We start from the raw sequence: 288,358 nt of genomic DNA, 5'->3' as shown, positions 1-288,358 counted from the left end.
AATCAGAAAGTTTCAATAATTCGTTTATGTTTCCTTTGTTTGATTCGAATGGCAGATCTGTCCCGCTACATATAGGCTACCTATACATAGATACTTATATTATATGCTAAATTATATAGAACTAGTTTAGGTATATTATGGTGTTCGGTGGAATCAGTGGTTACTTTGTGAATTGTGATAGATTTGATTAAGATGAAATCTCATTAAGATTTCATAATTCATTTGATTCAATGCTCAATATTCAACTTGGTGATGACACATCTATTACACATACGTATTATGCATGTTGATGTAAGCAACTTTTATACATTAATTTAGCCAACACTGAATTTTAGGGTTTTAAGTCTGAAAATTAGAACTATTTTCTCAGTTATACTAGTAGCTTGCCGATGCAAATTGAGGAGTGCTGATTAAGATCACGGAAATATTTCCAAAAATTACGAAGAGAACGAGAGAGCTGGCTCTCACTAGTATTCAAATAATTGCTAAGGGAGGGTGATACGAGTCAAAAGGTACCAAAGGAGCTGCTGCGCTACAAACCGAGAAATCATTAGAATTTGAAAAAACTAGATCAAGAAGACCACCAAAGTAGTTATGGACGGAATAACTTTAAAAAAAATTATGTAAAGAGAATGAGTCAGTCAGTACGGTAGATGAGGTAGTTAAGGCACCAGTTGCAGTAAGATCATCGGAAGTACCTATATAAGTAAAATGTATTATGTATTATAACTAGACTTGGGGATAATACTGTTTTAAGCGGTCAAATAGGGATAAAGTATTTAGTTTATCTCGATGGTATTATAATACACGGAAAAATTTAATTGATCATAACAATAAGTTAATAGATGTCTTAATCGTTTACAAGAACATAATCTTAAAATACAACCAAACAAATGTGAGTTTTTAATGCGGCAATGTAATTATCTAGATCATGTTATAACGGAACATGGAATAAAACCATGTATAAAAAAATTATAAGTAGTTTTATATATTCCTACACCAAAAAATGTGAAAAAAATTAACTCATTTATGGGATTGTCTGGGTACTAATTTATAGAGGGGTATAGCGCTATTGCAAAACAAATGAAGCATTTGTTAAAAAAGGATGTTAAGTTTAATTGGAGTAATGAGAGTCAAAATTGATAAACTAAAATCTAATCTATGTGCAGAACCGATTCTAAAATATCCGATGCGTTTCAAAAATGTTTAGGCGCAATTCTTTCACGAGGAGAGGTAGGAAAAGATTTACCGGTAGCTTATGCAAGTCGAACTTTAAATAAAGCAGAAATTAACCATAATACAACAGAGCTATTGTTTACGGCGTAGCACAATTTAGACCATATATATATACGCTAGAAAATGTATTATTTTAAGCGACCATAGACCATTAACTTGGTCATTAAATCTAAAAAATCCTTTATCAAAACTTGCAAGATGGAGGAAACAGCTTGTTCAGGCGTGATAAGAATAAGTCAGAACGACACGGCAACATATAGGGCAGGCGTTCATGTCCACCGCCATTTTTCTCAAAGGCGAAACCGGATGGACATGATAACGGGTCCCTTCCGGTTCGTATTGTGCCGCGTCGGGCGGCCGGCGTCGTTGTTGTTGTTGACAGTCGTCTTATCGTAGTCGAAAGGAACAAAACGTTGTCACCGTTCGCTGTTGATTTGGTGTCGCAGCGTATAATTGCATGCACTATTGGTTATTGCCGTAAAAGTGTGTTAATTTAGCTTAAGTGTTGCCGATTAAGTTGGAACGGTGTATTCTGACTTTTCATTATGTGTAAAATTCGAATTCCACCGTCCTCAGTTCATTTAATAACCTCGGATGTACTTTGAACACAAAAATCGTCACAGACGCCAAATAATGTGTGTAAAACGGTACCTACTACGTTTAGTAGTCCTCGTCTCTTTCTAGTCACAATTTCCTCATTCTCTGTATTACCTCCACTTTGGTGGCCTAAAGATGCATACATGTGTTTTCTTTGCTCAGATATTTCATTATACAGTCCCAAAATGACAGAATTATACAACTGACATATATGTGTTTAAAATGATCCTATACAATTGGTTTCTAGGGTTTTTTCTTTTTGCCCTAACATTTCATATTGTTTATTGTATTCGCTTCAAGATAAATGTGTTACAATTTTATATTCCACTCCTATTTACCTGACTGGACCAAGTTTCTTAAAATAGATTCCTGACTGCATTTCCAGGTACGTTTCAATGGTGAAACGCGAGGATAAAACCGGTGCTTCATCAGTTACCGTAAAAGTGACACTGCAGAACAACAATCTAACAAATAAATTTATATGTAATTTAAATTTTAAAGCTAATATACAAAAGTTATATACAATACATTTATAATTTTGTTAGTTAATTTATTTAGTTTAAGCTACCGCTTAGTTAACTAGGTCGTTATAGTATTTTTTAATATCGTTTTTATGTACTGTAACATTTCTTCGACCACGTTTTATAACTATATTCACTCCCTCTATAATATCTATTACTTCAAAGGGACCTAACCATAATGCAAACAATTTATTTTTTCTTGAGCGATTGTTTGAGCTGTATGACTAGGTACTGCTACGCCCAAGGAAAACTTTGATAAATCTCATTGCATAGTCAAAAGGTAGTTATCACCTGGTAATTTTGTATGCAAAGGTCCGACGACATCTAGGCAAGATCTTCAAATGCGCGTGAGCTTGTAGAAGTTACTACCATAATACTTATATTTTTATTCAAGGGGTGAAGTATAGAAATAGTTTTGAAATATCGAAAAAAAATACCTAACTTTTTCAGATTTTTCACTTAAGAATAACAGGTGCCGCACAGGGCCTCAAGATTGTATTGAAATAACATTGTTCTTATTTATTTTCCAATAATTGTTTATTAAAACGGCTAATTTACTGAAAAAAAATGTTCAACTATGAAGAATTTTCGGGAATTGGTGCTGGTACAAATGAGAATATAGATAAAAGGCAATCCATTTAATTTCTAATTTATACAAAAACACTTTTTGCATATTCAATATTAATAATGAATACTTCTAAATCCAGACTTCAAGTCTCAAGTTTAGGGCAGGAGGAAAGGTGGAGTGTACTATTATTTTTATCTGCCCGCATTTCCCAACCGCACTTCACCTCCCAACATAAATTTGAAATTCTTATAACTTTAAAAATAGATATTCGAAACTGGTTATCGACCACTCAAAATATTTAGTAACTTTAAGAATAATAATATGTTATGTGATAGCTTTTAAAATAATTGGTATAATAATTTGTTTCATCAAAAACAAAAACTGTACATATTTTAATGTGTAAAATTTAAAATCTTGGAACAACCAACACTTGTAGTTATTTTTTATCTATTTACATTTCTACAGCAACATCAGAAAAATTGTTCAAATATTTAAATACACAACGGACAAAACCAAATATGAAAACAACTTGTTTTTGCTTTATTGTACCAACAGGCATTTGTCATTTGTTTACATTATAACAGTCGTTGTGAAATAGTCAAATAGGTAAATAAAGTTACTGATTATACACTAACAAGGTCCGTATGTGTAGCGAAGTCTATTCAGAGGAAAAACAACATGATTTAATATTTTAAAATAATTGTTAAAACATAAAATTATATTTTGTCGAAATGGTAGTAATAGTTAGAGATTCTTCACTTATAACGTAATAATCGTGTACTAGGAATTATATCCCCTTGTTTTCATCGTATTTATGTCAACAATATTTTATATAAATCGTTTAATAGTCATAACATAATTATAGCCATAGTCAATGGAAACTTCTTATTGGCAATACATTGACTAATATAAATTAGTATTAATTATGGTACGGTTTTAGCGGAATAAGGCCACACCAGTTTTATTTGTCTAAGATTTATTATACAAGTGTATTATTGTGTGAGGTTTTGTCTTGTAAATAATACAAATTAGTAAGAAATGAGCTGAATTCAATAATTATTTTTTAAGGTCAAAACGATCCACTTTTCCGGGATTTGTACTTGATGTGCCGTTTAGTAGGATTAAATAAAAGTATGAAATACCCGAGTTTACATATTATGGACATATGTTCTGTTCTTATAGATAAATTGTGCGAGGCAGCTAATGTATATAAATTCATATATCGTGAATTTCGGGAAGTACAACTCTTTAGTAATGCTCCAATTAGGCATTTTTCAACTGAGCTACAATAATTTGGACTAGAAGTTATAATAATTAATTATTTTAAAGCACTTTTTTTTATGTTTTAATGATTTTTTTATACCACACTTAAATAAATATTGACAAGAAATTGAATGTATTTAATAATAAAGAGTTTTAATCACTATTATAAAAATATTTGTTGCTTATGTATTGTACTGTTATTGTTATTTAATTATCTTTCACAGATAAAGGCTACATTATTATAGTGGCGTAAATATTTTAAGTAAATTTCATGAATATCGTAATAACTGTTTTTCTCAAGATTATAAACACATTTGTCGGTTTATATTGGAAAAAAATGTGTGTCGCCAGAAAGCATGGATTAATAAGGTATTTATTTTGGAGCTGTGTATAGAGCGGTTGAAACTTAGGCTTTTTAGTAAACACAAAATCAATTTGAATTCGAAAACATTAAATGTTGAAACTGTAATTTTTTTGTTACTGCAAATAAAGGAACTACAAAAAAAAAACGATCAAAGTTTTATATTATATTTTTCGTGTCAAAAGTTTCTTTACATACATTACATATTACCATGCAAATATGTAATAATATAGTATGAATATTACTAAACGTTGTATGTCTAATACAAGTGCAGGTTTATGGTTTACAAGAACGTTATATTTTAATATTTTTTAGCGATTTTTTTTATTTTATTCAATTTTATCACTTTTATTTAAAATAATTCCTGTAGACCTGTGACCTCTCCGTTTCCTCATTGCTTTGATTACATTATGCCTATACTCTACTGTACTAGTCCTCTCGGATAAAATCACTTTCATATTAACGCTTTGATGCTCATTTGTAAATACAGAACCTTAATTTAAAACTTTCTAACTTTGCTGGTTTATACTGTGCTTGGTTTGGACTGTACTGGCTTGAAAATACTTACTACCGATTTGCATCGAAGCGTTTTTTCGAAAGTGATTTTATCACTTTCAGATCTAAAAATTCCTGTAAACCTGTGACCTCCCCGTCCCCACTATGCTCCGACCCAACTATGCTCCGTCCCCACTATGCCCCGACCCTACTGTACTGGTTTTTTTTGGTTGGATAAAAACACCAAAAACGAATTCAAAATCAGCGACCCTAAAAATGTGTAATTTGACCACTTTTGTAGTCTTTTACACTATAATCCAAAAAATTATTTATTTTAGGATACAATGTGTTTTTATATTCTATAAACTGTAACTTTTAATTACTATTACTACCTTTTAAACTCAAAAGAAGTTTATGTTCTTACAATTATTTCAAAATATCTATAATATTTAAACATATTAATATAGTTTCTTCTTTGATTAGATATCGCTACATATACAGAGCTTGTTAGTGTTTAAACCGTAATGTGACGTCGACTATTTCACAACGAATGTTGCAATGTAAACAAATGACAAATGCCTTCTGTTATAGTAAAATATCTATAATATTTAACTTAACTAACAACATATTTTCATGTTGAAAATAACCACGCAATTTTAAACCATACAAATTGTGGAAAATATTGTATTACATTTTAGAAAAAGAATTGTTAGCGTTTTTGCAAAAAAAAACATTTTATCTAAAAATGTATTTAAATTGTAACACGTAAAACAATAATAATTAGTCATTTCAGGTAATTTGCTATAATAATTGTAACATCGAGATTCTATAGCTTGTAGTAGATATAGGTTATTTGTCCTTAAGAGTTATGATTTGTTTAGTTGGTATTGCAACCAAACGTAGAGTTATATTATGTATATAATAGAGTTATGATTTTTTTAATTAAAAATTAAACAATTCATGTATTTACTATTATTTTAAAATAGCCAAAATATTAAAACATATTAATATTGTTTTCCCTCTGAATAGATTTCGCTACACATACGGAGCTTGTTAGCGTATAATCAGTAACTTTATTTACCTATTTGACTATTTCACAACGACTGTTATAATGTAAACAAATGACAAATGCCTGTTGGTATAATAAAGCAAAAACAAGTGGGAAATGCGAGCAGATAAAAATAATAGTACACTCCACCTATCCTCCTGCCCTAAACTTGAGACTTGAAGTCTGGATTTAGACATATTCATTATTAATATTTAATATGCAAAAAGGTGTTTTTGTATAAATTGGAAATTAAATGGATTGCCTTTTATTTATATTCTCATTTGTACCAGCACCAATTCCCGAAAATTCTTCATAGTTGAACATTTTTTTTCAGTTAATTAGCCGTTTTAATAAACAATTATTGGAAAATAAATAAAAACAATGTTATTTCAATACAATCTTGAGGCCCTGTGCGGCACCTGTTATTCTTAAGTGAAAAATCTGAAAAAGTTAGGACATTTATTTTCAACATTTCAAAACTATTTCTATAATTCACCCCTCAGAATCGAAATAAATTAACGACCACCCTAATATATACACATTATTTTTGCTTTATTAAAAATATTTTATGAATATAACTACTTTTCTGTTAAAACAATTAGAATATTTAATTTACGTATTTTATTATTAATAAAAGTATATTAATATTCCAAAATAAAAACACATCATCAATTGCGACTCCGTATATTTTTACCTGCTAAAAACATAATTTCAAATAAAATAAGTATTTTAATTTTGTGCAAGGGTAAATTTTTCATAGAATTAAATTGTATAGCTTAAACCTTCTCGGCTAAAATCACTAAAATGTCTCAAACAGCTTTTGATGATAATATACTCATATACGTACATAAAAGAAATATTCTAAAGAAAATAAGGTCTTGAACGTTAAATGATATAAGTCATTCAATATTATTAGGACTAAATTAGAAAAATAAGTATCTATAATAAATGTTAAATAATCAAAATATAAGAAGTATAATAATTTGAAGCTACGGGAATATAGATGGTTGCTTAACATATTTTCATGTTGTTAAATAACCGCGCAATTTAAAACCACACGAATTGTGGGAAAATGTCGTACCTATTAAATTTTAGAAAAAGTATTGTTTAAAAATGCCTTTTAAGTGTAACACGTAAAATATTAATAATTAGACGTATCAGGGCATCTGCTACAATTATTAAAACACCAGGATTCTACCGTGCAAGAAATAAAGTAGGTCAAACATTTAAAGACAAAAACAACTGCAAAACAAACATGTTAAGAAAAACACCTAGTTTTTGATAAAAAAATAGATATTAAAACCATACAAATTGTTTTTGTAATATACGAAGATTCTTATAATATTCAAAGTTTGTACTACCTATACGAACTTACCATTTGTTTACATTACAATACTCGCCGTGAAAAACAGCTAGGTTTTGAAAAAAAACAATAATGAAATATTGGATTTTCAAGTTTTATTAAAGTATGCAGATTTCAGATACATTTTACTTGATTAATGGTTTTACAAAAAATCATTAAAACTAAGTTATGTTTATAAAACAAGTATGATATAGGGAAAAAATAAATATGTCATATATTTATGGTGGTCCTGATAAATTTTTAACTTTGTATTTAATTCTTATTATAAACAACGATCATAATACTACCACTTTTTCTGAAACATCATGAAATAATAAACAAAAAATTATAAATAAAATCTTTACTGATTTAAGAAATGGGGAGATATATATTCCTCCAAACAGTGATTTCAATATAGTAGGATCCGGATATTATATTGTATGTTGTAGTCACTAATCACAGTAATATTGTCCATAAAAAACAAAACAACTAATCCAAAATATCACAACTCCCATTTGTATTTTAGAATCAATTATAATATATATTTTGCCTATTATTGAATACAACTATACAAGTGATGGGAATTTTTCGAATATCAATGTATTAAACATAATTTTCTTAACGCCTAAATTAATTTAATGAGTTAATATGGTTTTTTCTTTCACTAATATGGTGTATGATAATATAGTTTTCTTGTAGAAAAGCATAAGTTTATATGCCACTTTTTGTCAATATCGATGAAATTAATAATTATACCTCCTAACATGTTTTTAAATTAGGTACATATTACACAAAGTGACAAAATATAGTGTGCCTTAAAGCTTTAATAACAAGCCATGGAAGAAGCTAATATATACAAGTATCATTTGAATACCAGTAATAATTGTATTTTTAAACTATTCTTTAATCTAAACAACTAATACAATATTTTTCCAAAAGCTAAAAAAGTGCCATATTATTTAATTTAATTTATTTCTTTTTAGTATTTTTAATGAAATATCCATTTTTACCTAATTATATGAAAAAGTGATATTCTTCTTTATTTTAATAAACAAAATTCGTACTATGTTTCAAAAGAAATATTGTATTAACTTGTTTTGTAATTGCTCAAATTATAAATAAAAAAGATGTTTACATATAAATCAAGACATAAGGAATTCAATTCCTCTTTTTTCAAATGTTTGCATAAGAAATTCATTTAATTTATTGTGTACATTCTTTTGCTATTCAAATTTATAAATTTTAATATAACCCAATTTATTTTGTTAAGAGATTTAAACTGCGCTTTCCTAATTTTTGTAACAGTTCACTATTTTATAATTTTTCTGTAGTAACGGGCAGACTTCAGTATCTACTTTTTTCTAATAAAATGTATGGTTGTGTTTGTTTGTATTGTCCTATATTTTTTAGATATTAAAGTTTTTATTATTGTAAATAAAACATTTTGTTATGAATTAAAATGATCCTTCGTTAATCATTAAAATGAATGCAAAATCAGAAAACTACAAAACAAATTCATCAATATAAAAAAATCTGATTTTGCAATATAAGTATATTGTAGAGTATTTAAGTATAGATAAGTGATTTTAAACCATTCATGATTCTCGGTGCAAATATGCTAATCTGATTAAAATGTTTACAACAATTTACGGGAATAAAGATGATAACCCGTAGAGATCGGGTTTTGACATAAATGTATAATATTTTTCTACAAAGAAAAATGTTTAAATAGTTTATTTACTTTTAATTTTCACACATTAAATGTGTATATTCTGTAATACAAGTGATAAATTCACTTGGTCAGCTGGATATTAAAATTAAAAAATAGACTGGCTCAAGTTAGCAAACATTAATCATACCCAATTATTGTAATGTACGTATCTGAGTGGACACAATGTAATTAATCTAATTAAAATTAAATTGGTTTTCCTAACTAGTTAAAAAAAATGTATTATCCCCATATAAATTTGATTCTATTTTTTTCTCTTGGGTAACAAGTAGTCGAGTCTGGTAATTTTAATATTGCGTTTTGGGTAATCGTACTCATAAATTGTTTTGTAAGGTTTAGTATCTAGTACACAAATATAATATTGTACTATACTTGGGGATACGATTCAGAATTATGTAAATATGTTGTTTATAACAAAAAATGAATAACGTTGCTTATGTTAACAAATTCGCATAAACAATTCTGCACAATACGACTAGTTATTGTTGTTTCGGTCGGCAATATGTAAGCCATTTGATCAGTCGTAAAAAAACCATTGAAGCAGTCAGTATAACTACGAGTATCATTGCAACTATAAAAGTAAGTATTATACTAAATTGTTTTTTTATACTTACTGGCTTTATATATTTTCTAAATGAAAAATGTTACGAAACAATCATTTTAAAAACACTTACACTCTATGTAAATGATATTTTTAAAATTATTTTAATAAATTTTTAAACATGAACTTTGAATAATTTGTTATTAAGATAATTTTTTAGATATCTTTTAATAGAATTATGCAAAACTCTGGTTATAACTACGCATAGCATAGACCGTATCAAATCGTTTATTTGAAAGTAATTTTATCCTAGTAAGCCAGTACAGTGGAATCGAGGCATAATGGGATCAAAGCAATAGGGACGGGAAGGTCACTGTTATACAGGAATTATTTTTGACATGAGTTGTAAAACCACTTTCAAATAAACGCTAGTAACGATTTAAACACTTTGATGGCAATTGTTAACGTAGTCGTTATTTAAAAATGAAAAAAAAAAAAATTATAGCTTCTTGCTGCTTTGTTTATGTGAAATGTTTTCATCCATACCACACATAATATAATATTTTTTAATACTTTTTGTTGCTGGTCTAATACAAGTGATGTATAACTTTATGATATTTTATTGTGTTTTGAATTGGTATGAATTATTTTTTAGTATTGTGGTGTAGGACATTCAGCACTTTAGTTGTGTACCATTTTATTATACATTTATGATGATATTTTAGCTCCTCCACCAGAAGTAGAAACTCTAATATGAGGTTTACATATTAAACACAAAAAAACATGTATTTTTTAAACAACTATTGTGCACTAACTGAAAAATACCACCAGAAATTGTATGGTACTCATATTATTATTATTATTATTTAAGTACTTCAAAAATAGATATCCAAAACTTGTTGTCGACTATTCAAAATTATTAGTACATTATTCTCAATTTAAAAAGTTTTTTTAAAAACATGCTTTTCTAAGAAATAGTAACAAAGTGAACTTATAAGTAAAAAAACCAGTACAGTGGGGTCGGTGCATAGTGGGGACGGAGCATAGTTGGGTCGGGGCATATTGGGGACGGGGAGGTCACAGGTTTACAGGAATTTTTAGATCTGAAAGTGATAAAATCACTTTCGAAAAAACGCTTCGATGCAAATCGGTAGTAAGTATTTTTAAGCCAGTACAGTCCAAACCAAGCACAGTATAAACCAGCAAAGTTAAAAAGTTTTAAATTGAGGTTCTGTATTTACAAATGAGCATCAAAGCGTTAATATGAAAGTGATTTTATCCGAGAGGACTAGTACAGTAGAGTATTGGCATAATGTAATCAAAGCCACGAGGAAACGGAGAGGTCACAGGTCTACAAGAATTATTATAAATAAAAGTGATAAAATTGAATATTTTTTGCAAAAACTTAGTGGACCAAATAACACATATACAATGTCTTGTTATATTTTGTTGGAATGGTCGACGATTCATGTTTCAATCGTTTGTACTCCATAGTTTAAATTATAATCGCTTATTCTCAATAAAATTAATATTTATGTATTATATACTTTCGTTAGAGCAATCTCACACAAACTATTTATACTTTATAGATTATATTATTTCAAAGCTATATTATACTTCTATTTTACTAGATTGACAATGTACAAAATAAAATGCAACTAAAAAAACTTTTTCATAGATCCTTAAAATGTAAAGGGTGGGATAGTGAAACGGGTTTTACAATTTAAATACATTAGAAAATCGCCGTTTTACTGCCTCATCCTGTATATTAATTTCTTGTTATTTTCTAAAGAAAAATGGATTTTCTTACATTTAAATTAAAATAAATCGTATACTGGTACTGTGATGGAGAAAACAATAAATTTTACCTACATATATTACTTATTAGTTAAATATTACTAACGTGTATAGCCACTAGCGGTCGGCTGTTGCCTGTTATTCAACAATAACCTTTTATGGAGATTTTAAAAATTGTGTTTTTTTAATAATAGCATAGGAGCAGTATCATGATGTTAAATGTTCACGAGATTTGATCTAGTCATAAAATAAAGTATTTTCATTTATGACTTAATTATTATTAAAATTTATCTTCATCTGTACATAGTAATAAAATAATGAAATATTTTATACAAAATTAGAGCTACAAGTTGATAAACTAAAAATTTAAAATTAGCACAAAGCCGATTATCTAATATTAGACAATTTAAACAATCAAGCGTGAATCTCTTTAAATGAATAACAGTATAACAATATGCAAAACATTAGTTTTCCTTTAAAAAAATTGTATAATAAAAAATACATTTTGAGGCGGTATACTGCATAAAAACCAACACTTAATCTGAACCCAAAAAACAACAGTCCTCTTCATAATTTGCAGGCAGTTGGACCTTATATACTCATAGTTGACCTTCGGTAAGATTATATAACGCAGGCTATAAAATAACGAGATAACGACAGTGATTTTGTCGTATCAGAATCATTAAGTATCTTAATAAGTACACGGATAGGTTTTTTTCCCTTATCACTCTGCATAGATAACATCAAATTGTTTTAATGATTTAATCAATTTTTTTTAAAGATTTTTGGTGTTTTTGTTAAAATATACGAAATCTGCGAAAACACAGTTTCCCGGCAATTAAAAAAAAACTGTAGTGCCGAATTTTTTTCCCGTTTAATATGTTATGGGTACATATGAGTTCCAACTACTAGCAGATTTTCAACCCAAAAGTTTTAAAATTACCGCTAAAAACCCCGAAAAACAAAAAAACTTGTACCCCCCCCTAGGGGGGTATGAAATGGGTTTAGTTTAAATTTGACACAACTGACGCGGGCATACCAAATAATTATTTCTTAAACATTTCAACTCGATCCGACACTTTTCTGGAAATTATAGCCAGTAAAAGTTCTAACTTAAAAACTCGTACGGTTTTTTTTTTTGTTTTTTCAACTTTCGTCTGTGAAGAATTAAACTTTTTCAACTTTTACCCCCCCCCCCCCCCCCCCCAAAGTACCAACTAGATGAAATTTGCGATTTGTAGAGTTGCTACTCGAAGGAATTGGTCCAGTATTAAAAAAGTTACATTGTATACAGATAAAAAAAAACACAGATCAGAGTAAAACCAATACCTTCTCGCTTTGCATCAAAGCTAAAATAATTTTACTACAAGAACAATTTACCAACCAGGTGTAGCGCATTTTATAAAATGTCAGTTACTTTTTAACAACCGACAATTAACTACAATTTAAATAATGTGAAATTTTTTTAACTTTTGACTAAAAAGAAAAGTGGGTACCCTATTCAACATAGTCCCTAATAATGTTGTCATTTAAAATGTTAATGTTAAATATTCTAAGTTTTTTTGTAATTTAAATTTGGTTTAATATAAGTGTGTGACACATACATTTTACATTACTTAATGAATTTGGACTTTGATGAATAGGGCCCACGCTTATCTTTTTAGTCAAAATACAAAGATGTTTAACATTATTTAAAATTGTAATTATTTTTCCGCTGCTTTCAAAGGAACTGACATTTTTCAAAAAATGTGAACCAATTGATTGGTAAATTGGCCTTATAATAAAATTATTTTTTTAAATTTTAGTTCACCTTTTTACTATTTTTTAGAAAAGCATGTTTTAATAAAAGTTTTTTATTTATTTTATTATTTACTTTTTAGTACTATTAAAGGTACTTATTAATTGTTATAATTATTGTTGAAAATAGTATTGTAAAAAATAGTATAAATTTGTCAATAACTGTTTTTTTAATATTTTCTGTATTGGAAACTTATGGTTAATTGATCTTGTCATCAATATAAAAAAACCATGATTTTTTACCTGAATGTGAAAAACAACAGAAGCTTAAACAACATTTCAAAGCAATGTAAATAAGTAAACATAATGCAATAGAAATATTCCCACTTGGAGTTAAAATATGTACATAGAGAATTCTGCAATAAATGTTTAGATTTTATTGTAAGTATATCTCCGTCTAATATAACATGTTTTAATTTGCACTATAATTTATAGTCGAAAATGAATGTTTTCTTTGTTTTACTGCTCTGTCCATTTTTAAATGTTTTGGCAAGTTCTAGTCAAACATATACTCCAAGAAGACCTACTCGAAGAACTCCTGACAAACTTACTAAAGGTACTTGGCTTAGGTTTAAAATTACTAAAAAACTTCAATATTCAATTTTTTTACAGCAAATAAAGGAGATAGAAACAGACTTAAGTTTACAAGTAAGTACATTTTTTTATTACAAAATACATTTTTAAGTTTTAAGACTTACAGTTTTTATACATAATTTGTTACAGACGTACTCATTGACAAACATATTTTAGAAAGTAAGACATACTAAAAATGATTAATACAATAATTTTAATGGTTTTGTTATACTTTCCATTTGCCTGACTATCAGGTGATGTATTTTTATGAACTATAATCTTTATGAAAAAATGTTTTCAAAATAGCCTTTGTGTATTGTATTTTTAAAAAAATGGTTTTTACCGGAGTACACCAGGAATTATCAATACTGGTGAAGTCGAGGTATAATAAGCTCAAATAATGTGAATTGTATTGAGAATATTTCTCAAAAGAGTGTCCCACACGAATAATATGATTTCATTATAATTTAGTTTCTACAATATTATTTATGATCTAGAATAAATATTATATAATAATAATTGTGTTATCAAATTCAAAGACGGTTTATCACTAGTTAAATGAGCCACGTTTAACTCAAAATGTATTACTATTCAGAACATTTTTGTACATAATTTGTCGCATTTAAATATCATTTGATTTTTTTTAACTTAATCAAATATTTATTTATTTCAGGAACCATTAGGAACAAAATAATACATTTTGTTGTTCGTCTAGATGAAGAAATAATGAGTAATTATTATTTTAAAACTAAACCGATTAGGTTTGCTAGTAGAAGAAGTGTTTTAGAAGTGATACAAAAAATTGCAAAAATTGATCAATGCAAATTTAAAAGTGATCTAAATACTAAATTTAAATCACTCAATATTTATTTGTAAATTTAACTTCCTTATTATTATTAAACGTGTATTTTATACCTTGACTTCTTTATTTAAATTTATATTGGAACATGAAATTAAGTCTAATATCGTTTAAAAATAATTTTTTTGTAATCATAATTTCAGAGAAAATGACTTTTATGTTTGCACTACCTGGTAATAATTGAAAATATTTCCAAATAGTTGGTTGTACTATACCAGTACAAAATGTTTTCGTTTTAATTTCAGAACGAAGTATTGATGAGGACTTGGAATACCGTAATTCATATTTCATATTCATAATACATTATACATTACAAATGGCTTTTACATTAGTTTTTTAATTATGAGAAAAATCTTATGCATATTAATTTTGCCATAACAATAGTAGACATATATAAACAATTTATGGTTTAAATTATAGAGAAGGCATTGGAGGAAGAACTGCAACTAGAATTAAACAGAGAATTTGGTAATTATAAAATTCAACATGTTTTCTCAAACACTTTACAAAAATGATAGTTAAAATTTCAGGTAATTAAAAATAACTGTGATTCACATTCACTTTTACTTTAAAAAAATATAAAAAATATGTTTGATTCTTATGCGCTATACTTATTTTAATTTGTGAATACCGATTTTTCAATTTATTGTTCAACTAATAGTATGAATTTTAATAGAACGAATTTGGCCCTTTTGTATCGGATTTTTGTACGAGTCTTAGCCGCCTATAAGTGTGATGAAACTTAGCATATGGGTCCCTGATACTGTAGCTGGAGGCGGCAGAGTGCGTTTTTGATAATTGTCGGTATGGCACGTATTCAGTAGCTGAAGTCAAAGCACACTTGTGGTGGCGGCGACAATGAAAACGTGTGTTTTATAGTACCCTGGTACTCATTATTAATATTCAATAACAAAATCTCTATAATCAAGTTGGTGCCGTGAAATCGTCACACGATTTTTGCACCCAAATTTTGGAATGACCTACAGCCCAATATCATATCTATGGTACTTGTAATTTTCAACAAAATTGTGACGAATCATCTTTCATAAATAAACGATTAAGCTAATTAATTGGCCTAAGTAATCTCAGTTTTAAATTTACTATTATACGTAAATCTAATAAAATACTTATTTTCAATAATCGTACAATAATTTATTGCATATTTTGATGTTTTTGTTACAGGCCTTATTCCCAATGAGGTTATATTCCAAGGTAATTACACTTTATTCGGCAGTCGTAAATAGCGCTTAAAATCTAGATGATCAATCGGTTATTTATGTTAAGTCAATCCAGTTTTCGTAACGTAATTGTAATAAACTGTGAAAATTAAAAATTCAATTTACAAGTTTATATTTAACTAAACATAACATAATACAAATATTTGGTCAACAACTATACGTTCATTTAAACGCTATATATTTTAACGTTCAAAAACCTTTACCTCCAACTGAACGCAAAAAAATGATACTTTCATTAAACTTTTAAACTTATAACGTTACACGTTTTGACTTCAAATCCCGATATACCCATTTATATCTACCATACAAATATTAAACAAACAAAATTAATTATTTTTAGTTATTTTAATAAAAAAATAGTATCAGCTAGTATTCACTAGTCGATATTTGTATGTAATATTTAAAACAATTAGCATTTTAATTGTCGGTGAAAAATTATGCCAGTAATTTTAGTTACCCCACATCACCTTACTATAAAAAAATATCACAAAAAGGGTTTCAAATTAATTACCCTACTGTTGCTTAAAGTTTTTTACTTTATCTTTACTTTGATCACTGTTACTAGCTAGATTAATATATAGAATTTGTCATTAAACAATTGATTTTTTAAAGTAACATACAAGTCGAATAAATTATTATTTGGTTAAAAAATAATAGATTTTCGAATAACTATTTTTTTAAATAGACACAATGTGAACTTAAAACTCCAATAAAAACATATTTTAACGATTTGTTTGTTTGTTAAATGTGTGTTTTTCGAATAATGTAGTTTTTAATTTTGAAATTTTGCTGTGTTAACTGAGGTTACAAAATTGCCATTGGAAAAACCCTTTACAACATTATTTTTACTTTCTTTAACAAATTGATTGAATTTTTCAGCTGGTAGTCGTAGAGCAACTGCGAATGATCTTGGAGCTGTTCGAAGAGGAATGATGAAACTAGCTTTAAAATCGTTTATAACCGATATAAGAGACAGTAAATAATAAACTATTAAAAAAACTAGTAGTTACACGGAAAAAATGCATATTCGGACCAACAAACATTACACATTTATAGTTAAAAAAACTACATAAATAAATCGTCCAACTATTTTCCTAGTTCAAAAATCTATAAACTTAGTTAAACAAGTTTTTTAATTATTATTTCATCGTTACAGTTTTTATAAGGTTTATATCCGAACAAAAAATTATTAAATAAAAAATTACAATTTTCAAGTTTTTCGGTTCACTTAGATTTAAATTGCACGCTCTATTCACCGTTATATATATACCTTTTATGACGTTTGGACTCTTAGATGGGTCCTTCTTAGTTCATTTATTCTAACTAATTACTTAGTTATTTATTAATTAGAGGTTTAGGGGTGGCCGTTTAAGAAAAAATGAGTGCAAATAGTGTAAGTGAAAGTAATAGATGAAATTTATGTAGGGGCAAGTACAAGAGTGAAGACTGTGTGTGGAGAAATGGAAGATTTTAGTGTAAGAGTAGGTTGATAGGTTTAGGAAGAAAAGTTAATAATTATTAATTTATTAATAAGTAATTTTATTTTTCTTTCTCCTGTAAAATTTACATTTTGTGTCTGAATATACATTTTCTCTTGGGTGGGGACATAAAATTAGGCTTAATTTTAGTTTGGCTAACTTTTGTAAACTTTTTTTTCAGAACATAGGACCAACCCTATAGATTTTACACACACATGTCGAATCGTAGGATTGTTCTGGAGTATGAGATTTCCAGATGAATACACAACAAATGCTGATGTTGTAGGCGAAGTTTGTGTTATACGTCATAAAGAGCTCATAAAAATCTCATGCGCATTCTATGAGGACGATTTATGTTTTGTAAACAACGAAAACCACGATTTGACAGGGGGAAGCATAATCCCTTGTTTAAATTAAATAATTTTTATTCTCCCACGTTTATTTTAATAAATTATACATTTTTTCTGTTCATATTTTTAAATGTTTTTGGATGCCACACTTATATAAAAACTGTCAAATAATTTACTGTACTATGTACTAAGAAGTCTTTGTTCGCTATTATAAATAATACTATTATTACTTTTAATCATAATATGTATTGGCTTAATATACAGGCTGTTTATTTTCTTTGTCTAGACCACTTCTCCTCCTCTATTCATCCCATCTGTCGAAATTGCTCACCATTATTTAATCTTAGTACGTTTAAGCCCTTATATTTTTTTTCAAATAAATCCATTTTGTCACTGCTTGCACATTCGTACCAATAAACTAAAATGAAGCTGTGAGTACAAAAATAATTGTATTCAAGCCATGGACGACGAAATAATTTCATTGCAAACTAATGACACCTGGACGTTAGTGCCAACTCCAGTAGGAAAGCTAGTGTTAAATAGTTCCTGGGTTTACAAAATCAAGTACAATGTTAACGGGCATATTGTTAGATTTAAGGCACGATTAGCTGTATAAGGTTCTCGACAGAGAAACGGAATAAATAATAACAAGACATTCTCACCTGTAGCCATATTTGAATCTATCAGAACAATTTTGGCCATAAATGCGTCTCAGAAATTGGAATTATACCAATTTGACACTGGTACAAAATTTCTTATGGTATGTTAAAAGACGAACTATATATGGAACAACCGATCGGATATGATGACAATTCAGGTTGGGTTTGCAGATTACGTAAATCGTTGTATGGATTAAAACAATCTCGACGATGTTGGAGTTCATGGTTTAAAAATGTCCTATTACAATTCAATTTAATTCAAAGTAAATATGATTCGTGGGTTTTCACTAATCATGATAATAATAAAACATTGATTTTTGGCTATTTTTGTTGATGATGGTGTCATTGCGTCAGCCAGTTAAACAATAATACCTGTAATTATTCTCTAAGTTTGAAAAATAAGTGAAACTGGTACCATGGATTATTTTCAAGGAATGGGGATAAGATGTTAGATGATGGATTATTATTTATTAATCAAACTAATTATTCTAGAATTGTTATTAAACGTATTAATATGTTAAATGCAAAGGAAATTTCAATACCCATTGATAAGTCAACGATATTGGATGCTCACACGGATTCAACAGTACTAGAAGAAGGTCAAGTACCGTATCGCGAAGCTGTGGGAAGTTTATTCCTGTCACAATTAACAAAACCAGATTTGGCATTTGCAGTCAATTTTATGTCACGATTTTTTGCAAAACCAACTAATGCTCATTGATCAATGGTCAAAAGCATTATGCGTTACGTAAAACATACAATTTATTACGGATTGGTTTATAAATCTGATAATAATTTAGATTTAAGAATATTCACAGATTCTGATTATGCCGGAGATTTAGAAACAAGGAGATCAACTTAGGCACATTTATTCATGTTGGGGTCATCTACAATTTCATGGCAAGCAAAACGTCAAGCAACGGTTTCTCTTTATATATAATAGTATATGCGAACATTATAGAAATCATTATGTAATATATAAAATTTGTTTGATACAAGGACCATTTTCATTTGTGACCTAGATTTTATTATACACAAGCCATAGTATTAAGGTGTCTGGTACTACTACGGATGCTGTTATAACTGCAACGAACGTTGTATATACTATTCTCTGTATATATACTGTGTGTTTTTATGTTTAATAGTATTAGGTTCAATCATATTATTGTTGTGTTTTTATTTCTACTTAAATACTAACTTCCACCAAGTTATACATGCGTATAATCCAACACCATTATTTCACAACAACTGTTACAATGTAAACAAATGAGAAGTACATTTAACTATCATAAAGTTTCAATATTATTATAGTTCTATTACGAATTTAAGTTTTTTTTAAACCATATTACTGAAATTATTGTAGTAATGTAAACAAATGACAAATACCTATGTGTGTTACTTCATACAATCTTTTAAGTTAACATTTTAAAAACTCATATTTTACAAAATATGTATTGTTATTTTTTTATTATTGGTCAAAATCGTTGACATTACATTTATTTTAAAATAGCTTTAATACAGGATGACCAACTTATTGTGTACCACTCAATATCTCACTTTGTTTAATTAATAATTTATTTTTTTTCCATAATTTGTTTATACAATATGAGCTCAAACGCTTCTAATTTTGTTTTTACTCCCCTTCCAAACTTGTTTTTTTGATACATAAACGGTGACACATAAAATTCATTAACTTTTTGAATTGAGAATAATGTACTAATAATGTTGACTGGTCCGTAACCCTATTTTGGAAAGCTATTTTTAAAGTTATTAGAGTTTTAAAGTTAAGATGGGAGGGGATGTGTGGTTAGATAAAATAGGTCAAACATTTATACACAAAAGCAACTGCAAATCAAAATATGTTAAGAAAAAAAACTCGTTTTCGATAAAAAAATAAGTTAAAAGAACTATACAAATTGTTATTGTAAAATTCAAAGATTCATAGAATATGAATATTTGTTTGTGATACATATGGAGCACCTACTATTTGTTTACATTACAACAGTTGCTGTGAAAAACAGCTTGGTTTTGATAAAAATAAAAAAACAAAACTACAATATTGGAGAACAATTTACACAACAAATGAATTTACAAAAACTCCTTGTAATAAGCTATAACTATAAAATATTAATTTGTTAGAAGTATTTTACAATAATTATAAACGGATTTTAAAATTAATTATTTTATTACATTATATTATAAATAATAGTCCCAAATAACATATTTTTTTAGGCGACTTGAAATAGTAAAAAAAAAATACAAATTATCATCATCATTGGTTTGGTTAATATATTTTTGCTCAAACAGTGATTTTAAATTATACACAGTTTAAATATGACAGCTCTTACTTATATTATAAAAAAAAGCCTTTTTTTGTTTTTACCCCCTCTCAACTTAGTTTTTTGGATGGCAACTATTAAAACTTAAATCATAACACATACATTTCATTAAATATTTTAATTAAGAATACCAAAACCAGTTTTAGTTATTTTTAAAGTACTGAAATTTCAAGTTTTGGGCGGGAGGACTCCACCTTTCCTCCTACCTACTTTTTTCTTTTTTAGAGTCAAAATTATGTAAATTAAGTTCCTAGTCGTTAAAAATTTGCAGTTTATGGTTCTTAGAGGTGTTGTGAATTATTTTCATTAAAACAACATGTTTTCATGTTGACAAATAACCATGCAATTTAAAACCATTTAAAATGTAGAAAAATAATGTATTATTTATAATCTTATAAAAAGCACTGCAAGCGTTTGTGGAAAAAAAAACAACAACAGATAAAATAGGTCAAACATTTATATACAAAAGCAACTGCAAATCAAAATATGTTAAGAAAAACAACTCGTTTTCGATAAAAAATTAAGTTGAAAAAACTATACAAATTGTTATTATAAAATTCAAAGATTCATAGAATTTGAATCTTTGAATGTGATACATATGGAGAACCTACCATTTGTTTACATTATTATAGTCGCTGTGAAAAAAAGCTTGGTTTTGTTAAAAAAAAACAATAATACAATATTGGAGTACAATTTACACAACAAATTAATTTACAAAAACTCCTTGTAATAAGCTATAATTATAAAACATTTCTGGTTTAGGAAACCTCAATACATTCACTATATGTCTCTTTCTTACGATTAACGTGTGTGTTGACACACTATCGCCTTATCTCATTTCACCACGTGCCTGCACACAATACATTCACAGTTAACATATCAATAACGTTTTACAATACATTCTAACACGAGCATAAAAACAAAATTTGCAACAAAAAAATAACTTGTAACCAGCAAGCAGCCCTTACCCAAATGCCCCCCCCCTCTAATTGCGCTGCATTAGATAAATTAGTAAATATTATATTTTATGCTGTAGTCAAAAATACAACACAGCAAAGCTAAAATATCACAGTTTGAATTATATTTTATGTGACTGTTCACATCAAGTATTTGACGATCAAGTAGACAATTGTTGATAAAACAATTGTCGTTGTTGATAAAAAAATAAAAAATAAAACCATGCAAATTGTTTTTGCAAAATACGAAGATTCTTAAAATATTCGAAGTTTTTGATACCTACTGTTTGTTCACATTACAACAATTGTAAAAAACAGCTTGGTTTTAAAAAAAACAGTAATGAAATCTTGGATTACAACGTTTATTAAAGTATGCAGATTCCAGATACATTTCACTTCATCCATGGTTTTACAAAAAATCTTTAAAACTAAGTTATATTTATAAAACAAGTATGATATACTATGATATTAGTAACAATTATTATGACAATAGGGCTATACAATGCATTCAAACATTTTAAACCACAAGCAACAAAACAAAATTTGTTATAAATAACAGCTTGTATTTTTATACGAACCCAACTAATACATTTTTTTTTAGAAATATTAAAATTATAAAAATTAATGCAGGGCTTTATGTGGCGCAGTACAGCACACTACAGGTGTCAGGCGGATTAGCTGTGTCCGTAAGATAAGCGATATTTTGAAATTAATCTTATCACTTAAACAATTATGTTGCTCAAAGATTTGTAACCAACAGGCAGCCTTAACTCAATTAGCTCCTACCCTAATGCGCTACATTAGATAAATTATTAAATACCTTATATTTTATGTTTTAGTCAAAAATACAAAAACACAAAGCTAAAATATCACAGTTTGAAATATATTCTATGTGACTGTCTATATCAAGAATTTGACGACCAAATAGACAATATTAATGTAGTTTTGCATAAATCTGTACACATCTTACACAAATCTTACACAAGAGTGAAACAACAATTTTATGTTACATAATAACAACTTTAATATAATAATAAATACATAAACTCAATTTGAGTTGAATACATTGTAGTAAATATAGGTTTTTTGTCCTTAATTTTTAAAATTGTGTTTAATAGGAATTGTAGCCAAATGTAGAATAATCGTTATAGTTATATTGTTTTTTTACTTTTTTAGAGTCAAACTTATGTAAATTAATAAGATCTTCAGATTAGTCATTTTAAATTATAAGTATACGACTCTAACAGGTGTTGCGATTAATTTACATAGCAACAGTCGTTGTAAAAACGAAACGTTAACTTTGCTAACAACATATTTTCGTGTTGAAAAATAACCGCGCAACTTAAAACCATGCAAATTGTGGAAAAAAATTGTAAAATATTATAAAAAAAATAACATAGGTTAAACATTTAAATACAAAAGCAACTAGATATCAAAATATGTTAAGAAAAATAACTCGTTTTTGATAAAAAAATAAGTTTCGATAAAAAACTATACAAATTGTTACTGTAAAATTCAATGATTCATAGAATTTGAATCCTTGTTTGTGATACCTAAAAGAACCTACCATTTGTTTACATTACAACAGTTGCTGTAAAAAACTGCTTGGTTTTGATAAAAAAAAAAAATATTGGAGTGCAATTTATACAACAAATGAATTTACAAAAACTCCTTGCAATAAGCTATAATTATAAAACATTTTTAGTTCAGGAAATCGTAATACATTTACTGTATGTCTCACTCTTACGTTTAACGTCCGTTATTTCCACCGATCGGGGCTTAGACGTTTAAGTTTGGCATTTTTGGGCTTGTACCTGGCAAGAACAAATTGCCAGTGGCCGAGATTCGAACCGGCGACTGTGTGTTGATACACTGCCACCTTATGTCACTCCACCACACGCCTGCACATAATATATTTACAGTTAATATAAAATAACGTTCTACAATACATACAAACACAAGCATCAAAACAAAAATTGTTACAAAAATTAGCTCGTATTTTCATTTGTTTACTGCCTCAATACAAGCAGATAACATTTTACATTCAATTTAAAAAAACTACAATAAAACTATACACATGGTTTTGTAAAAATTAACAATTCTTAATGTGTTAAAAAAAAAAAGATTAAAATGGAAACCAAGAAAACAAATGCTCTAATAAATGTATCTCTTTACTTTGTGCGGTGAACGTAAAAGACGTTTTAATTAAAACAAAAAATTTACAATAATATAAAGTTTAATAAAAATTATTAAAAATATTTTGTTTTATCATTTGTGAACCTAAATACCATTTATTTCCCACATTTAAACTCCTTGATGTTACCCTAATTTGGACCTGATAAATTTTTAAATTTGCATTTAATAATTATAATAAATAACGAACATAATGCTACCACATTTTCTGAAACATCTTGAAATAATAAACAAAAAATTACATTTAAAGTCTTTACTGATTTAAGAAATATGTATTCCCCTAAACAAATATTTAAAATTTAGTTGGACCCGGTTATTATATTGTGTGTTGTTGTCACTAATCACAGTAGTATTACCCATAAAAACCAAAACAAGTAATCCGAAATATCACAACTCCCATTTGTTTTTTAGAATCAATTATTTTTTTTTTTTTGCCCATTATTGGATACAACTATACAAGTTATGGGAATTGTTCGAATATCATTAACTATTAATATAAAAATTGCTTTTTTCTTAAAGTAAATCTATATAACTATTGTAGCATTTTTCCAAAAGCTTAAAAAGTGTCATATTATTTAATTTTAGTTATTTTAAAGAAATATTCGTTATTTACCTAATTATATGAAAAAGTAATATTCTTCTATTCTATAAAAAACAAAAATCGTACTATGTTTCAAAAGAAATATTGTGTTAACTTATTTTGTAATTGCTCAAATTATAAATAAAAAAGATGTTAACATATAAATCAAGACATCAGGAATTAAATTCCTCTTTTATCAAATTTTTGCAAAAGAATTTCATTGATACATTCATTTGTTTTATTGAGTACATTCTTTTGCTATCCAAATTTTTTAATTTTAATTTCTCTTTATTTATTCTGTTTTAAGATTTTAAGATTAAGATCAAAATGTGAATAACAAGTTATGGGAATAAAGATGGTACTTCGTAGAAATCAGGGTTTTCAGCTATGTGCTGTTTATAATAATACTAACAAGTAACACAAACCATTTTACTATAATTTTAAATATATATGCGTTTAATTCCAATAGAAATTGGTATTCTTAAACTAAACATTACTTATCTTTAAAGTTGTTTTGAAAAACAATATAGTATATATAATAAAAAACTTGTCTGAATCTACTTTGTTACAACAATATTCCAATACTTTTATTATTTTTTTTCTTTCAAATATTTTACTGCAAAGTATTATGAGTCATTAAGTAAAAGATTACATGAAGTCTAAATTCTTAAAATTCTTTAGTTTAAATATATTTTAGAATTCGAATAATGTACAGTTGGCTAATAATAATAAAGTATAAATTCAATGCTTAAATTTTTTGTATCGAATAATATTCAAAGATCTGCACTATGGTACTTATTATTTATTTCTTCTATTTCTAATTTATTCGTTATAAATACTAATACATATGTACTACTTAATTGGTTACTACTACTTATTATACTAAAGGTATTTTTATTAAATTTAATTAAGGTGTTATATTAATAAGTGTTATTATTCAAATTTTACATTGATAATAAAACCCAAAAGACTACGTTGCGGAAATCGGAATGGACTGATAGTGATAAAATATAATAATGGCCGTAATAATATCAAAGAATAAAAAAAGGAGAAGGATCACTTCCAATGTAAGCAAAAGACCTATTTAGTATTATGTGTTATATCTATACACATCTAAAAATGATAATGTATAGATATAACATTATAATGGTGTAGTCTGTATGATAAGTATCTTCCCCGTGTTAATTTTTATCAATGCCTAGGGCTCGATAATATTAATGTAATTAATATTTGATAATTTTCATATAATTATTTAATCCACGGAAATTTTTAGACATAACTCAGAAAATATGGGATTTCCCCTTCTTATGTTATGAATATTAAATGATTGATATGAAATATTGCTGGCATAAATAGGTACAATGAAAACGAGTGGTTATAATTTCTAGTACACGACTAATAAGTTATAAGTGGAGAATCCCTATAACTAATACTACCATTTAAACTCAAAATAATTTTATGTTTTTACAATTGTTTTAAAATAGCAAAAATATTAAAACATATTAATATTGTTTTTCCTCTGAGTAGATGTCGCTACATATACGGAGATTCGTTAGTGTAAAATCAGTAACTTTATTTACCTATTTGACTGTTTCACAACGACTGTTGTAATGTAAACAAATGACAAATTTCTGTTGGTAAAATAATGCAAAACCAAGTTGTTTTCATATTTTGTTTTGTCCGTTGTGTATTTTAATGTTTGAACAATTTTTCTGATGTTGCTGTAGCAGTGTAAATAGATAAAAAAATAACTACGAGTGTTGGTTGTTCCAAGATTTTTAATTTTACACATTAAAATATGTATAGTTTTTGTTTTTGATGAAACAAATTATTATACCAATTATTTTAAAAGCTACCACATAACATATTATTATTCTTAAAGTTACTAAATATTTTGAGTGGTCGATAACCAGTTTCGAATATCTATTTTTAAAGTTATAAGAATTTCAGCAAACATATTTTTGCTTTGTTAAAAATTATTATAATACTATCTTAGACATACTGTGGTTTATTTACATAGCAACAGTCATTGTAAAAAAACGACACGTTACCTTTACTAACAACATATTTTCATGTTGAATATAACCGCGCAATTTTAAACCATATAAATTGTGGTAAAATATTGTATTACATTTTAGAAAAAGAATTGTTAGCGTTTTTGCAAATAAAAACATTTTATCTAAAAATGTATTTAAATTGTAACACGTAAAACAATAATAATTAGTCATTTCAGGTAATTTGCTATAAGAATTGTAACATCGAGATTCTATAGCTTGTAGTAGATATGGGTTATTTGTCCTTAAGAGTTATGATTTGTTTAGTTGGTATTGCAACCAAACGTAGAGTTATATTATGTATATAATAGAGTTATGATTTTTGTAATTAAAAATTAAACAATTTATGTTTTTACAATTATTTTAAAATAGCCAAAATATTAAAACATATTAATATTGTTTTTCCTCTGAATAGACTTCGCTACACATACGGACCTTGTTAGTGTATAATCAGTAACTTTATTTACCTATTTGACTATTTCACAACGACTGTTATAATGTAAGCAAATGACAAATGCCTGTTGGTACAATAAAGCAAAAACAAGATGTTTTCATATTTGGTTTTGTCCGTTGTGTATTTAAATGTTTGAACAATTTTTCTGATGTTGCTGTAGCAGTGTAAATAGATAAAAAAATAACTACGAGTGTTGGTTGTTCCAAGATTTTTAATTTTACACATTAAAATATGTATAGTTTTTGTTTTTGATGAAACAAATTATCATACCAATTTATTTAAAATAGCTATCACATAACATTTTAATATTATTAAAGTTATTAAACATTTTGAGTGGTCGATAACTAGTTTTGAATAACTATGTTTAAAGAGTTTCAAAGTTAAGATGGGAGGTGAAGTGCGGTTGGGAAATGCGTGCAGATAAAAATAATACTACAGTCCACCTTTCCTCCTGCCCTAAACTTGAATCTTCAATAACTTCAAAAATAGTTATCCGAAACTGGTTATCGACCAGTCAACATTTTTAGTACATTATTTTCAATTTAAAAAGTTAATAAAATATAAACGTAACCATTTAGGTTTCAAAGGTTGTATAAAAAAAAACTAAGTTGGGATTGAGGTAAAAAAAAAAACTTTGTGAAAAATTGAGATCACATTGTATAACAACAATATGAAAAAAAATATTTTGATTTCTTATTAAACCCTATGAGATATTGAGTGGTTCATGCTAAAAGAATAACCCTGTATACAATAATATGTAAACACGAGTCATAATGTAGATATCATTGAAACAGTCTAGATTTAGAAGTATTCATTATTAATAATGAATATGCAAAAAATATTTTTGTACAAATTGGAAATTAATTGGATTGTCTTTTGTCTACATTCTCATTTGTACCAGCACTAATTCCCGAAAATTCTTCATAGTTGAACATTTTTTTTCAGTTAATTAGCCGTCGTAATAAAACAGTTAATGGAAAAAAATAATAACAATGTTATTTCAATAAAAATCTTGAGGCCATGTGCGGCACCTGTTATTCTCAAGTGAAAAATCTGCAAAAGATAGAGCATTTATTTTCAACATTTCAAAACTTTTTCTATACTTCACCAACCAGAATTGAAATAAATTAACGACCACCATAATGTATATACATAATTTTTTTGCTTTATTATAATTATTTTATAAATACTACTCTTCTGTTAAAATATTTAAAATACTTAAAAATTTTAATTTACATTTTTAATATTTTATTATTAATAAAAGTAGAGTAATAATCCAAAATAAAAAACAAATAATATTCTTAATCATCAATTGCGACTTCATACATTTTTACCTGCTAAAAACATAATTTCAAAAAAAAAAAAAATTCTAATTTTATGCAAGGGTAAATTTTGTATAGAACTCAATTGTATAGCCTAAACCTTCTCGGCTAAAATCACTAAATAAAATGTCTCAAACAGCTTTTGATGATATTATACACATATACGTACATTAAAGAAATATTATAAAGAAAATAAGGTCTTGAATGTTAAATGATATAAGTCATTCAATATTATTAGGACTAAATTAGAAAAATAAGTATCTATAATAAATGTTAAATAATCAAAATATAAGAAGTATAATAATTTGAAGTTACGGTAATAAAGATGGTAGCTTATTATGTTTTCATGTTGTTAAATAACCGCGCAATTTAAAACCACACGAATTGTGGGAAAATGTCGTACCTATTAAATTTTAGAAAAAGTATTGTTTAAAAATGCCTTTTAAGTGTAACACGTAAAATATTAATAATTAGACGTATCAGGGCATCTGCTACAATTATTAAAACACCATGATTCTACTGTGCAAGAAATAATGTAGGTCAAACATTTAAAGACAAAAACAACTGCAAAACAAACATGTTAAGAAAAACACCTCGTTTTCGATAAAAAAATAGATATTAAAACCATACAAATTGTTTTTGTAATATACGAAGATTCTTATAATATTCAAAGTTTGTACTACCTATACGAACTTACCATTTGTTTATATTACAATACCCGCCGTGAAAAACAGCTAGGTTTTGAAAAAAACAATAATGAAATATTGGATTTTCAAGTTTTATTAAAGTATGCAGATTTCAGATACATTTTACTTGATTAATGGTTTTACAAAAAATCATTAAAACTAAGTTATGTTTATAAAACAAGTATGATAAAGGGAAAAGTAAATATATGTCATATATTTATGGTGGTCCTGATAAATTTTAAATTTGTATTTAATACTTATTATAAACAACGACCATAATACTACCACTTTTTCTGAAACATCTTGAAATAATAAACAAAAACTTACAAATAAAATCTTTACTGATTTAAGAAATGGGGAGAAATATATTCCCCCAAACAGTGATTTAAAATTTAATAGGGCCCGGTTATTATATTTTGTGTTGTAGTCATTAGTCACAGTAATATAATCCATAAAAACCAAAACAAGAAATCCAAAATATTCAAATAATAAAAATTAAATATAGGCATTATGTGGCGCAGAGGACACTGCAGCTGTCAGGCGGATTAGCTGTGTCCGTAAGATAAGCGTTATTTCGAAATTGACCTTATCACTTAAACAATGTTGTTGCTCAAAGATTTGTAATCAACAGGCAGCTTTAACTCAATATGCCCCTACCCTAATGCGCTACATTAGATAAATTATTAAATACCTTATATTTTATGTTTTAGTCAAAAATACAAAATCACATACTAAAATATCACAGTTTGAATTTTATTTTACGCGACATGTTCATATCAAGTGTTTGACAATAAAGCAAACAGTATTAATAAAGTTTTGCATAAATCTATACAAATTAAGGAGTGAAACAACATTGATACGATACTAAATAACAGCTGTAATATAATAGTAAATACTCAAACTTAATTTGAGTTTAATAGATTGATATCTACTTCAATTATACCTCCTGACATGTTTTTAAAATAGGTATTACACAAAGTGACAAAATATAGTGTGTCTTAACGCTATAATTAACAAGTCATGGAAGAAGCTAATATGTACAATTCTAGTATCATATGAATACCAGTATTAATTGTGTTTTTAAACTATTCTATCATCTATACAACTATTATAGTGTTTTTCCAAAAGCTAAAAAAGTGTCATATTATTTAACTTTAGTTAGGTAAATTATAAATAAAAAAGATGTTTACATATAAATCGAGACATAAGGAATTAAATTCCTCTTTTATCAAATTTTTACATATGAAATACATTTGTTTTATTGTGTACATTTTTTTGCTATCCAAATTTTTAAATTTTAGTATAACCTAATTTATTCTGTTATAAGATTTCAACTGCGCTTTCCTAATTTTTGTAACAGTTCACTATTTTATCATTTTTCTGCAGTAACGGGCAGACTTCAGTATCTACTTTTTTACTAGTAAAATGTATGGTTGTGTTTGTTTATATTCTCCTATGTTTTTTAGATATTAAAATTTGTATTATTGTAAATAAAGCACTTTTTTATGAATTAAAAGGAACCTTATTTATTCATTAAAATGGATGCAAAATCAGAAAACTATAAAACAAATGCATCAATACAACAAATACTGAATTGCAATATAAGTATATTGTAGAGTATTTAAGTATAGGATAAGTGATTTTAAACCATTCATGATTCTCGGTGCCAATATGATAATCTGATTAAAATGTTTACAACAATTTACGGGAATAAAGATGGTAACTCGTAGAGATCGGGTTTTGACAAAAATGTATATTATTTTTCTACAAAGAAAAGTTTTTTAATAGTTTATTTACTTTTAATTTTCACACATAAAATGTGTATATTCTGTAATACAAGTATTAATTTCACTTGGTCAGATGGATATAAAAATACAAAAATAGACTGACTCAAGTTAGCAAACATTAAACACGCCCAAATTATTAAATGTAATAAATCTAATTAAAATTAAATTGGTTTTCCTAACTAGTTAAAAAAAATGTATTATCCCCATTAAAATTTAATTCTATTTTTTTCGCTTGGGTAACAAATAGTCGATTCTGGTAATTTTAATATTGCGTTTTCGGTAATCGTACTCACAAATTGTTTTGTAAGGTTTAGTATTTAGTACACAAATATAATACTATACTCAACTTGGAAATATGATTCGAAATTATGTAAATATGTTGTTTTTAACAAAAAATGAATAACGTTGCTTATGTTAACAAATTCGCATAAACAATTCTGCACAATACGACTAGTTATTGTTGTTTCGGTCGGCAATATATAAGCCATTTGATCAGTCGTAAAAAACCATTGAAGCAGTCAGTATAGCTATCATTGCAGTTTTAAAAGTAAGCAATTTACGAAATTGTTTTTTTATATTTACTGGGTTTATATATGTTCTACATGTCTAATGTATTAATTGTAAAATGTTATGTATGAATTATTTTTAGATATCCAAAACTTGTTGTCGACTATTCAAAATTATTAGTACATTATTCTCAATTTAAAAAGTTTTTTTAAAAACATGCTTTTCTAAGAAATAGTAAAAAAGTGAGCTAAAAAGTAAAAAATAATTTTAATACAACAATTTACCAACCAGTTGTAGCGCATTTTACAAAATATCAGTTACTTTAACAACATCCAAAAATACTTAAACAACTACAATTTTAAATAATGTGAAATTTTTTTAACCATTGACTAAAAAGAAAAATAGGAACCCTATTCAACTAAGTCCCTAATAATTTTATCAGTTAAAATGTTAATGTTTTATATTGTAAGTATTTTTGTAATTCAAATTTGGTTTAATATAAGTGTGTGACACATACATTTTACATTACTTAATGAATTTGGACTTTGATGAGGGCCCATGCTTATCTTTTTAGTCAAAATATAAAGATGTTTAACATTATTTAAAATTGTAATTAATTTTTAGCTGTTTTCAAAGGAACTGACATTTTTCAAAAAATGTGAACCAATTGATTGGTAAATTGGCCTTATAATAAAATTATTTTTTAATTTTTAGTTCACCTTTTTAATATTTTTTTGAAAACATGTTTTAATAAAAGTTTTTTATTTATTTTATTATTTACTTTTTAGTTCTATTTAAGGTACTTAATAATGATTGTTGAAAATAGTATTGTAAAAAATAGTATAAATTTGTCAATAATTGTTTTTTTAATATTTTCTGTAATCGTAACTTATCTTTGATCTTTTCATCAATATAAGAAAACCATGATTTTTTACCTGAATGTGTAAAACAACAGAAGTTTAAACAACATTTCAAAGCAATGTAAATAAGTAAACATAATGCAATAGAAATAATCCCGCATGGAGTTAAAATATGTACATAGAGAATTCTGCAATAAATGTTTAGATTTTATTATAAGTATATCTCCGTCTAACATAACATGTTTTAATTTGCATTATATTTTACAGACGAAAATGAAAATTTTATTTGTTTTACTGCTCTGTCCATTTTTAAATGTTTTGGCAAGTACTAGTCGATCATATACTCCAAGAACTCCTGGCACACTTAATAAAGGTACTTGGCTTAGGTTTAAAATAACTAAGAAACTTCAATATTCAATTTTTTTACAGATAATATAGAAGATAGAAAGAGACTTAAATTTACAAGTCAGTACATGTTTTGTTTACAAAATACATTTAAGTTTTAAGACTTACAGTTTTTATACATAATTTGTTACAGACCTACTCATAGACAGACATATTTCAGATGGTAAGACATACTAAAAATGAGTAATACAATAATTTTAATGGTTTTGTTATACTTGCCATTTGCCTGACTATAAGGTGATGTATTTTTATGAACTATAATCTTTATGAAAAAATGTTTCCAAAATAGCTTTTGTGTATTGTATTTTTAAAAAAAATGGTTTTTACCGGAGTACTCCAGGAATTATCAATACTGGTGAAGTCGAGGTATAATAAGCTCAAATAATGTGAATTGTATTGAGAATATTTCTCAAAAGAGTGTCACACACGAATAATATGATTTCATTATAATTTAGTTTCTACAATATTATTTATGATCTAGAATAAATATTATATAATAATAATTGTGTTATCAAATTCAAAGACGGTTTATCACTAGTTAAATGAGCCACGTTTAACTCAAAATGTATTACTATTCAGAACATTTTTGTACATAATTTGTCGCATTTAAATATCATTTGATTTTTTTTTAACTTAATCAAATATTTATTTATTTCAGAAACCATTAGGAACAAAATAATATATTTTGTTGTTCGTCTAGATGAAGAAATAATGAGTAATTATTATTTTTAAACCAAACCGATTAGGTTTGCTAGTAGAAGAAGTGTTTTAGAAGTGATACAATAATTGCAAAAATGTATCAATGCAAATTTATAAGTGATCTAAATATTAAATTTAAATCACTCAATATTTATTTGTAAATTTAACTTCCTTATTAGTATTAAACGTGTATTTTATACCTTGACTTCTTTATTTAAATTTATATTGGAACATGAAATTAAGTCTAATATCGTTTAAAAATAATTTTTTTGTAATCATAATTTCAGAGAAAATGACTTTTATGTTTGCACTACCTGGTAATAATTGAAAATATTTCCAAATAGTTGGTGGTTCTTCACCAGTACAAAATGTTTTTGTTTTAATTTCAGAACGAAGTATTGATGAAAACTTGGAATACCGTAATTCATATTTCATATTTATAATACATTATACATTACAAATGGCTTTTACATTAGTTTTTTAATTATGAAAAAAATCGTATGCATTTTAATTTTGCCATAACAATAGTAGACATATATAAACAATTTATGGTTTAAATTATAGAGAAGGCATTGGAGGAAAAACTGCAACTAGAATTAAACAGAGAATATGGTAATTATAAAATTCAACATGTTTTCTCAAAAACTTTACAAAACTGATAGTTAAAATTTCAGGTAATTAAAAATAACTGTGATTCACATTCACTTTTACTTTAAAAAAATATAAAAAATATGTTTGATTCTTATGCGCTATACTTATTTTAATTTGTGAATACCGATTTTTCAATTTATTGTTCAACTAATAGTATGAATTTTAATAGAACGAATTTGGCCCTTTTGTATCGGATTTTTGTACGAGTCTTAGCCGCCTATAGGTGTGATGAAACTTAGCATATGGTCCCTGATACTGTAGCTGGAGGCGGCAGAATGCGTTTTTGATAATTGTCGGTATGGCACGTATTCAGTAGCTGAAGTCAAAGCACACTTGTGGTGGCGGCGACAATGAAAACGTGTGTTTTATAGTACCCTGGTACTCATTATTAATATTCAATCACTAAATCTCTATATTCACGTTGGTGCCGTGAAATCGTCACACGATTTTTGCACCCAAATTTTGGAATGACCTACAGCCCAATATCATATCTATGGTACTTGTAATTTTCAACAAAATTGTGACGAATCATCTTTCATAAATAAACGATTAAGCTAATTAATTGGCCTAAGTAATCTCAGTTTTAAATTTACTCTTATACGTAAATCTAATAAAATATTTATTTTCAATAATCGTACTATTATTTATTGCATATGATGTTTTTGTTACAGGCCTTGATAAGGATAAGATTACATATCCAGGTAATTACACTTTATTCGGCAGTCGTAAATAGCGCTTAAAATCTAGATGATCAATCGGTTATTTATGTTAAGTCAATCCAGTTTTCGTAACGTAATTGTAATAAACTGTTAAAATTTAAAGTTCAATTTACAAGTTTATATTTAACTAAACATAACATAATACAAATATTTGGTCAACAACTAAACGTTCATTTAAACGCTATATATTTTAACGTTCAAAAACCTTTACCTCCAACTGAACGCAAAAAAATGATACTTTCATTAAACTTTTAAACTTATAACGTTACACGTTTTGACTTCAAATCCCGATATACCCATTTATATCTACCATACAAATATTAAACAAAAAAATTATTTGTTTTTAGTTATTTTAATAAAAAAATAGTATCAGCTAGTATTCACTAGTCGATATTTGTATGTAATATTTAAATCAATTAGCATTTTAATTGTCGGTGAAAAATTATGCCAGTAATTTTAGTTACCGCACATCACCTTACTATAAAAAAGTATCACAAAAAGGGTTTGAAATTAATTACCTTACTGTTGCTTAAAGTTTTTTACTTTATCTTCACTTTGATCACTGTTACTAGCTAGATTAATATATAGAATTTGTCATTAAACAATTGATTTTTTTAAGTAACATACAAGTCGAATAAATTATTATTTGGTTGAAAAATAATAGATTTTCGAATAACTATTTTTTTAAATAGACATTATGTGAACTTAAAACTCCAATAAAAACATATTTTAACGATTCGTTTGTTTGTTAATAGTCTGTTTTTCGAATAATGTAATTTTTAAATTTGATATTTTGCCGTGTTAATTGAGGTTACAAAATTGCCACTAGAAAAACCCTTTACAAAATTATTTTTACTTTGTTTAACAAATTGATTGAATTTTTCAGTTGCTTTGCGTGGAGCAACTGCGAATGATCTTGGAGCTATTCGAAGAGAAAAGATGAAACAAGCTTTAAAATTGTTTATAACCGATATTAGAGACAGTAAATAATAAACTAATAATACAATTAGTGGTTACAAGGAAAAAATGCATATTCGTACCAACAAACATTACACAATTTAAATTTTCAGGATTTTGGGTTCACCTAGATTTAAATTTCATGCTCTAATCCCTGCCTTTATATTCACCTTATATGACGTTTAGACTCTTAGATGGGTCCTTCTAAGTTCATTTATTTAAGCTGATTAGTTAGTTTTTTATTAATTAGAGGTTTAGAGGTGGACGTTTAAGAAAAATTGAGTGCCAAGGGTGTAAGTTAGTGTAATAGAAGAAATGTATGTACGGGCAAGTACAAGAGTGAAGACTGTGTTTGGAGAAATGGAAGATTTTAGTGTGAGAGTAGTTGTGCATCCAGGTATAGCGTTGAGTGCTTACTTGTTCTATTTAATAATGGACGAGATTACGAAAGATATACAGGGGAGGTGCCTCGGGGTATGTAGTTTACAGATGACGTAGCGTTAGTGGGGGAAGTCCGGTAGAAGTGGCTGAGAGACTTAAAATGAAAGGACTAAGGATTAGAAGGAGTAAAACGGTGACAACAGTGTTTAGTTTTGGAGAATGTTAAAGGGTAAGACAAGTAATGCAGTTGGGTGATGATAAAGTGTGTAAGGTTAATAGGTTTAGAAAAAAAAAGTTAATAATTATTAATTTATTAATAAGTTATTTTATTTTTCTTTCTCCTGTAAAGTTTACATTTTGTGTCTGAATATACATTTTCTCTTGGGTGGGGATATAAAATTAGCCTTAATTTTAGTTTGGCTAACTTTTGTAAACTTTTTTTTCAGAACATAGGACCAACAGTATAGATTTTACACACACATGCCGAATCATAGGATTGTTCTGGAGTATGAGATTTCCAGATGAATACACAACAAATGCTGATGTTGAAGGCGAAGTTTGTGTTATACGTCATAAAGAGCACATACAAATCTCATGCGCATTCTATGAGGGCGATATATGTTTTGTAAACAACGAAAACCACGATTTGACAGGGGGAAGCATAATCCCTTGTTTAAATTAAATAATTTTTATTCTCCCACGTTTATTTTAATAAATAATACATTTTTTCTGTTCATATTTTTAAATGTTTTTGGATGCCACACTTATATAAAAACTGTCAAATAATTTACTGTACTATGTACTAAGAAGTTTTTGTTCGCTATTATAAATAATATTATTACTTTTAATCATAATATGTGTTGGCTTAATATACAGGCTGTTTATTTTCTTTGTCGAGACCACTTCTCCTCCTCTATTCATCCCATCTGTCGAAATTGCTCACCATTATTTAATCTTAGTAAGTTTAAGTCCTTATATTTTTTTTCAAATTAACCCATTTTGTTACTGCTTGGACATCGTACCAATAAACTAAAATGAAGCTGTGAGTTGTGAGTACAAAAATAATTGTATTCAAGACATGGACGACGAAATAAATTCATTGCATACTAATGACACCTGGACGTTAGTGCCAACTACAGTAAGAAAGCAAGTGTTAAATAGTTCCTGGGTTTACAAAATCAAGTACAATGTTAACGGGCATATTGTTAGATTTAAGGCACGATTAGTTGTAAAAGGTTCTCGACAGAGACACGGAATAAATTATAACGAGACATTCTCACCTGTAGTCATATTTGAATCTATCAGAACAATTTTGGCCATAAATGCGTCTCAGAAATTGGAATTATACCAATTTGACACTGGTACAAAATTTCTTATGGTATGTTAAAAGACGAACTATATATGGAACAACCGATCGGATATGATGACAATTCAGGTTGGGTTTGCAGATTACGTAAATCGTTGTATGGATTAAAACAATCTCGACGATGTTGGAGTTCATGGTTTAAAAATGTCCTATTACAATTCAATTTAATTCAAAGTAAATATGATTCGTGGGTTTTCACTAATCATGATAATAATAAAACATTGATTTTTGGCTATTTTTGTTGATGATGGTCTCATTGCGTCAGTCAGTAAAACAAAAATACAGGTATTATTGTCAAAACTAGAAAAATAAGTTAAACTGGTACCATGGATTATTTTCTAGGTATGGGAATTAAGATGTTAGATGATAGATCATTATTTATTTGTCAAACTAATTTTTCTAGAATTATTATTAAACGTATTAATATGTTAGATGCAAAGGAAATTTCAATACCCATTGATAAGTCAACGACATTGGATGTTCACGCGGATTCAACAGTACTAGAAGAAGGTCAAGTACCGTATCGAGAAGCTGTGGGAAGTTTATTATTCCTGTCACAATTAACAAGATCAGATTTGGCATATGCAGTCAATTTTGTGTCACGATTTTTGGCAAAACCAACTAATGCTCATTGATCAATGGTCAAACGCATTATGCGATACGTAAAACATACAATTTATTACGGATTGGCTTATAAATCTGATAATAATTTAGATTTAAGAATATTCACATATTCTGATTATGCCGGAGATTTAGAAACAAGGAGATCAACTTCGGCACATTTATTCATGTTGGGGTCATCTACAATTTTATGGCAAGCAAAACGTCAAGCAACGGTTTCTCTTTAAATATAATAGTATATGCGAACATTATAGAAATCATTATGTAATATATAAAAGTTGTTTGATACAAGGACCATTTTCATTTGTGACCTAGATTTTATTATACACAAGCCATAATATTAAGGTGTCTGGTACTTCTACGGATGCTGTTATAACTGCAACGTACGTTGTTTATAATATTCTTTGTATATATACTGTGTGTTTTTATGTTTAATAGTATTATGGTCAATCATATTATTGTTGTGTTTTTATTTCTTCTTAAATACTAACTTCCACCAAGTTATACATGCGTATAATCCAACACCATTATTTCACAACAACTGCTAAAAATAATTGTAAAATTCAAAGATTAATAGAATATGTATCTTTGTTTGTGATACATATGAAGCAGCTACTATTTGTTTACATTACAACAGTTGCTGTGAAAAACAGCTTGGTTTTGATAAAAATAAAAAAACAAAACTACAATATTGGAGTACAATTTACACAATAAATGAATTTACAAAAACTCCTTGTAATAAGCTATAATTATAAAATATTAATTTGTTAGAAGTATTTTACAATAATTATAAACGGATTTTAGAATGAATTATTTTATTACATTATATTATAAAAAATATTCCCAAGTAACATATTTTTTTAGTCAACTTGAAAAAAAAAAAAAAATACAAATTATCATTTTCATTGGTTTGGTTAGTATATTTTTGCTCAAACAGTGATTTTAAATTATATACAGCTTATATGACAGCTCTCACTTAAATTATAAAAAAAATTTTTTTTGTTTTTACCCCCTCTCAACTTACTTTTTTGGATGGCAACTATTAAAACTTAAATCGTAACACATACATTTCATTAAATATTTTAATTAAGAATACCAAAACCAGTTTTAGTTATTTTTAAAGTACTGAAATTTCAAGTTTTGGGCGGGAGGACTCCACATTTCCTCTTACCTACTTTTTTTCTTTTTTAGAGTCAAAATTATGTAAATTAAGTTCCTAGTCGTTAAAAATTTGCAGTTTATGGTTCTTAGAGGTGTTGTGAATTATTGTCATTACAACAACATGTTTTCATGTTGACAAATAACCATGAAATTTAAAACCATTTAAAATGTAGAAAAATAATGTATTATTTATAATTTTATAAAAAGCACTGCAAGCGATTGTGGAAAAAAAAACAACAACAGATAAAATAGGTCAAACATTTATATACAAAAGCAACTGCAAATCAAAATATGTTAAGAAAAACAACTCGTTTTCGATAAAAAAATAAGTTAAAAAAACTATACAAATTGTTATTATAAAATTCAAAGATTCATAGAATTTGAATCTTTGTATGTGATACATATGGAGAACCTACCATTTGTTTACATTATTATAGTCGCTGTGAAAAAAAGCTTGGTTTTGTTAAAAAAACAATAATACAATATTGGAGTACAATTTACACAACAAATTAATTTATAAAAACTTTTTGTAATAAGCTATAATTTTAAAACATTTCTGGTTTAGGAAATCGCAATACATTCACTATATGTCTCTCTCTTGCGATTAACGACCGTTATTTACACCCATCGGTGCCTAGACGGTTTAGTTTTGCATTTTTGGGCTTATTTTTGAATGCCTACCAAAAAAGTTGGCCCCAGAAATAATGCAGGTGGCAATTTTTCCCCTAGAGTTTAGCTAATACATTTTAATGCCGACTAAACGCTACCAAACAAGTTGGCCCCAGAAAGAGGTGCGGGTGGCAATTTTTACCCTAGACAATTGCCCCCCTTAGAACAAACCGCCAGTGGCCGAAATTCGAACCGGCGACCGTGTGTTGACACACTATCGCCTTATCTCATTTTACCACGCGCTCGCACACAATACATTCACAGTTAATATAACAATAACGTTTTACAATACATTCTAACACGAGCATAAAAACAAAATTTGCAACAAAAAAATAGCTTGTATTTTAATTTGTTTACACTGCCTCAATCAAAGCTGATAAAAATTTACCATTAATTATAAATACTACATTACAACTATGCACATTTTCTTGTAAAAACTGAAAATGCTTTTTATTTTAAAACATCATCGATTAAAGTACAAACCAATTAAACAAATGCTTTAACTAACGTGTCTCTAGCCTTTGTACGGTAAATGTGAAAGACGTTATATTTGATATTTAAAATTTACAATAAAAATAAAGTTAAATACAAAACATACAATACAAAAATATTCTTAAACATCTTGAAATAATAAACAAAAAGTTAGGGTAGGTTTGAAATTCATCTTATTACTGAAACAATGTTATTGCTTCAAGATCTGTAACCAGCAGGCAGCCCTTACCCAAATGCCCCCCACCCCTACAATTGCGCTTTATTAGATAAATTAGTAAATATTATATTTTATGTTGTAGTCAAAAATACAAAAACACAATACTAAATTATCACAGTTTGAAATATATTCTATGTGACTATCCATATCAAATACTTGACGACCAAGTAGATAATATTAATGAAGTTATGCATAAATCGGTACACTTCTTACACAAATCTTACTCAAGAGTGAAACAACAATTTTATGTTACATTATAACAGCTATAATATAAAAATAAATACATAAACTCAATTTGGGTTGAATACATTGTAGTAGATTTAGGTTTTTTGTCCGTAAGTGTTATAATGTGTTTAATAGGAATTGTAGCCAAATGTAGAATAATCGTTATGGTTATATTTTTTTTTTACTTTTTTAAGTCAAAGATATGTAAATTAATATGATCTTTAAATTAGTCATTTAAAATTATAAGTATACGACTCTAACAGGTGTTGCGATTTATTTACATAGCAACAGTTGTTGTAAAAACGAAACGTTAACTTTGCCAACAACATATTTTTGTGTTGAAAAATAACCGTGCAACTTAAAACCATACAAAAAAAACCAACAATACAATATTGGAGTACAATTTACACAACAAATGAATTTACAATAACTCCTTGTAATAAGCTATAATTATAAAACATTTTTAATTCAGGTAATCTCACTCTTGTATGTTTCACTCATACGTTTAACGTCCGTTATTTCCATCGATCGGGGCTTAGACGTTTTTGTTTGGCATTTTTGGGCTTATACCTGGCAAGAACAAACGGCCAGTGGCCGAGATTCGAACCGACGACTGTGTGTTGATACACTGCCACCTTATCTCACTCCACCACACGCCTGCACATAATATATTTACAGTTATTATAAAATAACGTTCTATAATACATTCAAACACAAGTATCAAAAAAAAAATTGTTACAAAAAATTAGCTCGTATTTTCATTTGCTTACTGCCTCAATACAAGCAGATAACATTTTACATTCAATTTAAAAAAACAACAATAAAACTATATACATTCTATTGTAAAAATTAACAATTCTTTTTGTGTTAAAAAAAAAAAAAGATTATAATGGAAACCGAGAAAACAAATGCTCTAATAAATGTATCTCTGGACTTTGTGCGGTGAATGTAAAAGACGTTTTAATTAAAATAAAAAATTTACATTTAAATAAAGTTAAATACCTAAAAATGTTTAAAAAAAATTTGTATTTTCCCACATTTAAGAACCTTGATGTTACCCTGATAAATTTTTAAATTTGCATTTAATAATTATTATAAATAACGAACATAATACTACCACTTTTTCTGAAACATCTTGAAATAATAAACAAAAAATTACAAATTAAATCTTTAATGATTTAATTAGTATCAGTAACTTTATTTACCTATTTGACTATTTCACAACGACTGTTGTAATGTAAACAAATGACAAATTCCTGTTAGTATAATAATGCAAAAACAAATTGTTTTCATATTTTGTTTTGTCCGTTGTGTATTATAATGTTTGAACAGTTTTTCTGATGTTGCTGTAGCAGTGTAAATAGATAAAAAATAAATACGAGTGTTGGATGCTCCAAGATTTTAAATTGTACACATTAATATACGTATAGTTTTTTTTTTGATGAAACAAATTATCGCACCAATTATTTTAAAATAGCTATCACAGAACATATTAGTATTATTAAAGTTACTAAACATTATGAGTTGTCAATAACCAGATTTGAATAATTATTTTAAAAGTTAAAAGAGTTTCAAAGTTAATTATTTTCAATTTAAAAAGTTATTCAAATATATACGTAACTCTTTAAGTTGCTATCATAAAAACTAAGTTGGGAGTGAGGTAAAAAAAAAAAATTTGTGAAAAATTGAGATCACATTGTATAACAACAATATGGAAAAAAATATTTTGATTTCTTATTAAACCCTATGAGATATTGAGTGGTTCATGCTAAAAGAATAACCCTGTATACAATAATATGTAAACACGAGTCATAATGTAGATATCATTGAAACAGTCTAGATTTAGAAGTATTCATTATTAATATTGAATATGCAAAAAATGTTTTTGTATAAATTGGAAATTAATTGGATACTTTTATCTACATTCTCATTTGTACCGGCACCAATTCCCGAAAATTCTTAATAGTTGAACATTTTTTTTCAGTTAATTAGCCGTTGTAATAAAACAATTATTGGAAAATAAGTAATAACAATGTTATTTCAATAAAAATCTTGAGGCCCTGTGCGGCACCTGTTATTCTTAAGTAAAAAATCTGAAAAAGTTAGGGCATTTATTTTCAACATTTCAAAACTATTTCTATACTTTACCCCTCAGAGTCGAAATAATTTAACGACCACTTTAATGTATATACATATTTTTTTTCTTTATTAAAACTATTTTATGAACATAACTACTCTTCTGTTAAAATAATTAAAATATTTAATTTACGTATTTTATATTTCATTATTAATAAAAGTATATTAATATTCCAAAACAAAAAACATAATTTCAAATAAAATAAGTATTTTAATTTTGTGCAAGGGTAAATTTTTCATAGAATCACATTTTATAGCCTAACCCTTCTCAGCTAAAATCACTTATTAATTAAAATTGCGGCACCTGTTATTCTTAAGTAAAAAATCTGAAAAAGTTAGGGCATTTATTTTCAACATTTCAAAACTATTTCTATACTTTGCCAACCGGAATCGAAATAAATTAACGACCACCATAATGTATATACATAATTTTTTTGCTTTATTATAGTTATTTTATAAATATAACTACTCTTCTGTTAAAACATTTAAAATACTTAAAAATTTTAATTTACATTTTTAATATTTTATTATTAATAAAAGTAAAGTAATCCAAAATAAAAAACAAATAATATTCTTAATCATCATTTGCGACTCTGTACATTTTTACCTGCTAAAAACATAATTTCAAAAAAAAAAATATATTTTAATTTTGTGCAAGGGTAAATTTTGTATAGAACTCAATTGTATAGCCTAAACCTTCCCGGCTAAAATCACTAAATAAAATGTCTCAAAACCGTTTTTGATGATAATATACACATATACGTACATTAAAGAAATATTCTAAAGAAAATAAGGTTTTGAATGTTAAATAATATAAGTCATTCAATATTATTAGGACTAAATTAGAAAAATAAGTATCTATAATAAATGTTAAATAATCAAAACATAAGATGTATAAAAATTTGAAGCTACGGGAATATAGATGGTTGCTTAACATATTTTCATGTTGTTAAATAACCGCGCAATTTAAAACCACACGGATTGTGGGAAAATGTCGTACCTATTAAATTTTAGAAAAAGTATTGTTTAAAAATGCCTTTTAAATGTAACACGTAAAATATTAATAATTAGACGTATCAGGGCATCTGCTACAATTATTAAAACACCAGGATTCTACCGTGCAAGAAATAAAGTAGGTCAAACATTTAAAGACAAAAACAACTGCAAAACAAAATATGTTAAGAAAAACACCTCGTTTTCGATAAAAAAATAGATATTAAAACCATACATTGTAATATACGAAGATTCTTATAATATTCAAAGTTTGTGATACCTACCATTTGTTTACAATAGTCGCCGTTAAAAACAGCTAGGTTTTGAAAAAAAAAAAAAAAGGAAACAATGGATTTTCAACTTTTATTAAAGTATGCAGATTTCAGATACATTTTACTTGATTAATGGTTTTACAAAAAAACATTAAAACTAAGTTATGTTTATAAAACAAGTATGATATAGGGAAAAAATAAATATATGTCATATATTTATGGTGGTCCTGATAAATTTTTTAATTTGTATTTAATACTGATTTAAGTTATGGGGAGATATGTATTCCCCCAAACAGTGACTTAAAATTTAGTAGGACTCAATTATTATATTGTATGTTGTAGGCACTAATCACAGTAATATAATCCATAAAAACCAAAACATGAAATCCAAAATATTCAAATAATGAAAATTAAATATGGGTAATATGTGGCGCAGAGGACAATTCAGCTGTCAAACGGCACCGGAGGATTAGCTGTACCCGTTAGATAAACGTTATTTTGAAATTGACCTTAACAATTAAAAAATGTTATATCTTGAAGATCTGTAACAATCAGGCAGTCTTAACCCAATATCCCCTAATATCCAATGCCCCCCCTCCAATTGCGCTGCATAAGATAAATTAGTGAATATGATATTTTATGTTGTAGTCAAAAATACAAAACGACAAAGCTAAAATATTACATTATATTTTATGTGACTGTTTAAATCAAGTATTTGACGATCAAGTAGACAATTAATGAAGTTTTGCATAAATCTATACAAATGTAGACAAAACAACTGCAAAACAAAATATGTTAAAAAAATAAATATTAAAACCATACAAATTGTTTTTGTAAAATACGAAGATTCTTATAATATTCAAAGTATGTGATACCTATACGAACTTAACATCTGTGTACACTACAATAGTCGCTGTGAAAAAGAGCTTGGTTTTGATAAAAAAAAAAAAAACAATATTGGTTTACATTTTACACGATAAATGATTTTAGAAAAACTCCTTGTAATTAGTTATAATTATAAAACATTTCCGATTTAGAAAAACCCAGTACATTAACTTTATACAAATTAAAAAAAAAAATTACTTGCCATAGTTGTTATAACAATAACATTCCACAATGCATTCAAACACAAGCATCAAAACAAAATTTGGCACAAAAAAAAAGAGCTTATAGACTTATTATAAACAACGAAAATAATACTACCACTTTTCTTTAAAAATCTTGAAATAATAAACAAAATTATAAATAAAATCTTATATGATTTAAGAAATGTGTATTCCCCCAAACAGTGATTTAAAATTTAGTAGGACCCGGTTATTATATTGTGTGTTGTAGTCACTAATCACAGTAATATTGTCCATAAAAAACAAAACAAGTAATCCAAAATATCACAACTCCCATTTGTATTTTGGAATCAATTATAATATATATTTTGCCCATTATTGAATACAACTATACAAGTGATGGGAATTTTTCGAATATCAATGTATTAAACATAATTTTTTGAACGCCTAAATTAATTTAATGAGTACGGTTTATATGGATTTTTCTTTCACTAATATGGTTATATTAGTTTGTATAGTTTTCTCGTATAAAAGCATATGTTTATATGTCACTTATTGTCAATATTGATGTAATAAATAATTATACCTCCTGATATGTTATTAAAATAGGTATTACACAAAGTGACAAAAATAGTCATGGAAGAAGCCAAAATTAACATTTCTAGTATCATTTGAATACCAATAATATTTGTTTTTTTAAAACTATTCTATAATCTATACAACTATTATAGTATTTTTCTAAAAAATTGTCATATTATTCAATTTAATTTATTTAATTTTAGTTTTTTTTAAGAAACATCCGTTTTTCAGCCGAGTCTGCAAGCACGAAAGAGCATTTTCATGTCTCGATGAAGTACCGAATACATTTTGAAGTAGTGGTGGAATAATAGATAATGATATAGTATTTTTAAGAATTAGTAACAAGCTATTATATTTAAACATCAAGTTTCTGGCTAATATTGTAGTGCTTAATATTTGGATTAAAACAATTCATAGAGAATTCGGGGCTCTAAACTATTTTGAATTTATCATTTAGTTCTAATTTAAACGTTGAACGTACAAATAATCTCTTATCTCGTACCCTCTATAATTCTCACCCCCAACCCCATTCCTACCCCAATCACCACTCCCACCCCAAACCCCATCACCGTGTGATAACGCTTTTTTCGGTTATGTGGCAGAGCTAAGACATGAAAATGACAAAAGTGATATCCTTCTATTCTTATAAAACCAATAATCGTATAATGTTTCAAAAGAAATATTGTATTAACTTGTTTTGTAATTGCTCAAATTATAAATATAAAAGATGATAACATATAAATAAGGACATAAGAAATTAAATTCCTCTTTTATCAAAATTTTGCATAAGAAATTCATTGGCATATTATCCCCATATAAACTTGATTAATATATTTTTCTCTTGGGTAACAAACAGTCGAGTCTGGTAATTTTAATATTGCGTTTTCAGTGATCATATGCACAAATGGTTTTGTAAGGTTTAGTATTTACTACACAAACATAATATTATACTCTACTTGGTAATATGATTCAGAATTATGTAAATATGTTTTTTATAACGAAAAATGAATAATGTTGCTTATGTTAACAAATTCGCATAAACAATTCTGCACAATACATCCAGATATTGTTGTTTCGATTGGCAATATATAAGCCATTTGATCAGTCATAAAAACCCATTGAAGCAGTCAGTATAGACATCATTGCAATTTTAAAAGTAAGTAATATACGAAATTGTTTATTTATAATTACTGGCTTAATATATTTTCTAAATGTAGAATGTATTAAATGTATACGAAATAATATTTGTAATATAATAACTTTAAAAAATCACTTTTTTTTTGAAAATATTTATAATATATTGTTAATATGTATAATAAGTAAAATGGCTATTTTATTTTTCAAAGCTTGAGTGAAGGGGCGAATAGTGACTCTACTTTAGGTGAAAAAAATTACTTACAGACTATTTATAATAATATTTTAAACAAATAATCGAATACAGAATATTTAATCGAATAACTTTCATTTAAAAAATGTTTTATCTAGATGATTATTTAGATATCTTTTAATATAATTATGCAAAATTCTGGTTATAACTACGCATAGCATAGTACGTATCAAATCGCTTATTTGAAAGTAATTTTATCCTAGTAAGTCAGTAGAGTGGGTCGAGGCATAATGGGATCAAAGCAATAAGGACAGAGTTGTCACAGGTCTACATGAATGGTTTTTAATAAAAGTGATAAAACCACTTTTAAATAATCGCTATAAACGCATCAAAGCGTTTAGCTTTGATGCTAATTTTTAACGTAGTCGTTATTTAAAAAAAAAAAAAGTTGTTCGTAGCTTCTTGCTCTTTTGTTTATGTTAAATGTGTTATTCCATACCACACATATTGTTAATAGACATCTACATATTATAATATTTTTTAATACTATATGTTGCTGGCCTAATACAAATGATGTATAACGTTATGATATTTTATTGTATTAAGAATCGATGTGAATTGTTTTTTAGTATTGTAGTGTAGGACTTTTAACACTTGTTTAGTTGTATACCATTTTATACTTATATGATATTATTTTAGCTGCTCCTCCAGACGTAAAAAATCTAATACTACGTTTACATATTGAACACAAAAAAAAACAATTTTTTAAACAAGTGTTTTGCACTAATGAAAATTATCACCAGATATTGTTGGGTACTCATATTATTATTATTAATATTATTTAAGTACTTTAAAAATAGTTATCAAAAACTTGTTATCGATTAGTCAAAATGTTTAGTACATTATTCTCAATTAAAATTGTTTTTAAAAACATGTTTTTCTAAGAAATAGTAAAAAAGTGAGCTAAAAAGTAAAAAAAAAATTTACTACAACAACAATTATTTACCAATCAATTGTAGCACATTTTGTTTTAAATATCAGTTACTTTGAAAACAACAGAAAATTAACTACAATTTTAAATAATGTTAAACATCTTTGATTTTTGACTAAAAAGAAAAGCGTGGGCCCTGTTCAACTAAGTCCTTAATAATTTTACCAGTTAACCTTTCGGTTAAAGTTTTATATTGTAAATTTTTTTTTTTAATTTAAATTTGGTTTAATATTAGTGTATGACACATCCATTGCATAATACTTTACTCATTAATTTTGGACTTTGTTGAATAGGGCCCGACGATTAGACATATTTGTCCCGAACAGAACATAACCACAGATTAATATTATTTACATAAATCGGTAAGCCATAACGGGCCCACCAACCAACAACCACATAGACCAGTGGCACCACAGTACTTAATAATTGATGAATAGATAACTAAAATTATTTTGGATAGTTAAACAAATTACACTGTATTTGTACTGTAATATATGAAAACCATTGAAGCAGACAGTTTAACCTTACTATCATTTCAATCGTTTAAGTAATACTATCGAACTTAAAAAATGTTAAAATTGTATGCTTTCATTGTGTTTTTGAAGTGAGACTTTTTTACGTGCGCTGGGAGTAAAATTTCAAGGTCACGACACACGAGCATGTGTAACGTTACATTTGTAATTATATTAAAATTCTAAAACATCTATGTTACACAGTTCTTAGGTACTGTTGAGGAGTAACTGCTGCGTCTTAATCTAAACCTGACTTGAAAAATATTGTTTATTTAATATTTAAGATGTACACAACTATATAATAATATATACACACCGTACACTCTTAATCAGACAGAGGTCTTAGTTTCGACAAACCCGGTTAAGTCTCTAGGTGCTTAATTTATATTACTACATAGACACAGGCTGGTCGGACTTAGGATTGGTAATGGTTTAACTTTGTAGTACCCGATCTCAAAGTGTCTAGCAGTGGTGACCGAGTAAGCATTTTATTGAAACAAACCGGTTCTATCGGTTGAATGACTCTGAAACAAGTTTCACTTCATCCGCGTGTACTCGTAACACGCACTGGTTATTTTTTTTATTGTCTTCTTATTAATAACGTATTTACCTCAATACGGTCAGACATCCGGAGGTACGTCTGCTAATTCGTTACGAACTAGTTAGGTAGACTGCTCTTCTGGATGCTCTTCAACCTTCCGTTTTATGCCTGTCATCACGACCTCGGCTCGGCAAAGCTCTTGACTAGGCGGGTGAGCATGCTGCGATTCGGTAGGCCTTCGATGACCATTATTGGGTCTTCATTACGTGCTGTCGTATTTGTTATTACCCTTGCAGGACAAGGGTATGTATAAGATATTTGAAATTTTGGGCTCCTCCAAAATAAAATCCTGAACTTCGGGATAATGGATTGGAGAAAAATAATTTCGAAAGAGATCGGAAAATATGAACACAATAATGAAAAATGTGTTAACTAGAATACATGACAAATGTAGGTAAATAGCGATTTGTTTAAGTATTTTTATTGGTTTTAATACAAAATTTGTGTTTGGCATAATATTTGTAACAATAAGATACTATCATGCAAACAAATTCAAACGTTAAAAGGACAAATAATAAAACAGAATACAGTCAAAAAACGATTTATTTTTCATAAAACAAAAAAAAAATAATAGTTAAACTTGAAAAACTGTATTTGTAAAATATAACAGTTCTTTTAACGTGTTAACTTAAGCAATTTGTGATTCCAACACTGTTAGGTTAACAGCCTTCGTCTTTTGTCTACATTACATCGAGTTCTTAGGCTACCAGAATGTACACATATAGCGTGTAATGTAACCAAACAAAATCAATCTTGACATAACTAAGAGGCCTCCACACCTGTGTAGTTTCTATCGCAAACCACTCTATTCAACTTAACCGTAACCAGAAATGCGTGAAACGACAATAATTTTGAAAACTAGTATACATTTGTCAATAATTGTTTTTTTAATATTTTCTGTAATTGTAACTTATGGTTAATTGATCTTTTCATCAATATAAAACCATGGCTTTTTACCTGAATGTGTAAAACAACAGAAGCTTAAACAACATTCCAAAGCAGTGTAAATAAGTAAACATAATGCAATAGAAATAATCCCGCTTGGAGTTAAAAAATGTACATTTGGAACTCTGCAATAAATGTTTAGATTCTATTGTAAGTATACCTCCGTCTAATATAACATGTTTTAATTTTAATTATTATTTGCAGTTAAAAATGAAAGTTTTTTTTGTGCTACTGTGCTGTTTCACATTAAATGTTGTGACAAGTACTAATTTTCCTATTCCAAGAACACCTACTCAAAGGACTCCTGATATATGTACTACAGGTACTTGGCTTAGGTTTAAAATAACAAAACAAAATTCAATATTCAAATTTTTTACAGCAAATCTACCAGATAGAAGGAGACTTAATGCTACAAGTCAGTACATTTTTCGTTTACAAAATACTTCTTTTAGTTTTAGGACTCACAGTTTTTATACATAATTTGTTACAGACCAATTCATTCAAATACATATTGATAGACGTAAGGAATACTTAAAATTATTAATACAATAAATTTAATTGTTTTGTTATAGTTGCCATTTCCCTGACTATATGGTAAATTATTTTTATCAACTACAATCTCAATGAAAAAATGTTTCCAAAATAGCCTTTGTGTATTGTATTTTTAAAAAATGGTTTTTACCGGAGTACTTCAGGAATTCACAATAGTGGTGAAGTCGAGGTTTGATGAGGATAATAAGCTTAAATAATACGATTTGTATTGAGAATATTTCTTAAAAAAGTCTCCCACACGACTAATATGATTTCATTATAATTCAGTTTGTACAATATTATTGATGATCTAGAATAGATATTTTAGAATAATTGTGTAATTAAATTCAAACACGGTTTATCACTAGTTAAATGGGCAACGTTTATCCCAAAACGTATTCAGAACATTTTTATACATATTTTGTCGCATTTAAATATCATTTGATTTTTTTTAACTTAATCAAATATTTATTTATTTCAGGAACCATTAGGAACAAAATAATGCAATTTGTTGTTCGTCAAGATGAAGATATAATGAGTAATAATTATTTTAAAACCAAACCGATTAGGTTTGCTAGTAGAAGAATTGTTTTGGAAATGATACAATAATTGCAAAAATTTATCAATGCGAATTAATAAGTGACATAAATATTAAATTTAAATCACTCAATATTTATTTGTAAATTTAACTTCCTTATTATTATTAAACGTGTATTTTATACCTTGACTACTCTATTGAAATTTATAATGGATGATGAAATTAAGTCTAATATCGTTTAAAAATAATTTTTTTGTAATCATAATTTCAGAGAAATTGACTTTTATGTTTGCACTACCTGGTAATAATTGAAAACATTTTCATATAGTTGTTGGTTATTCACCAGTACAAAATGTTTTCGTTTTAATTTCAGAAAAAGAAATTAATGGGAACTTTGATTACCGTAATTCATATTTCATATTAATAATACTAAACACATGGCTTTTACATTAGTTTTTTATTTATGAGAAAAATCGTATGCATATTAATTTTACCATAGCAATATTAGACAAATATAAACATATGTTATGATTTAAATTTTAGAGAAGGCATTGGAGGATGAACTGCAACAAGAATTAAGCAGAAACTTAAGTAATTATAAAATTCATCATATTTTCTCAAACACTTTACAAAACTGATGGTTAAAAGTTCAGGTAATTTAAAATAACTGTGTTTCACATTCACTTTTACTTAAAAAAAAAATTATAAAAAATATGTTTGATTCTTATGCGCAATACTTATTTTAGTTTGTGAATACCCATTGTTCAACCAACAGTATGAATTTTAATTTAACGAATTTGACCCTTTTTATAAACAATGAGTTAGTTAAGTAGAACTTCGTCAATGAATAAAATTACTAAATCATAACCGGGTTTGTGGGCAATAGAGTGATGTAAACCAAAACTGCTTTACCAATATATTATTGTATGAGTCTTAGCCATCTATAGGTATACTCCCGTTAATTAATCGTTAGGTTTACACCGAATAAACAAGGGTACATAAGTAGATTAATGAAATTAAATGAATATAAAAAAAAATAAATAAAATAACGAAAAATTCGTAAAACCTGATCGGCCGCCGCAACCATTAATAACCAGATAATATATCTACACGTTTTACACATAGGACTCTAGTACTTTTTCATAATAAAATAACATTCTAGCGTGGAGTGTTTGGCAAGTTTGGTTTTTTTAATAATGGCTCCATAAATTTAACTTACGATAACGTTACACGTTTTAACTTCTAAATCCAATGTACCCATTTATATCTAGCATACAAATATTAAACAAAAATAATTAGTCTTTTTTTTTTAGTTAATTTAATAAAAAATAATATCAGCTAGTATTCACTAGTCGAAATTTGTGTGTGATATTTATATCAATTGGCAGTAAAAAATTAAGCCAGTAATTTTAGTTACCGCACATCACCTTACTATAAAAAATATCACAAAAATTGTTTGAAATTAATTACTCTACTGTTGCTTAAAGTTTTTTATTTTATCTTCACTTTGATCACTGTTACTAGCTAGATTAATACATAGAATTTGTCATTAAACAATTGTTTTATTTAAATAACATACAAGCAGAAAAAAATATTATTTGGTTGAAAAATAATAGATTTTCGAATAACTATTTTTTTAAATAGACACCATGTGAACTTAAAACTCCAATAAAAACATATTTTAACGATTCGTTTGTTTGTTAAATGTGTGTTTTTCGAATAATGTAATTTTAAATTTTGAAATTTTGCCGTGTTAACTGAGGTTACAAAATTGCCATTAGAAAAACACTTTACAAAATGATTTATACTTTGTTTAACACATTTATTAAACTTTTCAGGTTTTTATTCAAGATTTTCAAAAAGTGAGAAAGAGCTTGGAGAAGATCGAAGAGAAATGTTGAAACCAGTATTAAAATCGTTAATTACTGATATAAGAGACAGTAAATAATAAACTAATAAAAAAACTAGTGGTTACACGGAAAAAATGCATATTAGGACCAACAAACATTACACACTTATAGTTTAAAAACTACATAAATAAATCGTCCAACTATTTTCCTAGTTAAAAAATCTATAAACTTAGTTAAAAAAGTTTTTTAATTATTATTTCATCGTTACAATTTTTATTAGGTTTATATCCGAACAAAAGTTTATTAAATAAAAAATTACAATTTTCAAGTTTTTTGGTTCACCTATATTTAAATTTCACGATCTATTCACCGTTATATATATACCTTTTATGACGTTTGGACTCTTAGATGGGTCCTTCTTAGTTCATTTATTCTAACTAATTACTTAGTTATTTATTAATTGGAGGTTTAGGGGTGGCCGTTTAAGAAAAAATGAGTGCAAATAGTGTAAGTGAAAGTAATAGATGAAATATATGTAGGGGCAAGTACAAGAGTGAAGACTGTGTGTGGAGAAATGGAAGATTTTAGTGTAAGAGTAGGTTGATAGGTTTAGGAAGAAAAGTTAATAATTATTAATTTATTAATAAGTAATTTTATTTTTCTTTCTCCTGTAAAATTTACATTTTGTGTCTGCATATACATTTTCTCTTGGGTGGGGACATAAAATTAGCCTTAATTTTAGTTTGGCTAACTTTTGTAAACTTTTTTTTCAGAACATAGGACCAACAGAATAGATTTTACACACACATGTCGAATCGTAGGATTGTTCTGGAGTATGAGATTTCCAGATGAATACACAACAAATGCTGATGTTGTAGGCGAAGTTTGTGTTATACGTCATAAAGAGCTCATAAAAATCTCATGCGCATTCTATGAGGACGATTTATGTTTTGTCAACAACGAAAACCACGATTTGACAGGGGGAAGCATAATCCCTTGTTTAAATTAAATAATTTTTACTCTCCCACGTTTATTTTAATAAATTATACATTTTTTCTGTTCATATTTTTAAATGTTTTTGGATGCCACACTTATATAAAAACTGTCAAATAATTTACTGTACTATGTACTAAGAAGTTTTTGTTCGCTATTATAAATAATATTATTACTTTTAATCATAATATGTATTGGCTTAATATACAGGCTGTTTATTTTCTTTGTCGAGACCACTTCTCCTCCTCTATTCATCCCATCTGTCGAAATTGCTCACCATTATTTAATCTTAGTAAGTTTAAGTCCTTATATTTTTTTTCAAATTTACCCATTTTGTCACTGCTTGGACATTCGTACCAATAAACTAAAATGAAGCTGTGAGTTGTGAGTACAAAAATAATTGAATTCAAGCCATGGACGACGAAATAAATTCATTGCATACTAATTCATTACGGATTAGTTTATAAATCTGATAATAATTTAGATTTAAGAATATTCACAGATTCTGATTATGGCGGAGATTTAGAATCAAGGAGATCAACTTCGGCACATTTATTCATGTTGGGGACATCTACAATTTCATGGCAAGCAAAACGTCAAGCAACGGTTTCTCTTTATTTATAATAGTATATGCGAACATTATGCAAATCATTATGTAATATTTAAAAGTTGTTTGATACAAGGACCAATTTCATTTGTGACCTAGATTTTATTATACACAAGCCATAGTATTAAGGTGTCGGGTACCACTCTATTACGGATGCTGTTATAGTTGCAACGTACTTTGTATATATACTGTGTGTTATTATGTTTAATAGTATTATGTTCAATCATATTATTGTTGTGTTTTTATTTCTACTTAAATACTAACTTCCACCAAGTTATTCAAGCGTATTATCCAATACCATTATTTCACAACAACTGTTACAATGTAAACAAATGAGAAGTGCATTTAACTATCATAAAGTTTCAATATTATTATAGTTCTAATACGAAAACAAGTTTTTTTTTTAAACCATATTACTGAAATTATTGTAGTATTGTAAACAAATGACATATACCTATGGGTGTTACTTCCTACAATCTTTTAAGTTAACATTTTAAAAACTCATATTTTACTAAAATATGTATTGTTATTATTTTATTATTGGTCAAAATCGTTGACATTACATTTATTTTAAAATAATTTTAATACAGGGTGACCAACTTATTGTGAACCACTCAATATCTCAGTTGGTTTAATTAATAATTTTTTTTTTCCATAATTTGTACATACAATATGATCTCAAACGCTTCTAATTTTGTTTTTACCCACCTTCCAAACTAGTTTTTTTGATACATAAACGGTGACACATAAAATTCATTAACTCTTTGAATTGAGAATAATGTACTAATAATGTTGACTGGTCCGTAACCCTATTTTGGAAAGCTATTTTTAAAGTTATTAGAGTTTTAAAGTTAAGATGGGAGGGGATGTGTGGTTAGATAAAATAGGTCAAACATTTATACACAAAAGCAACTGCAAATCAAAATATGTTAAGAAAAACAACTCGTTTTCGATAAAAAAATAAGTTAAAAAAACTATACAAATTGTTATTGTAATATTCAAATATTCAGAGAATATGTATCTTTGTTTGTGATACATATGGAGCACCTACTATTTGTTTACATTACAACAGTTGCTGTGAAAAACAGCTTGGTTTTAATAAAAATAAAAAAACAAAACTACAATATGGGAGTACCATTTACACAACAACTGAATATACAAAAACTCCTTGAAATAAGCTATAATTATAAAATATAATTTTGTTAGAAGTATTTTACAATATATATAAACGAATTTTAAAATTAATTATTTTATAACATTATATTATAAATAATATTCCCAAGTAACATATTTTTTTAGTCAACTTGAAAAAGTAAAAAAAAAATACAAATTATTATTTTCATTGATTTGGTTAATATGTTTTTGCTCAAACAGTGATTTAAAATTAATACACAGCTTAAATATGACAGCTCTCACCTATATTATAAAAAACAGCCTTTTTTTTTGTTTTTACCCCCTCTCAACTTAGTTTTTTGGATGGCAATTATTAATACTTAAATCGTAACACATACATTTCATTAAATATTTTAATTAAGAATACCAAAACCAGTTTTAGTTATTTTTAAAGTACTGAAATTTCAAGTTTTGTGCGGGAGGACTCCACCTTTTCTCCTACCTACTTTTTTCTTTTTTAGAGTCGAAATTATGTAAATTAAGTTCCAAGTCGTTAAAAATTTGAAGTTTACGATTCTTAGAGGTGTTGTGAATTATTGTCATTACTACAACATGTTTTCATGTTGACTAATAACCATGAAATTTAAAACCATTTAAAATGTATTTAATCTTATAAAGAACACTGCAAACGTTTGTGGAAAAAAAAACAACAACAGATAAAATAGGTCAAACATTTATATACAAAAGCAACTGCAAATCAAAATATGTTAAGAAAAACAACTCGTTTTCGATAAAAAAATAAGTTGAAAAAACTATACAAATTGTTATTGTAAAATTCAAAAGTTCATAGAATATAAATCTTTGTTTGTGATACATATGGAGAACCTACCATTTGTTTACATTATTACAGTCGCTGTGAAAAAAAGCTTGGTTTTGATAAAAAAAAAAAAAACTACAATATTGGAGTACAATTTACACAACAAATGAATTTACAAAAACTTCTTGTAATAAGCTATAATTATAAAACATCTCTGGTTTAGGAAATCGCAATACATTCACTATATATCTCTCTCTTGCGATTAACGTCCGTTATTTACACCAATCGGGGCTTAGACGGTTTAGTTTGGCATTTTTGGGCTTATTTTTGAATGCCTACCAAACAAGTTGGCCCCAGAAAGATGTGCGGGTGGTAATATTTATCCTAGACAATTGCCCGCCTTAGAACAAACCGCCAGTGGTATTCATGAAATTTTGCATGAATCTATGCAAATTTAGGATAGAAACAACATTTTCATGATACTAAATAACAGCTGTAATACAATATTAAATACGTAAACTTAATTTGAGTTTAATAGACTGATACCTACTTCAATTATACCTCCTGACATGTTTTTAAAATAGGTATTACACAAAGTGACAAAATATAGTGTGTCTTAACGCTATAATTAACAAGTCATGGAAGAAGCTAATATGTACAATTCTAGTATCATATGAATACCAGTATTAATTGTGTTTTTAAACTATTCTATAACCTTTACAACTTTTATAGTGTTTTTCCAAAAGCTAAATAATTTTCATATTATTTAATTTTAGTTATTTTAAAGAAATATTCGTTTTTACTTAATTATATGAAAAAGTGATATTCTTCTATTCTTAAAAAAACAAAAATCGTACTACGTTTCAAAATAAATATTGCATAAACTTGTTTTGTAATTGCTGAAATTAAAAATTAAAAAGTTGTTAACATATAAATCAACATAAAAGGAATTCAATTCCTCTTTTATCAAATGTTTGCATAAGAAATTCATTTGTTTAATTGTGTACATTCTTTTGCTATCCAAATTTTTAAATTTAATTATAACCTAATTAATTCTGTTATAAGATTTAAACTGCGCTTTCCTAATTTTTGTAACAGTTCACTATTTTATAATTTTTCTGCAGTAACGGGTGTGGCGGACTTATTGTATAATGTCATCAACTACCGCGCCACCGGTATGAAGTTGATAACAAAACCACATTTCGTCGCTATATTCATGACGTACCGCGATCAACGATAATACACACATGACCGGTATTTTCTTTGTAATATTTTCTACTCACTCACTTGTTGTTTTCTTCTGTACCGTTGCGTATCTTTTTCATGTAAAATTTTATTATTTGTTGGTTAACCTTGTGTAATTATTTTTAATAAACTATTATCCTTTGTATTATTATAATCAATCTTTTTTTATATTTAATAGTTTAATTAACACGGGTTAAAAACCACATTGGTGACCATCGACGTTTTTTTTTATTACCTTTTTTTCTGTTTAAAATAAACGTGTTACACAATGGTTGACACCGAAGAAAATACCGCTGGCACAAACGGCCTTATAAACGACAGTAACGGTTACGAAATATCGAGGGTCAGCTTTAAAGCTCCTCCATTCTGGCGTGCAAGCCCTGAGCTGTGGTTCAAGCAGATAGAGGCACAGTTCGTAACGGCAGCGATCAGAGCGGATTCTAAAAAGTTCTACCACGTGGTAGCCGCAATCGAGAGCGAGATACTAACGCAGGTAAGCGACATAATATTAACACCCCCAGAGAACGACATGTACTCGACACTCAAAAAAAGAATTATTGAGTGTTTTTCTGAGTCCGAGGACGCTCGACTAAAAAAATTATTTAAAAATTTTGAAATCGGCGATCACAAACCCACACAACTTTTACGCGAGATGCGCGATTTATCATCGGGAAAACTGTCAGATGACGTGTTAAAAACTCTATGGCTCCAGAGGCTGCCAAATCAAATTAAAGCCATTTTATCGGCTAGTGATGACTCGCTTAACAATCTCGCTGTAATGGCTGATAAAATTAGTGAGGTCGCAGACTCGAGAAACGATTTTGCTTCTATTTCAGCCGTTTCAAAAAATAAAGTAACTACCGAAAAATCGGGCATTAGTGAATTAGGGACAAAAATTGACGCTCTTTGTGAAAAAATCGACAAGTTGTTGTACGCGCGTTCACGTTCACGTTCACGGCACGACAGTCGCGGCGGGTTTCACCGCGGAAATAACCGTTCAAAATCACGTGCTCAACTCGACTTTTGTTGGTATCATACCAAATTTGGCGATAACGCGACAAAATGCATTGAGCCATGTAAATTCGAAACCCAAAAAAAAAACTAAAATCGCCCGTCGTAGAGGCGGCCTCCGACGATCGTTTTCAAACAAGCCGCTTATTCATTAATGATAAACAAATTAATCAAAAATTTCTTGTTGATACCGGCGCCGATTTTTCAATCTGGCCGGCGCGGTTTACTCCAAATAAACATCGGGGCTCATTAACTCTATTTGCCGCAAACGGCACAACTATACCTACATACGGTGAAAAGATTTTAACTCTAAGTTTTGGCCTTCGCCGTGCGTTTAATTGGCCATTTATAATTGCCGAAGTCCAGAATCCTATTATTGGAGCTGATTTCTTGCATAATTTCGAATTACTTGTCGATATTAAAAATCAACGTTTAGTTGATGGAAAAACTAAACTTTTTACAACTGGTAAATTAACCACTACATCTTTATCAAAAATTTCAGCAATTAATGAAGACACAATATTTTTTAATCTTCTCAAAAAGTTTCCCAAACTAGTTAGTCAACATTTTTTTAAGCCAAATTATAATATTAATTTAACGCACCATATTCAAACAAACGGCCCCCCTGTTTTTTCACGACCTAGGAGGCTCCCACCAGACCGTTTAGCGGTTGCGAAAAATGAGTTTAAATACATGATAGAACAGGGGATCTGTCGTTCATCAAAGAGTCCCTGGGCGAGCCCTTTGCACTTAGTAAAAAAGAAAAATGGTGACTGGCGGCCGTGTGGTGACTACCGCCGTTTAAATGCCATAACAGTCCCAGACCGTTATCCTATTCCACACGTCCAAGACATCACTCAAAGACTCAATGGAAAAAATATTTTTTCTACAATCGATTTGATCCGTGCATATTATCACATCCCGGTTGAGCCAAATGACATACCGAAAACCACGGTCATTACTCCATTCGGATTATTCGAATTTTTAGCAATGCCATTCGGCCTTAGAAACGCCGCGCAATCTTTTCAGCGGTTCATTAACGAGATACTAATCGATTTGGATTTTTGTGAGGCTTATTTGGATGATATTTTGGTTTCTTCTACGTCTGAGACACAACACCTCGAGCACCTAGAAATATTGTTTACTCGGTTACAAAAATACAATATTGTAATAAACCCATCCAAATGCCGGCTGGGAGCTCAACAAGTTTTATTTCTTGGCCATTTAATTTCCGCGGAGGGAATTAGGCCGAACCCAGAAAAAATTAAAGCGATAATAGATTATCCGAGACCGACGACGGTCGAACAGCTACGTCGTTTTTTAGCTATGATGAATTTTTATAGGCGTTTTATCGCTGGCGCTTCAGAAACCCAAGCACCTCTTAATGAATATCTAAAAAACTCAAAAAAAAATGACAAACGTGTGATAAACTGGTCTCCAGAAGCAATTAGCGCTTTTGTAAAATGCAAAACCGATTTATCCGAAAATACTCTTCTTTCATTACCGAACGAAAGCAGTGAGATATCGTTAATGGTCGATGCATCAGACACCGCAATAGGCGCGGCTTTACAGATACGTTCCAACGAGGGATGGCGACCGTTAGCTTTTTTTTCCAAAAAACTAAGTCCCACACAACAACGATATAGCACTTATGATCGTGAACTACTCGGCGCATATTCGGCGGTAAAACATTTCCGTCATATGCTCGAAGCACGACAATTTACGCTATTCACCAATCATAAGCCGCTGATATATGCGTTTCGACAAAAATCCGATAGATTTTCTCCCAGACAGACTAGGCAATTGGATTTTATCAGTCAATTTTCCACCAATATCCAACACATATCGGGAGAGAAAAATGTAGTGGCCGACGCGTTGTCACGCGTAGAAACAATTTTTTTTCCAACGCCTTTAAATTATAATGATTTAGCAACGTCTCAGAATTCCGACAATGAACTTGCTACATTATTAAAAGCGGAAAATACATCGTTAAAACTCGCACATATTATTGTACCAACTACGAACATAAAAATATTGTGTGATACATCCACGACAAATTATAGGCCCTATTTAACAAAGCCATTTAGAAAACAAGCATTCGATAATTTACACGGTCTATCTCATCCAGGAGTTCGAGCCACAGTTGATTTAGTACGTCAGCGTTTCGTTTGGCCTTCGTTAAAAAAAGACTGTACTGAATGGACAAGAACTTGTATGGCATGCCAAAAATCGAAAGTACAACGGCATACAATGAGCCCGGTAGGCACCTTTCCTTTGCCAAGTACACGTTTTTCTCATTTGAATATTGACTTGGTCGGACCACTCGTTATGTCGAAGGGCAATACGTACTGCTTAACAGTAGTAGACCGTTTTTCCCGGTGGCCGGATGCCTTTCCAATACCCGACATTAAAACGGAAACTGTTATTCAAGCGCTCTTCGCTGGATGGATTGCACGTCACGGCGCCCCAGACTACGTTACCACCGATCAAGGCGGACAATTTGAGTCTACAGCATTCAACAAATTTGCTGCAGCTATAGGCGCCAAACGGATTCGTACGACGGCGTACCATCCGGCCGCAAATGGATTAGTTGAACGCCTACACCGGCCCTTAAAAGCTGCAATTAGGGCACACGAAACGGAACGTTGGGTAGAAGTCCTTCCTTTAATTCTGTTAGGTTTTCGGGCGAGTTTTAAAGAAGACTTGGGCGTAACACCAGCAGAGATGGTCTATGGAGCCACTCTACGACTCCCAGGTGATTTCCTGCACACTAACAGAAAAGATGTCGATCCAGTTACGTTCGTAGGAAAGCTGAAGGACGATATGCGGGAGTTACGACCCGTTCCCACGTCAAATCATTCGAAGAGAAAAGTATTCGTCCAGTCAGACCAATCTCCAGTGGCGCAACAACCAGAGTCGGATGCAGCATCAGTTAGGCCTCAGAAGACATCCCGGTCAGGACGAGTCATTCGCTTTCCTAGGAGGTTCCTGTCGTGAAGTCCACTAGGAGGGGAGTACTGTGGCGGACTTATTGTATAATGTCATCAACTACCGCGCCACCGGTATGAAGTTGATAACAAAACCACATTTCGTCGCTATATTCATGACGTACCGCGATCAACGATAATACACACATGACCGGTATTTTCTTTGTAATATTTTCTACTCACTCACTTGTTGTTTTCTTCTGTACCGTTGCGTATCTTTTTCATGTAAAATTTTATTATTTGTTGGTTAACCTTGTGTAATTATTTTTAATAAACTATTATCCTTTGTATTATTATAATCAATCTTTTTTTATATTTAATAGTTTAATTAACACGGGTTAAAAACCACAACGGGCACACTTCAGTATCTACTTTTTTACTAATAAATTGTATGGTTGTGTTTGTTTGTATTGTCCTATGTTTTTTAGATATTAAAGTTTTTATTATTGAAAATAAAGCACTTTTTAATGAATTAAAATGAACCTTCTTTATTCATTAGAATAAATGCTAAATCAGAAAACTACAAAACAAATGCATCAAAATAACAAATACTGATTTTGCAATATAAGTATATTGTAGAGTATTCCATTATAGATAAGTGATTTTAAACCATTCATGATTCTCGGTGCCAGTATGATAATCTGATGAAAATGTGTACAACAAGTAACGGGAATAAAGATGGTAACTCGTAGAGATCGGGTTTTGACATAAATGTATATTATTTTTCTACAAAGAAAAATTTGTAAATAGTTTATTTATTTTTAATTTTCATACATTAAATGTGTATATTCTGTAATCCAAGTATTATTTTCACTTAGTTAGAGGGATATTAGAAATTCAAAAATAGACTGACTCAAGTTAGCAAACATTAAACACACCCAATTATTTAAATGTACGTATCTGAGTGGACACAATGTAATTAATCTAATTAAAATTAAATTGGCTTTCCTACTAGTTAAAAAAAAATATATTATCCCCATATAAATTTGATTCTATATTTTTTTCTTGGGTAACAAATAGTCGAGTCTGGTAATTTTAATATTGCGTTTTGGGTAATCGTACTCATAAATTGTTTTGTAAGGTTTAGTATCTAGTACACAAATATAATATTGTACTATACTTGGGGATACGATTCAGAATTATGTAAATATGTTGTTTATAACAAAAAATGAATAACGTTGCTTATGTTAACAAATTCGCATAAACAATTCTGCACAATACGACTAGTTATTGTTGTTTCGGTCGGCAATATGTAAGCCATTTGATCAGTCGTAAAAAAACCATTGAAGCAGTCAGTATAACTACGAGTATCATTGCAACTATAAAAGTAAGTAATATACGAAATTGTTTTTTTATATTTACTGGGTTTATATATTTTCTACATGTAAAATGTTACGAAATAATCATTTTAAAAACACTTACACACTATTTAAATGATATTTTAAAAATTATTCGAATACACTTTTAAAAAAAGATATTTGAATAATTTGTTGTCCTGATAATTATTTTGATATCTTTTATTAAATTTTGCAAAACTCTGGTTATAACAAAGCATAGCATAGTACGTTTCAAAAATAATTTTATCCTAGTAAGCCAGTACAGTGGGATCGAGGCATAATGGGATCAAAGCAGTAGGGACGGTGAGGTCACAGTTATACAGTAATTAGTTTTGATAAGAGTAGTAAAACCACTTTCAAATAAACGCTATAAACGATTTAAATGCTTTGATGCCAATTGTTAACGTAGTCGTTATTTAAAAATAAAAAAAATTAAAGATGGCTTCCTGCTGCTTTGTTTACGTTAAATGTTTTCATTCATACCACACATATTGTTAAAAAACATCTACATATTATAATATTTCTTAACACTATATGTTGCTGGTCTAATACAAGTGATGTATATTTTTGTGATATTTTATTGTGTTTAGAATTGATATTAATTATTTTTTAGTATTGTGGTGTAAGACTTTCAGCACTTTAGTTGTGTACCATTTAGTTATACTTTTATGATGATATTTTAGCTCTTCAGTCAGACGTAGAAACTCTAATACTACGTTTACATATTGAACACAAAAAAAAACAATTTTTTAAACAAGTGTTTTGTACTAACTGAAAATTATCACCAGATATTTTTGGGTACTCATATTATTATTATTATTAATATTATTTAAGTACTTCAAAAATAGATATCCAAAACTTGTTGTCGACTATTCAAAATTATTAGTACATTATTCTCAATTTAAAAAGTTTTTTTAAAAACATGCTTTTCTAAGAAATAGTAAAAAAGTGAGCTAAAAAGTAAAAAATAATTTTAATGCAACAATTTACCAACCAGTTGTAGCACATTTTATAAAATATCAGTTACCTTAACAACAACCGACAATTAACTACAATTTTAAATAATGTGAATTTTTTTTAACTTTTGACTAAAAAGAAAAATGGGAACCCTATTCAACTTAGTCCCTAATAATTTTATCAATTAAAATGTTTATGTTTAATATTGTAAGTTTTTTTGTAAGTGTGTGACACATATATTTTACATTACTTAATGAATTTGGACTTTGATGAATAGGGCCCAAGCCTATATTTTTAGTCAAAATATAAAGATGTTTAACATTATTTAAAATTGTAATTAATTTTCAGCTGTTTTCAAAGGAACTGACATTTTTCAAAAAATGTGAAATAATTGATTGGTAAATTGGCCTTATAACAAAATTATTTTTTAATTTTTAGTTCACCTTTTTACTATTTTTTAGAAAAGCACGTTTTAATAAAAGTTTTTTTTATATTTTATTATTTACTTTTTAGTACTATTAAAGGTACTTAATAATTATTGTTGAAAATAGTATTGTAAAAAATAGTATAAATTTGTCAATAATTGTTTTTTTAATATTTTCTGTAATCGTAACTTATGGTTAATTGATCTTTTCATCAATATAAGAAAACCATGATTTTTTACCTGAATGTGTAAAACAACAGAAGTTTAAACAACATTTCAAAGCAATGTAAATAAGTAAACATAATGCAGTAGAAATATTCCCACTTGGAGTTAAAAAATGTACATAGGGAACTCTGCAATAAATGTTTGATTTTATTGTAAGTATACCTCCATCCAACATAACATGTTTTAATTTGCATTATAATTTACAGACGAAAATGAAAGTTTTATTTGTTTTACTGTTCTGCCAATTTTTAAATGTTTTGGCAAGTACTAGTCGAACATATACTCCAAGAACACCTACTCCAAGAACACCTACTCCCAGAACTCCTGACAAAATTAATAATGGTACTTGGCTTAGGTTTAAAATAACTAAAAAATTTCAATATTCAAATTTTTTACAGCAAATAGAGAAGATAGAAAAAGACTTAAGTTTACAAGTCAGTACTTTTTTTGTTTACGAAATACATTTTTAAGTTTTAAGACTTAAAGTTTTTATACATTATTTGTTACAGACCTACTCATTGGCAGACATATTTTATGTAGTAAGACATACTAAAAATGATTAATACAATAATTTTAATGGTTTTGTTATACTTGCCGTTTGCCTGACTATAAGGTATTTTATGTACTATAATCTTTATGAAAAAATGTTTCCAAAATAGCCTTTGTGTATTGTATTTTTAAACAAAATAGTTTTCCCGGAGTACTTCAGGAATTAACAATAGTGGTGAAGTCGAGGTTTGATGAGGATAATAAGCTTAAATAATACGATTTGTATCATTTGATTTTTTTTAACTTAATCAAATATTTATTTATTTCAGGAACCATTAGGAACAAAATAATACATTTTGTTGTTCAACAAGATGAAGAAATAATGAGTAATTATTATTTTAAAACCAAACCGATTAGGTTTGCTAGTAGAAGAAATGTTTTGGAAGTGATACAATAATTGCAAAAATGTATCAATACAAATTTATAAGTGATCTAAATATTAAATTTAAATCACTCAATATTTATTTGTAAATTTAACTTCCTTATTATTATTAAACGTGTATTTCATACCTTGACTTCTCTATTTAAATTTATAATGGAACATGAAATTAAGTCAAATATCGTTTAAAAATAATTTTTTTGTTCTTATAATTTCAGAGAAATTGACTTTTATGTTTGCACTACCTGGTAATAATTGAAAATATTTCCATATAGTTGTTGGTTATTCACCAGTACAAAATGTTTTCGTTTTAATTTCAGAAAAAGATATTAATGAGGACTTACAATACCGTAATTCATATTACATATTCATTGTACATTATACATTACAAATGGCTTTTACATTAGTTTTTTAATTATGAATAAAATCGTATGCATATTAACTTTGCCATAACAATAATAGACATTTATAAACAATTTATGGTTTTAATTATAGAGAAGGCATTAGAGGATGAACTGACACTAGAATTAAACAGAGAATTTGGTAATTATAAAATTTAACATGTTTTCTCAAACACTTTACAAGACTGATAGTTAAAATTTCAGGTAATTAAAAATAACTGTGATTCACATTCACTTTTACTTAAAAAAAAATTATAAAAAATATGTTTGATTCTTATGCGCTATACTTATTTTAATTTGTGAATACCAATTTTTCAATTTATTGTTCAACTAATAGTATGAATTTTAATAGAACGAATTTGGCCCTTTTGTATCGGATTTTTGTACGAGTCTTAGCCGTTTATAGGTGTACTCTCGTTAATTAATCGTAAAGTTCACACTGAATACTCAAATGTACACAAAAAAATTAATGAAATAAAATGAAAAAATAAATAAAATAATGGAAAATTCGTAAAAACTGATCGGCCGCCGCAACTATTAATAACCAGATAATATATCTACACGTTTTACACATAGGACTCTAGTACTTTTTCTTAATGAAATAACATTATAGCGTGGAGTGTTTGGGCAAGCTTAGTTTTTTTAACATTGGCCCTATAAATTTATTTTAGCATTATGGTTCCCCAAAACTACCACATTTTCTAAACATTTTCATCTATGTTCCTACTACTTTTTTCTTAAAAATTGTTTTCTTAGCGCAGAGTGTAGCAAGAGTATAGGCAAGTTTAGCTTTGTTGTATTGTATTTTATTTTTAATATTTAACGTAATACTAAGAAATTAAATTTTGAAAAGGTTTTGGTGCTATGTGAGCTTCATACAATTACCGGCCGCTCCTGGCGCTAAGCAATGTATATGAAACTTAGCATATGGGTCCCTGATACTGTAGCCGGCGGCGGCATAGTGCGTTTTTGATAATTTTCGGTATGGCACGTATTCAGTAGCTGAAGTCAAAGCACACTTGTGGTGGCGGCGACAATGAAAACGTGTGTTTTATAGTACCCTGGTACTCATTATTAATATTCAATCACTAAATCTCTATATTCACGTTGGTGCCGTGAAATCGTGACACGATTTTTCCACCCAAATTTTGGAATGACTCACAGCCCAATATCATATCAATGTTAATTGTAATTTTCAACAAAATTGTGAGGAATCATCTTTCATAAATAAACGATTAAGCTAATTAATTGGCCTAAGTAATCTCAGTTTTAAATTTACCATTATAAGTAAATCTAATAAAATACTTATTTTCAATAATCGTACAATTATTTATTGCATATGATGTTTTTGTTACAGGCCTTAATGCCGAAGACATTACACGTAATTATAATAAACTGTGAAAATTAAAAGTTCAATTTACAAGTTTATATTTAACTAAACATAACATAATACAAATATGTGGTCAACAACTATACGTTCATTTAAACGCTATATATTTTAACGTTCAAAAACCTTTACCTCCAACTGAAAGCAAAAAAATGATACTTTCATTAAACTTTTAAACTTATAACGTTACACGTTTTGACTTCTAATCCCGATATACCCATTTATATCTACCATACAAATATTAAACAAAAAGAATTAGTCTTTTTTTTTGTTTAGTTATTTTAATAAAAAATAGTATTAGCTAGTGTTCTCTAGTCGAAATTTGTATGTGATATTTATATCAATTGGCATTTTAATTGTCAGTAAAAAATTAAGCCAGTAATTGTAGTTACCGCACATCACCCAACTATAAAAAAATATCACAAAAAGTGTTAGAAATTAATTACCCTACTGTTGCTTAAAGTTTTTACTTTATCTTTACTTTGATCACTGTTACTAGCTAGATTAATATATAGAATTAGTCATTAAACAATTGATTTTTTTAAGTAACATACAAGTCGAATAAACTATTATTTGGTTGAAAAATAATAGATTTTCGAATAACTATTTTTTTAAATAGACACCATGTGAACTTAAAACTCCAATAAAAACATATTTCAACGATTTGTTTGTTTGTTAAATGTGTGTTTTCGAATAATGTAATTTTAAATTTTGAAATTTTGCCGTGTTAACTGAGGTTACAAAATTGCCACTAGAAAAACTCTTTACAAAATTATTTTTACTTTGTTTAACAAATTGATTGAATTTTTCAGTTGGTGGTCGTGGTGCAACTGAGAATTATCTTGGAGCTGTTCGAAGAGATAGGATGAAAAAAGTTTTAAGATTGTTTATAACCGATATAAGAGACAGTAAATAATAAACTAATAAAAAACTAGTAGTTACACGGAAAAAATGCATATTCGGACCAACAAACATTACACATTTCTAGTTAAAAAAACTACATAAATAAATCGTCCAACTATTTTCCTAGTTAAAAAAAATATAAACTTAGTCAAACAAGTTTTTTAATTATTATTTCACCGTTACAGTTTTTATTAGGTTTATATCCGAACAAAAGTTTATTGAATAAAAAATTACAATTTTCAAGTTTTTTGGTTCACCTAGATTTAAATTGCACGCTCTATTCACCGTTATATAACTACCTTTTATGACGTTTGGACTCTTAGATGGGTCCTTCTAAGTTCATTTATTCTAACTAATTACTTAGTTATTTATTAATTAGAGGTTTAGGGGTGGCCGTTTAAAAAAATGAGTGCCAAGAGTGTAAGTGAAAGTAATAGAGGAAATGTATGTAGGGGCAAGTGCAAGAGTGTAAGAATAGGTTGATAGGTTTAGGAAGAAAAAGTTAATAATTAATAATTTATTAATAAGTAATTTTCTTTTTCTTTCTCCTGTAAAATTTACATTTTGTGTCCGAATATACATTTTCTCTTGCGTGGGGATATAAAATTAGCCTTAATTTTAGTTTGGCTAACTTTTGTAAACTTTTTTTTCAGAACATAGGACCAACCCTATAGATTTTACACACACATGTCGAATCATAGGATTGTTCTGGAGTATGAGATTTCCAGATGAATACACAACAAATGCTGATGTTGTAGGCGAAGTTTGTGTTATACGTCATAAAGAGCACATAAAAATCTCATGCGCATTCTATGAGGGCGATATATGTTTTGTACACAACGAAAACCACGATTTGACAGGGGATAGCATAATCCCTTGTTTAAATTAAATAATTTTTATCCTCCCACGTTTATTTTAATAAATAATACATTTTTTCTGTTCATATTTTTAAATGTTTTTGGATGCCACACTTATATAAAAACTGTCAAATAATTTACTGTACTATGTACTAAGAAGTCTTTGTTCGCTATTATAAATAATATTATTACTTTTAATCATAATATGTATTGGCTTAATATACAGGCTGTTTATTTTCTTTGTCGTGACCACTTCTCCTCCTCTATTCATCCCATCTGTCAAAATTGCTCACCATTATTTAATCTTAGTAAGTTTAAGTCCTTATATTTTTTTCAAATAAACCCATTTTGTCACTGCTTGGACATTCGTACCAATAAACTAAAATGAAGCTTTGAGTTTTGAGTACAAAAATAATTGTATTCAAGCCATGGACGACGAAATAAATTCATTGCATACTAATGACACCTGGACGTTAGTGCCAACTCCAGTAGGAAAGCAAGTGTTAAATAGTTCCTGGGTTTACAAAATCAAGTACAATGTTAACGGGCATATTGTTAGATTTAAGGCACGATTAGCTGTAAAAGGTTCTCGACAGAGACACGGAATAAATTATAACGAGACATATTATTAACCGTACTAATATGTTAGATGCAAAGGAAATTTCAATACCCATTGATAAGTCAACGACATTGGATGTTCACGCGGATTCAACAGTACTAAAAGAAGGTCAAGTACCGTATCGAGAAGCTGTGGGAAGTTTAGTATTCCTGTCACAATTAACAAGATCAGATTTGGCATTTGCAGTCAATTTTGTGTCACGATTTTTGGCAAAACCAACTAATGCTCATTGATCAATGGTCAAACGCATTATGCGTTACGTAAAACATACAATTTATTACGGATTGGTTTATAAATCTGATAATAATTTAGATTTGAGAATATCACAGATTCTGATTATGCCGGAGATCAACTTCGGCACATTTATTCATGTTGGGGTCATCTACAATTTCATGGCAAGCAAAACGTCAAGCAACGGTTTCTCTTTATAAATAATAGTATATGCGAACATTATAGAAATCATTATGTATTATTTAAAAGTTGTTTGATACAAGGACCATTTTCATTTGTGACCTAGATTTTATTATACACAAACCATAGTATTAAGGTGTCTAGTACTACTCTATTACGGATGCTGTTATAACTGCAACGTACGTTGTATATACTATTCTTTGTATATATACTGTGTGTTTTTATGTTTAATAGTATTATGTTCAATCATATTATTGTTGTGTTTTTATTTCTACTTAAATACTAACTTCCACCAAGTTATACATGCGTATAATCCAACACCATTATTTCACAACAACTGTTACAATGTAAACAAATGAGAAGTACATTTAACTATCATAAAATGTCAATATTATTATGTTCTATTACGAAAACAAGTTTTTTTTTAAACCATATTACTGAAATTATTGTAGTAATGTAAACAAATGACAAATACCTATGGGTGTTACTTCATACAATCTTTTATGTTAACATTTTAAAAACTCATATTTTTCTAAAATATGGATTGTTATTATTTTATTATTGGTCAAAATCGTTGACATCACATTTATTTTAAAATAGCTTTAATACAGGATGACCAACTTATTGTGTACCACTGAATATCTCACTTGGTTTAATTAATAATTTGTTTTTTTTCCATAATTTTTTTTATACAATATGATCTCAATTGCTTCTAATTTTGTTTTTACCCCCCTTCCAAACTAGTTTTTTTGATACATAAACGGTGACACATAAAATTCATTAACTTTTTGAATTGAGAATAATGTATTAATAATGTTGACTGGTCGGTAACCCTGTTTTGGATAGCTATTTTTAAAGTTAAGATGGAAGATGATGTGTGGTTAGATAAAATAGGTCAAACATTTATACACAAAAGCAACTGCAAATCAAAATATGTTAAGAAAAACAAATCGTTTTCGATAAAAAAATAAGTTGAAAAAACTATACAAACTGTTATTGTAAAATTCAAAGATTCATAGAATATGTATCTTTGTTTGTGATACATATGGAGCACCTACTATTTGTTTACATTACAACAGTTGCTGTGAAAAACAGCTTGGTTTTGATAAAAATAAAAAAACAAAAATACAATATTGGAGTACAATTTACACAACAAATGAATTTACAAAAACTTCTTGTAATAAGCTATAATTATAAAATATTAATTTGTTAGAAGTATTTTACAATAATTATAAACGGATTTTAAAATTAATTATTTTATTACATTATATTATAAATAATATTCCCAAGTAACATTTACAAAAACTTCTTGTAATAAGCTATAATTATAAAACATTTCTGGTTAGGAAATTCCAATACATACACTATATGTCTCTCTCTTACGATTAACGTCCGTTATTTACATCGATCGGAGCTTAGACGGTTTATTTTTGCATTTTTGGGCTTATATCTGAATGCCTACTAAAAAAGTTGGCCCCAGAAATAGGTGCAGGTGGAAATTTTTCCCCTAGAGTCTAGTTAATACATTTTATCATTATTATGTTTATCCGTTCAGATTCCCTTAATAAATTAAGTCACATGATTAAGTTAAAAAAAACAATTTTTTTCTAAAAAATCAATAATACATCTATAAAAATTGTTGATGTAAATATGGCTGCTCATATTATGCATGGGGAGAGGGCTATTGATGTTAAAGCTTTACCAATACGTACTTGAACTGTGTGCATTAAAAGTGTATTTTAATGGCTATAATTTATTTTAAAATATAAAATATTAGAATATGTATTATTTTTACTATATACACGCTTTGGCTTTTGCTTTTTATAATATTTAAATACATTTTTTTTCTAGCCTCTATTTTTCAATGCTACATGTGTTACATCATAGTTAATTATTTTAATAAAATTCTTGCACACAACTTGTAAAGTAATCGTTACAAATATTTTTTTGTTACTTTATTACAATCAAAAATCATAAACATTCGTTAAAAATTTAAAAGTATTTTATAGCATTTTACAATATTTTTTAATATTATTAAACAATTCTATCACGTAACAAATTTTAACGGCCCACCCTAATGTGTCTAATCATTATATATTAATATATTTTTGCTCCAACAGTGATTTTGAAACTAACACAGCTTATATGACAGCTCTCACCTATATTATAAAAAAAAGTATTTTTTTTGTTTTTACCCACTCTCAACTTACTTTTTTGGATGGCAACTATTAAAACTTAAATCGTAACACATACATTTCATTAAATATTTTAATTAAGAATACCAAAACCAGTTTTAGTTATTTTTAAAGTACTGAAATTTCAAGTTTTGGGCGGGAGGACTCCACCTTTCCTTCTACCTACTTTTTTCTTTTTTAGAGTCAAAATTATGTAAATTAAGTTCTTAGTCGTTAGAAATTTGCAGTTTACGATTCTTAGAGGTGTTGTGAATTATTGTCATTACAACAACATGTTTTCATGTTGTCAAATAACCATGAAATTTAAAACCATACAAAATGTAGAAAAATATTGTATTAAATCTTATGAAAAGCACTGCAAGCGTTTGTGGAAAAAAAACAACAACAGATAAAATAGGTCAAACATTTATATACAAAAGCAACTGCAAATCTAATAAACAACTATACAAATTGTTATTGTTAAATTCAAAGGTCCACAGAATATGAATCTTTGTTTGTGATACATATGGAGAACCTACCATTTGTTTACAATACTACAGTCGCTGTGAAAAAAAGCTTGGTTTTGATAAAAAAAACAATAATACAATATTGGAGTACAATTTACACAACAAATGAATTTACAAAAACACCTTGTTTATTACAAGGAGTTTTCGCTATAATTATAAAACATTTCTGGTTTAGGAAATCGCAATACATTCACTATATGTCTCTCTCTTGCGATTAACGACCGTTATTTACACCCATCGGTGCCTAGACGGTTTAGTTTGGCATTTTTGGGCTTATATCAGAATGCCTACCAAAAAAGTTGGTCCCAAAAAGAGGTGCAGGTGGTAATTTTTCCCTTAGAATCTAGTTAATACATTTAATGCCGACTATACGCTACCAAACAAGTTGGCCCCAGTAAGAGGTGCAGGTGGCAATTTTTACCCTAGACAATTGCTCGCCTTAGAACAAACCTCCAGTGGCCGAAATTCGAACTTTGGATAAATTATAAAATACTATATTTTATGTTGTAGTCAAAAATACAAAACAACAAAGCTAAAATACCACAGTTTGAAATATATTCTATGTGACTGTCCATATCAAGTACTTGACGACCAAGTAGACAATATTAATGAAGTTTTGCATAAATCGGTACACATCTTACACAAATCTTACACAAGAGTGAAACAACAATTTTATGTTACATAATAACAACTATAATATAATAATAAATACATAAACTCAATTTGAGTTGAATACATTGTAGTAAATATAGGTTTTTTGTCCTTTAGTGTTATAATGTGTTTAATAGGAATTGTATCCAAATGTAGAATAATCGTTATGGTTATATTTTTTTTTTACTTTTTAATAGTCAAAGTTATGTAAATTAACGAGATCTTCAGATTAGTCATTAAAAATTATAAGTATACGACTCTAACAGGTGTTGCAATTAATTTACATAGCAACAGTCGTTGTAAAACGAAACGTGAACTTTGCTAACAACATATTTTCGGGTTGAAAAATAACCGTGCAACTTAAAGCCATGCAAATTGTGGGAAAATATTGTAAAATATTATAAAAGAAATAACATAGGTCAAACATTTATACACAAAAGCAACTGCAAATCAAAATATGTTAAGAAAAACAAATCGTTTTCGATAAAAAAATAAGTTGAAAAAACTATACAAACTGTTATTGTAAAATTCAAAGATTCATAGAATATGTATCTTTGTTTGTGATACATATGGAGCACCTACTATTTGTTTACATTACAACAGTTGCTGTGAAAAACAGCTTGGTTTTGATAAAAATAAAAAAACAAAAATACAATATTGGAGTACAATTTACACAACAAATGAATTTACAAAAACTTCTTGTAATAAGCTATAATTATAAAATATTAATTTTTGGGCTTATATCAGAATGCCTACCAAACAAGTGGGCCCCAGAAAGAGGTGCAGGTGGCAATTTTTACCCTAGACAATTGCTCGCCTTAGAACAAACCTCCAGTGGCCGAAATTCGAACTTTGGATAAATTATAAAATACTATATTTTATGTTGTAGTCAAAAATACAAAACAACAAAGCTAAAATACCACAGTTTGAAATATATTCTATGTGACTGTCCATATCAAGTACTTGACGACCAAGTAGACAATATTAATGAAGTTTTGCATAAATCGGTACACATCTTACACAAATCTTACACAAGAGTGAAACAACAATTTTATGTTACATAATAACAACTATAATATAATAATAAATACATAAACTCAATTTGAGTTGAATACATTGTAGTAAATATAGGTTTTTTGTCCTTTAGTGTTATAATGTGTTTAATAGGAATTGTATCCAAATGTAGAATAATCGTTATGGTTATATTTTTTTTTTACTTTTTAATAGTCAAAGTTATGTAAATTAACGAGATCTTCAGATTAGTCATTAAAAATTATAAGTATACGACTCTAACAGATGTTGCAATTATTTTACATAGCAACAGTCGTTGTAAAACGAAACGTGAACTTTGCTAACAACATATTTTCGGGTTGAAAAATAACCGTGCAACTTAAAGCCATGCAAATTGTGGGAAAATATTGTAAAATATTATAAAAGAAATAACATAGGTCAAATATTTAAATACAAAAGCAACTGTATATCAAAATATGTTAAGAAAAACAACTCGTTTTCGATAAAAAACTATACAAATTCTTATTTTAAAATTCAAAAATTCATAGAATGTGAATCTTTGTTTGTGATACCTATAAGAACCTACGATTTGTTTACATTACAACAGTTGCTGTAAAAACAGTTAGGTTTTGATAAAAAAAAACCAACAATACAATATTGAAGTACAATTTACCCAACAAATGAATTTTCAAAAACTCCATGTAATAAGCTATAATTATAAAACATTTTTAGTTCAGGAAATCGTAATACATTTACTGTATGTCTCACTCTTACGTTTAACGTCCGTTGTTTCCACCGATCGGGGCTTAGACGTTTTAGTTTGGCATTTTTGGGCTTATACCTGGCAAGAACAAACAAAAAATATATGTCATATTTTTATGTAACTGTACCAAATCGGTATTACCTTAGGTGGTCCTGATAAATGTTTAAATTTGTATTTAATACTTATTATAAACAACGAACATAATACTACCACTTTTTCTGAAACATCTTGAAATAATAAACAAAAAATTACAAATAAAATCTTTACTGATTTAAGAAATGGGGAGAAATGTATTCCCCTAAACAGTGATTTAAAACTTAGTTGGACCAGGTTATTATATTGTGTGTTGTTGTCACTAATCACAGTAGTATTGCCCATAAAAACCAAAACAAGTAATCCGAAATATCACAACTCCCATTTGTTTTTTAGAATCAATTATTATTTTTGTTTGCCCATTATTGGATACAACTATACAAGTTATGGGAATTGTTCGAATATCAATAACTATTAATATAAAAATTGCTTTTTTCTTAAAGTAAATCTATACAACTATTATAGCATTTTTCCAAAAGCTAAAAAAGTGTCATATTATTTAATTTTAGTTATTTTAAAGAAATATCCGTTATTTACTTAATTATATGAAAAAGTGATATTCTTCTATTCTTTAAAAAACAAACATCGTACTATGTTTCAAAAGAAATATTGTATTAACTTGTTTTGTAATTGCTCAAATTATAAACATAAAAGATGTTAACATATAAATCAAGACATAAGGATTTAAATTCCTCTTTTATCAAGATTTTGCAAAAGAATTTCATTGATACATTCATTTGTTTTATTGTGTACATTCTTTTGCTATCCAAATTTTTGAATTTTAATTTCTCTTTATTTATTCTGTTTTAAGATTTTAAGATTAAGATCAAAATGTGAATAACAAGTTATGGGAATAAAGATGGTACTTGGTAGAGATCGGGTTTTGACAGCTATGTGCTGTTTGTATTAATACTAACAAGTAACACAAACCATTTTACTATAACTTTAAATATATTTGCGTTTAATTCCAACAGAAATTGGTATTCTAATACTAAACATTACTTATCTTTAAAGTTGTTTTGAAAAACATAATACTATGTATAATAAAAAACTTGTCTGAATCTACTTTGTTACAACAATATTCCAATATTCTTATTATTTTTTTTTCTTCCAAATATTGTACTGTAAAGTTTTATGAGTTATTAAGTAAAAGAATACATAAAGTCTAAATTCTTAAAACTCTTTTATTTAAATATATACTTTAGCATTCGAATAATGTAGAGTTGGCTAGTAAAAAAAAAAAAAGATGCGGCAATAAAACTGTTGAACATTTAAGGTTAAATTTTAAATATTAGCTTTTATAATTGTGTAAAAAATACCCATTCTTAAATTAAAAAAAATTTATTATGTGTTATTAAAAACATTTATACTTAATCAAAGAGTTTATTGTTATTTGTAAGCGATATAAATGTGATATTTTATTTCTTGACTTGTGTAAAATAATAATAAAGTATAAATTCAATGCTTAAATTTTTTGTATCGAATAATATGCAGAGATCTCCGCAGTATGGTACTTATTATTTATTTAAATAGCAAAAATATTAAAACATATTAATATTGTTTTTCCTCTGAGTAGATGTCGCTACACATACGGAGATTCGTTAGTGTATAATCAGTAACTTTATTTACCTATTTGACTATTTCACAACGACTGTTGTAATGTAAACAAATGACAAATTCCTGTTGGTAAAATAATGCAAAACCAAGTTGTTTTCATATTTTGTTTTGTCCGTTGTGTATTTTAATGTTTGAACAATTTTTCTGATGTTGCTGTAGCAGTGTAAATAGATAAAAAATAACTACGAGTGTTGGTTGTTCCAAGATTTTAAACTTTACACATTAAAATATGTATAGTTTTTGTTTTTGATGAAACAAATTATCATACCAATTTATTTAAAATAGCTATCACATAACATATTAATATTATTAAAGTTACTAAACATTTTGAGTGGTCGATAACTAGTTTCGAATAACTATGTTTAAAGACATAAGAGTTTCAAAGTTAAAATGGGAAAGGAAGGGTGGTTGGCCCTGCCCTAAACTTGAAACTCCAATAACTTCAAAAATAGTCATCCGAATCTGGTTATTGACCAGTCAACAATTTTAGTACATTATTTTCAATTTAAAAAGTTAATCAAATATATACGTAACCCTTTTATTTGCTATCAAAAAAACTAAGTTGGGAGGGGGGTAAAAACAAAAAAAATTTTGAAAAATTGAGATCATATTGTATAACAACAATATGAAAAAAAATATTTTGATTTTTTATTAAACCCTATGAGATACTGAGTGGTTCATGCTAAAAGAATCACCCTGTATACATTTTGAGTGGTCGATAACTAGTTTGGAATAACTATGTTTAAAGACATAAGAGTTTCAAAGTTAAGATGGGAGGTGAAGTGCGGTTGGGAAATGCGTGCAGATAAAAATAATACTACACTCCACCTTTCCTCCTGCCCTAAACTTGAATCTTCAATAACTTCAAAAATAATTATCCGAAACTGGTTATCGACCAGTCAACATTTTTAGTACATTATTTTCAATTTAAAAAGTTAATAAAATCTAAACGTAACCATTTAAGCTTCAAAGGTTGTATAAAAAAGTTTTTTAGCCGAGTCTGCAACCAGGAAAGAGCATTTTCATGTCTCGTTGAAGTGCCGAATAAATTTAGATTAGTTGTGGAATTATAATTTAAAAAAAAAAAATTACATGGAGCTTCCAGTTACAGCATAAGCTAAGGAGATTGAAAAATTATGTACAACCAAATTTCTAGCTAAAATTGTAGTGTTTATTATATGGCCAAAAGTAACTTAACATAGAGAATTAAACTATTTTGAATTTATTATTAAGTTCTAATTTGAACGTTGAACGTACGACATATCTCTTATCTCATATCAGATAACAACGTAACGGATTAACATTCGAAATATATCCGAAATGGTCTTTCCGATAATTGTCTTTGAATTGTCGAATGATTTTTGGTACCTTGCGGCGCATAACAGCGTAACGCTTTTTTGGTAACACTTTTTTTCGGTTATGTCCCGGCTAATTCCCACCCCTATCTACCGTCCCCAACCCCAACCTTATCTTCATCCTTATTTATTTTTTGGTAACGCATTTTTCGTTACAATATTTGTGGGGCGACATTCCAAAACGTAATATTTCCATTTTCACTTTTTTCAATATTGATGGTTTTTTGTTTCGAACGATTGAACTATCGTAGAGATTTATTATACCAAAAAATGTATAATATTTAAATAAACATGATTTTATTATTTCCCATAAGTAATATTTTAGTTAAATGGTTTAAATTAAATTTTTAAGTTTATCGATTGTGCCAAAACGTACCATTTCCATCCAATAGTACGTTTAGATATAATTTGAGGAAATAGTACGTTTTGTATCTTTATTGTCAAAACGTACTATTTCCAGAATTGGTGCGTTTTACTTAGGAAAGTATACTATCCCATAATAATTTATTTTCATTTTGTACTCATTTTTAATAATTATCAAAAATAAATAGCATTTGACATTTTCATGTCTTAGCTCTGGCACATAACCCTGGCAAATATCCGAAAAAAGCGTTACCATACATGCGTTACCATAAAAGCGTAACCAAAAGAGCGTAACGAAAAAAGCGAAAGGGTTGGGGACGGGAGATAGGGGTGGAATAGGGGATAGGAGATATGGGTGAGATTTAGCCGGTAAATAACCGAAAAAAAGTGTTACCAAAAAAGCGTTACGCTGTTACGCGCCGCAATGTAACAAAAACTACGAAGCGACGACGAAAGACAATTATCGGAATGACCATTTCGGATCTATTTCGAATGTTAATCTGTTACGCTGTTATCTGATTTGAGATAAGAGATATGTTGTACGTTCAACGTTCAAATTAGAACTAAAAAATAAATTCAAAATAGTTTAATTCTCTATGTTAAGTTACTTTTGGCCAGATAACAAACACTACAATTTTAGCCAGTAACTTGATTGTACATAATTTTTTAATCTCCTTGGCCTTATGCTGTAACTGGTAGCTCCATATAACTTTTTTTTTCAATTATAATTCCACACCTAATCTAAATTTATTCGGTACTTCAACGAGACATGAAAATGCTCTTTTGTGGTTGCAGACTCGGCTGAAAAACTTTTTAATAATTTATGAATATTACAAATATATACTAATTTTAACAAAATACAACCTCAACTGTTGATATTCTTGGGCAGTAATATATTCCTTAAATATTAGCTAAACATAATAAATAAAAATGTATTAATTGTATTCAGATGTATTGTTTATTAATAATGTATATATTAAAACAATTGATAAAACAATAAATTAGACATAAACAATATTTAACTATTGTTTGATAGATAACAAATTAATAAAATAGTAACAAAATATATGGTTATAATATAATTTATCACAAATAGTAAACTGTAATAGTCCATTACTTAGGAATGCACAAACAGTTGGAATTTCGGAAACCTATGAAGGGTTCACCAGAAACTGTAGATGTGTTAAAAAAAAATGCAAAATAAGCTCAATGTGTGACAATCTTGAAGTTTTACCACAGACAAATCATGTAAAAATCGCCAAATAAGATGATGTAAGAAAACTTTTACATTTTTTTACTATTCCAGAAGATGTCGAGCAGTTTTATGAAGACATTTTCAAAAATCTGTTGTTTGCATTGTTATATGGTGGAATTATGTGCTAATACACAATACTGTAGTTTTGGCCCAATTTTTTATCAATAATAATGAAGTTAGAGACATGATGATTTTATTGTCAGCTGATAAAATAAACAAAAAAATAAAAAAAATAAATCCGCACAATATTTATCTATAGTTAAATGTAATAATAATATAATTAAAAAAGATTTCATACAAATTTAAAACCAATGGAAATAGTACGTTATGGATTTAATTCAATTTAATCCCCTATCTTCGTACTGCGGGAAATAGTGCACTATGGTGTACTTTGGAAATAGTACGTTTTGTAAAAATTTGAGGAATTAGTACGTTTTGCTTCATTTTTTCAAATGGATCATCTATTTAAAATGGGCAATAGTACGTTTTGACATAATTTGGAAAAAGTAACTTTTGATTTACTTTTGCCTTTGGAAATAGTGCGTTTTGACGTCATTCATGAATTTAAATTGATTTTAACAAAGGTAATGGTACGTTTAGGTAAAATCTGATGGCAACATTCGATTTCCCGCATTTTTTCCAGTAAGAATAAATATAAAACTCAATTTTGTTAATTTGGAAATAGTACGTTTTAGAATGTTGCCCCACATTTGCGATACAATATTTGTTACAATATTTTCGTTACGCTTTTTTCGGTTATTTGCCAGGGTTATGTGCCAGAGCTAAGACATGAAAATGTCAAAAAAAATAGTTTGATTTCTTATTAAACCCTATGAGATATTGAGTGGTTCATGCTAAAAGAATAACCCTGTACACAATAATATGTAAACACGAGTCATAATGTAGATATCATTGTACCAGTATGGATTTAGAAGTATTCATTATTAATATTATCGAATAAGCAAAAAATGTTATACAAGTGGCTTGTATAAATTAGAAATTAATTGGATTGTCTTTTATCTACATTCTCATTTGTACCAGTACCAATTCCCGACATTTCTTCATAGTTGAAAATTTGTTTGCAGTTAGTTAGCCGTTGTAATAAAACAATTATTGGAAAATAAGTAATAACAATGTTATTTCAATAAAAATCTTGAGGCCCTGTGCAGCACCTGTTATTCTTAAATCAAAAATCTGAAAAAGTTAGGGCATTTATTTTCAACATTTCAAAACTATTTCTATACTTTACCCCTCAGAGTCGAAATAAATTAACGACCACCCTAATGTATAATCATATTTTTTTTCTTTATTAAACTTGTTTTATGAATAAAACTACTCTTCTGTTAAAATACTTAAAAATTTTAATTTACATTTTTAATATTTTATTATTAATTAAAGTATAGTAATAATCCAAAATAAATAACAAAAAATATTCTTAATCATCAATTGTGATTTGTGACTCCGTACATTTTTACCTGCTAAAAACATAATTTAAAAAAAAAAATATATTTTAATTTTGTGCAAGGGTAAATTTTGTATAGAACTCAATTGTATAGCCTAAACCTTCCCGGCTAAAATCACTAAATAAAATGTCTCAAAACCGTTTTTGATGATAATATACACATATACGTACATTAAAATAATATTCTAAAGAAAATAAGGTTTTGAACATTAAATAATATAAGTCATTCAATATTATTAGGACTAAATTAGAAAAATAAGTATCTATAATAAATGTTAAATAATCAAAACATAAGATGTATAAAAATTTGAAGCTACGGGAATATAGATGGTTGCTTAACATATTTTCATGTTGTTAAATAATCGCGCAATTTAAAACCACACGGATTGTGGGAAAATGTCGTACCTATTAAATTTTAGAAAAAGTATTGTTTAAAAATGCCTATTAAGTGTAACACGTAAAATATTAATAATTAGACGTATCAGGGCATCTGCTACAATTATTAAAACACCAGGATTCTACCGTGCAAGAAATAAAGTAGTTCAAACATTTAAAGACAAAAACAGCTGCAAAACAAACATGTTAAGAAAAACACCTAGTTCTCGATAAAAAAATAGATATTAAAACCATACATTGTAATATACGAAGATTCTTATAATATTCAAAGTTTGTGATACCTACCATTTGTTTACAATAGTCGCCGTTAAAAACAGCTAGGGTTTGAAAAAAAAAAAAAGGAAACAATGGATTTTCAACTTTTATTAAAGTATGCAGATTTCAGATACATTTTACTTGATTAATGGTTTTACAAAAAATCATTAAAACTAAGTTATGTTTATAAAACAAGTATAATATAGGGAAAAAATAACCATATGTCATAAATTTATGTAACTGTACCAAACCGGTATTACCTTAGGTGGTCCTGATAAATTTTTAAATTTGTATTTAATACTTATTATAAACAACGAACATAATACTACCACTTTTTCTGAAACATCTTGAAATAATAAACAAAAAATTACAAATAAAATCTTTACTGATTTAAGAAATGGGGAGAAATGTATTCCCCCAAACAGTAATTTAAAATTTAGTAGGACCCGGTTATTATATTGTGTGTTGTAGTCACTAATCGCAGTAATATAATTCATAAAAACCAAATCAAGAAGTCCAAAATATTCAAATAATGAAAATTAAATATGGGCATTGTGTGGCGCAGAGGACACTGCAGCTGTCAGGCGAATTAGCTGTGTCCGTAAGATAAGCGTTATTTTGAAATTTATGTTATCACTTAAACAATGATGTTGCTCAAAGATTTGTAATCAACAGGCAGCCTTAACTCAATATGCCCCTACCCTTAACCCTAATGCGCTACATTAAATAAAATATTAAATACCTTATATTTTATGTTTTAGTCAAAAATACAAAAACACATACTAAAATATCAACTGTTCGAACTTTATTCTTCGTGACAGTTCATATCAAGTTTTTGGCAATAAAGCAGACAATATTAATAAAGTTTTGCATAATGCTAAACAAATTAAGGAGTGAAACAACATTGTCATGATACTAAATAACAGCTGAAATATAAAAGTAAATACTTAAACTTAATTTGAGCTTAATAGATTAATACCTACTTCAATTATATCTCCTGACATGTTTTTTAAATAGGTATTACACAAAGTGACAAAATATAGTGTGTCTAAATGCTATAATTAACAAGTCATGGAAGAAGCTAATATGTACAATTCTAGTATCATATGAATAACAGTATTAATTGTGTTTTTAAACTATTCTATAATCTATACAACTATTATAGTATTTTTCCAAAAGCTAAAAAAGTGTCATATTATTTAATTTTAGTTATTTTAAAGAAATATTCGTTTTTACTTAATTAAATGAAAAAGTGATATTCTTCTATTCTTAAAAAAACAAAAATCGTACTATGTTTCAAATAAAATATTGCATTAACTTGTTTTGTAATTGCTCAAATTTTAAATAAAGAAGATGTTTACATATAATTCAAGACATAAGTAATTTAATCCTCTTTTATCAAATTTTTGCATAAGAAATTCATTTGTTTTATTGTGTACATTCTTTTGCTATCCAAATTATTAAATTTTTATATAACCTAATTTGTTCTGTTGTAAGATTTAAACTGCGCTTTCCTAATTTTTGTAACAGTTCACTATTTTATAATTTTTCTGCAGTAACGGGCAGACTTCAGTATCTACTTTTTTACTAATAAATAAGTTTTTATTATTGTAAATAATGCAATTTTTATGAATTAAAATGATCCTTCTTTATACATTAAAATGAATGCAAAATCAGAAAACTACAAAACAATTGCATCAATATAACAAATACTGATTTTGCAATATAAGTATATTGTAGAGTATTTAAGTATAGTATTAGTGATTTTAAACCATTCATGATTCTCGGTGCCAATATGATAATCTGATCAAAATGTGTACAACAAGTTACGGGAATAAAGATGGTAACTCGTAGAGATCAGGTTTTGACATAAATGTATATTATTTTTCTACAAAGAAAAATTTGTAAATAGTTTATTTACTTTTAATTTTCATACATTAAATGTGTATATTCTGTAATACAAGTATTAATTTCACTTGGTCAGATGGATATACAAATTCAAAAATAGACTGAGTCAAGTTAGCAAACATTAAACACGCCCAAATTATTAAATGTACGTATCTGAGTGGACACCATTTAATTAATCTAATTAAAATTAAATTGGTTTTCCTAACTAGTTAAAAAAAATGTATTATCCCCATATAAATTTGATTCTATTTTTTTCTCTTGGGTAACAAATAGTCGAGTCTGGTAATTTTAATATTGGGTTTTCGGTAATCGTACTCACAAATTGTTTTGTAAGGTTTAGTATTTAGTACACAAATATAATATTATACTCTACTTGGTAATATGATTCGGAATTATGTAAATATGTTGTTTATAACGAAAAATGAATAACATTCCTTATGTTAACAAATTCGCATAAACAATTCTGCACAATACGACTAGTTATTGTTGTTTCGGTCGGCAATATGTAAGCCATTTGATCAGTCGTAAAAAAACTATTGAAGCAGTCAGTATAACTACGAGTATCATTGCAACTATAAAAGTAAGTAATATATGAAATTATTTTTTATATTTACAGGGTTTATATATTTTCTACATGTAAAATGTTACGAAATAATCATTTTAAAAACACTTACACACTATTTAAATGATATTTTTAAAATTATCCGAATACACTTTTAAAAAAAGATATTTGATTAATTTGTTATTAAGATAATTATTTAGATATCTTTTAATAGAATTATGCAAAACTCTGGTTATAACTACGCATAGCATAGACCGTATCAAATCGTATATTTGAAAGTAATTTTACCCTAGTAAGCCAGTACAGTGGGACTGAGGCATAATGGGATCAAAGCAATAGGGACGGAGAGGTCACTGCTATACAGGAATTATTTTTGACAAGAGTTGTAAAACCACTTTCAAATAAACGCTATAAACGATTTAAACACTTTGACGCCATTTGTTAAAGATACTTAATAAATATTGTTGAAACTAGTATTGTAAAAAATAGTATAAATTTGTCAATTATTGTTTTTTTAATATTTTCTGTAATTTAATATTACCTGAATGTGTAAAACAACAGAAGTTTAAACAACATTTCAAAGTAATGTAAAGAAGTAAACGTAATGCAGTAGAAATATTCCCACATGGAGTTAAAAAACATACATAGGGAACTCTGCAATAAATGTTTAGATTTTATTGTAAGTACACCTCCGTCTAACATAACATGTTTTAATCTGCATTATAATTTACAGACGAAAATGAAAGTTTTCTTTGTTTTACTGCTCTGTCCATTTTTAAATGTTTTGGCAAGTACTAGTGGAATATATGGTCCAAGAAGACCTCGTCCAAGAACTCCTGACACACTTACTAAAGGTACTTAGGCTTAGGTTTAAAATAACTAAAAAACTTCAATATTCAAATTTTTTACAGAAAATTTAGCAGATAGAAAGAGACTTAAATTTACAAGTCAGTACATTTTTTTTTTACATAATAGATTTTTAAGTTTTAATTACAGTTTTTATACATAATTTGTTACAGACGTACTCATTGACAGACATATTTTAGAAAGTAAGACATACTAAAAATTATTAATACAATAATTTTTATGGTTTTGTTATACTTTCCGTTTGCCTGACTATAAGGTGATGTATTTTAATGAACTATAATCTTAATGACAAAATGTTTCCAAAATAGCCTTTGTGTATTGTATTTTAAAAAAAATGGTTTTTACCGGAGTACTCCAGGAATTATCAATACTGGTGAAGTCGAGGTATAATAAGCTCAAATAATGCGAATTGTTTTGAGAATATTTCTCAAAAGAGTGTCCCACACGAATAATATGATTTCATTATAATTTAGTTTCTACAATATTATTTATGATCTAGAATAAATATTATATAATAATAATTGTGTTATCAAATTCAAAGACGGTTTATCACTAAATAAATGAGCTACGTTTAACCCAAAATATATTTCTATTTAGAACATTTTTATACATAATTTGTCGCATTTAAATATCATTTGATTTTTTTAACTTAATCAAATATTTATTTATTTCAGAAACCATTAGGAACAAAATAATACATTTTGTTGTTCAACAAGATGAAGAAATAATGAGTAATTATTATTTTAAAACCAAACCGATTAGGTTTGCTAGTAGAAGAAGTGTTTTAGAAGTGATACAATAAATGCAAAAATTTATCAATGCGAATTAATAAGTGACATAAATATTAAATTTAAATCATTCAATATTTATTTGTAAATTTAACTTCCTTATTAGTATTAAACGTGTATTTTATACCTTGACTTCTTTATTTAAATTTATAATGGAAGATGAAATTAAGTCAAATATCGTTTAAAAAATAATTTTTTTGTTCTTATAATTTCAGAGAAATTGACTTTTATGTTTGCACTACCTGGTAATAATTGAAAATATTTCCATATACTTGTTGGTTATTCACCAGTACAAAATGTTTTCGTTTTAATTTCAGAAAAAGATATTAACGAGGACTTACAATACCGTAATTCATATTTCATATTCATAATACATTATACATTACAAATGGCTTTTACATTATTTTTTTAATTATAAAAAAAATCGTATGCATATTAATTTTGCCATAACAATAGTAGACATATATAAACAATTTATGGTTTAAATTATAGAGAAGGCATTGGAGGATGAACTGACACTAGAATTAAACAGAGAATTTGGTAATTATAAAATTTAACATGTTTTATCAAACACTTTACAAAACTGATAGTTAAAATTTCAGGTAATTAAAAATAACTGTGATTCACATTCACTTTTACTTTAAAAAAAATTATAAAAAATATGTTTGATTCTTATGCGCAATACTTAATTTAATTTGTGAATACCAATTTTTCAATTTATTGTTCAACTAATAGTATGAATTTTAATAGAACGAATTTGGCACTTTTGTATCGAATTTTTGTACGAGTCTTAGCCGCCTATAGGTGTACTCTCGTTAATTAATCGTAAAGTTCACACTGAATACTCAAATGTACACAAAAAAATTAATGAAATAAAATGAAAAAATAAATGAAATAATGGAAAATTCGTAAAAACTGATCGGCCGCCGCAACTATTAATAACCAGATAATATATCTACACGTTTTACACATAGGACTCTAGTACTTTTTCTTAATGAAATAACATTATAGCGTGGAGTGTTTGGGCAAGCTTAGTTTTTTTAACATTGGCCCTATAAATTTATTTTAGCATTATGGTTCCCCAAAACTACCAGATTTTCTAAACATTTTCAATTAGGTTCCTACTACTTTTTTCTTATAAATTGTTTTCTTAGATCTAATAAAATACTTATTTTCAATAATCGTACAATTATTTATTGCATATGATGTTTTTGTTACAGGCCTTGATGCGAATAAGGTTACATATCAAGGTAATTACACTTTATTCGGCAGTCGTAAATAGCGCTTAAAATCTAGATGATCAATCGGTCGTTTATGTTAAGTCAATCCAAGTTTTCGTAACGTAATTGTAATGAACTGTTAAAATTTAAAGTTCAATTTACAAGTTTATATTTAACTAAACATAACATAATACAAATATTTGGTCAACAACTATACGTTCATTTAAATGCTATATATTTTAACGTTCAAAAATCTTTACCTCCAACTGAACGCAAAAAAATGATACTTTCATTAAACTTTTAAACTTATAACGTTACACGTTTTGACTACAAATCCCAATATACCCATTTATATCTACCATACAAATATTAAACAAAAAAAATTATTTGTTTTTAGTTATTTTAATAAAAAAATAGTATCAGCTAGTATTCACTAGTCAATATTTGTATGTGATATTTATATCAATTAGCATTTTAATTGTCAGTGAAAAATTATGCCAGTAATTTTAGTTACCGCACATCACCTTACTATAAAAAATATCACAAAAAGTGTTTGAAATTAATTACTCTACTGTTGCTTAAAGTTTTTTATTTTATCTTCACTTTGATCACTGTTACTAGCTAGATTAATACATAGAATTTGTCATTAAACAATTGATTTTTTTAAGTAACATACAAGTCGAATAAATTATTATTTGGTTGAAAAATAATAGATTTTCGAATAACTTTTTTTTTAAATAGACACCATGTGAACTTAAAACTCCAATAAAAACATATTTTAACGATTCGTTTGTTTGTTAATAGTCTGTTTTTCGAAAAATGTAATTTTTAAATTTGAAATTTTGCCGTGTTAACTGAGGTTACAAAAATGCCACTAGAAAGACCCTTTACAAAATTATTTTTACTTTGTATAACAAATTGATTGAATTTTTTAGTTAGTGGTCGTGGTGCAACTGAGAATGATCTTGGAGTTGTTCGAAGAAATATGATGAAAATAGCTTTAAGATTGTTTATAACCGATATAAGAGACAGTAAATAATAAACTAATAATAAAATGAGTAGTTACAAGGAAAAAATGCATATTCGTACCAACAAACATTACACAATTTAAATTTTCAGGATTTTTGGTTCACCTAGATTTAAATTTCATGCTCTAATCCCTGCCTTTATATTCATCTTATATGACGTTTAGACTCTTAGATGGGTCCTTCTAAGTTCATTTATTTAAGCTAATTAGTTAGTTTTTTATTAATGAGAGGTTTAGAGGTGGACGTTTAAGAAAAATTGAGTGCGAAGGGTGTAAGTTAGTGTAATAGAAGAAATGTATGTACGGGCAAGTACAAGAGTGAAGACTGTGTGTGGAGAAATGGAAGATTTTAGTGTGAGAGTAGTTGTGCATCCAGGTATAGCGTTGAGTCCTTACTTGTTCTCTTTAATAATGGACGAGATTACGAAAGATATACAGGGGAGGTGCCTCGGGGTATGTAGTTTACAGATGACGTAGCGTTAGTGGGGGTAGTCCGGTAGAAGTGGCTGAGAAACTTAAATAGAAAGGACTGAGGATTAGAAGGAGTAAAACGGTGACAACAGTGTTTAATTTTGGAGAATGTTAAAGGGTAAGACAATTAATGCAGTTGGGTGATGATAAAGTGTGTAAGGTTAATAGGTTTAGGAAGAAAAAGTTAATAATTATTAATTTATTAATAAGTAATTTTATTGTTTCTCCTGTAAAATTTACATTTTGTGTCTGAATACACATTTTCTCTTGGGTGGGGATATAAAATTAGCCTTAATTTTAGTTTGGCTAACTTTTGTAAACTTTTTTTCAGAACATAGGACCAACCCTATAGATTTTACACACACATGTCGAATCATAGGATTGTTCTGGAGTATGAGATTTCCAGATGAATACACAACAAATGCTGATGTTGTAGGCGAAGTTTGTGTTATACGTCATAAAGAGCACATAAAAATCTCATGCGCATTCTATGAGGGCGATATATGTTTTGTAAACAACGAAAACCACGATTTGACAGGGGATAGCATAATCCCTTGTTTAAATTAAATCATTTTTATCCTCCCGCGTTTATTTTAATAAATTATACATTTTTTCTGTTCATATTTTTAAATGTTTTTGGATGCCACACTTATATAAAAACTGTCAAATAATTTACTGTACTATGTACTAAGAAGTTTTTGTTCGCTATTATAAATGATATTATTACTTTCAATCATAATATGTATTGGCTTAATATACAGGCTGTTTATTTTCTTTATCGAGACCACTTCTCCTCCTCTATTCATCCCATCTGTCGAAATTGCTCACCATTATTTAATCTTAGTAAGTTTAGGTCCTTATATTTTTTTTCAAATTAACCCATTTTGTCACTGCTTGGACATTCGTACCAATAAACTAAAATGAAGCTGTGAGTTATGAGTACAAAAATAATTGTATTCAAGCCATAGACGACGAAATAAGTTCATTGCATACTAATGACACCTGGACGTTAGTGCCAACTCCAGTAGGAAAGCAAGTGTTAAATAGTTCATGGGTTTACAAAATCAAATACAATGTTAACGGGCATATTGTTAGATTTAAGGCACGATTAGTTGTAAAAGGTTCTCGACAGAGACACGGAATAAATTATAACGAGACATTCTCACCTGTAGTCATATTTGAATCTATCAGAACAATTTTGGCCATAATAGCGTCTCAGACATTGGAATTATGCCAATTTGACACTGGTACAAAATTTCTTATGGTATGTTAGAAGACGAATTATATATAGAACAACCGATCGAATTTGATGACAATTTAGGTTGAGTTTGCAGATTACGTAAATCGTTGTATGGATTAAAATAATCTCGACGATGTTGGAATTCAAGGTTTAAAAATGTCCTATTACAATTCAATTTAATTCAAAGTAAATATGATTCGTGGGTTTTTACTTATCATGATAATAATGGAAAATTAAATTTTTGGCTATTTTTGTTGATGATGGTCTCATTGCGTCAGCCAGTAAAACAAAAATACAGGTATTATTGTCAAAGTTTGAAAAAAAGGTTAAACTGGTACCATGGATTATTTTCTAGGTATGGGAATTAAGATGTTAGATGATAGATCATTATTTATTTGTCAAATAAATTATTCTAGAAATATTATTAAACGTATTAATATGTTAGATGCAAAGGAAATTGCAATACCCATTGATAAGTCAACGACATTGGATGTTCACGCGGATTCAACAGTACTAGTAGAAGGTCAAGTACCGTATCGAGAAGCTGTGGGAAGTTTATTATTCCTGTCACAATTAACAAGATCAGATTTGGCATTTGCAGTCAATTTTGTGTCACGATTTTTGGCAAAACCAACTAATGCTCATTGATCAATGGTCAAACGCATTATGCGTTACGTAAAACATACAATTTATTACGGATTGGTTTATAAATCTGATAATAATTTAGATTTGAGAATATCACAGATTCTGATTATGCCGGAGATTTAGAAACAAGGAGATCAACTTCGGCACATTTATTCATGTTGGGGTCATCTACAATTTCATGGCAAGCAAAACGTCAAGCAACGGTTTCTCTTTATATATAATAGTATATGCGAACATTATAGAAATCATTATGTATTATTTAAAAGTTGTTTGATACAAGGACCATTTTCATTTGTGACCTAGATTTTATTATACACAAGCCATAGTATTAAGGTGTCTGGTACTTCTACGGATGCTGTTATAACTGCAACGTACGTTGTATATATACCGTGTGTTTTTATGTTTATAGTATTATGTTCAATCATATTATTGTTGTGTTTTTATTTCTACTTAAATACTAACTTCCACCAAGTTATACATGCGTATAATCCAACACCATTATTTCACAACAACTGTTACAATGTAAACAAATGAGAAGTACATTTAACTATCATAAAATTTCAATATTATTATGTTCTATTACGAAAACAAGTTTTTTTTTAAACCATATTACTGAAATTATTGTAGTAATGTAAACAAATGACATATACCTATGGGTGTTACTTCATACAATCTTTTATGTTAACATTTTAAAAACTCATATTTTACTAAAATATGGATTGTTATTATTTTATTATTGGTCAAAATCGTTGACATTACATTTATTTTAAAATAATTTTAATACAGGGTGACCAACTTATTGTGTACCACTGAATATCTCACTTGGTTTAATTAATAATTTATTTTTTTTCCATAATTTTTTAATACAATATGATCTCAATTGCTTCTAATTTTGTTTTTACCCCCCTTCCAAACTAGTTTTTTTGATACATTAACGGTGACACATAAAATTCATTAACTTTTTGAATTGAGAATAATGTACTAATAATGTTGACCGGTCGGTAACCCTGTTTTGGATAGCTATTTTTAAAGTTAAGATGGAAGATGATGTGTGGTTAGATAAAATAGGTCAAACATTTATACACAAAAGCAACTGCAAATCAAAATATGTTAAGAAAAACAACTCGTTTTCGATAAAAAAATAAGTTAAAAAAACTATACAAATTGTTATTGTAATATTCAAATATTCAGAGAATATGTATCTTTGTTTGTGATACATATGGAGCACCTACTATTTGTTTACATTACAACAGTTGCTGTGAAAAACAGCTTGGTTTTAATAAAAATAAAAAAACAAAACTACAATATGGGAGTACCATTTACACAACAACTGAATTTACAAAAACTCCTTGAAATAAGCTATAATTATAAAATATAATTTTGTTAGAAGTATTTTACAATAATTATAAACGAATTTTAAAATTAATTATTTTATAACATTATATTATAAATAATATTCCCAAGTAACATATTTTTTTAGTCAACTTGAAAAAGTAAAAAAAAAATACAAATTATTATTTTCATTGATTTGGTTAATATGTTTTTGCTCAAACAGTGATTTTAAATTAATACACAGCTTAAATATGACAGCTCTCACCTAAATTATAAAAAAAAGCCTTTTTTTTTGTTTTTACCCACTCTCAACTTACTATTTTGGATGGCAACTATTAAAACTTAAATCGTAACACATACATTTCATTAAATATTTTAATTAAGAATACCAAAACCAGTTTTAGTTATTTTTAAAGTACTGAAATTTCAAGTTTTGGGCGGGAGGACTCCACATTTCCTCTTACCTACTTTTTTTCTTTTTTAGAGTCTAAATTATGTAAATTAAGTTCCTAGTCGTTAAAAATTTGCAGTTTATGGTTCTTAGAGGTGTTGTGAATTATTGTCATTACAACAACATGTTTTCATGTTGACAAATAACCATGAAATTTAAAACCATACAAAATGTAGAAAAATATTGTATTAAATCTTATGAAAAGCACTGCAAGCGTTTGTGGAAAAAAAACAACAACAGATAAAATAGGTCAAACATTTATATACAAAAGCAACTGCAAATCAAAATATGTTAAGAAAAACAACTCGTTTTCGATAAAAAAATAAGTTAAAAAAACTATACAAATTGTTATTGTAAAATTCAAAGATTCATAGAATATGAATCTTTGTTTGTGATACATATGGAGCACCTACTATTTGTTTACATTACAACAGTTGCTGTGAAAAACAGCTTGGTTTTAATAAAAATAAAAAAACAAAACTACAATATGGGAGTACCATTTACACAACAACTGAATTTACAAAAACTCCTTGAAATAAGCTATAATTATAAAATATAATTTTGTTAGAAGTATTTTACAATAATTATAAACGAATTTTAAAATTAATTATTTTATAACATTATATTATAAATAATATTCCCAAGTAACATATTTTTTTAGTCAACTTGAAAAAGTAAAAAAAAAATACAAATTATTATTTTCATTGATTTGGTTAATATGTTTTTGCTCAAACAGTGATTTTAAATTAATACACAGCTTAAATATGACAGCTCTCACCTAAATTATAAAAAAAAGCCTTTTTTTTTGTTTTTACCCACTCTCAACTTACTATTTTGGATGGCAACTATTAAAACTTAAATCGTAACACATACATTTCATTAAATATTTTAATTAAGAATACCAAAACCAGTTTTAGTTATTTTTAAAGTACTGAAATTTCAAGTTTTGGGCGGAGGACTCCACATTTCCTCTTACCTACTTTTTTTCTTTTTTAGAGTCGAAATTATGTAAATTAAGTTCCTAGTCGTTAAAAATTTGCAGTTTATGGTTCTTAGAGGTGTTGTGAATTATTGTCATTACAACAACATGTTTTCATGTTGACAAATAACCATGAAATTTAAAACCATACAAAATGTAGAAAAATATTGTATTAAATCTTATGAAAAGCACTGCAAGCGTTTGTGGAAAAAAAACAACAACAGATAAAATAGGTCAAACATTTATATACAAAAGCAACTGCAAATCAAAATATGTTAAGAAAAACAACTCGTTTTCGATAAAAAAATAAGTTAAAAAAACTATACAAATTGTTATTGTAATATTCAAATATTCAGAGAATATGTATCTTTGTTTGTGATACATATGGAGCACCTACTATTTGCTTACATTACAACAGTTGCTGTGAAAAACAGCTTGGTTTTAATAAAAATAAAAAAACAAAACTACAATATGGGAGTACCATTTACACAACAACTGAATTTACAAAAACTCCTTGAAATAAGCTATAATTATAAAATATAATTTTGTTAGAAGTATTTTACAATAATTATAAACGAATTTTAAAATTAATTATTTTATAACATTATATTATAAATAATATTCCCAAGTAACATATTTTTTTAGTCAACTTGAAAAAGTAAAAAAAAAATACAAATTATTATTTTCATTGATTTGGTTAATATGTTTTTGCTCAAACAGTGATTTTAAATTAATACACAGCTTAAATATGACAGCTCTCACCTAAATTATAAAAAAAAGCCTTTTTTTTTGTTTTTACCCACTCTCAACTTACTTTTTTGGATGGCAACTATTAAAACTTAAATCGTAACACATACATTTCATTAAATATTTTAATTAAGAATACCAAAACCAGTTTTAGTTATTTTTAAAGTACTGAAATTTCAAGTTTTGGGCGGGAGGACTCCACATTTCCTCCTACCTACTTTTTTCTTTTTTAGAGTCAAAATTATGTAAATTAAGTTCCTAGTCGTTAAAAATTTGCAGTTTATGGTTCTTAGAGGTGTTGTGAATTATTGTCATTACAACAACATGTTTTCATGATGACAAATAACCATGAAATTTAAAACCATACAAAATGTAGAAAAATATTGTATTAAATCTTATGAAAAGCACTGCAAGCGTTTGTGGAAAAAAAACAACAACAGATAAAATAGGTCAAACATTTATATACAAAAGCAACTGCAAATCAAAATATGTTAAGAAAAACAACTCGTTTTCGATAAAAAAATAAGTTAAAAAAACTATACAAATTGTTATTGTTAAATTCAAAGGTTCACAGAATATGAATCTTTGTTTGTGATACATATGGAGAACCTACCATTTGTTTACAATACTACAGTCGCTGTGAAAAAAAGCTTGGTTTTGATAAAAAAACAAAAATACAATATTGGAGTACAATTTACACAACAAATGAATTTACAAAAACTTCTTGTTTATTACAAGGAGTTTTTGCTATAATTATAAAACATTTCTGGTTTAGGAAATCGCAATACATTCACTATATGTCTCTCTCTTGCGATTAACGACCGTTATTTACACCCATCGGTGCCTAGACGGTTTAGTTTGGCATTTTTTATCTTATTTTTGAATGCCTACCAAAAAAGGTGGCAATTTTTCCCCTAGAGTCTAGTTAATACATTTTAATGCCGACTATACGCTACCAAACAAGTTGGCCCCAGAAAGAGGTGCAGGTGGCAATTTTTACCCTAGACAATTGCCCGCCTTAGAACAAACCTCCAGTGGCCGAAATTCGAACTTTGGATAAATTATAAATTACTATATTTTATGTTGTAGTCAAAAATACAAAACAACAAAGCTAAAATACCACAGTTTAAAATATACTCTATGTGACTGTCTATAACAAGTATTTGACGACCAAGTAAACAATATTAAAGAAGTTTTGCATAAACGTTTTACACAATCTTACACAAGAGTGAAACAACAATTTTATGTTACATAATAACAACTATAATATAATAATAAATACATAAACCCAATTTGAGTTGAATACATTGTAGTAAATATAGGTTTTTTGTTCTTAAGTGTTATAATGTGTTTGATAGGAATTGTATCCAAATGTAGAATAATCGTTATGGTTATATTTTTTTTTTACTTTTTAATAGTCAAAGTTATGTAAATTAACGATATCTTCAGACTAGTCATTAAAAATTATAAGTATACGACTCTAACAGGTGTTGCAATTAATTTACATAGCAACAGTCGTTGTAAAAACGACACGTGAACTTTGCCAACAACATATTTTCGAAATGAAAAATAACCGTGCAACTTAAAACCATGCAAATTGTGGGAAAATATTGTAAAATATTATAAAAGAAATAACATAGGTCAAATATTTAAATACAAAGCAACTGTATATCAAAATATGTTAAGAAAAACAACTCGTTTTCGATAAAAAACTATACAAATTCTTATTTTAAAATTCAAAAATTCATAGAATGTGAATCTTTGTTTGTGATACCTATAAGAACCTACCATTTGTTTACATTACAACAGTTGCTGTAAAAAACAGTTAGGTTTTGATAAAAAAAAACCAACAATACAATATTGAAGTACAATTTACACAACAAATGAATTTACAAAAATTCCTTGTAATAAGCTATAATTATAAAACATTTTTAGTTCAGGAAATCGTAATACATTTACTGTATGTCTCACTCTTATGTTTAACGTCCGTTATTTCCACCGATCGGGGCTTAGACGTTTTAGTTTGGCATTTTTGGGCTTATACCTGGCAAGAACAAACAAAAAATATTTGTCATATTTTTATGTAACTGTACTAAATCGGTATTACCTTAGGTGGTCCTGATAAATGTTTAAATTTGTATTTAATACTTATTATAAACAACGAACATAATACTACCACTTTTTCTAAAACATCTTGAAACAATAAACAAAAAATTACAAATAAAATCTTTACTGATTTAAGAAATGGGGAGAAATGTATTCCCCTAAACAGTGATTTAAAACTTAGTTGGACCAGGTTATTATATTGTGTGTTGTTGTCACTAATCACAGTAGTATTGCCCATAAAAACCAAAACAAGTAATCCGAAATATCACAACTCCCATTTGTTTTTTAGAATCAATTATTATTTTTGTTTGCCCATTATTGGATACAACTATACAAGTTATGGGAATTGTTCGAATATCAATAACTATTAATATAAAAATTGCTTTTTTCTTAAAGTAAATCTATACAACTATTATAGCATTTTTCCAAAAGCTAAAAAAGTGTCATATTATTTAATTTTAGTTATTTTAAAGAAATATCCGTTATTTACTTAATTATATGAAAAAGTGATATTCTTCTATTCTTTAAAAAACAAACATCGTACTATGTTTCAAAAGAAATATTGTATTAACTTGTTTTGTAATTGCTCAAATTATAAACATAAAAGATGTTAACATATAAATCAAGACATAAGGATTTAAATTCCTCTTTTATCAAGATTTTGCAAAAGAATTTCATTGATACATTCATTTGTTTTATTGTGTACATTCTTTTGCTATCCAAATTTTTGAATTTTAATTTCTCTTTATTTATTCTGTTTTAAGATTTTAAGATTAAGATCAAAATGTGAATAACAAGTTATGGGAATAAAGATGGTACTTGGTAGAGATCGGGTTTTGACAGCTATGTGCTGTTTGTATTAATACTAACAAGTAACACAAACCATTTTACTATAACTTTAAATATATTTGCGTTTAATTCCAACAGAAATTGGTATTCTAATACTAAACATTACTTATCTTTAAAGTTGTTTTGAAAAACATAATACTATGTATAATAAAAAACTTGTCTGAATCTACTTTGTTACAACAATATTCCAATATTCTTATTATTTTTTTTTTCTTCCAAATATTGTACTGTAAAGTTTTATGAGTCATTAAGTAAAAGAATACATAAAGTCTAAATTCTTAACACTTTTTTATTTAAATATATACTTTAGCATTCGAATAATGTAGAGTTGGCTAGTAAAAAAAAAAAAGATACGGCAATAAAACTGTTGAACATTTAAGGTTAAATTTTAAATATTAGCTTTTATAATTGTGTAAAAAATACCCATTCTTAAATTAAAAAAATTTATTATGTGTTATTAAAAACATTTATACTTAATCAAAGAGTTGATTGATATTTGTAAGCGATATAAATGTGATATTTTATATCTTGACTTGTGTAAAATAATAATAAAGTATAAATTCAATGCTTAAATTTTTTGTATCGAATAATATGCAGAGATCTCCGCAGTATGGTACTTATTATTTATTTCTTCTATTTCTCATTTATTCGTTATAAATACTAATACATATGTACTACTTAATTGGTTACTACTACTTATTATACTAAAGGTATTTTTATTAAATTTAATTAAGGTTCTACTTATAAGTGTTATTATTCAAATTTTACATTGATAATAAAAACCAAGAGACAACGTCGCGGAAATCGGAATGGACTGATAGTGATAAAATATAATAATGGCCGTAATAATATCAAAGAATAAAAAATGGAGAAGGGTCACTTCCAATGTAAGCAAAAGACCTATTTAGTATTATGTGTTATATCTATACACATCTAAAAATGATAATGTATAGATATAACATTATAATGGTGTAGTCTGTATGATAAGTATCTTAACCGTGTTAATTTTTATCAATGCCTAGGGCTCGATAATATTAATGTAATTAATATTTGATAATTTTCATATAATTATTTAATCCACGGAAATTTTTAGACATAACTCAGAAAATATGGGAATTCCCCTTCTTATGTTATGAATATTAAATTATTGATATGAAATATTGCTGGTATAAATAGGTACAATGAAAACGAGTGGATATAACTCCTAGTACACGACTAATACGTTATAAGTGGAGAATCCCTATAACTAATACTACCATTTAAACTCAAAATAATTTTATGTTTTTACAATTATTTTAAAATAGCAAAAATATTAAAACATATTAATATTGTTTTTCCTCTGAGTAGATGTCGCTACACATACGGAGATTCGTTAGTGTATAATCAGTAACTTTATTTACTTATTTGACTATTTCACAACGACTGTTGTAATGTAAACAAATGCCTGTTGGTATAATAATGAAAAAACAAGTTGTTTTCATATTTTGTTTTGTCTCAATTCTTTGGTGTTGCCGTAGCAGTGTAAATAGATAAAAAATAACTACGAGTGTTGGTTGTTCCAAGATTTAAAATTTTACACATTAAGACATGTATAGTTTTTGTTTTTGATGAAACAAATTATCATACCAATTTATTTAAAATAGCTATCACATAACATATTAATATTATTAAAGTTACTAAACATTTTGAGTGGTCGATAACTAGTTTCGAATAACTATGTTTAAAGACATAAGAGCTTCAAAGTTAAAATGGGAGGGGAAGGGTGGTTGGCCCTGCCCTAAACTTGAAACTCCAATAACTTCAAAAATAGTCATCCGAAACTGGTTATTGACCAGTCAACAATTTTAGTACATTATTTTCAATTTAAAAAGTTAATCAAATATATACGTAACCCTTTTATTTGCTATCAAAAAAACTAAGTTGGGAGGGGGGTAAAAACAAAAAAAATTTTGAAAAATTGAGATCATATTGTATAACAACAATATGAAAAAAAATATTTTGATTTCTTATTAAACCCTATGAGATACTGATAGGTTCATGCTAAAAGAATCACCCTGTATACATTCACATTTGTACCAGCACCAATTCCCGAAAATTTTTCATAGTTGAACATTTTTTTTCAGTTAATAAGCCGTTGTAATAAAACAATTATTGGAAAATAAGTAATTACAATGTTATTTCAATAAAAATCTTGATGAACTGTGCGGCACATGTTATTCTTAAGTAAAAAATCTGAAAAAGTTAGGGCATTTTTTTCGACATTTCAAAACCTATTCTATACTTCACCACCCAGAATCGAAATAAATTAACGACCACCCTAATGTATAAACATATTTTTTTTCTTTATTAAACTTGTTTTATGAATAAAACTACTCTTCTGTTAAAATATTTAAACATTTTAATTTACGTTTCTAATATTTTACTATTAATAAAAGTATAGTAATATTCCAAAATAAAAAACAAAAAATATTCTTAATCATCAATTGCGACTCCGTACATTTTTACCTGCTAAAAACATAATTTCAAAAAAAAAAAAAATTCTAATTTTGTGCAAGGGTAAATTTTGTATAGAACTCAATTGTATAGCCTAAACCTTCTTGGCTAAAATCACTAAATAAAATGTCTCAAAACCGTTTTTGATGATAATATACACATATACGTACATAAAAGAAATATTCTAAAGAAAATAAGGTCTTGAACATTAAATAATATAAGTCATTCAATATTATTAGGACTAAATTAGAAAAATAAGTATCTATAATAAATGTTAAATAATCAAAATATAAGAAGTATAAAAATTTGAAGCTACGGGAATATAGATGGTTGCTTAATATATTTTCATGTTGTTAAATAACCGCGCAATTTAAAACCACACGAATTGTGAGAAAATGTCGTACCTATTCAATTTTAGAAAAAGTATTGTTTCAAAATGCCTTTTAAGTGTAACACGTAAAATATTAATAATTAGACGTATCAGGGCATCTGCTACAATTATTAAAACACCAGGATTCTACCGTGCAAGAAATAAAGTAGGTCAAACATTTAAAGACAAAAACAACTGCAAAACAAACATGTTAAGAAAAACACCTAGTTTTCGATAAAAAAATAAATATTAAAACCATACAAATTGTTTTTGTAATATACGAAGATTCTTATAATATTCAAAGTTTGTACTACCTATACGAACTTACCATTTGTTTACATTACAGTACTCGCCGTGAAAAACAGCTAGGTTTTGAAAAAAAACAATAATGAAATATTGGATTTTCAAGTTTTATTAAAGTATGCAGATTTCAGATACATTTTACTTCATTAATGGTTTTACAAAAAAATCATTAAAACTAAGTTATGTTTATAAAACAAGTATGATATAGGGAAAAGTAAATATATGTCATATATTTATGGTGGTCCTGATAAATGTTTAAATTTGTATTTAATACTTATTATAAACAACGAACATAATACTACCACTTTTTCTGAAACATCTTGAAATAATAAACAAAAAATTACAAATAAAATCTTTACTGATTTAAGAAATGGGGAGAAATGTATTCCCACAAACGGTGATTTAAAATTTAACCAGTTATTATATTGTGTGTTGTAGTCACTAATCACAGTAATATAATCCATAAAAACCAAAACAAGAAATCCAAATTATTCAAAAAATGAAAATAATAAATATGGGCATTATGTGGCGCAGAGGACACTGCAGCAGTCAGGCGAATTAGCTGTGTCCGTAAGATAGGAGTTATTTTGAAATTGATCTTATCACTTAAACAATGTTATTGCTTAAAGATTTGTAGCCCACAGGCAGCCTTAACTCAATATGCCCCTACCCTAATGCGCTACATTAGATAAATTATTAAATACCTAATATTTTATGTTTTAGTCAAAAATACAAAAACACAAAGCTAAAATATCACAGTTTGAAATATATTCTATGTGACTGTCCATATCAAATATTTGTCGACCAAGTAGACAATATTCATGAAGTTTCGCATAAATCTGTACAAATTTAGGAGTGAAACAACATTGTCATGATACTAAATAACAGCTGAAATATAAAAGTAAATACTTAAACTTAATTTGAGCTTAATAGATTGATACCTACTTCAATTATATCTCCTGACATGTTTTTAAAATGAGTATTACACAAAGTGACAAAATATAGTGTGTCTAAATGCTATAATTAACAAGTCATGGAAGAAGCTAATATGTACAATTCTAGTATCATATGAATAACAGTATTAATTGTGTTTTTAAACTATTCTATCATCTATACAACTATTATAGTGTTTTTCCAAAAGCTAAAAAAGTGTCATATTATTTAACTTTAGTTAGGTAAATTATAAATAAAAAAGATGTTTACATATAAATCGAGACATAAGGAATGAAATTCCTCTTTTATCAAATTTTTGCATATGAAATACATTTGTTTTATTGTGTACATTTTTTTGCTATCCAAATTTTTAAATTTTAGTATAACCTAATTTATTCTGTTATAAGATTTCAACTGCGCTTTCCTAATTTTTGTAACAGTTCACTATTTAATCATTTTTCTGCAGTAACGGGCAGACTTCAGTATCTACTTTTTTACTAGTAAAATGTATGGTTGTGTTTGTTTATATTCTCCTATGTTTTTTAGATATTAAAATTTGTATTATTGTAAATAAAGCACTTTTTTATGAATTAAAAGGAACCTTATTTATTCATTAAAATGAATGCAAAATCAGAAAACTACAAAACAATTGCATCAATATAACAAATACTGATTTTGCAATATAAGTATATTGTAGAGTATTTAAGTATAGTATTAGTGATTTTAAACCATTCATGATTCTCGGTGCCAATATGATAATCTGATCAAAATGTGTACAACAAGTTACGGGAATAAAGATGGTAACTCGTAGAGATCAGGTTTTGACATAAATGTATATTATTTTTCTACAAAGAAAAATTTGTAAATAGTTTATTTACTTTTAATTTTCATACATTAAATGTGTATATTCTGTAATACAAGTATTAATTTCACTTGGTCAGATGGATATACAAATTCAAAAATAGACTGAGTCAAGTTAGCAAACATTAAACACGCCCAAATTATTAAATGTACGTATCTGAGTGGACACCATTTAATTAATCTAATTAAAATTAAATTGGTTTTCCTAACTAGTTAAAAAAAATGTATTATCCCCATATAAATTTGATTCTATTTTTTTCTCTTGGGTAACAAATAGTCGAGTCTGGTAATTTTAATATTGGGTTTTCGGTAATCGTACTCACAAATTGTTTTGTAAGGTTTAGTATTTAGTACACAAATATAATATTATACTCTACTTGGTAATATGATTCGGAATTATGTAAATATGTTGTTTATAACGAAAAATGAATAACATTCCTTATGTTAACAAATTCGCATAAACAATTCTGCACAATACGACTAGTTATTGTTGTTTCGGTCGGCAATATGTAAGCCATTTGATCAGTCGTAAAAAAACTATTGAAGCAGTCAGTATAACTACGAGTATCATTGCAACTATAAAAGTAAGTAATATATGAAATTATTTTTTATATTTACAGGGTTTATATATTTTCTACATGTAAAATGTTACGAAATAATCATTTTAAAAACACTTACACACTATTTAAATGATATTTTTAAAATTATCCGAATACACTTTTAAAAAAAGATATTTGATTAATTTGTTATTAAGATAATTATTTAGATATCTTTTAATAGAATTATGCAAAACTCTGGTTATAACTACGCATAGCATAGACCGTATCAAATCGTATATTTGAAAGTAATTTTACCCTAGTAAGCCAGTACAGTGGGACTGAGGCATAATGGGATCAAAGCAATAGGGACGGAGAGGTCACAGTTATACAGTAATTAGTTTTGATAAGAGTAGTAAAACCACTTTCAAATAAACGCTATAAACGATTTAAATGCTTTGATGTCAATTGTTAACGTAGTCGTTATTTAAAAATACAAAAATTAATTATAGCTTCCTGCTGCTTTGTTTATGTTAATTGTTTTCATTCATACCACACATATTGTTAAAAAACATCTACATATTATAATATTTTTTAACACTATATGTTGCTGGTCTAATACAAGTGATGTTTATTTTTGTGATATTTTATTGTGTTTAGAATTGATATTAATTATTTTTTAGTATTGTGGTGTAAGACTTTCAGCACTTTAGTTGTGTACCATTTAATTATACTTTTATGATGATATTTTAGCTCTTCAGTCAGAACAAGTGTTTTGTACTAACTGAAAATTATCACCAGATATTTTTGGGTACTCACATTATTATTATTATTAATATTATTTAAGTACTTCAAAAATAGATATCCAAAACTTGTTGTCGACTATTCAAAATTAATTAGTACATTATTCTCAATTTAAAAAGTTTTTTTAAAAACATGCTTTTCTAAGAAATAGTAAAAGAGTGAGCTAAAAAGTAAAAAATAATTTTAATACAACAATTTACCAACCAGTTGTAGCGCATTTTATAAAATATCAGTTACTTTAACAACAACCGACAATTAACTACAATTTTAAATAATGTGAAATTTTTTTAACCTTTGAGTAAAATAAAAAATGGGAACTCTATTCAACTTAGTCCCTAATAATTTTATCAGTTAAAATGTTAATGTTTTATATTGTAAGTATTTTTGTAATTCAAATTTGGTTTAATATAAGTGTGTGACATATACATTTTACATCACTTATTGAATTTGGACTTTGATGAGGGCCCATGCTTATCTTTTTAGTCAAAATATAAAGATGTTTAACATTATTTAAAATTGTAATTAATTTTCCGCTGTTTTCAAAGGAACTGACATTTTAAAAAAAATGTGAACCAATTGATTGGTAAATTGGCCTTATAATAAAATTATTTTTTAATTTTTAGTTCACCTTTTTACTATTTTTTAGAAAAGCATGTTTTAATAAAAGTTTTTTATTTATTTTATTATTTACTTTTTAGTAATACTTAAGGTACTTAATAATTATTGTTGAAAATAGTTTTGTAAAAAATAGTATAAATTTGTCAATAATTGTTTTTTTAATATTTTCTGTAATCGTAACTTATGGTTAATTGATCTTTTCATCAATATAAGAAAACCGTGACTTTTTACCTGAATGTGTATAACAACAGAAGTTTAAACAACATTTCAAAGCAATGTAAATAAGTAAACATAATGCAATAGAAATAATCCCGCTTGGAGTTAAAACATGTACATAGAGAATTCTGCAATAAATGTTTAGATTTTATTGTAAGTATACCTCCGTCTAACATAACATGTTTTAATTTGCATTATAATTTACAGTCGAAAATGAAAGTTTTCTTTGTTTTACTGCTCTGTCCATTTTTAATTGTTTTGGCAAGTACTAGTCAAACATATACTCCAAGAAGACCTACTCCAAGAACACCTACTCCAAGAACTCCTGACACACTTACTAAAGGTACTTAGGCTTAGGTTTAAAATAACTAAAAAACTTTAATATTCAAATTTTTTTCAGCAAATAGAAAAGATAGAAAGAGACTTAAATTTACAAGTCAGTACTTTTTTTGTTTACAAAATACATTTTTAAGTTTTAAGACATAATTTGTTACAGACCTACTCATTGACGAACATATTTTCAATGGTAAGACATACTAAAAATGATTAATACAATAATTTTAATGGTTTTGTTATACTTGCCATTTGCCTGACTATAAGGTGATGTATTTTTATGAACTATAATCTCAATGAAAAAATGTTTCCAAAATAGCCTTTGTGTATTGTATTTTTAAAAAATTGTTTTTACCGGAGTACTCCAGAAATGATCAGTAGTGGTGAAGTCGAGGTTTGATGAGGATAATAAGCTCAAATAATGCGAACTTTGTTGAGAATATTTCTTAAAAGAGTCTCCCACACGACTAATATGATTTCATTATAATTCAGTTTGTACAATATTATTGATGATCTAGAATAGATATTTTAGAATAATTGTGTATTTAAATTCAAACACGGTTTATCACTAGTTAAATGGGCCACGTTTAACCCAAAACGTATTCAGAATATTTTTATACATATTTTGTAGCATTAAAATATCATTTGATTTTTTTTAACTTAATCAATTTTTTATTTATTTCAGAAACCATCAGGAACAAAATAATACATTTTGTTGTTCAACAAGATGAAGAAATAATGAGTAATTATTATTTTAAAACCTAACCGATTAGGTTTGCTAGTAGAAGAAGTGTTTTAGAAGTGATACAATAATTGCAAAAATTTATCAATGCGAATTAATAAGTGACATAAATATTAAATTTAAATCACTCAATATTTATTTGTAAATTTAACTTCCTTATTAGTATTAAACGTGTATTTTATACCTTGACTTCTTTATTTAAATTGATAATGGAACATGAAATTAAGTCTAATATCGTTTAAAAATAATTCTTTTGTAATTATAATTTCAGAGAAATTGACTTTTATGTTTGCACTACCTGGTAATAATTGAAAATATTTCCATATACTTGTTGGTTATTCACCAGTACAAAATGTTTTCGTTTTAATTTCAGAAAAAGATATTAATGAGGACTTGGAATACCGTAATTCATATTTCATATTCATAATACATTATACATTACAAATGGCTTTTACATTATTTTTTTAATTAAAAAAAAAATCGTATGCATATTAATTTTGCCATAACAATAGTAGACATATATAAACAATTTATGGTTTAAATTATAGAGAAGGCATTGGAGTATGAACTGACACTAGAATTAAACAAAGAATTTGGTAATTATAAAATTTAACATGTTTTCTCAAACACTTTACAAAACTGATAGTTAAAATTTCAGGTAATTAAAAATAACTGTGATTCACATTCACTTTTACTTTAAAAAAAATTATAAAAAATATGTTTGATTCTTATGCGCAATACTTAATTTAATTTGTGAATACCAATTTTTCAATTTATTGTTCAACTAATAGTATGCATTTTAATAGAACGAATTTGGCACTTTTGTATCGAATTTTTGTACGAGTCTTAGCCGCCTATAGGTGTACTCTCGTTAATTAATCGTAAAGTTCACACTGAATAAACAAATGTACACAAAAAAATTAATTAAATAAAATGAAAATGAAAAAATAAATTAAATAATGGAAAATTCGTAAAACCTGATCAGCCGCCGCAACCATTAATAACCAGATAATATATCTACACGTTTTACACATAGGACTCTAGTACTTTTTCTTAATGAAATAACATTATAGCGTGGAGTGTTTGGGCAAGCTTAGTTTTTTTAACAATGGCCCCATAAATTTAATTTAGCATTATGGTTCCCCAAAACTACCACATTTTCTAAACATTTTCATCTAGGTTCCTACTACTTTTTTCTTAAAAATTGTTTTCTTAGCTCAGAGTGTAGCAAGAGTATAGGCAAGTTTAGCTTTGTTGTATTGTATTTTATTTTTAATATTTAACGTAATACAAAGAAATTAAATTTTGAAAAGGTTTTGGTGCTATGTGAGCTTTATACACTTATCGTCCGCTCCTAGCGCTGATCAATGTATATGAAACTTAGCATATGGGTCCCTGATACTGTAGCCGGCGGCGGCAGAGTGCGTTTTTGATAATTGTCGGTATGGCACGTATTCAGTAGCTGAAGTCAAAGCACACTTGTGGTGGCGGCGACAATGAAAACGTGTGTTTTATAGTACCCTGGTACTCATTATTAATATTCAATCACTAAATCTCTATATTCACGTTGGTGCCGTGAAATCGTCACACGATTTTTCCACCCAAATTTTGGAATGACTCACAGCCCAATATCATATCGATGTTACTTGTAATTTTCAACAAAATTGTGACGAATCATCTTTCATAAATAAACGATTAAGCTAATTAATTGGCCTAAGTAATCTCAGTTTTAAATTTACTATTATACGTAGATCTAATAAAATACTTAGTTTCAATAATCGTACAATTATTTATTGCATATGATGTTTTTGTTACAGGGTTTGATGCGGATAATGTTACATATCCTTGTAATTATACTTTATTCGGCAGTCGTAAATAGCACTTAAAATCTAGATGATCAATCGATTTTTACGTTAAGTCAATCTAAGTTTTCTAGTTATTTTAATAAAAAATAGTATCAGCTAGTATTCACTAGTCGAAATTTATGTGTGATATTTATATCAATTAGCATTTTAATTGTCAGTGAAAAATTATGCCAGTAATTTTAGTTACCGCACATCACCTTACTATAAAAAAATATCACAAAAAGTGTTTGAAATTAATTACCCTACTGTTGCTTAAAGTTTTTTACTTTATCTTCACTTTGATCACTGTTACTAGCTAGATTAATATATAGAATTTGTCATTAAACAATTGATTTTTTTAAGTAACATACAAGTCGAATAAATTATTATTTGGTTGAAAAATAATAGATTTTCGAATAACTATTTTTTTAAATAGACATTATGTGAACTTAAAACTCCAATAAAAACATATTTTAACGATTCGTTTGTTTGTTAATAGTCTGTTTTTCGAATAATGTAATTTTTAAATTTGAAATTTTGCCGTGTTAACTGAGGTTACAAAATTGCCACTAGAAAAACCCTTTACAAAATTATTTTTACTTTGTTTAACAAATTGATTGAATTTTTCAGTTGCTAGTCGTGGAGCAACTGAGAACGATCTTGGAATTGCTCGAAGAGATATGATGATGATAGCTTTAAAATTGTTTATAACCGATATTAGAGACAGTAAATAATAAACTAATAATACAATTAGTGGTTACAAGGAAAAAATGCATATTCATACCAACAAACATTACACAATTAAATTTTTTAGGATTTTTGGTTCCCCTAGATTTAAATTTCATGCTCTAATCCCTGCCTTTATATTCACCTTATATGACGTTTAGACTCTTAGATGGGTCCTTCTAAGTTCATTTATTCTAACTAATTACTTAGTTATTTATTAATTAGAGGTGGACGTTTAAGAAAAATTGAGTGCCAAGTGTGTAAGTTAGTGTAATAGAGGAAATGTATGTACGGGCAAGTACAAGAGTGAAGACTGTGTGTAGAGAAATGGAAGATTTTAGTGTGAGAGTAGTTGTGCATCCAGGTATAGCGTTGAGTCCTTACTTGTTCTATTTAATAATGGACGAGATTACGAAAGATATACAGGGGAGGTGCCTCGGGGTATGTAGTTTACAGATGACGTAGTGTTAGTGGGGGAAGTCTGGAAGAAGTGGCTGAGAGACTTAAAAAGAAAGGACTGAGGATTAGAAGGAGTAAAACAGTGACAACAGTGTTTAGTTTTGGAGAATGTTAAAGGGTAAGACAAGTAATGCAGTTGGGTGATGATAAAGTGTGTAAGGTTGATAGGTTTAGGAAGAAAAAGTTAATAATTATTAATTTATTAATAAGTAATTTTATTGTTCTTTCTCCTGTAAAATTTACATTTTGTGTCTGAATACACATTTTCTCTTGGGTGGGGATATAAAATTAGCCTTAATTTTAGTTTGGCTAACTTTTGTAAACTTTTTTTTCAGAACATAGGACCAACCCTATAGATTTTACACACACATGTCGAATCATAGGATTGTTCTGGAGTATGAGATTTCCAGATGAATACACAACAAATGCTTATGTTGTAGGCGAAGTTTGTGTTATACGTCATAAAGAGGACATAAAAATCTCATGTGCATTCTATGAGGGCGATATATGTTTTGTAAACAACGAAAACCACGATTTGACAGGGGGAAGCATAATCCCTTGTTTAAATTAAATAATTTTTATTCTCCCACGTTTATTTTAATAAATTATACATTTTTTCTGTTCATATTTTTAAATGTTTTTGGATGCCACATTTATATAAAAACTGTCAAATAATTTACTGTACTATGTACTAAGAAGTTTTTGTTCGCTATTATAAACAATATTATTACTTTTAATCATAATATGTATTGGCTTAATATACAGGCTGTTTATTTCCTTTGTCGAGACCACTTCTCCTCCTCTATTCATCCCATCTGTCGAAATTGCTCACCATTATTTAATCTTAGTAAGTTTAAGTCCTTATATTTTTTTTCAAATTAACCCATTTTGTCACTGCTTGCACATTCGTAACAATAAACTAAAATGAAGCTGTGAGTTGTGAGTACAAAAATAATTGTATTCAAGCCATGGACGACGAAATAAGTTCATTGCATACTAATTACACCTGGACGTTAGTGCCAACTCCAGTAGGAAAGCGTGTGTTAAATAGTTCCTGGGCTTACAAAATCAAGTACAATGTTAACGGGCAGGATGATAGATTTTAGGCACGATTAGTTGTAAACGGTTCTCGACAGATACACGGAATAAAATTATAACGAGACATTCTCACCTGTAGTCATATTTGAATCTATCAGAACAATTTTGGCCATAATAGCGTCTCAGAAATTGGTATTATGCCAATTTGACACGGGTACAAAATTTCTTATGGTATGTTAGAAGACGAATTATATATAGAGCAACCGATCGAATATGATGACAATTTAGGTTGAGTTTGCAGATTACGTAAATCGTTGTATGGATTAAAACAATCTCGACGATGTTGGAATTCAAGGTTTAAAAATGTCCTATTACAATTCATTTTAATTCAAAGTAAATATGATTCGTGGGTTTTCACTAATCATGATAATAATGAAAAATTAAATTTTTGGCTATTTTTGTTGATGATGGTCTCATTGCGTCAGCCAGTAAAACAAAAATACAGGTATTATTGTCAAAGTTTGAAAAAAAGGTTAAACTGGTACCATGGATTATTGGACCAGATTTGGCATTTGCAGTCAATTTTGTGTCACGATTTTTGGCAAAACCAACTAATGCTCATTGATCAATGGTCAAACGCATTATGCGTTGCGTAAAACATACAATTTATTACGGATTGGTTTATAAATCTGACAATAATTTAGATTTAAGAATATTCACAGATTCTGATTATGCCGGAGATTTAGAAACAAGGAGATCAACTTCGGCACATTTATTCATGTTGGGGTCATCTACAATTTCATGGCAAGCTCAACGCCAAGCAATGAGGAAAGTCAATTCAAAGTTCAATACAAGAACACAAAAAAAATGTTGGCAGGTATCTTTACAAAAGCACTTCCAAAAGACAGATTTGGGATGATTCGATCAACCATTGGAGTACAGCAGATATCACAGTAGAATATATTAATTTAAGGGAATATTAATTATGGGAGTGTATTGAATTTAATATTATTATGTATTTGGGTCATGGAATATGAGTAAAATATAAGTAACAATTTTTGTATAACCTTATATAATAGTATATGCGAACATTATAGAAATGATTATGTAACGATTGTGATGAGGTGAAACCTTCACTATTCGAAGTTAACAACAATCTGGAGACCAGCTCGCATGTTCGACCCAAGGTTCTTCGTCCGGCTCCCAAGATCTCAGACCTTAACGACAATAAAAACATGAGACATCATCATTTGATCCATCACCATTTTATATGAAACCGGCTTCACTCATAAGTTCTCGCTTTGAAATAAATAATGTGTTGCTACATTTATCAAAAGTCTTGTTACGCGTTTTACAATCTCAAAAGTTTAATGTACAAAAAACATCATTTTTCATCATCATCAATTCATTATTATAATCATTTATTATACACACAATTTATTGTATTAAAATGACTATAGTTTATTTGAAACATGTTTTTATATTGTATATATTAATGATAATATATACATTTATAATATATATTTATTTAATATTATTAATTTATTCTCCCATTTATTTTTTAGTAAACCACTCGATGTTGCTAAAGAATTTTCTATACTAAACAAGATACAAGGTTAAACTAAATTTTGTAAAAATGGGCGGCAAAGCCCCTTTTTATTACTACTTACATGCTTAAAAGTCTTAAAGATATGACACTAAATTTCAAACCACAGCAAGATTTAATGCAAATTAATTTGAATTTAAATAGAATACCGGGAAATACAAAAATTCCGCTTAATGTTAAACGTCCTTAGGGCCTATTGTTATCAGAGGATTTGGATATTATTAAATTCGCTAAGTTTATTGACACTTGCGGATGTGGTTAAAAAAAGTTTTTCAGCCGAGCCTGCAACCATGAAAGAGCATTTACATGTCTTGTTGAAGTACCGAGATAATAAATAATATTATAAATGAGATTATAAATAATGATATAGTATATTAAGAAGCAGTAACAAGCGCTAGTATATTAAAACATCAAATTTCTGGCTTACATTACAGTGTTTAATATTTGGCTTAAAACAATTCATAGAGAATTTGGGCCCTTAAACTGTTTGAATTTATTATTTAGTTCTGATTTGAACGTTGAACGTACAACATATCTCTTATCTCCTATATCTTTCCCTGTCCCCTATCCAGTATCTCCTACCCCCTATCTTCTACCTCTATCTCCCACCTCCGTTTGTAATGCTTTTGTAAAGAACGTTTTTTTCGGTTATGTGCCAGAGTTAATTCCCACCCCCATCCGTGTGTAAACGCTTTTTGACATTTACACGTCTTAGCTCTGGCACATAACCGAAAAAAGCGTTCTTTACAAAAGCGTTACCACATGGTGATGGGGTTGGTGATGGGGATGGGGATGGGAATTAGCTCTGGCACATAACCAAAAAAAGCGTTCTTTATTAAAGGGTTACAAACCCGTTACAGGGGGTAAGAGATAGGAGTAGAAGATAGGGGTAGAAGATGGGTTGGAGATAGGGGTGAGAGATAGGAGGTGGGAGATAGAGGTTGAAGATAGGGGTGGGAGATAGGAAGCGAGAGATAGGGGTAGGGGATAGGAGTAGAAGATAGGGGGTGGGACATAGTGGGTAGGGGATAGGGGTAAGATATAGGAGATAAGAGATATGTTGTACGTTCAACGTTCAAATTAGAACTAAATGATAAATTCAAAATAGTTTAAGGGCCCAAATTCTCTATGAACTGTTTTAAGCCAAATATTAAACACTACAATATAAGCCAGAAACTGGATGTTTTAACATAATAGCTTGTTACTGCTACTTAATATACTATATCATTATCTATAATTTCACCACTACTCTAAATTTATTCGGTACTTCAACGAGACATGAAAATGCTCTTTCGTGGTTGCAGACTCGGCTGAAAAACTTTTACGTTATGGAATTAGAGCCTATTTGCATGAAGCCATTTGCATATATCATTCAATATAGAAACTGAACTGATTTGGGCTGGGTTTTCGAACCACCGACAGCGTACGCGACGGTCTCGCCGACGAACGCGCACAGCGCCAACGAGTGTCCGAAAAACAAAACGAAAAACGGCCCGTACACTTGCGACATGGTCAACACCGCGGTGTCGGCGAACACTTGGCCGTGCGCAATCGACTCCTCGACGTCGTTGTCCCGGTCCCAGCGCTGCATGATTCCCGTCTCGGACAGGCGCGACATGATGACGCCGACCCGGTGCCGGAGCGGCGAGCCCTTGCGCAACAAAAACGTGGACGAATACGACTCGACCGCGCACGTGGACAGCACGTGCAGCCGCCTGGTGTCGTTGGACTCGCGCTTGTACCGTTCCGCGTGGTACAGCAGCTCGCGCCTGGACGCCAACACGGCCGAGTCCCGGGCCGTCAGGATGCGCCGGACGAAGTGGCCGAACTGTTCGGGCGGCAAAATGTGGTACCGCCGGAGCAGCGCCTGGAAATCGTTGCCCGAGCCCGCCGACGAGTTGATCAGGTAGTACATCTGCTGGCGGCCGGTCAGGCTCAGGTCGGTTTTCAGCAGCGACTGTTGGTCGTCGATTTCGGGCTCGGCCTGCGGGATGGTGATCAGGCTGCCCAGGTACGCCTGGTACGCGCTGGTCACCACCAGGCTGTACAGCAGCCAGTTGGACAGGAACACCTGCAGCGGCCACCGCAGCCCAATGGCTTTGGTGACGGGCGCGCCGATGAACGTACCGAACGCGTAGAAAAACACGGACTGCCGGTCGCGGAACACAGACGTCGACGCCTGCCGGGACAGGACGAGCACGACGACGGCGGCGACGGCCACGCTGCCGACGATCAGCAGCCAAGTGACCGGCGAGAATTCCACCACGTAGTCGAGCCAAGCGGACGGGTCACGGCCGATGCCGCTGGGCAGGCCCCAGGTGAAGCAGTCCATTTGGTCTTCCCTGATGAAGTCCACCTCGGACTCGCCGTCGAACATCCGGGTGAACCGCCCGAAAGCCAAGTCGGCCTTGCGCGACTTGACCTGTTCGGCGACCACGGAGCCGACACCGTCGTCGGCCAGCGGCGTTTCGGTGGCCATGTTCGGTCCCATGCGGCCTTGCACCACAGACACCATACCGGTGAAGTTCATCTGCTGCTGGAGGAACCGGACTACGCGCAAACCGGATCCGGTCAACGCCCAACCGGTCGGCGTCTGCACCACCGTGGACACCGGCGGCCTGTGCACGCCCAGACACTTTAACGGACACCTGTAAATATAATTAAAAATATGACAAACATACAATAATCACATTAACTATATTACTTTAACTTGAGTGAAAACATTTCTAAGTAAGAAGTATTGATATTTTCATGTCTTTGCTCTGGCACATAACCGAAAAAAGCGTTATCAAAAAAAAAAAATGGGGATGAAGATGAGGTTGGGCGTGGGAATGGGGCTGGGGTTGGGGGTGTTAATTAGCTGTGGTGCATAACCGAAAAAAAGCGTAACGAATCAGTATCAGATAGGAGATATGTTGTACGTTCAACGTTCAAATTAGAACTAAATGATAAATACAATGTAATTTAACAGGTCGAATTATTCAAGCCAGATTTTATGAAAACACTAAAAAAAAATATTAGCCAGAAATTTGATTGTATGTAATTTTTTAATCTTCTTGGCTATATGCTGTAACTGGAAGCTTTATGGAATATTTTTTTATACGATCTGGCCAAAAGTAACTTAACATATAGAATTTGGGCTCTTAATTTATTTTGTATTTTACGCAGTATAAAAACTACTTTCTTTCGTCACTTTTACTCTGGAATTTGTCTGTAACCTTTCGACTTGTGTGACTCGCTAACTAACCTAACCTATTTATCTCGAAATATATTCGGTACTTCAACGCGACATGAAAATGTTCTATCGTGGTTGCAGCCTCGGCTGAAAAATGACACTTTTATCAATAGGCTTTAAGTGCTCTACAGTATTTTCCCAGACAACTTTGCTTTTGCTGGTAATAGACGATATCGTTGTTTTTGACGTTAATAACATTTACAATTATAAAAAATTAATTTTTTTTTTGTTAGCTATTATTTAAATAAAATTTAAGTAAGAAAATGGTAGTGGCTTTATTCCGCCAAAACCGTACCATAATAAATTTTCTAATTAATATTAGTCGATGCAGTGCCCTATATGAAGTTTCCTAGAAAATAAACGTCTTATAATATCAGATGGATCACCTGGTATAATACATGGATTATGGCGTAATAGACTTATTACAACATGAAAATAAAGTTGATTGTTTTCATATAATTATATAATTCAAGGAGTTTATTAGTCAAAGGTCAGAAAATATAGGAAATCCCCATCTGTAATGAATAATAATAAATGATTTCTATAAAATATTGTTGGTATAAATACAATGAAAACGAGTGGATATAATTCGTGGTACACGTTTAAAACGTTATGAGTGGAGAATCCCTAAAACCATTACTACCATTTAAAATCAAAATAAGTTTATGCTTTTACAATTATTTCAAAATAGCTATTATATCATAATAATGTTTTTTCCCGGTGTAGATTTCGCTACACACGCAGAGCTTGTTAGTGTTTAATCAGTAACTTTATTCACCTATTCGACTATTTCACAACGACTGTTGGAATGTAAACAAATGACAAATGCCTGTTGGTATCATAAAGTTTCAATTGTATTATTGTATTTTGGCAAAAACAAGTTGTTTTCATATTTTGTTCTGTCCGTTGTGTATTTAATTGTTTGAACAATTTTTCTGAAGTTATACTGTAGCAATGTAAACAAACGACAAATACCTACGAGTGTTGTTTGTTACAATATTAAAAATTTTACAATTAAAAAAAAATTGTAGTTTTAGTTTTTTATCGAAACAAATTTTTATTCAAATTATTTCAAAATAGCTATCACATAACATATTAATATCACATACACACACACGCTATTCGATTTGACCAACCTAACGTTAAGCACAGGTCTTTCAAGGTGTGTCTAGCCAGCAAATCCCTAATGCTTAAAGACTACACTAAATCCATGCTCTACTAACTCACACTAGACTCCAATTGGACAGCGACAACTAATTCGATTGTTAGTAGAATTTGAAACTATATCTAATTATAGTTAAAATTAGACGAGTAGTTATTATAGGTTTTATAATATTATTTTTCATTACTTTATAATACAGATACTATATTATATATATATATATATATGAGTAGTGTAATTTTTAATAAATCATAAACAATAATTAACTAGATAAAAACATAGCAAGGAAAAACATCTTCGTGAAAGCACATACATTTTAGACATATATTATTCTACCATAGAAAACTCCAGTCTGAATCATTTTTTTATTTATTAGAACTAATTAAACATTCTTCTATTAAATACATAGGAAAAATCCTCACATAAATACAGGGTATAAGGCCACGGCGAGTACATGTTGTTGAAAGGAAATTACATAATTTTGGTCGATTATAGTTATAACGTTTAAATATAATTCGTATACAGTTGCATTGTTTCCGTTGGCCAATTTATAGTTTGTAAATACACTACGTATCAGCTGAGATTTGTCAACAGGAATATCATCAGTAAGTAAGTCCATCTTTTTGGCTTCTCTCGATACAGTATAGTATTCGCTGTCCGTGAGTGCTTTCAGACACAAGTAGCTGGGAAGAAAATGTTTGTAGGATCCGTCTGGGAATGTCGATTCAAACATTTTTTCCAGCCGTTCTTTGTTTTTGTTTAGAATCGTCAATATATGTGTGTTGTCTTTATTTTTTAAAGCCCATCCATCAGTCAACAATGATGTTAATTTCTTTAAATTTATCATCTATTGCATGTTTGTCCCGATATATACCGAGGGTCAGCTAAAGGAAAGGATCGGTTTTGGCGGAAGAGGATCGCGCCCATTAAAATATGTTGTTATAATACCTTCTGAATTTAAATCGAGTAACACGCGGTACTAATATGAGTACCAAATCTATAAAAAATGTTTTTTAGCTTCGATGCAAAGCTGAGTATGTATTGTTTTTACATTGATGTGATTTTTTTATATATTTAGCACATATATACATACATGCACACAATTTTACCTGATCTACAAACGTAGAACACAAATCTATAAAGGTGTGTCTAGTCAGCAAAATTCCTAATGCTTAAGGACTACACTAAGCCACGTACTACTAAATCACACTAGACTATAATTGGCCCACAAAAACTAATTCGACTGATAGCCACATTAGAAAAACTTTATCTAGTTATAGTCAAAGTTCGACAAGTAGTTATAATATGTTTGATAATATTATTTTTCTTTATTTTGTAATAAGTATACTATGTTTTACATATGAGTAGTATGTTTTAAATAAACATAAATTTATTAGATAAAAACATAGCAAAAAAAACATCTTCGTAAAAGCACATACATTTTAGGCGTATATTGTTCTACCATAAAAAACACCAGCCTAAATCGTTTCTTTATTTTTAGAACTAATTAAATAGTCTTCTAATTAATGCATAGAAAGAATACTTTAAAAAAGGATTATAGGTTATTACGTATAAAATAAAGTTAAAATGCATAACAATTTTATTTGTAATAACATTATTACAATAAGAACAAATATATCGTTCATTAAAACTTACACATCCATTCAATATAAAATATTACATATTTATTCAACAAATAATTATGTATGTATATAATTTTTGCTTAATTAATGTTGTTGTACAAATATGATTACTCTAATGTGAAAATATTTAAACAATTTAATTTACGTTTTAATTACTTTATTATTGATATATGTATAAGTATATTCTTAAAAGGAAATCATTTTCTCAATCATCTATTGCGACTCTGTACTTTTTTACCTGTTAAAAACATAATTTCAAATAAAATCATTATATTAATTTTGTGCAAAGGTAATTTTACCATAAAATTAAACGTAATGACCTAAAAATCTTCTCAGTTAAAATCATTATTTTATACGAAAACAATTTTTAACGGCAAAACACTCGTACATAAAATAAATACTCAAAAGGAAGCGTTCAAAAAAGATGATCCTAAACAGATGATTTTCATCATTAAAGTGTATAAAATTAAAATTGGGCAAATAAGCATCTAGATCCTAACTGTTTAATAAAAAAAAAATATAGCACTACATTTGTTATTGAAGAAATTAAATGCTTTATGCTCATCTATATTGTGATTAACTGTGCCGTTGGTGTATTATCAGTTGTATTTATCTTGTTAATAGCTCTGTGACCTAAAATAAAATAATAGTTTTGTTATTACATAGTTATAACATAATCCATCAAAGTTAAAATTGATGATTGTTTTATTAAATATCTAACATTCGGTACAAGACGAAATTAATGTTTTATTTTTAAATAAAAATATCAGTTGTAGTAAATATGAATAAAAGTAAAACGTTTGCATGAATAAATAAATAAACGATTGATTACAAACATTCCTGACATGTAGGTTATTTTTAAGTATCTTACCTATCTTCTCCATGTTGAGTAAGTCCAATGGTTGTTTATTAAACATGTTTTCATGGTCATACGCTTCCAGTACCATTTTGAATTTATTTATGTGATTTTTCAAACTGTCAACATACAAACCGACATCACTGATTTGACCTTTGATGGCATCAACAAGTTTATACATTTTTATTTTTTCACATATATCAAATAATTCCATATCAATATGATATCGTATGTTATTTAATTCCATTGGCTTGGAATACACGTCAAAATGTGTATTTATCCAATTTCTGTCGGGTATTAAATGTAGAATCGCTTTTTGCGGAAATTGTATAAAAGCTGCTATATCAGTAAACACATTATTGAGATGTTCTTGTACGCTACTGGGAAAAATATGATACTCGATTAGCTTCTTTATATGACCCAGTAAAATAGTTCCATTTGTATTCTTTTCTGACTCATAAAGTCCTACTCTTGTTTCAACGTTGCCAAATTTATTATCGCCAGGATAAAATAATTGTTTAAAACCTATGAGATATGTACTCACACACATAAATACAGGGTATAAGGCCGCGGCGAGTACATGTTGTTGAAAGGAAATTACATAATTTTGGTCGATTATAGTTATAACGTTTAAATATAAATCGTATACAGTTGCATTATTTCCGTTGGCCAATTTATAGTTTGTAAATACACTACGTATCAGCTGAGATTTGTCAACAGTAATATCATCAGTAAGTAAGTCCATCGTTTTGGCTTCACTCGATACAGTATAGTATTCGTTGTCCATGAGTGCTTTCAGAAACAAGTTGCTGGGAAGAAAATGTTTGTAGGATCCGTCTGGGAATGTCGATTCAAACATTTTTTCCAGCCGTTCTTTATTTTTGCTTAGAATCGTCAATATATGTGTATTGTCTTTCTTACTTAAAGCCCATCCATCAGTCAACAATGAGTTAATTTCTTTAAATTTATCATCTATTGCATGTTTGTCCCGATATATACTCAGTTCTGGATCACCACAACCGCAAGTCTTAATAAAACTGCATAGTGAGTCTTTTATTTGTGTGAAATAATATCTGTACCCTCTGATATAACATGGCTCTGCGCCACCAGGATTTTTTACACTAAATGTATTTTTTGTGTATCCTTGTAAGTACAAATTTATTTGCATTAAATCGTGCGGTGGCTTTGAATGTGGTGTCATATCTTTAAGTTTTTTAAGCATGAATAAGACAATGTTTCCTTGGGACCGAAGCTGTTCATCATAAATGTTTATATCATCGATATGAGCATTATTTGTTGCAGCGTAATCTGAACCTAGGTAAGGAGTTACTCTAAATTTATTTTCGAAAAACTTTCCAGTCAATTTAAAATAATATAGCATATACCTTGAGAAATAGCAATGTAGCTTATGCGCATCTGTTGTAGAATCCGTATTGATGAATGAAACATTATGTAACGCTATCAATAAAACAACAATACAATTTATTTTAAATGAAATGTTCATCATTACACGTTTTGACTTCAGTAAAAATTAAATACTTTTAAATTTTCCACAACGTTTAACACGTATACAAGTTAATGTTCCAATTTTGCACTGTTAGGATATATGGTACATTTTCTGCGTAAAAACATGTGAAGTTTTACTTATTTGGTCGTTACACTATTTTTTTCAATATTTGTGGAAGCCTGTTTTTATAAACTTGCAATAGCAAAAATACCGGATGATTCATTTAATGCCCTACACCGTTTTTTCTCAAAATAATTGATTCTATGTAGATTTAAAAATATTTTCAGAGCTATACTAACTTTTGAAACTTCAATGGTACGTATAATACATTTTATTACTTTTTTAAATTAGGAATAATTTGCTGCAATTGTACTCACCCGCATGAATAGTTATTCAAAAGTGGTTATCGGCCAGTAGAAATTTTCAGTACGATAATTTCAGCACAATTGATGATTAAGACAATTATTTCCTTTTAAGAATACTTTTATCGATAAGAAAATATTAAAAACTTCAATTAAAATGTTTAAGTATTTTTACATAAGAGTAATCATATTTGTATAATAAGTTTAATAAAGCAAAAAAAAAAATATATATATATATATATATATGTCTGTATATAATTATTTGTTGAATAAAATATATGTAATACATTTTATTGAAAAAATGTTTAAGTTTAAATGAACTATAGTTCATTAAAGCTTACACATATATACTATACATTTGATTTATTATAATAATGTAATTATAAATACAACTATTCTACACTTTAACTTCATTTAACAAGTCACATAATTACCTATATGTTGAGACAGTAAGAAAAAACTATTGAGTTAAAAACAACGTACAGTTTTTGTTACAAAAAATTAGTACTCATATTATATTACGGTATTCGTATTGTAAAGAAAAATAATATTATAAAACATATTGTAACCACTATTCCAACTATAAATATAATTAAATATAGTGTCTAATTCCGGTCACATTCTAATGAGTAGTCGCTAGTCAACCATAGTCTAGTGTTATTTAACATTAGTTGGCTGTGGTGTAGTCCTTATAAGCATTAGGCATTTGCTGGGCAGACAGTGTCACAAATGTCTATTGGCAATAGGAAATAGGAGGTCAATAGGAAAATCTGTGCATCACGCTGAACGTTACCGTAGAAAATATGTAAGTGTGGCGTGATCTAGCGGTTGTTTTTTGAATGGAAGGACTGATAAATAATTATCCGATAAGGTATTAAAGATAAGAGGTTAGAGATAAGTGATAAGAGATTAGAGATAAAGATAATAATAATAATAATATAAACATACATTCAAATAGATGGTCGACAAATGGAATTTTTCGATAGCAGCCGTTTGCGAAAATTCTGTCGTCTTTAGTAAACATAATCCTATTTCGGTCGCCTTTATTCATTTGAAAAGTCACATTAAAAAAAAATAATTAAAGAAATCACTAAACTTTATTAAAACAAAATTATCGTTTGGGTAGACGTTAAAGTAATGATTATTATTATAGTTTATTTATCGTCCAGGCAATTCCGATTTGTCCGTTGCTAAGCAAGTTATCATCATAATCGGGTTATCTACACACTAATAATAATACAATATATTATCAATCGAAAAAATACAAAATAAATTCAAACATATCGAATTAAAAATCAACCCAATTGTATCATTGTAAAAATGCCCGCTTATCGACTCGCGGTGTACATTTCACCAACCACTCCGATGAAAAATATCCTCGAATTCTTTAAACTTGATCTGCTCGCTTACAGTCATTGGAAACTTGACAACTCCCTCTTTCATTCAAGCCCTACCAGAGCGCTGTAGGTCCAATACTTCACAACCTATAGCCGTTTGAAACCCCACCAATATTTTTGATACACCCTGTATATAAAAGAGTGGAATCATAAAAGGCTTCAAGTGCCATTTTTCCCAAAAATTATTTATTCAGCCAAAAAATATGTATATGTTCCAACGCCAATGTAACGCAATAAGGCAGAATATTCCTCGTCGATTGGCACTTACAGCCTTTTTTGATTCCACTCTTTTATTTATTTTAATAGGTTTTTAAAAAAATGTATTAAATTTTGTATAAATATAGGCTATAACTACTAGTAATGACACTGTAAATAAAAAAAAAATGTAAAATATTTTGGATTTCAAACAAAAAAAATGTTTAAATCAGAAAATTAGAAATGTGGGTATACTTAAATTGACATTTACTCGGTAATAAGACATATGTGTGCCTATGTATCCGCTTGTAGTGTGGATACTCTTAACTGAGTTTACTCCGTTTTGTAATAAAACGGGAAAAAAAGATTAAAAATAACAGCAAAATTTTTTTTTTAATAATTTAAAAAGGCATTGATTTGATTAGAATTTTATTTTCAGTATTAATTCACCGTATTTTTCATATACAAACTATTAAAAACATACAAAATACTGTTTCATTAGCAGATAATAACATCGGAATTGTATACAATAAAGCTGAGATAGAATTCTTCTTACACATAATTGTATTATTATTGCTATTGTAATTCTACATAAATTTTTGCAACGGGCTTCCACAAATGTTTAGACAGACAATGTCTGAGCACCATACCAATAAGTAAAGCCACACATGTGATTACACACTAAAAGTATTACATTTTCCAACAGTGGAATAGTGGAACATTAAGTTGTATACGTGTTAAACGTTGTGGAGAATATAATAGTTTTTAATTATTGTACTTAAGGCAATTTAAAATGAATTGTATTGTAGTTGTATTGATATTGTTATACAATGTGTCCATGTATCAATCCATCAGCAGTTCGGATTCTACGGAAGATGCGAATAAGCAACATTGTTATTACTCAAGGTATATGATATATTATTTAAAATTAACCGGAAGGTTTTTCGAAAATAAATTTCGAGTAACTCCTGACTACAGTTGTGGCTCTACTACAGCGGATAATGCTAATATGGATGACATAAACATGTATGATGAACAGCTTCGGTCCCAGGGAAACATCATCTTGTTCATGCTTAAAAGTCTTAAAGATATGACACCAACAAATTTTAAACCCCCGCAAGATTTAATGCAAATTAATTTGTACTTAAACAGAATACTGGGAAATACATTGATTACGGCTAGTGAACTGTATACAAATGGTGAAGTGGCCTCGGGGCCTTGTTATATCAGGGGATATAGATATAATTATTCAAAAATGATAGATTCTCTATGCAAGTTCGTTAACACAAACGGATGTGGTAACGGTGTGTACAGTATGTATCGGGACGAACATCCGACGGATGATAAATTCAAAGAAATTAACTCATTGTTGGCTGAGAAATGGCCGTTGACGTTGAAAACCAACGAAAAATTATTGAAGATGCTAAACGAAAACAAAGAACGGCTGGAAAAAATGTTCGTGTCAACTGGCGGAGATAATTCCTACATGAATTTTCACCCCAACAACTTGCTTTTCAACGGTCTCATGATCTACGAAAACTTTGCTAAATCGAGTGTAGACAAAACGATGGACTCACTTATCCGCAATGTAGTCACAAATTATGAATTGGCCAACGGACATAATGCGACTGTATACGATTTATTCATAAACGTTAACACTATATTCGACCAAAACTATGTGATTTCCTTTCAACAACATGTACTCGCCGCGGCCTTATATCCTGTACTTATGCGTGTGGGTACATATCTGATGGGTGTAAAAATATTATATTATCCCGGAGACGTTAAATTCGGCGACGCAGAAACAAGAGCAGAACTATACGAGACAGAATTGAACACAAATGGAACTATTTTACTTGGTCATATCAAGTGCCTAATCGAGTATCAGATTTTTCCCACAAGTGTACAAGAATATCTCGATAATGTGTCAGGCCGGATTGGCGATTTTATAAATTTGCCAAAGAAAGAGATTCTACATTTAACGTCCGACAGATTGCTGATAGATAAACTTTATGACTTGTGTTCCGAGCCGATGAAATTAAATAACATCCGATATCATATTGACATGGAACGTTTTGATAACAGTGAAGGGAAACATATGAAAAACCTTGTTGAAGTCATTAAAACTGAAATCGATGATGTCGGTTGGTATGTTGGAAGTTTGAAAAACCACACAAATTCATTCAAAATCGTACTTGAAATGTATGACCACGAAGACATGTTAAACGATCCCCCTTTGGACTTATTAAATGAATACACAATAGGTAAGTTATATAAATCCTTTATGTGTATCTTTATGCGAACGCAGACATTCCGTTTTACTATTAATACAATTTACTACTATTGATTTATTTTTCTACCATAAAAGCATTTTTCCTATTCTCATCTTATTATATCTGATGTCATACAGCATGTAGGCGTTTAATAATGTTCAAATTTATTTTGAATCATTGACGTTTGCATCAATAGTGAGCTGTACCTAATGTTTGATAGTTTTGATAATAAATTGAAAACAATCAACTTTGATGAATTATGTTACAAGCATTTAATAACAAAATTATTATTTTACTGTAGGTCACAGAACAACTATTAAGGCAATTAATATTGATGATTCACGCACCAATGTGTTACCATAAAGGTGAGCATTTAATATTTTCGTAATTTTTATTATTATTCAACATTTGAGATCTATCTACTTATGTTTCAAATTTATATTGAATCATTAAAATAGTTTTTAATGTTCAAGATCATTTTTTTACAAGGCTACATTTTAAATTATTTATTTTATGTGCGAGTATATCATTACCAAAACTGTTTTTAGAGATTTTATAAATCAAATATTTCAATTGAGAACGATCAAGCTATAACATTTAATTCTAAGATAAAGTTAGCCACAATTGGTGCACACAATTAAAATACTGATTTTATTTGATATTATGTTTTTAACAGGTAAAAATATACGGATTCCCAATTGATGATTAAGAAAATCATTTCCTTTTCAAAATATTCCTTTAAATGCAAATTAAAATGTTTAAATATTTTAACAATAGAGTAATTTCTTAAAGCAAAAAAAAAATAATTATAAATATACATATAATTTTTTGTTGAATAAATATGTAATATATTCTATTGGAAAAATGTGTAAGTTTTTACTAGTTATTTATTTGTTTTTAATGTAATAATGTTACATTAAAAAAAAAACTATTATACAACATTAACTTAATTTTATAAGTCATACAATCACCTAAAACCCTTTTGTAAAAAATATCAAGGATGTCTAAAAAAAACTTATATTATACCCACTAGTCCAACTTTAATTATAATATAGATATAGTTTCTAATCCGACTAACAATCGAATTAGTAGTCACTGGCCAATTATAGGTTAGTGTGAGTTAGTATCAGTTGGCTGTGGTGTAGTCCTTAAACATTAGGCATTTGCTGACTAGACAGATCTTGAAAGACCTCTGCTCTACGTTAGGTTGGTCAGGTAAAATAGTGTGTGTATATTGTATGTGATACAATTGCGTACAAGACAATATTAACGCCCAACGTTGCACGAACGAATTTTCTTTTATTAATTATTTAGTAAAAAATAATTGTATTTATGTTAATAATGTTGTGATGATAAATTGTATCTAATAAATAGCACAATAAGCGTTTTAAAAGTGGCACATTTCAAAAGTTAATTGATAACCAGACTGAAATCTTGCTGTCTGCCTAATTAATGTATTTCTCTCTCTCTCTAATGGCGCATTTTAATTTTGTAATCTAGCGATAGAAATATGAAGATATTTATTAGAATTCTTTAACACCGACCGTGGATTATGCCAGTCAAACCCGTTGACTAATGCACAGCACCTGTTGTGTGTCTGTTGCATAACCGACGGAACCCATTAATATTTATTTTGACCATTAGCCGGAGTTGTTGTTATAAAATCGTATTATAGTTTACCACACGGTTTAACGAAGCACGTAAAAAAATAATAATAATGAAAAATTATTATTATAAAATATTCCAATCGAACGCACAACGGCTCTGCCACAACTATTTTAAGCCTATTGAAAAATATAATGTACCAGAAAATAATATACATTATACTAAAACGCACTCGGTTTGTTCTTATTCAATTTCCTAGCGGTCACTAATTTTTAATTAAATATATGGTAATTTCGAAAAAAACAAAATATAAGAGAAAACCTATTAATTAGGGGACAGCAAATAGAAAAGGTTCAAAAGTATAGCTATCTCGGTACACGGGTAAATGAGGACTAAGAACATGGGATAGAAGTTAAATGCCGGATTGAGATGGCCAGAGGTGCATTTGTAAAAAAAAATTTAAGATATTTTAATGTCATGATTTTTCACTGGGCACTAAGATTAGAATATTAAGATGTTACATCTTCCCTAATTTATTATATGGAGCCGAACCATGGACATTAACTGAAACATTAAGTAAGAAAATTGAGGCATTGGAAATGTGACTATACCGTCGTATCCTAAATATCTCATGGACAGATTGAGTATCCACGTGTTTGTACTACAAAGAATGCAAAAGGAAAAGGAATTACTGAGGACTATAAAAACACGGAAATTAGTATACCTGGGTCACATAGTGAAGATATGGATTGTTGCAACTTATGCTTCAAGGAAAAATAAAAGGCAAGAGAAGTGTTGGTAGACGAAGGATATTTTGGTTAAAAAATCTCCGGGACTAGTTTAGTACAACAACAATTTAACTATTTCGTTCATCGTTAGAAAAAGAAGCAATATTCAATAACGTTTCCAACATCCGAAACGGATAGGAACTTAAAGAAGAAGAAGAATTAGATCTAAGTAGCTAAAAATTGAAAAAAAATTCAAAATTTTAGAAATTTCATTAATCAGTGTGAAATGATTCTTTTTTAATCTGACACATCAAACTATACTGTTTTGATTCATGACTCTTTTTTTATGATATACAAGTAGTTTCAAGATTTGGCATTTCACTTAAAAGGGCTATATTTAAGGCCTATAACTTTTTAGGGCTCGAACTGGAAATTCTGAAATTACATAGCACTTATTTAGATGTATATTGAAAATACAGTTAAAGTTTGGTAACAGAGACTTATTTTTACTGGGAGCCGTAAGAACTTGAATTTTTCAAACTTCATGATTTAGATCTAATTTACAGACAAATTTTTAAAAATTGTTTTCTTCACTTCTCGATTTTATAGAATTATCTGCATAGGATATACAAACTTAAGGCATTTAGAAAATCCACTCGCACTCGCATCGGGTGATTTGGCATAGATTGACTCGGAAGAGAACCGGCCAGCAACATAACTCACACTTGCTGATTCGATATAACAGTAGCAGACTCAGTTGTCAATCTCCTGATTTTATAGGAACACACTAATCCTGCGATCAGTCCAATTTTCCGAGCAAATCCATATTACCGTCCAAAAAAAAAACCCAAAAAATATAATAAGTTTCCAGTTTCTGTGGGGAAAGGGTCGATAATGGGGATTTTTGTGTTAATGAAGGGAAACTATAACTATCTCTACGGTATAGAGACTTGGTAGTTAGTTTAGCCTCATTAGTGGAGCGCAGGCGAATTATGGGTGCAAATTTCTCGAAAGGACTGTTAACTGGTAGAGTAGACTCTCCAACCTTACAGTCCTGTATACATTTTAAAGTTCCACGACGCACCTCTCGTTCCACTACGAATTTTCATATCCCGTTATGTACCACCAATTACTTGTTAAATGAGCCTATAAGACATATGATGTCTAATGCCAACACCTTTCTTGTTTAACCACTTATAAATTCATATTTCAGCATTTTGTAATCTCTACATTTGTTTGTTTCTGGATAATATTTGAATGCAAGTGTATACCCGTTGTTTACTCGTTAATTGTGCCAGAAGGACTTAGCCCGTATGTTCATAATAAATAAATAAATGAATATGAACTGATTGATTCATCAGCAGAATCATGAGCAAAAACCTCCTTTTCGCATGTTCACGGATAACAATTTAATTACAATGGTGGACAAATCTCTTATTCCGTGTCTTTTGGGGAATTACACGGATTCTCATCTAAGATGCTAGAAGGATTTTAGCAATTTGACATTGCTGCATGTGCATGTCTTTTGGTACACCTTTGGGAGGTTAGGTTAGGTTAGGTTTGGGGGAAACGTACCTGTGCAAGTCTCTGAGCTTGTTGTCGAGCCCGAACACCGGGGTTTTCTTGATCCACACGTTGAACCCGGCGTGCCACACGTTGATCATGATCGGCGGACCGGCCTGGTCACACCTGGACTCCGAGTACGGGTTGAACGCGTACACCCGCACGCTGCCGGTCTGCAAGGGCACCATGACGGCCACGTCGATGAGCTGATACTGCCAGAAGCTCTCGAATATCACCTGGATGTGGTGCAGGTTCGCCCGGGCGCCGTCCCACAGGATCATGTGCCTGGAGTGGTCGCTGAGCGGCAGCTTGCTCAACACCGGCGCGTAGTCCACCCGCCGCCGGTCGTCCTGCAGGTACACGATCAGGCCGTTGGCCAGCGACAGGTTGCCGTGCGACACCAACAACAGCCTGGGGTGCGCCAGCCCGGCCAACAGCTGCTGGCCCAGCTCGCTGCGCACGACCTCGTCGGCGAACAGCACCACCGGCCGGGATCCCACGTACATGTCGATGATCTTGTTGGCGGAACGGGCGAACAACAGCGAGCGGTCGCTCGAGGCGGCAGAATCGCTGTCCTTGACCAGGACGTTGTACAAGATCCCCCGGGAAGAAGACAAGGCGGCCAACAGTGTGTACACAGCGACAATCATGATTTGGTTGAGCCTTCGATAAAAATTTGAAATTTAAATAGTTACAGTCAATTTAATAAAGCCTCACGGTTAAAATTATAAAACATGAACATGCTTTATTCTTCTGGCTCTTGAATAATGATTATTTCCTTATCTCCTTGCAACATATAATGACGGTGTAGTCTTAATTTTATGTTGTGACCGAATGTTTTTTGTAAGTAGTTTTTTCATATTTTTTATCTTTACTTGGGCACACAACCGGAAAAACCGACAGTTGAAAAACCTAACGAAAATGTCTGATAAGGTAAGAGACAAGAGAGATAAGAGCTTAGAGATAAAATATCTCCTGTGGTTGCGGACTCGTACGCAAGCTATTGTAAAGGGATAGGGATATAATAGGGATTTGTACCTTTCATGGCTAACTTTAAACATTATGAATGTATATCAATTTATGTATTTTTTGTAAATATGGCTGTGAATAAGTAAACGATAAGTTTATACAACAATGAAATCAATTTAGATATTTGATGCACTGAATATAATTATTATTATACAATAATACTGTCTGAAACCTAAAAGACTTGCCTCAAGACATTTTATACAAAAAAAAAAACCACTAGTCGCGCCACTTTCGCGCTACTTTCGTGACGCTATTTTGTGTCGTTTTCCAGCTAGGGGGCCAAGGCTAAAGCATGTTCCATGCTAAACTAAAATAACAATTTATTCGAATAAAGAACAATAAATAGTCATACTATTATAACAAATATAATTATTAGCAAGAAAAATATCTATGTGAGTACCTTTTTATTTATATTTTATAAGTAATACATACAGGGTAACTATTTTATCGTGAACCCTTCAATATCTCAAAGGGTTTAATAAGAAATTTAACAGTTTTTTTCAAAATGTTTTTGTACAGTGTGATTTCAATTTTTCATTCATTTTTTTTTCCACCCCTCCCAACTTAGTTTTTTAATAGCAACTCTTGTAACTTAAACGGTAACATTTTTAACTGAGAATAATGCACTAAAACTGTTGACTGGTCGATAACCAGTTTTTTACAATGGTTTTCGAAGTTATATGAGTTTAAAAGTTAGGACTGTTTTAAAATTGATTTAGTCAAAAAAAAAAAAATATATCAAAAACTGCAAACAAACACCGTACAAAATTTAAAAAATTGCATTATCACGAAACTTTTTTTTTTCCACTCGGATATAAATATATTTTTATGTAAATAATTTTAATAGTGTTCTGACTAAACAAGAAGAACAGCAACAATACTTGTTCCAGATTATAGCAAAAAAAAAAAAAAAACAGGCAACTAAATCCATCACGATGAAAGGAAATTTTTTAAATTATGTCTTATATTTGTTGTATATTTTGTTTGTCTACATTTTCATGTGAAAGATTTTTTTTTTAAATAATTTTTTATCAAACAAAAACAAAACTTAAATTGTGTTTACTAAAATTGACTTACTCTTGAAAACCGCACTTGCCAATAATATTCGAATAATACACAACTCCGGCAGCAGAGCGTGGTGGCCGCGAGCTTTAACTGACTGTATGGTTTTTAATCAAAGCGTAATAAATGTATTTCTATTGGAGCATTGGCGGACGTTATTTGTCAGTCACGACGGTAATTACATGGTTTTAATATGTACACATACAACAGTGCCCCCCCCCCGTCCCATTCACAATGAACGGCCACAGTGTAGACAATAATTAGATAAAGCGAATTGATGTACGATTTGCCCAAAGTGACAGCGAACACAATCAAATCCGTTTTGGGCCAATCCAATGGTTTGGCCTAATTTATGGGTGACGACGCCGAAAAGCAAGCAATTACTTACTAAAAAGCTCTGTTGAATAAGTACCCACTACGACAAACCGTAGCGTTATTATAAACAATAGTCTGATTCGTTCACTCAACTTAACTTAGCTACGGCTAAAAGCGAACGACAAAACCGACAAGTAAAATATATACTTGTAAGTCGACCGGTAATCTTATTTATGCGACTCGGGTTCGTTGTTCAAGCGTTTTGTACGTTTAATAAATCAGCTTTACAAAAGTCGTTTCTCCACTAAATTGTAGATACGTTTTGTCCGAACATATTAAAGACTAAAGCTATTTATTATATATATATATATATATATATATAGGTGTGTTATAAATATATACAGAGTCATTCATAAATGGTGTTGCAGTGTGTTTTGGAGGGTAAACGATAAAGTTAAATGGCACTATTGAATTTACCCGCCAAGAGCAGAACGATGTAAATATATTTGCTGATCAAATTACCTGCTGACATAATCCACAATAATTTAAAAAAAAAAAAATGTTTATCAGAGAAGCATGTTGTTGTAGAAGTGGAAACATTTTTAATCGGCAAATCGTGTTGTATTTTTACCTGACATAGGAAAAAACATGTACCTAAGCTATATAATAATTAGGTAGATTATGAGAACGCAATAATTTAATTCTTGTAAGTTTTTGATACGATTGAAACATTCTATACAGAAAAAAAAAAAATGTAATTTCTCACCTCGAGTGTTGATTTTCAATTTGGAAAAATTTCACATCAACCGGGATAACAATATTGATGGTAATTTTTTGGAGGGAAAAAGTTGTTTACCGTTTTTTGAAACATCTGGTATTGGGTTTTGGTAACAACAGTTAACAAAATGATGTGCTTATCCTAAATGTTGGCTATCATATTTATAGAGATGACCGGTATTCCCCCGGTCTTCCACGGGTTATTTATAATAATTCAATTTAACCGTTTGTTATAATTAAACAACCAAGTTACAAGCTGAGTTAAGAATATTACTCAAAACGATTCAACATAATATACACAAGGACAGACAGCTACAGGATGATTTTTACGAAGGTAATACAATCATTTTTTTCTTTCTTAAGATAATTTCAGTTTTGTCTGGTATTGCCCCACAAAATTCCACTATTATGAAGCACATCGACTCCGGTGTCGGGTTTATTGACTTTTAGGTCCAAACCCGGACAAGATAAACAAAATAATGTACATACAGGGCGATCCAACTAACTTGAGACACTAATTTTCTTTGAATTTTTTTTCCCACAAACTTTTAGGTACATAATATACTACTACAGTTTTCAATATTTTGAAAATTTTCATCACCAATCTTTCCAATCAAGCCGAAAAGGGGGATTTTTAAATGGCATAACATATTATGCTTTTAATTACATACATTTGTAGACGAAAAATATGTTAGCGTTTGAATTTTTGTATACAGGGTGATTCAATAAGGATAAGACACTAATTTTCTCGGAATATGTTAATATTTTGAACAATATTTTTTTCCAAGATTTTTCGGTAGGTACACATTGTACTATATTTTGAAAATTTTTATCACCAATACTTGTAGGCCAAAAAGGGGGATTTTAGTTTTTTTTTAATGGCAACATATGTTATTAATTGCATACATTTTTAGAGAAAAAATAAAAAAAATATTTTAGCGTTTGAATTATCATTTATTTGTTCAATAGCTATGACTTTGTTAAGATACTACATTTTCTCTTAATAATTATCATGTTTCTTCGGTTTTCCAAAACCGGTAGCACATAAAGTTCATATTTATGTTCGCATTGTCCATTTGGCGATAACACTCTAACAAAAAAAGTCACTGGTGTAAAAGACTTTGAAATAATGATAGACAAACGGTTCTTATCTACAGATTACCCATTCCAACACAGGTACACAGGTTGGTTTTACAAACCCACTTTATCAAATTATTTTTATGCGTGTAATGAAACTACTCGTCTTTATAGTGACAATTGAAAATATTAATAAAAATACACTCAAAAAATCAAATCTTTATAAAGTCATAACAAATGAACAAATAAATGAAAATTCCGAATTCAAACGCTAATATTATTTTTTTATTTTTTTGTCTACAAATGCATGTAACTAAAAACATACGTTGCCATTTAAAAAAAAAACTAAAATCCCCCTTTTTGGCCTTTAAGGATTGGTGATAGAAATGTTCAAAATGTTGAAAAATATAGTACAATGTGTACCAAAAAAATAATTGTTCAAAATATTAATATATTCCGAGAAAATCAGTGTCTTATCCTTTATGAATCACCCTGTATATATATATAAGATTAATCTTAAGGCTTACATCACATGTGCGTTTCCCAACGCGGCCGCCGAAGAATCCGGCCCCCCCCCCCGCGGTTCATCCGGTTTGATGAACCTCGCACGGGTCACGGTCAAGGCTTTTCGGTCACCACACACGTCCAGGCGATACAGCCGCGCCTCGCCTCGCCTCCTTCTTCTCTTGTTCCCCTCGATTCCCCCGGGACGCCAAAGTTGTATATAACCGGAACAACCGCGGCCGGACGCGACACAAACGAAGCCGGAAGAAAAACCCAACGCACACGCACTAAGATGGGCTCGACAGTCGAAGGGTTGGCGATTTTGTTTTGCACCGTAAGTACAGCTTTTGCATTTTGGATAATATCTACATTTTTGTTTAAAGCAGGAGAAAAGGTTGTAGGTGCAGTAGGTATTATTTTCATCTTCGCTCGCTGCTTGCCCTTTTTAACATTTAAACTCTTGCGTAACCAGTCAAAACGTTTGGTGTACATTGTTCTCAATTTTAAAAGTTACAGTTCGAGTTGCTATTAAAAAAACCAAGATGGGAGGGGGGTTAAAACAAAAAAAAAATGTGTAAACATTTAGAAAGAAAATGTTTGATATTTTTTTTTTAGATTTTTAAAACCATTTCTAAAGGTAGTCGTTGTTGGTTTTACATAGAAAATTAATTTTTGGTGGTTTTTTGTGTGCAAATGGCGAAGGTACAGATAGAATTGTGCTACTAGAAATATTCCAAAAAAAAAAACTAAAAATTATATTTTATAAAATGAATTACATAAACGTGTATTTGAATAAAATACACAACATATAACTGTTGTTTATTTTATTTTTGTTTATAAAGGTATTAGTTTTTTTTTTTTTTTGAAACATTCAAGTTGTAACTCGTTTTTATTTTTGGTAATTTTTTTTTTTTAGAAGTATACAGAGTCTCCCACAAAGATAAGACAAATTAATTAAATTTAATTCTAGGGTATAATTTTAAGATTTTTTTTTTTTAATTAGTTTATACTCATTTGCGATACAAGCATCACGTTATTCATTGCACTTGACTATATTTTAAATGCAAATTATTCTCAACAAAGTGGCTATGTTGAATTTTTTTTAAAAAAATGTAACTAAAAAAAATAATTAAAAAAAGTAAAATAGATAAGTGCAATAAAAAAAAGTGGTGCTTATAGGACCAAATGAGTAAAAATTAATTAAAAATATTCACTAAAACAAATATTTATTCATTTATATTATCTTTGTGGGACACCCTGTATAGAGTAAAGTTAATTTTAAATGTTTTTGTATATAATATATTGCTGTTAATTAGTAATTATAGCTGTTCATCGAAGCTTAAAAAAGAAAACAAAGTACATAAAAATACATAAAAATACAAAAAAAAGTAATTAATTAAAATCCAATCTTTAAACATATTAAAAACGTACAACATTGTATGGAATATAAATTAAACATAATTTTGGAATAATTACCAAAAAGTCTTCCTATAATATATTTTGTATGCGAATAATTTATAACTATGAACGTTTAATTTAAACATATGAATAATATTTATAAAAGAACTATGATATTCCCAATCAATTCCCGGTCTTGGAAATGTTCCAGGGAATTTGCGCATCATTCAAATAAAATGTAACCCAAATAATCAACTAGATAACACATTGTTTAAGTAAAAGTTAAAATTGTTCCAATAATTTTCAAACAGTTTGTTGCAAGTGCAAGGGGGGGGCAAGAGGAATGTAGTTGAGTTGGAAGGTACCCCAACCGCAAAGGGGTAGGCAAGGTTAGACCCCCCCCCTAGTGATACACCCCAAATGGAAAGCAAAAACCTTTCACATGTTTGTGATTCACTCTTAGTGTTTGAAATATTTCAACGTGCAATCACTAAATTCACTATGGACATTAAAGTGACTTAATTTATAAGTACACTGTGGTGAAATGGGCAAACTCAATAATTGACAATCACCATGATTTCATTAGCAAGAAAACTGTGATCTTCATGACAATTAACATATACCTAAGTATTTTTATTTAAACAGTTTTTTTTTTTTATATATTTTTATTGTATTTTTTTTCCATTTGGGGTTTATCACTAGGGGGTGGGGGTCTAACCTGCCCCCCCCCACTGCGGTCGGGGTACCTACATATCAGCACACTACATCCTTCCTCCTTTTGTGTATGTTACGTGACAGTTGATCGTGCTGACGGTCGGCGCGGCGGCTTATCCGATCGACGAACTCGACCTGCAACCGTCGTCGACGCTGTGGTTCGCCCGTCAATGGAACTACGGAGCGGGCCCGTATCCCGGCGGTCCGTATCCACCTCCTCCCAACTATCAGCAGCAGCCGTATCCTCCGCCGTACCAGCCGCCGCCCAATCCGAACTACAGCGGATGGGGACCGGCCAGGCCGCCTCCGCCGCCCGGATATTTGCCCAACAGCAATCCCAACCCGCAGATCGATTACTCCAATTACGCCGTACACGGCGGACACGGTTTCGGCAGCTACGGCATTTACAAGTAACGTACAAGACAAGACGACACACAACATTTTTTTTTTGAATCGAAAGAATTAAAATTTAATAGTAAAAAAATGTGATAATGTACAAATAAGTTTTTTTCATTAATGTTCAATAAATATAATCTATATATATATATATATATATATTAAATATATTATGTATAAAAAAGTACAATATTAACGTTGGCCGATGTTTATGTTGTTGTTATTATTTATCGAGTGTTTCTCAATTGACGTCTCGCACAAACGTTTTCTCTCGGGTCGTCCAATTGTGCGCTTATATCTGTCGGCGACTCGACAACGATAAATATCTAATACCCCCGAAAAAACGAGTACCGTTTGTGTTACAAGACCCTCTAGAAAGTAAGTAAGTAAAAATTCATTGACGCTAAGATTCGGCGACACGTAGTAGACATCATAATATATATATATATATATTGCACATATCGTATTCACCGGTGCCGCCGAACCACCCAAACACGATCATTTGAGAAACACCTAATACACAGTATTCGTTTTCATAACAATTGTGTTCAAATGTAATGAACATCGTGTTTTTTTTTTTACTTAAAAAGAAGAATATAATATTTTAATCGTAAAAAGTTTAAATATAGCTAGAATTAAAAACACATTATTTAAAAAAAATCACAAAAATTAGGGATTTAAAATAATTAAAAAAAAGAAAAACAACAACATAATAATGGATTATACATTGACTAGTATTCGGTAAGTACAAGTAAACGAGTAAACGACTCCAATCTAGCAAAATATGTTTGACAAACATACGGCGCCGTCGTAATAACATATGAAATAACAAAGTCGACAGGGGGCTGAATATTATTTCTTTTGGATTTTTAATAATAATAATAATAATATAAAGGTTAAAACTATTTCTTAAAACTACTACCGTACGCTACGTAATTATTATTTTAGAAACAATTATAAAAAAAAAAATAAAATTGAAAAACAAGTAAGTAGGAATTGTTATTTATAATAATGATTTTTTTAAAAATTTTTCAATTTAGCCAATCGTCATTTAAACAAAACGTTCAGAATGGTTTTTTTTGTGTTGTCGTTTTTTATTTTGACCGACAAGTACTTGTAACGAAATATAATTTGTTGTACGTATTCCGAACATTTTCTTTAAATCACGTAAACCCGATTCTATAAATTATGTACACAACGACAACTGAATCGCTATTCAAATCATACTTATACCGTTACGAATAATTAATATAACGATGAATTTTGCGTCGAGAGTCGAAAAATAGTTTGAAAATAACGTAGTATTATATTAAAAGTTTCGTAACTAAATATATATATATAATTTTTTTTTTTACTTATAAAGAACACAATAATATTATAACTTAAAAGTATATAATATATATCGAGAGATAAAAGAAACCAAAATTTTAATTATTATTATTATATAAAAAAAGGTAAAAATAATTTATACATATTTATATATATTATTAAATTTTAAGTAAATATTATAATGTATAATAATAGACAAGTATTAATTAATAATAGAAAAAAAAAAATGATCATACTATTATTACAATTATTTAATTAATAATTTTCGACGTGTAAACTAAATTTATTTCCGAGTCGAAAAATGTCAAAAATGTCGAAACTCTCAAATAAAAAGGCACATTAAATCGAACACAATAATTATTATTCGTAGACATGCATTTACCAAAAAAAAAATTCGCCATGGAAAGGCTTAAAAAACAAATTAATAATTGTACACACACATGTATATATATAATAATATAATATCGTAAAAAAAAGATCGTCGGAATCGCCAAATCGCAAAACTAGCGAGAACGTTCTCTCGTCAGCCATTCCCACGTCTCGATTATTATTATTATTAATATTAATAACAAATACATCTAACACGAGATCTCTTTTTTTTTTTTTTAATTAACTGAACGTTTTTTGTCTTTTAATTGTCGTTTTAAAAATATTAAATAAAAAAAAAAAAACATCTATAAATATCCACGTACGGTATACGAATAATTAACAAAAGAAAATAGAGAAAAGGGGCGGGGGGGGGGACAGGAAGCGGGGGGCACCTATTCGCGTTTAAGTATTGCAAATTTCTGTAAAATAATTAACGTTATAAAAAAATACGTACTATTCAAAACGTTTTACATTTTCATTCTTATCGTTCGCGGCCACTACTCTCGTTTGGTATTATATAACACAATAATATGCATCGTGCATCGACGATAAAAACGTTATAGGGTTACAGATAAAATTTTCAAACAAAAAAAATTTAGTAATGAATATGTAACGATAATCGATAAATATATTATAATAGATGGTAACTATGTAATAAAAAAAAAAAAAAAAATAGCAATAAAAAAAAACAGTAAAACAACGTATATAAAATTTTTTTTAAAAAAAAAAACGAACAAACGAGTAAAATATAATATAACAGTTGTGTGTTGCGGCTACATATTATTATTTTATTTATCGGCACTATCGGCCGGCGATAAAAAAAAAGCTAAACGTAGGTAGATCACAGATAAAAAAAAACCAAAAAAAAATTAAAACGGTATCGATAAAAAAGAAGAATTTTTGACGACAATTGTGGGAGAAACACGGCCATCGTCGTTTACATCCGAAAGTGATCGTTGTTGGCGACGGCTTCGATGTCCGACTCGGCCAACATCTGCAAGTGTTCCAGGTCGAGCTGATCGACCAGACCTTGCCGCAGGCTTTCTTCGGTCGAGAAGAAGCCGGCCGTGTCGAACGTGTTGTTGCAGTTGACTATTCCTTTGACGTAATCGTTCCGCGTGTCCAGCTGATCGCCGCCGTTGGAAAAATCTACGCAACAAACATTAACGTTACAAGACAACAATTTTTCATATTTTTTATTACAATAATAATTTATTTTGTAACGCGTTATCGTGTTACAGTCGGGCGGCAATGCAGGCACGGCTGTGCAGCGACGACCACAATCGACTAAATTTGCACCTTGAAATATTTCATACACTTACCCCCCCCCCCTCCCCCCCTCCAAAAAGAAACCACAAATAAAACAATCTTGATAAATTTTTTTTATTTTTTATTTTAATAACCTTTTTGTTATAAATTTAACAGCTCAACAATTACACAGATTAATGATAGTATATGCAAACTAAAATAATATTAGAAAAAAAAAATATATATATAAAAAAATTACACATTGTTAAAATATCTTTACTTACAATTAGATATGAAACCCAGCATCAAGGATGAATTTGAGGATGGATTGGACAGAGCGACAGTTGAGAATGTTATAGGGATTAGGGTCATTAATACCCAAAGAGGATAGGAGGTTAAGAAGGATATCTCAATGGGGAGAGAGAGTGATACAATGAAAAAGGAGATGAGAAACGAAAACCTGTCAGAAAAAGGAGTGGTTAGGCCTTGAGGCAAAATGAAGGAAGCGGTGGAAGTGGCTAGGGGAATCGGCAGTCTCGTTACCAATTATCCCACAGTGCCCTGGAACCCAAAAGAATTGAACGACGGTTTTGCCAGAGGACAAGATGCGGAACAGAAGAGATCTTATATTAAGAATAAGGGGAGACAATGTAGAGCTGAAGGGATTGGAAGAGAGAGCAACAAGACAAGCTCGGGAATCTGAGCATCTTGATAAAATTAATATCTTATGTATAATAATAATATCGACAGTTATATTTTAATAGACAATTTTTAAACCAAAACCGATAGTAATATAATCTTGATTTTAATAGACAAAACAGTAAAATTACAGATTTTACTTGTCTTGCTTTCTCAATAAATATCAAATACTATCAAATGGAAGTCGGTCCACTGAACTCTTCTCGATGGATAAAATCGACATGCTCGTACGACGACCCGTCGTGGACCGTAGATTATTTCCAACAGTGTTCCACTCGTTAAAGCTTCCTGGACACTCACACCGGTATGGTCAAATATATTGCAAGTGCTCAGAGGCACTGTAGGTATGGATTATAATTGGAAAAAATATTGTCTAACAGAAAAAAGTCAATTATACAAATGTTCCATTCAGCGGTAACAAAACGTGGGTTTAACTATTATAATATAAGTCAAATTGACTTATGCCTACGTTGCGCTAGTCTATTTACACAATTTCTATGTTGGACCGAGTAAAATACATGGTTAATAATATCAATACATTTTTTTTTTCCATTTAGTGTTTATCAATGGGAAGGGATAGCTTTAAAGTTCCACCACAAGAGTTCCTGGTTGAATAATAACAAAAGCCAGACTCATTGCAATGTGTAAACTTGAGATCTGTCAATTGAAAACACCGCACTGCCGTACAACACCAACGTTATCGGGTTTTGATTTATAATTTTTTATCGACAAATCCCCACCTACTTAACTTAAATCTGTATTATTTAAAATACTTGATTTTTTTTTTGATTTATTCCCAATAGTCTTCAAACTCAAGAGCTCTCTGCCACCGGCCCAGCTGTTAACCTGCGGGTAACGCCCGACTCATAATAACCGTACTTTTGTACAATAATTACCCGTGAGTATGATGTCTGGAATACTGGAAGGAGTATTTGGCGTGGTGTGTGTTTGGTTGGGATACTGAAGGGACTGTGAGGGCGACGTGCTAAAGTAGCCGGGATCGGCCGTCAACTCCGAATTGACATAATCATCAGTCTGGAAAAAAAAGAAAAAATGTTATCGACCACAACTCATCGTACTACTAAAACGTTTTCATATTTTTATTTTCAACGTAACGCAAGAACATTACCTGTTGCAAGTACGTGTTGTTAGTGGGCGAGCCTATGTACTCTAAGCCGGTCGACACGGGACTGTCGAGCTGTTCCAAAAAAAAAAAAAACACAAATCAGTACATATTATTAATATTGAAACATTGGAGAAAAAACAAAAAAAATTTGCATTGCAAGCGTTACATTGTTGTGTAATGTCAGCGCATGACATTTTTATGCACAGACAACCGATGTTTAATTTTGAATTTTTGAATTTTTTATTTAACTATTGTTTATTTTATTTATTTCCATACTACTACTACTGTGGTTTTATGCAAGAAAAAAAAAAACAAAACAAAACAAAGGAATATGTCAAACAAATATTTCATGTGTTTTACCTGCAGTTGAGTAGCCATCCAAGATGTGGCGTTCGACTCTTTAAGCGTTTGGATTAGTTGGTTCCAGTCCTGCTATATAATAGCGGAACCAAAATTTAACATACATAACAGCTAATTTTTACAATTTCTCGTGCAAAGGACATACGGTTGAAATAAACACAGTGTCGGGTTCATAAGTGGAATATAATAATGTACAATTTGTGTGTTTCGGAACAACAAACGATAATATTGGAAAATTCTACGGGACAAGAGAGTGAGAAAAAAACAAATGAACAAAACAGTAAAAAAAAAGTTTTGAGCCTTTTGTTTTTCTTCAAATGTCTTGAGTGAATTTTTTTATAAATAAAAATGTTATTGTTGTTTGATTTTACTTTTAAGCGGAAAAGTCAATTGAACGGTCAACACCGGGTTTCATTAGTAATTTACAAAGACTTGTGGTGTGGTGTTAAGTTTTGAAAAGCGTTAGAATAATATATTTTAATGCATTTACTTTAAGATTAATATTTTATAAATTTTATCATAAAGTTACAATGAAATGATTATTTACAAAAAAACAAACGGTTACATAAGCGAGGAAAAGACAGGACGGAGACATCGTTCGATGGAGTATCGTGTGCGATTTTATAATACTAGACATTAGAGGAGGATTTTGGATTTGATTTAAAAATAAAAATGAAAATTGACTTACCACCTCCTTTATGGTGTGAGTAAGCACATTTAAACACAAAACATACAGCGTTTGAGAATTAATCGTATCGTTATTATTACTACACAGAGTACCGATTGTCGCAACATTTTTTTTTTTACTCACCATCGTAAATTGTTCAAAATGCTGCTGCAAGGTGTTGGCTTGGGCTTGATTCGTGTAGAAATCTTTGTGCGTTTGATAGTTTTGATTTTGTTTGCTGGTGCTACTGACTGAGCTGCTCGGCGACGACGGACTCTGTGGACTGTTACACAACGGGCTAGAACTGCCGTACTAAAAAAAAACATTATCGTTAAATCACAATTATTGTCTTTATTAAATACAACAACAACATCGAACACCGCAATGTACAGCAGACAGAGCAGACCAGACCCTAGCTATATAGTTTTCGATTTTATTTTCTTTATGTAATTTGTGTATAGTTTGTTTAACTCTGATTTATAATCTATGAAATTATTGCACAATAAAATAATTGAAGAAACCAGCATAACGGTGAGATACTACATATGACGTTTGAGTAAGACCATTATGTATGACAAAATCATGAAATATATAGACAAGTAAAGAAAAATGAAAACAACACATTATCGAATACATTATTTAAGTATAATGACGGGTCTTGTCTTGCACGGCTCTAAAATTCTCACTGTACGACAGCGTGTCGATGGATTGACGTACTTGAATCGTAAGTCCGGGCGACGATTGCGGACTAGGTCGGTTGGACTGTTGATTTCTGTACGATCCCAACGCGTTGTTGTTGTTGTGCTGTTGTGAATTTCCTATGTTCAGCTGTAATTAGAGGGGATGTTAATTAACACACATGACATGAGCAGATAAAGCAAAAATGTTAAATGTTTTTTACATACATGAGAAGAGGAGTTTATGTCGTTTTGCCCGTCGACCGGACTGCACGACAGCTGTTGGGCCGGCGACAACGGCACGTGCTGGTACATCAACGTCTGCATCGGTCCCAGCTTCATGCCGTTCCTCTGACCACCACCACCTGCCACACAATTGTTTACATAATTCGAATTCTGACCTAACGACGTTTGTTGCATTTTGGCGCAACTATTATTATTACAGCTGTTCTCTGCGGCGTTGTTGTTTCCCGGGCTGTTGTCCACCGTGAATCCCTGGGTAACGACAAAAAACAGAACAAAATATTAGGTAGTTTATTACAACAACACCGTTCGAAACACACAAGTAACACACACACACACATAAGTGCAGCAAGAATACAACTCAAGTCAAAACACAACACAAACGTTCACTCGATACATACAATATAATAAAAATACTATAGTAAAAAATTATTATTATATTATCTATATTCTAATAGAACGAAGCGTGCTAAACTACTAACCTTACTCGTGCGTTGCAACCTATGGTTCATAAAGTAAGGGACACTAAGATGGTTCTGTAATCATATCAATGATATCTCAAAATAAATATACAAAAAAAAAATAAACTATATTATATGCGTTTAATTTCAATTTTAATTTTTTTTTTATAAATAAGCGTGTACGCGTTTCTAGTTGTACATTTTTATGAGTAAGCAATTAAAAAAAGTTAAATAAAAATTTATTAGCATGCATGGTTATATCGTATAAATTCCTGTTGCCGTTAGTAAAGACAAATATTAAGATTCAGCAAAATAGTGTAACAAAAAAAAAAAGAAAAACTCAAGCAAAGTAGCAAAGTGGATGGGGGGGGGGGAGGAAAAGCATATTAAAGTTTAACGACATCCCGAGTTTTTAGAAATTATATTATAACTGAAAGTAGTAAAATAATTTTGAAAATTATATAAATATACAAAGTATTTTTCAATAAATTATGCGCTTAGTTCGATTGGAAAATCTGAAATGTTGTAAAAAAAAACCAGAAAAACCTTCTTAACGACATTCAATTTCAAATAAAAACTTTTGTCACCCGTTTTCAAGTACTGTTATTTTGGAAGAGAGACCACCTATTTGTGAGTGATTTATGTCGGGACACTATTTGAATTTGATCGACACCAATATTTTAATACAAATAACTTTGAATAATTTATTTACACTTTTTTTTCTTCAGTAGTCTCTTAAGGGGCCTCGATAGGTATTGTGTGATAACTGTGATGGACTTAAATAGACTTGGCATTTCCATTAAGTTCTCTTCTGTGGTTTGGCGTATAAGCTGTTATTATTTTCCAATATATTAAAAAAAAATATATATATTCAATAGTTATAAAAATAATAAGAAAAAGTAGTCAATACACGTCAAACCACCGAAGACGTGATGAGGAAAATTCATACCTTATTTCAGAATTAAAGTAGGATAAAACGGGAACACGGATTGTTGAAAATAGAAACATGTTTTTGTACAAAAATAGAGCCTGTATGCGTTGTAATAGTTGAAAAAAAAATGTATAAAAACAAATACTCTTTTTCACTTTTAACACAGTTGCCAGGTGGTCCCTTGAAAAAAATTGACTACAGATTTTTGAAAAAATATTCATATTATGTAACACTACAACGATTTCTGATGATAAAACAAAAATATTGTGTTCAGTCGCAAAAATTAAAAGAAATATACAGGGTGTTCCAGCATGATAAGTAAGTAATAAGTGATTGGACATCTGGGACACACCCAAATAAGCCCACGTTTTTATTTTTTCGATAAGTCAAAAATTGAAGGTTTCGACAGTTAAGTAAAAAAATAATGACTTAAAAATAAAAAAATATATTCCCTGTTATTCAGTGCAAAAAGCTCACCTTAAAAGAGGGGTCACATCATTTTCGGTCCCTTTCGGCCCCTAACTCAAAAAAATGATAAGAGAAAAATGATTAGAGACCAGAAATAAATGATCAGTGATAAAAGATAAATGCTAAGACATAATTGATAAGAGATAAAAGAAAAGAAATAATTGGTAAGAAATAAATTATGAGAGATTAGAGATGAATGATAAGAGTTTGGAGATAAATAATTAGAAACAAGGGATAAGAAATAAATAATAAGATATTAGTGATAAGAGATAAATGGTTAGAGACTAGAGGTTAGAAAAAATGATAAGATAAGTGATAAGAGAAGAGTTAGGGGCTGAAAAAGACTGAAAATTATGTGACCCCCCCTTTTAAGGTGAGCTTTTCACACTGAATAATTTTGTTTTTTAAAGTCATTATTTTTTTACTTAACTGTCGAAATCTTCAATTTTTGACTTATCGAAAAAATGAAAACGGGTGGCTTATTTGGGGGTCCCCCAGATGTCCAATCACCTATTATTTACCTTTCATGCTGGAACGCCCTGTATAAGAAAATCCAGAATTTTTAATTTTTCTTACGGTAATTCCCAACGAAAGCTTCGTGATTCGTGCATTGACCTAATAAAAAAGGTTTTTGACGTGTTTTAAGGGCATTTCGGATAATTTCGCAAGCTTTGTGCGCGGAAGCTACTAAAATAATGTAACATAAAAGAAAAACACTACCAAATACAATCACAAACCGTCTAAAAAGATACTCAAGCCATTTATCTCCGATGATGGATAATTCAAACGAATTTTTACACACAAAATTTCGCAAAAAAAAATTTAACGGATAACAACAATTCATAAAAAAAAAAAAAAACTCACTGGTAACACTATGTCGCATGTCACCACGGTAGTTTGTTGGGGAGAATCGGGCGGCGGAGAGCTAGTAAAAGAAAACCGTGTGGGCGGCGTACGGCTGTTAGCGGATACCGGGGACAAAACGCTCGGGCTCTGGCTCGGTGTGCCCTGAGAACCTTGAGAACCCTGCGGGCTATAGCCTTCCGTTATCGGGCTCTGCTGAAAAAATTCGTCTTGTCTAATCGTGATATGATTACACACACACACACACTATGGCCGGGTCGCACCAAATATTTACACACAGATTCGAACACTCTTTTAACTGGAGTAAAATAATAAATTCTGTTGCATAAAACATTGTTTTAAATTTTATCTGTTGTTAAAAATGACGTATGTATAGTTAAATTTTGTTATCAATGTTTTTTGCGTTAAAGTGGTGATAATGGAAATGTGCGTTATCAGTTTATAATTATTGATTAGACCCCGTATGATAATCATAATATTAACTCCTACTGCTGCTGATACCACCATTTATTCGATAACCAGTATACTGGTATCTACCAGTATACTGGTAATACGCTGAATATAAAACAACGATTGAGCAACACTGGTAAATTCAACAATAGATAAAGTTTAACAATAGTTAATTTATTACGGGGGTAAATAATTTACCAATAGATAACGACAAGTAACATATGCTACCAAACCGAAACTGTCCGTCTCACTGGAAAAAAAAAATCCCAACGTTTACCTTACTTATCAGTGTCTCCCATGTTATCACAGCCGACTTTCTATCTCTTATCAGCTAACCATCTTATCAGTCAACCGGGAATCTACTACCCTCAAGCTATAAGACATGTTTTCGTCAACAATTTGTGTAACACAATCTCATCGGTTCTAGTGTACTGCCTAAACTACACACGGAGTAACAGTTATTTTCTGTCTCTTAGCAATTTTAATCCGGGCATTATTCAGCTGTCCAATTTTATAACACGGTATCTCTATTTTCATTGATATAATTCAACCAGGGCGGGGGACGCTCAAAATTTAACACGGTTAAATAGTTATTAGTTAGTTTAGTGAAATATTAATCATTAAAAACGTGGCAGCCGTCTTCGGCGGCCTCCGTTCGAAAATTCTTCACTATGTTACAGGTTAAAACCAATTTACAACTGTAATTACCGTTTTCTACAAATTTGTATTCATTACTTTGTTTGGGAATTGGACAGCTGTTGCTGCGTTGATTTCCACTTATCACTCGGCTCTTTGCATCCGATTTTCTTAACAATAAATCTCTAATCAATTATCCCGGGAATATCGATTCCCTCTTACCTTACCATCCCATCTCCTCTACCCGATCAACATTTTATATCCTCTCCCCACGAGGTACACTTTTCACCAGTCCACTTCATCCCCCAAACAACCCATTTCTATAGTTATTTATTCCCCCCCCAAAAAAAAAAAAATGTTATTTTTTGTTAGACAAGCGGGGGGGGTTTGGGTTGTTAACGGCAAAATGTGTTATACATTTGATCAAAATTAAATCGTTCGAACACGCTTACGTTGCTGTTGTAAGGCGATGACAAATTGTACTGATCGTCCTGATCGAGCGGGGCGTGGATCGGTGGTGAAAACTGGAAGTTGGTCAGGTCCGGCAATGAACCGGTATTGTTGCCGATGGGGATTTGAACGACGCCCGGTTCTTGCTGAGTGGTGAAAACACTATAAAAAACAATTAAAAAAAACACACACCGTCTTGTTAATAAAAATTTTAAAAAACCTGTCGAATAACACACACACACACACACACACACACACACACGTCGACCCTTACTGGATTCCAGGAACTCTAGGGACGTCACAGCAAGATCTAGGTCTTCTGTCGGGTGATGTGGACAAGTACCTCTTCTTGTCGTATTGTTGGTTATCGATAAGTGCTGGAAAAAAACAAAAAAAAAAAGATGAGAAAAAAATTATTACCCAAGTACACAAATAACAATATATTTTCGTATCGTCTTGGAACTCTGTACATCACAGAGGAGTAATTATCACTAAGGGTAGTAATCAGGGCTATAATCACTCTCCCTCCTCGCCTCCCGATTTAGTTTCTTATTTTAAAGATCTTTGTGTCGACCCTGACATGTACATTTTATATTTTACCAATTGAAATAGTTAACTATTGTAGGTATATTTTATATACGCTGCAATACTTATTGTCTGTAGAATAAATATAACTTTTAAAAATGCATACAATATTAATTTTGTCCCAATTGAAACTTTTTTTAAAAAAAAAACAAGAGAATCAGAGGAAAATTGTTTTTTGTTGCATAAGAAATAATTAGTAAATGCAACTATTTATGAGTTTATCATGTAGCTAATATTTATTAAGGTCTTGGTCGAGTTACGTCGTTTTACAGTTTTAAAGTAATAATAAAAAGTAACCTTTTACAATGTTTTTTGAAAAATGTTTATAACAGGGGAAAAAATATTACATTATAAAAACATCTATCATATTGTACACAAAATTTATAAGTATTGTTATACAAGAAATATTTTAATGATGTTTACATTTATTTGAAACATGGATAAACTTACAAGTGGTTTTAGCTACAGCTACAACGGGTAGTTGTTTACCAAAAAATTTAAATAATCACAATTTCGTCAACAGCTGTTGTTGGAATCACTTTAAAATGCAGAGAATATTTTAAATCGTATTAAATGAAAAGGTCAATACTGAAAAAAAATTCAATTGGGCTTAAGCCCTTGAAAAAAAATGTAATTAAAATAAAACGTGTTCCATTTTTCTGACACTTAGTAGAAAATTCATAAAAATGTATGCAAGTTCCGTTACACTATTGTTATTGTTTTTTAATGATACTCATTGGCGGAATTCAAAGGGTAGTTTATATTTTAGCCCCCCAAAATATCGCGATAAGGGGATGTCTATGATCTCCGGGTAACTGATAAGAGACAGATAGTAATCACAGCTGAAAATCTGATACGTTCGTGATTTTCAATGTCTTTTCTTCGAGGGTAAGATGTTTTGTTGGTCGGACTTAAGTCGGAATAAAATTATCGAAAGTCTTTCTCATATTCGAGGGACCTTTTTAAAATCCACGGTATTCCCAAACGAAAATTGGTTGAGATGTGCCTAACGGTGCTGAAGGACACATTGGAAGTATTATTTATATTGTTAGTTACTTTAGTCTTTTAAGTTACTTAGATTGTAATTTTCGTTTACTTTTACCCGAAAAAATGTATTATGTATTTCGAGAAAAAAAACCTATGTACAATGTACTGACAATGAGTAGTACTGAGCTGTGTCCAATTGGCAACTAACTCTCGGTGGGCAGTCCGCTTTTTATTATTTTAATAAAGTTGTTTATAATATATGAATTTAGTAAATGGTCATACAAATACCTCTGCGCTGAGATCCGGGGCTGTGCAAATGCGCCAGCGATTCCGTGGAGTTACTTTGGGTGACACTGTGGTGCAAGGCCGAGTCCGAATGCGTACGCCTCCAGTTCGAATCTGGGGGAGGTGGCGACAAGTAAGGTCCGCTCGAGTACGGCGATTTGTCGGCCGACCGTTTTTCGGATCTCATAGGACCGACGGACCCGACGCTGCGACCTCGCTCCCTGTAGCCCACAGGTCGGCCACGTGCTTGATGGTTGGGGCTGTTGTCGACTATTTCTTCCGTACTGCCATTCACCATTGCCTGATAAGAAAAAAAACAAACGACCGTTAAAGAAAATCCATCACAACGCGCAGCAGGTAATTGAGGAATATTTTGTTGTCACAAGGTTCACTTCGATGCCGAGCCCTAAAAACACCCTATTAATCTGACCACATATCTTCTTATCCAAAAGTCATGGTAGTAAGTAAAGCGAGCAGAATCCCCATCGTTAACATACAATTAGATAACAACACAATTGATCGGGTACAACAATATAAATATTTAGGAAGTACACTAACGAATAGCCATGGCAAAGAGAGCCTTCACGCAAAAAAGACAACTACTTACCAAGAAAATCTTTGTCTCAAGACCAGAAAAAACTTTTCCAAAAGCTACGTATAGAGTATTTTGTTGTATGGTTGTGAATCCTAGACCTTAACAGTACAAGATAAAAAAAACTTGAAGCAATGGAAATGTGGACCTGAAAAAGATTACTTCGTATTAGCTGGACTGAAAGGAAGAGCAATGAAGAAAGTCTCCAAATAGTAGAGGAGAGGAGAGTACTGCTATCCATCATTAGATCAAGAAGCGGAAAACTTATAGGACACTTAATGAGACATAACTCCTTCATAACCAACATAATGGAAGGAAGAATCAATGGACGCAAAGGAAGAGAAAGACATTCATAGGAGAGATGATTGGAATGGCTGGATGCAACGGGTATTCACATATGAAGACTCTAGCGTTTAAAAAGAGAAGAGTGGAAGTCTATTTTTTCGCTATGACAAGGCTTAATCTTTAGAAAAGAAGACAGATCTTATGACACGGGGGAGGGTCTGTCGAAAATGTTGGCGGGTAACGCTTTTGTGCCAAAAAAGGCAGAGAGAGAGAGAGATTGGAATAAGATAGAGTACGGTGATAAGAGGATATCGATAATTCTTGCATAACTAATAAGAGATGAATGACAAGAGAATTAGCTGACAAGAGATTGAGAGATTGATAAGAGACCGTACATTCTTTACATTTAAGGTAAAGATTGATTTTTTTGAAACTTTTCTGTGTGTCCAAAGCGACTGAACCAATTTCTTCGTAAAGCATGTCTACACAATCAGAAATTCACCCTTCTCCGTCCACTTCAAAATCGATATACATTGACAAACAACCAGAAGGAATATCAAAAACTCTTTCCCCCCAAAATGGATGGACACTTTTTATTTATATTTTTCAGTGTAGTTTTAGGAGTTCGAGCCAGGAAATTAGACTGAATGTATATTTAGAAGAGTGAGGCGGCAATAACATATACAATTTTTTACAAATCTGTAGTTAACCTTTTTTATTATTATTAAGGAAAAGATATTTTTGAACATTCGAACGTTTATAAAATAAATCAGCTTAAAACCACATAAACAAATAAAACGGTTGGCAGTATAGGTTCCAGAAGCGAATGATAATTATTGTAACTAAAAAGACCTTCACGAAACCACGGGAAACACCAGATTATTATTTATTTATTTACTAGATAGGAATTATGTTTTTATGAAAGGTCACGGTGCCGTGATCGTATTATTGGGTTAGACTGGGATATAATTACATTTCATTATCACAAGAAGGCGGATCTATATTATATTTTCCAAAGCGCACCTCGAGGCGAAAACGAAAACAACAATACGATAATCGCTTAATCGTGTGCACAAACACGGAAAACAAATACATACGTAAAATACTTATTTAATCCAATATGAGTTTTATCGATTCTCTAAAGTAAGAAAAATTGGGAACAGCCGAAATAACCCCGTAATGGATGACTTGAAAATAATAAACGAATTTAAAGAACGGAATCAAGTGAGTTTCACCTCTACAACACACAAACAGGTGGCTCATTCTTCTAGATACGGTCAAATGGCTTGGTCGTGTAAGATAACTGAGAATACACAGATGAATGCAAGTGACCTTTTGCCAAAATTAGCAGGCACAGGTCGATGGCTAAACGGGTATGGTTTAGTTGACAATTGCCATGCAATTGATCAACACTCTGTTTGACGTGACTTTTACAATACACCTTGCCATAGTAGCAAAAGGAAAGAGGCTCCATTTTGAAGTCATCGGTGAACGTGAGAGTACAAAAGGACTCGATGCCCAAAGCCAGAGGCGTAGTGAACGGGGAATCCTGGCAAGTCCAGATCTTTTAAAACTCTCTGGCATGCTGTCGAACTGGCAGAGCCACACAAGTACTTTCTCTTCGAAAACTGTGGGAGCTTAAAGGGTCTGAACATTCTAAGCTCATGCCAGATGTTTGTAACCAAGAATGAACTATGCGATACTTCAGCGACAAACGTCACTTCAATTTCCGATCCAACTGGACTTTAGGAGTTGGGACAGTCTATAAACTGCAATAGAATAATTCATATTTCTGGTTCAAGACCAATATAATGATTATGCTTGGGTGTTTGTTAAATTCCGAGCCCTTCTTTCAGGTTTCTATCTTATTCGTCCCTTCTTCGGTCACTGCGGCTGACAGTGGTCACCCTGGTCAGAGGCCATAAGTACATACAAATTTGCATCGTACATTCATCTCTCCTCTCATCCGGTTCGCACGTTTGAAATATATTTTTTACATTAACGAAACGTGTGCAAATATATATATAAAATAATGTACACGAGAGCGCACCTGTTTTTAAGTACTAGTTGTTGTTTTTTCATTGGAATTTGGAACTCATATATAATTCAGGTGTGTGTATATATATATATATATATATATATATGTGTGAATGTAATTTATGGTGAAGGAATTCGATAATCGTCAACTACACCCATTAGAAGTTTTACGAGTGCGTTATCGGTGGTTAATGTAAATTATTTTTTTCCTTATTATTATTATTATTAGTACACACGAAATGTTTTAACAATGGGCGGCGGCAATTTTGCGATTGTATAATATTTTTAACAGTAGTTTTTATTGCGCCTAATAAAATATTAGTAATGTTATTAAATGCGATCATAAAACTCGATTCCAAACGTTTTTTTAGAACCGCACAGGAGAAAATTACATATTATATATTATTATAAAACGCATTTAAATAGCCTCAAATTAAAAGGCCTATCTCCTTGAATAGTTGCAAATAATGAGTCGACATAAAACAAATTAGTACATACATTATGGTAATCGCCTTTCGTAATCATATATTAGGCCATCGTAGTATAATTATAATATTTTATATAGCAGCAGATACCACGACGTACAATGATAGCGCCCCATCTGTGTTTCATCTTAAATTCAATACCATCAAGTGAAGACACAAGTGGTCGGTTAGTTTGCAAAAGGCGAAGCTGGTCAATAATTAGCTACAAAGTTACAAAAAAAAACTTAAGCTCTGCAACTTAACGAGATACACTTGAATGGGGCAAGTCGTTCAGTTCTGACGAAAAGAGTTAAAACTGGCAATTAATCATAAAAACCATCATCAGTGTGACTTAAAATAATAGAATCCCAAGAAAAAAATAAAAACCTAATACTATTTTGCACAACAAAAAGGTATCGATACATCAATTAATTTTTGGGATTATATTTTAAACGTTTGCGACACTGTTAAATAAAATAATTATTAAAAATGATTGATGATTATACTTTAATTTCGTTTTGAGTTTTATTACTATTATTATTGTAAACGATAACAATTATTGTTATTAAGCGTTATTATGTACCATTGTATGTAGTAGTAAGTTGTATTGATTCAAAATATTTATTGACAAAAACTTCAATGATTTTTTCACTTGTTTATTAGGACTTGTTTTTAACTTTATAAAAAAATCTGGACCACTTGAACAAATTGTACAGTTATTATTGAAATAGCATTATAATACTTCAACAACATAACAGAAATTCTATTTAATATTATTATTAACAATCCGAATGCAACATTTGCGTTTACACAACTTGTTTTTGGTTTTTTTTAATACTTGCATCTCGTTTCAAAAATAAGTAGGTACTTCAAATAACGTTAGATGAATAACGGCAGAGCAGTGCGCACAGGCAAAAATAATACTACACCCCCACCTTTAATAAATCAGCGAAAATGGTCAGAAAAAATTGTATGTTCTTAATTTAAAAAGTCAATTAAATACATGTATGTAAACTTTATCGTTGAAGTTGGATAAAATTGTCAATATTCATTAATATTGTACAAGAAGAACATAATAATTGTATGTGTCTCGAAAATAGCAATTATTTTAAAAGCAAATGGGCCACTTGTTCTTAACGAATCACCCTGTAGGAAATCTGAGGTAGGGACAAAACATCTAATGTTTACCTCCTTGTATATTATATGTCGAATCGTTTAATAGAATTCTCAACTTACTTAGTATATTTGATGAGAGTGTGTCAATAATAACCGTTTGTCTGTTGAATCTGGGGGGTGAACACTCTCAAAATTAAAAACGGTGGATATTATGCTTGTGGCGGCTATCTTCTCGTTTATCACAATAAGTATAATATTATTTCTATACATTAAGTGCCCCCCTCTGATTTAATCTAGTCCCGTGTTTGTACCCGTTGGTCGAAGTGCAATTGTTGTTTTTGTTTAACCCGCCTCGTGCCACATTGTGTTATTTGTGTACGCCCACAGAATTCTCCTAGGTTTCCTACCCCAAGGCAACCCCTCGACTTTAAGGTCGTTTGCGATGAAATTCAAAACAAAAACAACAACAACTACAATTCTTCGAAGGAATTTTGTTTTTATATAAATACATATATATTATCCAATATACATATTATACTTTGTCGTACCTACGACCGACGCGCAATATTAAAAAAAAAAAAATTTTTTATAATAATTATTGGGTAATTATTTCCATTGATGTGTAAAACGCATTACATATTATTATAGCGCTTACCCGTCAATTAAAATACGGTTACGATGATAATACTTATTATTATTATTATTACCGCCGAGTCTGTCGAATACAATCCGGAGTCGTAGGTTTCACATATATATATATATATATATTTTTTTTTTAACTCTTTAATATGCGCGTTGGGCATATTTCAATGGCAATGTCGAAACACCAAATAAAGATTAACAACGATAGTAAAAAAAATAATTTTTGTTTCAACAGCGCACGACGTTTCGCGGTATTGTCGTTGTACCTATATAATATAATGTGATTTAAAAATGTGTACTTAAAAACAGGTGGCAAAAACTCGGGTGGGGCTTTGGGCCTAACCTAACTTCTTTTGTAAGCAATAGTAATCTCTGTGATCGTATCTTTTTTGTACGTTTTCAAACTCGACCGTACATTAAATGTGTTGGATTGACCGATTTACTGGATATTGATAGTTGTCGACAAGTTCAATAGTTACAGCTTAACTAAACCAAATCGAACCTCAACCTTAACCCAACCTCTCTCCTCGGCGGGCATCATTTATTATTTAAAATACAATTACTTCTATTTGTAAAATGCGATTTTCCACTTAGCGGGGCAGGCTCACGTTAAAATGTACAACTAAATAAAAATTAATACAATTTATTTTCTCCTTATGGTTTTGTCAACCATACGTCTTCTTCTTGGTCCTGTTTGGTCCCTTACACTCCCTTGCATAATGGCCGCACCCGTAGCAGTGGTAACATCTCTCAAGGCAAAACCGAAATCGGACAATGTTTTTTCGAAGACTTTTAAGCATAAAGTACCAAGTAATCTGTCTTCAATATTTCCCCCTTCCCCTTGGCCATAATGTGTTAGGTACACTGAAATTGTACTACGAATTTCATACGACAAGGTTTTTTACCTAAATATGTTTTTTTAGTACCCATTCGTGCATAAGAATACCCTCGTAAAACGTTAACTAGGTCAATTCGGTTTACCAATATGTTTAGACCACACCCCCCCCCCGCCATTGAAATAATGACTAGGTTCTGCCTATGCTTAATGACCATTAATCGAATTTTTAATCGATTGTTCATCGGTTAGGCAAGTACATATTGTAAAGTATTAGGGCAAATCATCAACGACCTAATGTGTAAGCCGAAAAATAATAAAAAAAAGTTTTGCAATGCAACGTAACAATACAAGTATTATACGTAAGTAAGAAGTAAGTAAGGGAGGCACAGTGTTCACAGATAAATTATGACAATTGTGAGCTAGAAAACTAATTTTTAGTATTGGAGTGGATACGATTAGGATTGATCGTCCTGTCTAAAAAAAATCTATTGCCATAGTTACCCATATATCGTAATTAGTAGTATAATGAAAATATATTTTCATTATCAGTTAACTGTTGATTCTCTTACTCATAGCAACCTGGAAATTGACTACGGTCAAAGTTTAATTTCCCTTTTTTTTGGGGGTTTTCTTAAATGAAAAAAAAGTTTGACTTCAGATTTTTGAGAAAATTGTGTACGTATAGTTCCGTTCTAGATGTACCTTTAGTCTAATTTTCCTAAATAAATCCCAAGAACTTTGCTGGGAAAAGTTTTCACCCCTTTTAAGGCAAAGGGTTTATGATATTTTTTGGGGGAGCATAGTGCTATGTTTAAAGAATACATTTAGAACTAATTTGACTATTAAAAAAAATAATTATAGAGCCTAGTAGTTTTAAATTGAAAAATATGTACATTTTTGTGTTTTTCTCCATTCAGATGGGGAAGGGGTGAATTTTTTTTTAACTTTTGATCCAATAAAGTGCCTCTCAGGTAAGATTTCTGAACCTCAAAGTCGCTACACTAAGAAAAATAGGTTCAGCGGTTTAAAAAAAAGGTGCAGACATAAAAAAAAGAAACCGTTGTAAGAACAAAACTTTCTCAGCGCCGCGTCGAAGGTAAAAATACAATAATTGTTCATATAATATTATTATTGTTGTATTATATTATATAACAAATTTTCAAAAACAATAATATTACTCTAATCGTTTGTTTGTTTGTTGTTGTTGTTTTTGTCGTTTAGAAAAACGATCTCGCCGGGTAGTATGGGGAGGGGGGAACAACGAGGGGGGACTTTTGGCACGGGTTACGCGGCAGCCCGCCGGCCGGCCTAGACGGGCCGAGTCGCGTGCGCCCTCTCCCGCCCCGTCCTCCTGCCGCCCTCGCGCGATATTGATTGTGTAGGCAAGTCAAGTCGTGTTCCATACGAACACGCAAGTAGGTCATCCACCGCCGCCGCCGCGGCCACCCCTTTCTCGCCCGACGGTGGCCGCCGCCTAACGCCGCAGCACCTAGCGGCGACGCGGCGATTATCAAAAAACAGACCCGAGTTTATGTGTGTGTTTTGGGCGCGCGCGCGCGCCGGCCGAAGAATACATCTACATCTACATGATATGTACAATACACGTATTGTATTTATACATAAGGATAAATAAATATAAATATATACGAACGCGAATGGCCGCCGCCGCGCCGTTTGGCGGAAAACGTGCATTGGCCGCGGCGGCTCGACGACCACACGACGGCGGCACTAGCCCGGAAGTAGGACAGCGCGGGCCACGTGCCGTAACGCCGTCAAACGTACAAGACGTGTACACACACACACAGACACGCGCGCACACGCACGGCTCAGTGATAAAATGTAACGTGCACACCACGGTGTATACAAAGACAAAACGTCCACTTCTCTGGTGGGAACGCCCCTCCATGCCCCCGCTCCGTCTTCCCCTCTCCCCTCCCTCCGCGTTAGTGTAATAATAATATTATCAGCCGGATTCGTAGGTTACTATTACTCTTAAGAAAAACCTTAGAAAACACTCGGTTAAGGGGATTGCGTGCTGTTGGTTTTTAAGGAGTTTTGTATAGGCAATATTTAACAAAAAAGTGGTTTTAATAAATTTCGATCATGTCAATTAATTTACCGGTTAATTTGTATTGACTTCGTGGTATAATTTTTAATTTAAATTATTTTGTCTATGAGTAAAAACCATTTTAGTTAATATAACATACATTTTTTTGTTCCATCGCACAGGCTGAACCAGTAATCCGATAAGTAATCTGAAAACATATTTGAATTCGTCATGAAGTTTACTTATGATCGGTCAGGGTACTTTTTTTGATACCTTATTCATACTATGTATAAAACACGTTTGAACATTATATCAAATTTCAAATTTTAAAATCAAATTTGGAAAGGGTTAAATTGAAAAATTGAAAAAAGTACCCTGCCCAAACATAAGTAAATTTCATGGCAAATTTAAATCTGTTTTTAGATTGCTTATCGGATCACTGGGTTTGTCTGTGCGCAATGGAATAAAAATGATGTGTTTTGACTGAAAAAACCAACCGCATGCAATCCCCTTAAAAACAATTTCTTGGTACATTTTTGAAAACGGTGTCCATAGAAAAAAAAACCGTAGCAAGCTGTTACTACAGGTAAGAAACAACCAAGTCGTAAGAAGCGAATAGATTTAGAAAATGTGCATGTCTTGAAAGATAAACTTATTTTCGCACTTGTATTATCTCTTTTTAAAACAATCGCTTTGGGAAATCTATTTAAAAATACTTTATACGACCAAGGTCGAAATAATTCAATTTTGAGAACATTGGTTTTATCATTACAGACATATGCAAGGTAATTTTTAAAAAAAATGTCCACGAGGAGGGAGGTGGGCTGCTTCACTTGGGGATGTTTGTACTTAGCGTTTAGACAAATTGTATAAAAAAAAGCCAGTTTAGTGGTGAGGGGGCACAGGGGAGGGGGCGAAGCATATCGGGGATGGTCATTGGTCTACGGAAGTTATTAAAACGGAAAGCGATTTGGTTTATCCTTAATAATAAAAAAAGAGTTGAGCAGATTTTTAGAATCTTTGAGAAAATTGTATATTATGTTATAGCCACACACTAGATGTATCTTCAGTTCAGGTACTGAAAAGTTTCCCGGAGAAATAGAAACAAAGAAAACGTTTCTACTCCTTTCTCCCTAGAGAAATTTGGGATATTTTAAATAGAAAAATATGTACATTTTAGCTTCGATGGGGAGCACAGATCCTATTGGTTGTACAATGAATGATGAGGGCTTTTTTTTTTGCCTGTAACTTTTTTAATACTGAACCATATTCTTTTGAGTAGCAAATCTATAAATCACAAATTTCATTTAGTTGGTACTTTGGAGGGAGGGGTAATAGTAGAAAAAGTTGACTTCTTCGCGGTTAAAATTTGAAAAAAACATTAAGTCTTTTAAAGTTAGAACTTGTATGTAGGTATTCATAACATATTAAACAAATAAAATATTCGGGATTACAGCAGTTTTTATTTGATTACCGGAAAACTGTGTTAAGTGTTAATACTGTTGTGTGCATTTCAGAAAAGGACGGAAGAAACCGAGGCGGAATCCAAATTACAAAATTTAAAATCTTGAAATATACATAATAATACCAATAAATATAAAAAAGTCACGGGTGTACAGAAATTATTCGAATAAACGCTTCGGATGCGAATCAGTAGTTAGTAACAGTTTTCTAGTCAAGTCCAAACCAAGCACAATGTAATCCAGCATACCAAGAAAGAACCAAAGTGAGGTGCAGCAGTGTTTACAAATTAGCATCAATTAAAGTAATTTTATTACCCAATAATAATTCATGTAGACCCCCGTGTCCTCTCCGTCCCCTCTAAAAAAATCCTGGAAAAAACAGCTTTTTACCCTTCCCCCTTCAACTGGCACTACACAACACGTCGTGTCTCGGTAGTCCTAGGGTCTACAACAATAGCTGTTATCAACACAAAACCTCGAGACGGTAGTGTTAATATAATATTGTTATCACTGCGATAAAATAATAATAATAATGATAATGATAAAAAGTTCAACGGTCACGAACATAAAAGATAACATCTATCTTGTGCTTGGGACGGTTTACGGTGTTCATCATCAATAACAACGTGTGTCAACAAACATGGCATTTTTAATTCATAATACTCGGGTGTTCGATATTAACCAACGTGTTGTAATAAATGAGTCCATAGCGTTTCCCATAATATAATATTATAATATATACTTTAATCGAGTTTTTTTTTTGTTCAAGACGGTTATGTCGCGTGCATACATAACAAAATGCGGTACGTTTTTATTATTAAGATGTTTGTTTTTTCTTTCCATGTTCCCACAGCACCTGCTTAACAACACCGTCTAGTTGTATTAGAAAAAAAAATATATATATATATATATATATGCTATGTAATAATTAGTTATATACATATTATGTACGGCAGACGACAAGTGAACCGTGTAATGATCTTATAGTAAACAGATATATTTAAATAAATGGAAATCAATTGCCAAATCAAACGGCCAACAAATATTTACATAAAAAACGTTTATTATTTATAAAAAACACCCCAAAATAAGGTCAAGCGGTGATAGAATCCTAAGAGATACTATAAAGTGCAAGATGTTTTTCTAAGCTCTGGTGGCGTCATACTGGGGGTTTTCAAACCCTTTAAGATCTCAACTACTTTTGTAGACAAATAACAGTTAAATATTAAATTTATCCAAGACCGCTAAAATCATTCGTCAAACAGATATTCGAATCGTGGAATTCTGTTAAAATAAATCCGAATTTAACTATATCCAAATAATAAATTGTTTTTTTGTTTTTATAGAGTTCATCTACAATTTATTGAAATACTCGAAAACAGCCCGAGACAAACCAGGCTTTTAAACACAAACAAAAATATATTTAACAAAAAGTACACATTGTCAAGCTCAATTTTTTAATTAAAAAAAAACCGCCAATAATTGTTAAATATTGTAATGTTAATGAAAGTGAAAACATTTTTTTTTAAAGAAATCAAAATTAGGTTCGTTAAGTTTGTTTTCAATTTCTTTACAACTAATTCTACTTGACACTAATAACAGGTCTTTGGTTAGATAAACGTGATAAAAAACCGACAGCATATTTACAGTATTATATTTTCTCTGTAATTCTAGTAAATTACAAATAAGTACAAAACGCATATTATTACGAGGCTCGTGAAATTTGAATTTTTGTTTTGTTTTTGTATTTTACCATATTTTAGTTAACTTTAAAAGAATTGTATGTCATAACTTTTTTTCCTAAGTATTTTTCAGCGTATTCAAATGAGTGCCTTGAAAAAATGTAGAGGCAAAAGAATGCTGTTGTCGTAAAACGTAAACGTTAAAATATTTACATTTTACATATGTTTTCAGTCTGAACTTTTTTTTTTTATGAAATATCTACCTGGGACTTTACACAACTAGAGCTTTATTAATGTAAAGATCTACAGAGTGATCTATTTAACGTAAGACAATCAACATGTATAATATGAACAGTTTCATTGGTCGATGACCAGTTTTGAATAATTACTTTTAGTGATTAAAATTTAGGAAAGGGTGGAATACCGGTTAAGTAGAGGTTGTAAGATATAAGTAGGTAGGTACCAACTCGTGGGAGATTTTTAAATTTGTTAAACAAATAATCGGTCACGGTTGCTAGACAAATGTCTACTACTCAATCGCCACACTATAAAAGTGTTTTAAGTTAAAAATGTATACTAAAAAAAACCAAAATCACGAATCGCATCTCGTTTTTGAAAAATTCAACGAAAGTCTAAGACAATCTGTGGTTTTTTTTTCGTTGTCTTGTCTTATAGAGTTCTTTTATTTATCGTTATTCGTTGTACGTGTTAACACAGCAGACATGGCCAACTTGAACGCGTTATGAATATTAATATGATAACGTACGGCTATATCTATACGAACATTATTGGACAGGCTATATTTATATACACACACAATACAGGGTGATTCATTAAGGATGAGACACTGATTTTCTCTTTTATTGTATTTTCTAGTGCTTCATCAACTTTTGAAACTTAAATTGGTAACGTATATTATATAGTATTTAACTAACTTTATAAATTAAGAACTATTTATTGAAAATTCACTTGTACTGAAAAATAACGCACCTAAACTAATGGGACTCCATAATGAAAAAACTAGAAAATTGCCATTTTATTTATAAAGAAATGTATCACCCTGTATGTAAATATAAATATAAATGTATGTTATTTTGGTTTATCGATAGAGAATAATTATCAATCCAACGGCCGTCGATGACGAAAAACTATATCATATACACATATAATAATAATATATAAGAAGTGGATTATAATGAATAAACGACAATAATTGGTATTCAACGAGGCAGCGGCAGGCAGTGCGGTCCCTAACCGGATGGACAATGCATTGAAAAGTAATGTGAACAAATATGAAACAAAAGTTTAGACAATAATAGCACATAATAAATATTATTATTAGGTTCTACGTCATCCGTCCGATCGATAGACCGAGATAAACATTAATAATATATTGATGGAATTTTTTTTTGTTGTTTGCGATAGAGTAGGTTAACCCCACTTTGGGCCGGATCAATCGATTGTTTATTTGTAATTAAACATATATTTATATGTGTATTATGCACACAAACGTTTTATTTTTTACACACAGTTTATGCGTCATGGAAAAACTTTCTTCCGTCCAAACTAAACAACAACGATTGTGCATTATTGAAATTCACAAGAGAACAACAACAGGATTTCCGCCGGCGATGATGATAATTTATTTAACGGCTCTCGTGATGGAAAAGATTTATCGGATTTTCTTGGTCAACAAACGAACGGTGAAAATTACTGGCACTGCAATAATATCAAACGCGTTGGCTTATAGGTAATATGAGCATGTGCAGATTTATAAACTGCACAAAGACCTGATAAACTTATCTGGAGGGCGCTGGGTGTTAGTAGAGAACTTTTCAAAAAAATATCGCAAAGTAAGTAGAATTGTTAGGCAGCATGTTTGTAAGTATACACGATACTGGCCATCTTGAAAATCCCAATCCTTTCTCTCCTGTCCTTTCATTTTTTATCTCAACTGTTTTGGCCCAAATGTGATTTTTTTGTTAGGAAATCAACTGAATTATCCATTAGGTATTATTTGTAACAGCTGTACTTTTATTTTTAAAAATTTAAGTTTAAAACAATTAATTTATTCGTGTTTTTCCATTTTAATACTCGTGTAAATATAAGAATAATTATATTCATTGATATCGTATCAAGCTAATGAGATAACTATGTTGTTGATGTTAAAAAATAACAACCTGTTTACTACCGTAAACAGGTCTTAATAAAATTAAAACAAAAAATTGTTTTTTTTTAATGGATCCCCGAAACATACTATTATGGTAAAAATAATTAACTTAAAAAGAAATTATGTAAATAATTAGTTTTTGACCATTAGCTCACCAAACCACCTCTAAATATAGAAGTATTAATGAAATATATTTTTTTTATACCTATAGTTGTTAACATACATCTTAAATTATCGCTATAGACACTATATACAATGATTTATAAATGTTTTGCGAGTTTAAAATTTGTATAAACTTCTTTAATGCTTCCTATTAATTTAATATAACCCACCCGATGGACGATAATGGCTTAATCCCAAACCAGTAGTGTTTTAACACTCATAAAGTGAGTTAATTTATTGTTACTTTATAGCATTAATTATACTTTTAGATGTTATGCTCACTATGTTAAAAAAATAATAATTATCAGTTTATTGTCATTAGTAATTACTTTTTTAATAAAGATAAGACTTTTCAGAAGACTCTTTTTTAACGAACTAAGTCTTGTTTTTAAATTTTTGGTTAAGCCATTTCCTGGTCAAAAAAAACTTTGAATCAGTTTCGACTTGAGGACATGTCAACTGTTGTTTTTTCATTTTAAACGCTGACAAAAAAAAAAATACTGCTGATTTTTTGTCCATACACTATATTTTTAATCATCCATGATCATTGTTTTTTTTTTAATTTAATATACTAATATAATGGTTACTCTTTAACTAAAAATAATTGGTTGAGCTTTATTAAAAATATTCTTTTCTGGAATTACACGCTAGTTTATATATTATGTTAAGTGAAAAACAGTTTTTCAAAAGTTTGACTTTTAGCATTTTTCATCCATTAAAAACAATTTAAATGAAAAATGAACAGTTTTTTGGGATCTAAGACACGGTTTATATCATCAATCGTACACTACATCTTACATGGGGCCATTTATCTTCTGGTGCGTCGTCATGTTCTACAGTAAGTATTTAAGGTATTATTATGCTACCGAAATGTGCATAATATATCTTAATAAATGATTTACTCAACGGGTATGAATTTGGCATAGGTATATCATTTACCTACGCGTTTGCATATTCATCATTATGATTGTTGTTAATAAATCACTCTACGAAAATTACCGTTATTAATTGGCGGCACTAGTGAAAAAGATCCGTCATTAGTCACTGTAATAATATAATAACACTACTAAAATACTCCACTATTTGGATGGTTGTGACATTGAAGACTAGGTAGGTAGCCGTGTGTCACTTAATATGATAATACCCACAGCGCTGCAACCATTGAGAGACGATTACAATAATTTGAAGGCACCCGTCGAAATAATCCCACCGATTACACAAAGAAACACACATTTTTATGTCTTAAAATAACTTTATTATTTACTAACATGGGAGCCCTGATTAAAATGACATTATTTTCATCCGATTAGCTCTAGTAGTTTGGGAGACATTTGCACAGTTATTATGTAAATATGTGTGATGCCCTAATAAGTATGTAACGATAGATTAATACTGGTACAACTTTGCAAAGGGAATACTTGTTAAAAAAACACCATAATATAAGTTTCTTGTATTATGAATTGTATACTTTTGACTTTTAGAAGAAGAAAAATGTACATAATATTGTATATTATTTTTTAAAACAATGCACCAAATAAAATATAGTAAACATTTTGTTGCCCTGTGCAACATTATGAAAATTAATGCAATTATCGAGTGGAAACTAAATGAGCTGTTGTCAACACCGAAAGTGGAGGTCATCCTATAAGACCTCTCGGAAAGAAGAGACTACTCGAAGTACAGGATGTTCAAAACGACTGTAAAACATACAATAGTGATATTTTTTTTTTGTCACCATTAGACAAAGCGATAACCACTATGAAATGAAAAAAAAAAGTTGTTCAAATACCGACGTTGAGTTCATCGACTGATTATGTAAAGTACCTAGGTATTTCAATAATATATTATGTTGTCGCAAATATCAACTCGATATGGAAAACAAAGTCTGCTGCATCTAACTACGGTAAAGCCTATATAAAAAAATATCTACAGTCTACACCACAACAGATCAAATGGAAATAACATTATGTTTTCCAATTTTCTGTACATCGATTAATTTTATAAATTGTCACGCTGCCGTTTGGTTGTTCTGAATTAGATAGATGACGGTCCTTGAGCGCTTATAAATGTTAACGATATTATATTATAGTGGCCATGTGAATTCCAACTGATTCAACACACCGTTTTGAAATATCTATGATACAATCTAAGCAAACTGATATTAATTTTTTTAAAAACCGTGCATCAAATAGTGCAGTTTTAAAATCATAAATAAACAGACGGCTTTTTAGCTCCCATAGAGGAAAGGGTAAAATTTAAAATAAACGTTTTTTTTTTTAAATCTCTTCGGTCCTCTGAACGGCTACATGAGCAAAAAAAAATGGATCTGGTAAAGAAATAACTAGTTCTACACATATAAAAGTAGACTTGAAATATAAGTTGAAATTCTCCAATTTTTAGACGTTTTCACCATAACACCACAAACCATCATTTTACATAGATTTTTTTTTAGCCAAAACTGCGAAAGGGGAAAAAAAAGGACCGTATCTAAAAATGGCGAATACTCTTTTTCTTTCTATATTATTATACCGAATGCAGACTGTCCGGACGAGGTTAAATATAAATACGGGGGAAAAATCGCCGGCCAAACACTCTTCAATGGGCTTTTGAATGACACGGTAAAGCTCAGTGAAACTGCAATGTAGGCCACGGCGCAGACTCCCGGCGATCCGATCCCGGAAAACCCGGCATGGCGAAAATATTGAATAGGCCTCTCCTTTGCCATGAATGGAACTAGAGCAGCAGCAGCAGCAGCACTTCTGGCGGCGCAAACGTTCCCCTGGTATACATATTATATACATTCAAGCTTTTGGGTGCGCTAAAAATGAATAAAAACCTCCCCTCCGCTTCTCAACCGTGTCAGGAGGTTGAACGGCCGCATCCATCGACCAGTTAGTTCAGCCGCGACCCTTTGCCCGAGAATCGTTTTTATGAACCGTATACACATAATATCAAATAATATTCATGCTTACACACTACAAATACAATTTAAACCTCAGGTATTACAATATAAACCACTAGCTACCGTGTCCATAAAGACCAGATTTTACGTGACACACAAAAAACTGTCTAGGCAACAATGGGAAACAGATATAGTTGGGGAAAAAACCAATGAATGGGGCATAATTGTCCAAGTTAAAAAAACCTCTTGATATTTTCCAAAAATGAATGTTCCATTGGACGACATTTTGAATCTTCCCTTTGTGCACTTAACCATTCTAATCATTCTAATAGATCATTTAAAACACCCCAACTATGCAATGATTGTTTAAATCTATACTTAACATTTAATACTAACATCTACAGTCTCGCATCGACGCGTTTATTTGAAAGTGATTGTATCACTTTTAGTTATAAAAATATATAAGCACTTGTGCCCTCCTCCCTGACCTCACTATTCTGTTTTTTTACATACCGCGTGTTTTGTTAAAGTCGGCATAAGTAAAACATTTTTTTTTTTTGTACAAATCTACACTATTTTTACATTGTATCATATTGGAAATGAATAACGTTAATATAATATTGTAATATTGTAGTAAACGGGGTCAACGTTCAGCCGAACAACAACGGTTAAAATACAAAAATACCATCGGATAAAAAAAACGTTTGTATTGCTTACTTACGGGTTTAAATAGGTTTAATTTATTTTATCACGTCATATAATTTTAATAACAGTGTACAAGTTCAAGACGAGCTTACCACTTGGAACGCATTGGCCGCTAATACCCGTTCAGATGCCAAATAATTGTTGTATTATAGTCACAGCCGACGTTGAAATAATGCCAAACAAGCGATCGACGTTTAGTAAAAGGCGGACGAAAATCGTCGGGGGAAAAAATTATCGAGAATATTTTAAGTACATAGACATAGAATTGTTTTGGTTTAAATGTAAAACACTATAAGGAGGGCTAACTGGGTATTAGCATACAAAAAAAATACATTTTTACTATTGATGATGTCTATATGATACACGCTTATAAAGTGATAGAATAATAGTGTTTATTTCGTTAAATGGGTATGTTCAGAAATGAAAAATGTTTATAAAAACCGGTATAAAAAAAATATACATATAAAAGCAGAGAAAAACGAACACACATATGTGCACAGCAGAAAAGACGTTTTTAACAAAAAATAAAATTAATATAAACCACAAATAACAACTACATTTAGAAAGCAATTTATTATTTTACAGAAATTTGCAGGGCCAGTTTAGCATTACCACTGAATTTATGCATTTGGCAAAATAAAAAACGAATGGTTTATTTTTATTTTAAACCCATAAAATATTTAAAACTCGGATTTTGCTAACTGATGATATGAATTATATATTTTTAAATAACATAGTTAACAGTAGGTATAATTGTATCTTAAAAAGAATAAAAAATAATTTCAAGTCTAATACACTAGTAACCACTTTATTCCCCTTATATCAAATTGTTTTTTTTTCTTTTTGAGGGCTTGTCAAAATAATGTATGCACACAGTTATAAAACATGTAAATGTGTTTTTAATATTTTATTTCCTATCACAATGTGAAGTGAAAATATTTCGTCACTAATAAAACTACTGTTACTTTATTCAATGAAATATAATAAAAAATGTATTACTGTTGCGTGGGACTATCTATACAACATGTAGGTACCTTAGTCATGAGAAAATATTACTATATCTAAGATATGTACAGATAACGTTATCTACAACGTGGTATAGAAAATCACTAAAATATGAATGAAAATAATGTACATTGTTTAATCTAATTTTAGAAGCCAGAAGGCCATTGCAGTAAATTGTGTTTCTTTGATAACCTAACAGTATTGTAGATTGAACAATAGTTTAAGAATAAATTTACAGTCATTTTCATTAATCGAAAGTATTACAGGCATATGAAATTTGTTTTTTTTAATTATTTTCGTTACATTCGTTTATTGATAATGTCTGGTCGCTGTCGTTGTTCGACACGCGTTCCAATAATAATTATACTGTTATTTCCTTGCTGATTTTTTTATTATACATGATTTATGACTTACGGAAAACATACATACTATTGGCCGACCCGTGAGATGAATCATTTTTTTAAAATTAATTCTTTTTGTCACGGCGACGATGGTGGTGAACACAAATTGTTGTTGTTGTTATTTGGCAAGTCAAAAAATGTATTAGTAAAAAATATAGTTGACTGAATAAACGGGCGTGTGTATGGGTAGAGGAAGTTGGTCAAACGTTTCGGGTAGACCATTCCGGTATATTATTATGGCCAGCATTGCCTGTAGGGCGATTGCGATAGTCATTGATCATAATAGTAGTCTGCGGTGTTATATATACACGATGGTGGCCGGTTTTGAATATTGAAATTGAAAACAACATTAGTACGAAGATAATACATATATAAAATCCCCAATGTAAACACTTTTAGTCGGTGTCAAGTACAATATTATAATCGTTACCCACGTCCAAAAGAATGTCCGACAATAAACATTTTAGAATTCATATACAAACAGGACATTCTGCATTAGATTATTTTATGTACGTATGTGCGCATGTATAATGTAAATATATAAATAATATATTATAATAGGCGAGTATACCTGTACTAATCTAGCCTGTTTTTCGTTAATGGTACTGTTGGTCATCGAGGATTGAACCTGGGCAATTAAACCGACCGTAATAACATAATAATGATGATATGATGATCATAATTACAGCACCTATATTACACCAACGCACTGATTTGGTTAGCCTAAAGGCAATGAATAAGAAAGATATTATTGTTACCTTAGAATCGATAAAATTATAATAACCGAATTATACAGTTTGGCGGTTTTCCGAAGTTATGTAATCCAAATGTATACACAAGTAAGACGTAGGTAAATCAATAGCGTCGTTTTTCCAACATATCTTTTATGTAATACCAAAAATATGGTTTTAATAATATCGATTAAGATGTATTTCTTTGGAATAATACACAAACTATATAAATCAGAAATTGTACCTACACCGGAGGGGTACTAGACAAAGCCAAAAGTTGAAAAAGTTCACCCTTAAAATATAGGAAAACACCCAAAAATGTAGACATATTATAAAGTACTCTTGAAAATAAAAACCTTTTTGGTGCGAATATATGGTATACAGGGTGATTCATTAAGGATAAGATACTCAATATCTTTTAAAAAAATTTCAATTTTCTTCTACAAAACATTTTTGTTTGTTTTATTTTATATTTACCATATTATAAAATCACTAAATATATATTTACCTATATGCTATAAGTTTAATAAACTTTTTAAATTAAGATTTATTCGCCGAAAATAATGACAGGTAGATAATCATTAATCAGTTTTGGACAATTTGTTTCAGAGCTGTTTAAGTTCAAAATTTAGGACGGGAGGAGGGAGAACCATATTGTATTATTAATATTTCAAGGTTTGATTAATTTTTCTTTGCATATTCTATAATAAAATTTAAAAAAAAACATTTTTTTATTTTGTTTTAGCTGGTGTTAATAATTTTTTGAATATATTAAATTACCTTTCCCTTCGAAAAATAAGTTTTCTTTTGGAAAATGCATTTTATTTGTAGGACATTTTCATTCCAATTTCCTATACAAGTGATTTTTATTGATACTGAATAGTTTTGCGAATTTCACGGTAGCGTTTTCTTTTTCAAAGTAAATTTGTTCAGCCGTAATAAAAAAACCAGTGGCCGCCTCAACCCTGTTACGCTGTATTTTTTTGTTTTTTTTAAATAAAACATCGAGATGACATGCGCGTTAAATCGAGTTTGTCCTCCAGGCTAAATAAAAAACAAAAATAATAATAATAATAATAAGAGGAAGTTGGAATATTGGCGTTGAAAAGCAAGGATATTTATTATTGTTTAGGGCTGGACCGTACCGTTGGATTTTCACTATCGCGGTACGACCGACGAACACGGGTAAATAATAAATTATTCATGGGCTACTAAAAATAGGAAGTATTTGGACAACATTATATTTAACTGTGTACCAGTTGACACGGTGGCGTATAACCTTAGACGAAACGATCGCCGAAAGGTACGACCAGATCGAACGGTAAAATTATAGCAAAATAATATGTAATCCGAAAACATTGTAAATCGCCTAAGCCGACCCATGTACACATTGCAGGTGTATACAACAACACGTCGTACGTTCAAATGTATTATCGACGTTGGCAAAATATCATACATAATATATACATCTCGATGTTTGTCTACGTTTTTATCTTATTTATTTTATATGGTTTTTTTTTATAAAAAAACCGGTTCATCGAGAAAAATCTTCCGGTCACGGCGAAATGTGCGCGCATTTGCCGTTCAACACCTATGATTTTCTCATGGTTTGACCTTGGCAGCTACTACTCGAGCCTTGAGAGTTAACGATGTCCGGTTATCCGACAGTAGGACCGCCGCGCCGTCCGTGTCTGAGATAATTGCGGCAGAATCTGAACGGACGGCTTCTTTACGGTTTGATGTGTGCTTAATCCGGTTGACGGGCTTAGGAAAATTACAATTTTACACTTGACAAAAAAACCGAAACGGTCGGATTAATAAAAAAAAAAAGTACATAATATATGATTACGGTTTTTTTTTTGCCGCTGTCGTTGTTAAAAATCTGCTATATAGCACGGCAGCACGCGCCGGTTTTATTATCATTGTTGTTATTATTCATTTCGTCGAAAAAAAACAAAAGCGAAAAAATATAAATATGTACAGGGCGATTCTTTTAACGCCCAACAATAGTTTACAGTATTCACATTTTTTATCAATATACAGGGCGATTCTTTTATCACGGGCCATTCAATGACTCATAGGGTTTAATCACAATATGTATAAAAATAATTTTATTTGTCATTTAAACCCTATGCGATATTTAGTGGTCCATGATAAAAGAATCACCCTGTATAAATGTATATATACAATGTACAATATACAATGTATATTTTAATAACAATTTTAAACGAAGAAAAATTTACTGAAAATATTTACTGATCCATAACCAGTTTTGAATAATTATTTTTACATTATTTAAATTTAAGATTTAGGACGGCAGGCGGAGTGCGGTTGAGAAATGCGCGTAGATGAAACAACTTTACTCTTCACCTTTCCCCCCGGTCTAAATTATAAACATAACTAACATAACCAGTCAAAATTTCAGCAAATTATTCTTTAATTGAAAAGTTAATAAAATATACACGTTACCATTTTAGTTGAAAAAATTGAGAAAGCTCAAGATGTACTAAAAAGGATTAGAAAAAAACAATTTGAACATTGTCTAATATAGTAATAAAGCATAAAAAAATGTTTTCAAAAAGAAAAATTACAAAATATCAATTGTTTTAAAAGAAAACTGCTGTAGAACGCTCAAAGAAGCGCCCGTTATACATGGGTCATTAATACTTGATGTTACTACAGAAATTTCGATGAAATACTCAAAATAGGTAAAAATGACCCAGGTGAAAAAAGTTTTTATATTACACGATCTACAATATTATAAAATTACCAAGTACCTATTCACCTTCTTTTTATATTTTCCAAAGCTCTATCAAATTTTGAAATTATAACAAAATTGATTAATCAAAAGACCGTTTCGCCGATTGGACATTCTGTCTAGAAATATTATTTTAAAAAGGTAATAAAAATCTTTATTGTCCGGTACGCGAAGGTCATAGCCGAGCGGAGGATTTGTTGACAGTAACGCGACGCCGAGACGAATAATGGTAAACAATTTTTTTGAGTGCCACAATATTGCTATTATTATTATTATTGTTATTATTTTTAATTTACTTGATTTCAAGAAACTAAAATGTTTCAAATGAAAATCGGCTTCCTACATAACATAGTAAAGTGGCTAAAGCACTGGAATCTTTATACAAAATTGACATTGCACCATCCTAAGTAATCGAAATTTTGTCTGACATTTTGGTCTAAAATAAATCAAAATGGCTTTTCCTCATAGAAAAAAAATATTTAAATAAAAAATAACGCTTAGAAGCTTATATAATTAATTAACCGGTTAATTAATTGGCATGGTCGAAATTTATTAAAACCCCTTTTTTCTTAAAAATTGCCTATGTAAAACTCATTAAAAACAGACCGCATACAAATCCCCTAAGCTAAATTTTTTTTCAAAAAACCTAACTAGGAAATTCAAATAAACGAGTTAAATTTTGAGTTTTTTACATTTGTTAAAAATGCTATTCGATATCCGACTTTACCATTAGTGTGAGTGTCAAAAAAAAAGTAAGCAATATACCAATTGAGCAGTGGAAAAATTTCTAAAGCAATTCCGCTACATGAAAGATGAAACAAAAACAACACTTTTAAAGTTAAACAAAAGTATAATTTACTACTACTGAATAAATTTTAAAATAATAAGTTTAGAAAACCATAATGCAAGAATTGACAAGAATTTATAGATCAACCTTTTAAATTTTATAAGGTAATAGATAGATTCGATAAAAGTCAAGCATTGGGATTACTAGTTTAGAAAATTTACAATAAACTCAATTCCTTTTTGGTGATTTTTATTTTAAAAATAAATCAAATGAAAATAAATCGTGGAAATCTAGGGCACAAAATTTTTAATAGCATATTTTACCTTTTTGGGATCCTTTTTTTAAATCGTATTTTATATTTTCCAACATGTGTAAAATGTTATTATACTTTTATTAGCAATCAATAACCGAGGGGGCGCTGTGTTGTTTTTGAACTGTTTTGTAAATAATTGGTTTGGGTATTTTTGTAATTCCATGCAATCAATACATATCATACATAACCATTAATAATTTCTGGTTAATTATGAAAATTACAATTCAATGTGTTTGGCTTCGCAACGCCAATTAACAATGTAATACAATATATAGGTATTAGGTAATACATAGGTATATTATATAATTTATCTGAGAGAGAAAACTTTCAAAATACATACAGGCGAACTGTTCGAAAACGAACACTCGTCAGAAATGAACAACAACAGCTGATGCCGACTTAATTAATGTATAATATTTCATAGACAAAGAGTCCAAGAGTCTTTTTCGGTTACTTCGCAAAACCGTTCACAATATACCTATGTATAGGATTACAATCGATAAAATGCGCATCGCAAATAATAATATAATATCTATTTGGATATTAGTTTTAATACTGTTAAAAGACAATGCGCTCATCATTATGCGCACAGCTAAGGAAGCAATCGATTGAAATGTCAATTGAATGTTTTTTTATACTTTTTTTAACAAAGACATGGCGGTGGCGGTTCATTTATAACAATAATATTGTAATGAGCGCGTTACTCGATACCGGCTGAATAAAATTCTATTAATTATCTGATGGTCAAAACGTAGTTAATTAAAAAACGGGTAAAAATATAATGTACATAGTACCTACACGGAATAACGGGTCTTGAAGCTAAGTGCTGTAGCTAGTAGTTCCATTTAAAATACATACAATATACGAAACGTACTAATATCGTTGTTAAAATCGCTAAACGGGTACTAATATTTATTCAAGTGTATACGTTCAAGGCATCACTATTCTTGTAAGTTTAGAAAAATAATTATGTCACAGATAATTTAGAAGAACAAATTTTTTCTTAGATTTCTCATAAATTGTCACTCGTGTAATTTTGTTTAAGATTTATAATTGTCAAATGATTAAGCCACAGATTACAAACAGGAAAAAAACTAAAATTATTTTATATTTATAGAAAATTAAAAAAAAAATTACTATTTTATTGTGGAAATAAATGTGGATTTTTTTTTTGGAAGTGGGGGACGATGAAAAATACCACTTATATCATTAAGACATTTGAAAATGTTCTTGCTGTGCGTATTTCGGGCAGATAGTTTTTTGAGAATTATTTTGTCCCTTAATGATACATTCTATTTTGATAGTTTACAAATTACCACTGTGGTAATAATTAAAAAGTAAAAAAGATTCATTAAATATAAAAAGTTTATTCACGAACGACACTTCTTTTTTGTATTTTAAAGTAGTTTTGTTAGCCTTATACGTAGGTTTATTAATTGACTTAACAGCCGCAGTGACTAAACAGTTCAATTATTATTTAATATAAGAAGAATGGGAATGTTACATAAGCATAAAACAAATATTTTATACGTAGAAGCCTTTTATATTTAATCACTTCAAACGTGGTAGACCCGTTGGCTATGGAAATAAATATAATTATACAATACAAATTTATTAATTATGATGCGAAATATAATATATGAGAAATGCTTTATGTGAAACTAAAAACTGAAAAAATACTCAACAGAAAACCTGACAAGAAAATTTCAAAATACAGCCAAACGGTAGCTACTGCCTTTCAGACTTTTCTTGTGGCCATGTCACCGGTATATTTTATATTATTATTATTACTATGTTGTTCTGCCTAAGCATATTATTACAATTTCAATGATGGTTATACATTGTTTTTGCTGAGTAAAAATATAAAAATACAAGCAATGAACTCGGGAGCAGTGATGCAATGAGAAATATTGTTTTTAGGGTACATATTTTCCGAGATATAAGACTAACATAGATAGTAGTTTACGAGTAGCCAGCAAGGCGTTCGTCTTGGCCCCCAACGTATTCTTCATACAAATTATATCCGTCCATTTGCGTCACTGTGGTCGGATATGGAAAAATGAATCGTGTCGATTAATTTCTATTGTTAGTTTGGCACCGTAAAATAGATAAATAAGCCTACATCAAAATAATATTGCAATAGGTTAACAGAAACCAAACGGAATTGAAAAAAAAAAAACTGTTATCTTTTGTGATGAAATTTCGTGATCTCTGACCGCGATCGTTCGCCAGTTGGAAGCATAACATTCAGCGCATACACCGGGCACCAAAACGGTGAGATGTAAGCATATACGATACACACATGGGAAAAAAATGTGTTTCAATCAGTAAAAAAAAAATAAGTTTTCAGAATACCGCCCCAACCAGCAAGTTGCTCTACAGAGCATTAATTCAACAATAATTATTGTAAAACCTAAAATTGGATATCGACTAAAACCCTAATTTTGGACAAACAATTAAATAAGGTTTCGAAATTAAAGATATTTCCTTTAAGATCAGCGGTCAAAAACAACAGCACTTTAGCCAAACGTCGATTCAAGAATCTTAGGTACGTATTCTGGGACAGACAGTGTTCCATAACGATATCTTAAGTGTAATTTGCAATAATTGGTAACCGAATCAATTATTTTGAAGTTATTTGAAATGAATCTCAGATAACGCCATTGTAATTTTCAATTACAAATTACTTCCACTGAATAATAGCTAATAAATTATACACGTGCACATAAAAATATCAAATATTTTGAATAGTAATTAGCATACGTTTAAATCTCAATTATGGATAAAAAACATACACAACAAATGAATTATCATTCAAATTGCAATGATTTATTGTAATAATTTACAAAAATATTGAATTACAAATTACATAACTCAATTAATGTACATTTGGTAGATCATTTTTTTTTTTTACAACATTAATTGAAAATATTTAATTTCTTCTGATGCAACAAACACTTGAGTGATTTGTTTAACACTTAGGAAAATATTTGGTGATGTAAAACAAATTAGTCTACTCGCAATCGAGGGTTGCCTGGCCGGCACAGAGTACTCAACAAATACCCAGAACCAAGGTAAATCTTATGTTAAATTTTGTAAGAAAATAACAATGGTTTAATTATATTTTATAAATGTTTAAAGCTTATTTTCGACCGTAGTTTATATTTTGTACGTACGCGTTTATACTTCCATGATTTTGAATTTATTTACACTTTTTTAAATTTGTAATATTTTCAGCCTTTTTTTTTATACCTTATTTCGTTCTCGTTAATTTTTTTTTTTTTTTAATCAATTGGCCTATTACCGAATTTTGTTTCTTGTTAGTCTGGTCGATTTGAACATTGCTGAAATTACCTTTGAGATGATATTTTAGAGATAGTTCAAGTGTTTATGGCTATGCGTACTACATTTGTATTGGCTAGTGTGCAAATGTGTTCGAATAAAATAATAAAATTTAAAGACAAAACCGAGATTTATGGCAACGCTGTAGGCAAGTATTGTTGTTTATATATTTCTTTTTTTTTTACTTTTTTTTTTATACATATATACATATATACCTATACAATTTCAGTCAGACACGATGAAAACTGCAAATAACGTTCGGTGTTTTTAACATTTTGACACCTATAATAATAATAGTACAGCACTGTTGATCGTTGGTAAATAGTTATTAATGCACGCCCCGGCCGTACCTATGTGTAACCAATGCGCATTATGGTTTCGCCGTGGAGCCGTTTTTTTAATTTTAATTTTTTATTTCAAACCATCACTCCGTATTCGCTCATACACGTTCAATATAATATTATTATGTATAATAATAATAACAGGTATGTTGTGTCGGTAGTGATTATCAGTCGAATCCGAAACGTCATTCGATAATCTTGTTGAATAACACATCACATACGCACGTTACAAATAATAATTAAAACAAAACAAGCGGCTAAACATTGCAAGAGAAAAAAAGCAACGGAAAACAAATGTTTTTATTAGATTATAGATCTTGTTTTCTTTTTTTTTTTTACTAATTAACCAGTTTAGCCAAAAGATAATAAAATAATGCAATATATATATATATATATTTTTTTTTTTGTTGACCATTATCATTTATATAACACCGGAGCACACAACGATGAGTGTAAATTTAAAATAATATTTTTTTCTACACATGCAAATCAAATAATATTGGCTTCCCATCGGCTGGCCTTGAACGCGTACACAAAAATCGTTTTCAGTCCGAAAAAAACGGGTTTTGCACGAGAGAACCCCAAACTGGTTTTACCTACTTTACCTACATAATATTATTTATTATCCTAAATATTCTTAACTGAGGCGTTTCTATTTCTTGTATTAAAAATACAGGGAACATAATTTTTTTTTTCACAAGGTTGTATTTTTTAAACAAATTTTTCAAAGCCTATTATTTCCACTTTTGCTTCCAATACAAATTGTATAGGAGGCCTATTTAAAGAAAAAAACATGATTTGGTTTAATTTTATCAATATTGTAAAAAAATTTAAATACTTTTTGTTAGTCAGCGCAATAATTTTAAAATAGCTGACACAACTGAAAACGACTGACTGTACACGTATACCTAAACGTCAATCAGACCACTGCATGTGTGATAATAATACACGTACTATACATTAAATTTTACCGCGAAATCTAGTGATAAAATAAACAGACAAGGTTGGTTGTTCAAAATGCTACTTTTCTATTATGACTCTACTCCAGTAAGACGGCCGTGTAGAGATTCTGAAAAATACAATCATGTTAAGACAGCATAACAAAGAATGTTAAAAAACCTCATGATTTTTTTACAGTACCTGAAGTCAGAAAATGTTATGAGGACATTTTTCAACCAAATGAAGAAAACTATAAAGAAATCATATATATATATATATATATATATATATATATATATGTAGGCATGCCTCTGTATGATAAGGATGAATTCTAATAACTGTATTTATAATTGTACTGTACATACAATTTGTATTAGTTTATTTTTTTTACATTAAAAACTATAAGTAATAGTATTGTAAAAACGATAAGTTAAATTTAATGTTTTATGTTATTCGATTAATCAAACATGTATCCCATAATAGTTTTTTTTTTTTATGAAAAACTAGCGTTTTGCAAAAAATCATAATTTTGAGCTTAATTATTATTCCCGATTGGTTTTGACTAAACAAATAACTTTTTTATGTAGTTTTACATACACCAGCATTTTTATTAGACAGTTTCGAGCAGCTTTTAGGATAATTTAAGGTCTGAACATTTAAATGAAGGTACTTTAGTAGCGCCAGGCTATAACATATAGAATTTTCTTAAAAATCTGTTGTCAAAAATGTTTTTGTTATTTAACAAAAATTACACTTTGAACGTAGTCAATTTGCTATGTGTGAGGGAATGAACAGTCAACAGTAATTCGATAAAAGGATAACAACGACAGTAAATTATTATATGATATATGATACACCCGAATACTACAAATATATTTTTTAAGTACAAATTGTACCGTACAATGCTTTCATCGATACTTGTGTTTCTAACTTACGGGGTTCGCATCGAAGCGTTTATTTGAAAGTGATTATATCACTATCAGTTGTAATAATTCATACAGGCCTTGAATTCTTTTTTTGTTTGTTATTAATATCAATTGAATATATATTTTAACAAAAATGTATATAACCTACGAATAGGCCTGCGGTTGATTAGAAATTGTAATCCAAAAATATGTACCTCCCCCTTTCAGTTTTTGACTTGGAATGAGAAAATAATTTTTTTTTTTAAAGCATTGCAATTTATATTGTCTCGTATTGATAGATCAATTTATACATATGTACATTAATCATACACATCTATTGTTTATCTATTGTTTTTGAATTGTAAGCAATTCATACCCAAACACATGCGTTCACCGATAAAAATACAATAGGTACCTACACCACGTTGTATGAGAGACCTAACCAAACCAATGGCCATCATAGATTATGGAGATTTTTGAGTAAAAATCAAATCAAAATTCGTATCGAACCGTATAAGAGACCAACCAAATACACAAAAATAGTATTATTTTGTTTAGTTTATGTTTTAAATATTCAACTTCGAGCGATCTGTTAACAAAAAAGATTGCATTGGAAAAAAAATACGCCAAATAAGTACGTTTAACTATTTCTACTAGAACTGATAGATATAAAGCTTTTGTTTTATTAGGTTTTACCTTGACATAACACGTTTTAGGACTTGTATTTTTGATACGATTTAAATTTTAAAAAAAATAGTAAGTTTGTCATACGATAATGGTGGTTCATTATCTAATAACGTGCACTTAAGTTCTAGATTTTTTAATTAAAAAAAAAAAACCTAATTTTATCTACGTTTTTTCATACCAGTTTTTGCTTGAATGAATTATTATTTTTGAATACGTGTAACAATGTTAATCTTGGCGATGAATCTACATACTGCGCCAGTTGGTAATTATCATACTATGTCAACATCTATTAGTGCTTATTTTGAAAAGTACAAAACCAAACGATCGGTTGGTTTATTTCCTTAATGTTCGATCGAGAGTTAAATGATATTAGCTATGCATAATAATCTAATAAAAAAATATATCAAGCTCATAAAATGTTTTAACGGTTTGGCGTTAATGTAATTTTCATTTAAATTGTTCGCTGTTTGTTTCAGTCCATTGCCAACACGCCGCTAATAAATATTTTTATTGATAGCAGCATTTTTTTTACTAACATAATATTTTGCCAATTGTTCTAAATCGATTGTGCGGTTAAAATTAGTGATCAAAATCGTAATTTACGGTGAAAATATATATCATACTATTTTTTGAAATTGGTAAGTAACAAAGTGTTAAAAATTACTAGGTTAATGTTTAAAAACTAAGAGTATTTTAAGAAAAAATATTTTTTTTTTAAACAAAATCAAAGCAACACATTTTTGAAATAAAAAAAAACGGTTTCGGTTTCAATTTTTGTCCAAAATTATATTTTCAATGAATACTTTTTATTTGGATATATTTATTTGTATTGTAATTTCATTTACTATTTACTACTCATAAGGCTTTTAAATGGTTTAATAACGTTTTTTTTTTGTGTTAAGTCTGAATATTTGTCCTATTTTTACAGATAAAATAATTTGAAAACTGCATAAATGTAGCCATATAACATACACGAAGTATCTTTCAGGTACTATTTCTGACTTATCAAGCTAGACGCAAAATTAAAACAAATAAAACACATAATTTTAAAAACAAACTATTGGTTGTTCAGGCCCAGTCTAGATATCAGATTTATAAAAAATAAAATATTTACGCCCGTCGTTGTGCCGACCGTCCTATTATGCTATTTATAATATATTACAGTAGAAGGCGACAAATGCCTTCTTTTTAGTGTTGTTCCACGGGAAAAAACATCTTGTTTTTTATTTATAATTTTAAATGAATAATATGGTACATTATATAATACGGCCTAGCGGCGAACTCTGTGGTAAAGTTATCCTGACCATTAGGCCGACGAGGGTCGACGACCTATACGATTTGACTTTAACTCGGTTGTTACACAGCAGCAATAGGGAACGGCTCTTTTATGTTACTTTATAATAGTCAGCAGTAAAGACAGTTTCCAGATAAATGGAAAGAGCTGGTGGTCGTTCACGCTCGCTTTATAATGATTTCGAGACGTTATTCGTCTTGCCGATTAATAACAAGTCTATCGTCGTTAAGATATTTTTATGAGGTGAATAGGTATATATTGTGAAAGTTACATCTATACAAAACTAAAACACCAAGACTTTATCACAGGCGATTTTCGGTTGGAAAAAATTAAGGGCAGATTAAAGGCAAAAAGTAGAAAATTGTATTTTTTTTTATAAATCAGTTTTCGAAGTCGAAATCCATGATGTAAATTTTATCTCAAATTTTTATACACTGTACATTTTTTCATTAAAAATTACCAGAGATTTTTGAAGATCACTTATCAGTTAAGACTACCAGATATTTAAAAAATGTTGTACACTGATTATTGTTTACCCTCTTTGTTATGTAATTATTTTAAACTATGAAAATTTAAGCTACATACAAAATGTTATCGAAAATGTTCTTATAGGTAGCGAATTTTTAATTAAAAAAAAGGCGTCACCTTAAGAACCCGTTTAAGTAGTTTACTATCAGACTTTGGAGATTTCATAGATTATTATCATTAGGTAACCTAGTGTAAATTTGAATTCTACTTCGATGTATTAATTTAATAAATTACACTTTATAAATGATTCTACTTTAGAATCAGTGACATCATCATAAAAACGATTTCGCACTGGAAGGCTTTATAATATACTTTCAGGATATTTGAAACAATTTAATGTTTTTTAGAGTATTCTTTTATGTTTATGTAACGCTTATGTCTGAAGGTCTTGTTTTGTAATTTGGTAGCGCGTAATTACTAAAAAATTATGCCCCTCTGCTTGGTTTATCTGATAAACTTAAGAGTGTATAGTAAGATGTCCTTAGCGTACCTACTTACAATAATAATAGGATACAAATTAGAACTACCTAGGTAGTTGATTAATTTTTAAGTAGTTACTGAAATTGAACCTATGTGATGCCCGAGTATTTTTTTCTCGTAAGCCTCGTAATAAAAACATACATTAGTAAATTACTTACAACATTTTATAGTTTGAAAAAATTAATTTGCCAAAACGTGTGTCATAATAACTACTTTGCAATTTTGTTTTGGTAAGAAACTCCCAAACATTGCCCAAAAGAATGAGTTCTCGAGTTTGATTTTTTTATGATAGTAACTAAGTGCTGAATATGGTAAAATAAAATTCGTTGTGTCATATTTCTTATAATGTAATTTATGAATAACACGTGCCGCCATTGTATTTAATGTGTAGTTGTTTTAATATTTTTAACGGAAAACCGTGTAGTTAATGAGTATGGGTAGGTACACTCCAATGGTTTTGTTAAGTCTTAGATTACCTATTCAATTTATCAAACAACAACTTTAGTGTCAAGTATGTTAAGTATATTAAAATAAAATCAATATTTTTCGTGCATGTTTATTACGAAGTTACTACTATTATGTCACCCATTCATAAATCATACCTATACAATTTTTTATATAACATTATTACATGCCTAAAGTATATTGTTCCAAATTTGATAATAATATAGGTATTATATAAAATACTAGACAGTTGTAAGTAAATTATAAAATCTAATACCTACTCATAGATATACTATTAAATAGATTATATTTAAAAAAATAATATTGTTTACATACACTCGAAATTAGTGTTGAATGAAAACGATCATTTTTAAAAACAAAAAGTAGATATAAAGTAGTAATATACTTACAATTCTGGAAAAAAAATTGACAAACACATTTTTTTTATTACCTATACCTTTATTTGGATTTATTTAGAATCAGTTTACTGTCAAATATCGAATTTAGGGAAAATTTGTGTAAAATAGTTTTTTTTTTTTAAGTCTTAAAACATGTTTTAAAAACTTCTGGCCCTTAAGTAAAAATTCTTTTAGTGACTAAAACACTTATTTCCTACTTATAAACCAAGATGAATAAATTGGGACTGAACTATTGTACTCAAAGTTATATAATGGTCAAAGCCACCTTCAGACAGCAACAGGCCGTGTGTCGGACCACAATCGCAACCCTCATGTTGGAAGATGTGAGACTTCCGAAACGTTGGCAGACGAATCAATTTGTAAGTATGGGAGTACACACAAGTTGTGTAAATTAAATAAATGAACCTCATACTTACAAACTATAACCAATTCAAAATGTTTAAGAAAAAATTAATATCTTTATAGAAACTATTTGAATAGTTTAGGTTTTTAAACTTTTAACTTTTAAACATTTTATTACCGGCAAGATATTATTTTCAATGAGCCAATCACAATCGACTATACTGAAAATATTAAGTCACTGAAAGTTCCAAATAGAGATTTTTAGTATTTTAAGTTTTTAGTTAAAGCAAAACTGATGAACTCTTCATATATCTCAACGAAATAAATATTTTAAAAAACATTTTTTTGCTAAAAAAAAAAAATAATAATTTTGTTGTTTAAAAACTTAAAGTAATATTTATAAAGTTTACACAATTTAAGTATCTCATTTACTAAAAGTATACTCAAAACAATCTATTGTGTTTTACATGTGGATGCAAAAAAAAAAAGTTAACACATGTAATAACTGAATTGTCAAACCAACTGTGTATACAACAAGAGAAATAATCTGAACAGATTACAATAATTGCAACATATTATCATACAATCATATATAGTTGTCAATGTACTAGATTATTTCAAAATACATAAGCATTTGAAGCCGGCAAAATTATGGCTCGATGCGGTCATTAAGATTTATAACACTATTCACAATCACGTTTTTAGTAATTTTAGTAAATTCAAATTAAAACGACGATATCAACAAATTATACGTTTTGATTAATGAACTGATTTGAAATTGATGGCTTTTAACACAAAGGGAAAGCCTGTTTTCAACTTTAAGAGTGATTGACTTTTTTTTTTTGTTAAGTAAACAATATGCAGTTTTTTGTTGGAAGTACTTTTATTTACACAAAGTATGTTGCATTAATATTATTAAACAATAATAAAACATACAATATTTTACGTCCAAAAAAAAAAAAAAAATAATAAATGCTGCGTAGCACAATAAAATATTTAACGTCAGACAAATTAACTGTAAGGAAATTAAACTCGGTTTAGCTCAATGTTTTTTATCAGGCTTAATACAATTTTTTTTCAAATTGATGTTCAAATAAATGGAGGGTTCAGAGCACATGTGACCCAAGAAGTCCATCACGGCTGATTTCCAGTAATTGGCTGCTAAATTGTTTTTCACATTATCTACTCTGTGGTACAACGTAGTATATATGTCGGCATTTTTCGCCGTTTAGCTGAACTAAGGACTTCATTTGCTGTGGCACTGAAAGATATTACTTTTACGCGTATTTTGCACGAAAAACCTCATAATGTGAAAAAAATGGACTCGGTTCACTTGAACACTGAGCCCTCCAAATAACTTAAAATAAAAGATCGAGACAATTTAGAACAAAAGTTCATTTAACAAATTTTTATTACACTTTTTAAGAGCACCGAGGTTTTTTATTTATCAATCAAAGATATTTTATTTTTAATAAGCAACTTGGATAATACCAATTTAAAAAAGCCTAGTTATTTGCTATTTTCACTTAATGTGTGTAGTATTTAAATTTTTAAGATTTATATACTTAGGCTAGGTATAAACAGACGTGTAAAACGGAAATACGTAATGGCAGATAGTCAGTGTCGAATATATATAATAGGCAGATAATCGTTTCTAGCCTATAAGTGGTATAAAAATAAATAAAATTAATAATTCTAAGGGTTTGTTAAAACCTTATTGTAGATCACCATACTTATATTACCTGAGACCACTAACTGTAGTCATTAAACATTTAATAATCGTACACGAGACTCGGCACAGATGACCGAGGGAGTGAAAAATTACACGAATGCTCAATTCTGTTATGATCTACGCGTTGCCTTCCCATTAGGTACCAAGTGCCATAGCTATAAAAATCCAAAGTTTTGGGAAAATCATATTGAATTTTGTCAATTTTTCAAAAAGTACAATAAATAAAAAAGTGAAATTGAAGAAAGTACGTATGCTAACTTACTGCTTTATTTTTTAGTATAGGTACAGGAGGATGAAAATTCGTGAAAAGTTAGCTGAAAACATAACAAGTCTTTTTCTCAGGTGACGCCACTCTCCAGACATACCTAGGTGTACGCAGACTTCGGTAACTGGTCGAGTCAAATACAATATGGACATCGTACGTACCCCGGCTCCCCAATAATATTGTTTCTTTGGGAAATTATCAAACTATGGTCCACGAGTTGTAAGTATAGGTGCACCCCTTAAGATAACAGAATGCAAACCGGCCCACACCTCTAGAACACAACGCAGCGACTTATCGGCTAGGTACATTAATTTTGTCGCCGTTCACTGCTATTTGTCGTGGTCGAATGGGTTTTATTAGCGTTTTTATAGTTACGGCACTCGTTTTAGTCGGAAGGCGACGCGGGGGCTTACGATTAATGACGTTACCTTTACGCAGGTGGCGGCCGATACTTCTTGCATTATTTTCTCGAACGCGGCCGTTTCTTCGGCTTGTTTCTGATTGTGCAAGGCGATTTTCTCGCTGAACTTTCTCGGGTTGGCCATGTTGTGGCGCGAGGTGGATTCGCCGACTTGTATAATTATTATTACTACGGTAGACCGTGCTACCCTTTGACGCGCGGCAGTTGCGCCCTCCGGTGTTTTTCGGATTGTAATATTATTCCTTTTGATAATTATTATTATTATTAAAACACTATGCGGTATTATCGAATATTATCGGCGGACGACGACAAGCGAGAACGGCAGCGGCGTTACCGGAAAACAACGTGAGCACACGCCGCGGCGCTGCGCAATAATTGATCATTACGACTTGCCCTCATTTGTACGCCGTGGCGGCAAGCTTTTGTAAAACAAAAAAAAAACCGCGCACAAACACACACGTCCACTGACTAGGTATTCTTCTTAAGGTACACCAGAGCGATTAGACAACAACACAAAACTCGTCGCGAGATTAACAACCGAAAAACCGGGTAAATTAAAAAATATTATAACAATCAAAACGTCGGTACGGCACTAATACAGCAGCAGCTGTCGCGGTAGCGCGGCAACGCGCTAGAACACATCTCGACGCCAAAAAAAAAAAACAAATAAATTCAATTTACAATATAGCACAGCGTTATCTTCTCGACGTTTATATTATTATTACAACCGTCGGCGTAACGCTATAATATTTTATTACACCTATACGCGGCGTACACGGTACGGGCGGTCGCGTACACGATGATAATTTATTATTATTATTATTGCATTTCCGAACGGCAAAAAAATACAATATTACGAACCGTGTGTTAAATAAAAATAATAATAACAACGAGAAACAACTACCGAAATATTAGTACACCAGTAGCGACGGCGGATGCGACGGAAAACGATCGCGCGATAACGACGTCTACCTGTTGGCGAACGCGGACGCTTATTAAAAACAAAAAAAAAACAAAATCGTAGAAAATTCAACGCGATAATATATTTTCCTCGAGATGGCCGATGGTGATAACGCGGTCGGAGTACGGGGAGGCGCGGGCCGCAGTGTCAGAGGCCGCTGCAGTCTGGCCCCGTGCGGTCCGCCACCCAAAGAGGTTGGAAACCGGTTGGCGGCACTGTCCGAGACTCGCCGCTATCGCGAGCGCCGCCGGAGTTCTTATCAGTCCGCTTTGGCCGTACTGTAAACACTAGCACGTGAGCGGCTCGTATAGAGCGTGTTGAATTTTTTTGTACATCTAATCACTGCCGTGTATTGGACTTGGAATAAAATTCATCGTTATTAAACAGTAATTCAGTCGGTGTGTGTGTGTGTTTTTTTTTCATATTAGTGTATTCACCGATTATGACGTTAGAACTCGACGACGCCGTGGCCATGACCGACGCCGTGCAAGAATCGGCCGAGGACGGAGGCGGCAGGAAAAGGAAGAGGAAACGAGTGTCGGAAGAAAACAAGAGGATAAAACCGCCAACGGCGGAGGAGTTGAACAAACTTAGGGAAACGGAAAACTTGTTTCTGTCCAACATGTTCCGTATGCAAATCGAAGAGATGCTCAAGGAAGTCAAGCCCAAGACAGCGACTCTTGGTAAAATCAAAGAATGGTTTGCTAAATTCGAGACAGCTGTCTTAAAAGACTTGGACAACTCCGATTATCAAAAGGCAAGTACATCCCTAATAGCACAGGCAGTCTCTTGGACTGTTCCATTCGTATCTTCGACAGTAGGTACTCCCATAACCCGTCGTTGGTATCAATGTTAGCGTTTCGCTAACGTTAAACAGAAATAGTCTATAAGTAATCCAACTTTTGTATGGTGTAACCAGATAAACTCTTTTATTATTTTTTTTCACTACTCTTAAATTTAATAATTCACAGAAAATAAAACGACAATGTTAGCATAACACCAACACGATACCAATCATGATACCTCCGACAGGTTAATGGATACCAGCACATGTTGACCAGGAATCTTGTCACCTCCACTCGTCCCTATCCATCACAGCTACTTTCAGTTCTATATAATACTTTCTTGGTTATATATTTTCTTATAGTTTCTTAATAATTCTTATAATTATTTTAATTTTAACAGGAACTCATGTCAAATGTGGATGTATCCAAATTATGGGCACCTTTTCGTTTGGAACCTTTAAATCACTCTGACGGAACATTTCGCTTTATTAAACCTGCGGCTTTGAAGGTTTTCGGTTCACACTCTGTAGGAACGTCACTTACACCAAATATAAAAATTGACATAGCACTAGTTTTAGGAAAAGTTAGTAAATTGTTTTATATTTTAATTTTACATAAACTATTATTCGTAGCCAATGTTAATTTTTATGTTTGTTCATATAACAATAAAGTAATGTTGTGCTTTTAGACACTTTTCCACAAGAAAGATTATGCAGACGAAAGGTATTTTCGCAAGAAAGCATTCTATTTACATTGTCTTTCCAAAGAACTTGTTAAAATTCCAGACTTAATAAACAACGACGATGTCAAATTTTCACATTCTACGTCTTCATATTATTCACCAGTGCTCGTTGTAAAACCGGCGGGAACGTTAGGTAAAAAGTGTAGTATTCATTTAAGGGTCGTACCCGAAAACAATGTCTACAAACTGCAAACATTTTCACCTACTATTAACAACATTGATACTCAATGGTATTTCGGTGAAGAAAACGGTGAGTTAAATTTACAAAATATTATTGTTGATTGTTTTGTATGGTAACATAAATAATTGCATTTATAGAATTAAACAACTGCCCTACACCTCGTTACAACAACCTCGTTCTACAAGATTTAGTAGCAGACCAAAATGAAGCATTGCTGAAAGATGTTATCGAGTCGAACCAAAATGTTCAAGACGCATTGATATTGTTAAAGATATGGCTTGCGCAAAGAAACCTTAGAGTTTGTATTTTTTATAAGCTAATTAAATAAAATGTTGTTGTCGTTATCGATTAAAAGTAATTTTATGTTACAGGGAAATGGAAATATTACAAATTATATAATTTCAATGTTTGTCGTGCATTTGTTTAAGAAACACAAAATAAATAAGTTCATGAGCAGTTATCAAATTGTGCGAAACGTTTGGTTGTGTTTAGGTAATTATTAAATATATTGATAAAACTATTTGCGAACATATTAACGGCTTAAGGTCAAAACGACGTTAAGCAGATATTGCTTATGAGTAAAATAAAAGTAACGTGCTCTAATGTCGCCTATATAAAAATGTAAAAAAGTGTATTTCGGAAAAAGTGTTGCTTATGTTCTTTACACCTGCGGACACCTGAATTTACTTTATCAGGCGTCCTATTTTTCTTTTCTATTGTTTATTGGACAATTGAATCTGAAATGTTGCCGTGCCATACTACGTATAGTCTCATTTATTTGCATAACAATAACTACAAGTCTTAAAAAAAGTACCTGGTCATTTTTATTATTTCAAAATAATTACTATTCATTATTAGGTCAAAGCAACTGGCACACCGAAGGTATACAGCTAACAGAGGACGATGAAAGCAGTAAAGATGTGAAAAAACCTTCATTGTCGGAATTTCATGCTGCGTTTCAAGTGGTTTTTGTAGACTCTACTGGCTTCATGAACTTGTGTGCAAATGTTTTTAAATCCAACTACATTTATGTTAGTGCTATTTTTTTATTAAATTTAAAAAAAAAGTAATTTTATTATTTTATATATATATTTTTTTCGTTTTACAGATAAAAAACGAATGCAACTACGCAGTGGAAATGTTGGACAATGCTAATATGAATTCTTTTCCGTATTTGTTCTTAACGAAAGCTTCTTTTTTTCAACGATTCGACCATTACATCAAGTAATATTGATATCAGATTATTGATGGGCATCACCATACAATTTTTCATCGTTCATTGCAGTGGCGCAACTAGACCGGCTTCCTTGATTTTTTTTTTGTCTTTAACAGTTCTCGAGATGAATTAAAAAAAATTAACATTATAAGTTTTATGTGTTAATTTCTTATTAGTTAATTTTTTGTTAAGTCCTATGCAGTTTTTTTTCATAATTTTACTTAATATGCTTCGATACGATAAATTGTATTGTGATGCTTTGTAAGTGACATTCAGTACGTGAACTTGTATATTTTAAAATCGTGTTTATTTACGTTTCAGTTTCAACGACATTGACGTAGTGAAACAAACTATCGACAAGTATGGAGACAAAAAACTCAAATTGGATTCTAGACAGGATTTAACGTTTCAGTTTCAGCAGATAATCGAACCTTTACTGTTGTCAAGTCTGGGCGATAGAGTCGACGAAATTTGTTTTGACATAATTCAGGATCCGGCCGACGTCGGTACAATTTTAAAACCCTTTAGTAATTTTCTAATCGGCCTACGCCTGAATCCTGGAAAAGCATTCAGTGTCGTCGAACGCGGTCCTACGGCTAATTTGCCCGAGGTGAAGTGACAAAAAATATATTTAAGTGTCACATTAAAAAAAAGTTTTACTTATTGATTATTATTATTTTTTTTTTTTAATTATTCAAGGCCAAAGAATTCCGTTCGTTTTGGGGCGAGAAATCTGAACTGAGACGTTTCAAAGACGGAGAAGTGTGCGAGGCAGTCGTCTGGTCCGATAGCAATGTCGCTTCGAACAAGAAACGTTGTATTACGAGAGAAATAGTTCAATATGTGTTACAGAATAAATTGTCTATTCCTGCAGAGCGATTTATCTATATCGCCGATCAGGCCGAAACTGTTCTTAACAATCCTTTTGTAAGTCGAGAAAACTGTTTCTATAATATTGTGTTATAATTTCTGACATAACGTCGTGTTTGAACGTATTATAGATCACACCGATTGGTTTTGAATACGGAACCGGAGAAAGTGCGAGCATGCATTGTATCGACAATTTCAACGAAGTGGGCAAAGCTATTAGAGAACTCGAAGGGTTACCGTTGATCGTTAATTCGGTGCAAGGAGTATCGGCCGTGTTAAGGTACGCCGATGTCATACCACCGTTGTCCAGAAGTCACGCGGATGACAAAAAAACCAAGAAAACGAAAGGGAAATGTGTTTTGGCTTCTACCGATGACGAATTGAAAATAGCTCCAGGATTTGTGCAACCCATTGAAGGTACGATGTCTCTTATCAATTTTGTAAATAGCGGAACAATGTAATTTTTTCATTCCAGGAATATTGCAATTTGCATCGAGTGGAAAGTGGCCCAACGAACTGCCGGCTGTCAGAAGAATGAAAACGGCGTTTTACATCAACTTGGCCGCTCGATTAAATCAGGAATGTAATTTAGTTGCCCAACCGTTTATTGACTACGTCGACGTGATGAAAGTAAGCGACACGATTTGGGCATTAATAAAATTCAATACTTAACCATTTTTTTTTTTTTTAATAACTTTATTTAAAATAAAATAATGTACTTGAGTAACTTTGTTAACGGTATTATTATTTTTCTCAGAATGGTTTTGTTTTCCGTTTTCGAATATACTACCCCGGAGAAGTGGCATTGTTGAAAAAAGAAACAATGCCCGACGGTATGGTTCGCTATAGGGACACTGAAGAATCTGTACAACTAGAACGGTCAATGGTACAGCTACCGACGTTGACGAGTTCATTGCACGGGTAAGTACGAAACGTTACTGCCGAGTGTATAAACCGATGAAAATATTATTTTACCCGACTACTTTCTGTTGTCAGACTCCATTCGCAGTATCATTCGTTCGGGCCAACTTGTTGCTTGGCCAAACGATGGCTTAGGAGCCAACTTATAGACAGTTACCATTTTCCCGACATATGTGTCGAACTACTTGTGGCCAGTTTCTATTTGCGGCCCGAACCCTTCAAAATAACAAATCAACCGACAATAGGACTGTTGCATTTTTTGCGCAAGTTGGCTACGACCGATTGGTTTAGGGAATTTGTTGTCGTCAATTTCAATGGCGAAATTTCAAGTAATTATATTTACTATTAAATAAGGTAAAAATAAAAATAATCTATTAAACATTTAATGGGTTCTGTTTTGTTATTTTAGAGGAGCAGATTTCCGCACTGGAATGTTCCGTAGCAGCGCAACCGAGCAGCTCGAGACCGGCCATGTTGTTGGTTACGCCGTTCGATTTAGAAGGAACATCGTGGACCAAAGAGGCCCCCACGCTAACGATATTAGCGAGATTGATGCATTTGTCTAAAAAGTCATTAGAAATCGTAGAAAATAGTTTTTTAACAAACGGCACGGTCGATCATTTTAAAGTGAGTTTTTATATTGACGACAAAACTGTTTTATGAAAATTTTTAAATGATTCTTTAAAATGTCTGCAACATCATGGTTGAGCAACTATTTAAAAAATTATATAAATAACCTCTTTATAAAAGTCGAACTACCTATTAATAAATAAAAATAAATTATCGTAATTTAATAAATGTATTTCGAGTTCGAAAGTGAGTCAAGCGAACTCATGCAAACTAAGACGACATTATGATCGATTGAACCAGTAATGTATATTCTTTTAAAATTTAACAAAAACAACTAATATTTGAATTTAGGTGAGAACAATATAGGAAAAATTAAAATTGTTGTTTTATTTCATGTCTGTGTAAGAGTTTTGATGATAATAAATGTTTACCCATATAAAAAATTAAAAAATAGTCCCTCAATGATTATAGTAGCCTTTTAGCTTTGTAGATTAGTATATTTTTATTTTATTAGGGTTTGAAATCTTTAACTACCTAAGCTATATGCTTTGCCGGGAATTCATATAACATTATGAGACCTGTTGCCTCCAAACGCCAATGCTCCGACTTATTCTGAACGGCAAACCTTCCACGATAGGTACCCTTGTTTCCAAGTGCTCTCATAAACATTACAATAGGTCTTTGTAAATGATTTTCAGTATAAATGTAAGTCGAGAACTTACGCTATTGTTATAAACCGACGTAACAATGAGTACTTGAGAACTGACGATTGAGAATAATGATAGTTTACGATAACATTTCTGTTACAGCAAATATTCAGGCCGTCGTTGAACGAGTATGATGTTTTGGTAGTATTGAAAAATATCATGAACCCTTTGAGACACATGGCCGTCGACGCTAAGTTAGCCAGAGTCTACGCTGCGGAACCACCCAAAGAAAACGAACCGATACCACTAACCGGATTCAATCCCATCGAAGAACTTTTAAATGTTCTCAGGGTACGGGTTTTTTCGATTTGACTAAAAAATAACACGCCGCGCGTGTTGATTATCGTTAATAATTGTTTAATTTGATTAACTTTGTCTATAGGACAGTTATTCGGATTACGCATTGTTTTTCCACGACACTTACGGAGGGAGTACGATCGGAATAGTTTTCAAACCAGACTCTTTTACTGTTTCTGAATTCAAGGTACGTGTTTCATGTGATTACGTTACAAGATAACGTTTGTGTTTTAATTTTATTCATATTTTTACAGGTCGGCAACGTTAATGGAAAAAAACTAACTCACACTTTGAACGGCAAAAAAGTGGAATTAAACTTGGACGCAATCATCGAAGACATACAAATTTTAGGAGGTTCTATGATAAAAAACATTGAGAAATGTAACAAAACTCTGTTTAGTAATTAATATTTTGTTCGTTTTTATTGGTATAATTACACAATATTTACCAAACAAAATAAATGTTTTTTGTTTTTATAAGATTGTTTAGATTTCTTATTCACGTAAATATTTGTATATAAAAAAAAATAATAATAGCAAGAGTAGACCACACATTTTTAAGATACCTCGTAATTCAGACATAATTAAATTGCTCGGAGTGTTGACTGGACTTTTCGGCTAAACTGTATACTAAAACATTTACTATATATATATATATATTTGGTTACAAACTTTGTTAAGCCGTTAATGTGTTACAAAATAAAACTATACTTAAATTTACTTAATTAGTGCCAAACGTGAGTTATCGTTAAATAAAGCAAAATAGTATGCAAAATGTATGTGTTAAAATCACAATTTAATGTTGTTTGAATAAAATTCTACAACAAAATTAATTAAATAATCTACTATTATTATTGTTTCAATCGAATAACACACCCAAATCGGTTAACAACAGCTTTCAAAAACGGATAAGTATTTTTTTCCGGTGAAATAATATTGTTTTTATTTAAACTACATTTTTATTATATTGAATGTTCAAAAAAAAATAAAAAACCATTAAAAACGTTACTTGTGTAGACTGTTTGACTAGAACATGTTTTTTATTTTACTTTTGAGTTTAACTAAATTCACAACTATCAGGATCTTATTTTGTTTTTGTACAAAATATTTGGTTGTTTAAAAAAAATTATTGGAAATTCGATAAACATTACTTACCGAGACCCGTCACGTTTAATACATTTATTTATTGAAAACCCAATACATTTATTTATTGACAGAAACACAAGTTGTTAGTTAAAAACGTTCCAGGAATCAAAAACCACAGACATAACCTACCCTTAGAGACCAATCATTTTCAAATGACTACTTTATCGATTATTGATAAACTAAACTACAAAAGTGTGTATAAATATGTTGGAAAAGTATTCATTAATATTATTCTTGCCTTAAAAATAGTGCAGGAGTTTTGACAGACCAAGTCGTTGGGAAACTAAAATTGAAAAACACTGACCTATTATGTCATATCAATCGGTTGCCACTAATTTCTTATCAAAAATAATGTTACTTACCGCCATAATATATTTCAAAGACTTTATAATTGTATAATATTAGTAGTATTTATGTTATAGCTATATATATATATATATACAGTTAATATTTTAAATATATTTTACACAGAATACAGCAATTGATACAATGTTGAAATTCCTGTGTATAGTATATTTATTTTTGGTAACGGTTAAAGCCAACGACGAAATGGTTATTCCGTATGCATTGTTTGGGTCGAGAACTACATACAAGACAGTTTCAACATCGAAGATTAAAATACCAGATGGTAAGACATATTTTATCAGCTCTTTATAAGTACTTGACTTTTTTTTCTCATTTGAAGTGTATGTGTTTATATACGCTCTTTTATGTCTGTGCCCATTTACAACTCTTTTGATGCTGAACCATTATTTTCTTGCGAGAAAATCACAATTTATATTATTACTAATGGCACCCATTTAAGCACTACACCAGACTGAATGTGTTCAAACATCAACTTTTATGGTAACTTATATTCTAAAGAGGATAGGTAATTACTTAAAAAATAATTATATTTTAGTACCACAGAATTAATTTTTACTCTAAAATATACAAAATAACACTGCATGCGGGTTTTATCGTTTAACTTACTCCTCGTGCTGTACGATTGAAAAAATGTTCCTACTCAAATTATATTTATTAAAATTATTATTGCATTAATAGTTAATTAGGTATAATAAGAATATTTATACTTCAGCTTTCTACGGCCGGTGTTGACGTATGGATGTGAAACATGGTCGGTAAATAAGGGAGATGGTGAAAAGAATTTATGGCCCTTTCATTGAGAACGGAGTTTAGAGAAAACGAACAAACCAAGAAATTTACCAAATATTTCATAAACCCATTATCAGTGCGTATTTAAAAAGTAAAAGATTAGAATGGGCTGGTCATATTTGGAGGTCTGAAGGTATAGCAAACAAAATTTTGGTCGACCGAGACAAAGATGGGCAGAAAGAGTGAATTCAGATCTTACTGAAATCTCACAAGGAACAACAATTGAACACAGCGAGAGAGTAGGTGGAGAGAAGAAGAATTCATTTTAAATTCTAGTATAATGATAATTATAATTTATACATGTATGTATGTAAAGAAGAAAAATGCAAGTCAGTAAGGCCTATAGGATAATTTTAAACCTTTACAATAAAATATTTGCATAAATCACATAGGTCGTTTTTCCATAATTTAAGAAAATCGTCAACAAGTCAGGTGGGCCATAAGGTTTTAAACACCCTGTATTAGTCGGTGTTAGATGCACATTATTTATTGTAAAGCCAGTTCAGTATCTAGGGTATCTAAAAAATGTTTACAGCCTTTTGAACGTGCAAAAAATGTTTTATAAAAAATGTCTGTAATTATTTTTCGACAAAAATTGTGTTTTTACCGAAACGCCCAACAAACAAGTATTTTTCTATAGTAAACCAATTGTGTTTTCTAGTTAACGCTTAGGCAAGAATTCGATAAACAACACAGTGTGGTACACAAGGCAATAGACATTTTTAAAATTGATATAACTTTTTTTGTTTCAATAGTAACACATTTATATCCTACTTTTTTTTTTGTATATCGCGCACAAACATTTTAAAAACATATTTCGATAAACACTAACAATACAAATACAAACAACATTTCTAGCTTAACCAAAAAAAAAGAACCGTTATTTTACACTGCTTTTTAAGAAGAACATTCATATATTGATAATATTTTGTCGTTTTCAAACGTAGGGGATATAATTCACTGGTAAGATCAATCATGCAATAATTATAATATGTATTTTTCAATAAACTAACAAATAACAATTATCTCCTCGAAAATGTTCTTGTTAAATATTAAGATATGAAACTTTTGAAAATTAATTTGCCTTAATTATTACAAAGCTCTTAAAATATCCAAATTTTTCACAAACATAAATACCTAATAGCTATGTAAATTTGAAAAATATTTTAGCAATGTCCAAATCAAATTTATGCCCAAACTTTTTACAAATACAAACTGTTAAAAATGATATCGATTTAAAATACATTTTTTGGCTTAGTCCGAATTGAATCTATGTTTAAAATCTTCACATATTTACATATTTAATTTTAAAAAGTTTTTTTCCAAATTATCACAATAACTTAATAATTAAACGATTTTAAATACTATTTTTGACTATGTCTAAATTACTAGTAATTAACAATTTATTATAAGTGAGTATATTTTTACATTTTAAATTTAGAATTGTTTTTATCAAAACGGAAAGGTTGTTTTTTGTTTTTAAATTTTGTATAGTATACATGTGTTCAAAGACTAACAGTATACCAAAAATACTGAATAACACTTAATACGGAGTGCACCAACTGACTTAAAATTTGTTTTAGTTTACATAAATTCCATTTGATAAATATATACATATGCGTTATGCGTTAAACTATGTAACACCCTGTATGTATGTATACATCTATACATTTCAGTTAATATTTTGAATTAAATATGTTTTACACAGAACATAGCAATCAATACAATGTTGAAGTATCTGTGTACAGTAGCTTTATTTCTAGAAACGGTTAAAGCCAACGATATAAAGACTATACCGTACGGGTATTTCGGGTCAAAAACTCCATACAACTTAGTTTCAGAGCAGAAAATTGAAATACGAGATGGTAAGACGTATTTTATCAGCTTTTTTTTTTGAGTACTCGACTTTTTTTTTTCTCATTTGAAGTGTAAGATTAAAGAGCTTTTATTCGCTTTATTTTGTGTCTGTGCCCATTATACTGATATAAATATGATGTTGTGCGCTTAGCCAGGACTAGTGGTTATCTATAGGTGCCTCGACATATTCACTGATAAAACATTCAGCGTTAATTTTAGATCATTTTAAGTGAATAATTTACATCTTAACCTATAATAAATGTTACCTAAACCCCATAATGGCCATATTCAAATTTTTTCAACCCATTTTTAGAAAAACACACACCAAACAATAGTTTCCATAAGGTCAATATTGTTACGGCATTGCGTCTAAATTTAAATACAATATGTTTTTTGACATTTTCATGTCTTAGCTCTGGCACGTAACCGAAAAAAACGTGACCACACGGAGATGGGGTTGGGGTAGAAGATAGGGGTAGGAGATATGGGGTGGGAATGGGGATGAAGATGGGGTTGGAGTGGAAGATAGAGGTAGGAGATAGGAGGTAAGAGATAGGGGTAGGAGATAGGGGTGAGAGATATTATGTTGTATTCACAACGATAAAATTATAACTGAAAAACAAGTTCTATATAATTTAACAGGTCACATTTCCTATGAATTGTTTAAGGCCAGATATTATGAAATCACTAAAATAAAAGCCAGAAACTTGATATGTTTACTAGCCACCTTAGATACTAGCTTGTTAATATACTATTTTATTATCTATAATTCAACCACTACTCTAAATTTATTCGGTACTTCAACGAGACATGAAAATGCTCTTTCGTGGTTGCAGACTCGGCTGAAAAACTTTTTAAAATTATTTTTGATATACACATTATGATATGTGTTGCAATTTGAACAATTCGTATATTTACCCAGTGGAACTATACTTATAGATTATGAATTTAGTAAAGTAATTGCAGAGATCTTTGCTCCAATTTCGTCTTAGATGACTAGGAAGGATATAGGGATGTGGCTTTTTTGGAGGTTAGAAATTAGTAGTTTTTTATGATTATACCCCATTCCCACCCCAAACCTCATCTTCTTCCCCATTTGTTTTTTTGTTACGTTTTTTTCGGTTATGTGCCAGAGCTAAGACATGTAAATGTCAATATTTTTAAGTAACTGAGGTTAATAAATTAGAAATACATTTTAACATGGGATCCAGACGTTTAGTCAAGTATCATTCCTAAGAAATGTTGAGTGTTGTGGTTGGTATATTCCGTTTATAGCTTCTGAATGACAGGTGATTTGACGGAAAGAGAATGTGGTGTGAGTGAATTTCAATGACTTAACTTTAGTTCTCCAATATTTATACCATTTCAAATTACACTAATCCTATTTTGTAGGTTATACGCCACGTCAAATTGTTATGTTGGGGAGGCATGGAACTAGAGGTCCAAGGTTCGACTTTTCCAACAATGCGATACCAAAACTGATAGAATATCGAAACAAAATTACCAAACGTGCTACGTTGCGTCCAGAAGATATGGAAGCCCTAAAAAATTGGGTGACAATCATTGACACCACTGGCGATAAAAGTATGACACAAAAAGGTCACGATGAAATAAAAGATCTGGCAATAAGAATCCGTGACGCTTTTCCAAACCTATTTAAACAGCAGTACAACTCCGAAAATTATGATGTATATATCATTGTTCCTTGATCAACAAACACATATTGTAACATAAAAAGTTGTGCAAGTTTCATATTACGGTAAAATAATTAGGCTAGCTGTTTTAATTAAACTCCAATCTGGTATAATAACAAAATATTATATTTAATTTTGTGTAAAATATAATAATCATAAAGCGGCAAGTATTTATCTAAAACTAGTTTTTGACCATTCATTCTATCAGGTAAATATATTATAATTTTTTACTTTAAAAAAACACCTCTTAGTATTAGCTTTTGAAATAATAAATATATTTTTAATTTGGTTGTTAAACTCGAACGTTTAATAAAATGAGGATTTTATTAGAAAATTTTTTTTAGCTAAAACTTACCATTTCATAGAAAAAATTACTGTGCCGTGAAATTTATACAACTCTATAAAAATATTGTACAAATATTTAAAAATGTTTTTGATCATCTTAGATTTTATCCGCTCCGGATTCACGGTGCGAACTTTCGGGTCAAACATTTATAGAAAACGTTTTTAAAGATAAAACTATTCCCAAAATTCCTGTTTGTGACCCTACGGATATCCTTCTACAAGTATGTTTGAAAATTGCGCTGTTTCCTTTACTATGAATGTAGGTAAATATTTTACAAATTGTTAACAGGTGGATGATTTGAAGTTGCTCGATCCAAAATGCAAAGAAATACGAGCAAATACTGAAGGTTTAGTTAAAGAATTTAAGGAAGGCAAATACATGGATGATGTCGTGCAAAGGGTTGCTGTTAAAATGGGCATAGATTCCACAGAGCTTAATTACGGTAAACTAGTTGATAGCCAATAGCAACATCGTATTAATGGTTTTAAACTATTTTATTTGTTTTAGAGATCTTATACTTCATGTACGAGGTGGCTACCTTCGAATTGTCTATCGACGACAGTGTGATGTCGCCTTGGTATAATGTATTCTGCCAAGAAGATCTTGAGGTAAGCAAATATAATAAAACAGTGAAGTTTCATGAAGGGATGGAATTTGATAGTTTTGTATGGTTTTAGATTTTTGAGTACGCCCATGACATTTATCGATTCTATTATAATAGTTTTGGAGATCCTTTTAACGCAAAACTCGCTTGTCCGATAGCTATACGTATCGAAAAAAGACTAAGGTATTTGGAATTTTCAATTCTATGTATGTTACAGTGGTGCTTTTATAGTTTATTCTGGGAGAATAAGTTTCGTGCTGCAACCCTGCGTATTTTAAATAAGTAAAATAGATATACTCCAATTTTTTGAACTGCAGTTATGGCCTTAAGCAATAATTACCATTAATTTCATAATTCAATTTATTTTTTAAAGTTAAGAAAGCTGGAGATATCAATTTATAGATGATCAAACTTATTTTACAAAATCTACTTAGTATTGTTTTTACCTTTTTTTTAGAATTCAGTTGATAATTATAAACGGGAAAGGCATTCTATTGATATAAGTCCATATTTTACAATTATATTAAATAAGTTATCGTTCCTGTCATTAATATCTTATAAAAAATTGATATGCCATGATAAAAAAAGTATATACTTGTAATAGATGTACTAAAAAAAGCTTTCAGCATTTCTGGTAGGTGAAACGATTCAAATAAAAATCCCCGGTAATACAGATTAATATACGTTTAACTCATTTGGAACCTAAATAGTGTAAGTGTTTAAAGTGAAACCAATAGTAAAGGCCATCCTAATATATAATATTTAAAATTTGTCGATGAATTGATGTATAGCTGTAACAATTATATGATTTCAGAAATAAAATCAATGGACAAGGACCGGATGCTGTATTTTACTTCGGACACAGTACTAATATATTTACTTTGTATGTCATGTTAGGCATAGGTGACGGTGACATTCCATTTAGGCAGTCCAACTACAAGGGTATGAAGGACCTTAAGTGGAGAACTTCGTGGTTCGGTCCATGGGCTGCAAATGTTATTGTTGTGCTTTACGAAGACGACACTCGGAAAGATTATAACGTAGCATTTTATTTAAACGAAAAACTAACTCCTATAAAGTTAAAAAACGATTTGTCGTGTACATACTGTCCGTGGTCGGATATTCATGACAAGTTAACAGCTTTTATAACCGACAATGACTGTGTCGAATTGGTAGCTACTAATACCGTAAAAAACTTAAAAGATTCAAAACCATACTGGTATTTTGGCACGAAAACCGCATATAAATTGGTTTCCGCAAAAGAAATCTTTGTACCGCCTAGTAAGTAATCTTACCATTCTTATTGCTTAATTTTCATACATACTTTGGGGATACAATTTAAAGTAGAAACGATATTTCAATATCAACTTACAAATCTTTCATACATACAAATAGATGCTATCATACAAGAGTTTTTGTTAATTTATAATTTTCTTTATAACTACGTTTTAATAGCTTATTAAACCTCATTTATCTTGATGATAGCTTGACGAGTCTCTGTTACCTAAATATAAAAGACGTTTTTTTTGTTTTGTAGATCATAAACCAATTCAGATATTTACGTTAAACAGACATGGAACGACATCTTCAACGCAGTATTTTTATAATAAACTGTTACCACAGGTTGAGAATTTAAAAGGAAAAATCACCCAAACAGCTAAAATGACCCGATTGGACATTCAAGCTATTAAGGATTGGCAACCAAGTATTGAATTCAAGCCAAACGATAAAGATTTGATCCAAAAAGGTCGTGTTGAAATAAAGGAATTGGCACTGAGAGTTCGGAATGCATTCTCAGATTTATTTGAACAGTCGAATAACTATGTGGTACATTCAACAGCACTATTACAATAATTTACAATACAGTTGAACACCTAGACATTATATGGGCTTAAAATTTTAGGCATTGACAATAGACGAAGAACGTTGTAGGGAATCTGGAACAATATTTCTACAAACTGTTTACGGTGACTCAAGTATTACCGACCTTCCCAAATGTAATAACGATGACTTCTTTTTAACGGTGACTATATTGAATTATAGATATTTACATTGCTTTTACATGAATATTAATGTTGATTTAGATTAAGAATACTATACCAGCGGAGCCTCTTGCTGAAGGGGTTGAGTATGAAAGTAAAAAATTCAAAAAGGGCGATTTTATGAAAAAGGTTGTTGAAAGAGTAAATGTGAAAATGGGATCAGATGATATTACTTATCGTAAGTCAAGTTAATAGACAATATGGACTGTAACTAATTTGTGTATCTATTAGATGAAGTTATGATTATGTATGAAGTATGTCGCTACGAAAGAGCATTTGATGACGAATCGATTCCCCCTTGGTGTAGTGTATTCTGTCAAGAAGACTTAGAAGTACGCAATAGCGTTTGGGGTCTTATTGTATATAGATTTAACATTTTTTACAATTTTTAAATGATCGCAGGTTATAGAATACTTTGATGAATTGTATTGGGACTCTCGCTATGGATACGGAAACCCGCACAACCTAAAAGTCGCATGTCCAATGGCCCTAAGACTTCTGCAGACTTTGGAGTATTATGAATTTATTTAACAGAGATAAATTAAATTAAATTAAATACTAGTGATACAACCAGTTTGGCAATATTTATCTGAATAATATTTTATTCGAACAATTCTGCGGTTAAGGGCCGAAGTATGGTATGTGTAAAAAATGCAGTTTGAGGTTCATGGCAAGTATTGCTCAATGCTCAGTTGAAGGAGTATATTGTAGTATGTCAATATATGGTATTTGTTTATTTAACATCAAATAAGATATTCGAAAATGTGTTAAAATCAAAATATGTTTCATGGAAGAAACATAATTCGTAGTATAAATATGATGTGTCACTTAAGTTTGTTATTTAATTTTTGTATGGCCCATGAAATATATAAAAGTATAACTTGTAATACAAAACGGTTATTCATATGATGAAAAATGTATTTCGTATAGTAATCTAAAATGTTTAAATTACTCTCCTTTAACTATACATTTTGCACGCATCAGCTTTTGGCTTATAACCCCAGTAATTTCAAGTAACGTTATTTGAATTAAAGTCAGCACAATTGGGCCTGGGCATAGTAAGGACTGGGGAGGCTACAGGTCTATAGGAATCATTAAAGCTTAAAAAGATAATATCACTGTGTATAGACTTTTTTAGATAATGGACTTCATTTTAGTATTATGTTTCTGTGCTTGGTTTATTACTTGTTCTAGCTATTGTAATTTTTATGATTTCAGAGAGAAAATAAATAAAAAAGATGGACCCAATGCTGTATTTCAGTTTGCACACAGGAGTAACATTGTGAACTTATACCAAATATTGGACGTGGGCAAAGACGATAGTCCACTCACGGCATCGAACTTTATTGAAATGAAAAATCGTAAATGGGTAACTTCCAAATTCAGTCCGTGGGCTGCAAATTTTATGGCTGTGCTTTTCATAAACGCTAATGATGAATATATAGTAGCGTTTTATGTCAACGAACATATCACAAGCATACCTTTAGTAAACGGTTCGTCCTGTACAGAATGTCCGTGGTCAGATATTCAAAACAAGTTACAAGCATACATAAGCGACAATGACTGTGTCAATTTTATAGCTGAAAATTTGGCCGCATACAATAATAAAGAAAACTTTGATCAGCTTCCATTTCATAATTTATTCGCATAGTTTTAAATTATTACAATGGTGTATTGTAAACAATAATGTTTGATTTAAGGTATTCAGTCAAAATTAAAATTTAATTTAAAAAACTACTGTTGTGTTAATTCATTTTATTTACAGTATCATTGACATAATAATATTCGTCTCATTTCATACGGTATATATTGATTAAAGTTTGAAGTCTCTTGTAATCCGATAGTAGTTTTAAAAGCCCAAAGTTGCTTGTAATATGTATTAGGTATAGTAGATACTACAATAAAGACGAAATTCTAAATGAAATAGTATTCAACTATAATTACAAAATATTATTTCAAACAAGCTATACAAGTAAACAAAAAATAATTCTTATTTAACAAAAAAACAACACGAATTTATCATAGTTAATTCGATCATAATATAGAAATTATCGTAGTGAGTTAAATTCTTTTACCTCAATTATTACAAAACTCTCATGATATCCAAGTTTTTCACTAACATAAATACTTAATTTAAAATTATTTTGTATTTTTTCGATTGAGAATAAATTGTATTGTTGTTAGTTTAGATAATCCGATTATAGGTATTGCGCTTAATAACGATTGATAACTTGCTTAGCAACGGAAAAACCAGAATCACCTGGACGCTAAATAAACTATAGTTATCATTACTTTAACGTCGGCCCAAATGGTTATTTTTTCTTAATAAAGTTTAGATTTCTTTTTTAATGTGACTTTTCAAATGAATAAAGTGACCTAAATAGGATTATATTTACCAAGACGACCGAATTTTCCCAAACGGCTGCTATCGAAAAATTCCATTTGTCCAACTATTATTTCAAAGTATGTTTATATTTTTATCATCATTATCTCTAATCTCTTATCTCTTATCTCTTATTTGTCCAAACTTTTACAAATACAACACAATTTTAACTAAATAACTATATGACTAAACACATAGTGTGCTATCTGACTTACATGTGTTTTAGTTCACATAATTTCAATTTTCAGCGCCACAATTACTGCCAGTTATTTATAAGTGTCTCGCCCTATTCGCTGAAATAAATAGACAATTTTAAGTCGATAATTCACATTTTAAACAATAATAAATATTAATTAGAAACCATAATGGTTGAATCATACAAGCTTATTTTTAAAATGGATCTACTACCTAGGTTAACTTTATTTCTACATGATTCATACCGTTTATCTAATAAGTTAACTTATTACTGTAGTTCATTCGAGTTGTTTAAATGGTTTCCGTTAAATGCTATAGGAGCGTTATGATCAGCACAATCTTGTATAATTTTTTTTGCTTGGTTAGTTGTATATCTAAGTTGGATAAAAGAGGTGAGGATATAACGAAAAATTATTAAATAACCATGTAAATACAATGCACGAGCAACAAATATTTTTTATAACCGTGATTAAAACTGTTAACTATTAAATACATTCAATTTATTGACAATTTCGATAATAGTGCGGTATAGGAAAAATGTTATGAAACAAAACAATTACTATAGTACTAATAAATAAGTTGTTATTACAATTTCTGGTCCTAATTATTGTAACTCAGATAAAAAAAATGACCGAATTTAGCTCATTTCTTACTACTTTTCTTTATTTAAAAAACAAAACTTCACACAATAAAACACATGTATAATTGACACGGTAGTTCAGATATTTATGTTGTGTCAGATCTTGTCTATTAAATTGGTTTATTACTGTGATTAATAACACATATCTGTGAATAATCTATGATTTATTCATCATATTGTATTATAGCATATCATATTTACGTATTAAGAATGTTATAGCTTCTAAAGTTATATTTCTTCTTGCAATTCCCAGTGGAGTCAGGCTTTAATAAAAAATAAGCTGGGTAGATAATTAATTACATCGGTTGAAAAAGAAGAGATAAGAATAATTAAATAAAAATATGGACATATTATGCAGTTCAAACCGTTAAAGTTTAAAAAATCTTCTTGCATCGAACTTTTCAGTAAATTAGGCAATTTCGGTTTAGAAGAAAATCTGCATTTATCTGTCATTCTTCGTTCCAAAACCCAAGTACCATTTAAAACCAAGTTGTGTTTGATGCAAGTGGAAACTTTTTATTCATATTTATGTAAATTCGTTTCGTTCAGCTTCTGTTATAGAGTAAGACAAACTACGTTTTCAACACTAAACGCGTTTTACGATTTTAACCATTATTATTTTATTATTACAGGAAAATTTAATAAATCTCTCAAAAAAAAAACCATATCTGAAAATAAAACAGCGAGAAGCACTGTTCTATACACTTAAGGAAAAACTTATAAGCTTATTCCTTTTTGCACTTTACAGCACAATAACTGTATTGCAATGATATATTGTATTTTGATTTTATTATTTGTATTCTTAATTTTAGTAAATAATTAAATAGAGGTGCATTGGTAGTCAGTGCCAACTCCACCATACGGTGAGAACATACGTTTAACATGTTAACCCCAATTGTGTACCCTAATTATACCTACTGACTTTTATTATGGTATATCTGTAAATTGTTTTATTAGACGTGCGATTATTTGTTACAGTTATTCAGGTAACATCAAATCATTTATAAATTATATAAGCAAAAGAAATAAAAATTTCATTTAAAACTCTATCGTAAAAAGAAGATTCCCCGTTAAAATAGACAATACTCTTTCTAGTCGGACTAACCAAATAAATAATTGGGTCAAATATTTTTTTTTTCGTTAAAGCACCTATACATTGAGTTTGGTCAACTAAATGTTTGTCAGGCCAACTATTTTTTTAGTTATTCCAACTAGAAATATATTGTGTCACCTGTATTAACCACAGTTTTAGTTGGACCAACTATGGAATTTTTTCTATGTTATAGATTGCCATATAGTACATTAATTTTAGATAACCAAGTGGAAAGTACAATTTAGTTTGACATCAAACTAGGTTAACGCCATTCCAAAAATGTCCAGCTTAAAAGAAAAATCTTGGGAATTACGGAGTTTTTAATGTTAAAAATTTGATTTGACAAAAATATAAAAATCAGTCACATTGAGCTAAATGTTTTATTTTATTTTTTTTGTACCCTTGCAAGTACTACATTTTATTATACTAATACAGTAAGTATTTACTTCTTAGAACTATTTTTTTTTTTTGAAAATAATGATAAACATGTATTGAATATTAACATTTGTCAAATAATAATATGTAGAAATATGCATTAACAATTTAACGTAAACCCTATTGCAGATGTTTCAAATATATACTTAAGCATAGCAAACAAGCCAATGAACCAAAAAATCTTTAGTATTTTATTTTAAAACGGTGCAATCATTTTTGTAGTTTTAATACGAGGAAAATGATTTTTCCATTTACGCGCTATAAACTATTTTAATTTCAGTGAGTGAATCCATCTATACAAAAACTAGGTCTGCTTAAGATTAAAAATTATAACACCAACAATATAAAGTATATGCAAATAAGTTCAACTGCTCAAATGGATATGGATAAAACGTTTTCAAACAAACTCTGCGTAACTGTATTTACGTTGATTATTATTGTTCTTATAAATAATTGCAACGCATTCTATTACCCGGAAATAATAAACATTATGATGATCAAGCAGAATATCAATACAGGATATCCTGATGAAACTTTGTATACAAAATATCAACTATTAGGTCATGGAGAACAAGACGTAAGGGAATTGTTGGACGATAAGGTAAGGCGGCTTAAATGTGGATACACATTTAACGCGTTGGTTCATTTTAATTTAACCAAAAATTTGTTTCGTTTTCCGTTGAAATCTCGAATAATTAATATTATTACAAATTATAAAAAGCACGTTGTGTACATGGTCGGTACGTTACACGAAAGCGGCGATAAGTCTATAAATGTACTTTGGCTGGTCAATTTCTACCTAAACAAGTTAGAAAACATCGTCGAGTCATTAAATAAGGCCGTAAATCCAGACACGAAGAAAGAACTTTTGTATATTCACGAACAAGCCATTGGGAGACTAATGAATTCAATAAGACGTTTGTCGTGCGAAGGACACAATAACTTTGAACGAAGGGATCCGACAGTTTATCATTTTGCTGAATGCCTAAGTCCGGAAAACGAACTCAAATGCCTCGACCTCGTGGAACAGTTGGTCGTCGAGAACTGCAAGGCCATCCAAGAGCTCCTGGACGAAAATACTATTTATGGATTTGCAATAGAGAATAAGGAAATGTACTCAGTAGACCGTTTGTATCTCAACGACGTGGTATTAGACAGTAAATTCACAAATAGCTTAGTAACCAAATTCGACGTTGGCGTTCACATGGATATAGTCCACTCAAAACTACAGGAAAAACTCGAAAATGCCCACAGCAACTCTGCTGCAGCAATAGCAAGATATAGTATGAAATGGATTAAAGATTATCAAATCATGTTTTTTGATACCATTACGTTGATTGTCTTGCGCATGACACGCAGGTGTCTCAAACATATGGCACGACAATTTGTAATAAAAAAATACAAATACATGAAAAGAACTTTAAAGCGGTTATTAAACAGTGTTATAGGTTTCTTTGCAATGCCTAATGGCGTTTTAAGTGTGATATGTACTAAAATTAATGACAACGAGTTGGGCAGCTCATTAATTGCATTTGTTAAAAAAGAAGAGATAAGAATTAACAATACATTTGGACGGCCTGTACGATTTGAACCGTTAAAGCTAAACAAAGCTTCTCGCACCGAACTCTTCAACAAATTGAACAACTTTTGCTTAGAAGAAAATCTGCATGTCAATTTATCTATCATTCCTTGTCCGGACAGAACAGAATTACCATCTAAGACCAAATTGTATTTGATGCACCTGGAAAGTTTTTATCATTACTTAAGTGAATCTCGTTTGTTTGACAATATCGATTTTGCAGTCATTCATTCGTTTCTTTCAGCCGATAATATAGAATAAAACAAAAAAAGAAGTTTATAATTTTTATTATTATGTTAACGTGAATAGGTTTTAATTATCACATAAAATTTAATACCTCAAAATAGATGGAACACTGGTGTAATTTAAACAAAATCGTGTAACCCTATTGTTAATTAAACCTATCGGCACAATAACTGTATTGTCAAAATAAATTAGATTTCGATTTATTTTTTGTATTCTTTTTTTTTTTTAGTAAATAATTAATGTATATATAAAGGTTACATAGATGTGTATTATGCACAATAGATTCACACAAATTAATCGTTTACTCGTTCAGTTTGATTATTGTTCCTACTGACTGTAAGAAAAACAAAGATTTAAGTTTTATCGAATTTCAAATCGTTTAAATTAGAAGTCCGGAGAAAAAAATTAGATTTATTATGCGTTCAATTGATCGTTTAATTGTTTAGTTTCATAATTGTACATACTGACTTATATTGTACATCTAATAATTGTTTGCTTAGACTTACAACATCCAGTGGTAATATCAAATCATTTAAATAATAAGAAGAAAATAATTAAAAGTCATTTAGCGAATACAATTTATATTATTGTCTACTAAAAAGACTACAGAAAAATAATCAGTACATAAATTATTCTAACGCATTAATTTATAATAACTTAAATTTAGAGAGCCAAAAAAAGTTATGAAAAAGGCTTATGTGCATAATTTTAGGGCTCATTTGTTAGTATTCAAATGTAAAACGGTGTCAACCTCGTTTTAAAACATACTATGTATAGGCTATAGTAATTTTTTAAAGCTTTGTATTACATATTAATTTAACTATAGTCTTGGTAAAAATTAGTTTTTTTTTTATACAGATTATCAGTTAAAAGTATTAAACTCTGTCTATTGGTCTGCTCTAACTAAGCAGTGCGATTGCACTGCTTAAGAAAACAGTATCTACAATAAATCCACAATGACAGCGCAAAACTGATGTTAAAACAGGTGTTCACCTGCATAATCTACACAAACATAAAACAACACTGTGTTCGCGTTACAAAGGAACACATCAACTTTTTTTTTATGAATATTCAGAATGGTTTTTTGGTATGTGAAATGAATGCCTCCAATGATGAATAATGATTTGGTTCCTGAAAAAAATTAACTACAGGAAATTTAACCCCCTAAAAAAAAAAGACCAGGAATAAAATATATAATATTAAATAAACTAGGCCTTTTTATACGTTAAACATATAAGTATGTTAATGGGTATATTAAACATAGCCTAATAGGTGTATAGTTGGAAAATAGAAGATATAATTTGTGTTGCTGGTAAGGTTTGTTGTTATTGGCCTAGACCGTCATGGCCTCAACAAAATGTGTATTACAATCATGCATCAGAGATAAAAAAGTTTTACCCTGGCCTCTTTTCCCTAAATTTAATTTTAAATTGTCGCAGAATACTATACAATATTGTTACATATTGGTGAACAATAAATAACAGTTATTGTTAGTATAATTTTTGATATAACTATCCAGTACGTAACTTTTAGTTTCGATACGATAGCCGAGAAGGTATTGATTGTGTTCACTTCTTTTTGTGGCCAAACTCCATCGGACCGCAATTAGCGTTGAGTGCTACAAGTCGGTCGGTGGTTGTAGGTGATCCTTCTGGGATGGATCCCAAATGCCAAGGATCACCTCTTAATGCAACCACACATAGCATTCTAGAAATTGACCACAGTCAATGTGTAATTTTTCCTTTTTTTTAAATTTATATTTCCTTAATAAAAAAAAAAAAAGGTTGACCACAGATAATTGAGAAAATATGTACACCGTGTTGTCATGGATATTTCTTATGGCTGGGGGTCAATTCCACTCTAGATCCAAAAACTCCGAGTTGGGTTAATACCATACGTATTATACATTATTATGCATACATATAAAATACGAATAAAACGCATTGACGCTAAAATAGAAATAATTGATAGGTATCCCTAAAGAGAGAAAATCCATTTTATCATAGAGAATTCAAATTTGCGCGCGCTTTATCCGTGTGACCATCGTTGCCGTTGAAACGGCTCATCTTGACCAATGGTCGCCGGGCGGGCCTCGTCGATAGTGGGGACACGCCTTCCACCGCCGCCGGCTGCGGTCCCTGGCTGTTGTGTTCGTTTTATCTATTTTTAAGTCTATCAATCCAAATTTATCTTTAGTTTTGAATTTGGCCCCTAACTTATCAATTTATATGTGTGTTAGGCCACTGAATCTATATTAATTATAAGTTTTTAATTTAGGGGTAGTAGGGAGAGGTGGAGGGGAAAGGTGACAAATTTGGTATTCGCAATACATTATAATATATATATATATATATATATATTACTTTACCTTAAGATATTAAAATACATCAATTTATATAATTTTATTGAAAAATGTATTTTATGTATGTTAATATCACTCATAATTAAATTAACTAGTTTTGCCAGTGTTTGTCCCACATCTGGAAATTTCTAATTAGGCATAGTTATTTTCCACAACGTTGTCATGTATATATCAATTTATGTGTTTGTTTTTCGTTCCCCCTGAGCATTCACTAAATACTTTTAAGAGGGCGTCCAACATTATCAATTAAAGTTACAGCTAAAAAAATAAAAACCGTTTTAAGCCACTGGTCTATTTTTCATGGAAAAATTTTTTGGAAAAATTTATCACTAGCTTTTATTTTATTTATTTCGTCGCCGATTATTTATGATCTATTTTTTGTATAAAAAAAACCCATTAGTTATACTATAATTTGCATATATTGGCAAAATACATTTTTTTTTAAAAATGTTACTTATATCCTTATATACATAAAAGTACAAAAAAAAACATTCATTTTTAACATTCAAATTCAAAATTTAATAAACTCTTAAAACTTATAACAGCAAACTTTTATTAATACACTTGCCTTTCTCTACAATGTTTATAGTTTTTTTAAAATTAAAAAAAAAACAACAACTTGTACACTTAATGCTGAGTGGTAAAATAAAGAACGCGCAGCGGTAACTATAAACCATCTGCTTTATACATTTTTATGGCTTATCTGGGAATTTGACAATGTTTATGGTCCTTATTTTTATCATTAATCTAATTTGTTTATAATAGACCATTGTAAATACTTAAAAGTATATAAAATAGTTATTGAATTCAATCTGATCACAACAAAACAGTCAGGCTGTTTTGTTATTGTACTCGGCTATGAAACTAACACAGTCATTGTCAGTTATAAAAGCTGTTAACTTTTCTTGAATATTCAACCACGGACAGTATGTACACTTTGTACCATCTTTTAAAGTTATAGGAGTTAAATTTTCGTTGAAATAAAATGCTACTTCATAATCGTTATCAGCTTTTTCGAAAAGTACGGCCATAAAATTTGCAGCCCATGGACCGTAAAACGAAGTTCTCCAGTTAAGGTCCTTCATACCTTTGTAGTTGGATGCCGTAAATGGAGCGTCACCGTCACCTAAGCCTAATATGAAAAGCATAGTCATTATGTTTTTCTCGCATGCAAAGTAGAATACAGCATCTGGTCCTTCTTCATTCGTTTTTTTTCTGAAATCATTCTATCGTCAGACCTATGCACCACGTCATCGACTAATTTCATTATTATATTTTAGAGTAGTGTTTATTTTTGGTTTCCCCTTGAAATCATACAAACTAGATTTTGAAAATAAGTTTGATCAACTATAAATTAATATCACAAGCCTTCTTAACATTTAAAAATGAATGTATAGATGAAATTAGTGGCAATAATTGCTTAAGGCCATATTTGCAATAAGATAATAATGCTCTTCAGAATTTTCAAAAATTACAGTATATACATTTTACTTATAAAAAACACGCAGGGCTTTAAAGAGAAAATTAATCTCCCAGAAAAAAAACTAGAAATTCACCACCGTAACATAAATAGTGTAGAAAATTCATAATACCTAAGCCTTTCTTCGAGACGTATGGCCATTGGGCAAGCTAGTTTTGCGTTATGAGGATTTCCATAACCAATAACATAGTACCAATAAAGGTCCCAAGCGTACTCTAAAATCTAAAACCATTTCAAAAACTATCAAATGCAGTTCATTAAAATCTCTTGTTTTACATGTATATTTGCTTACTTCAAGGTCTTCTTGACAGAATACGTTGTACCAAGGCGGAATCCTACTTTCGTCAATAGCATATTCGTAGGCACTCACCTCGTACATGGTGGTTATGGTCTCTAAAAAACAAAATAGTATTAAATGATTAAAACTGTGTTGCTTTTGGCTATTAGTTTGCTTACCAGGGTCAAGTTCTTTAGAATCTATACCTAATTTAGCCGCAACTCTTTGCACGACGCCAGTCATATGAGTGCCTGTCTCGAACTCTTTTGTTTGATTTTGATAATATTTTCGGATCTCTTCAAATTTTGTATCGGCTTCCATCATACCGTCTAACTGTATAGAATTAATATAAGATTTACCTACACTTATTTTAAAAAAGTTCGTTTACTTTTCAAATTTACCACTAAAAGGATATCCGTATAGTCACATTTAGGAATTTCGGGGATAGTTTCATCTTTAAAAACGTTTTGTATAAATGATTGACCCGAAAGTTTACACCGTCGATACGGCAAGGTTAAAACCTAAGATGTTCAAAAAAAATTAAAAATATTGGTATAGTATTATAGGGTTATTCCAATTTCACGTTATAGTAATTTTTTCAATGAAATGAAAAGTTTTAGCTTAATGAAGTTTCCAATAAAATCCATATTTTATTAAACGATTGATAATTAAATTTAATATCCATTAAAAAAATATATATTACTTCAAAAGCTAACTCTAAGAGGTGACTTTTTGAAAGTAAAAGATTATAATAAATTTACCTGGCTGGTGACAAACAGTTTTAGATAAATACTTGCTGCTAATTTGAATGTTACATTTTACAATATATTAAACTCGATTAGGGTCTATAAAAATTGATTTTTTTTTAGCTTGCATATAATTTATTTTACTGTAACATGAAATTTGGACAACTTTTTGTATAATACATCTATTTAATCAGGAAACCATGCGATATACTTCATAAATTTTAGAGTCGTATTGCCGTTCGAATAGATTTGGAAAAGCTTCTCGAACTCTTATTGCCAGTTCTTTCATTTCATCGCGGCCTTTTTGTATTAATTGTCTGTTTTTAGTACTGTCGATGGTAGTTACCCAATTTTTTATGGCTTTAATATCTTTTTCACACATTTTAGCGCTTTCGGTAATTTTAGTTTGATATTTTATCAGTTTTGGTAGCAAATCCTGAGATAGACCAATCTTTGGGCTTCTCGTGCCATGCCTCGTTAACATAAAAATTTGACGTGGTGTATAACCTACAAAACAACATTAGCGTAAATTATATTTGCCTTCTATAGAAAAAAAAATTTACCCTCTACCATTATACATTTATTATTATTTCAATATTTTATATCTGAACACCAATTCTAATTTAAAATCAGATCGACTTTTTCCGGCCTAAAAAATTTAATTGCAAGAGTCCCACAAGGAACACCAAAAAACATGAGATGATTTAACATAAGGAACTGTTTTTTTTAAATAAAATTTGATGGCCGAAGATACTATAAAATAGCAGTGTCAAGAAAAAAAATTAAAAAGTTATTTTTGTGATCATGGCAAAAATAATCGAGAAAAAAAATCGCGAACATTCTTTGCGAACAATCTTTTCATCGTACCAGACATTTAGTGCAATTTTTAAAAGAATCTGAGTGGGAGCTCCAAACGTTTGTTTGTATTTGGGAGCCCATGTACAGCTTATCTATACGAAAAAACTGTACAAGCTTATTTCACTGAAGATAATGTTCTTAAAGCATTAACCGAAAACCATTTAAACAATTCGAATGAACTACAGCAACGTGTTAACTTACTAGATAAATGGTAAGAATTTTAGAGAATTAAAGTTAACTAATCTAAATCTGCATTTTCTCTTCGTCCAAATACTAGTCTTCTAGTATTATTAAATAGAATCAATTTACCAACCACCGACACTTTAATACTTAGGAAATACAAATGGTAAACATTTAACGTTGGGATCGTATGTTAAAATGTAATGAAATCACTTAACTGCAGATACCCGCAACTATTTAATCTTCTTTTTTAACAGAAACTCTTTTTAACATTAAAATTATCTCGTGCAACTTTTCACTCAATTCAGTCGGCTTAGCTCTAAAAAAAACCAAACATTTCCAAATCCAAATCTCCATATCTCTCCAACAAAACTATCCACTCTGATCCCGACATCCTTATAATAGCCAACCGAGCAAAACTATCCTACCTACGATTCAATTTCAAAATTCCTAATCAAAAAAATCTATAACTTATAATTACAACAAAAAACACATTTCTCGTCGCCCAAAAAAAAAAAAAATTGTGTAAGAGATCTCTTTAATTATTTAACCAAATTCATAAGTTGAACATTTCAAATGTTTAACATAGAATTGATCAAATTGCAACAGATTGTATAATAAAATTTAAATTAAAACAAAAAAAATTTAGGCGCAATAACACAATGTCGTAACTATAATGACTTTGAGTGAGATTATTAGTGTAAGCTTTAAAGAATGAGCTAGAATGATTCATAGTATATTAGAAAGACACAAAAAAGCGTATATCGACGTCTCGTACGAAATGTAGCACCGTTCGCGAGATCTTACGAAGACTAGCACCATGGGCTATTGTTTTGCATTGTTGCATACGGTGCTAGGTTTCGTAAGAAATTTGCGAACGGTGCTACTTTTCGCAGGTTCATCGCCAACAGTGCTAGTTTTTGTAAAAGCCTCGAACGGTGTTAGTTTTCGCTAGAACTAGAACGGTGCAACTGTTCGTACGGGGCGTCGATATAAACACATCTATAAGGATAGCTGATAATGCCTTACGTCATACCATCAGGTACATCAATTTTCAATGTTGAAACTGTCTTGTATGTGATATGATAATTATTTTAGATCTCAATCTTTTGTCACGCAGGGGCATGTCAAAACAATATACCTTTTAAACTTCAACTCGATCCGACTATTTTTCTGGAAATAATAACACGTCAAAGTCGAATAGGAAAAATCGTATGGATTTCCTCAATTTTAAGCTTAAAAGAGAGTATTTTTTCCACTTTTATACCCCCCCCCCCACCCGCACCACCATTACACTACCAACTATATATAATTTGTGATTTATATAGGTTACGTCTCGAAGAAAATATTGGTTCTATACTATTCAGATATATGGATACAGACAAAAAAAAAAAAGCGAATATAAGCACATGCACTTTAAATGAAAAAAAAAAAGTCAAGTACTCAAAAAGAACAAATAAAATACGTCTTACCAGCTGGTACATCAATATGCAATGATGAAACTGTCTTGTAAGTAGTTCTAGATCCGAAAAACGCATACGGAATAGTCTTTTCATCGTTGGCTTTCACCGCTACGAAAAGTAATGCTACTGTACACAGTAATTTCAACATTGTATCGATTTCTTTATTCTGTGTAAAACATTTTTTATTCAAAATATTTACAAGGTGGCCCACAATGATTTGACAAATGTAATAACTTTTGTTCTAGTGAATATTTTTGAGATTTTGTTTTTCAAAATAATTTATAGTTTATCCTCGTTTGCGCCATAAGCACCGTGGTTTTTATTGCACTTACCTGTTTTACTTTTTTTTAATTTTTTTATTGCATTTTTAAATTTTTTTCAAGAAAACTTGACTCGGTAAAAAATCTTGAAAAAAAAATAAAAAAATGTAATAAAAAAGAATAAAAAAATAATTAAAAAAGTAAAACAGGTAAGTGAAATAAAAACCGCGGTGCTTATAGCGCAAACGAGAATAAACTATAAATTATTTTTTTAGCGCAAATGAGTATAAATCATTAAAAAAAAAAATATATCAAAAATATTCACTAGAACAAAAGTTATTTCATTTGTCAAATCATTGTGGGCCACTCTGTACAAATATATATTAGTAATGGGAATCCAAAAATTAAAAAAAACGCTATTTAAGCCTCTTGAAAAACTTATTGATATTAAACTTAAATATTAAATACTATTACAATATAAAGATGTGTACCTAAGTAAAATGTGTTGATAAAAATGTTTAAAAAAAACTTTTAACTTTGCCTATATAATGCTTTCGGATTTCAACAAATCCGAAATCTAAAATAGTCTTATCTTTTTGGTATTTTGTTATATTTTTACATATTTAACAAACAAATTTTACCTAGCTTTATATTGTAAAACTATTTAACATTTTTATAGTTTAGTAGCTTAAATAGCGTTTTTTTGGAAAAAAGGATAAACAGGAAGGTAGACACCGTTCAAATACCCTGTAACTCTGTGCTCTAATGGGATTAGGTTGCATGCGGTTAGGTTTTATATAGACAATATTTTTGAAAAAAGAGGTTTTAATTAATTTTGACTATCCCTATTACATTACCAAATTGTTTGTATAAGCTTCAAAGTATGATTTTTTTATTTAAAAAAAAATTTATATCAGTAAATACCATTTTGGTTTATTTGGTTTATCAAAAAATATCGACAACATAGGATGGTCTCATTTTAATTCTGTTTAGATATTCAAGTTCTTCGTAACGGCTACTTAAATTAATTATTTAGGTTACTAAATTAAAAAAATTGCAGTTTCTCGTAAAAGAACAGTCTGAGGAGCTGTTGCTAAAATATTACATATCACTTCACTATTAACTATTAATAATCACTATTAACATATTGTGCAGCCGTTTTACGTTTGTAAAACAACTTAATATAATAGTATTTAACTTTATCGATAATGTTCTTTACATTTTCTATAAGTGTAAAAATATGCTTACGTGTAATATATTAGTTAATAGTAACTTAGTCAAAAATTGTATTCAAAATCGTTTAATTATAAAGTAATTGTAAAAATTTGGAAATTTTTTTTTTTAAATCCAATCCTTTTTTTTAGTATAGACATTTGTGAAAATTTCGGACATAGATTCAATTCGGACGAAGCCAAAGAATATTTTTTAAATCGATATAATTTTTAAGAGTTTGTATTTGTAAAAAGTTTGGACATAGATTTGATTCGGGCATCGCTAAAATATTTTCTGAATTTATATAGCTATTAAGTATTTAAGATTGTGAAAAATTTGGATATTTTAAGAGGTTTGTAAGGCAAAGGGATTTTTAAAAAATTTTGTCTTATTATTTATCGAGATCATTTTTGAGCAGATACCTAAAAGACAATTAATATAACCTTGAAATAGTAATTTTTTTAAAGTTGTAATTTTTAATAAGTAATGTTTTGTGGAGCTTCGCAATGGCTGAGCCAAAAGTGTTTTTATTCGTGATGACAGAAAAATATTGCCTAAAAATAGTATCAGTGTTAATGTTTCTCGAAGAATTCTTAGTGGAGCTTCGCAATGGCAACGCCAAAAGTGTTTTTTTTTTTGTAATGAATTGTAAGTACTGCCTATATAATGAGAGATTTTGCAATGAGAAATCGATTTTGATGACTTTTGGGTACTTATTTGACAAACGAATCGCGGCAATGCAGCTGTTTCAAGGGCTGCGACGATTAAAGGACATAGAAATTGTATTGTTGTGGTAAGGCCTGACCACTACAATATTTGAAAAATTGTCGGTTCATCTCTGCGGCGATGTGACATGTTCATAGGTCACGACAGTGTTACAAATTTCGCTACGGCTGTGGCTGGCTGAAAACCATACCACAACGATAACTTTAAAAAAACATTTATTTTTAACACTGCGTCTGGCTGTAGTGTTTTAGAATTTCTACTGCGGCAATGTGGCTGTTCGAAGACCACGACAGTATTGATAAATAATTGGGTGTTATGGACAAATTTATTACATGTGTGGGCGAATTTAGTACAATATATAATTCATTATTATTGCTATTTTTTGGTGTGATTCTTCAGTATGAACAAAATAATTATAATCATTTTAAACGAATTGTTATGATTTATTCATTTCATTGAATGTATGGTTATTTTTTTGAAGATAAGTAAATAATAAAGACATTTTTATTCGTAAATTTTTTTGAAAAATAATCAAAACTCGTTTCAAGTTTTTAATTAATTTTTTTACTCGGTAAGAGTTTAGCACCATCGGTAATAGAAACATAAAACTAAACAAAAGAAAGTTGGTGGGATAAAATATAAAAGTGGTGTTTAGGATAAGTTGTAATGATAACTTACTAACGGATTGGTTAGTTCGTCAAACAATAAAGTATGAAAGAATTTAACTTTAGCGATATTGTATTGAAAGTGTAAAAATATGCTTACTTGGTAATATATTATACGAGTGTTCTTCTTAAAAATCTGTGTAAAACTAAATGGTTTTATAGGTTTTAATAGGAACTTAAGCGTCGAACGTAAAAAGTGGGCCATCATTTTTCTATTTGTATTGTCAGTGTTTGTATTTGAAAGTATTTCTTTTAAATTTGTGTGCGTCTTTTACTGAACATAAACGTAAAATAGAAAACGTTTTGGGGCCCTAGGATTACTCTAAGCCCGATTTATCGACGAGAACTACAATTTTTCTCAAATAGTAGTAGTTTATGTTCATTCTTAGACTGTTTTATATACAAAAAAAAAAACTTAAAGAGTATCTACCCTTCATGCAGATACAGCAATACATGGATAAGTCCTGATAATTATATAATTATTGCCTTTAGATAATCTCCTTGCGATATATGATGATAGTATAGTCTTAATTATGTACGTTTACACTTGCAATTAGTACATAACCATTGTCAACAAATAATAATAAAGTTAAAATAAAATACTGATCGATAACTACACTTAATAATATATTCTATGTACCAAATATAAAAAAAAAATTATAGTCAATACTTATTTTAATTAAAAATATAATTAATTTAACTCAATTAAAAATAAAATTAAAATAAATAAATATTTATATAAAAGTTGTAATTTTCGTTTAAAAAAAACCTGATTTAATTCGTATTCATAATACTGCAATTAATTTTAGGGCACATAAATATTTCTATATCCGGTTATTTTACTGTTTTATTTTTATATTTATATAAGAAGTATACTTCTTAAGTATTTAAATTCTACCGCGTTAGTTGATAAGGTAGACTACTGATAAAACATAATGTGATAGGAGAAGGTGACTAAGCTGATTAGCCAGTTGTTATCAGGTTTGGAGCAATATTAAAAGTTAAAATAGTTTGTTAAAATTAATTTGTAATCTGTGAGAGACAAGATTGTGATCAATAAACATTGAATGTTGTTTCTCATTTTTACAGGTTTGTAAATTATCTTATAAATAAGTTGTAAATAGCGTAAATAACCTTATAATATAATAAACTCATTTTTACAGAGATACGTTTCAGTTTGTTGTTATATTGTAACAACCCTGTAGCCCTGTACGTATGTATTGCAGGCTGTTGAGTCTTGTCACAATCGTGGTAGTAGGTTTTACGATGATAGTATAGTCTTAATTATGTATTCAGGTCAAACGTTTTTATTAGTAGTTTTAAAATATCTGGCTTTAATCGATTTACTTAATCGAAAAAAAAAATTTGACTTTCCTTATATCCTTATTTCGGACTACGTGTAACACACACAAGGATAATACATTTTTTATATGACAACGTTATATATAACAGGCTGCAATCTACATAATTGTTCACTATGGTGTAGAATATTCATATTGCGCCGATACCATTTTTGATAAGATACATGCAACTAACATATGGCATACTTTTTGATTAAAAATCAAATAGATCATTCTCCTAGACGATTTTATATTCATATGTATATAAAAGAGTTCAAAATCAAAATGTAGGAAAACACTCCAGCGTCTAGGTAATGGCTGAAACCTTTTTTTTATGAGCCCCAAACTATTTTTTTAACCGGATATTCGTGATGTAATAAATGGATCTACGACACATTTGTTTGGGAGACGAGGGTTTATAGAAAGTAAAACATTGCTGTATTGTTTGTCACGAATAGTTTAGAGTTGATAAAATAATTTTGGACAACTTGAAAAAGTTCCATTGACATATCAATGGTCACAATTAGCAATTAAATTTAAGTTTTCTTCAGTTGAATATATTATAATTCTTGGTTTATGGCGATCTATATCAAAACAATCATGAATTAAAAAACCTTTGCCATCTAAAGTTGTCCAGCAGTACTCTGCTGGAATTAACAAATCATTCAGTGTCAGTAGGTTCACGGGTGCCTTTATTCCATTTTATTCTTAAACGTTGAACTGTTTTTTTTTATTGAGTCATTTGCCCTGCTTTAGCTTCGCTAACCTATGTCATAACCAGTAATTTTATGAGTTAACCTAAAAGTTTCCACTCTACAAGCGAATACATAGGCACATATCTTATGGCCGAGTAAATGTCAATTTTAGTATACCTACGTTTCTAATTTTCTGATTTAAAAACATTTTCCTTTCGCCAAAAGTTTTTTTAGTAGTTTTTTAATAATTGGCCTTAGCTGATTTATTGGCAACATTCATTTGGTTAGTTATTTTGAATCAATTTAACCATTCATTTAAGTTAAATGGTCGGAACGAGAAACACCGTAGCAGACATATACGGCAAACAAATGAAATTAGAGTTTCAATAACAAACACTAAATTACAAACAAATTTGGTCCTCTTAATGTAATTACACTTCTAAGAATTATTTTAATTTGTTCTAATATCTGCCATAGGCACCAAAGAACTAATGTAAGAGCACAACTTGTGACACTAAGTCAAAAAACTATACTGATGGTGGGGGTAGTGGGGGCTATAATATATAAAAATTCCTCAAAAATATTTGAAATCTTAAAAAGGAGAATACTTAAACGTTGGTCCTATTAAATTTCCAGGTCGCTCTGTGCAAATTAATCAATAGACAAAAGCTGTTTAAAAAAAAATTGTTTTTATTATATTTTCGATTAAAACAGTTCCAATGTCTATAGTACATTTTATTATAGTAAAGAATTAAGCAGTACCTATAAATATTGTCACTAATTTGATGACATTAACTTAATGTAATCAAATTAAAAACAAAATTCTATTGTTTTTTAGACAATAATTGAAGCAACAACGTGAAACGGAAATAGATGTCGCACTAAAATTTTGGTTATAAGTCATACCTTCTTCAGCAAAGTTATAAAGTGTTATTATAACAAACTATGGACAAAAATTTCCTTATTTATTTTTAAATGTTAGAGATTGAAATAAATTTCGAGAAATCCATTGAAATACATCGATAACCTTTATACATTTATTTGTTAAATAATCCTACCCTTAAAAATATTTACAATTATCGAATAAATTTATAATTACCTTCTTCTACATTTTGGAATACATTAGAACGATCAAGGACTAGATCTACAATTTGTTCCGTACTTATATTCCAATTTCGAAGTAGAGCAAAATCTATAAGAAAATATATAATAATAGTACAGTCAATAAAAAAAATATTCTTTATTACAGTTAATTTTAAAACAAGATTGTTTAGATTTAATTAAATTAAACAAATAAAAAAAACATTAGAAGCCGCGTTAATAACTTTGGACTCAAATGCAATTTCTATCATATTTTTTTTTTTGGTAGCTAAGTAATTATTAATATCAAAAAATATTATTCGCATAAAAATGTTAAATTTTATGTTAAATGTTATCAGTGGATACGCAAACAGTGCGAACGTGTTTGTTTGAGCTCGATCGCTTATCTGTTTTTCGTGCATTATCTGCGTTTGTATTCCGATTTACCGTTTCTATTTTAAGTGGTGTATTTCTAATCTCAAGCGGCTACTATGTTGTGTAATTTTTGTAATGATGATATTTTTGAAGGTGATGGTCTTAACTGCAACAAATGCAATGGTTTTCTATATTTTGGATGTGCCACTCTGATGGAGACAGCGTTTAGAAAGGTGTCGAATACTGTCAAACTAACCTGGTGTTGCAATATATGTAAATTAAAAGAGCCGAGCTCTAAGACTCAGGCTCCCAAAAATAATTCAACCACCGTCCACTCGGGTACTCAAAATGTACAAAACGAAACTTTGAATAACCTCGTTTACTCTGTCAATTTTATGAGTGAGAAATTTGATGGTTTCGGCAAGCAATTGCAATATTTAATTACAACTATTAATCTTATCAAAGAGGAAAATTCAACTCTTAAAGAAGAAAATCGCAAAATAAAAAATGAATTTGAGTCTCTGGAAATACGTTTAAATGTAATCGAGCAAAAGTCAATTGAAAACATTATCGAAATTGTGGGCATTCCGGAGATCGAAAATGAGGACTGTGTCAAAACGGTGGAGTCAATTGCAGCCGCAGTTGTAGTCTAGATCTCTGTGTCAAAAGCATATCGTGCATTTTCAAAAATCTCTAACAGGTCCAGAAAAATAGTGGCAGATTCGACTTCAATCCAAGACAAAAGAAACTTGATGGAAGGTGTTAAAAAATCAAAATTAATCGGTAAAACGGTTAACTCTAAGTGGAATAATGATAGTATTTCCATTAACGATGGTCTTACTCAATTTAACTAATCTAAATCTGCATTTTCTCTTCGTCCAAATACTTGTCTTCTAGTATTATTAAATGGAATCAATTTACCAACCACCAACACTTTAATACTTAGGAAATACAAATGGTAAACATTTAACGTTGGGATCGTATGTTAAAATGTAATGAAATCACTTAACTGCAGATACCCGCAACTATTTAATCTTCTTTTTTAACAGAAACTCCATTTTAACATTAAAATTATCTTGTGCAACTCCTCACTCAATTCAGTCGGCTTAGCTCTAAAAACGCCAAACATTCTAAACATTTCCAAATCCAAATCTCCAAATCTCTCCAGCAAAACTATCCACTCTGATCCCGACATGCTTATGATAGCCAACCGAGCAAAACTATCCTACCTACGATTCAATTCCAAAATTCCTAATCAAAAAAATCTATAACTTAAAATTAAAACAAAAAACACATTTCTCGTCGCTCAAAAAAAAAATTGTGTAAGAGATCTCTTTAATTATTTAACCAAATTCATAAGCTATAAGTAGGGCCACTGGATTCAAAATTATTTTCAAAATAAGTTGAACATTTTGTTGTGGTTGAGGTAAGGAATAGGGTATATTGAAGGGTAGCCTGGGGTTCGAGTATTAAATATGAATTTATTAGTATACAATGAATATTCAAAAATAAAAACAAAATTGTCATATAGACGTTTTCCAGTCGAAGTGAAAGTGTATCGTCGACGGCGGCGGCGGCTGCGGCCAACCCGTCCATCCGGCGAGCGCGGCCTGTCGGACGACTGGAGGGAAAAGCGGGCGCGGGCGCCATCCGGCGGTGGCGAGTGTGATTAGCACTCGCCCACCACCGGAGTCGCGATGCGACCGCGTCAATTTCAAATATTTAACATAGAAATGATCAAATTGCAACAGATTGTATAATATAATTTAAATTTAAAAAAAAGGTACATCAATTTTCAATGTTGAAACTGTCTTGTATGTAATTCTAGATCCGAAAAATGCATACGGAATAGTCTTTTCATCGTTGGCTTTCACCGCTACGAAAAGTAAAGCTACTGTACACAGTAACTTCAACATTTTATCGATTGCTTTATTCTATATACAACATTTTACATTCAAAATATTTACAGGGTGGCCCACAATGATTTGACAAATTTAATAACTTTTGTTCTAGTGAATATTTATAATTTATACTCGTTTGCGCTATAAGCGCCGCGGTTTTTATTGCACTTACATGTTTTACTTTTTTTTAATTATTTTTTATTTTTTTCAAAAAAACTCTAAAAAATTAAAAAAAAAAAAAAAATGTAATAAAAAATAATTTAAAAAGTAAAACAGGTAAGTGCAATAAAAACCGCGGTGTTTTAACGCAAATAAGTATAAATTATTTTTTAAAAAAAATATCAAAAATAATCACTAGAACAAAAGTTATTTCATTTGTCAAATCATTGTGAGATATATATATATATATATATATATATATATATATATATTAGTGATTGGAATCCGAAAATTAAAAAAAAAAACGCTACTTAAGCCACTTGAAAAACTTATAAATATTAAATACTATTACAATATAAAGATGTGTGCCTAAGTAAAATTTGTTGATAAAAATTAAAAAAAAAAAAACTCTTAACTTTGTCTATAAAATGCTATCGGATTTCAACAAATCCGAAATCCAAAATCATTTTATCTTTTTGGTGTTTTGTTTTATTTTTACATATTTATAAAACTAATTTTACCTAGGTACACAGCTTTATATTGTAAAACTATTTAACACTTTTATGATTTAGTAGCTTAAATAGAGTTTTTTGTTAAAATCCGGACTTTCGGATTCCCATCAATAATATATATATTATAGGTGTAATACATTTTATCGTATCTGTTAGGCCTAATATTTGGTCCGTATAATGCGTTCTTGATACGTCTTGCGTGAAAGGTTATTATTATTATTAAGATACCCAATAGATTGCTTAGGTATTATGCTTTTATAAAAAGGATGAACAGGAAGCTATTTACCGTTAAAATACCCTATGCCAATGAGGCTTTTCGAAGACCACGACAGTATTGATAAAATTTTGGGTGTTATAGACAAAATTATTACATGTGTGGGCGAATTTAGTACAATATATAATTTATTATTATTGCTATTTTTTGGTGTGATTCTTCAGTATGAACAAAATAATTATAATCATTTTAAACGAATTGTTATGATTTATTCATTTCAATGAATGTATGGTTATTTTTTTGAAGATAAGTAAATAATAAAGACATTTTTATTCGTTAATTTTTTTGAAAAATAATCAAAACTCGTTTCATGTATTTAATTAATTTTTTTACTTGGTAAGAGTTTAACTTGGGCGCCATCGGTAATAGAAACATAAAACTAAACAAGAGATAGTTGGTAAGATAAAATATTAAAGTTTTGCTTAGGATAAGTTGTAATGATAACTTACTAACGGATCCGTTAGCGCTTTGTTCGCCAAACAATAATATATCAAAGAATTTAACTTTAGCGATATTGTAATGAAAGGGTAAAAATATGCTTACTTGGTAATATATTATATTGACTGTACTTCTTAAAAAACTGTGTAATACTAAATTATGTTATTGGTTTTAATAGAAACTTAAGCGCCGAATGTAAAAAATAAGTCATTTATTTGTATTGGCAATGTTTGTTTGAAAGTATTTTTTGAAAATTTGTGTGCGTCTTTTACTGAACATAAACGTAAAAGATAAAACATTTTGAGGCCCTAGAACTACTCAAAGCCCAATTTATCGACGAAAATACTATTTTACTCAAATAGTAATAGTTTATGTTCATCCAAAGACCATTTTTGTACAAAAAAAACCACCTTAAGAGTATTTACACTTCATGCAGATACATCAATACATGGATAAGTCCTGATAACTATATTATTACTTAAAGACATATATTACTTAAGACAATAACAGCTAAGTGTTCTTTAACAAATAATTATGTAGGCTTAACGTTGGATGGAAAGCAGCCGAGGCAGGGCCAATCCGGAAGTGGCGACCATTAATAGGTCTGCCACCATAGGTGTCAGGTAAAAGGTAATAAGTTATATTTACAGTTTGTGTGTGTATGTGTTTGTAACATTTCTTGTACAAAAGTGCGTATACGACATTATACAGGGATAATTGTCAGGCATCACAATTATACACATCATTCTTCTATCATTCTCGAATGTTATTGTTGGTAAGAATAAAGGAATATTTTTAATGACGACACATACCTCAAAAGCATATTATCAACCGAAATATTCCTAAACTATTTTATTATTTAAAAATATTAACATGTGCAACAATTTTTAAATGTAAAACTAGCTACAAATAATTCATGTACTGTAAATATCTAAGTATGTTTGCTAATAGTCTAGACACTAAGGCCATAAAAAAAAAATTTTAAACAAAATTCTATTATATCTCAAAACGTTATGACGTGGCAAATTTTTTGAGTTGAAAAAGGTGTCTATCTTGACTTTGATTTGAAAATCTAGCATGTTTTATTATTGTCTCCATTAAATAACATACATAATAACTACGATACCTGTACCTGATTTCCGTAGTATAGTCTTGCGTTTTAATACAATTGCCCTAGTGGTGTAAACGTTTTCCCGAGCATATACAAATACACAATAATAAATTATTGTAAAACTTAAAAAAAATATATATAAAAATGTACTTACATTGTCAGAAAATATGCGTGTAATAAGTAATAATTTTAGTCTGCTAAATTAATAACATCTATAAGCTAAATAAAATTTGATTTATTTGTCAAACTTTTTTCTAAGTTTTTTTCATGCGACTAGCTTTTATGTCGACCGAAACAGTAAAAATAAATACATGTTGCAGATTGTGTATGTTAAATTTATTTAAATAGATGTTTTATTTTTTAATATGATTGCATATTCACATTGCACTGACGCAAGTTTAGACCATTTTATTTTTAATTTGTCTATGATTAATAAATAGTGTAGTTAGCGCGACCCTAGGCAAGAAAGAAGTTTCTGGTGTCGGCGCCAAGGGCTTTTCTTATTTCCTCGGCCACCTTGTCCACTTTCTCGCGGGTACCCTTAAACTGGAGGATGACCGCTCCATCGCGGGTCCTTCTGGTATCCCTAAGGGTAACTCCTAGCCTTTGAAGGTCCACCGCTTTCGTCACATTGCCCATGACTTCTGTATACCGGCGTCCTTCCGGGATGGGGCCTATAATGGTAGCGTCCGTTTTTGGGACCCTCCTGCTCAGCTCTTCTGCAGTGGGTCTGGTCTGTCTCGGCCCTCTACCATCGCGCACTACTCTGCTCCATCGGGGCTCATCTACTTTTGCCTGTGTCTGTCTCCCTTCCGACGGGCTGGGTTGGTCATCCAGTGTTCCGCTCCCCTTCAGTGGGGGGAAGTGAAGGTTCAGTGGTTGCCGCCTTCTGTTACCCTCTCCGCTCGGTGTACTTGACGCGACCGGGATCTCCGCGAAAGATACGTTTCTCGATATCTTCTTCTTCTTTGTTGACTTTTCAGATAGGGGTGTCTCCTGGTCAACCTCTTCCTGTTCAGACGAGTCCATCCGCGGCCTCTTAATGGGTCCCTTGGCGTTGCTGCTGGCCGCTTTCTTTCTCTGTCCGGATGGTCCCGACTTTCCCGCCGGTACGTTGGGGGTAGTCCGGGTGCCTCGGCTCTTGTTAATCTGGATCACTGGACACGCCTTCGGTCAGAATTTACGGTGGCATTACTGCCATCGCCTGGGACCCGATTCAACGCCCCCCCCCCCGAGCTAACACGATTGCCTGATGACGATGCCGGCGAGCTCGTGTTAGAACACGTGTTTGAAAAAATAACTATAGTTTGGCCAATGAACCAGTTGTCGAGGTTCTGTAAATAAACAAATGAAAAATACATTGACCGTCAAATTATTAAAATGTGGTATTTTATTATAATTGTTTTAATTAAAACTAGCTGCCTGTGTTCCCGGCTTTGCTCTGGTTAAGCAATACAATTGCAACAAAGTACTCACTAATTATAATTTATACACTTTAAAAAAACATTTCTGCCCGGGTTAATTTATACCGTGTACTTTGCTATCACCATACTAATTATTGCAATGCTTTATGATACATGATATTTTTCGTTTTGTTTTCTGACGCGTAAACAAACAGAGCTAATGGTTTTCCGTCAGGTGACACACAACTGACTATGCAAGAAGCATGCATTTTGGGTACACAAGCAGCTATATATAATAAATTACATAGTACATACCTTTATTTGGGCATCTTTGCTATTTTAATTACCAAAAAATTACTCCTGGAAACTCAGTATTGTTGCCCCATTTGCCGTTTTTGCCACGATGTTTGAATTCTCCATAATATTATTATACTTAATAAAATTTTGAAATAAATAGATAATTAGGTATAAGATTTTGAAATTTTTTTCATAATATTGACATTTTAACACCGCCGTTGTGTTGTAAAACAAATATCGACCAGCAACTATATAATATAAATATGATACATCTTTGTTAACACAGTTACATAAAAACTAAAATTGATTATTAAAAAAATAATTATTATTATTTATAATAAATCATTTAAATAGAATTTTAAAACACTGAATAGTTGTATGATCATTACCTTTGATCCTCTGAACTTGAAACTTCATTAACTTCAAAAATAGTTATCCAAAAACGGTTATCGACTAGTGAAAATTCTGAGTACATAATTCTTAATTTAAAAACTTAATGAAATTTATGCGTTACCATTTAGGTTTCAAAAGTTACCATCAGAAAAACTAAGTTGGGAGGGGGGTAAAAACAAACGAATTATGCGAAATTGAGATCACATTGTACACAAACATTATGGAAAAAAATATTGTAATTATTAATTAAACCCAGTTGAGTGGTTGAGTGGTTCACGATAAGTGCACCCTGTATAATATAAAAAAAATAGTGTTGTATATTTATATAGTTCTCACTACTCATATAATATGAGTAATAATATATCTAATGCGAGTCTAGCATAGTATGTTTCTGAAGTTGTACTAAAGTAGTTTCAGGCTAATAAATTAAAAAAAAATAACTATAGCTTGGCCAATGAACCAGTTGTCGAGGCTTTGTAAATAAACAAGTGAAAAGTACATTGACCGTCAAATTATTAAAATGTGGTATCTTCATATTATTGTAAACCTTGTAAAATTAAAGTAAACTAACTACACAATATATATATATATATATATTGTGTAGTTAGTTTACATATTACCTTATTGACAAGTGCTCAGTAAGTATATTTAGGGCTAGTGGTAACGGGTGTCCGAATGTACCCTTTACAGATTTAAGTCTGAACAAGATCAAACATGTACCTATATTATGTTTAAAACAAAAAAAAAAAACTTTAGACAACATTATTTATAAAACTAAAAACTAAAAACTTTCAAGATGTGAGGAGAAGTGCGGTTGGGAAATACGCGCAGATAAAAATAATACTACACTCCACCTTTCAAATGAAATTTGAAAAATTGAGATCACGTTGTATAAAAACAATACTAAAAAAAAAATTGTAATCTCTTATTAAACCCTATGAGATATTGTGTGGTTCGTGATAAAAGAATCACCTTGTGTAAATAGACACTGAAACTTTGTCGGTTAAATGAAAAAATATTTCCACCTCTGTGTGCAGGGCGAGGAGGGTTATCGATTAGATTAATTATGGACAGGGAAATACCAAATAAATATTTTTTTAAATTATTGATTCGATTCTGCGGTTTTCACTAAGTTATAGGTTGAAAGTTAAAAAACCGACCATTTCTTTGGTTTTTCCAGGTTTTGAAGTAGAATAAATAAACTTTTTCACCCTAGACCAATCAAAGTAACAATCTACATATTATATAGGTGCTTCTTGAGTAAATCGGTTTAGAAGAATTAAAAAATTGTTTTCTGACACAAAAAAAAAAACGTACATCATTACAGAACTAACTTCGAAGCTAAAATTCCTTATTGTTCCGTTATTCAATAATTTGTTCATTTAATCATGAACACGATTGTTTTGTATCCATTAGCTATTTTTGAATCATTATTAAATTACCTGTTTACCTTTCCACGATTCATTTTTAAACCACGACTGAATTAACAAACCATGATAAATTCGTGTTGTTTGTGGTTAAGTGATAATCATTTTTTGTCTATTGGTACAGCTTGATTGAAATAATATTTTATAACTATAGCTGAACATTATTTAATTTAGAATGTTGTAAAATGTATTCACGGGAATAACTATAACGTTAGATCTACCATACATAATAATTGAATCGCTTCATGCAAAAAGGGCTTTAGTCCTTAACTTTAAAATTTTGGAAAAATGAAAAAAAAAACGTTTGATATATTTCAAAATGCATAAACATATAAAGGCTTTATCAAAATTATTAGATATTAAACAGTAAAATTACACTCTGTAAAACAATATTATTTTTTTAAAATGCTGTCCAGAGTATTAGCTTTCTAATATAGTGGACTTAGACCCTTTTTACAAAAATCGATTATTTTCTTAGTAACTTCTGGTAATGGGACCAATATTTTTTTTAAACATGAATCGAAGTCTAAGTAAAGTGATAACGAATCTGTAATAATCACGTTTTTGATCAAATGATGTCTTGAGCCCTTTTTGCATGAAAAGATTCAATTATATACAACTTTGGCCTTTGAAAAGTACTTTTAGCAAACAATTGTTTTTATATTTATATAATAATAATGGATTAATTTGTAATCATATATGTAATCAATAACAATGGCTACATATCTGACTATCTAACATTAATCGGGTTACAATTGTCTAAGACTTTAATCAATCTTCACCTTACTACGAATAAGACGAATAATATTATGTACATGATAGTATAAATAATAAAAATAAAATTAATCAACACAACAGTAATTTATTTAATTAAACGATAATTTTTACTGAATTCAAACAATACACCACTGTAAATACTTAATAACATTTAAAAAAATTATTGAATAAAAACTGGCCAAAACAGGATAGACAGGATGTTTTATTATCGTATTCAGCTATTAAATTAACACAGTCATTGTCGCTTATGTATGCTTGTAACTTGTTTTGAATATCTGACCACTGGCATTCTGTACAAGACGAACCGTTTCCTAAAGGTATCCTTGTAATACGTTCGTTGATATAAAATGCTACTACATAATCATTATTAGCGTTTTCAAAAAGTACGGCCATAAAATTTGCAGCCGACGGGCTGAACATGGAACTCCTCCATTGGCGATTTTTCTTTTCAATAAAGTTCGATGCCGTGAGTGGACTGTTGTCTTTGCCCAAACCCAACATGACGTGTAAGCTCAAAATGTCAGTCCGGTTTGCAAAGTGAAACAAACCATCGGGTCCTTCTTTTTTATTTATTTTTTTTCTGAAATCATAAATTATACAATAGCTATTTATAAAACAAGGAAAATATTCATAAATTAATGAGCACAATCAATACAACGTGGTTATATATTATCCAGATTAGGCTATTATCGGAATATTTTTGGGTCCGATGAGGGGCCTCGAAGTCATTGGTATTAGGTATAATGATGTGTGTATTTATTGTGCCTGTACCCACTATGGCTTATTTAATACTGGACCAATTTTTTCAAGTTCCACCTTTATAAAACAACAATTCTATGTAATTGGTACTATAGAATAACCATGGCTACATATCTGATTATCTAACATTAATCGGGTTACAATTGTCTAAGACTTTAATCAATCTACACATTACTACGAATAAGACGAATAATATTATGTAAATGATAGTATAAATAATACAAATAAAACTAATTAACACAACAGTAATTTATTTAATTAAATGACAACTTTTACTGAATAACTGAATTCAAACGATATTGTTTATAATACACCACTGTAAATACTTAAAAATATGTAAAATAATTATTGAATAAAAACTGATCAAAATAAAAATGGTCCGGCTGTTTAATTATTGTAGTCAGCTATAAAGTGAACACAGTCATTGTCGCTTATGTATGCTTCTAACTTGTTTTGAATATCTGACCACTGGCATTCTGTACAAGACGAACCGTTTCCTAAAGGTATCCTTGTAATACGTTCGTTGATATAAAATGCTACTACATAATCATTATTAGCGTTTTTGAAAAGTACGGCCATAAAATTTGCAGCCGACGGGCTGAACATGGAACTCCTCCATTGGCGATTTTTCTTTTCAATAAAGTTCGATGCCGTGAGTGGACTGTGGTCTTTGCCCAAACCCAACATGACGTGTAAGCTCAAAATGTTAGTCGTGTTTGCAAAGTGAAATAAACCATCGGGTCCTTTGTTTTTATTAATTTTTTCTCTGAAACCATAAATCGTACAATAGATATTTAAAAAAACAAGGAAAATATTCTTTAAGAGCAGTCAACACAATATGGTTATATATTATCCAGAGTAGGCTATTATTGGAATATTTTTGGGTCCGATGAGGACGTGCGTATTTATTGTGCCTGTACCCACTATAACTTGTTTAATACTGGACCAATTTCTTCAAGTTCCATCACTATAGATCACCAGTTCTATGAAATAATAGTATAGAGAAGAGGAGTAAAAGTCAACACAACGGGTGCACTAGTTTGCGAATCGGAAACGGCTGGCTATTTGTCTACCCGGACGGCATCTCGACACAAGTAGTGTACTATATATTTAATTCTATGAAAAATTCAATTTTAATATATTTTCAAATATCTCATTTGATATTAAATCTACAGACACCATAAGTTGACACAAGATAATATACACAGTATACACGCATTACATGGAAAACCTCAAAATTGCAATTTTACACATATCTTTTGGCTCTTAACCGCGGAGTTATTCGAATAAATGTATTATATTTTTATTCGTTATTCGGATAAATGTTGCAGTACTCTGGTTATGTGACCAATATTTCATTTAATTAATTTTTATACAAAAGTTGTATGTAAAAATTAATAAACTAATCAGTTCATATTACTCCAAAGTTTTCAGCAGTTGAACAGCCATTGGACATGCGAGTTTCACATTGGACGGATTTCCGTATCCATAAGCATAGTACAGTTGCAGTTCCTCATAATATTCCAAAACCTATGATCATTTCAAAATTATAAAAAAATTGTTAAATCTATTTAAAATAAAACCCCACGCTGCAATGCTTACTTCTAAGTCTTCTTTACAGAATACAATACACCAAGGGGGAAGCGATTCGTCATCAGATAACCTTTCGTCGCGACATGCTTCATAGATAATGTTTACATCATCTAATAGATAGGCAAGTTAGTTACAGGTCTATATTGTCTATATTGTATATTTTTCGTTTTACGTACCTAAAGTAATATCGTTAGCTCCCATTTTAACTTTAACTCTATCAACAACTTTATTCATAAAATAGCTTTTTTTGAATTCTTTACTTTCGAGCTCTTTTTCATCCTCGTGTTTTCGTTTTTTAATCTTTTCAATCTAAATCAACAACAATCTTCGGGTAAAAACAATGTAAATATTTATATTTTAATATGGTTACCGTTAAAAAGAAGTCATCGTCATTACATTTGGAAACGTCGGCAATATTTGTATTACCATAAACATTTTGTAGAAACAGTATTCCAGTTTCTTTACAACGATCTTCTCCTATTGTCAATGCCTAAAATTTTAAACCAATATAATGTATTGGCGTTTAATTATATTGTAAATTATTGTGATATTGTTATTCAATGTACTTTATAGTTGTCTGACTGTTTAAATAAATCTGAGAATGCTTTCCGAACTCTCAAAGCCAATTCCTTTATTTCAACATGACCTTTTGGGATCAAATTTTTATTGTTTAGCTTGTTTTTAATACTTTGTTGCCAATTCATAATAGCTTGAATTTCCGGTGGGGTCATTTTCGCATTTTCACCGATTTTTCCTTTTAAGATCTCAAGCGAATTTAACACACTTGTAGTAAAGCTACGTGTTAAAGGTTGCGTACCGTGACTGTTTACAGTAAAAATCTGAATTGGTTTATGATCTATAAAACAAAAATAACGTATTTTATTTTAACAAAGACTTGTTAAGTTATTAACAAAAATAGATTTAATAAGCTATTAGTAAAGTAAAATTTAAAGTAATTATAAATAAAACAAATAAATATTGTATGATAATATCTGTTTATAAATATTGAATTTTTTACTTTAAATCGTATCATCGAAGAATATAATATACAAATCCAGCAATAAGAATGGTGCTATTACTTACTAGGCGGTACAAAGATTTCTTTTGCAGAAACCAATTTGTAAGCGGTTTTCGTGCTTAAATACCAGTATTGATTTGTTTCTTGAGTGATTTTTAAGATATTATCAGCTACAAAATTGACACAGTCATTGTCGGATATAAAGGCTGTTAACTTTTCTTGAATACCCAACAACGGACAGTATGTACACTTTGTACCATCTTTTAAAGTTATAGTTGTTAAATTTTCGTTGAAATAAAATGCTACTTCGTATTCACTATTAGCGTTTTCGAATAGTACAGCCATAAAATTTGCAGCCCATACACCGTACAAAGAAGTTCTCCAATTAAGGCCTTCTATACCTTTGTAGTTGGATGCCGTAAATGGATCGTCACCGTCGGCTAGGCCTAACATGAAGAGCATAGTCATTATGTTTTTCTCGCATGCAAAGTAGAATACAGCATCTGGTCCTTCTTCATTAGTTTTTTTTCTGAAATCATACTACTGTCACATCTATGCACCAGGTCATTAAAAAATGTCAATATTATATTTTAGAGTGGTCTTTATTTTTCGCTTCAAATTAAAAAAAAAAAACAAAACAAACTAGATGTTCTTAATGAAGTTTGGACGACTATGAGTTAATATCACAATCCTTCTTAAAATTAAAAATTAAATGTAGAGATAGAATTTTTGGAAATAATCGCTTAAAGCCATAATGCTCTTCGAAACTTTCAAAATTAAAGGATATAGATTTTACTAATTTAAAATATGCAGTGGTCCAACACGAAAATTATTCTCTAAAATTAAAAACTTTATAAGTACCGCTATAACTACATAGTGTTGAAAATGTATATTACCTAAGCAATTCTTCGAGACGTATGGCCATCGGACAAGCGAGTTTTTTGTTATAAGGATTTCCATAACCAATTATATAGTACCAAGAAAGTTCCCATGCGTACTCCAAAATCTATAGCCATTTCAAAATTATCAAATGTTAATAGTTCGTGGAAATCACTTGTCTACTACCATAGCTTACTTCAAGGTCTTTTTGGGTGAATGCTTTGTACCACGGCGGAATCCTATTTTGGTCAATAGAATATTCGTAGGCACAGGCATCGTACATTGTGTTTATGATCTCTACAAAACAAAATAGTATAAAACCATTGAAACTACGTTGCTTTTGGTTGTTAGTTAGCTTACCAGGGTCAAGTTCTTTAGAATCTACGCCCAATTTGGCCGCAACCCTTTTCAAGACACCATCCATATGATGGCTTTCCTTGAATTCTTTCGCCTGATTCTCAATATATGTTTGAAACTCTTTACGTTTCGTATCGTTTTTTTCCATACTATCTAACTGTATATAATTTAAATAAGATTTACTTAGAAATAATGCAAAGGAAACCGCGACAATTTCAAACGTACCATTAGAAGGAGATCCGTAGGCTCACATTTAGGAATTTCGGTGATTTTTTTATCTTCAAATAAGCTTTGTATAAATGATAGACTTGAATTAACACAACGTGAATCCTTCATGGTCAAAACCTAAAATGTTCAAATATAATTTGAAATATTTGTATAAATTTACAGGGTTGTTTCAATTTCACGCTACAGTAATTTTTTCTAAGAAATAACAAATTTAGCTAAAAAAAGTCGTAAATACAATCCAGATTTCATTATCAATTGAAAATTTAACTCAATATCCACGGTAAAAAATATATAATTTCAAAAATTAACTTTAAGAGGTAACTTTTTGAAAGTAAAAGATTATAATACACTTCCCTCGCTGGCGACAAACAGTTTAAGATAAACTTGCGGCTATTTTGAATATTTGATTTTTAAATATATTAAATATAACGTCTTGTTATTAAACTCCATTAAGGTTTTATTAAAATTATTTTTATGGTTTACAAAATAGTTATTTTACCGTAGCATGAAATTTGAAAACTTTTTATATTACATGTGATTGTTAATCAGGGAACGATGTGATATACTTCATAATTGTTAGAGTTGTAATGCTGTTCGAATAGATATGGAAAAGCTGCACGAACTCTTGTTGCCAGTTCTTTCATTTCATCACGGCCATTCTGTGTTATACGTCTGTAGTTTTTGGTGTCGATGGTTGTTGTCCAATTTTTTATGGCTTGGAAATCTTTTTCACTTAACGTAGGACTTTTGGTAATTTTCTTTTGAAATTCTACCAGTTTCGGTAGCAAATCTTTGGAATAGCTAAGCTTTGGAGTTCTCGTTCCATGCCTCGCCAACATTACAACTTGACGTGCCCTATAACCTACAAAACATGATTAGCGTAATCCATGTTTGCTTTCTATCAAAAAAAAAAAATAAATACCTCTCTACACAGTTATACCTATTATTTTAACATTTTGTATCTAAACGTCATTTCTCACTTAAAATTAGATCGATTTTTTTCCAGCCTAAAAACATAATTGCAAGAGTCCCACAAGGAACTATATCCTCGCAGCTTTTATTTGACCTATATTTACCGCTGATTAACCATCAAGCGAAAAAACTACACTAGCTTAATTCGCTGACAACAATACTCTTATGGCATGAAACGAAAACCATTTAAATAAATGCAGTAAATGAACTACAGCAACATGTTGACAAACTAGATTAATGGTATAAATCCTGGAGAATCTTAGTGAGCTAATGTATATCCACTCAAACCACATTTCTCTTCGTCCACACATCGGCCATACAATTTGACTGACGTTTAACGTGGGGAACTCATGTTAAAATGTAATGCCAATAATTTTACTTCGAAACCCACATTTTTTCCATCTTCTTTTTTCAACAGAAATCCAATTTTAACACAAAAATTAACTTGTATGACTTCTTACTCAAATCAATCCAATTGTGCGGTACAGGCCGAGAATTTGAGGCGCAGCAAAAATATGACATACTAAAATAAAACAACATTCCAAACATTTCCTGATTTCCCAACATCCTTATGAAATACAACCAAGCAAAACTATCGTACCTACGATTGTACTCCGAACTCCTTAATCACCAAAATCCACTTATTTCCAAACTCTACAAAAATCACATCTCCCAAAACCCTCTTCGTCGTCTAAGAAAAATATTTGAGTAGTAATACGGAAGCGTAAGAAATGTGAATTATTGACTTAAAATGCTCTATTATGAATGTTTGATGTTAATAAATACGGCGGGGGCCCTACAAATAACATTTGGTTTGTGTCGTAGTGCGATGTACTGTCTTCAGTGGCGTTAATTGCGAGACTGGAAGACGATAATTATTTTAGATCTCAATCTTTTGTCACGCAGGGGCATGTCAAAACAATACACCTTTTAAACTTCAACTCGATCCGACTATTTTTCTGGAAATAATAACACGTCAAAGTCGAATAGGAAAAATCGTATGGATTTCCTCAATTTTAAGCTTAAAAGAGAGTATTTTTCCCCCTTTAATACCCCCCCCCCACCCCCACCACCATTACACTACTAACTATATACAATTTGTGATTTATACAGGTTACGTCTCGAAGAAAATATTGGTCCTATACTATTCAGATATATGGATACAGACAAAAAAAATAAGCGGATATAAGCACATGCACTTTAAATGAAAAAAAAAAAGTCAAGTACTCAAAAAGAACAAATAAAATACGTCTTACCAGCTGGTACATCAATATGCAATGATGAAACTGTCTTGTAAGTAGTTCTAGATCCGAAAAACGCATACGGAATAGTCTTTTCATCGTTGGCTTTCACCGCTACGAAAAGTAATGCTACTGTACACAGTAATTTCAACATTGTATCGATTTCTTTATTCTGTGTAAAACATTTTATATTCAAAATATTTACAGGGTAGCCCACAATGATTTGACAAATGTAATAACTTTTGTTCTAGTGAATATTTTTGAGATTTTGTTTTTCAAAATAATTTATAGTTTATCCTCGTTTGCGCCATAAGCACCGTGGTTTTTATTGCACTTACCTGTTTTACTTTTTTTTAATTTTTTTATTGCATTTTTAAATTTTTTTCAAGAAAACTTGACTCGGTAAAAAATCTTGAAAAAAAAAAAATAAATGTAATAAAAAAATAATTAAAAAAGTAAATCAGGTAAGTGAAATAAAAACCGCGGTGCTTATAGCGCAAACAAGAATAAACTATAAATTATTTTTTTAGCGCAAATGAGTATAAATCATTAAAAAAAAATATATATCAAAAATATTCACTAGAACAAAAGTTATTTCGTTTGTCAAATCATTGTGGGCCACTCTGTACAAATATATATTAGTAATGGGAATCCAAAAATTAAAAAAAAACGCTATTTAAGCCTCTTGAAAAACTTATTGATATTAAACTTAAATATTAAATACTATTACAATATAAAGATGTGTACCTGAGTAAAATGTGTTGATAAAAATGTTTAAAAAAAACTTTTAACTTTGCCTATATAATGCTTTCGGATTTCAACAAATCCGAAATCTAAAATAATTTTATCTTTTTGGTATTTTGTTATATTTTTACATATTTAACAAACAAATTTTACCTAGCTTTATATTGTAAAACTATTTAACATTTTTATAGTTTAGTAGCTTAAATAGCGTTTTTTTGGAAAAAAGGATAAACAGGAAGGTAGACACCGTTCAAATACCCTGTAACTCTGTGCTTTAAGGGGATTAGGTTGCATGCGGTTAGGTTTTATATAGGCAATATTTTTGAAAAAAGAGGTTTTAATTAATTTTGACTGTCCCTATTACATTACCAAATAATTTGTATAAGCTTCAAAGTATGATTTATATGAGTAAATACCATTTTGGTTTATTTGGTTTATCAAAAAATATCGACTACATAGAATGGTCTCATTTCAATTCTGTTTAGATATTCAGGTTCTTCGTAACGGCTACTTAAATTAATTATAAATAAATTAAAAAGTTTGGACATAGATTTGATTCGGGCATCGCTAAAATATTTTCTGAACTTATATAGCTATTAAGTATTTAAGTTTGTGAAAAATTTGGATATTTTAAGAGGTTTGTAAGGCAAAGGGATTTTTAAAAAAATTTGTCTAATTATTTATCGAGATCATTTTTGAGGAGATACGTAAAAGACAATTAATATAACCTTGAAATAATAATTTTTTATAAGTTGTAATTTTTAATAAGTAATGTTTTGTGGAGCTTCGCAATGGCTGAGCCAAAAGTGTTTTTATTCGTGATGAAAGAAAAATATTGTCTAAAAACAGTATCAGTGTTAATGTTTCTCGAAGAATTCTTAGTGGAGCTTCACAATGGCAACGCCAAAACTGTTTTTTTTTTTTGTAATGAATTGTAAGTACTGCCTATATAATGAGAGATTTTGCAATGAGAAATCGATTTTGATGACTTTTGGGTACTTATTTGACAAACGAATCGCGGCAATGCAGCTGTTTCAAGGGCTGCGACGATTAAAGGACATAGAAATTGTATTGTTGTGGTAAGGCCTGACCACTACAATATTTGAAAAATTGTCGGTTCATCTCTGCGGCGATGTGACATGTTCATAGGTCACGACAGAGTTACAAATTTCGCTACGGCTGTGGCTGGCTGAAAACCATACCACAACGATAACTTTAAAAAAACATTTATTTTTAACACTGCGTCTGGCTGTAGTGTTTTAGAATTTCTACTGCGGCAATGTGGCTGTTCGAAGACCACGACAGTATTGATAAATAATTGGGTGTTATGGACAAAATTATTACATGTGTGGGCGGATTTAGTACAATATATAATTCATTATTATTGTTGTTTCTTGATGTGATTCTCCAGTATGAACAAAATAATTATGATTATTTTAAACGAATTGTTATGATGTATTTATTTCTCTGAATGTATGGTTATTTTTTTATTTTGTTGAAGAAAAGTGAATAATGAAAACATTTTTATTCGTAAATTTTTTTTTTAAATAATTAAAACTCGTTTTAAGTTTTTAATTAATTTTTTTACTCGGTAAGAGTTTAGCACCATCGGTAATAGAAACATAAAGCTAAACCAAAGAAAGTTGGTGGGATAAAATATAAAAGTGGTGTTTAGGATAAGTTGTAATGATAACTTACTAACGGATTGGTTAGTTCGTCAAACAATAAAGTATGAAAGAATTTAACTTTAGCGACATTGTATTGAAAGTGTAAAAATATGCTTACTTGGTAATATATTATACGAGTGTTCTTCTTAAAAATCTGTGTAAAACTAAATGGTTTTATCGGTTTTAATAGGAACTTAAGCGTCCAACGTAAAAAATGAGCCATCGATTTTCTATTTGTATTGTCAGTGTTTGCTTTTGAAAGTATTTTTTGAAAATTTGCGTGCGTCCGTAAAATATAAAACGTTTTGGGTCCCTAGGATTACTCTAAGCCCGATTTATCGACGAAAACTACAATATTTCTCAAATAGTAGTAGTTTATGTTCATTCTAAGACTGTTTTATATACAAAAAAAAAAACTTAAAGAATATCTACCCTTCACGCAGATACATCAATACATGGATAAGTCCTGATAATTATATGATTATTTCCGTTCTATAATCTCCTTGCGATATATGATGATAGTATAGTCTTAATTATGTATTCTGGCCAAACGTTTTTATTAGTAGTTTTAAAATGTCTGGCTTTAATCAATTTACTGGCAACGATTATTATTATTTAATATTTCTCATATATCAATTTCCGTAGTTCGCCAGTAAGTAAGGGCCTACCTAACAAATTAATTTGACCATCCTTATATCCTTATTTCTGACTTCGTGTAACACACACAAGGATAATACATTTTTCATATGACAACATTATATATAACAGGCTACAATCTACAAAATTGTTCACTATGGTGTAGAATATTCATATTGCGCCGATACCATTTTTGATAAGATACATGCAATTAAAATATGGCATGCTTTTTGATTAAAAATCAAATAGATCATTCTCCTAGACGATTTTATATTCATATGTATATAATAGAGTTCAAAATCAAAATGTAGGAAAACACTCCAGCGTCTAGCTAATGGCTGAAACATTTTTTTTATGAGCCCCAAACTAGTTTTTTTAACCGGATATTCGTGATGTAATAAATGGATCTACGACACATTTGTTTGGGAGACGAGGGTTTATAGAAAGTAAAACATTGCTGTATTGTTTGTCACGAATAGTTTAGAGTTGTTAAAATAATTTTGAACAGCTTGAAAAAGTTCCATTGACATATCAATGGTCACAATTAGCCATTAAATTTAAGTTATCTTCAGTTGAATATATTATAATTCTTGGTTTATAACGATCTATATCAAAACAATCATGAATTAAAAAACCTTTGCCATCTTAAGATGTCCAGCAGTACTCTGCTGGAATTAACAAATCATTCAGTGTCAGTAGGTTCACGGGTGCCTTTATTCCATTTTATTCTTAAACGTTGAACTGTTTTTTTTTTATTGAGTCATTTGCCCTGCTTTAGCTTCGCTAACCTATGTCATAACCAGTAATTTTATGAGTTAACCTAAAAGTTTCCACTCTACAAGCGAATACATAGGCACATATCTTATGGCCGAGTAAATGTCAATTTTAGTATACCTACGTTTCTAATATTCTGATTTAAAAATATTTTCTTTTCGCCAAAAGTTTTTTTTAGTAGTTTTTTAATAATTGGCCTTAGCTGATTTATTGACAACATTCACTTGGTTAGTTATTTTGAATCAATTTAACCATTCATTTAAGTTAAATGGTCGGAACGAGAAACACCGTAGCAGACATATACGGCAAACAAATGAAATTAAAATTAGTTTGGTCGACTATCTTTATATATCCTTATAAATCCTTACATCTTTATAGAATATATTTCACACATGTCTCAAGTGGTTGCGGACTCGTACGCAAGCTGCCGACCTCAAGCCCATCCCCATCCCCTCTCATCCCTTTACAACAGCTTTACATTATCTCTATTTTATTTCTAACTAGGATTTTTAATCTCTTATCTCTAATATCTTATATCTTATCTCTCATCCCCCCCTCCTTCCTCCGCAGCCACCGAGTGTGACATCCAGCGTTAGGTTTCGGACGAAACATTTTAGTACCTGACGCCCAGCGATGAAACATATACATGTTAAAATGTGAACACCAACCATGGCTACAATTGAGTTAATATAATAATATTATAGTAACTATAATTATTATAATCATATCATATGATTACTTTGCTGATTATTGATTAAATTATTATAACATTATGATTTAACGTTAATCGACTTACAAGCGTCTCAAAAACTCAAAACAAATCTATACTTATTGGAATACGGCGGATGTTATTATGTACATCATACTCTAAATAAAACTAATATAACTAACTAGAACACAAGCGTAGTTTTTTTAATTAAATAATGATTTTTACTGAATAACTGAAATCCAACAACATTGTTTATAATACACCACATTATCGTTTCATATTGATGCTAAAAACCAAGGTCATTAAAACTAATATACGTATTCGGAGGTATAGTTACTTAGTTAGTTCGGAGGTAATAATATTTCTATAATAATTATTCCAATAAAAAACACCTTTGTGTAAAACGCCTACACCTTTTAAACCAAGCACGTAAATTGCATAACAAAAAATGTATTAATGAATCATACCATTATATCCAAAAAAAGAAACCAATAACCAAATATTTAACAAGAAAAAAACTTGAACAAGTCCTTTAATTACTTAATCATTTATTTCCATAACTAGTTAATAGCCATAATATATCTTAACTAACATAGGTATATTAAAAATGTTTTTTAAGTACCTGTTGACTTTTTATTTAATTACACAAAGCAACCCAGTAGTTGGCTACGAACAGAGTTTAATTTCCCCATTATACAAAAAACGAATATTTTTTCGAATGATTTCTGGAATTAAACATAAAAACAATCTATTTGAACTAAAATTAAGAATAATGAATATTTTTTTAGATCTCTGCCTAAAACTATACGACCTATCTCTAACTGGACAATTTTGTGTGACAATTATTTCTATTGACGTTTCATTTATTGTCTGTAATGAATCTTATATTTAATTATACAGGTAGCGTTGGACATTCGAGACCCGTAAAGCTACGTGATGACGATAAAATAATTTTGTTTGTAATTTATTCGGAAAAATGTTTGCAAGGAATAAATAATGTCAAAGAAATGACAATTCGTGAATGATGGAAAGGATTGCTGATGATCAGAATTTAAAATTAAGTCAAATTAAGAAAATCATTTTCAAAAACTTATCAAATCGAAAGTGCACTTGGAATTCATATCGATAGAAATCAATACATAAACAACAAGTGTATTTAAAACCGTGATAAAACTGTTTATTGTAAAGAATATTTAATTTATTTAAAGTTTTGTATGTAAATGTGGTATTTCAAGTATTATGTAGTTCTAAAAAGTATTAAAATGTAGTATATAATTTTGTGTACGATATAACTAGGATCTTTGTGATCTATATTACCACACCATCTGATTAGCAAGTGGTTCTATTGACCGGGTGACATCATTGATATCAACTTGACAAATTTCGCCGCCAACATATCTGTATTTCCAAACACTGTCGGGGTCTGTAGTTGTAGTTAGAACACATGTGTCGTTCTCCTCCATCACCGCATTTGTTATAAATGAATCCGGGTGTAGTATACTTCTGATCAGTCCTATTCTACGACACATAAAAATACTAACTGTTTCTGTCGGGCCACCTTAAAAAATAAAAATATTACAATATTTATATATTAAAAAAAAATGTTTAATAAATATAATATAATTTATAGTTTAATAAATTACACTCTATACAAATATTTATTTGTTAATTCTATTAGAAACCGTAGAGCGCAATAGTGTTTATACCTTGGCAATTAAAGTTAAAAGACTAATTTCAAAGTAAAGTCTAAAAATAATGTCACCATTGGATGCTGGTACTTGTATTATTATAAAAAAATACTAAATTATTGTCTTGCTGTTATAAATAAGAACACATAATTCCAATATGTATCCAGTATCTTCCAGTATGATTCTACTGACATTTTTATATGGCTTTAAGATTAGTTATAAAAAGTAACTGAACATATATGATTACTAAAATGTTTTTTTAATCAATTACTTACTAAAAGTTATAATTGAAGAACGTATAGTATTTCTAGTTTCTTGTCTTCTGGCAAATCCAAGTTCTGACAATGAATATTCAGTTTGTTCTGTAAAAAATTAGAAATTACAGTTTCAATAACAAACACTAAATTACAAACAAATTTGGTCCTCTTAATGTAATTACACTTCTAAGAATTATTTAAATTTGTTCTATTATCTGCCATTAGCCCTGCAACTAGAAGAAAGTAATCTTTATATACTTGAGATCCAAAGAACTAATGTAAAAGCATAACTTGGGACACTTAGTCAAAAAACTATAGTGATGGTGGGGCCAGTGGGGGCTATAATATACAAAAATTCCTAAAAAATATTTGAAAACTTAAAAAAGCAGAGTTCTTAAACGTTGGGCTTATTAAATTTCCAAGTTGATTTTCATGAATAAATCAGTAGACAAAAGCTATTTAAAAAAAAAAATTGTTTTTATTATATTTTCGATTAAAACAGTTCCAATGTCTATAGTACATTTTGTTATAGTAAGGAATTGAGCAGTACCTATAAATATTGTCGCAAATTTGATAAAATTAACATAATGTAATCAAAGTACAAATAAAAATCTATTGTTTTTTAGACAATAATTGAAACAGCAACGTGAAACGGAAATAGATGTCGCACTAAAATTTCGACTATAAGTCATACCTTCTTCAGCAAAGTTATAATGTGTTCACATAAAAAACTATGGACAAAAGTGTCCCTATTTATTCTTAAATGATAGAGATTGAAACAAATTTCGAGAAATCAATTGAAATACATCGATAACCTATACACATTCGTTAACTAATCCTACCCTTAAAACAATTTACAATTATCGAATAAATTTATAATTACCTTCATCTGCATTAGGGAATACATTAGATACATCATGAACTAGTTCTAGAATTTGTTCTATACTTAGATTCGTATTTCGAAGTAGGTTAAAGTCTATAAGAAAATATATAATAATAATACAGTCAATAAAAAAAATATTCTTTATAATAGTTAATTTAAAAATGAGATTGTTTAGATTTATTTAAGAAATGTAGGCAAGTATTGTACAACTTAAAAAAACATTAGAAGCCGCGTTAATAACTTTGGACTTAAATGCAATTTTAATTATACTTTTTTTTTGGTAGCTAAGTAATTATTAATATCGAAAAAATATAAAATATTCTTTTATTCGTATATAAATGTTAATTTTATACTTACCACCTAATACTGCGTATATTAAGTTTCCAACTCGAATCTCTCTGTCCACGCATACTTAAAATAAATATCCAAATATTATGCAAGTATATGAATATTTATTATGTATGTATATATTATAACTTATTTATAAATAAAATATGAATAAAGTACAGATGTATAATATATTCAAAGATATTGATTTGGACTCATTTTGACAGATAATATAATAATATTATATGATTCAAACATGGGTCTGTGTAAAGTATTATATAATGAAGTATTTAAAGGAAATTACACTGTGGGTGACGACGGTAGTTTGCTTTATCTGAAATTAAAAAGAAAACATTTTATATGTAATGAATGAGAAATAATTGTGAAATTCGTCTCTATAAGGTAGGAAATAATTTTACCTGGTACAGCAAATATAAGGGACAGTTCTTCTGAAAATAAAATAATTGGTCTATTAAAAACTATATCGAATGTAGTTTTCTATTCTATTAGAAATTAGTAGACAGGGTAAGATTATACATGTGTATTAAAAATTACATTGAAAGATTCCAATTCTATTTTTAAAAACATGCTTTTCTAAAAAAAAAAATAGTAAAAAGTGAACAAAAAATTAAAAAATAATTTTATTACAAGAACATTTTACCTATTATTTTATTTAAAATGACAATTACTTTGAAAACAACCGAAAATTAATTAAAATTTTAAATAAGGGTTAACATCTTTAATTTTTGACTAAAAAGAAAAGCGTGGGCCCTATTCAACAAAGTCCAAATTTAATGAGTTAAGTATTATGAAATGTATGTGTCACACACAAATATTAAACTAAATTTAAATTACAAAAGAACTAACAATATAAAACATTATTTGATAAATTGATTAGGGACTTTGTTGAATAAGGCCCACGCTTTTCTTTTTAGTCAAAAATTAAATATGTTTAAAATTATTTTAAACTGTAGTTAATTTTCGGTTGTTTTTAAAGTAACTGACATTTAAAAATAAAATATGCTACAGTTAATTGGTAAATTGTTTTTGTAATAAAATTATTTTTTCTTTTTAGTTCACTTTTACTATTTTTTTTTTTTTTTAGAAAAGCATGTTTTTAAAAAAGTTTTTTTAAATTTATTTTTTTACTTTTTAGTCCTATTAAAGGTTACAAACGCACCTACGTACGTACGTGTTAGTGAGTTAAAGAAAAGCATGAAATAAAATGTATGATTTTAAACACAGAAAAATTACCAAAAAAATAATCTGTTGCTGTAATTTACTTTTACAATTAGATCACTTTTAAATATTACTATAACTTATTTTAATTTTTTGCTATATTATTTTGTTATAACTACCCATCGATGTGTTTAGACTTTGAATATAACGTTGAACTACGGCATAAAATATACCTAGAATCAATGAATAATGGTATTAGCTATTGTAAAATATTAAATAATATTTTCTTATGTAGATAAACCCTTAGTATAAGAGTACATTATGTTTCAGGATAGACCATTTAACTGAACGCTACTCTCCCTATTGAGGTAAATAGTCACGGTCACGGTATGTAAGTTATGAAATCTGTTTTGTTAATTTTTTACATAATATTTGGAATATTGATACTATCTACACATATTTCATGCATTCTTAGCTGAGCAGATTAATTCCAGTTTTAAATTTAAAAATTATTTGATAATCAAGATAAAAAAACGAAGCAATTAAATATCAGTATACATAATACCTTGCTCCTTAGCCTGTTTGATGTATAAGTCTGTAATAAATTATTTTAAAATATATGTATAATATTGAAACTTGTAACAGTATTTTGTATGTAAAAAAAATGTAATCACTTGTTATGTAAACCTGAAACTTGTACAGTTCTATAAAAAAACGATAAGGATTATTTATTTTCACTATCTCAAATATGTATTAGGTACGTATAAGATGAAATTATTACCAACATCTTCTAAACCGATTACAAAGATAAATGCTATTAAAAAATAGTCAAATTTCATATTTAACTGCAATAAATTAGAAGCATATTAGACACAGTGGCCAATTAAATAATAACTCTGATATAGAACACAGAAGGCATTAGTCTTACAATTATAAGTTTTAATTTATATTATTATTATTATTTTTTTTTTTTTAGTAGTATTTTAATATATTATAAATATCGAATTTGTTTATCATAAGTGTTTTACAAAACTGTATGCATAGAACAATACGTTTGTATTCATATATAATTTGTAATATCACAAATATTTTAAAGAAAACTAAACGCATATGCATTGAGTAAGCCACAAAATCCCATTCACTATGACTGATCTTTCCCCCCTTCTTACACCAACAAGTGAACAGAACGATTTCCGAGAGACACTTATAAAAAGACTGTCATCCGACCACAACAGCTACTTGACTTCATAGTCCGTCAAGTATTTTTTTAATATTCAGTCAGAAAACTGTCCCTACAAGGCCTTTTGATCAGTCGGATTGTGTTCGATTCGACGACTATTTCTGATATCCACTCAGTTGTCAAATTTACTTGGTCTTTATCAGTTGCATAACTGATAAAACCAATATTTTTGTCAACGATTATTTTTATTCTTTTTTTAAACTTGAACTCCTTGTGTTAACATGTGTAAACAAATTTATAACACAAATAAAATGGTTTTTAATTATTAAATGTATTTTGAACACCTTAACGTAACCACCAAAAAACATCACATCACAAAACCTTCCATCTACTTAACCAAATAAACCTAAACATAACACCCTTTTTCCTAATTAACCTTATTCATTAAATGTTTTGTGTTACACTATCCAAGAGTGTCTTTAGAGAGTGTTTATTAAATATAAACGTAAAATATAAAACGTTAGGTTAGGTGCTTATACTTAACCTACGCACAGTACAGCTATACTTCATGTGGTATTATTTAATTTAAAAACAAACAAAACTCTTCGGTATCGATAAAAACGATTCTAAACTTTAAATGTAAAAATATGCTTATTTACAATATATTTAATACTAGTAATTTAGACATAGTCAAAAATATGATTCAATATTATTTAATTATTTAGTAATTTTAAACATTTTTAAAATTAAATATTAAAATTCGTGAAGATTTTGGAAATAGACTCAATTTGGACGAAGCCAAAATATGCTTTTTGAATCGAAATAATTATCGTAAAGGAAATTTAAAAGTTTTACATCTTCATATTTATTAACAACATTTTCGAGGAGTACGTAAAACACAAATATTACCTTAAATTAATAATTGTTTTAGGAATAAGTTTTAATTTTTACTGTGAATTCTACTAAATTTAAAAACAAATAAAACCCTTCGGTTGTAATAATTAGTTACATTAATTCTTTACCAATGGGTTCTTTACCCTACTTATGTAATAGAATTTAATTCTGGTAATATTGTAATAAAATTGAAAAAAAAATTTTCTTACCCAATAATATATTGTACTTCTTCAAAAGCTATGTAAAAATAAATAGTTTTTTCGGTTTAAATAGAAACTTAATCGTTAAAAGTATAAATGAACTATCAATTTCGTAAATTTGGTACTGTTAATGTTCGTTTCTGGTTGCGTCTTTTAATGAACATAAATTTAAAAGATAAATGTTAGATTAGGTGCTAATACTTCACCTACATACACTACCGCTATACTTTATGTGGTCACATTTAAACAAAAAAAAATTAAACACTATGTTTCATATTTATAACTGTGTACTATACAGCGTGATTCATCTTATTTAAGACTCTCGCATTCTCGGGAATATATTAATATTAAAAAGATTTTCCATTCCCTATTGAACGTCCTTATCGGTTTATTTTTAGCATCAAAGCAGAGATTCTATTGGTATTTATGTAGGCGTTTTTAGCTATTCGACACTAGTTGTGAGTATATTTGCTCCTTAGGACTTTTGTTTTTTTGGCGAATATATCGCGTTCTCAATTGTAATTTTCAATTTTTTGAGTTCAGCTAACGTCTGGAAACAACTGACGGTGGAGGGAGCTTCGCCGGTCAAGAGTTTTCCACAGGAAGACGCATTTTGTGAAAATCAAGTTCATTGCTATTCGTTGCTTTTAGAAAATAATCTTCAAAAAGCGAAATTCAACAAAAAATAAAACCTGGTCGATTGTTGGTTTGCTTAGCAACGGCCACCGACGATCGGCTATCTACTTAGAAACCGCGAATACGGTTGTTATATCAGAGGAGATGTCTTTTGGGGCAATCCGATATCGGGAATCGATAGAGTTGGTAAATTGGTTATCTACTAGTTTGGGTTTTGAGGCACTATGATCACTCCACTATGATCGACAAAAACTACAATTTTACTCAAATAGTAGTAGTTTATGTTCATTCTACGACTGTTTTAAATACAGTAGTTAAAAAGAAGTAAAGGACCAAAAGTCCTAGATAAGATTCTAAGACTGGCTAAAAAGAAATTTTATGCGAATAAATTCAAAGCAATCTCAAACAAATCGAAATTAACCTGGCAACTTACTAACGAAATCACTTGCTCCAAAAATATTAATAAAGGTACCATTAAAACTATTATTCACAACGGCTAACAATATGATACTTGCAACGAGCCAAAGGTGGTCTCAAACATAGGAAAAAAATTAGAAGAGAAAGCTGATTATGTTCGTAAAAATGAAGCTGTTAATGCTTGTAATAACATTTCTTTTGATAATTCCTTTTCTGAAGAGATAATTAACAATGAGGTTATCAACATTGGGGAGGATCGGCAGATTGTTTTTTTAAATCAACTACTAACAAACCAGAATAATATAGTTAGAATTTACCTAAATAAATATTCTTTATCTGGTTCTACCTCACATAATTATAGAGAATTGGGTGTCCTACCTGTTAAACTTCCAAATAAAAAAATTGCCATTCTGTCCACATTTAAAAACTTCGGTAAAGGACATGACGGTCAAGATCTTGTAGACAAAAGGGAAAATAGACGGTTTAATATACCTATTGATTACCCGTGCAAATATTTTGGTCAATCATTTGTAAACTATCTAGGTCCTGTGTTTTTTAACTCTATGCCATGTCTGTATAAAAAAAATATTCAGCTCTCTCAAAATAATAAAAAAATTAGTATATAATTGGATGTTCTCTCTAAAAGTTAAAAATATTTTAATCTTAGCTTCTATTGCGGTGTTTATTATAATTGTTTATTATTTGTATATTCTTGTTTCTCCTTTTTTGTTGTTAATTTGTTGTATATGCACATAAATTTTAGTTAATTTCTATAAGTCTCTATTTCTAGCACAAGCTTTTAGCTTAAAAGACATAGATAATCATGTAAAATTTTTATATACTGACATTTTGTAAGTTATAATGATTTTAATAAATATATATATATATATATATTTACCACGTAAAACTGCGTATATTACGTTTCCAACTCGAATCTCTCTGTCCAAGCATGCTTAAAATAAATAACCAAATATTATGCAAGTATGTGATTATTCATAATTATAATATAGATTAGCAGACTAGCAGATTAATTCCAGTTTTTAATTTAAAAATTATTTGATAATCAAGCAAAAATAACGAAGCAATTATATATCCGTATACATAATACCTTGCTGCTTAGCCAGTTTGATGTAAAAGTCTCTAATAAATTATTTTAAAATATATGTATAAAAACCGTATAATATTGAAACTTGTAACAGTATTTTGTATGTAAAAAAAATGTAATCACTTGTTATGTAAACCTGAAACTTGTACAGTTCTATAAAAAAACGATAAGGATTATTTATTTTAATTATCTCAAATATGTATTAGATACGTATAAGATGAATTTATTACCAACATCTTCCAAAACGATTACAAAGATAAAATGCTATTAAAAAATAGTCAAATTTCATCTTTATCTGCAATAAATTACAAAGCATAGTAGACACAGTGGCCAATTAAATAATAACTCTGATATAAAATACAAAAGGCATTAGTTTTACAATTATAAGTTTTAATATATATTATTATTATTATTATTTTTTTTTTCAGTAGTATTTTAATATATTATAAATATCGAATTTATTTATCATAAATGTTTTACAAAACTGTATGCATAGAACAATACGTTTGTATTCATATATGATTTGTAATATCACAAATATTTTAAATAAAACTAAACGAATGTGCCTATACTTAACCTGCGCACAGTACAGCTATACTTCATGTGGTATCATTTAAACAAATAAAATATATTAAACATTATGTTTATATGTAATATTGTGTACTACGTAGAGTGATTCGTCGGATTTAAGACAGTCGCATTCTCTGGAGAATATGTATATTTAAAAAAAAAGGCCCGTTCGCTATTGGACGTCCTTATCGGTTCAGTTTTAGCTTCGATGCAGAGATGCTATTGGTAATGATGTAGGTTTTTATTTGCATCTGTATTTATACACTGTAACTTTTAGACCAAAGAGCTAGACAACATTTCGACTACTTAAGACGGTACGATTTTAATTCTGTGAAGATATACGAATTTATTGACCTTACTTGGTTATGTAGCGATCAGCTTGTTTTCAGTTAAAAAAAACCCATAATATAATATCGTATTGTACCATTTGTAAATTCATCGTTGGCTTTGATCGTTACTAGAAATAAAGCTACTGTATACAGATACTTCAACATTGTATTGATTGCTATATTCTGTTTAAAACATGTTTAATTCAAAATATTAACATATACATATATACATATGTATATACATACATATATATATACACATGGTGTTATATATTTTAACGCATCTATTAGTCTATATATTTGGTCCGCCTAATGCGGTCTTGATACTTGCGTGAAAGCTTGTAATTAATATTTAGATATTCAATCGATTTTTTAGGTATTCGGATTTTCTACAACACTTAAAACTGGAAGTTTATATTGTACCGTTTATATATTACTAGTTGGTGGATAATAATACGGTAGCCCTGCTGTACCAGCCAATCATGTAATTGTGAGGGGATTAACTATTTAACAGTGTTAGATTACTCTATATGTGTACGGTGTGTATGCAATATGTATATATTTATCAAATTTAAACTAAAAAAATGTTTAAGTCAGGTGGTGTTTAGTGTTATTCAGTATTTTTGTGTTGGCGTTCGAACACATGTGTATTCTACTAAATTTAAAAACAAACAAAATCCTTCGGTTGTAATAATTAGTTGCAATAATTCCTTACCAATGTATTCATAACCCTACTTTCGTAAAACAATAAAATATAATAGAATTTAATTCTGGTGATATTGTAATGAAATTGAAAAAAAAATTTGCTTACCCAATAATATATTGTATGAGTATACTTCTTCAAAGGCTGTGTAAAAAAAAATAGTTTTTTCAGTTTAGATAGAAACTTAATCGTTTAAAGTATAAGTGAACCATCGATTTCGTATATTTTGTAATGTTTATGTTTGTTTTTAAAAGTATTTTTTTTTTAATTTGCTTGCGTCTTTTACTGAACATAAACGTAAAAGATAAATATTAGATTAGGTGCTAATACTTCACCTACATACACTACCGCTAGGTATACTTTATGTGGTTACATTTAAACAAAAAATATTAAACACTTCAAGCAGATACATCAATACATGGATAAATCCTGATAATTATATGATTATTTCCGAACTATAATCTGCTTGCGATATATGATGATAGTATAGTCTTTTTTATGTATTCTGGCCAAACGTTTATTTTTATTCTCAAATCGGTCATACTATCATGGAATGGGTGCACACAGGTGTTTTAATACATCTTTTTCATCTGCTATATCGTTTGAGTACTCACGTATTAAAATATATTAAATACAAATTTGTGCCAAATGCAGATCTGTATCTCGTGTATAATTTGTGCATAACGCAAAAACCTCTCGTCGCATAAATTACATTTTTAGTTATTCTTTGTCTCAAATTCTACACTAAACTCTGAACATCGGAATTTTATTTGTTTGTATTGTTATACTTAAAAATCTTTCGGACCCTGATCGATGATTTGGCATTGCGATTTGAATGCTCATGCCAAGAGGCCTCTTTTCTTTTTCGCTTCATATTTGTTCAACTACGTGTTCTCATATATACGTTTACACTATGTAGAACTGTTAAAACTTAGAACGTTTATGACTACACATAATATATATTATTATATTATAACCAAATGGACGGCAAAGTAATTATCGGAGCCAAAAAAAAAAAAATTTATTAATTTTTTTAATAAAAAGTCCAAAAGATGTTATTACATGTTATGATTGAAACTTTCCATTAAACGTTCCACTGAACCGGCGATCACCGAATTTACCAAAAACATCATGATAAACCCTTAGAAATAACTATTTATAGATTGTGTGACCATAATGTTTAAAAAATAACATAAAATATATCGGATGTACTTTGTGGTCCAGATTGAAATTTCTATATAATTTATTAATAGCTAAAGATTTTTAAGGAAAAACTCAGGTTTAAAGACTCCCCTGGCAGGCCGCCACTGGAGGCTAAAACATACAATTTTTTTTAAAAAATCATGTGAGCAAACTTTATTTTCTTAACAGGAAATCCCACCTCCCCCGAAAAAAAGGAAATTACTAAGTACTAGGTCACTAGGTAACCGAAAAATATTTTCCATTAATACTGGCTCCTAATATTTTGGTAGGAAATACTGTAACAACATATATAATTAAATAAGATTAGCTTTATAATATAAATGGAAACCTTATACGTAAATTGAATTCAGACCCTTACGCTTTTAACAATATCTGAAGGTATTTAACTTTTGAAATCGATTTTTTTAAAATTATATGTTTACACTTGCAATTAGTACATAACCATTAACAACAAATAATAATAAAGTTAAAATAAAATACTGATCGATAACTACACTTAAATAGATATTGTATGTACCAAATATAAAAAAAATTATAATCAATACCTATTTTAATTAAAAATAAAAGTAAAAAAAATAAATAGTAATACAAAAATTGTAATTTTCGTTTAAAAAAAACTAATTTAATTTGTATTCATAATACTGCAATTAGTTTTAGGGCACATACATATTTTCATATCCGGTCATTTTACTATTTTATTTTTATATTCATTTAAAACCTTTTGAAAAATCAGAAAAACTTCAGTGAGGAATTTTTTAATGGCATAACGGGTGTTACATTTACTGGGCGTTTTTCTCGATTTCAAACATCAAGGTTTATCATTTATTGTGTAAACAAGTATTCAATGATATATAACGTTTCAAAACGTAATGACTTAAATTAAACTAAAGTTATGTAGAAAAAAAAATATACCCCCCTTACAAATAATAAACGAGCACGTATACATACACTAATACTGCGTAACAACTCACTACATACAAATATTTTAAATAATTGTTGTTACGCTCCTTAACATTAGTTTTTAAAATCGAATATCACTTCATACAGCGTGGTTCATTTATCATGAACTAGTCAACATCTCACTGGTTTTTATTAAAATTTAATTTTTCATATTGTTTTTATACAATGTGATCTTAATTTTTCACAATTTTTTTTGGTTTTTACCCCCCTCCCAACTTAGATTTTTTGATAGCAACTTTTGAAACTTAAACGATAACGTATATATTTTATTAACTTTTTAAATCGAGCATTATGTACTAAAAATGTTGTCTCCTATTTATAAAGTTATAAGAGTCTTAAAATTAGGATGTTAGGGTAAGTGCAGTTGGAAATGCGCGCAGACAAAAATAATACTATATTCAACCTTTCCTCCTGCCATAAACTTGAAACTTCAAAAACTTCAAAAATAATTTTCCGAAGCTGCTTATCGACCAGTCAAAATTTTTAACACAATATTCTCAAATTAAAAAGGTAATAAAATAATTACGTTATTGTTTAAGTTTTAAGAGTTGCTATCAAAAAACTAAATTGGGAGGCGGTTTTAACAAAAATAATTGTGAAAATTTGAGTAAATTTGAGGGCCAAATTTAGGTTTCCAATTGATAATGTGTTAAGTATTATTTTATACACCGCATTTTTCGTTGTATAAAATGCGCTAGTATATTACAACAAACAGTAAGATAAAGACAAACGGCAACGATAAACGGTGTTCATACACAGTTGGCAATATTTTTTTTGCGTCTTATTTACCTTAAATTCGTGTCGATATGAAATAAAACATGAGTTATAATATTACATGCAAAAATACGTAATAATGGTCTTTGTACCAGATTCTTCATAATATATTTTAGTATATTAAAGATCTTGAAGTATTTTACTGATTACTGATTTGTAGACGTACCATTATAAAAGTTAGTGATCCAATAGATACTTATGCATTAAACGAAGGATAAATACCGTCGAGGGATATCATAAATTTTGATTTACATTTATATACTTGTAAAATTAAAATACTGAGAATAGTGAACGACATAACTAATCATATAATTTCATTTCTAACAAGCATATAAAAAAAACACGGATAAAGCAACGGAAAACTGTTATCAGCGCCGTCTCTTCTTCACACTCGAATAAATATCAATTACCGTGTACATGATACAACGAAGAAGGTGAATATAGTAAATACGTGATATATTTTAATTTAACGTATTAAAACGTACAAATATATATATTATGAAAAACACATATATGCTAATTCATTTTGCAACAAAATGTAATGTACCGTTATCACAGACAGCTATTTGAAAAACATAAGAATTTTGAGTATGACTTCTTATTGAATATAATTAATATTGTTTATTTGGGTCATGGAATATAAGTAATAAATATTATATAACCTTATATGGTATTATATGTGTACACTGAAGAAATCATGAGTAATATTTAAGTTGTTTTATACAAGGACCAATTACATCTGTAACCTAGACTATATCATATATAAGACATAGTATTAAGGTGTTGGATTTACCATTCTATTACGGCTGCTGTTATAACTGTAACGTACGTTGTATATATATATATATATTATACTGTGTGTTTTTATGTTTAATAGTATTGTGTTCAAACATATTATTGTTGTGTTTCTTTTCTACTAAAACACTAACTTCCACCAAGATATACAGGCGTTTATCGCAATACTTCTGACTAAACATTATAATATACAATGAATACCATGTATGCAAATTAAAAACAATATTGAATTAATAACAATTATACGTTTATATATTTTATGAGTAAAATAACAAACTATATTTTCATAGCATTTACCGTTATCGAGATTCATGTCACGGATACGCTGCAGCTGCTTTCGTTGAAAAAATTGAATGTATTATGAGCATTGAAGGAAAACGAAAATGGTCAAAATTTAACAATTTCTTTATATTATAGACGACTTTATCGTTTCATATTGGTGCTAAAAACCAAGGTCATTAAAACTAACATACATATTTGGAGGTATAGTTTATAATATTTCTATAATAATTATTCCAATAAAAAACATCTTTGTGTAAAACGCGTACACCCTCTGAACCAAGCACGTAAATTGAATAACAAAAAATGTATTAATGAATCATACCATTATATCCAAAGAGGAAAATCACTGACAAATTATTTTAAACTAAAAAATAAACTGAACAAGTCCTTTAATTACTTAATCATTTATTTCCATAACTAATTGCTAGTCATTATATATCTTAACTGACAATAGGTGTATAAAAAACGTTTTTTAAATACCTGTTGACTGTTTATTCAATTACACAAAACAATCCAGTAGTTGGCTACGAAAAAAGTTTAATTTCCCCTTTATAAAAAATCTATTTGAACTAAAATTAAGAATAATGAATATTTGTTCGTCCAATTTTTTTTTTAACACTAGATCTCTGCCTAAAACTATACGACCTATCACTAACTGGACAATTTTGTGTGACATTTTTTTCTATTGACGTTTTATATTTTGTTGTCTGTAATGAATCTTACATTTAATTATACAGGCAGCGTTGGACATTCGAGGCCCCTAAATCTACTACGTAATGATGATGAATTAATTTGTTTGTAGTTTATTCGGAAAAATGTTTGCAAGGAATAAATTATGTCAAAGAAATGACAGATTGTAAATGATGAAAGGAGTACAGATGATGAGAATTTAAAAATTAAGTGAAATTAATAAAAGCATTTTCAGAAGCGTATCAAATCGAAAGTGCACTTGGATTTCATATCGATAATCAATACATAAACAACAAATGTATTTAAAATCGTGATAAAACTGTTTATTGTAAAGAACATTTCATTTATTTAAAATTTTATATATATAAGCGTGGTATTACAAGTATTATATGATTCTAAAAAGTATTAAAATGTACTATATAATTTATGTGTACGATATAACTACGATCGTTGTGATCAATTATCCCACACCATCTGATTAGCAAGTGGTTCCCTTGGACTGGAAAGTTGAAAAATTGTGCCGTTAACAAATCCGTATTTCCAAACCCTGTTGTGGTCTGTAGTAGTAGTTAGAACACATATGCCGAAACCCTCAATCACCGCATTTGTTATAAATAAATCCGGTTGTAGTATACTTCTGAGCAATCCTATTGAACGGCACATAATGTTACCAATTGTTACTCCTCCCGGGCCCACTTAAAAAATAAAAATATTGCAATATTTGTATATTAAAAAAAAATGTTTAATAAATAAATATACTTTAAATATAATATAATTTATAATTTAATAAGTTACACTCTATACAAATATGTATTTGTTAACTCTATTAGAAACCGTAGAGCGCAATAGTGTTTATACCTTGGCAATTAAAGTAAAAAGACTAATTTCAAAGTAAAGTCTAATAATAATGTCACCATTGTAAGCTTGTACTTGTATTATTACAAAAAATACTAAATTGCTGTTATGCTGTTATAAATATCAATACAAAATACCAATATGTATCCAGTATGTTCCAGTATGTCTCTACTGAACATTTTTATACAGTTTTATGATAAGTTAAAAAAAATACAACCGAACATATATGTTTACTAAAATGTTATTCTAAACAATTATTTACTTGTGATTCTAACTAAATAACGTATAGAATCTCTAGTTTCTCGTCTTCTGTTTGATGCAAGTTCTGACAATGAATATGCAGTGTGTTCTGTAAAAAATTATAAATTACAGTTTCAAGAACAAACAATAAAATATAAGTTACAAATAAATTTGTTCCTCTTAATGTAATATTTACACTTCTAAGAATTATTTAAATTTGTTCTATTATCTGTCATTGGCACTGTAACTAGTAGAAGTTTATCTTTCTATACTTGAGATCCAAAGAACTAATGTAAGAGCATAACTATCCGAAAAAATTTAGAGTAGTGGTGGAATTATAGATAATGAAATAGTATATTAACAAGCAGTAACAAGCTAGTATCTAAGGTGGCTAAATCAAGTTTCTGGCTAAAAATGTAGTGTTTATTATCTGGCCAAAAGTAACTTAACATAGAGAATTACACTATTTTGAATTTATTATTTAGTTCTAATTTGAACGTTGAACGTACAACATATCTCTTATCTCATATCAGATAACAGCGTAACCTTTTTTGGTAACACTTTTTTTGTTATGCTTTTTTCGTTACGCTCTTTTTTATTATGCACCACAGCTAATTCCTACCCCCAACCCCATTTCTATTCCCCCCCCCCACCACATCCCCTTTTATTTTTTAGTAACGTATTTTTCGTTTCAATATTTTCGTTATAATATTTTCGTTATAATTTTCATTTTCGTTACAATATTTTCGGTTATGTGCCAGAGCTAAGACATGAAAATGTCAAAAAAAAAAATTACATGGAGCTTTTAGTTACAGCATGAGGCCAAGAAGATTAAAAAATTATGTACAATCAAGTTTCTGGCTAAAATTGTAATGTTTATTATCTGGCCAAAAGTAAATTAACATAGAGAATTAAACTATTTTGAATTTATTATTTAGTTCTAATTTGAACGTTGAACGTACGACATATCTCTTATCTCATATCAGATAACAGCGTAACGATTTTTTCGTTACGCTTTTTTTCGGTTATTTGCCATAGCTAATTCCACCCCTTTCCCATTCCAACCTCATCTTCAACCCCATTTCTTTTTGACATTTTCATGTCTTAGCTCTGGCACATAACCGAAAATATTGTAACGCAAATATTGTAACGAAAACAGCGTTACCAAAAATAAAATGGGGTTGAAAATGAGGTGGGAATGGGAAAGGGGTGGAATTAGCTATGGCAAATAACCGAAAAAAAGCGTAACGAAAAAATCGTTACCAAAAGAGCGTTACCACACGGAGGTGGGTTGGAGGTGGAAATAGGGGTAGGATATAAGGGGTAGGAGTGGGATAGGTTTGGGGTTGGGGACAGGAGATAAGGGTGGGAGATAGGGTGAGTGATAGGGAGGGATATAGGGGGAGAGATTAGGGAGTAGTGATAGGGTGGGAGATAGGGGTGAGTGAGAGTACGGGAGATAGTGGGTAGGGAAGAGGGGTAAGATATAGTAGATAAGAGATATGTTGTACGGTAAACGTTCAAATTAGAACTCAATAATAAATTCAAAATAGTTTAATTCTCTATGTTAAGTTACTTTTGGCCAGATAATAAACACTACAATTTTAGCCAGAAACTTGATTGTACATAATTTTTTAATCTCCTTAGCATTAAGCTGTAACTGGAAGCTCCACATAATTTTTTTTTTTAATTATAATTCCACACCTAATCTAAATTTATTCGGTACTTCAACGAGACATGAAAATGCTCTTTCGTTGTGGCAGACTCGGCTGAAAAACTTTTTGGTGACGCTTTTTTCGTTACGCTTTTGACATTTTCTTGTCTTAGCTCTGGCACATAACCGAAAAAAGCATAACAAAAGTGTTACGCTGATATGAGATATGAGATAGGGGTAGGGAATAGTGGTAAGATATAGAAGATAAGAGATAAGAGATATGGGGTAGGGGATAGGGGTGAGTGATAGGGACGGGAGATAGTGGGTAGGGGATAGGGGTAAGAAATAGAAGATAAGAGATAAGAAATATGTTGTTCGTTCAACGTTCATATTAGAACTAAATAATAAATTCAAAATAGTTTAATTCTCTATATATTAAACTATATTAAGTTACTTTTGGCCAGATAATAAACACTACAATTTTAGCCAGAACGATAAACATTGTACGTAATTTTTTAATCTTCTTGGCTTATGCTGTAACTGGAAGCTCAATGTAATTTTTTTTTTTTTAATTATAAATCCACAACTAATCTATATTTATTCGGTACTCCAACGAGACATGAAAATGCTCTTTCGTGGTTGCAGACTCGTCTGAAAACTTGAAACGCTTATGAGAACTTTGATAACGCTTTTTTTCGGTTATGTGCCAGAGCGAAGACATGAAAATGTCAAAAAAAAAACCAGTACAGTGGATCGGAGCATAGTGGGAACGGAGCATAGTTGTGTCGGGACATAGTGGGGACGAGGTCACAGGGTTACAGGAGTTTTTAAACCTGAAAGTGATAAAATCACTTTCGAAAAAACGCTTCGATGCAAATCGGTAGTTAGTATTTTCAAGCCAGTATATTCCAAACCAAGCACAGTATAAACCAGCAAAGTTAGAAAGTATTAAATTGAGGTTCTGTATTTACAAAGAAGCATCAAAGCGTTAATTTGAAAGTGATTTTATACATGAGGACTAGTTCAGTAGAGTATAGGCATAATGTAATCAAAGCAACGAGGGAACGGAGAAGTCACAGGTCTAGTAGATTTATTATAAATAAAAGTGATACAATTGAATAAAATCACTTTCAAAAAAACGCTTTGATGCTTTTTTGTAAATAATATATTAAATGTTTTTACTATAACTAATTATTACTATAACTATTGGATAACCATTATTGAAGTTGTTGAAGTTTCAAAATTAAGGCAGGAGGAAAGGTGGAGTGTAGTATTATTTTTATCTACGTGCATCTCCCAACCGCACTTACCCTCTCATCTAACTATAAAACTCTTATTTTAAAACTTTAAAATAAGTTGTACAAAACTGGTTATCGACCAGTCAACATTTTTATTCCTTTTTTTTTAATTTAAAAAAATAACCAAATATATACATTACCATTTAAGTTTCAAAAGTATCTATCAAAAAAAAAAAATAAGTTGGGAGAGGGGAATAAAAAAAAAATTGTGAAAAATTAAGATGAAAAAACAAATTTTAATTTCTTAATAAACCCTATGAGATATTGAGTGGCTCATGTCAAAAAAAACACCCTGTATATACTAATTTGAACATAGTAATAAAATAATGAAATATTTTATACAAAATTAGAGCTACAAGTTCATAAACTAAAAAATTAAAATTAGCACGCAGCAGATTATCTAGTATTAGATCATTTAAACAATCAAGCGTGAATCTCTATAAATGAATAACAGTATAACAATATGCAAAACTATAATGATCCTTTTAAAAATGTTGTGTTATAAAATACATTTAGGGGCGGTATACTGCATAAAAACCAACACTTATTCTGGATCCAAAAAACAACAGACCTCTTCATAATTTGCAGGTGGTTGGACCTTATATACTCATAGTTGACCTTCGGTACGTTAATATAGCGTGGGCGATAAAAAAACGAGATAACGACAGTGGTTTTTTCGTGACAAAATTGACAAATTTTTAGATTTTAGGTGTTTTTGTAAAAATATACGCAATTTGCGAAAATACAGTTTTCAGGCAATTAAAAAAAAACTGTAGTGCCGAATTTAATTTCGTTTAATATGTTATGAATACATATGAGTTCTAACTAATGACAAATTTTCAACTTAAAGGTCGTAAATACGGCTAAAATACTTAAAAAACTTGAACCCCATCTAAGGGGTTGGGAAATGTGTTTAATTTAAATTTAATATAACTGACGTGTGCGAACATACTAAATAAATATTTCTTAAAAATTTCAACTCGATCCGACTCTTTTTCTCGAAATTATAGCCAGTTAAAGTTCTGACTTTAAAACTCGTACGATTATTTTTTTGTTTTTTCAAATTTCGTCTGTGAAGAAGTAAACTTTTTCAACTTTTACTGGCCCCCAAAGTACCAACAAGATGAAATTTGTGATTTATAGAGTTGCTACTCGAAGGAATTGATCCAGTATTTAAAAAAATACAGTGTATACAGATAAAAAAAGCCCACATTAGAGTAAAACCTTCTCGCTTTGCATCGAAGCTAAAATGTGTTTTTATTATATTTTTGATTAAAACAGTTCCAATGTCTATAATACATTTTGTTATAGTAAGGAATTGAGCAGTATCTATAATTATTGTCACAAATTTAATTACATTTACATAATGTAATCGAATTAAAAATAAAAATCTATTGTTTTTTAGGCAATAATTGAAACAGCAACGTAAAACGGAAATAGATTTCGCACTCAAATTTCGACTATAAGTCATACCTTCTTCAGCATAGTTATAATGTTTTCACATAAAAAACTATGGACAAAATTGTCCTTATTTATTCTTAAATGATAGAGATTAAAACAAATTTCGAGAAATCAATTGAAATACATCGAAAACCTATACACATTCGTTAACTAATCCTACCCTTAAAACTATTTACAATTATCGAATAAATTTATAATTACCTTCATCTACATTTGGAACATTACTGGCTAGCGCTACAATTTGTTCTGTACTTAGATTCTCATTTTCAAGTAGATTAAATTCTATAAGAAAATATATAATAATAATACAGTCTATAAAAAAATATTCTTTATAACAGTTAATTTAAAAATGAGATTGTTTAGATTTAATTAAATTGTACAACTGAAAAAAACATTAGAAGCCGCGTTAATAACTTTTGACTCAAATGCAATTTATACCATTTTTTTTTTTTGGTAGCTAAGTAATTATAAATATCGAAAAATATTATTCGCATATAAATGTTAAATTTTATATTTACCATGTAAAACTGCGTATATTGAGTTTCCAACTCGAGTCTCTCTGTCCACGCATACTTAAAATATATAACCAAAAACCAGCTCTATAATATATTCAAATATATTGACTGGGACTTATTTTGACAGTTAATATAATATGATGCAAAAATGTGTTTGTGTAAAATATTATATAATGAAATATTTAAAGTCAATTACACTGTGGATGACGAAGGTAGTCTCTTTTATCTGAAATTAAAAAGAAAACTTTATATATTTAATGAATGAGAAAAAACTGTGAAATTCGTCTCTAAAATGTAGGAAATAATTTACCTGGTACAGCAAATATAAGGGACAGTTCTTCTGAAATTAAAATAATTGGATTATTAAAAATTATATCGAATGTAGTTTTATATTCTACTGTAAGCTAGTAGGCAGAGTTAGATTGTACATGTGTATAAAAAATTACGAAGAAATTAACATTAAAAGATGCAATTTCTATTAAAAAAAAAAAATAATAGTTAAAAACATGCTTTTCTAAAAAAAAAATAATAGTAAAAAGTGAATTAAAAAGTAAAAAATAATTTTATTACAAGAACAATTTACCTATTATTTTATTTAAAATGTCAATTACTTTGAAAATTAACTACAATTTTAAATGATGTTCAACATCATAAATTTTTAACTAAAAAGAATAGCTTGGGCCCTATTCAACAAAGTCCAAATTCATTGAGTTAAGTATTATGAAATGTATGTGTCATACACAAATTTTAAATTCAATTTAAATTACAAAAGAACTTAAAATATAAAACATCATTTGATAAATTTATTAGGGACTTTGATGAATATGGCCCACGATTTTCTTTTTAGTCAAAAATGTAATATGTTTAACATTATTTAAAATTGTAGTTAATTTTTGGTTGTTTTTAAAGTAATTGACATTTAAAAATAAAATATGCTACAATTGATTGGTAAATTGTTTTTATATTAAATTTATTTTTTACTTCTTTGTTTAGTTTTTACTTTTTTTTTTTAGAAAAGCATATTTATAAAAAAAAAATTATTTTCTATTTTTTCGGTCGGGGCAAAGTGGGGACGGAGCATAGTTAGGTCGGGGCATAGTGGGGACGAGGAGATCACAGGTTTACAGGAATTTTTAAATCTGAAAGTGATAAAATAACTTTCGAAAAAACGCTTCGATGCAAATCGGTAGTTTATATTTTCAAGCCAGTACAGTCCAAACCAAGCACAGTATAAACCAGCAAAGTTAGAAAGTTTTAAATGAAGGTTCTGTATTTACAATTGAGCATCAAAGCGTTAATTTGATAGTGATTTTATCCGAGAGGACTAGTACAAACGGAGAGGTCACAGGTCTACAGGTATTATTATAAACAAAAGAGATAAAATTGAATAAAATCACTTTCAAATAAACGCTTTGAAGCTCGTTTGTAAATACAGAACCTTAATTTAAAAATAATTAGAAGAGTTCCCTAATAAATAGTTATAGTAAAAATATTTAATATATTATTTACAAAAAAGCATCAAAGCGTTTTTTTGAAAGTGATTTTATTCAATTGTATCACTTTTATTTATAATAAATCTACTAGACCTGTGACTTCTCCGTCCCCTCGTTGCTTTGATTACATTATGCCTATACTCTACTGAACTAGTCCTCATATATAAAATCACTTTCAAATTAACGCTTTGATGCTTCTTTGTAAATACAGAACCTCAATTTAATACTTTCTAACTTTGCTGGTTAAAACTGTGCTTGGTTTGGACTGTACTGGCTTGAAAATACTAACTACCGATTTGCATAGAAGCGTTTCTTCAAATATGATTTTATCACTTTGAGATTTAAAAATTCCTTTAAACCTGTGACCACCCCGTCCCCACTATGCCCGGACCCAACTATGCTCCGTCACCACTATGCCCTGACCTTACTGTACTGTTTTTTTTTGTAAAAACGTAGTGGACCAAATAACACATATACAATGTCTTGTTATATTTTGTGGGAATGGTCGACGATTCATGTTTCAATCGTTTGTACTGCATAAGTTAAATATAATCGCTTATTCTCAATAAAATTAATATTTATGTATTATACTTCCATTAGAGCAATCTCACACAAACTATTTATACTTCATAGATTATATTATTTCAAAGCTATATTATACTTCTATTTTACTAGATTGACAATGTACCAAACAAAATGAAACTAAAAAAACCTTTTCATAGATCTTTAAAATGTAAAGGGTGGGATAGTGAAACGGGTTTTCCCATTTGAATACATTAGAAAATCGCCGTTTTACTGCCCCGTCCTGTATATTAATTTCTTGTTATTTTCTAAAGAAAAATTGATTTTCTTACATTTAAATTAAAATAAACCGTATACTGGTACTGTGATGGAGAAAACAAAAATGCTACCTACATATATTTCTTATTAGTTAATTATTACTAACGTGTATAGCCACTAGCGGTCGGCTGTTGCCTGTTATTTAACAATAACCTTTTATGGAGATTTTAAAAATTGTGTTTTTTTAATAATAGTATAGGAGCAGTATCATGATGTCAAATGTTTACGAGATTTGATCTAGTCATAAAATAAAGTACTATTATTCATGACTTTTAAATACTATTAAAATATATCTTAACTTGAACACAGTAATAAAATAATGAAATATTTTATACAAAATAAGAGCTACAAAATTATAAACTAAAAAATTAAAACTAGCACGAAGCAGATTACATATCTTGTATAAGATAATTTAAACAATCAAGCGTGAATCTCTTTAAATGAATAACAGTATAACAATTTTTTCCAAATAAATCGTGTGTCTAATATAATCAGTTACACGATTTAGTCGTCTGTGATATCATGTAATAAACACAATATTATGATACCGACCATTGGGCCCTAACCTAACCTAACACGGATAGACGTTACCAACTGATAGTTTTGTAGTGTCTGTTCGTTTCTCACATCTGGTACACCGTGTTTTTAGTTTAAAAAAATAAAAGTAAAAAAATTGTCAAAAGTGGTACCTGAGCACAAAACTTAATAGAATCATTCTGCATAGATATACATAAAAATGTTTTAATGATTTGATAAATTTTTTTTAAAGATTTTAGGTGTTTTTGTTAAAATATACGTAATAATGTATGTAAAGAAACTTGTACCCCGCCTAGGGGGTGGGAAATGGGTATAGTTGAAATTTGATACAACTGACGTATGCGGGCATACCAAATAATTCTTCCTTATATATTTCAACTCGATCCGACCCCTTTTTCTCGAACATATAGCCGGTAAAAGTTCTAACTTAAAAACTCGTACGGTTATTTTTTTGTTTTTTCAATTTTCGTCTGTGAAGAAGTAAACTTTTTCAACTTTTACTTCCCCCCAAAGTACCAACTAGATGAAATTTGTGATTTATAGAGTTGCTACTCGAAGGAATTGGTCCAGTATTAAAAAAGTTACTGTATATACAGATAAAAAAAAAACACACATCAGAGTAAAACCCTTCTCAATACCTTCTCCCTTTGCATCGAAGCTAAAAAGCGTATAATAAAATGTATGATTTATAACACAGAAAAGTTACCATGAAAATTTTCTGTTGTTGTAATTTACTCTTACAGTTAAATCACTTTCAAATATTTTATTCTCAACATGAGAAAACTTATTTTAATTTGTTGCTAAATTATTTTATTATAACTACCCATCGATGTATTTGGACATTGAATAAAATTTTCAATTGCTTCAGCTAATAAACCTAGAATCAATTAATAATGGTATTAGCTATGGTAAAATATTAAATAATATTATTTTATATGTAGATAAATCCTTAGTTTAAGAGTACATCATGTTTCAGGATGTACCATTTAACTAAACACTACTCTCCCTATTAGGTTAAATAGTGACGGTATGTAAGTTATGAAAACTGTTTTGTTAATTTTTTACATAATATTTGGAATATTGATACTATCTACACATATTTCATGCACTCTTGGCTGAGCAGATTATTCGAGTTTTTAATTTAAAAACTATTTGATAATCAAGCAAAAATAACGAAGCAATTATATACAGTTTACATAATACCTCGCTGCTTAGCCTGTTTGATGTATAAGTCTGTAATAAATTATTTAAAAATATATGTATAAAAACAGTACAATATTGAAACTTGTAATGGTATTTTGTATGTAAAAAAAATTTAATCACTTGTTATGAAAACCTGAAACTTGTACAGTTCTATAAAAAAACGATTAGAATTATATATTTTAATTATCTCAAATATGTATTAGATACGCATAAGATGAATTTATTACCAACATCTTCCAAAATGATTACAAAGATAAATGCTATTAAAAAATAGTCAAATTTCATCTTTATCTGCAATAAATTACAAAGCATAGTAGACACAGTGGCTAATTAAATAATATCTCTAATATAGAACACAGAAGGCAATAGTTTTACAATTATGAGTTTTTATTTGAGTTTTTGGACCAACGACGCAAGAAATTCGGGATTAATTTTATACATAAATTATTGAATAGTGATATTGATGCTCCGCGTTTACTGGAGTGACTCAATATTCTTGTACCCAGCAATACAAAGCTTCAAAGTCAATTTTATTTACCTTTGAGCAGAACGAATTTTGCTAAAAATGCCCCCTTAATTAGGATGATGCGTGAATACAATGACATTGTATAGTTTTGTACGGACGCTTATTATTTATTTTTATTGTTAGTAATAGTTCTTTTGTTGTACTATTTTTTTTCCTTTTGTACTGTTATATGTACCTAATAATTTGTATTATTTTTTAAAAAGCCGATTGGCGTTAATTTATAATTTTTTTTATTAGTAGCATTTTAATATATTATAAATATCGAATTTATTTATCATAAATGTTTTACAAAACTGTATGCATAGAACAATGCGTTTGTATTCATATATCATTTGTAATATCACAAATATTTTAAATAAAACTAAACGCATATGCACTGAGTAAGCCACAAAATCCCATTCGCTATGACTCATCTTTCCCCCCTATTTACAACAACAAGTGAACAGAACGATTTCCGGGAGACACTTATAAAAAGACGGTCATCCGACCACAACAGCTACTTGACTTGACAGTCCATCAAGTATTTTTTCACTATCCAAGAGTGTCTTTAGAGAGTGTTTCGTGAAACGAAGGTCTGGTAGTAAGCCTAGATACAGAGCAGGAAGTTTGGTTGAGAGCAATGAAAATTAAAAAGCGTTAGGACAAGAACTGATAGAGTACCAGTTGAAATGTATAAAATGTCTGGAGATGTTAGTAAAAGCTGGTCGAAAGATTTTTAAAGTAAATGCCAGTAGAAAGAAAAAGATCAGAAAAGTGGTATAAGAGTTTTTTAGTACTTATATTTTAAGGCAATATGATATATTATATGTATATTTAACGCGAATATACAACAATGTAGAAACTCTAGAAATACAATTTATGATCCACAGTATAAAGGTTTGAAAATATTATAGTAGAGAGAATTAGAATTAGGACATCATTATCTACTTCATAAGACCAAAGACAAAAAGAAATTGCATGCGAAAAAAACTGAGTACACGGCAGTACGCCAGGCCAAGTTCCAGCAAGGCAATTACCCCAGTTTTTCTAACCCACATATATCTGTTTCTTCTTAAGAAAAGTTTTTGAAATTTGTAACATAAATTAAGCTCGAGTAGCTTACGAGACTGTAAAAAATGATCCCTTAATGGTAAGTCTTTTCAAAAGGAAAAATTTTCAAATATTTTATTTTTGTTACTGACTCACTTACTCATCATCAAAAGTATAAAACATTTCCCGTATAGTCCGAATAATAATTTTCTTATAAGTTGTAATTTTTATAAAATAATGTTTTGTGGAGCTTCGCAATGGCTGAGCCAAAAGGGTTTTTATTCGTGATGAAAAAAAATATTGCCTCAAAATAGTATAAGTGTTATTGTTTCACGAATAATTCTTAGTGGAGCTACGCAATGGCAACGCTAAAAGTGTTTTTGTTTGTTATGAATTGTAAGTACTGCCTATATAATGAGAGATTTTGCAATGAGAAATCGATTTTGATGACTTTTGGGTACTTATATGACAAACGAATCGCGGCAATGCAGCTGTTTTCAAGGGCTGTGACGATTAAAGGGCTTAGAAATATTGTATTGTTGTGGTATGGCCTGACCACTTCAATATTTGAAAAATTGTCGGTTCATCTCTGCGGCGATGTGACATGTTCATAGGTCACGACAGAGTTACAAATTTCGCTACGGCTGTGGCTGGCTGAAAACCATACCACAACGATAACTTTAAAAAACATTTATTTTTAACACTGCGTCTGGCTGTAGTGTTTTAGAATTTCTACTGCGGCAATGTGGCTGTTCGAAGACCACGACAGTATTAATAAATAATTGGGTGTTATGGACAAAATTATTACATGTGTGGGTGGATTTAGTACAATATATAATTCATTATTATTGTTGTTTCTTGATGTGATTCTCCAGTATGAACAAAATAATTATGATTATTTTAAACGAATTGTTATGATGTATTTATTTCTCTGAATGTATGGTTATTTTTTTATTTTGTTGAAGAAAAGTGAATAATGAAAACATTTTTATTCGTAATTTTTTTTTTTAAATAATTAAAACTCGTTTCAATTTTTTAATTAATTTTTTTACTCGGTAAGAGTTTAGCACCATCGGTAATAGAAACATAAAACTAAACAAAAGAAAGTTGGTGGGATAAAATATAAAAGTGGTGTTTAGGATAAGTTGTAATGATAACTTACTAACGGATTGGTTAGTTCATCAAACAATTAAGTATGAAATAATTTAACTTTAGCGACATTGTATTGAAAGTGTAAAAATATGCTTACTTGGTAATATATTATACGAGTGTTCTTTTTAAAAATCTGTGTAAAACTAAATGATTTTATCGGTTTTGATAGAAACTTAAGCGTCGAACGTAAAAAGTGGGCCATCATTTTTCTATTTGTATTGTCAGTGTTTGTATTTGAAAGTATTTCTTTTAAATTTGCGTGCGTCTTTTACTGAACATAAACGTAAAATAGAAAACGTTTTGGGGCCCTAGGATTACTTTAAGCCCGATTTATCGACGAAAACTACAATTTTTCTCAAATAGTAGTAGTTTATGTTCATTCTAAGACTGTTTTATATACAAAAAAAAAACTTAAAGAGTATCTACCCTTCATGCAGATACAGCAATACATGGATAAGTTCTGATAATTATATAATTATTGCCTTTAGATAATCTCCTTGCGATATATGATGATAGTATAGTCTTAATTATGTACGTTTACACTTGCAATTAGTACATAACCATTATCAACAAATAATAATAAAGTTAAAATAAAATACTGATTGATAACTACACTTAATAATATATTCTATGTACCAAATATAAAAAAAAAATTATAGTCAATACTTATTTTAATTAAAAATATAATTAATTTAACTCAATTAAAAATAAAATTAAAATAAATAAATATTTATATAAAAGTTGTAATTTTCGTTTAAAAAAAACCTGATTTAATTCGTATTCATAATACTGCAATTAATTTTAGAGCACATACATATATCCATATCCGGTCATTTTACTGTTTTATTTTTATATTTATATAAGAAGTATACTTCTTAAGTATTTGAATTCTACCGCGTTAGTTGATAAGGTAGACTACTGATAAAACATAATGTGATAGGAGAAGGTGACTAAGCTGATTATAAAGTTATCAGCTTATTAGCCAGTTATTATCAGGTTTAGAGCAATATAAAAGTTAAAATAATTTGTTAAAATTAATTTGTAATCTGTGAGAGACAAGATTGTGATCAATAAACATTGAATGTTGTTTCTCATTTTTACAGGTTTGTAAATTATCTTATAAATAAGTTGTAAATAGCGTAAATAACCTTATAATATAATAAACTCATTTTTACAGAGATACGTTTCAGTTTGTTGTTATATTGTAACAACCCTGTAGCCCTGTACGTATGTATTGCAGGCTGTTGAGTCTTGTCACAATCGTGGTAGTAGGTTTTACGATGATAGTATAGTCTTAATTATGTATTCTGGTCAAACGTTTTTATTAGTAGTTTTAAAATATCTGGCCTTAATCGATTTACTTAATCGAAAAAAAAAATTTGACTTTCCTTATATCCTTATTTCGGACTACGTGTAACACACACAAGGATAATACATTTTTTATATGACAACATTATATATAACAGGCTGCAATCTACATAATTGTTCACTATGGTGTAGAATATTCATATTGCGCCGATACCATTTTTGATAAGATACATGCAACTAACATATGGCATACTTTTTGATTAAAAATCAAATAGATCATTCTCCTAGACGATTTTATAGTCATATGTACATAAAAGAGTTCAAAGTCAAAATATAGGAAAACACTCCAGCGTCTAGGTAATGGCTGAAACCATTTTTTTTATTGGCGCCCTAAACTAGTTTTTTAACCGAATATTCGTGATATAATAAATGGATCTACGACACATATGTTTGGGAGATGAGCGTTTATCGAAGGTAAATCATTACTGTATTGTTTGTCATGAATAGTTCAGATTTGATAAAAAAATTTTGGACAACTTGAAAAAGTCCATGTGATCACAATTAGCCATTAAATTTAAGTTATCTTCAGTTGAATATATTATAATTTTTGGTTTATAGCGATCTATATTAAAACAATCATTTTTTTTAAAACATTTATTTTATTACTTGTAGATTTACAAAACGACAAGCGTGTTTGACGGTACGATAAGTTGCCGGAAATAGTTGTTTTGATAAATATATAATATATTTTAAATATCACTATTTTTATTTAATGTGTTTAAAAAATGTTTTTACTTATTAAGAAAATAATTTAAAAACACTATACTTCAAGATGATTTTATCTGCTTCGATAAACTAGATTTGAGATCAGATCATAATGTTAACATTCTTTGTAGTGCAAAAAATTCACAACTTACTATTCTAGGTGAATGATTAACTAATGAACATAGTTTATTGATGAATTTCAAATCTGGTTTTAATGGGTTTTATGCAGGTATCTTTCATGTTTTAGGTATTATTTTCTAGTTATAAATAAATATATATTCGTCCCTAACCGGGATTAGGACTTTATAGCTAACAATGCCTATTCGGTCACCTGGGTGGGCGCATCCGCGCATGGTATTTCTGCCTTGCATAGCGGGGGTTAATGGTGTGGGTCGCCGCTAAAAATTCCGTGTGGTCACCCATCCGGGATCAAGCAGCAACGGACACAGGTTAACCTCAAGTGCCACGTGGCAGCTGAGGTGTCTACTGCACCACACCACGCCCGTGTTCTAGTTATGTCATTGTTTAATAAACTGTTGTCTCCAGTCTCCGCCACTGTATTAAAAATAGCCAAATTACCTGACAATCATAATGAATAATTAATTCCTAGCATTTTGAAAATAAAAATATTTATACATAAATTAAAAATGCTTACTCTATCTTTTATTCAAGTTTTACAAGCACATTATCTTATTTTTGTGTACTAAAAGTAATGTAAATTTTACATTGTCAATTAATTGACAATATTCAATAGAATCTACTGTTAATATCATTAAAACATTATTTTACAAATTGTAACGGCAGTCGGCACATTCAGATAAATAAATAAATGATTTTATCTAAAAAAAAAAAATGGGTAGGGTCAAATAGAAAGTATTAACGTAAATTGTTTTTATTTATTATTCTAGAAAACCGTCAATAAATAGGGTTGGCCGTGAATTTCTTAAGACCTTGAATTTGTCGATTCGCATATTTCAATTAATGTAAACAGTGGAAATGGGAACGCAAATCGAACAACCCAAGTGTTTTTCTATAGTAAAAAAATTGTGTTTTCGAGTTAATGCTTAGGCGAAAATTCGATAAATAATTTTTCCATAGAAAATCGTACATATAAAATCTTTATTTACTTTTGAACTCGGTGTAACTTTTAGAACACATGGGCTAATGTGCGAAATTATACAAAATCCTCACTCTTTAAGACTTATTAAAATAATTTATGCAATGGTTTTATCATTATTGACTAGTTGGTTCGTATTGGCCTAAAACAAAACCCCTAATTTATTGAAAATTGTCCACAATCTTTTATGGTCTCTGCCGTTTTAAATATTTCCAAATTGAACAGAACACGAGCAATGGGTATTTTTCAATTTGCTAAAAAAAAGTTTTTTGAACTCAAACCGGATATTTTTGTAATGGTTTCAAGATGGAATGAGTACGCTCTAGAATAATTGCAATTTTATAGTATTTATTTTTTAAAAACCTTTTTGGTTATCATATTTTACAAATTTATAAAAATACTAAACATTAACCTTTTTTTAAATTATTTCCCATAAGCCTATCAGCTTTTAAAAACTTAAATAGTAACTTGTGTACATATTCATTTTAGTATTTAAACGGAGAATTATTTTCTGAATAGTATACCGGTCGAAAACCAGTTTTGGCTAATTACTTTAGGAGTTATTAAACATTAAAATTTAGGACGGGAGGAAGGGTGGAGTGAAATATTATTTTTTCTGCTGGCCTCTACGCTTCTGTAAAAATATTGAGCTGTGAAAAAAAAATAGAAAAGGTAAATGTTTAGTTATAGTTTTATAATATTGTAAAATAACACCAATTTAAGTGTCTCCAATTATTATAAAAGCTACAAAAATGCTATTATTTTAAGAAAAAACTAGTGTCCTGTCCCTAATGAATCAATCAGTTTTCTAGTATATTTTGATTTATCGAAAATAGTAGAATAACATGTTTTTGTAATATACTCGTAGGTACACGTGTATTAATATTGGGTGTTTGCTTTACGACGATTTATCATTTTGTTTTCTTTATCGATGTGCAAAATGTAGTCATAAGAATCGAATTAAGCAAAATAACGACCGGAAAGGCATACAACTTTTCCTGAGGGTCTAAAAAGTTCTTTTAGTTCCTGGCGTGCAAATTTTAAAATTTATTATCTACATTTTCTTTTTTTTATGTAATGGTACATCAGATCAAAAATATTGTCTTCATCATTATACTTGAGCATAATAAATCAAGACTGTCTCATTTCGATTTAAGGCGTTTTAACTTTTAACTTGATAATAATTCTTAACCAGATGACACCGGTGAAATAATAAAAAACTGCCACATTTTGTCTTGTAGCAATATATTATTAATCTAAAAAGAAAAACAAAATTGCCACATTCCTCATTACGGCTTATAAAATATTTTAAATGGTAAACGGGCATAACAAACAAATTTGGCAGTTTGATTTGTTAAAACCTATTGCTGAATAGCCGTAACCTCAAATATTGCGGTGTCTGGCTGAGATTTTTACTAAGTAGCTTGAAATTAAAATAACAAGCACCGGGTAACAAAAAAATAATTGAAAAGTATGTAGTATTTGGAAGCAGGTTCAATCTTTAAGTTGTATTTCCTCAGAACTTGAGTTGTGGCAGTCTTGCTCCAAGGGTGCGACATGATTCCTACTAATTATATGCAATAGTTATAGGTTAATTATATATGCATTATCTTTGCAGTGCTTTTATCAATACCTATTTATATTTTTAATATATAAAATGTACTATCGGCGGTAATATCCTCATTATCAATTTTATGCATTTTCTCCCAAAGTGATTTTATCAATCGAGAATTGTTTTTGTGATTAGTTTGCACTGTGAATGAGCTTTAATGACTGGAATAATGTTATTGTTTTAAATTCTTCCGGTTTTCTTTCCTCTAATCCTAATTAATTTTTAGCACAATTGTTGCATTTTAAGTACAATTGTTAAACACTATGGACATTTTAAAAGTAACAGTATTTGGCTTGTTTGGTTTTCCAACCGCAAAAAGCAAAATTAAGTACAAAGTAATACTAATTATAGTTATTTTATATTTTCAACATTTTAAGTTAAATTTCTTCCAGTTTTTCCAGAAACTCGCAGAAAATAATTACAGTGATAAATATCCAGTTATTGTCTGATAAATATGAATATAAATTTTAGACAGGTTCAAATAATTTGTTTTTTTTTTGCCTGCACAAGAAAAGTGGGTATGTTACCTAACACGCACCGTCACCGTTATTATTTAATACGATAACGTTCCGACATGATAATAACGCTATGCGCCGCCTAAGCCGCCTCAGATTCTTTTCCATGAGCGAGATAGGGTACAGTGTATTATATTTTCTTTTCCAAGGTCAAATATAGTGTACCGCGATAAGATTTTAACATTTTATTATATATGGTGACTAGACATGGTACAGTGTTACCTGTTATCATGATATTTAATGATGTAAAACTAATATACAATATGTTTGTTACCGTTTCAATACTATTATTTATATTTTAAAACAAAAAAAATTATACATTTTTATAAATACATATATTTTTTTTGTATTGTATTGTATTTTATTATTATCCATATTCCTATTATAGGTCTTAGTCTATTATTGGTCTAAAAATGTCTACATCCGGTTATGAATAATGTTACTACATTATTTTTATATTCAAATTGAGAACCTTTATCATTACATTTCTAAATAATTTTATATTCACTTTCTTAAACGGGAAAGCGTATTGAAAACGCGTTTTAAGTTATATTATTTATTTAAAATAAGAAGACTACTTGTTTAGATTTGTAGGACCTATAGGTTGAAAATCTGTCAGTAGTTAGAATTCATATGTACTCATAATATTTTGAAATAAAAAAAAAAAAACGTATAGTTATTAATTTAAACTACTATAAAACCATATTAAACGAATTTAGTTTGTAAGTTATTATATCAAACGATAGAGTAACTTCACGAGATTCGAACAAAGTCGTCAGATTCAGAGAATATTGAATAGGTTTAGTTTTAGACAACAAATTGTGCAAATTAATGAAATATGCCTAAAATTTATATTAAATCGTGTTGAGCGACCTGTTAAACTTTACCGACTGACGCCCAATAGTTATAAACTTATTTATTTACTGCAAAGATTAATTTTTAATGGTGGGCGAAAAAAAATGCATTTTTTTTATGCGCCACACTAATACTTAATGCTATTTCGTTTAAGTGTTCATTAATTATTTTAATTAAAAAAAAAAAATTATGTATCTCGTGTGTAATATGTGCTCGTTGTCTTTTTACAAATTTAATATTTGTGAGACATAAAGGAAAAAGGGACCTCTTGTCCGAAAAATCTAGTTTTTAATTATTCATTATTCCAAATAATACACTACATTTTGAGAACAGAATCGTTCTTCTATTTTGAAAATTAGCCGAGTTTACAAATTTTGTTTGCATCATTTTGATGAAATATTATATTCTAATATGTTTTGCATATAACATTAGAGTAAGCGCCAGTGGATATATAATTTGAATAAATAACACAACACAAATAAATCAAATGATTAAACACACTAATATTGTCAAACACTTTTAGTAAATACAAAAATAGATAATATTGCTTAGAGTATAATAAAACAGTGTAAAAATAATACATACACGTTATACTTAAAAACGTTCCAGATAGAATGAGTTACAAGCCCTTACAACTAGACCTATTTATGCCAAACCCGTAAAATGACACGCGCATACAAATGCACGGCGCTTACAAAAAACAATCTTGTTTTTTTAATGCATTTTCCTGTTTACTAAGTATTATTATTATAAAGATAAACAACATATTTATGTTGCTAAATACTTCCTGGTGTATAAAATATCAATTATATTTCAACCCTATTCTCTTAAATATCTTTCAAAACCTGGTCGATGATATGGCCTCACTTGCGAAATGGATTCTCATTACAAGAAGTCTCTTTTCCCCTATCGTCTCATATTTGTTCAACTGCGTGTTATTATATCTTCGTTTACACTATGTGGACCTTTTAAAAACTTATAACGCTTATGATTGCACATACCTAATTACATATTATTATAACCAAATGGATGTTGAAGTAATTCTCGAGAAGAAAATCAGATATAGTATGTGATGCAGATAAAAATGTCCATACTATTTATTAATAATAATAATGTTATATATTAGTAGCTGAAGGTTTTTAAGGGGTTTTAAAGATTCCCCTGACGGGGCGCCACTAAACTATCAGTAACTCTAAATTGTCAAATCTTGAAGTTACAAGATACTATAATAATATTAATCACTGACGGTACAAGTATTTATTTATAGCAAATCAAAATATTTTTGCTCTTTTAACAATTAAATTGTTTAGCATATATATATACTACTTAAAATTTTGCAATTATTTTCACAAATAAATTCTTAATAATAGTCATACTAATTTTAATTTTAAATTATAATTATTTTACAGTTTTTTTTTATATTTATAAAATAATAGAGTTTGCACCACGTATACAATTTTTCAAGGAATTATTAATATCAAAGAAATGACAGTTTGTAAATGATGAAAGGAGTGCTGATGATGAGAATTTAAAATTAAGTAAAACCAATAAAATCATTTTCAATAACGTATCGAATCGAAAGTGTACTTGGATTTCATATCGATAAAAATAAATATATAAACAACAAATGTATTTAAAATCGTGATAAAACTGTTTATTGTAAAGAATATTTAATTTATTTAAAATTTTGTATGTAAGTGTGGTATTACAAGTATTATATAATTCAAAAAAGTATTAAAATGTACTATATAATTTTGTGTACGATATAACTACAATCGTTGTGATCAATTATCCCACACCATCTGATTAGCAAGTGGTTCTATTGACCGGGTAACATCATTGATATCAACTTGACAAATTTCGCCGCCAACATTCCTGTATTTCCAAACACTGTTGGGGTCTGTAGTTGTAGTTAGAACACATGTGTCGTTCTCCTCCATCACCGCATTTGTTATAAATGAATCCGGGTTTAGTATACTTCTGATCACTCCTAATGTACGACACATATAGTTACGAACTGGATCTGTCGGGCCACCTTAAAAAATAAAAATATTACAATCTTTATATATTAAAAAAAAATGTTAAATAAATAAATATACTTTAAAAGTAATATAATTTTTAAATTAATTAATTACACTCTATACAAATATTTATTTGTTAACTCTATTAGAAACAGTAGAGCGCTTTAGTGTTTATACCTTCGCAATTAAAGTAAAAAGACTAATTTCAAAGTAAAGTCAAATAACAATGTCACCATTGAATGCTTGTACTTGTATTATTATAAAAAAATATTAAAATATTGTCATGCTGTTATAAATATGAATACATAATTCCAATATGTATCCAGTATTATCCAGTATGTCTCTACTGAACATTTTTATAAGGTTTTATGATTAGTTAAAAAAAGTATAACCGAACATATACGTTTACTAAAATGTTATTGTTAACAATTATTTACTTAACAATCTAGTTAAATCCCGTATAGTATTTCTAGTATCTAGTCTTCTCGCTGTTCCGAGTTCTGACAGTGAATATTCAGTTTGTACTGTAAAAAATTTTAAATTACAGTTTTAATAACAAACAATAAAATATAAATTACAAATAAATTTGTTGCTCTTAATGTAATTACACTTCTAAGAATTATTTAAATTTGTTCAATTATATGCCATTGGCACTATAACTAGAAGAAAGTAATATTTCTATACTTGAGATCCAAAGAACTAATGTAAAAGCATAACTTGTGACACTAAGTCAAAAAACTATACTGATGGTGAGGCTAGTGGGAGCAATAAAATATAAAAAATCATCAACTATACTTGAAACCTTTTAAAAAAATAGTACTTAAACGTTGGGCTTATTAAATTTACAGGTTGCTTTTATTGAATAAATCAGTAGACAAAAGCTCTTTGAAAAAAAAAGTATATTTTCATTATTTGTCGATTGCATCATGTCATTGGTGTCATTTTGTTATGGTAAGGAGTACCTAATTTGATTACATTATATAATGTAATCAAATTAAAAATCTGAATAAAACTTTGAATAATTAAACATTAGCCTTATTAAATTTCCAGGTTGTTCTGTGTAAATTAATCAATAGACAAAAGCTATTTAAAAAAAAATTTGTTTTTTTTATATTTTCGATTAACACAGTTCCAATGTCCATAGTGCATTTTGTTATAGTAAGGAATTGAGCAGTACCTTTAACTATTGTCACAAATTTAATTACATTAACATAATGTAATCAAATAAAATATAAAATTCTATTGTTTTTAGGCAATAGTTGAAACAACAACGTGAAACGGAAATGGATGTCGCACTAAAATTTCGACTTTAAGTCATACCATCTTCAGAAAAGTTATAAAGCGTTTACATAAAAAACATTGGACAAAAATGTACTTATTTATTCTTAAATGATAGAGATTAAAATAAATTTCGAGAAATCAATTGAAATACATCGATAACCTATATACATTCGTTAATTAATCCTACCCTTAAAAATATTTACAATTATCGAATAAATTTATAATTACCTTCTTCTACATTATGGAATACATTAGATACATCAAGAACTAGATCTACAATTTGTTCTGTACTTAGATTCAAGTTTCGAAGTAGATTAAAGTCTATAAGAAAAAATATAATTATAATACAGTCAATAAAAAAAATATTTATTATTAAAGTTGATTTTTCAAAAGTGTTAAATTTTATATTTACTACGTAAAACTACATATATTGAGTTTCCTACTCGAATCTCTCTGTCCACGCATACTGAAAAAAAATAATCAAATATTATACAAGTATATGATTATTCATTATATATGTTAATATTATAATTTATATATAAAATATGTATAAAGTACTGCTGTATAATATATACAGAGATATTGACTGGGACTTATTTTGACAGGTAATATAATAACAAAATATCATGCGAAAATGTGATTGTGTGAAGTATTATAAATATGAAAGATTTAAAGGCGATTTACACTGTGGGTGACGACGGTAGTTAGCTTTATCTGAAATTAAAAAGAAATTATTATATATTTAGTGAACGAGAAATAACTGTGAAATTCGTCTCTAATATGTAGAAAATATTTTTACCTGGTACAGCAAATATAAGGGACAGTTCTTCTGAAATTAAAATAATTGGTTTATTAAAAACTATATCGATTGTAGTTTTATATTCTATCATAAATTAGTAGACTGGGTTAGATTATACATGTGTATAAAAAATTACGAACAAATGTACATTGAAAGATTCCATTTCTATTTTTTAAAAAAAACTTTTTAAAAACATGCTTTTCTAAAAAAAAATTAATAGTAAAAAGTGTACAAAAAAGTAAAAAATAGTTTTATTACAAAAACAAATTATCTATTATTATATTTAAAATGTCAGTTACTTTGAAAACAACCGAAAATTAAAAACAATTTTAAATAATGTTAAACATCTTTAATTTTTTACTAAAAAGAAAAGCGTGGGACCTATTCAACAATGCCCATAATAAATATATTATATAATGCTTTATATTATAAGTTCTTTTGTAATTTAAATTTAGTTTAATATTTGTGTGTGACACATACATTTCATAATACTTAACTCAATGAATTTGGACTTTGTTTAATAGGGCCCACGCTTTTCTTTTTAGTCAAAAATTAAAGATTTTTAACATTATTTAAAATTGAATTTTATTTTCGGCTGTTTTCTAAGTCATTGACATTTTAAATTAAATAATAGGTAAAATGTTCTTGTAATAAAATAATTTTTTACTTTTTAGTTCACTTTTTACTATTTTTTTTTTTTTTTTGAAAAGCATGTTTTAAAAAAAAATGTATATTAATTTTTTTTTTTAGTCCTATTAAAGGTATTTAATAATTTCTGAATAGATTACTAAATTAATTTTGGAAGATTTGGAAAAAAATGAAATTTTAGTGAAATGACCCCCACATTTGACTCTGATGTTCCAGTCCCAATATGATTACAGGATATTGTATTGTCATCTAAGATGAGTGTTTCTGCCAAGTTTCAGCCCTATACGACATCGAGAAATGGGTTAAATTAATTTTGCAAGGTTTGAAAAATACCCGTACAAATGCACCTACGAACGTACGTGTTAGTGAGTTAAAGGAAAGCATGTAATAAAATGTATATTTTAAAACACCGAAAAATTACCATCAAAATTATTATCTATAGTTGTAATTTACTTTTACAATTAAATCACTTTTAAATATTTTATTCTTAACATAGGAAAACATATTTTAATTTTTTGCTATATTATTTTGTTATAACTACCCATGGATGTATTTTCACATTGAATATAATGTTGAACTAAATTATATAATATACCTAGAATCAATTAATAATGGTATTAGCTATGGTAAAATTAAATGATATTACCTTATGTAGATATGTAGATAAATCCTTAGTATAAGATCATGTATCTTAGTATATACATCACGTTTCAGGGTAGACCATTTAACTGAACTTTACTCTCCCTATTAGGTTAAATAGTCACGGTATGTAAGTTATGAAAACTGATTTGTTAATTTTTGACATTTTCATGTCTTTGCTCTGGCACATAACCGAAAGAGTTTATAAGCCGAGTCTGCCACCACGAAACAGCATTTTTATGTCTCGTTGAAGTACCGAATAAATTTAGATTAGTTTTGGAATTATAATTTAAAAAAAAAAAATTATATGGAGCTTCCAGTTACAGCATAAGCCATGGAGATTACAAAATTATGTACACTCAAGTTTCTGGCTAATATTTTATTGTTTTCATAAAATCTGGCTTGCGTAACGCTTTTTGGTAACACTTTTTTTCGGTTATGCACCTGCTAATCTCACCCCCAACCCCATTCCCATTCCCACCCCCAACCTCATCATCAACCCCATTTCTTTTTGACATTTTCATGTCTTAGCTCTGGCACATAACCGAAAATATTGTAACGAAAATATTATAACAAAAATATTCTAACGAAAAATGCATTACCAAAAGAGCGTTACCAAAAAAAAAAATGTGGTTGAAGATGAGGTGGGAATGGGAAAGGGGTGGAATTAGCTATGGCAAATAACCGAAAAAAAGCGTAACGAAAAAAGCGTTACCAAAAGAGCGTTACAACACGGAGATGGGTTGGAGGTGGAAATAGGGGTAGGAGATAAGGGGTGGGGGTGGGATAGGGTTGGGGTTGGGGACAGGAGATAGGGATAAGAGATAAGGGGTGGGGTTGGGGACAGGAGACAGGGGTGGGAGATAGGGGTGAGTGATAGGGACGGGAGATGGTGGGTAGGGGATAGGGGTAAGATATAGAAGATAAGCGATAAGAGATATGTTGTACGTTCAACGTTCAAATTAGAACTAAATAATAAATTCAAAATAGTTTAATTCTCTATGTTAATTTTGGCAAGATAATAAACATTACAATTTTAGCCAGAAACTTGACGTTTTAATATACTAGCTCGTTACCCCTTGTTAATATACTATATCATTATCTATAATTCCACCACTGCTCTAAATTTATTCGGTACTGCAACGAGACATGAAAATGCTCTTTCGTGGTTGCAGACTTGGCTGAAAAAATTTTTCACATAATATTTGGAATATTGATACTATCTACACATATTTCATGCACTCTTGGCTGAGCAGATTAATCCCAGTTTTTAATTAAAAAATTATTTGATAATCAAGCAAAAATAACGAAGCAATTATATACAGTATACATAATACCTTGCTGCTTAGCCTGTTTGATGTATAAGTCTGTAATAAATTATTTAAAAATATATGTATAAAACAGTACAATATTGAAATTTGTAATGGTATTTTGTATGTAAAAAAAATGTAATCACTTGTTATGTAAACCTGTAACTTGTACAGTTCTATAAAAAAACGATTAGGATTATTTATTTTAACTATCTCAAATATATATTAGGTAGGTATAAGATGAAATTATTACCAACATCTTCCAAAATGATTACAAAGATAAATGCTATTAAAAAATAGTCAAATTTCATCTTTATCTGCAATAAATTAGAAGCATATAAGACACAATGGTCAATTAAATAACAACTCTGACATAAAAACAGAAGGCATTAGTTTTACAATTATAAGTTTTAATATATATTATTATTATGTATTTTTTTTTAGTAGTATTTTAATATATTATAAATATCGAATTTATTTATCAAAAGTGTTTTACAAAACTGTATGCATAGAACAATGCGTTTGTATTTATATATAATTTGTAATATCACAAATATTTTAAATAAAATTAAACGCATATGCACTGAGTAAGCCATAAAATCCCATACACTATGACTCATCTTTCCCCCCTTTTTCTACGATTTCCGGGAGACACTTATAAAAAGTCGGTCATCCGACCACAACAGCTACTTGAATTCATAGTCCATCAAGTATTTTTTTTACATTCAGTCATTAGTCAGAAAATTTTCCCTACAAGGCCTTTGATCAGTCGGATTGTGTTCGATTTGACGACTATTTCTGATATCTACTCAGTTGTCAAAATTACTTGGCCTTTATCAGTTTTATAACTGATAAAACCAGTATTTTTGTCAACGATTCTTTTTATTATTTTTTTTAACTTTAACTCATTGCAAGTGTAAACAAATTTGTAACACAAATAAAATGGTTTTTAATTATTAAATTTATTACGAGCACCTTCATCACGTAACCACCAAATAATATCACATCACAAAACCTTCCGTCTACTTAACCAAATAAAGCTAAATATAAACACCCTTTTCCCTAATTAACCTTATTCATTAAATGTATTCTGTTACACTATCCAAGAGTGTCTTTGAGAGTGTTTCGTGAAACGAAGGTCTGGTAGTAAGCTTAGATACAGAGCAGAAAGTTTGGTTGAGAGCAATGAAAGTTAAAAAGCGTTTGGACGAGAACTGAAGGAGTACCAGTGGAAATGTAGAAAATGTCTGACAAAATAAATTGCATGCGAAAAAATCTGAGTGCATGGCAGTAGGCCAGGCTAAGTTCCAGCAAAGTGTATTTTTACACGGGCCAATTCCCCCAGTTTTTCTAACCCACATATCTCTGTTTCTTCTTAAGATAAGTTTTTAAAATTTGAAACATAAATAAAGCTCGAGTAGCTTACGACACTGTAAAAAATGAGTCCTTAACGGAAAGGTCTTTTCAAAAGGGAAAAATTTCAAATATTTCATTTGTTGTCACTGACTTACTCACTCATCAGCAAAATTATAAAACATTCCCTGCATAGTCCGAGTAATAATTTTTTACAAGTTGTAATTTTTAATAAATAATGTTTTGTGGAGCTTCGCAATGGCAACGCCAAAAGTGTTTTTATTTGTAATTAATTGCAAGTACTCCCTATATAATGAGAGATTATGCAATGAGAAATCGATTTTTATGACTTTTGGGTACTTTTTTGAAAAACGAATCGCGGCAATACAGCTGTTTCAAAGGCTGCGACGATTAAAGGACGATTAAAGGATTTTATTGTTGTGGTATGGTCTGACCACTATAAAATTTGAAAAATCACGTTCAAAGATCACGACAGAGTTACAAATTTTGCTACGGCTTTGGCTGGCTGAACACCTTACCACAACGATAACTTTAAAAAAACACATATTTTTAACACTACGTCTGGCTGTTTTAGAATTTCTACTGCGGCAATGTGGCTGTTTGAAGACCACGACAGTATTGATAAAATGTTGGGTGTTATGGACAAAATTAGCACACGTGTGGGCGGATTTAGTACAATATATAATTCATTATTATCGTTATTTCTTAATGTGATTCGCCAGTATGAATAAAATAATTATGATCATTTTAAATGAATTCATATGATTTATTTATTTCTCTGAATATATGGCTATTTTTATATTTTGTTAAAGAAAAGTGAATAATGAGGACATTTTTATTCGTTTTTAAATAATTAAAACTCGTTTCAAGTTTTTAATTAATTTTTTTACTTGGTAAGAGTTTAGCACCATTGGTAATAGAAACATAAAACTAAACAAGAGAAGGTTGGTGGGATAAAATATAGAAGTGGTGTTTAGGATAAGTTGTAATGATAACTTACCAACGGATTCGTTAGCCCTTAGTTCGTCAAACAATAAAATATGAAAGAATTTAACTTTAGCGATATTGTAATGAAGGTGTAAAAATATGCTTACTTAGTAATATGTTATACGAGTGTATATCTTTAAAAGCTAAGTAAAACTAAATGATTTCATCGGTTTTGATAGAAACTGAAGCGTCGAAAGTAAAAAAGAGCCATCAATTTCATATTTGTATTGTCAATGTTTGTTTTTTATATGAATATTTTGTTTTTACATGCCGTCATTTACTAAACATAATAGTAAAATATAAAACTTTAGGTTAGGTGCTTATACTTAACCTACGCACAGTACAGCTATACTTTATGTGGTATCATTTAAACAAACAAAATATATTAAACATTACGTTTATATGTAATACTTTTTATTCCTCTAATTAACGGAGAAGGTCAACACAAAGCATGCGATCATTAACTAGTGATCAGAGTTCCCGTCTGCACCTCTGTATATTCTGACTTTTTATATGCACGTTTGGTACCTCTTTACAATGATATCGGGGTTATTTTGGGTTTTCATTTTCCCATCTGGTGAGGTCCAAGTATGTTTATGAATATTTTTCCTGGGGAAATATGTTCTACTGATTATACAATTGTCGGACATAGAAAAGTCAGTCAGCTTCAACCCCTCGTCGTTAAATGTGATGTGTAAACTTACATGTCTGATGGTTGGTCGGAAGGTTGCTTCTTTACCTATTTGAGCATTAAAATCCCTATTCTACTGTTTTTCTACAGTTCTTTGGTAGAGAGTCGTTGAGGCGTCGGGCTAACAACCCGGCCTCTTTTATGGTTGATGTTTTAAAATCGATTTTAAAACATCTCTAACTACTGTAAGTTGACAAAAATATATACTCAAGTATAACGCGGAGTATACCTGCTTCGAATCAGTCATACCGCAAATTATAGTATTTTTAATTTTTTTTTTTATTAAGAAAATATAAAATCTGTACAATTTCAAGCACAATATGTATATGTGTTAATATTTATTACAAGCATATAATACATTTGATAAAGAAGTCACCCATTAGTGGCACTTAAATTGGAAAATTCGATTTTTTATTTTAGTTTATTATTTTACTATTAAGTCGCGACACCATTGTCTCTTTAGACGTCATCTCGGATGCGTCATTAAGAATTTAAATTTTTTCGCTTTTAAACTTAAAAAGTATTTAAATCTTCAACAAAAATCTAACAGTGAAAAAGTGTTAAGTTCCAGACCCCCTCCCAAAAAAATTCATCCTATCAAAGTAGTAATATACATTGTGGATAGTATGCTATTTCTTTAGTTCATAATCTCACTTCACTGCTACTTTTATGAGCAGCATTGCTCTTTTATTTGTATTGCTTAACACTTGGCCGGTATCCGAATGATACAGGTCCTAAATGAGGCTAAAAAAGACTTGGCCGCAATGTAGATTCCACTACTTTGATGGGTTTACTTTTTTTTGTGGGTATCCGAACCTTTTTTCTTTTCTTCTGATTTATCTCCTTTCTATCATCCACGTAACTCCTAAGTGAATACATTTGATAATGTTGTTATATGCTTCATTCATAGCGGCAATAATTTTGAGAAAAATGCAACTTAGATTTTTCCCTTTAGTTACACTATACCTTAGACATACCTTTGTGCCAAATTTAACGTTTCTACCTATACAAGAAGTGTTTCATAATTTTGATGATGAGTGAGTGAATGTGTCAGGAATAAAAATGATAACTTTGAAATGTTTCCCTTTTAAAAAGGCTTACTGTTAAGGGCTCAATTTTTTTACAGTATACTAAACTACCCCTGCTTAATCTATTTTTAAAATTTCAAAATCTTAACTTAAGAGGAAACTTTGAGTGAATGGTTCATGTAAAGATACACTGGCATGTTGGAAGTGTGAAAGTTGAATTTTTTTTCTTGCTATAGTTTTCCTACTATGTCCCTATGTTAACAAGTGCTATATTTAGTATGTAGGAAGTTTGAAACAGACTTACGACTTCTGACCAAGTAAATTAAATATGGATTTTTTCATATAATGGTTTTATATGTCGACTGATTTTATTGTTGACAACGATCAATAATAAATATACATCGACCATTAAAATTATAGTATTTAAGTAGTTCCTATAGTATATCACGTATTTTAAGGCTTATGTTGAATCATTTCTTTTTTTTTTTTCCTTAGCGACCATTTACACTGAGTTAACTAAGTGTATTTGTTAGGTTGAAATTACTAGATCTTTGCGTTATTATGATTGAAATATATGCCTAAACACGTGGTCCTAATTATCCATAACTGATCAAATTACTATGATTTAATAATATATAGATACAATCAAAATTCGTATCATTCGTTGTCCTACTTTTAGGTTACACTGATAAAGCTTAGGTATGGATATTTTTTTTCTACACATGATATATGATGTTTGTTAGACCTATTTTTAGGCTAATTTCCAGTTCTAAAATCTTAAAATTGCGCCAAACAAAATTTTAAAAACTTTCAGCCTTTCTCCCGGTGGATTGTCGAAATTTCGGGTTTTTTCCATGTGCAATTTTGTCGATAAAATTTTTTATACGGAAAATTCTAAAGTTATAACAAATCGAAAATATTTTCGGTTATCATACAATTTCGCCACTTGTGCACACATGTAAATGTTTTAGTACATTGTTTTCCATCGATAAATATTCATAAATTCAAGCAGAAAAATACGCCGTTCCAACGACAATAACAATATATAAAATTGTCAATGTTCGAATTTCACATCTTAGTGTTACTTTTTACGTTGAAAATTCGAAGGGCATAGCGAATTGTCAAAACTTGTAAATGTTATCAAATCGGATATACTATTTACATACAATTTTTGCGCATAGATATTTTTTAAACTACTGCCTTTAATAGTCCGTAAAACAAATAGTAACCATATCTTAAGTATGGCTATCGACGGATATTCACAAAGGGAAAAGCCGTTAAAATTGGGATTGGGACTTGAGTTGACCGAAATGACTGAATGTGATAAAATCACTTTTTTCAAAATTGATAAAATCATTTTCATTAAAAACGCATAAAATTGTTAATATGACATTGTCACCGATGGTATATTTTATACATTAAAAATATAAATATGTATTGATAAAAGCACTTAAAGACAACAATGCACTTAAAACTAGCCTATAATTATTGCATACAGTTAACACGAATAATGTCGCATCCTTTAAACAAAACTGCAACAAGTCAAAAAATAAAGTTTTACAGGAAATATAACTTAAAGATTGAACCTGCTCCCAAATGATTAATTTTTAATTTTAATATTTTGCAATTATTTTTGTTACCTTATGCTTATTTTAATTGCAATCTACTTAGTTAAGTCTCAGCCAGACACCACAATTTAAGGTTATGGCTATTTAGCAATGGGTTTTTAACAGACCTAACTGTCATATTTGATTTTTGAGGCAGTTTGCCATTTCAAATCAAATATTTTATTAGCCGTAATGAGAAATGTGGCAATTTCGTTTTTCTTTTTAAATTCATTTATTGCTACAACACAAAACGCGGCAGTTTGTAATTATTTCACGGGTGTCATCCGGCTATTTTTAGCCTACGTCGTTATTGTACTCCGGTACCATTACAATTTGATAATGAGCCCATACCTTGGCAACCTTCAGTCAAATATCTTGGAGTCACATTGGATGAAAGGCTAACGTGGTGGTACTACTATCATGTTATAAAATGCTAAAAATGTATCTGTATATAGTATATTATCCTTAGATGTAGATAGCACTAGCTAGGAACGTCTTATCGTAAATAAATTACAAAAAAAAAATAATAATAATAATAATTATTAGCAGTAGTTTCACAATATTGTAAAATATGATAATCAAAAATATTTTCAAAAAAGAAATACTAGAAATTTTACTACCTATTTTTGATGAATAATCCTGTATATTTATATACATATAAATACATTTACATATATATATATATATATATATATATGCCTCACCCCGTGGGATTCTAATACCATTGGACTTATTGGTTCATCTTGGCCTAAAATGAGGTCTCTATTTTTTTTTAATTTTCCCACCAATTTTAAAGTCATTGCTATCTTAAATATTTTTCGATAGACATTTTTAAACTGGTAATATATTTTTTTATGGACACTAAAAAAAAACTAAGTTTTCATCGTAGTTCTTTCGCGATCTTTAAGCAGTCTATTACCTATGGATTCTTTTGTATCTAATTCTAAGCTAGACACTATTTACACCATTATTCAATAACATGGACCATACATTACGTATACGAAATTAGAAACTATTGGTATATTTAAATCCTATTGTATCATGGTTTAAATTATTTTTAAATAAAGTATTCCAGATTGTTAAATTATGCTGTGACGATGCCAAATTGTTTATGCCAGTTAATACTGCCTATGATGCTGATTGCTTTTAGACTCATATTCTCGAATTTGTCGATTGGCGTTATAATAATGGTATGATTCTCAATGTAAATTAATGTTTAGTCTTATCATATACTCTAAAAAAAAATCCCATACTACATAAATACCTCATTAATAATTATCTTCTTCGTAGACTAGATAATGTAGATGACCTAAGTGTTACCTTTAATACTAACATTACTTTCATAGCACATATGCATAATACACAAATTAAGGGAATTCTATACTGACCATTTTTAAGGAGTTTTGTATAGGCAATATTTAAGAAACAAGTGATTTTAATTTTAGTTAATATAATAGCAATAGTAAATTTTTTTTTCATCGCACAAGCTGAACCAGTGATCCGATTAGTATCTGAAAACAGATTTGCATTTGTTATGAAGTGTACTTGGGATCCTATAGGGTATTTTTTTTTTGATATCTTTTTCTTACTATGAAAAAGAAACGTTTTAACATTTTATAAAATTTCAAGTTTTAATATCAAATTTTTAAAGGGTTAAAATTAAAAATTTTAAAAAGTGTCTTGTAGTATCTCAAGTAAACTTCATGACAAAATTATTAAATCTGGCGTGATTTAGCAATTACAACGTGAGGTCTCTCCAGATGTACTACCCGCAGGGTTAGAGCCCTTAAAAAGTAAATTTGATAAATTTTCCTAGCAAAAGTCGATTGTTGATTTGCATAGCAACAGCCACCGACGGCCGGCCATCAACTTAGCAATCGTGAATTGGGTTGTTATTTTAGGCAAACCGACACCAGGAATTCATAGAGGCGGTAGGGTTACCTATTTGTGTTGAAATAATTTGAGCTCTAACTTTTTAATTTGGCCAATTTGTGTAGGATTCCATATAATACAACCACATTCCATTATTGACCTAACAAGAGAGGTATATAGCGTCACTAGACATCTAATGTCAGAGAACTCCCCACAAGTT

The 288,358-nt window shown here is 29.6% G+C and overlaps 10 protein-coding genes, 1 long non-coding RNA gene and 1 pseudogene across 31 annotated transcripts; 7 read left to right on the top strand and 5 right to left on the bottom strand.

The window, feature by feature from the left end:
• Nucleotides 1-9,650: 9,650 nt before the first annotated feature.
• On the top strand, nt 9,651-36,771 carry LOC126833303 (uncharacterized). Its single transcript, XM_050564561.1, has 11 exons — nt 9,651-9,739; nt 13,731-13,851; nt 13,908-13,943; nt 14,019-14,048; nt 14,542-14,598; nt 14,871-14,900; nt 14,973-15,002; nt 15,148-15,195; nt 15,910-15,939; nt 16,845-16,940; nt 36,449-36,771. Exons 2-11 carry the CDS (start codon nt 13,737-13,739, stop codon nt 36,682-36,684), a joined length of 708 nt encoding a protein of 235 aa, XP_050420518.1. The 5' UTR covers nt 9,651-9,739; nt 13,731-13,736; the 3' UTR covers nt 36,685-36,771.
• A 10,079-nt stretch (nt 36,772-46,850) lies between these two features.
• LOC126833284 (uncharacterized) lies at nt 46,851-69,395 on the top strand. Of its 3 annotated transcripts, none has more exons than XM_050564533.1 (11): nt 46,920-46,953; nt 47,824-47,937; nt 50,378-50,495; nt 50,553-50,588; nt 50,664-50,693; nt 51,186-51,242; nt 51,514-51,543; nt 51,616-51,645; nt 51,786-51,833; nt 53,081-53,182; nt 69,081-69,395. In XM_050564533.1, the coding sequence occupies exons 2-11, from the start codon at nt 47,911-47,913 to the stop codon at nt 69,314-69,316; spliced, it is 714 nt and encodes a 237-aa protein (XP_050420490.1). In that variant the 5' UTR covers nt 46,920-46,953; nt 47,824-47,910; the 3' UTR covers nt 69,317-69,395. The 3 variants fall into 3 exon arrangements, with proteins under 3 accessions (XP_050420507.1, XP_050420490.1, XP_050420498.1); XM_050564541.1 differs by lacking the exon at nt 69,081-69,395 and adding an exon at nt 53,866-54,288; XM_050564550.1 differs by lacking the exon at nt 47,824-47,937 and having other exon boundaries at nt 46,851-46,953; nt 69,081-69,385.
• On the top strand, nt 63,122-106,250 carry LOC126835705 (uncharacterized). Its single transcript, XM_050568466.1, has 8 exons — nt 63,122-63,192; nt 85,440-85,560; nt 85,618-85,653; nt 85,726-85,755; nt 86,248-86,304; nt 105,909-105,938; nt 106,011-106,040; nt 106,186-106,250. Exons 2-8 carry the CDS (start codon nt 85,446-85,448, stop codon nt 106,248-106,250), a joined length of 363 nt encoding a protein of 120 aa, XP_050424423.1. The 5' UTR covers nt 63,122-63,192; nt 85,440-85,445.
• Nucleotides 106,251-107,453: 1,203 nt separating this feature from the next.
• On the top strand, nt 107,454-109,109 carry LOC126833311 (uncharacterized). Its single transcript, XR_007684933.1, has 3 exons — nt 107,454-107,484; nt 108,112-108,207; nt 109,002-109,109. It is a non-coding gene; the product is annotated as an uncharacterized LOC126833311 (long non-coding RNA).
• Nucleotides 109,110-110,345: 1,236 nt separating this feature from the next.
• LOC126835699 (uncharacterized) lies at nt 110,346-128,486 on the bottom strand (annotated as a pseudogene).
• Nucleotides 128,487-132,738: 4,252 nt separating this feature from the next.
• On the top strand, nt 132,739-135,269 carry LOC126845204 (nematocyst expressed protein 4-like). The gene is made up of 2 exons (XM_050583836.1): nt 132,739-132,934; nt 134,797-135,269. Exons 1-2 carry the CDS (start codon nt 132,893-132,895, stop codon nt 135,124-135,126), a joined length of 372 nt encoding a protein of 123 aa, XP_050439793.1. The 5' UTR covers nt 132,739-132,892; the 3' UTR covers nt 135,127-135,269.
• Nucleotides 135,270-137,483: 2,214 nt separating this feature from the next.
• On the bottom strand, nt 137,484-184,162 carry LOC126844780 (CREB-regulated transcription coactivator 1-like). Of its 8 annotated transcripts, XM_050583460.1 has the most exons (14): nt 183,190-184,162; nt 147,947-148,244; nt 146,361-146,463; nt 146,089-146,248; nt 144,551-144,742; nt 142,309-142,362; nt 142,027-142,078; nt 141,812-141,948; nt 141,624-141,734; nt 141,051-141,218; nt 140,240-140,311; nt 139,883-139,951; nt 139,650-139,788; nt 137,484-137,955 (listed from the first exon to the last, which is right to left on the bottom strand). In XM_050583460.1, exons 1-14 carry the CDS (start codon nt 183,304-183,306, stop codon nt 137,744-137,746), a joined length of 1,884 nt encoding a protein of 627 aa, XP_050439417.1. In that variant the 5' UTR covers nt 183,307-184,162; the 3' UTR covers nt 137,484-137,743. The 8 variants fall into 8 exon arrangements, with proteins under 8 accessions (XP_050439417.1, XP_050439184.1, XP_050439504.1 ...); XM_050583227.1 differs by having other exon boundaries at nt 141,812-142,078; XM_050583547.1 differs by lacking the exon at nt 142,309-142,362.
• A 260-nt stretch (nt 184,163-184,422) lies between these two features.
• LOC126834837 (nucleolar protein 6) lies at nt 184,423-190,911 on the top strand. The gene is made up of 17 exons (XM_050567034.1): nt 184,423-184,900; nt 185,329-185,511; nt 185,617-185,920; nt 185,989-186,149; nt 186,223-186,343; nt 186,710-186,882; nt 186,960-187,075; nt 187,389-187,677; nt 187,767-187,994; nt 188,069-188,354; nt 188,413-188,567; nt 188,695-188,858; nt 188,934-189,187; nt 189,268-189,485; nt 190,238-190,426; nt 190,518-190,619; nt 190,687-190,911. Exons 1-17 carry the CDS (start codon nt 184,586-184,588, stop codon nt 190,837-190,839), a joined length of 3,411 nt encoding a protein of 1,136 aa, XP_050422991.1. The 5' UTR covers nt 184,423-184,585; the 3' UTR covers nt 190,840-190,911.
• Nucleotides 190,912-194,514: 3,603 nt separating this feature from the next.
• Nucleotides 194,515-199,763, top strand: LOC126834674 (multiple inositol polyphosphate phosphatase 1-like). The gene is made up of 11 exons (XM_050566775.1): nt 194,515-194,597; nt 195,982-196,277; nt 196,730-196,849; nt 196,918-197,071; nt 197,137-197,237; nt 197,307-197,416; nt 198,048-198,514; nt 198,771-199,256; nt 199,318-199,453; nt 199,507-199,607; nt 199,678-199,763. The coding sequence occupies exons 2-8, from the start codon at nt 196,005-196,007 to the stop codon at nt 199,085-199,087; spliced, it is 1,542 nt and encodes a 513-aa protein (XP_050422732.1). The 5' UTR covers nt 194,515-194,597; nt 195,982-196,004; the 3' UTR covers nt 199,088-199,256; nt 199,318-199,453; nt 199,507-199,607; nt 199,678-199,763.
• A 9,075-nt stretch (nt 199,764-208,838) lies between these two features.
• Nucleotides 208,839-246,590, bottom strand: LOC126834083 (multiple inositol polyphosphate phosphatase 1-like). 4 transcript variants are annotated; one of them, XM_050565761.1, is made up of 9 exons: nt 246,452-246,590; nt 240,457-240,559; nt 213,222-213,378; nt 210,923-211,218; nt 210,367-210,486; nt 210,145-210,298; nt 209,981-210,081; nt 209,801-209,910; nt 208,839-209,423 (listed from the first exon to the last, which is right to left on the bottom strand). In XM_050565761.1, the coding sequence occupies exons 3-9, from the start codon at nt 213,358-213,360 to the stop codon at nt 209,039-209,041; spliced, it is 1,305 nt and encodes a 434-aa protein (XP_050421718.1). In that variant the 5' UTR covers nt 213,361-213,378; nt 240,457-240,559; nt 246,452-246,590; the 3' UTR covers nt 208,839-209,038. The 4 variants fall into 4 exon arrangements, with proteins under 4 accessions (XP_050421718.1, XP_050421707.1, XP_050421697.1 ...); XM_050565750.1 differs by lacking the exons at nt 240,457-240,559; nt 246,452-246,590 and adding exons at nt 219,210-219,302; nt 222,955-222,992; XM_050565740.1 differs by lacking the exon at nt 240,457-240,559.
• LOC126835691 (uncharacterized) lies at nt 228,399-250,319 on the bottom strand. The gene is made up of 15 exons (XM_050568441.1): nt 250,311-250,319; nt 235,320-235,476; nt 233,658-233,953; nt 233,089-233,208; nt 232,867-233,020; nt 232,703-232,803; nt 232,524-232,633; nt 231,693-232,156; nt 231,176-231,465; nt 230,980-231,099; nt 230,786-230,918; nt 230,619-230,719; nt 230,437-230,546; nt 229,520-229,782; nt 228,399-228,574 (listed from the first exon to the last, which is right to left on the bottom strand). The coding sequence occupies exons 2-15, from the start codon at nt 235,456-235,458 to the stop codon at nt 228,399-228,401; spliced, it is 2,577 nt and encodes an 858-aa protein (XP_050424398.1). The 5' UTR covers nt 235,459-235,476; nt 250,311-250,319.
• Nucleotides 241,004-280,891, bottom strand: LOC126834096 (uncharacterized). 9 transcript variants are annotated; one of them, XM_050565809.1, is made up of 10 exons: nt 280,833-280,891; nt 248,724-248,753; nt 244,734-244,763; nt 244,348-244,401; nt 243,409-243,438; nt 243,294-243,323; nt 243,020-243,073; nt 242,663-242,755; nt 241,798-241,884; nt 241,004-241,392 (listed from the first exon to the last, which is right to left on the bottom strand). In XM_050565809.1, exons 1-10 carry the CDS (start codon nt 280,888-280,890, stop codon nt 241,148-241,150), a joined length of 711 nt encoding a protein of 236 aa, XP_050421766.1. In that variant the 5' UTR covers nt 280,891; the 3' UTR covers nt 241,004-241,147. The 9 variants fall into 9 exon arrangements, with proteins under 9 accessions (XP_050421766.1, XP_050421749.1, XP_050421758.1 ...); XM_050565792.1 differs by lacking the exon at nt 248,724-248,753 and adding an exon at nt 244,843-244,872; XM_050565801.1 differs by lacking the exon at nt 280,833-280,891 and adding an exon at nt 265,230-265,310.
• Between the last annotated feature and the right edge of the window lie 7,467 nt (nt 280,892-288,358).

The sequence above is a fragment of the Adelges cooleyi genome, unplaced genomic scaffold (assembly GCF_023614345.1).
Source record: "Adelges cooleyi isolate 19-005CV unplaced genomic scaffold, UGA_ACOO_1.1 ACOO_flye_CR_arks_rails_tigmint_CR_PRNA_1, whole genome shotgun sequence".
NCBI classification, from domain to species: Eukaryota; Metazoa; Arthropoda; class Insecta; order Hemiptera; family Adelgidae; genus Adelges; species Adelges cooleyi.
The sequence above is the reverse complement of the archived record's forward strand: the minus strand, read 5'-3'. Positions and strand labels throughout refer to the sequence as shown.

Bases quoted from the DNA above. Each gene is read 5' to 3' on its own strand.
- LOC126834837 (XM_050567034.1), top strand. From the start codon at position 184,586: ATGACGTTAGAACTCGACGACGCCGTGGCCATGACCGACGCCGTGCAA. The intron at 185,512-185,616 runs GTTAGTAAATTG...TTGTGCTTTTAG, and splicing joins TAGCACTAGTTTTAGGAAAA to ACACTTTTCCACAAGAAAGA. The intron at 187,995-188,068 runs GTAAGTCGAGAA...AACGTATTATAG, and splicing joins CTGTTCTTAACAATCCTTTT to ATCACACCGATTGGTTTTGA.
- LOC126833303 (XM_050564561.1), top strand. From the start codon at position 13,737: ATGAATGTTTTCTTTGTTTTACTGCTCTGTCCATTTTTAAATGTTTTG. The intron at 13,852-13,907 runs GTACTTGGCTTA...ATTTTTTTACAG, and splicing joins TCCTGACAAACTTACTAAAG to CAAATAAAGGAGATAGAAAC. The intron at 15,940-16,844 runs GTAATTACACTT...TGAATTTTTCAG, and splicing joins CAATGAGGTTATATTCCAAG to CTGGTAGTCGTAGAGCAACT.
- LOC126835705 (XM_050568466.1), top strand. From the start codon at position 85,446: ATGAAAGTTTTCTTTGTTTTACTGCTCTGTCCATTTTTAAATGTTTTG. The intron at 85,654-85,725 runs GTCAGTACATTT...AATTTGTTACAG, and splicing joins AAAGAGACTTAAATTTACAA to ACGTACTCATTGACAGACAT. The intron at 106,041-106,185 runs GTAATTCATATT...TTTAAATTATAG, and splicing joins TAATGAGGACTTGGAATACC to AGAAGGCATTGGAGTATGAA.
- LOC126844780 (XM_050583227.1), bottom strand. From the start codon at position 183,306: ATGGCCAACCCGAGAAAGTTCAGCGAGAAAATCGCCTTGCACAATCAG. The intron at 140,312-141,050 runs GTGAGTAAAAAA...GCTATTATATAG, and splicing joins ATTTTGAACAATTTACGATG to CAGGACTGGAACCAACTAAT. The intron at 137,956-139,649 runs GTAATTATTGTA...TTTGTTGCGTAG, and splicing joins TCCAGACATCATACTCACGG to ATTTTTCCAACGGCGGCGAT.
- LOC126834674 (XM_050566775.1), top strand. From the start codon at position 196,005: ATGTTGGGGAGGCATGGAACTAGAGGTCCAAGGTTCGACTTTTCCAAC. The intron at 196,850-196,917 runs GTATGTTTGAAA...AATTGTTAACAG, and splicing joins CTACGGATATCCTTCTACAA to GTGGATGATTTGAAGTTGCT. The intron at 197,417-198,047 runs GTATTTGGAATT...ATATGATTTCAG, and splicing joins CGTATCGAAAAAAGACTAAG to AAATAAAATCAATGGACAAG.
- LOC126834096 (XM_050565809.1), bottom strand. From the start codon at position 280,890: ATGAAATTTGACTATTTTTTAATAGCATTTATCTTTGTAATCATTTTG. The intron at 243,439-244,347 runs GTAGTTATAACA...TTTTATTTTCAG, and splicing joins AAGTCTAAACACATCGATGG to AAGAACTGTCCCTTATATTT. The intron at 243,324-243,408 runs GTAAAATTATTT...TTTTAATTTCAG, and splicing joins CCTTATATTTGCTGTACCAG to ATAAAGCAAACTACCGTCGT.
- LOC126835691 (XM_050568441.1), bottom strand. From the start codon at position 235,458: ATGTTGAAATTACTGTGTACAGTAGCATTACTTTTCGTAGCGGTGAAA. The intron at 233,209-233,657 runs GTATATCACATC...TGAACATTTTAG, and splicing joins ACAACTCTAACAATTATGAA to GTTTTGACCATGAAGGATTC. The intron at 230,720-230,785 runs GTACGTAAAACG...CCTATCTATTAG, and splicing joins AGCTAACGATATTACTTTAG to ATGATGTAAACATTATCTAT.
- LOC126833284 (XM_050564533.1), top strand. From the start codon at position 47,911: ATGAAAATTATCACCAGATATTGTTGG. The intron at 50,589-50,663 runs GTCAGTACATTT...AATTTGTTACAG, and splicing joins AAGGAGACTTAATGCTACAA to ACCAATTCATTCAAATACAT. The intron at 51,243-51,513 runs GTAATAATTATT...TCATAATTTCAG, and splicing joins TCAAGATGAAGATATAATGA to AGAAATTGACTTTTATGTTT.
- LOC126834083 (XM_050565761.1), bottom strand. From the start codon at position 213,360: ATGTTGAAATTACTGTGTACAGTAGCATTACTTTTCGTAGCGGTGAAA. The intron at 210,082-210,144 runs GTAAGCAAACTA...TTTGTTTTTTAG, and splicing joins TTCTAAAGAACTTGACCCTG to AGACCATAACCACCATGTAC. The intron at 209,911-209,980 runs GTAAGCAAATAT...AAATGGTTTTAG, and splicing joins TCTGTCAAGAAGACCTTGAA to ATTTTAGAGTACGCTTGGGA.
- LOC126845204 (XM_050583836.1), top strand. From the start codon at position 132,893: ATGGGCTCGACAGTCGAAGGGTTGGCGATTTTGTTTTGCACC. The intron at 132,935-134,796 runs GTAAGTACAGCT...GTTACGTGACAG, and splicing joins TGGCGATTTTGTTTTGCACC to TTGATCGTGCTGACGGTCGG.